Source organism: Blennius ocellaris (genome assembly GCF_963422515.1).
Source record: "Blennius ocellaris genome assembly, chromosome: 17".
In the NCBI taxonomy this organism is placed as follows: Eukaryota; Metazoa; Chordata; class Actinopteri; order Blenniiformes; family Blenniidae; genus Blennius; species Blennius ocellaris.
In genome coordinates, this window is record NC_137666.1 from 8231154 (window position 1) to 8519511 (window position 288358).

The 288358-nt window shown below is 42.6% G+C and overlaps 2 protein-coding genes across 9 annotated transcripts; both read right to left on the reverse strand.

Moving 5' to 3' along the window:
* Positions 1-4317: 4317 nt before the first annotated feature.
* Positions 4318-82887, reverse strand: qkia (QKI, KH domain containing, RNA binding a). Of its 8 annotated transcripts, none has more exons than XM_080512865.1 (8): positions 82465-82887; positions 54337-54479; positions 40884-41000; positions 33623-33766; positions 13722-13809; positions 12011-12310; positions 9809-9883; positions 4318-8481 (listed from the first exon to the last, which is right to left on the reverse strand). In XM_080512865.1, the coding sequence occupies exons 1-8, from the start codon at positions 82607-82609 to the stop codon at positions 8465-8467; spliced, it is 1029 nt and encodes a 342-aa protein (XP_080368991.1). In that variant the 5' UTR covers positions 82610-82887; the 3' UTR covers positions 4318-8464. The 8 variants fall into 8 exon arrangements, with proteins under 8 accessions (XP_080368991.1, XP_080368988.1, XP_080368993.1 ...); XM_080512862.1 differs by having other exon boundaries at positions 11879-12310; XM_080512867.1 differs by lacking the exon at positions 4318-8481 and adding an exon at positions 8796-9653 and having other exon boundaries at positions 9805-9883; positions 11879-12310.
* A 16770-nt stretch (positions 82888-99657) lies between these two features.
* Positions 99658-236596, reverse strand: pacrg (PARK2 co-regulated; the record flags this gene model as incomplete). Its single annotated transcript, XM_080513386.1, has 5 exons — positions 99658-99818; positions 157527-157676; positions 165745-165916; positions 212013-212144; positions 236528-236596. 5 exons carry the CDS (start codon positions 236594-236596, stop codon positions 99658-99660), a joined length of 684 nt encoding a protein of 227 aa, XP_080369512.1.
* Between the last annotated feature and the right edge of the window lie 51762 nt (positions 236597-288358).

Consider the following 288358-nt stretch of genomic DNA (forward strand, 5'->3'; position numbering starts at 1 on the left):
TATTTTAACGCATTCCTAAATAAATGCTTTGATCAATATTTATAAAAGATAAACATCTGAACTGAACTGAAAATGTGCTCGTCACTGTCGAACCTCTTCAACTTTTAAAGGTCCACGATGAGAATCGGGGTGTTGGGTGTTCACGCTTGCGTGACATTTAATGATCGAAACCATTTACGCGCACATCAGTGTGCATTCGAACACAGTTTGCGGCTCATTCGCTCCGACACGTGGCCATTAGCGAGCGCTTGACCTCCGTGATGAGGTCACCAGCCGCCGCGCCGCCGCGTGTCGTCAGTCTTCATTAAACCAGATCCGACTCTAAACAGTATCAGCAGCTGATGCACGTCAGCCGTCACAAGCGGACGTGGAGCTGGGTGGGGTGGGGGTGGGAGGTTGAAAACACCAGGCCTGATGCAAACCGTGATTCCCGAAGGGCAGGAGATACGAGATCTGCTCCGAGAAGGTCGGGCTGTTTTCACCAGCGATCGCTCTGAAACCCAGCCGAGGCCTCGGCCTCTCTTAAGGAGCTCAGAGAGTTCCTTTTCCCGGGGCTGAACTTTCATTTTATTTTCCCCGAGAAAAAAAACGGAAACGGCGCGTCTTACCTTTACACTCCTCGCCAAAGTCACGGCAAATCCAAGAGAAATGTCAGCGATTAAAAAAAAAAAAAAAAAAAAAAAGTGCAGAGGCCAAAGGAAGTCCAGGTAGAGGCAGTCAGAAAGAAGCTTGTAAATATGATTCTTTATTGCACACATGACATTTGTTTTCCTTTTTTTTTTTTTTAAATGTATTTATTTTTATTTTTTTTGGTGTGAGCAACAAAAACTGGCATTACACGTTTTACACCCTATTCAAAAACTTCTCAGTCTAACCCTTCTATAAAAACAAGGTAACACAAAACAAAGACTACTTCACATAAAATCTTACAACTCCACAAAAAAAAATAATCTCTCAGATATTAGTGCACCACTAAATGAATGAGGAGCTTACAGTCAAACTTTGAATCTGAGGAAGTTTTTTTTTAATTTTTTAAATTTTGTAACTTATTATTAAAAGGAAAAACACACAAAAATCCAGTGGGGCTTTAATAAAAAAAAAAAAAAGGTGTATTTTGGTAGCATTTGCCCTTTAACCACCTGAGACCAATACTGATCGGTTAACCTGCCGTTTAACTCATTGGAGGAATGTTTGTTAAACAGAAGAAGAAAAAAAAATAAAGATTGACAGGTGAGGAAGGTAGTTAGTAGGTCAATACACTGAATGCCCTGTGACAGATTTGGACAGGCACTGAGAGGGGCAGCCTCGGCAGTATGCAGACATACTGTGGTCCAGGAGCAGAGAGCAGCTCTCGGTGAATCCAATCCCCAACAGGAACCATTAAGCCGGAGTTTAATGGTGGGAAAAGGCCTCTGTGACCAAAACTCCTCACTTTTGGTCAAAAACTTTTCCCAGTTTAAAAAAAAAAAAAAAAGAGGAAGATATATGTACACTGTGCTGGGACAGAAAAATAAAAGCAATTCTGTGTGCACAAAAAAAAAAAAAAAAGCGTTTGGCGAGATAAAGGGAGACAGAAAATTGGCACTTGAATGATAAAGTACAAAAATATATAATTTCCCAATCTCAGACAAAAAAAAGGCACTTTTAACTTGGTGCTGCAGTATTTTAGGCAGTGTTTGTAGTACATTGTGCTTCGTAGAATAACTCGCCACTTACTGTCCTTTTCATTAGCTCGCTCCTTCCTTCTTTCTTTTTTTAATTATTTTTGAAGCAAGCCACTGAAAAGAAGAAAAAAGAAGAAGAAACTCCCGGATATATAAAAGCTCAAAAGATTTGCAACAGCATAAATATATGGACGGATCTTTTTTTCTTTTAAAAAGCTGCTTGTTACAGCACAGAGGAGCCAATCAAAAACATCAAAAGCCAATCCTAGATTCATAAAAAAAAAAGCTTATGTTGACGACACGTGTACACAAGTATAGTAACAATTTGGCTGCGTGTAATCCAATCTCTGCCTCGACTTGCTGGTGCGTGAGCAGGTGTTAAAGAGGCGAAAACACCCGTTTTCTCAGATCAAAGACACAAAATGTTAATTTGAGACGGCAGAGAGATGTGAAGTTCGATGTTAGACACTTTTTAATCCCGACTGTGCCGAGACATGAAGAGAGCTGCAACAGTTAAGGCCCAGTCGGGGTGTTTGTTTTTATTTTATTTTTTATATTTTTTTTGCTGTTGTAGAGATTTAGAGAGAGAAAAAAAAGAGCGAGAGAAAGATATGTGGAGGAACCACTCGGTGGGTTAAAGTCATAATCAGGATTAATGAAGTTAATCTTCTGCTTGTGTGTCAGTGTCAATACCTCGAATTAGTGGAGGAGGAAGGAAAGCTGAATGAACCCGGGGACGAGTCACAGCAGCAGAAAGAACAACACACACTCTGTCAGTGTTTCAGACATAAAGGACAAAAAAAAAAAAAAAAACGAAACAATAAATAGTGGCTTGCTGGGAGCCGTGTCGGCGTTTTACACTGGAAGAAAACAGGAAGGTTGTTTGATCCCAAAGTACTTCATTTTGGCGTGCTGGGGTGTGTCTAAGCATTATGGATGCTCCCAGACGGCCCCTGGTATTAGCTGTTCTATCAGAAAGCCCACCGAGGGGAGAGACTCTCACCAAGCAGCTGCTGATAACTGTAATGCTGCTATCCAGGCAGAACCAGCCACAATTAAAAAAAAAAGAAAAAAAAAAAAAGAAAAGCTTTAGACATTCATGTAACTGTCATCTTATGAATTTGCCCCGAGTATCTGTTGTAAATAACTCAGCACATCTACGATGTGTGGTGATGAGATGTTCTGCTCTACATATTCACAGTAAAATTAATCCCTTTGAGATGACTAATATGCAGTATTTCTGCACAGATTGTGATTAGTCCTGCGCTAAGTAATAGTCAGAGTGAGGACGGCTGTGGAAAATGGAGTTTTAGCTTTAGGGATTAGGGTGTTAAAAAAAAAAAAAAAAAAAAAAAAAAAATACAGTACTGTGCAAACATTTTATCAGAGGGTGACAAAACATGGCAAAGCGTTCAAAAATAGAGGCGTCAATAATTGATTTCCATCATGTGACAATGCAAAGTGAATGAAGAGACTTCACTATTTATTGCCACTCAAAAAAAAAAAAAAAAGAGAAAAGAAGCTAATCTTTGTCAGTTTTTTTCTTTTCTAAAGCACGTCTGGGATCTAGTTGTTGAGATTGGAACTCTTAAAAAAAAAAAAAAAACCAAAACAAAAATAGGCACTTTGTGAAAGAGTAAAGCACCTCGACTGGTTAAAATCCCTGAACTCTCGGTCACCTGGCAAATAAAGCTTTTGTTCCAATAGCAAAAACCTGGAACCAATCAGATGTTCCCTTTCTCGGTCTCACGGCAAGACGGTCCCCGGAGGGGGGGTTTGACTGTGTGGAGTTCACATGTTCTCCGTGGAATCTTTTTATGTGGCGAGGGTGATGGTTGAAGCCCGGCTCACCCACAGAAGACGTTTGCATGAATGGGGTTTATATTGGCTTCGATTAAAGCGTGAGGGACACGGTGGCCCCTTTAAAACACGACGGAGTCCTTTTAGAAACCTTTGCACAGTACTGCATATTTCGGAATAAACAGTGGATGCAAATTCTGCAAGACCACTTTTTTTTTTTTTAAGTGTAATATGGTGGGTATCGATCACCCAGTAGTTCTCAGACCTACGCGACTTCCTGTTTTTCTCTGGGCAGAACAAATGACTCCGTCCTCGCAGGGTGTGTGTGTGTGTGTGTGTGTGTGTGGATGTTAAGCGTACAGGAGTGCGTTTTGTTCAGGAGGGAACAGCTCACCAAGAAGTTAACCAGTTACCTCAAGCAGCGTGCAGAGTAACCCCCACCCCTCCCACCCCTCTCCCGGTCGCGGTGGGGTCAGTGACACAGAAGGACAGGACAACTAAACGAGAGAGTTGCCTCGGAGAGAGACGGCGAGACGCAGCAGCAGCAGCGGCAGCGCTGGAACTGAGCGGAGGACGGCAGGTACGAAGAGTGTGAGCAGGTTTTCTCCAGCACAGAGGTGAGCGGGGCGTGAGGGGGGGGGGGGACGCTTATCAACTCGTGCACTTTCCAGTTAGGGTGGTGTGTATCGTGACTCTGTGCAGTGTGTGTGTGTGTGTGTGTGCGTGTGTGTGCTTTTACGTAGTCAGTGGAAGTGGTGGCCAGACACTGGTTTTAATCGTGTTAGTCCGTGAACCAGACCAAGGTAATACATTCATGAAACTGGTTAAAAACACAAGACAAAATATCAGCAAGTTAGTAAAATTCTTACTAAGAATGTTTTATTAAAATAAATGCCAAGAGGTTAATAAGAAAAATAACAGCATACACCATGAAAACTAAATGCAAGCATGTAAAAATACTTATGACAAGAAAACTAATAAAGTAGCTAATGAGTTAAACAAGCTGGGGATTGGCAAGAAAAACAAAATATAACAGGAGGTGGAGGGGGGGAAAAAAAAGGCAACACTCCCCACAAGAGACAGCTTTCAAGGTGTAAAAGAGACGTGGGGGGAGGAAGAGAGGGCCGTTTAAAGAGGGGGAGGAGCGGGGGGTGGGTGGGAGAGTCATTTAAAAAAAAAAAAAAAAATAGGAGGGAGGGGGAAAAAAAGCACTCAAACATGATTAATATACATATAAAATGAGATTAGAAAAATACATTATAAACCTGTAACAATGGCTGTTAATTACATTATCATACATGAAGTAGGCAGGCCAGAGAGAATACGGTAGGTAAAGAGTCGACCTTTCACCTGATGGACTTATCCAGCCTTTCCAAATGACACAGCAAGTTGTAACATTGCAGAGGGAATTTTTTTTTTCTTCTTAATACTGTCAAATGCTGAATAGCCATCTCTTGCTCCACTTTAATATTGCATTTCAATTTAAAACAATAACACTGGGAAAAAAAAGGGAAAAGAATAAAGAATAAATTCATTGACCTTTCGGTGTAACAGCATGATGAAAGAGCTATGAGTAGAAAAAAAAAACCAAAAAAAAAAAACTGCCAAGGGTTATGTTGGATCTACGACTTCCTCGATTGAATATTATGAGTTTATTTCACCTTTTGGCAATAAAGTGCCAGTTGTTTCAATAGCTGCGAGACAGGAGACCCGTCATAAACCAGGTGATGGTATGGATAGCTTGGCCGCCACGCCGACTGGACGCGTCGGGTTTGCAGCTGTTGAAACAAACAGGCACCAAAGGGGGACGAAGCCCACTTTGTTTTTTTTCTTTGTTTTTTTCTCTTCATTCCCTTGTAACGTCATGCATTATTCTCAGCTCATGATCTGCAGACCTACCGGGCTGCTATTGGCAGTTCAAATTTTGTTCTAGGAAGTTCATCACAGTCAAAAAAAAAAAAAAAAACCCAAAACAAAACCAAAAAAAAAAAAAAAAGAGACAATATTTCATATGATTTAAAAGAAAAGGAGAACAGAGGCTGCTCAGACAGCAGAGTAAAGGGCCATCATCAAGTCAAGGAAAAGAAGAAAAATAAAATCATCTCAGGAAGACAAAACCATGGCACATATTTTAGCTGGTCAAAAAAACGACTGCTATTCTTTTTGCATAGAATAACTTCGGTAACGCCGCCGTGCGGCGGGCGGCGACCCTGCTCCGCTCTCCGGAGCGAGTTTAACACGAGCCGTTCCTTCTCTGCGCCGTCTTTAAGTGGGTGCTGGATATTATTGAACACAACTGGAATACTAGAAAACAGAAACCACTGTTGATAAGGCACTTTTGATTCGATCCTCTGAAACCGTCGAGGCGTCTTCCGTCTCGGGTCTGATCCGCGCTAACTGTCCCAGGGGGGGTCACCACTGTCTTCGTCTTCCTGTCCAATCATATTCAAGGTAACAGCACTTTTTCTTTCTTTTTTTTTTAATTTTAATCTTCCCCTCTTCACCCATTCCGTTTTCCCCTCCTTTACGGTTTTAAACTTTTTCTTTTTGTTTCTTTTTTTTCAGATTTTGTAACTGCAAGTAAAGTATCAAAAGCTAAAATTGCCAAAAATAGATTTTTCAATGTTTTTCTCATCTCCAGCACCCTGTAAAATTATCTAGTTTTTGTTCTCTTCTGTATTTGTATATGCAATGACAGATATCTACATTTTTATATATTTATATATACACACACATTTATATATATATATATATATAAATATATATAGATTATATATAGATATATATAGATACATATAACGCATGTATAAAGCAATTTGAACAGGCAGGCATGGCTTACACATCCTATTTTTTTTCTTGAGAGAGTTGAACAAAAGATTTGTGGGCTCAGAGGCTCGACTGCGATCACAGGGAGGTTTGACACATTGTGGATGCGCTTTTTTTTTTCCTCTCTTCTTTTTTTTGGAAGAGTGTTAAAAGTTTCCACCTAAAAACTGATTAAAAATATAGACGTTTACAACATGCGAGAAGGCTACAAGTGTGCCAACCACACGTCCCAACTGGTGGTAAAATGTTAATAGGGTTACAAAAATAAAAAATAAAGGAAAAAAATATATATATATACGCACAACATTAAAAGAAAAATGTAAATTTGGCCGAATAATGAGATGAGTTAAAAAAAAAAAAGAAAAATGAGGAAGTGAATTGTTCGGCAATGCGGCTGATAAAGCAACTGAAAACAGAAGCTGGGTATGATGACAAAAAGCGATTATGTACAAAAAAACTTCAAAGTGTCCTTCCCCCTAGCGATGCACTGTAATCGAGTAGCGTGTTGATTTAGTGTTAATTGCCTATGTTCACTTCTGGGAGGAGGAGGGGGGGGGGTTTGAAAACAACAAAAAACAAAAACAACAGACGCTAATGGGTCAAAAATCATCTACGTGAGTGGCTGTCTGTTTCAGCCGAAGGCAGGCACCAAAAACTCACACCCTTCCAAACTCCAGAATCACAAAGAGAGCCCTCTGTGACACAGATGCATAACTGCAGATATATAATTCACTTAAAAACCCTTTGGCTAAATATGCACACTTAATACTTTTTTTTTTTCTTTCTTTCTTTTTTTTTGTCTTTGTGATCACAGCTCAGCTAAACTCATTGAGATATTTTAATTTGTCTAAATACATCAGGCACTGTATAGTGGATGTAGTGTGGATGGGGGGCATAGCAAAAGACAGTCGCTCATCAGCACTGCTCCAATGTCCCCGAAGCCTCAACACACCCTACTTTCATTGTAGTATTAAAAAAACAAAAAAACAAAAACAAAACACACACACGCACACGCTCACACACATACACTCACACAGACCCATCAGCCCAAATAGTGACCTTCCCATCTTGCCCTTCATCACTTTCATCGTTTCTGCAGCCTGCTTCAAAACATTAGTTTGTGTGTTTATTCTTGTGTTATCTAGAGATAATTATCTGTTTTATTTTGGTTAAATCTATTTTAGCTAATTAGTCACATGTGAACAACAGAAAAATCAAGTGAAGAAAAAAAAACAAATGACTCAAAAGAAAAGCAATTAAAAAAAGAAGACAGGAGAAAATAAAAAAACACAAATCATGAAAAAGCTTTTTTTTTTTTTTTTGCAATCATTTCAGCCATGCTTAAAAAAAAAAAAGAAAACCCAACACAGCAGACAGGAAGCTGTTTAGAGGGGCACACCCAGAATGTGTCAGCTCGTAATTACATTTTAGAGCTCAACAACTGAACTACATGTGGAAAATGACAGAAATTAAACAAGTTAATGTGAGTGTGTGTTCTCGTTCCTTCTGTTTCTTTTTCTCTGACAGCAGGTGGGTGTCGGGGCGGGTGGCGAGCAGGTCGCTGCTCACCGGGACAAAAAAAGGACAAGTTTTTTTTTTTTTTTATATAGATTTTTGGAAAAAAGGGTGGGGGGGGGGGGGGGGGGGGGGCTTTTGGGGAGGATATCATGCCATCACTCTGAAACCAAGTGGTTTGCGTCAACTGGGATGACAAAACGAGTGAGGTCACCAAATCAGAGCAATCGGAGGAGGGCGGGGTCGGGGGTCTTTATTGCTTCAAAATTCAGTGCAGATTCATGAGTAATACCACAATCACGTCCACCCAGTGTATGATTCATGACGAAAAAGAAAGAGAAAGAATGGGAATTGAACTCAATGAACAGAGGGAAAAAAATTAAAATAAATGAATAATACACAACTTGGTTGGGTTTTCGTTGTGTTTCTGTGAAGATTCTCCTTGGTTTCTATTCTTTTTGTTCTTTCTTTTTTCTTTTTTCTTTTAATGTCAGAACGTGTTAGGGTAACTGTACGGGCAGGCGCCTCTCTCTTTCTCTCTCTCTCTCTCACTTGCGTCCGAGAGGCTAGCAAAAGGCAATTACCAGTTAACTGATCAGCAGGCAGGCTTGGGGCGGCTCGTCATTGGGTGAAGAGTTCAGAGGTCAGAAGGTCATGTGTTAGTTGCCGGTGGCGGCTAGGTGGTTAGAAACAAAAACAAAACAAACAGAAAAAAAAGATAGAAAGGATATTAGTGTCAGCAAGAAGAGACTGGAATGACATCATTTTAACAATAAAATGAATGCAATCTATAATTTCCCCCACCCCCGCCCTCAACTTTGCCCCCCTTAATCCCCCGGCAGTATGAGATGAACCCAGCTAATCTCATAATCATGACGGGCTCACGTCATGATCCCATCTACTAAGCCCCGCCCCAAATAAAGTGGTTTAATTTAAGCACACATTGCCCCCAAAAACAAACAAAAAACAACAACAAAATAAAAAGAAGCAGAGAGAAGTTGAACAGACAAACATAAATCTAGTGTTTTTAGTGTCTTTCAGGTTGGAGTGCAAGTTACAAACAGTGTGATTAGTGGTAAGGAGACTTAATACCAGTAACTAGTGTTTGGTGAGGAATAACTGGAGCTAGTGTTACATGTGCAATGAATAGATGAATCGATGCTTTCCGATTCCTTCTCTTTATTTAGCAGTATATCTTTTATAGAATATAAATATACACAAAAAACCATAAATACATTTGATATAAAATGCTCAAATATAAAATGACAGTACCTCCAAGTACAACTGAAATATTAAAAAAATGCGTGTTTAGCTTGATTTCAATATACTTGCAAATACACTGCAGAGAATGCGAGCTATCTCAGCTTATGCCTGTGCGTGTCTATCATCCATAGAAAAATAAAAAAAATCCAAAATAAATTCAAATTTCAAGGTGAAATGGTGACTGGCAGCAGCGTGGCTACTTGTCTCCTGCCTGTTGTGGCTCTCAGATACAGTATAGAAATGCTTCTCTTTCTTTTTTTTTTTTTCCTCTGCTCCTTGTGAGCCGAGGAGATAAATCATGTATGGGTACAAGCCTGCCCCATTTTAGGCTCTAATCTCACATCACAGGAATGTCATTAAACACCTTCCACACTGCCTGCAACACACTACCTGCCGTGGCTTCACAGCTGCACAAACCCAAACCTATTAAGATATACTTTTGCCTGAGCTTTGACATATACACAGTCTGCACACACTGTATATGTTAAGTACTACATGTAAACAAAATGTGCATACCACAATCAACCATTTAGCTGGCGTGTGGATGTATGGGGGGGGGGGGGGGGGGGGGGAGGGGTGGGAAAGGTGGTAGAGGCGAGGGAAAGAAAAACCAAAAAATAAAATAGGAAAAAACAAAAAAAATACAGACAATGTACAAACTCCCAACTAAGGCATTGAGGCATAATAATCATTGAAATGCATCAGTCAATAGCAAAGTGTAGCTAAGAGACTAAACTGACCTCTGTCAGCGGTCACAATCCTTTGGTAAGGATGGACCCGCGTGTCATGCCGTCTCACTTTAGTAGCCATTGCACCTAGATTGTAACAGGTCCACAAGGTTAGAAACCGTTCACTTTGGGGAGGGGAGAAACAGTCATCTTTTACAGTAAGAACATTCACATTTTAACCATTATCATATAATGTTTGGATAATACATCAATACACAGAATAACATATTACAGAATATAGTACATATACACATAACACTCATATCTGGTTTTTTTCTTTTCTTTTACATGTAAAAAATGCAGTAGAAAAAAATAATACACCTTATAGGAGATTTGCTTGGTATTTTAAAATAAAAAGCATAACTTAAGTACTAAAATTCCACAGTGCTCAAGAGTAATAAAAAGGGGGGTGGGCTCCTTGAAAAGGGGGGCAGGTAAAGGCTATGGGCTCCTGACTGTCTAGAAAAATAATGTGAGTCTTCCTGTGAGGTCCAGAGAGGAACTGAGAGAAATTTGTCTCTTTATTTTGAAAGGTGGGGAAATCCAATACCACTCTGATGGTAATTGAATCGCGCCAGACACCACCTGCCTCTCCCTCTCTCCTTCATTTTCTCTCCCCCGTCTCTCGCTACCGCTCTCCAGGTCAATCTGCTCATCGGTGGCAGGGCCTGTCATTTTTGCCCACAATATTTGTCACAACTGATTTCATCACGAGGCCGAGGCGTACGCGGCACAAACAAAAGGTTTGTTGTGTGGCACGGTGTGTTCAGGTTTCACGAAAAAAAAACGTGTAGAAGGAATTAAGAAAAAGAATTCAAGCCTTCCCAGAGGAGGCAGGGGGATGGAAGGGCGCATGTGAAATAAGTTACAAAATTCAACGGGGATTTAGCTCTGGCATTGTAGACGGCGAGCTCTTCCTGCCGACTACGCAGCCAACTACATGACTCCGAAAGTAGCAGATGGCCTGACATCTCCTTATTCTCGGAGAAGCCGGCGGAGGCTGGATACAGTATCGCGGGCGTCCCGAGCCAAGTCTGCGAGGGAGTGCGAGTAACGAGAGCGAGCGCGTTCCACGGGGGCCCCCCCCGTGTAGCTGAAGGCACCGATCGATAGAGTGAGTAAATAAAATGCACTAAGCTGGTGTAACCCTGCAAGTTTAAGAGAAAAGCCAGTCCGCTGCCCCGGTCCGTTCTGCACGTGAGCCGCACCGGCACCTCAAACGCACAGGTCGGCTGGAATCACGCCCGTGTCAGCCGGTGCCAAGTGATGCCACAGACTACATTATAGGAGCTGTGTGTCAAATTAAAGCTTGAAAGCAGCAGACATAGGCTTCTCCTGTCCCTACTGGCTCAAATACAAACATAGACTGTACATATTCGATTATTTTTGGCATCTCTTTGGTAGCAGAAGTGTCGAGCTTAAAGCACCATGAAGATATAAGCAATGGAGCCATCGAGGTGCCGAGCTGGCCTCCTGACACAGAAAGTAGGTGGGACGTCGGGTATTAGCACGGGGGCTCAAGTTCAAGTGGGGTGAACCTAAGACAATGGAGAGAGGGGGAAGGAGAAGAAAGGGGGAAATACTGGAGGAATTTAATGAACATCCCCAGTGGGAGCGAGAGAGGGACTATCTGCAGGCATCAAGGCCTGCCTGCAGAGAACAGCGCAGTGAAATGATTTCAAAAGCTGCAGAAATCCGGGGGGATCTGCCGCCAGACTGAATATGCCTCCAGGCCAGTGCATGAAAGGGTTAGAGAGCAGGCTGCGTGTGTGTGAGTGCGTTTCCTTCAGTGCGCCTCATTTCACACAGAGGCAAGTCCTCGAAGAGTGGAGGCAATGTAAACCTGAGAGCGTGACTGTTGGGCCAGAGTGTAACTGAAACGGGGAAATAACCTCAGCCTGCATAATGAAGAGACGTTTCCAATAGCCTCGCCCTCACAAGGTAACTGCTGTCCCCCTTTGCCACCATAACATAGAGTCCATATGAGCAACATATATCTGGTTTATCCCATCACCAAGAGCTCCACCAGCACATCCACCCAGTGACTTTGATTTGATCCTCAAGTGGACACGACATATTTACCTTTCAACAAGTCCTGACTGTGGCTCATGGAAGCCGCGTCCAGCACCCCGACTCCGGGGTAAAACAAGCTGCCCTCCTGTCCGGGCTGGCTAAAGTGGGCCGCGGCACCCATGCTCCCCCAGGCTCTCTTACCTAGAACCCCACTGTGCTCGATGGGGTACTCCAGCAGGGAGGTGGGTGCCAAGGCGTAAGGGTAGTCGTAAGGGGTGGTGTAGATAAGCCCGCCATCCGGTGTGGGAGGCACCAGGGTGGGGGTGCCATTGGGCAGCATGGCAGCCATCTGAGTGGGCCGGATGAGGTTCATGATGGGGGCCCCTGCTGGTGTCGGGGGCCGGAGTGCCTGGGGAGGCAACACCTGACCTGTGGGGGCCGCTATGAGGCGGGGGCCCTGAGCGGCTGCTGCCGCCGCTGCAAGAGAGAACGCAAGGGTGGCTGCCATAAGCAAGAGAGCAAAGGACAGGAGAAGAAAGAAAGAAAGAAAGAAAGAAAGAGGACAAGAGATAAAGTGCCATGTGGTCGATCATTATCACAGATGAACAGTGGAAAGGTGAAAATACAAAAAAGAGGAAAAGAAAAGGAAGTGGCAGGGACAGAGAGAGGAGGGGAGAGAGGAGAGGAGCAAAAGGGAAAATTAGTCCATGCAATGATCATGGTGGTGAACCACAAAAGCGACAATCTGTTGCAAAACAAAAATAAAAAGGTCAACATAGCCAAACAAAATTAAAATAACCCCACACACCAAAACACAAAAAGCACATAATACTGCTGTCATCCCAGTGCATTTGAAGCATACCGATCACCAGAGCAGCTACACATCAAGCCACTGGAAATGGCATGAGACAAACATGTCAACAGAAGCCGAGCCGGGACTCTGTGCGAAGGACACCGTTTTCACGAAAGAAAACTAAAACCAATTGTGAACCTGGCGTGAGTGAGGAGGCGCCCCCAACTTTGAGGCGCTCGCGATTTTACAGGAATTGCAGTCCTCTGCACAGTCACCAGTCGATTTCAGTTGCATGACAAATGAACACACAGATAGTTTTCTTCCAGAGGCTATGCATCAGCACGTGCTAAGAGCCGTGCCACACAAGCTTCCCCATAGGCAGCTCTACGGAATCAAGTGCTCTGGAAACCGTGGTTAGCTGGTAGGCTAGTTTATCACGGCTACCTTCTGGGAAGTTGTTAAATATTGAAAATCCAACACCGATATGAATCACTTAAGCTTTTATACAATACATTTCAGCCCAAGCATACAGGATAGCCCACTTTAAGACTGCATTTCCAACATGGTGCATGCACAGGTTCTGGATTAAGTGACATATACATCAAGGATGAGGGCTGGCTGTGATTTGCTTGTGCTTGCAATTATAACTTGGAGATTACAGATCCAAAGGATGTACATGTGTGATCGAGTGACTGACATGCAAAGTTTAGCAGGTGAAGTACGGCAATGTGCTCAAAGTTTGAAGTCTGCCAGGAGCAAGTAACACAGAGCATATGCAGGGGAAAGGTGGATGGAGGGATGATCCAGGAGGAAAGAAATATGGAGAACGAAACAGAGGTACTCCTACTCATGGATGGAAGACAAACTGAACTGTTCGGAGAGAGAAGTCTGCATGTGGTCAGAGATAATATGATGGTATGTACACAGGAGAACCGATTACACATTAATTTAGTCAACGTAAACAATGTTCGTTAATGTGAAATAATGGGAAGGGGGGAAAAAAAGCTATATTTTCCTAGTATAATTAAATGTAGTCTGTTCAGTTAAAAGATTAGTCGTGTTTGGTGTAGAATGGATGGACTGTGTGTGGCAGAAGTGTTCTCACTGCAGCTCACTCACGTGTTTTGATGTTGTTGTCTCTATACGTCCCATTGAGAATTGCGAGCTCCATCAGCTGCATCTTCTTCAAATTGTCTTCTCCCTCCGCCTGCAAAAGACAAGCATTTCAAACATACATTAATTCGTCATCTCATGCTAAGTTCACGTCCGCTGACACCCGTTTATAAGCCACAAGACAACCACTTCACCTGAGCGTGCGTCGGGGTGTTAAAAAGCAAGAGAGGGGCGGCTAAACCAATCGGACATGACGTGTCCTCTTGTCTCCACCCCACGCGAGTTGGATTTGGTTATGGGGAGAACAGAAATGGAGATAAGCTAAAGTGCTGTTGTCATGGCGGAGTGCCTTGTTGTGACTAAAATGCTGACAGAGACATTAAGTGTGGGAATGCATATTCATAATCCATATCAGAATGATAATTACTGTAATTTTCTTTGCTCCCATGTGCGCAATCAAATGCGCAATAACCGCCCTGGCTAATGTCAGTCCTGTCAATTAATGTTTGGATAAATAAATACAAAAGCAGCAGCCACTGTCATTATCGCCAAATTAGGGGACTGAAATTATTCACGGAAAGCAATTAAGATAGCACCCCTCCTCCCACTCTCACCCATCCATTCCTCCCCCTTTTCTTTCTGCCTACCCCCCCCCCCCCCAACCCACCACCCACCCACCCAACTCCATTTCCCCTGAAGCGACCGAACACTCAATAACCATGACAACACAAAAGCCCCTGTGATTTTCCAGGTTGTACATCATCATTTAAGCAGGGCCTTGAGTCTCCCACTGAAGAGTGCAGAGAGGCTGTGTGATGCCTGTCTGACCTCAAGTCAACCTCATGATTTCAAACCTTTTACATCTGCTGAGGAGGACATTGTGACACTGTTTTTGCTCAATATTGCAACACACACACACACACACACACACACACACACACACACACACACACACACACACACACACACACACACACACACACACACACACACACACACACACACACACACACACACACACACACACACACACACACACACACACACACACACACACACACACACACACACACACACACACACACGCACCTTCTGCATGTAAACACATCATGTGGCTGTTAGCAGAGCGCCGACACTGGACCGCCTCCGTTCCTCTACTCTATCTACACACTGTCTCCTGGACTAATTCACAGTTCAACAACAGTCTGCCGCTTCATTCGGGGAACGATAAGGGAAGAAAAGACGCGGAAGGGGAAGAGAGAAAGAAGAGGAAAAAAGAACGAGGGCTCAGAGTTAAGCCCTCCCCTGAGACTCCTCTTCAGCGCAGCCACAGAGAGGGAGGAAGAGAAAGAGCGAGGTTAAGCAAGAGAAAAAGTGACAGAGGCTGGTCTCCCTTGACTAAATATAAGGCAGTGGCTTCAGAGCAGTCGCAATATTCAGCTGTGTGTGCCTGTGTGTGTGTGCGTGCGCAATATTTAGTGTACCACAGAGCTGCCAATTAACGAAGCAAGAAAATTCTCCCTCTCCTTCGGTACCTCCACTGTGCTCTGCCTCTATTCTTTTAATGGGGGGGGAAGTCTTAAAACACAACAGTGGCACCAGATTTTCCTGAGCTGCAGCACTTCTCCCTGCTCAGACAAATCAGATGCTCCGAATACAGGCGCGAGTGATGTAACATCCATGCTTAGCCTTTACATAAAATACTTTTCAAGAAATTCCGTCAGATATACAGCTGCAATGTTGTTAATAATCATTTTTGTGTGAAGTTGCAAAATGTTGTGCTGTTCACTAAATTAAATCATCAGCTGAACATCACATCAGCACGGTAATTTAAAAAGACACTTTATCTTTTAGAAACAATCACAAACAGTTTTCAGTCTGTGGGGTTGGGTAAGGGTCATTTAAGCAGCGTTGCCTCTAAATGAACATGGTCAGGGTCAATGGCTAACATGCTAACACGGGCCACTGAACCCTCTTCAGCAGCGAGCCAAAATCACTACTAATTAGATGCTGCAATCTCCAAGCAAACAGCTCTACGCATGAATGAACAAGCCGTGAAATAGCTGCCATTCACACCTAGAAAACTCCTGGGTGGATATTATTGAATCACATATTTCTTCTATATCCCGTTTCTTCCATTTCACTGTGATGCTGGTTTGTTACTTACACCACCAAGTCAATCAGATCTACACAATCTTCCACAACAACCCCGCTACAAATGCGTGACGTTCAAGCGGCTGCTTTTCTTCTTTGATTCTCTTTGTGCATGTCTTCACTACAACTGTGTCAGCAATTCTTTGGAAATGGGTCAAATTGACTTTCTAGACAAAACAGAGAAAAGTAAAGAGAAAATGACTACCCAAAGTGAGTCTAAAGCCACCAGATGCAAATTGTGAAGAGTGCTGCATGTGCATTACTATCAGAGACTAATAAGTAGGAACAACAACAACTCATCTTTGCATTTGTTGCCATATGGAGACCCGTAGACTCTATACATTGTGTTACTGAAACTATACGTGCAGTAAGTCAGTTCCCTGATGCCGTTAAATGTAGTGCAGGTACACAGGAACACACTGTGTCCCAGCAGGGCCCTAGTTGTTTGGCTGCACCCAACAGCAGCCTAACATTATAAATCAGATCACAATAATGAGCACATTTTGGGTGTCGTTAGAGGCGAGACTCTATATGAGAGGTAGATTATATGGGGGCTGCTTAGTAACAGGCTGCAGATCGAGACAAGAGCATGCTGAGATATGAATGTTTAAGAGCTGCTTGTGTGTTGGTGTGTGTTGTATGATGATGGATCGGCAGGGTTGTGGGGGTTAAATGGACGCGGGGGAAGAGGATGCCACCATCCATCCAGCTCTGCATACGTGGCATGCTGCCTGTTGAGAGGAGAGAGATGCTGAACAAAGGGCAGCGAGAGGGGAAGAGCACAGATGCTGCTGCTGCTGCTAGGATGAGGTGTGTGCTGTCTGGAATGTGTGTATTCTCAGTGGAGGACAGCTGATATTGCTCCATCTCCTCAGCAACACCGTTTTTTTTTTTTTAGCTAAACCTAAAAACCCAGGCAGATAAGTTTCTGATTTACACCTGAAACAAGATCATTTTTCACGTAGATCGAAATAGAAATATTCTGTCCGACAACAGTTCTTCCTTTCCATTTTTACTTTTCTTTGTAATACACTGAGGAAGTGGAAGAAGTGCGAGGAATTCTGGCGCTAAGGTCTGAGCAAGACAACTTAGACAGCAGATCCAATACGGCTGAGGACTGGAGGTGTGAGATCAGAAGAAACAAAAAAAAAAGAAAAGAAAAGAAAGAAGAGCTGGTGATGCTGCTGGAGTGGAGATGGATGGACTTGAATTGGGTAGCCGCGGGTGTACTATGCCAGCTTCCTGCTGTAGAGGTGCAGCTTCGATAAATGATGAAGAGTGCCAGGGAGGGCAGTTAACACTCTAATGTTGCCTTGCTCAAGGTGTCGTCACAATTAACAGGCTCCTCCGTCAGCAGGCGCAGCCTGCATTAAAAGACTCACTCGGATGCAGCTCCCACCAGGACCGTGTGTGTGTCTGTGTGTATGTGTGTAATCATCTGGCTGCAGGAATTCCCAGGAGAGGAATAGCTGCTGGATTACTGAATGAGGAAGGAGGAAGTTTTCCCTTTATCATCGCCAACATGCATGTGCAAAACACACACATCCTACCGCTCCTGTCCATCAGCGAAAAACCCACTCAATAAAGCTGCTCTATCCACAAGAATCAGATTCAATCAATGAGGCCTATTTGTGAAATCAGCAGAGCGGCAAAAGCTATCAGGGACAAGCAAGAATGGAGGGATGAGGGAAGGAGGAGAAAAGGGGAGGAGGGAAGGAGAAAGGGGTGTGATGAGCTAAAGTAGGTGAGCCGTGTCCCACTGCCTACCTGACAACCCAGCCATGAGGTCACTGGATGCATGCTTAATCACTGTCATGCTTCAACTCTTCTATGCCTCTTCTGATCAAAGCCGGTGCCACTATGGGAGACGCATACAAACTGTAGCTAATATACCCATTATTCCACACAGAAGCGCTCGTGTTCAAGGGTATGTGCTGCATTTGTTTTGGGATGTTAATAAGTAACAGGATGAGTGAGGGACCTTGCACCCCACACGTCTCGCCGTTACCCCCGGCTCCGGACCCTTTGTTATCCATCTCGCCCACAGTTGAACTCAACAGGCGCCTGGATTAGGCCGGGGCAAATTTGCCTGTGTCTGTGGGGGAGTTTTTGCTCATATCTGGCAGGAGTCACTGTCTATGCAGCTCCGCTAAGAGTTCAGATAGATGAAATGACGAACAAAGAGAGACGGAGAGATACAAAAAGAGAGGTGGAACAAAACAGTACCGGGAGGGAAAAAAACAAACAAAAAAAAACATTGCACAGCCAAGTACAAGAGAAACCATGAAAGATGGTCGTTGAGTTGGTGGACGGATGGAGAGACATGCAGGAAGAAGAAAGGGATAGCTTGAGAATATGAGACAAGAAAAGACAGACAGCGGAGTGAAAACCAATTTGTCTGCTCCCCAGTGGGCTGACACTGGCTCAGGCCTGCTTTCCTTCCCTGGCCTCACTGCCAGTCATCACAAACAGACGTATGCACACATACAACTATACGCACACACACACACACACACACATATCTTAGGCCTGAGCGGGGCCGGGGTCAGGCTCTCTCCAAACTACTCCAATTACCTCAGCAGTAAACACAGCCTGCCCCGGCTGCCTCCTGGGATGCAGCGAGAGGCAGTATGTGTAGACCTGCGGATGAGAGAGGGAGGGGGGGGGATCTGCAGAATGGAGTGGAGGACGAGGAGGTGGTAGCGAGAGCCTCCGGGAGGGAGGAGATGACTTGTAAGGGGGTGGAACTGGTAGTGGCGGCAGCTGGTCTCCCCCCCCACCCCCACGATTTCCCTCCCTTTCTCTACTCCCTTTTGGTTCCTTCCCAAACTCTAACATCTGGAGGGAAATGATTACTCTTGCCACGCTGCCAACACGACTTATCAACAATTCCACACTCTCCAGAAGAAGTGGAGGGTTGGAGAAGAGGAAGGAATGAGCACTTGTAGCGAGCTTCAAAACATCTCCACACTAAATAAATAAGTGACGGGAAAGTTTAATCAATTCAAGGCAAATAAAGCAAACTCGCAATCTGGATTGCAGTAGAGACGGGGGGGGGGGGGGGGGGGGGGGGGGGGGAACTAAACAAAACCTGCACAACAAATCCTATCTTCATGTTTTCGTTAAAAATCAAACTCTGAGGTAGCTAAAAAAAAAAAAAAGCCACTCAGAAATCACAAATAGACATTGGTTTGTTTTCCAAATACAGCTATATATATCCAGTACACAATACACACACATAAAGGTGCATCAATAATTATATAAATAGAAAAAAAAACCCTGCTGTTTTTGGATGTACTGTTTCAGGCTTTTTTAAAAATGTTTTTAGCCCTCTAAAATACATCTGCTTTTATAAATCATTCAAACTTTCTGAGGTACTGTACTTCTGATTTTCATCATTTCTAAGCTGATGATAAAAAGACTAATATGTTGAGGATTTGAATTCATGTGGAATAAATCTAAACTATGCTGGAGATGTACACGCATGCAAGCATACACACATATAGAGCTATAGCCATACACATACGGCACACAAAAACACAAACCTTTTTCGCTCTCCAATAACAAGACTGTGAATCAATCAATTACGAGGAAGAAAACATAAAAGATAACTCAAACACATCTAACGGTTTTCCTTTTCTCCTTTATAAGAAACATCTTTAAAGAGTGCTGCAGTAAGTGCTGTATGTCCTCTCTCAAATTCACTGTTGCGCTTTCAAAGGCAATTTTCCTCCCTCCGCCGTGCGTCTCAGCTTTTGTGAACGTATCTGCCAAGGGAATCAAGCCTCAACTGTATTTTCCCCTTTCCCCAAAAGACTAACAACGCAATCTCCTGCAACTCTCCCCTCTTTCACTGTCTTATACCTTCACAACACTCCCGCAAAGCCTCTTTATTTCTCCTTTACACCCGTCCACACTTCCAGACAGCTCTGTTGGGGATGTGCGCCATTAGTCATGCTAAACCACCAACACACTAGCTCATTAGCATAGAAGTGAACCTGACTCCAGTCAGATTATTACAACACATCACGGCTGCTCCGCCCCATTACTGTCAATCACGCAGCTTACCGGGGTACAGTTGAAAGTGGCACATTACAAAGTGGAGAACTCTTTCTCTTAATCATTCCCTTTCTGCATCATAACAAAGCTTATAAGTTCCGGGGCCTCAGACTTAAAGTGCCGACGCTGTTCAGTCTGCTGCCGCACTGGTCTGTGCTTGGTATTAAAGACAAAATGTTGCAAGGAAACATTATTATAACTGGCAGGGCACAGCCTGGCTGAGGTTAAATCTCGGGGGTAACGTTGAAGGTAAACATTAGGGTGGCAGGCCCAGGCTGAGCCCTGGAACAGGCACTGGCTTGTGGATCATTGGGAGTCATAACAGCTTTTTATTGTGCTGGAGTGGGCAGCCCTGGTGCCTTTGTGCTCGTCCTATCAATATCTGCTGACAGACCTGCGCACAGACTTAGTGCCACCAACAGGAGAAAGGAGCAGAGGAGGAGAAAGAGGAAGAAAATGTGTTTTTCTTCCAGCTTACCAAAGAAAGGAGGGGGAGAAAAAAATGGCCCAAAAACACGTTTTCTTTCCCGTCAAAAACATTTCCAAGAGTACAAGGGGAAGGCAGGGTGGAAATTCTGAGTGATCTTGTTTATCCTTAGAAACTGGGCTGGTACTTCATGTAGCATAACAGCATTAGGAACGGATTAAACTTCATATAAATATCCTAGGAAAAATACATACAGATTTAACAACACGATTTAGATACATTATAAAAGCTTGTTGGCCTGCTCTGGCTTTGACAAACAGATGATGTTACAAGTTGAAAGCATGAGGGATCACGCAGTTCCACCATGTTGCAAAGCCTAATAAACAGCTGTCTCCGTCTCCAGCCAGCCTCGTCATCAGCTCACCTTTTCCTTGCAATAAAAGGTTCCGCCTTTCCCTTCCACTCTCCCCAATCAAGAATCCCTCCCTCTTCCACAACCATCCACTTCATATCAATCTCTCCTTCCACTTTGACCTCTCTCTCCCTGCCCCTCCCTCATCTCCTCGTTCCACCGCGCTGCCAGACGGGGTATTGTTCTGTTGCTGCGATCCTTTAATGCCATCCAATCGAGCAGGGAATATCTTGAAGGGATTTGGCCAGGGATGATTTGGGAGCTTTAAATACTGCGAGGGGGATTTGCATCAGATTCAGAGATCCTGACTCGGAGCCGATCACAGAAGCTTTCTCCTGAAACCGGGATCTCAGCACCTCCTGCAGGTTGTGGTTTCAAATCGGGAGGCACGATGGATGTGCGGGCCAGAACTACCTTTCAGGCAGCTTCCTAGGGGGTCCGGAGATAATCTAGCTCCAGGGATTGTCTGCAAATGTGTAAATCTCAATTCGTTCAAAAAGCCTCAAAATTCACGTCTAATGCCCACATTAACAGGGCCGATTAAGGACGTATTAAGAAGTCCTCGCAAAACCAAATATTCTTCTGTTTCAAAAGGTAAGTTCTGATAAGGTTCATTTGATGTCTAACTCCATTGCAAACTAAATATTAGAAGCTTCTCGCAATTTCTACTTTGCAAAGTTGAGAAGTTTCGTTATCATTTTGGTGTTCGTGCTGTCGAGTGCCGACACTTCCCCCGATCAGGGAAAACCCCTGATTTCAGCAAAGCTTTTGAAAACCAACAACAATAATAAAGAAGGCAACCCAACCCAAGTTTCACCACAGTGGGACAACCAGTGAGCAGCAGACTGAGTGAACATCAACCTTAAAAACAAAAGAAGCATGAAGGAGACAGAAAAGAAAGGGATTGAGATAAACAAAGCAAATGAACCCAAGTGGCATTAAAATGGAACAGAGGCAAAGCGAGGAGGCGACGCGAGCCATCAGTACGGGGCTGGCTGGTGGGACTGAGAGAATGAAGTTTGAAATGACTTGAGCGATGGCTGGCAAAGCGAGGCATCACACACTGTAGGACTGTGAATTTGATGGGCAGCCTTTGGGCTCTCTGAACGCTGAGCCCTACACAATCCTATTTTCCTGCCTAAACACTGGGACACACTGTCGCTGGAGAGGCAGAGATGAAAGCAGTGCGTGCGTGTGTATGTGCGTGTGTATGTGTGTGTGCGTGCATGCGTGCGTGTGTGTGCACTCCCACTGAATAGATGTTAAAGCTTGGCCTTGGTGCTAGCCACGGGGAAGTTTGCAAACTACTGTGGGTGGACAATGTATAAAGTGGCGCGTGTGTGAGAGACAAAAAAAAAGAAAGAAGGCGAAATGCCAGTGAGACAATGTGCACGACTCTTGATCAGCGTTGAGCCTCTGGAAACGAGTCGGAACCGCGACTTCGCTACCATCGACCTACAGGCATATGCACACTTCTGCATTTCCTTGCCTCTCTGTAAAAGGATTAAGGAGACCTTCAAAGAGAGGCAGGGAGATTGGCCAGGGGCCTGCGGGGGTCCCTCTTCTCGCCACTGGAGGACCAGGGCAGATTAAAACTGCCCAGGCCTCTCAGCCTGCCTTGTTACCCGCCTCCGCTTCCTGCGTGCTGCATTAGGACAGTTGAAACCCCCCCCCCCCCCCCCCCCCCTCCGGAGGGAGCAAAGCACAACCAGGTGGATTAAGGAGGAGGTTATTTTACAATGATGTGTGGGACCTGGGTGGTTAAGGGACTGCAGCGCATGTGTATGTGTGAGCGCTGAAATTAAAAGGACTCTACAACAGTTGGAAAGGCAATTTTCTAAACGGTCCAAAAGGGCCAGTGTACACAGAACACACCTTCACGGGGGAATGGAGCAGACTTTAAAAATCTAAATGGATGAGACAGCAGGAGAAACAGGACCACATCCCCTCGGACTGAAGAAATGAATAAGATGGATTAGCAACAGGATGATGTTTCAAGGAGAAATGAGAGAATGAAGTACCCAGGAGAGGGCATGAAAGAGAAAGAGCTAATTGTGGTGTGACGGGAGCAAAGGTTGGGCCCAGGGCCATGTACGTAGCGGCTTCACAGACAAGAAGCAACCTCGGATCTCCTCAGAGTTGTTTAAATGGTACGGCTTGGGGATTCATTGTTTGACAACTATTCACTGATATATTATTTAAGCATATTTACTTAACTTTAGTAGACTACTCTTCCTTATATTATATCACTAGTTGGCTGGTGGAAGGCGGAGGGATAAAACATGCCATTCGGCACAAACGTTATTGCCATCTGAATCTTCTCCCCGCCTTGGATTTCCACCATTTCCTGTGGCTCGCTCCGTGAGCAGACTGATGATGAGCGGAACAGCATGGGGAGCAAATTTCCGAGTCACACGGAACTTATTGCTTGTTCTTATGTCACCATGTGCTTATAAGCAGCATTTTTCTGTCGTACAAACTTCTCAGACGCGCAACAAAAATCCCATCCATCAGAGGAGGCTTTCACACCTAACCTGCTTAGTTCGGTTAAAGCAAACTCGGGTCTGTTTGTTTGCTTTCTTTGAGCAGGAGAAAGATCTGAACCCGTGCACAAAACCAAACAACTGGTCTGAGACAGCTTTAAAAAAAAAAAAACCAAAAAAACCTGCTCTCAGTTTGAGTCCAAGCAGGCGCTGCATCTCTATTTACACAAATTCTTTCTTTGTGGTCTGAAAACAAATGGAGCGACCAGAGTATTTTGTTATGGTAGATGTTTGATCTAATGTTGGACTCGAAAGCTTAACTATTGCTGGCGGTCATGAACTGTGAAGGAAGCGACCCTATATTCATTCATGTTGCTCATGATAATCGTTTCAATGTGGAGAAGACGTACACCTCTCAGTAGGTTTCACAACCGATCAATCAAACAAAACCATATTTATGATAGGAGCTCTCATTAGAGGCTGATGAGCAACAAAATTAAATCATTGTTATTGTCTGATGATGGATTTCCAGACAATAAGAATGAGATGCTGAAGCAAACAGAGCTGAACGTCAGAAAACTAGAGACTAAGATCAGCCGTATGGTCACAGTTTAGTGAGACAACAAATATAGTTATATATATATACACACACACTAGAAGCAATTCATCAAAATAGCAGAACACACTATAACAGCTATTAGTTTGCATCAAAAAGAAAAGCAATTAAAAATAATTATCTCAAATATTTCACATTAGACCTTTTTTTTTGTTAAACGTGACGCTGGTGTTCAAAAATATCTTCAATTATACAGGAAAATAACTTCCCATTTAAAAAAAAAAGCTTGTTTTTGTAACACTGACAATATTAGTATTTCCCATTAAAGAAAGACAATTAACTGCTGTCATAAATTCTATATCAGTGCATCTGCAGTTAAAAGTGAGGACTCTATTTACGATTTATTAAAACGAGCACTAATAATCCCCAAAACACTTCTGTGCAAAATCATTTTATTGTCTGACGCCGTCAGTTAATACTAATACACTGCACAAATGTTGCTCATGGCAAGTATTCTTTTTATTGTTTTTATAATAACTTATTGGTGAACGTCTGACTTGTGAAGAACAAACCTCACTGTGTGCACAGAATCTGACAAAAGGACCCGATTTTCTACTGAATCGATTCATTTTCTTCCCATCATGTTCAAATCAATGGTCCATCTTTCTCTGTACAAATCCTAAACATACAGACTCGGTAAACTCTTAGTGCCAGTACAAACTCGAACTTTCTATTTAAAACGTGATTTAGAGGTTCGAGTGAATTCAATTGTAGAGGCTTTACGCAAATCAACTGCGGCTTCATCCAGTATTATTTTATCTGCACCTAAACTGGTTGAAGTAGTCGGCCTACGGACTAGTGGAGAAGCCAGTGAAGGCAACGGGAGGAAGACGGGGGCAGGGAAGGTGGCCAGGATTGAGCAGGTTGTTCTCTACGGGATTGCTGTGTCTTTAGGGTCAGAGCCACCTGTCTGCCCCCGAGAAGAGCCGGAGAGCTGGAGCCGGAGAAGGGATGGCAGATGGAGTACAGGGAGGAGGAAGATAGGGAGGGTGGTGGACACTCCACAGGCATGACCGGACCTGGTCCCTACCGTGATGAAATGAGCTTCCAGGAAAGACTCGGCACATACGATGGAAGCTGCAGATCCAACAGAGCCTGAACTAGAGGAATGTGCACTATGTGACATGAAAGCATCACATTAGCTGCATGTGGAACATCCATTTCGTCCACTGACAAAAACACAATTTGTTTTTGTTGTTTGTGCTCTATAAGGCTATATGTCACTGGAATGACAGACATGGGTACTGCAGCCTTCTTCAGAGGTCTGTAACTACTCCAATGCAAACGGGATGGTGTGACCTTCACTAGTAGAAGCGAAGAGTGACCAGCATGGCCCTTCTCCACATAGAGGAAAAAGAGAATAGCACACAGCAGCAGGGAGGGAAAGAACAAAGCCAAAGAGAAACAAATACTGGGGGGGGGGGGGGGGGGGGGGGGGTGCAGCTGAAAGAATGTGGCTACAAGGGGAGTCATTTTTTGAGAATGTTTTTGAAATTCAATCGGAGAAACACAATGGAAGACAAAAAGGTGAAAGTATTTAACTAGTTTACTGTCTGCTATAACACCCCCAATAACATCTGAAGTATAATAAACACACACCACTAAGAACAGTGTGATTGACCGAGGAGCATTCACATTTCAGAGGTAATGTATACAAAAATATTCTCTTTTTGCTTTTCTCCCTTCGTAAATACAAAGAGGTAGCTCAGGTAAAAAATAGCCTCAATATCCATGTGTGTGCAACTGTGGGTGTGAAGCCATGTTTTTCCTACTCTGTACTGGTGGTGTAGTGGGATACTAGAGAAGGTCCTGTTTGAGCTTCCCCTCACGTGTTTGAAGTTAAAGCCAACATTATCGACGTGTGTGTGTGTGTGTGTGTGTGTGTGTGTGTGTGTGTGTGTGTGTGTGTGTGTGTGTGTGTGTGTGTGTGTGTGTGTGTGTGTGTGTGTGTGTGTGTGTGTGTGTGTGTGTGTGTGTGTGTGTGTGTGTGTGTGTGTGTGTGTGTGTGTGTGTGTGTGTGTGTGTGTGTGTGTGTGTGTGTGTGTGTGTGTGTGTGTGTGTGTGTGGTGTGTGTGTGGAAAGCAGCTGAAGAGGAGCTGTTGGACCTGAACTTGCCAGTTATTTAGCAAAACCTTAAAGTTGAAAAGAAAAGGGAAAGGGGAATGTAAAAATGTGCGTCTATGCTTGAGTAAGTAATGTTTCTACCCGACGGAACTGATGTGGTCACATCCGACAAACGGGTCAATCAAAAGGCAAAGGATAAAAGGGGAAAGTGGTCCTTAGTGGCATAAGTGTCAGAAAAGCCACATTTCCTGTGGTCAGTGGTCAATGCCAATTATCCACTCATCACATCTCGATCATTAATCGGAGGTGATGTATACATCACCGTTTCAGTGTTTGCTCTCCAATGCTCTCCTGAATGCAAGGTTTCAATACAAAACTGAGGTATCTGCCTTGGATGTGCTCGCTCGAGCACAAACGAACCAAAAGGCCGCATAAATGAGTGAACAGTGAGAGGATTGAAGATGGATAATAATAAAAACGGAGGACAAGTGGGGTGCTGGGAGTCAGGGGTTATACTGCTCCAGGCCAGAATGCAACATTCGAAAAAAAACAAAAAACCAACACTTGCATTAACATACACACACAGGCAAAGCAAAAAAAAAAAAAAACGGCAGCCCATGAAAAAGAGAACATAGTGATTCAGTCCTGCCGTCTCAAGTAGAGGTCACCAAGTCAAGGAAGCCAATTAAAAAGATGATTAACATTCATGTGGGAGATGCAGTGTCTTGGTGCAAGTGGGATGGGCTCGCCATTCTCTCATACGTACACATATATAATGGGAGCAGTGAACAGTGCAGTCCAGCCTGTTGTAGCTGTGGTGTCCAGGGAGGTGGAGATCAGGAGGTTAATATGATCCAATGCAGCTCCTTCATTAGCTCGATGAAGGTAATAACAGTGTGGAGGGGGGGGGGGGGGGGGGGGGGGGGGGGGGGGGCTGCCAGGTGGACTATAAGTCATCTACATACAAGCAGCCTGTAAGCTTTAGAAGCCTACCAGAGCTGGCCAAATCATGTTACCACCGTGTTTCTAAACCACATTGTTTCAACAGTTTCTGTCCTTACTGTGTAGATGGAGCTCGTTTTCATAATGTTGCTGCGTGAATGTAAAAATCTTCTGAAACGTTAATGGAAAAACCATGCATTTTTGATTGAAACGTTGTCATGTAAACAGGACCTAAGGGTGCATCCAAACCAATCAGTCAACAAATGAGTGATTCTGCTCGTGGGTAAAGCCGACTATCACACATGAACGAGGGCAAGATGCGGGGAAGTCGATTAAGAGTAAATATGAGAAGAATGGTAGTGATAGGTAGGTCTAACAGAGAATAAACATCATTAATTGGAGAGGCACACATGGATGGATGCAGCCAGATGGTGTTTTGTACTCATTTGTCATACACTGCTGACGGAGGGAGAGAGGGAGAGAGAAGGAGAGAGTGAGAACCAGAAAGAGAAGGAGAAAAACAAAAAGAGGTGTTTGCTGATTGCTAAGTCAGTACACTGCTGCCGAGAACAGACTTCCACTGTTTAAATCGAGCTCTGATTGTTCTGCCTCATCTTCTCTCGGTGCCTGTGCCTTTCCAGACTGAGTGGTTCTGATGGCGCTGCCATTGTACACTCTGCCAAGCCGGATGCATACTGGTGAGTACAGACACAACACCCCGCAGATCGCCAAGCTTGGCATCCATTAAGGTCCATCTGCCTGCCTTTCACAAAAAAAAAAAAAAAAACACCATCTACTGCATGTTTGTTCCCAAAGGTGGTCCTTCGCAAAGAGGAGAAAGGACAGAGAGAGAGAAGGAACAGAAGATTCAAGCTAGCAAAAGACACAATCAAGCTCACACAAAAGAACCTTGGTCTTGGCGTACGAGAACCAGAGTGAGAGACTCAACTTGATAACCGATAGAAAGTTTTAACTTTCCCGGATGCTGCCAGGTCATCTATAAAAATAACAAGTAAAATTATGGATTTGCTCAGAAAATCGCAGGAAGTGTTAGAATGTGTAAAACAGAACAGAACAAAAAGGGGCCGACAGACGGATGGAGGCAAGAGTGATGGAGGCAGGCGTACAAGAGGGAGCAGGAAGCTGGAGTCAGGACACAAGACTGGTTTCCCACTGTCCCACAAATGGAGAGCAGCGCTCGAGGCCACTGTCTGCTCGGTGCTGCTCGCATGCTCACTTTGTTCTCGGCAATGACAGTTTCATTCAGGGAGACATGCGCTCGCCTCTCCGGGGCCAAAGTGCCCCCAAAGCCAACCGGCTCTTTCTTTCTGTGTGCTGCTCTCCTTTCAAACCCAACCATTCTTGTGTTTTGAATGTACTATATGCGAGTCAGAGTGTGTTAAGAGTCTCAAAACCACACAATCCCCCTGTCTTAATGTACTGTTGGTACCTTGCAGAGACTCCCCTGCCATCACTGCACAGATTCAGGCAACACTGATTGACATAATCTCAAAGACCTTGCAAATCAAGTAATTTCACAAGTATAACAGGGAAAAAGTCATTATGAAAGAGCACAATCAACTTTGTAAGGAACCTGCTTATCCCAACAGAGAATATGAGGTACTGCATCAGAGGTTGATTTCTGAGGAGATGTATCTACACTCAAGTTTTAATAATATAGAATGTATTCATGTCAACAATGTTAAAACTGAAAATGTTCAGATCAAATATGTATCTCCATCTGGCAACATGGAAAAAACCATTGATTTTATTCTAATAAATAAAAACAACAACAAAATCTGCAACGTGAACACCAAGAAAAGAAAATCTACGCAAACGCTCCTCGGGCGAGACATAGTGCCATTCTTGCGTCCCTTTCATAAATCCTACTCCAAGACTATCGAGTTGAGCAGAGGCTTTCTATAATGAGCTTGAGTGCTTAAAAGCAAAACGTAAACAGAAAGACATTTCTCTCATCACTTGAGCACTCTTCTGTAGCCATTTGACAAATAGGAAATACAAGCAACGTCGACTGTGGCCACATGATCAATCAATGATTTAAATAAGTTGTCATTGGGATTGATCAGATTACTGCAGATCACACAATAACACATTTAAAAACTGCGCCAATTGGCATAATATCACAGACGTGGCACAGAAGAAGACATCGAATCCAGTAGTCTCTTCTTTTTTTTACGACTCCCCCTTCCTCTCTCCATCACACCCACTCACTGTGTAACAGTCTATGTATTTTAATATAATTTAATACAAATTTAATGTATCCCTTGACTAACATGGTTACTGCCAATTAAAAAGTACATCTGCACTAAATCATTTGGAGAAGGCTGGAGCTACGTGGCGTGTGGCTGCACCCGGATCTGTGACGTCACCGCAGGTGTTTCCCCCCTCCGCTCACGGAGCGAAAAGATTCCTGCTTTAACCTAATTAAACAAGACTGACACAATGTGTATGAAGCTGGAACCTGGTGCAGAGGTCTCGCTTGGCCTTTTAATGAGGATTATACACAAACCTGTCAGGAAGACCAGGTTCAACCGGGTAGAAACTCATAGGGATGTGTCGTGTCCTCTGCGCCGTTTCCAGGCTGTGATTTCCCTTTTCTTTTCTTTTTTCGTTTCTGTGGTTGTCATCCAAGCTTTGTTTGACATGGGGAGTACATCTCAGCAGAAGATCATTGATAACATATGGAGGTGATTCACATGGATTTGGATTTAAGCTGTTGTCTGTTTACACAAGTCAGATGAGAGATGACTCTTATTTGTTATGACGACGCCGTTCTGCGTAATCTTGGCAGAAACACAAGTCGGGCTTTTTGCCGCTCTCCACAGTTGGTCAGAGTCTTCATGTCAGTCGCGTGACAATGAATCCCCGCAGGGCCCGACCATTCCTGCTCGTCGAGCGACAGGAAGGGGAAGTGGAATAGGCCATTCAGGGTTTTCTCCATGCCGCTCTGCCAGTATCTGAACTGGGGGTTACCTGAAGTGCAGTGGGGCTGCGCTGCCGGCTCCGTTCGAGGGCCTTAATGAAGGACTCAGAGGATCAGCCGAGCATTTCGGTTCGTGTGTGCGCGTGTGCATGTGCATGCATGTGGGAGCATTTTTCTGGGCCTGCAAATTTATGTGTGTGCGCCCCAGAGTGTATGTGCGCACTAGGGCAGGATCAGTGGAGTAAATCCACACTTGAAAGAGTAGCTCAATCAAGCTCTCCCACCCAGCTCTCTCTCCCTTCCTCCCTCTGCCCCTCTCATCTCACCCATGCTCCTCCACTCCCAGTTCACATGGAGTTGAAGAGTTCACAGGACTCGGGTGCAAAAGAGCAACATCGGGGGCAGAAAGAAAAGCCAGTGTGAATTTAAAAAAGCTTCTCGTGTGTACTACCTTCCAGCTTCACATCTGCAGTGAGAATGTCAACGGTTATACGCCACAGAGTTTACTATTTGATCGTGATTTCCTTCAAAGTTAAATGTTAATGTTAAATTGTCTAAATGTGAGAAAGTGAGCATTGTGAAATGCCGCTATGTAGTTTGGTGAAGGGGTTGTAGAAGGTGTCAATACTTTTTTTAGTGCTACATGTATAATCGGATAAAATCTGTGTGAACTTTGCAGTCAGATAAAGCACAAAAATATATCATCAAGGAAATTTAAGCATGTTGAATGAGTTGAATACCAAAAGCAGAAATTAACTGAATCAAAACACAGACTAACAGTAGTATTGGATCAAAGTTCAAAATTCTGCTATAGCAAAAGCTCTATTTAAAGATTTGGAATAAAAATACTTAACACAAAGTGCATTTTTTTTTTTAATATCAAAAGGACCTCTTCCCTTCTAAACATCAGTGCAGTTGCAAAACTAATTTCTCAGCACATAATTGGACACTATGAGCCAGACTGTGCAACTATAGCTTAGCTGGTTAACTATGGGTTTTTCCATGCCAGACATCCTGGTCCTCTGTTGCCAAATCAGTCAATTGTGAGATTATTCTAAAACAAAACTATCATTATAAAGCCTTTTAACATCAGCTCAAGGCCAGGCCCGCAGACAAAACAACCTCTTGGTTATCACTCAATCCCCTGCACTCTTGTTTCATTTCCGCAGCTGGGCCCTTTTCAATGACAACTGAAGCCTTTTCCTTGAAAGGGAATAAAAAGCGTGACCTCATCTTGTTTCCTGCGAGATGTAATAAAAGCGATTTTACGCTGCCAAATGTGGAGAAGATGCCCTTCATTAGAACAGTGCGTACTCAGCACGTCCATACTTTAATCCAATTTAGTTTAGCACGATAAAGGGCATTACTGCCAACCAGTCCTACTCCCACTCCTAACACGTGTACATACCGATGCACAATGACATGAACAAAATCTGCAGCCCTAAAGGGTTTTTGGAGATATATATAAAATGCTCCAAGAGCGACTAGACACTTATTCCGTCATCGCGAACTGAAACCTTTGCTGATATCGATTCACGAGATGTTGGTGGGTGAAGCCATTGTGATGCCATCAGAAAAATCCTCATCGTATTTCGTCTACATTTGAGCGGAAACATTCAACCAATGTGTAGCTAATGGCAGGATCTTTTCATGGTGTGTAACTGAGCAGAGAGTTCCTCTTGAAAGGGGGAAAAAAGGGTCCTTTAGTGGACTGCGTTGTGAATAATTAGCTCTGTAAAACTCCTGTTTGAATTATGGTTAGGCTGAAACTTTTTATAAGCAGGGTTTGACGAGTGTCTCAAAAGAGCCAGAAGCTGCTTTCTTGTGCTTGAGAAAGAAAAAAAAAAAAAAAAAAAGAGCCTCTCTTAAAACCACTCCAGGTTTCAGGTGCTGATTCACAAGACCATCTTTAATGGACTTGTCAGGCTGCAAAATGCACAGAGATTTCTAGAAAAGCGAGAAAGCTATTTTTTGCGGCACTCCATTCAGATGAATTTTAGCTGCCAAGAGCTGTCACCGACTTAAAAGGGGTTCTGTTGTGTATGTGCCGACACGTGTGCTAACAGCGAGTCATTCTGTGCGACTGTTCAGAACATTGTCGCGTCGAGATTTAAGCTTCATCCCCGAGTGTATGTGTGCAGACACACATGTTTACGTGCATGTGTATAAGTAGTGTGTCGGCATCCTTTGTGTATATATACAGGCTGTGGGGATCTTTAACACTCAACAACGGAACAAGTGGATTTCGGAATGATGAGGGGGACTGAACGAAGACAAGTCAATCCAGAAAAAATGGGACGAGAATTAAAGTGCTTTTCACACTGTCAAACAAAGCTGAGACCTCTATGAGACTGAAAGGCAAGAAATATCACACTCAGAAGGAGCTACAAGAAGGCATCTCGGTGCAAGATGTTTGTACATAAGGCTGCGCTGCCGAAAAAAAAGTCTTATAGCTGCAGAACCTGCCACAGCAAGATGGACGAGCCGATTGTTGAATGTCTTGTATTGAGAAATTTCATCACAAATTTGAATGACTGCTGTGTTATTCTCACCAAGTCAAGTAGCCGATGACCTACAGTCTGTTTTAATTTGTGAGTGCCGGCTGAGAAGAAACAGTCTAACATGAGTGAGAGCACTGCTTAATGAGGGATGTTCCTTCTCTGAATTACTGAAATGTTCATCCTAGAGTCATGCAAAACCATATTTTTCTCAAGTTTCTCCACAGTAATGTTATCCGAAACGTCACGTGATCAGTTCCATGAAAGTGTGTACAAGTGCTGGTGTTTTCATTCGGGTGTTTGTCAACCTCTCTATCCATCTCTTTATAATCATCAGTAATGTGCTTCTCTTCTTGTAGTGGGATGCAGGAGGAGGTTTTTTATTTTTTTGGGGTGCACATTTTTCATCCAATGGAGACTGTTGATCAATGTTAAAAAATGTGCTGAGCCATGCAAATGCGTCATGTTGCATCTTGCTCTGCAGGGAGAATAGCATATGTGTTTCCCTCGGGTTTTCTGTGGGGGGGGGGGGGGGGGGGGGGGGTATTGCCTTGTTGTTGTAGAAGGCTTCCAAACAATACTACTGAAATATTGGATGCTGATAAAACATGGTGCGGTTACATCTGCGGCAAATGTCCTTGGTATCTTTAGTTCCTCCAAAGTGAAAAAGCGTACAAAGAAAATGCACATCATTTTGCATTAACAGGGAAAAATGTACGAAGGAAAGCAGCGTAACAAGGTTACAATTCAAGTGAAACTGCATATATAATCTAACCTTGCATGGCTGGCCCCATTTGCACAGATCACCAAACCCTGTGCATTGCCACCTGGTGGTAAATATGGGTCTTCAGCTGCCTGCCCACATGGTCACCACCAGTTTAGAACAAAAATACACACAGCCTGCCAAAAAAAAAAACCCCCAGCGGCCCTGACCAGTGACATAGTGTATGAGGATGTGTGGGCAGAGGGGAAGCGGAGATTAAATGTGGCGGTCGCAGGAGGTGTGAGCAGCGAGCTTTTCCTCTCCACTGGAGGTACAGCCAACCTGTTCCCCAGGTCTTATTTATGGGAGTAAACAGGATGCGAACAGTGGGGTAGAGGTGATGTGCCATATGCAACTCTGCCATCCTGTTGTGTCGACTGCGAGCGCTGGGCACGGGAAAGCACTGCGGTGTTACTAAATCAAAAGTGAACCGTGTCACTTATCTTCCAGGAAAATTCAAATGGTGGTGCTCGTGGTAAACATTAAACGCCTAATCAAGCGAGAAGCGGCTCCCGCTGCACGGAAGAGCTTGTGTATGTACTCACAGCGGGCACGAGGAGCTTCTTGACCTCCTCCACTGCTCTCCTCATCTTGATCTCAGCTCTGGCCTGTGTGTCCTCCACTGTGATCAGGACGTGAAGTTCTTCGTTTAGGTGTTCCCAGTTCGGCTTCCCTCTGTTCTGCTCCTCCTGGACACAGAAACGGGACGAGCGAGAGAGAGAGAGAGAGAGAGAGAGAGAGAGAGAGAGAGACGGTGAGTGGATGTGACAGTGTGGGTGTGTTGGAGCACCAGTGCAGTAACGCAGCATATCAGAGGAAGCGGAGGCAAGAGGCAGGCATACACAGAGGACGGCGAGGCCCTGTGAAGGGAAACAGGATGACAGCACTGGCCCTTTAGTCAGCTATTTAGGTTTAACTTTGAAAGGACACCCTTCTTTAATAGATCCCTCGCTTCACAGAGGCAAAGATGACAGCTCGCCCTGCAGCAATTAATATCAGTGAAAGATGGATGGATGCAGGGATCAGAGAGCGATGGATGGGGATTTTCAAGCCACGCCAACTTTACTTGTAGGAATGAAATTATGATGTGGATGGAGTTCAAAGCGCTGCAGGACAGAGTGAAGGTACATAAGGGTCTGCATCAGGCGAACAAGTTTGTGAGGACAATACTGTCGAGGCAACAATAGCTCTCTCAGGGAGTCGTTTTCCTTTCTATAAAAAGGCAGAAGCCGAGATTCTCACAAGGCCCCAAACTGTACAATGAGCATACCTGGAAGGCAAAATGGGCTGTATTCAAAAAACAACCTCTGCTGCTGGATTTTTCTTTCAAAATGGTTAAATGGGGAGCATTTTCATGATTTGAATTGGTGAGGCAAAGGTGTCAAAATGCTTTGTTTCTGAACGCCTGTGTAAAAGTAACACTGGATCGAAACAAATGGCAAATGGTGGCCTCAATACATTCAGAATTGTGATAATAGCACACGCACTTGAGCCATTTTCTTCCACTCTTCTAGTTGCCCCATTGACAGTGACTGCAGTGAGCCCACATCAAAAGCTTTTCAGTCAGAGTCAAACATCACTGAAAGCTGGTGATATGTTAGCGGACCACGTCGGACGAATGTGAGAAGTTGACATCTAGTTCGTTTAAAAAAAACAATCTTGCATGCAGGATGGGTGATACCGTGTTCAAACGACTGAAAGGGTTCCACAACCCTCAATTGTTGAAATTGCATCAAAAATTATAAATTGTGAATTCTTTAGTAAGTCTCAAGCTGTCACTTTCTCCTGTTGGTGCACAATGATGCGGACTGCAGCTGAATGGGGTCCAGTGAGGGTGTCTAATTACAAACAATGCACTGTGGAGCACTGCAGGTGATCGAGTTGACATAATTTCAATACACTCACCAAGCACCAACAAAGTGAGAAGGAACACACACACGCACGCACGCACGCACGCACAGCTTAGAGCCAGAGCCAGAGCCGAGTGCCACCCACCTGCTTTCTACTCTACAGAGAGCTGTTGCCATGGCACTGCTCTTTACAACACACACACACACGCGCACACACACACACACAGAAATAAAGTTCAATATTCCACTCTCGTTTTCCCTTTTCCACATCCGGGTGGGTGGGCAGGAGTGGGGGCTACTTTCAGCAGTCAGGCCATTATTTAACCATGGCTGTTTGCTTATGGCCTATTAGGGGACATGGGGACTGGAAGGTGACTCAGCATTTTCTACAGGGACAAGATCGACAGGCCATAAAGCATGCTTCTGTATGCTGGGAGATAATATGAAGACACATGCTAGGCACACAAATAAGTAGCTAATGGCAAATTACTTAAATGGCTTAACAAACGTCCATCCAACATTCCAAATCGGCCAATTCTGATTCAGAGTGAAGTGCAGTCAAATGGATCTGGGGGGGGGGGGGGGGGGGGGGGCACACACACTCGTACCAGCCTGACTGCCTGTGAACAAGGTCAGCGTGTGCCCTCTGAGAGAAAGTGACAGCACAACAAACAGGAAGAAGACTGGTGGGGGAGGGAGGGGAGGGGAGGGGAGGAGGGCGGGCGAGCCGGAATACTGGGAAGGCCTTCGAACGCAATGTCCGCACTGGCCGAGCTTAAAAAGCCAAGGCAATAACCACATACCGGAGGGCAATCGGTTTTGGTAAAATATGCAGTGTGAAAGAACAGTATGAATACCGGCTCGACAGAAGAGGATCACAGGGAGAGACGGTTAGTTATGTTGTCCCACTTCCATCGTCTGAACAGCACCTGTTTGCCTGCTGGATTTCACACCCCTCAGCTTGAGCCCAATAAAATTGAAGGCCCAAGCTTTCGCAACATGGCTGACACCACATGCTCAAGGTTAGGGGGAAAAAAATAGCACAGGGTTGTTGTTTTTTTTTTTTATCTTATAAGGCACAGTGCAAAACAACAGAGGCACCACTGTTTTTATGTTACTATAGAGACCCTCTTCAGTCTGGATTTGTTGCATAGCTTAAGGACATGTAGGACAGTACACAACTGCACGATACTTCCAATCTCTGGTACTTCAACAGAAAACAGAGTGGCACTTGATGCATGTGGAAGCTGTTGTTTTGTACTTAAGTAGCGAGGTATGAAACATTTTTACACTCTACTTGTGTCCCACCCTGCTCCGAGTAGAGCCTATGCTAATGACACTAGAGAAACTCCCAACTGAGGTCAGACCAAGTGAAGCCTGACGCCAGCAGACCTAACAGGTGCACAGTGGGGGGGCTGCAGGGGCATGGAAGGATAAGAGAGGACGTATGAGGCCGGATAAGAAAAAATATCAGCATTGATCAAGGTACATGAAATTAAATGCGAGTTATAAACCGAAACGGGTAAAAGCAAGAAAACGCAAATGATTGATCTAATTATAACCCCCCCCTTCAAGATTGCATTTTCCTGCATTTCTTTAAAACATATTGAAAAGTAACAATAGCCACCATTTTCTAATTAGCTTGATTGATATTGAAATCACAATTACCATGAAGGAAAACACCCAAAATGAGTTAAGAATTAATTTACCCACAATGGGGACTTTATTAGCAGTCTGGGCATTTAGGGGTGAACAGTACAGGGCACTGAGGTAGAGAAGGGAATCAATGCTCCAATCAAGTCTCCAATGACATCATAAATAGTTGCCGTCACTCAAAACGTTTCTGTAAACGAGTCGCAAGAGAAGTCTGAAAACTGAAAACAGATGTGGTAACATCGTTTCATGGATCCAGCGTAGGGTGGTTTGTGGTGGGGAGGTCGAGCAGGTTCGTTATGCTGTTCTACGGTGCAGACACAAGTCTTTATTGGACATGTGATATGTGCATGTTGAATTTAATCAAAGCAGCCAAGGTCCTGATCAAAATTTTTCTAATTGCCTCATGTGAGATCTGAATCTAAAAAGGCCGGTAAGGTCACACTGTGTGTGACAAACTATAGCACTGGGCAGCTCGCTTAAATGTCACTATTTCCAGCTCTGTGCGCGAAGAAGTTCCAAAGGATATAGTATCAATTATAAGCAGTGAGACACACTGTAGTGGTAACTCCACAGCCATTTATGTGCTGCGAACCACTGCATTTATCCACCTTTTGGCCTTTTAGAGCCATTTGAAGACATCAACCCTTGAGGCACCCGAAAAGTAATACCGGGTCATTGTAACACTTGGACTCTTGAGACTTAATAAAGACAAAACAAGCTTCCAGTGCTCTGGGAGAAGAGATGAGGGACAAAAAAAAAGGTTGGCTTCTGATTTAAACAAAACAAGTTTGCTCGCTGCTGTGCCAGCAGGCTAATCAAATTCAGCATATCGGCTGCCAATGTCACATATTAGTTCATAAGCAATAAAATGTAGGAGCTGTGGTGTGACATCGTCGATTGGCTGCCAGAAGTTGATAGTGCAAACCAGAGGCTTACTCGGCTCCTCGAGTGACTGTGCTGATGCCACAGTTTTGGTTATTATGTGTTGGGGACAATCAGCAAAAAACCCCCAAAAAAAACCAAATCAAAGCAAATTCGTTTGATAGAGAGCGCCTCGAAAAGTCTGAGAGGACATTTAGTTTGGCTCTGAGTAACACAGCTGTCTGTTGTGCTAACCGTAATCTTGGTGTGCAGCAGGCAAAATACAATCAGGGAATTGTGTTCTGCAAAAGGGGAAGGGAAATCCCAATTCCATGAGTGCGCCGGTCGATATAACGTACCTGTAATTTAATTGCAGTTGTTTTGCTGTTGTTTTGCATTAAGCAAGAGCGTAGGAGTGAAAAACAGAGACAGAGACAGAGCTGCCACGGCAGATCAAAGGGTGATGGGAATGCACGCTCCGGCAGGAGTCCTTCATAACGGCCTGGACTATAATTACAGGCGGGAGAGTTCGTCTATCCTACTTCAACAAATGTGTCAGGCAGACTGCATCCAGAAGCCCGAGAAGTAAAACCAATGTTGCAGCACTGGATCGCTCTCCTCGAGCAATCTCATCTGCTCCCCGTCAACCTGAATTTCAACTAAAACTGGTTTAGTTAGTTGTTTTTTTTCACAGTGTTTTCAAGGTGCGGCTGTTGGGATTCATAGGCAATAAACCGGATTACATTTTCGGTGTGGGTTAAAGCTTTTAATTCAAAATATCCCATCTCTTGTGTCTGCAGTTTATGCTTGAGGTCCTGCACCAACGCTGTAACTTTCAAATAATTTCAGTTCTGAATATATGCCAATACGTAAACACCGCATATTTGTAATTCAATCATTTTAAAGGATGCTAATAAACATTGGTCGTCTATAAGGAAGTACCTTTTCCACCTGCAGTCAAAATAATAGGGACTTGACCTAAAGGGAATTCAACAGCATAGCAGTATTCCTTAATGAAATGCAAAAACACTGCTAATGTGGATAAATATGAAGCAAAAGTACACATCAAATATTAAAAGAAAATTGACAGTTGCGTTTGGTTAAGAAGTATGGAATACCATACCAAGATTAAACCCAGGTGAAGAATAGATGGCTCATGAATTAAAGATATCCATGGGAATTCAATGCGAAATTTGATTAACATATCTTTAATTATAAGCATTTGATCGTTTGTTTGATACACGAGTGTATACTTATTCTCTACCTGCTTATTTTCTCTTTGATCTGCTTTCGTCTCTCACCACGGTGCTTTATTTCACTCGGCTTCTCTTTCTCTCTCAGTCCCTGCCTCGCTCGCTCCCAGTGCGCGGCTCCAGTGAGCCGACTCGCCGTCAGGCAGTGCGGCCCAAGAGGGAGTAACCAGCTGAATTATTGAGAGCATAAAAATGCTGCCGCTAATGGATCCTGAATAAACACACTGGCTAAGCTGCTGCCGTGGCATCCTCTGCTGCCACGGGGCATCAAGTTGAAAATACTGAGGCTGAGGAAGGACTTGACTGGAGGCTGCTGCGAGCCACAGCGATGGCACTCTGGAGCCATCTCAGAGCAACCGGGGTTCCGACGAGTAAACCTCGTGATCGGTCTGATTCATGGATGGAAAAACAGATTAATCCAATGAATCACTGTGTTCCCGAGAGAGAGAAAAAAACAAACAAACATCCGTACTACAAGGCTGCATCCAAAAAACAAAAGGCATCTTTGTTCCCATTAACTTTACGGCTTCAACCACGAACCATCAATGACGCACTTTAAATGTTGGGTAATCCTGAACGGCTTTCAATTTAAAACGCAGAGTAAAGAAATCGTCCCGCTTGCGTTTATTGATTTGTAACACTTGTAGCACACCAATTGTGTCGGGGGGGGCCGTTTCAAGTCTCGTCGCGGCGCTACAAAAACAGACGAATCAGTGAGTCATTAAGCTGTAAGATAGTGAGAGATTCTGAAGGTGATCACAGATTCACGTCATGAGCTGAAGCGAGCTTCTGAGCCCAGTGCGTGCGTGCGTGCGGTGGGGTTTCTAAGCATGTTCCCTTCCGTTTAACTACTTCTGGATCTAATTCAAAAGAAAGCGCCATAGCGGAGTGTCTTCATCTTGTTCTACGATAATGAACACACTCCAAGGGAAATGGGGAGATGAGATAGAAATTAAAAGACGCGTGGAGGAACCATAAAAAAGACGGACAAAAACGCTGGCCCTGCAGCATACGGGAGCTTCGAAGATTATGACTCGACTGAAAGTCTGCAGGTCTGTGTGTTTTATCCCCTCTGCTACTGTCTTTTATTATGATATACAGTGAACCCTGTGTGTAGAAAAGGATGGCTGCCATATCAAGTGCCAAAAACTGATTCATGCAAATAGGCTATGATATTTCATTACTGTCTGGCAAGTCGAAATAACTAGGAAGTACAAGCAAATAGTAAAGAGTGATAAAAACAAACAAACTGATTAATCTCTAAAAGGTGTCACTCAGTGATAGAAAAAAACAAACAAACAGGAAAAACAGCCCAAAGCTGCCATTATAGCGCCGTTTGAAGCCTATGGGCAAATATGCAGATGCTTGAAATACTACAATTTTCAAAACTGTCAATTTGTCCTCGCGGTGACTTCAAAGTGGATCACTAAATCTGATCTGACACACTTGAGATCCCTGTGGGCATGCATGTGAGCTAGTGCTGCTTTGGCAATTAAAGTTTAAGTTTGTTCAATTATCTGCGTTGGCTGGATGGTATGGCGAGTCAAAAATGGAACATAACTGAAGTATTCCATTACAGAGCAGGCCGGCCAAACAGAACTGCAACTACCAAACATGGTCCGACTTCATCAGCATGACTTTGGATGGTTGCAGTTCAGATTTTAATCATTCTCTGGGAAAGTGCAGGTAACAAAACAGGGCAAAAAAAAAAAGAAAAGAAGAGGTTTCTACACAATTCCCCCCATGTTGGTTTGAGGACATGTAGACACAGAACATTAGCCTTTTATGTCTACAACCTCAGCTCAGCAGGTCCAGAAATAGAGGCTGCCCTGGCCTCGGTCGCCTGCCTTTACTACTGCCTTCTGTATTTTCCACCGCACAGCATTTTGCAAACAGCGCTATCAAATGTCAGCATGCAGCCACGAGGCATCCACCGAGCGTGTGCCTGCGTCATACTTCTACAGGGATAGTGTGAGGTTTTTTTGTGCGACAACTGTCGCACCGAATGGCACGACACCGAACGTACTGTTCAAAGCCAGCAGTAAATTATTGCACAGAAAAATACATCCGCTTCAGTGCAATTTGCTTTTGTAAAAAAAAAAAAAAACATAAAAACACACCGATCTGTTTCTGTGTGAGTGAAATTTGATGACGTACACGAAATGAACTGGGCTCGATAAGCTTACCTTCTTTTTGTCTCTCATGGAGCTCTTGCCTCGCACCATGATTTTGCATCCCGTCTCTGCCTCCAACTGTTTGGCTGTGAGTCCCCGGGGCCCGAGGATTCTACCCACAAAGTTATACTGCAGAGACACAGAGAAAGGGAGGAAAAAAAGTAAGTCTCACTGTTAAATAAAAACAGGCATTTACATTCCATGTACGTCAAGATTTCAAATCAGCGTCCATGAATCGCGCTGGAAATCCGTCCTCTGCTGCAACGAACACAAACGACACAAAACAAATACATGGAAATGCTTCATTCTGCCTTTTTTAAGACAAAGCGGCACACGCTAAAGCCACATGATGTGAGGTGACCATGCAGCATGTAATAATATTCTTTGGCACTGTAATAAGAATATGATTTGTGGTAAATACAAACACTTATGTAGATGATGATAAAGTATTTTTTCTTGCAAATAACAGCATTCTGTCTCTTGCCTCCAATTTACACCAGCTGGGTTTTTTTTTTTTTTTTTTTGTTGTGGGTCCATTTTTTTCATCCCCACATGCATCTGCAGCTTTCAACACTGGCAGCAGAGCGGTGTTCCGTCTTTGACGACATTTTTTCTTTAATTATTTGAATGATTCCCCCCCCCCCAAATGAACCGATTCATAGTGCCTTTTCCTTACAAACTGCATAGGTTGAGGTAGGTTTCATGAATCGTGAGCACGTTGGAGCATCCGTGGAGCAAAAGACTGAGCTCTTACAGGTGGAAACTCAAGCTTTGCATAGAAGGACCTTGAAACACTTTGAAGGCTTCGGCGCATCCATAACTCACTGGAGCAGTGACCGACTTCACACGCCATCCGATCGACAAGATAAGTTGAGCATGAATGCACAGTTGGTGACAACATCTATCGCGAGTCAATTTTTGCAACGTGTTTTGTTCAAGGCGATGTCACAATAATGACAAATTTGCAATATTGTGCGCAGTCTACGTACAACATTCGCCTCATAAAGAGGACTAAAGCAGCCGCGATAGCTGTTCCCCTACCTCGCCATGGTGGCAGCACCGTCAAAGTCCACAGAGAGATCTGCTTGCCCTTATTTTAAAACCCTTGCTATGGTCTAAATATTTTATATAAAAACAGAATATTAACTACAGTGTATTACTCAAGCAGGAAGTGGCAGGGAGGAAACGAGTGGAAAAATGGGGCGGAGATGGTGTTAAAAGGAAGGCGAGCTTTGGGACGTGGTAGTGTGGTGGTGTGATTGACAACCTTCTGATCAAGCGCGCCCCCCCCCACCCCCACCCGTTTCACTGATGGGCGCCTCTGGAGCTTTACCCCAGAAGGAAATACATTTATTGGTGTAATCCTTCACACATGAAAGTGGTTTGCAACAGAACATGCTGAAATAATCCAACACATTTCTTTTTTTTTTTTTTTGCCAAAACAAAAACAGGAGGAGAGGAGGAGCACGCTGATGCGAAAAGAGGTAAACAAACCAGCCGTGTTTCAACCGAGCGTGCAGCGTCTGGTCGGGAGCATGATGGGTAAGACAGCCCTGACACCATTAAAATGGGATCTTTTTACCCGGGCAAAATTTCCAAAACCTGAAATATTCAAATGCTCAGCGGCGTAGCAGAAAAGCTTTCCTTGACAATCACAAGCGCAACTATTCGTCTCTTGGGCCGGTACAATGAGCCGTGACACGTCTGCATTAAATTCTTAAATGCAGTCACATCTGCTTATGCACTCGGCTGCACCGCTCGCGCAACCCAAAAGGCCAGTCAGTGAAGTCACATTTAATTACGGTGGGATTACGCATTGAACAGGGTGTTGATGTACTCCCCGAAAACAAAGTAAACACTGGTGAGGACAATCAGAAACTCCGGAGTGGTGTTACTCCTCCTCCCTGTCGGTGGGCTTGCCAGCATCACCTCGGCATGTGTTGAACAGAAAAGACACACCCTGTGGCTGCAGAGACGCTGGCGCCCTTACAGATGATCTTAGCACGGGGAAAGCCGGGCTTTGTGAATGTTTCTCCGTCACAAGGCAAATGTCTGTTCGGTTAACTCCAATAAAGGAAACTGGTGCAGGGGCTACATCTCAGGCTGTGTGTGACACCTGAATTTTGAGGTCAGCCACCGACCAAGCACAATATACATTGGCCTGCTCCTGATTTCGAAACACACACACACACGCGTGCGTGTACATCCCCAAGAGCACCGATGAGGGAGCTGTCTGTCTGCATCACAGTACCCGTTGCAGACAAGGGTGAACCCTGAGCTCCGGGCATGATGGTGCTGCTTTGGTCCACACACACACACACACACACACACACACACACACACACACACACACACACACACACACACACACACACACACACACACACACACACACACACACACACACACACACACACACACACACACACACACACACACACACACACACACACACACACACACACACACACACACACACACACACACACACACACACCCAGCTGAGTGACGCCACAGTGACAAAACCCATGTTGTTGTTATCCAGCCTTCTTTGCACAGGCATTCACAATTATTGCCACACACTCATAAACAGCACCTTCAAAATAAGTCAAAGTTTCCAGTCACGAAAAAAGGCTTTCCAGCTTTAAAATCCCGTCAGATTCAAATGCTATAAATGTATTAAATGCTTACAGTATGTGACATACAAAGCAAGCTTCGCATATGAAACAGAGTAGGGTAAAGGAAAAGAGTGTCTAGTCTTGAATCTGGGGAGGCGGCGACTTGGAAAAGTGCTACAGAAAAGGCCTTTGATATCATATTCGAGGCCTTTATTCTGACTGATACTGCGCTCTCTTCGACGGCGGAAGGTGTTCATGGAGAACGTGAATATGTTGATGACAATTGCACTTGACAGAGAGCAGCGGTCTGCTGGAGCACAGCCCAAAGATATAAAGAGAGAAAAGGTTAGTGAGAAGACGACACAAAAGGAGAGAAGACTGGGGGGGAAGTGACAATCATTTTGTTTTTCCCAGCACTTTGGAGGACTATTATGGGCGTGAGGGGGCCACGCATTTGTGCATTTTCCCAATCCGCCTGCTGACGAAGCGACGAGTCAGCTCCCTCAGAGAGGCCACAGGAGTAAAAGTATGTTTCTGACTCACACACAAACACACACAGATGTGCACAAACACCACTTAAAGAAAATGCTCCACATCAAAGATTTTCTTCAGTGGTTTTTAAGAGAGTGGGGCGGGCTGCTCCTGAGAGTGCTAGAAGGCTTCAAGGGTTTGCAACAGTCGAAACAAATCTGTCAGGAGTTGCCACTTCCCTTTTTTTATGTGCAACAAAGAAATTCCCAAATGAAACAAGTAAATTTATTTACATTCTAAAATAAGCTTTAGAGTAAAACTATCAATGAAACAGTTGCCATGGATAAAGAACCAAGTATTTCAAATTAACTCGAGCTGTTCAAAATCCAGGTGTAGTTTACAACATTCCCAGCAAAACGAGTCTCTGCACATTCAGATCTGGTGCCTCGATTCCATATATCGTCTAATTAGAAAGAGATCTACTTTCAAATGTCCCAGCCTGGATTGAAGAGTCCGAGTCTTAAGTGGTCTGCTTTGAAGAGACCTGGTAACGTCTAAAAATACTGACTCTCAAGGGAAGTTCAAAATTTGCTTTAAAGAGTCAAGGAGCACGAGTCTGGTTCAAACAGTCCAGGTGAATATGAAAGCATTTGGCTGTGATTTGAAAAATTATTTCACAAAACAACTGCTTCAAAAGAACATTGACCAATGATGCAGAGAATAAGCAGAGCTGTAGTGTTCATTGCCTGTGGATTCAAACAGCCGTTAACAATAATCACTTATGTGAAAAACATTAGGGAGTCTGAAACTAATGTGGAAAACAGCTTGGTGTGAGAAAAAGCATGTGCTGTTTGACAGTTGGGGGGGACGGGGGGGCTCATTAGGATACCTTGTTTTTCTTTGAGTTTATTTGTTTCCTGAAATCTGGATTTATTACAGTATAGTTGCACTTAATTTGATAATGTATACTGAGGATAGGGCTGCATTGACTTTTCATGACTTCCTGTTCCACTCAGTGGGGGTTGGACATTGTCCTCGTGCATGGTAATATGGGGAGGGAGCCAACCTTGGTTTTAATCCACTGAAATAGAGAGACAATGGACGGTGGTCAAATGATCACAAGGGTACAGGGCCACCCGAGTCTGCCAGTATTTCCACTTAGTACGGCCAAAGGAGTAGGTTTGATTCTCCCCTGGAGCTGCCAAATACACTAGCTGTTCTCTTGGTCCACTACCTACACACACCAACTAAAAGAAAAAAAGAATAGGTTTCATTGTCTGTATTGGTGCTGTTAAATCGACTGCACTGGCTCCCCAGACTAAGGTCTTAAAAAATGTACTGTCTAGGAAGTACAGTGGCTGCTGGCTTGATTTTCAGAGCTTTGTACCCTTTAGGAGCCCTTGAAGCAGCCACTAGTGACGGGGAACGATCATTAAAATTTAACAGGCTTTTAACAATCAAGTAAAATGATGATGATTATCAACGGTTAAAATCCGCTCCCATTTCTCCTCCCTAGTTACACCAAAACATTCCAGGTAGTAGCTTATCTCATCTATATTTAAGTTTCTACATTAACACTAGCATAAGAGATATGGAAAGATAGTGTGCAACAAAAAAAAAAAAACCCAGAAAGAAAAACCTACACAGACTCTTGCATAAGCATAAAGCCCCCTTCAGGACAAGGGCTTACACTGACATTAAAAGGGCCTTTGTTTAGCCTCAGTTATCGCCACTCCACAGGCGTGTTATGTTGTGAGCATCTACACCGCAACGTACAGAGTGAACTCTCCCAGACACTCTCGACACCCAGAGCTGATTATCGCATGCATTTGTGTGGACGGGGTGTCCCGGTTTGTTGGATTTTTTTTTTTTTTCTTCTTCTTGTGTGCGAACAACTAAGAAACAACAGCGGTTCCACCAACAACGCTAACAGAGGCAGAACAATTGTGCCTTTGACGAACGCTTGTTTGTGGTGGTGGAGAGACAGGAAATGAGATCATGCTGAGCGCTCTGGCTATGTGCACGGAGGGCTTATCGAAGAGCCTGGCCGGGCCAGGAGGAGAATACCAATCACTTATTAGTCAGCCTTGCTGGGCTTATGGAAATGAGGGATGGTTCATTCAGTGCAATGTATCAAAGCAAGGTGGAATGTGGTTTTTCCACTACTGCGCATCGCTGCAACTCTCAATCTCCCACCATCGCGTCGCTCACCCGAGTATGAACCTCTCTTAATGTTGGAAAGCATCATTGTGAGACAATAATACTAACCATTTATGACAGCAAAACTCCCACTTCCCCTCATACATTCCACCTCATTTCACTAAAGTTAGTCTTTGAAGGCCTTACCAGGAGCAAAAGGATTAACACCAGTCTCGGACTATAAAATCCCATTTCCTTTAGCAACTTCTACCTTCTTCATCCATTAATATCTTCGAGAAACCGAGCAGGTTCTCCCCTTGATGTTCGTGGTGTCATACATACATCCTGCAAGTTGAAACAGGCCCAGCAGAAGCTTCAGTCAGCCGGTGTGGTGACATTTCAAAGTGTAACGATTTCCAAGCTGGCATGAGCTGCAAGTTTTCCCAAAAGGTGATTGCCATTTCTAATTGTCCACTAAGGGCCACAGTTTTAGTCCGATTAGGAGACAACAACACAACAATCCAACCTAAATTTGAACGGCAAAACAACGTTGCAGAGTATATTAGCTAGAGCACATCAAAGTTTTTAAAAAGTGCAATCTGAGTAGCGACAGCGATATTTTCCAGACAAACAATCAATGGGATTTTTAGGATTTTACTTGTACTTCTTTGGAATGAAATAAAAGGGAAAGCTTGCAGGTATTAATAGAGTAATAATCCTAACTTTTAAGGGTTTGGCTCAATTGAGACCAAAGTTGGTTGCATGTGAACTCAACTAAGTTTTGCCTGCTTGCTTTATGTCTGTATGCAAATGACCTTGCTTTTCTTCTTCTCCTCATCTGTCATCACCCTGTAAGATGTGGGTCGCTTGAAGAAATAATCAGTTACTTTTGGCAATACACGTCCTCCATAGACATTTCCCAGCAGTGTGCATTTAATCGCTTGTGAATGTTCCATCAGAAAAGTCACTTCATTCTTCATATTCCATTCTCTATTATATTATAGAGCCGGACAGTCATGTGCAAACCTCCACAAGGTCCGCATCTAAAGAATAATACATAGAGTTGAGAAAACCCAGACATTATTGTCACGAGTGTGCATACTTTATATATAGGAAGGACAGGGGACACGAAGTGAGGGCGATGGAGGAGTGAAAATTTACACTTAAATTCCTGTGGTGACATTTTCCCCTCAAAGCCCTACAGACCTCAAAGCTCCCCATTCAGCACACCCAGCATTTAGTGCCTAATCCATAGCTCCTTTGATAATTCTGCTTGGGTTTATTTCGGGGTTGCAGGCAGGGTGGAAATCCAGAAGAGTGGGGATGGCGAGATGGAAAGCGTGAAGATTGATGTCAGCTCCAAGTTTGGGAGACGCGGGTGCAGGAAGCACAAAGCAAAGTTTGTGAACTTGGATAAACGAGCAGCAGAGAAATGTGGAAACACTGAGCCAGAACATGCAAAGTACGGTGCAGTTTCTCCTTCGATGTTCGTTTAAATATTAGTTAAGTCAACACCGCAGCTTGACAAAGCAGTAAAAGTTGTGGAACGACGAGAGTCACTCCATTTTACATAAGCCTGTATTCAGAGGGGAGTAAGGGAACAGTATGATTCGTCCCAACACGCCGATATCTGGTTTTTGTAATTGGAAATCAAGTAAAACCAAGCAAAGCAGTGAAGCCACACTCTCACGAACTGATTAGCCATCAGCTTCTTTGCCCACGATTCATCAATGTTTGACTCATTCATCATTCAACTGGCAAGCAGGTAACTAGCCAATCATATTCATGCCGGTACACAGAACAGGCTTTACGACTTGGCAGTTATTCAGCTCTCCTCTGATGCTCATTTCACATGCAGGGCTAAAACTTTTGGCCGGTTTGACGATGCACAGATCCTGCATTAGTCTGGATACCATGCGGGAGATCTGGAGGTCACGTGGAGATATGGGATCTCTGAGCAGGGGAGCCGCTGATGAAAAATTGTTCAATAAAGCTCAGATCATTTTGAGGAATGTGCTTATTTGCAACAAGAATTTAAATCACGGCAATGCCAAAGCCAGCACACTGCATCTAATAGCAATCTATGTGATATTCTACTTCAGTATGACTGTTTTACCTTTTCAAGTCACAAAGAAAAGGATATTGATGCTCTTAACAACAATGGCATTGAGCATGGTTATGGCCTCCAAAATCCAAACATCACTGGGATGTCGTTTGTGCGCGCAGGTGCTATAGAAAAAGGCAGACGCTACATCTATACTGTCGGGTTAGATCCTTGTGTGCTTCGCCTGCTTCATTCCCCTGTGACTCACCACTGAATGATGTACACGCAGACTGGCTGAAACCCAGAGCACTGGCTACCTGATGCGCGCGAGCACCAGTGGTGTCACGCAGGCAGAATTAGCGCCGTTATCAATATACTTTTAACAGATTACACCGCTTTCCTTTGTCATACGAACCGACAAAAACAAATAGAGCTTTCTCTGTTTAAATTATTGCTGTAATTGCATCCTTATCAAACGGCTAACGAGGAAACCGTCCGTTCATTAAATTATTATCAGCATGCATGGATGGTTAACTGCAGTTATCGAAATCCACCACTCGGCCGTTCTATCATTGAGGCGAAGCAAGGTGTGGGGCGCTACAATCCCAGAACTAGTAATGACTTAAGGGGGTCAGGAGGATATCAGGAGCCGGCATGATAAGTGATGACGCCCACGTGGGAACGAGCTTAATGACTTTCCCTGAGCGAGGAACTAGCTGGTTTGGCCGGGCAATTTTACCGCAGTGAAACTGAGAGGGCCGACAGTTTGTCGGCTCTAAAATCAGTCCTCCCGAGTCTCTGTGGCTTGAGGTGAAGCATACACATTGCACACCATCACTAAAATCAACCCCTCGAAAATAATACTTCCACGGCAAGTACATATCCTAAAGGAGTTTGTCTGGATCATAAATTTGATGATTCATTGATTGGACACATTTTAATTGACAGTGATTAGAACATTTATAATTCAAAATAGAGCTATAATTTAAGGCTTGGCATGAGGACAATAATAATAAAAAAAAAAAAAGATTGTCACCACAAGTTATAAACCATAGACAATTATAGTATTGTGATCCCATTTGTTTACAAGTAATACAAGATGGCATGTATGCACCATGTTAATAATACATTTTATTTTTGAGTGCTTATCATAAAGCTGAATGACGATTTGTCGGTGGTATAATGTAACATCTACCCATATATGAATAAAACATTAACATGAGTGATGCATACATCTAAAACAAGTTTTTAAACATGCTTATATTGCTAATTTCTTATTCAAACAGACAAGTCACTTGCAAGTGTACTACTCGACTAATTTACTTTCAAGGCACAGTTTAATAACCAAAAAATCTCAACCTGCAGCAGGGGGAACAAACATCTGTTCCTTTGAAGGCTCCTTTGGAGACGATGGGAGGAGCATTCAGGGGGGAAACGAGTATGGGCACGTTTCAAAAGACCGAGGGAAATTACTTAAAAGACATGACAACCCCTGAACTCTAGACAACCGCTAATGCCACACGAAGCAACAGCACAGCTTTATTTGCACACTTTTTACAGGGCCATCTCTATAATCAATGTTGCCTTCATCCCAGGTGTCTACAAGCTGCTGAGAGGAATTCACACCCCTGTTTACCAGTTGCTCAACAGCCTACGTCCTGAGGGTCCCGTTTCACCGAGTCAGCACAGCTGAGGTGACGTCCGTGTGTGTTTTCAGTCCTAAGCATTTCTTACCACAAAGCGACCTGCCCACAACCCACCTGGGCATTTAGCAGTTGGCCAATACAAACACACGGAGGGTAAATTAGAGACGGAGACGCACTTAAAAGACATGTCACACATCCCATCTGATGCCTGAAGGTCAACGGAAATGACACGCTGAGCTGTCAGTCAGTTGTCTCTGTGTGTCTGTGTGTGTGTGTGTGTGTGTGTGTGTGTGTGTGTGTGTGTGTGTGTGTGTGTGTGTGTGTGTGTGTGTGTGTGTGTGTGTGTGTGTGTGTGTGTGTGTGTGTGTGTGTGTGTGTGTGTGTGTGTGTGTGTGTGTGTGTGTGTGTGTGTGTGTGTGTGTGTGTGTGTGTGTGTGTGTGTGTGTGTGTGTGTGTGTGTGGCACGCGCTCGGGAGAAAAGCGGAGCCACAGATAGCATTTAATTGAAGGTTGAAGTTATCAGATAGCCTGCGACTCCGCTGTCAGTCAAGATGCAGTCGCCACGGCGACGCTTCACAGTGTTCTGCACTGCTGACGACACCAGGAAATGGCTGACTTTGAAGAACGGCGAGGGGATGGGTGGACCGACGCAGACAGAGCGCCGGCGACGCAGGCAGACACACAAACACATTTGCAGACAGATGTGACACAGAACACACACACACACACACACACACACACACGCACACACACCCACCCACCCACCCCCACACACAAAGGCTAGGAGGGGGACACACTTAAGGGAATTAGAGTAGAAGCGTGCTGGCAAAGCAAGTTATTTTAGTAGAACTGACATGCTGCACTGCATCGAGGCACCAGGACAATCTAATTATCTACTGGTGACGCCTAAAGCAGGCGACATGTATGTGACGTGATGGAGAAAACCCAACCGGGTGAGCATGACCTCAACCTTGGAGTGTGATTAAGAAAACTAGTTAGAAACTGAGTACATGGGGATATACTGTCAACAATGACAACTGCTGCACTGGAGGTGTGTCAATCAAAGAACAAAACAGGCACGCTGGCCATCATTCTATTCTTTCTCGGAAGAACCTCAAATTGCATCAGAGAGCCAGACTAATACATGCATTTTCAATAGGGGAATCTGGGAAATCGGACAGAAATGTGAGAGTGGGGATAGGACTCCCCAGTCTAATAATCTTCATTACACTTTCCTTTTTGCAGTGGGCAGATGAGGATAGAAAGTGACATGTTTCTTCCTCCCTTCATTTCTCTCTGCCTTCCCTTTCCTCACTGATCCTGCATCATCCCCGTTCTTTCTCCGAGGCGGAACGCTCTCCCTCTTTATCCTCCTTGGAAACACAAACTGGATCTAAAGATACTGTGGCTCCCTCTGTGTTTAAATTATTCTAAACCGCAGAGCGCGAGGAGCTTCATGAGGAAATCAGCTGAAAGCGGAGGCACTTTATGCCATTGTCTGCTGTTCGAATAATGAATCCCCACATTTTATTCTCCCTCTACCAGTCCCACAAGATTAAAATTACAAATGTCAGTGAAAGCAGCAGTAGAAAAAAGGGAGCAAGATAAAGGATTAGGTGCATGACTTATTAGAGGTCGCTGTGGTCGCATTCAAAAACTATTAACCTTGGAAAAGAAGGGCTGGTGTTTGAGTGCACCTGTTGGAGTTTTTGCACACTAACCCTGTTTCAAACAAGTACATTTTCTTAGGAAAAGGAGAGGTAAGGCGAGGAAAAATTAATTTCATTTAGATTTGCTGCTGATTTCCCTCAGCTCCTATCATCACATCTATATATATCAGCACTATCTGGCATTTCGCCTTTCCCGGCTGACTTAATGACCACACTGGTGGAGAGATTGGAAAAAGTGCAGACCAAAATAAGAGCGAAAAAAATTTCCACTTGATGACATCTCTTCTATTTTTATGCCTTCGCGTTTGCCTGTGCCTCGACACTTGTATTACCGTGTCCATGTGCGCGCGCGCGCTCTAATTTGTACTTCCTAAGGTCATCAGTGAGTCATCTCGGCCACCAGGGGGAAGCCTAATTAATTTACTAGCCTTCCCGACAGCTTCGTAAACACAATACAGATTTACAGCAGGGCTGTGCGCAGAGCAGCGTAACACAGCCAGCGCAGAGAACACAAGGGTCATCCGAGGATGTGCCACACTTTTAATAGTGTGTGTGTGTGTGAAAGAGTCTCTACAGTCACAGGTGGTACAGAATGTTCCACAGACCAGCCTTTGACGGAGACCTTCCTCCCTCTGCTACAAAAATCTTATAAGGCTGTTTGTATGGATTGCACAAAACCTGCAGTCTGATGTCGGCAGCAATGAAAGGCATGCCTTATGTCTTTAAATAGCAGCTTCTGCACACATGATGAATTCAGTCAGAGAAAAGCCGACAAGGACAACCGGAACTGGGCGGAGAGCCGTAACACGCAGCACATACCACAATACAAATAACTTCTTGATGCCTTCTTAAAGTTTACAGCCAGCATTTTTCTTTTAGATTCACAAGGGGCTTTCAACAAAGGTCAATAAAATGTTAGTAAACACATAATAAAGCACTTAACTGAATGAAGTGGGTCACTATAAGCACTGCAACTCAAGAATGTCAAGCATTTCCATATATGAATAAAAGGTATTTCCTCCTCAAATAGTCCTACACTCTGGTCGGTCCATGAACTAATCAAACATGCAATTTCTTTGTTTATTGATTAGTTTATTTCAGCTGCAGACTTTGCCCAGCTTTATTATTGCAACTTTCAACATTAAAAGCCAGAAAATTGTTCTAAAAATGCCAGACTGTCCCAAACTGGTGATGCAGCCTGAAATACCTTGTTAGCCCCAAATAAAATGTGTTTAATTTAATGCCAGGGAAGGACAAAGACAAATGGATAATACTCAAACCGTTTAAACAGCTTTGCAACTGTTAATTAATCAATCAATTGATTGGTTCAGTCATGAAGCCAATACATTACTGTAACACTGAGCAATCTCATTAAACGTTAAGAAGCTATTTATAACGTCACAAAGGCAAAGCTGGAAAAGTTACGCTGAATTTTGCTGAGGCACCACATAAATTCAATTAGACAAGACACTAACTAGAGTAAAAAATATAGCAGCGCTTAGTGCAGACATGTGATTATGACGTCGACAATTGTGGGACAGTCCCTGCAGACTGGAGTGAAAGAGCAGATGTGGTTGGTTGCGTTAGCGCCGAGCTCCGATGCAGGGTCTGGTCTGGGAGGGTCAGTCGGAGCGGAGCTGATCCCAGCCGGCCCCCGGTGTGCTTTATCAATTCTGTCAGGGGGAAAATGCAATCCATGGCTGGCTGGGCCCTGCCCTGCTCTACAGTGTGTCTTATCCTTTTGTCACCTCCCTCTATTCATTTCCTCACTCGGAGCTGCTGGGATTATGAAGAGAAACGGTGCTCCTCAAGACGTGACACAGTCGCTCATGTGTGTGTGAGCAAAGATTAACATGAGGATGGGAAGGTGACGGACTGACACACACATTACAAGGACTTATACAAAGCAGACACGTGCACACAAATGCAAGTCCACTATGCAGACAAGAGAAGACTGTTTCCACCGCGATACACTGACCATGCGCTTTTCTTCTATCCAGCTGTGTGCATGCAATTACATGTGGATGTTTTTCCATCTGGTCCTCCCCACTGCTCCACCCAGAGTGAGCAGTAAGTCAGAAGATTTCCATCTCTGGCAAATGAATATTTATGAAATCACAGCTTACTGCTCATGATGCGTCTCCTCTCAATCCCTTCCATCATATTCTTGCAGCATTTATCAGCCGCTAAGATCGTTCATAAACACCACTGCATGCTGGCCTTTTAGCAAAGTAAAGTTCAGAGCAGCTTAAGTAATAGTTCATTATTAACTGGGGACATCTGACTAACAGCTACTGCTTAAAGTGAGGAGCTGCTTATTTACCAACCATAAATGAAACAAGGAGCTAACAAGAAGATAAATCAAATCAAAGGGGAATGCACGAGTAAAGCAGCTAAGTAAAGCAGCTACTGTATGTACAAGAGAAAGTATGTCCGGATAACGGCATGAAGTGATTTGGTGCTGCCGTTTCAGTGATGACGCATCACAAAAACAAATGGCTTGAGGTTAAGGGGATGCGTGCGTGCCTTAAAACAAATTAGTATAAGAAGCATTAACGGGAACATTTTATATGTAATACTCTATTTGCCATTAGACAGTGATTCTCACCTTTTTGCCCCTTTGAAGCCCCAATTTCTATCTCTGATTAGCCGAAACACTACAGTGAAGCCAAACACTAATTAACCAAACAGACAAATGTCCCTCAGGTCTGCCGTAGACTCTAAAATTCTTATTATAGTCCTCTTCACAAGTCTAATTTTGACATCTTTAGAGCGAGCAAATGCTTGAGGCATCTGAGAATGTCCACCAAAGGGGGTCATTGCACCCAGGTCGTCCTGAGACACTCCATTTGCGTCTTGATTCCAGTCTGTACTTACATCTGGATACTCTTTGACAGGCACAAACAGTTTTTCCTGCAGGTGAACGATGGGTCCGAGTGGTTCAGGCAGCTCCAGCGGGTGTCTGTCCACAAGGCCATTCACTGTGTCACTGTACATGTCTTTGCGCACTCTGTTGATCTCTGAAACAAAGGGAAACATGAAAATTGGGATTAGCACCTCCACAAAAACAAACAGTATCCTTTTAAAATCTCCCGGTTGAAATAAATCACTGTCAAATTGATTTTGACTTGTGGGTAAGAGCCTAATGTCGCATAGAAATCTTTGAGGAAAACAAAGATTCAAACTTTAATTTATCAATTGCCTTGAGTAATGTTGGGTTTTTTTTGCAGGAAAACAACAATGTAACTTTGTTTTGGAACAGACTAACACGCTTCATTATCATGGGCCATGAGCAGAAAACTGTACGAGGACAGATGGCTCTCAATACCTGCAAGAAGCAGCTTTATTTCCACCAAACAGCTCAGAATAAAACGGTGAATCAGTGCTTGTGAGCATGTTATTTTATATGCCGGAGACAAAAGTTAAGCGCTGCATTATTAACGGGTTAAGGCCACCGTCTTTTCTCTCTCCCTCCCCTGTGGCTGTTCTCGCCAACAGAGCAGCCTGTGCGAGCGGCTGAGCATGAGACCAGACGCGGAGAATCGCTGAAGCTTGGGTATATACCGCCTTCAGATCTGATCCCTCTGTCAAATGAAACTAATGGACCTCTCTTTTGCTCACACACGATGACTACGGAGACTTCGCTTCCAATCCTTTCATATGGGCATGTATCTGGGTTTCATTTATTTATATTTATTTATTTCTTTATCGGGACGGCTGCATCAAAGTCGAGATGTCAAGTATAAAACCCAACATTCCGTCTGCACTCCCCTCACCCACCCCCAGCTTCACGTCATGTGAAACTCATAAATCCATATGTCACAGGAAATGCTTGAAGGAATGAAAAAGCATTCATGCATGCAACCCAAACGGTATGTCCATTCGTGTCAGCTTGTCACAGTTAAGATGGCGATGGACGGCTGCTGACGGTAACACCGGCCGGAAAAAAGGACACACTACTTGGATGTCACTTCTGCTTCAATCATCGCCATCACTCGCCCCATCAAAGCAACATTTCCCAAAAAGGTATTGGAGGAATTTGTGTTCATGCACCATCTATCATATATATATTTTTTTTTACATGAAACTTTTAAGCAGCTGGAACAAAAAAAAAAAAAAAAAAGCAGAGCTGGTGAGGTTTTCAAGAAAGATGTGAGTGGGTGTGAAAAGGGGGCGGGTGTTTGACACTATTTCCATCTCTCATGTGGGAGCTCTAAATTAAACTCCAGCTGGGGAACCTGACACTCAGCTCTGGGTGTCCTTTGTGAGGCATGCCTGACCTCCAAATCATACTCTTATGGTAATGCAAAACAGCGAAGGTGGATTTAGCTTACACATTCAAGCTGTAGTATAGTTGTCCAAGTGAGTTGTGTGATTTAAGTTTCAACTATCCAGCAGCCAAAACAGTAACACCAAGACCATGTTGACCAGAAGGTGCAGCTGTGGAATTAGCTGGGTTTTTGTTTTTTCCTCACAGAATCACAGGGAGTTTCTGGATCTCATCAATGACAGACTGAGCCTGGAACACCAATAAGGTAACAGTCAATGACAGCTGAACATCTGGGCTGCAGCTGCTTGGACATAATCTCTTGACATTTCTGACTGTGGAAATACCCCGAACAATGCAAACAAGCCAGAGGACCCAACCCAGAGCAACTTCATCCCAAAACACATGATCTCAACACGACGCACTGTTCGGGATACTCCCAGTCCTCCTCAAAGATGAAGTCATCTACATGATATTCAGCCCAAAGACCGAACTGTTTGCATCAAGCTAGCTTATGACGTGGTCCCGTCAGAATTGTTGAAAAATAAGTATTATAATGAATGTGTTGCCATAACGAAATCTTTTGCAAACACAAAAACACTATTCAACATGCAAGATCAAAATTTTTAATAGTAGTAGCAATGGGTCTGAACCAAGTGCAGCACAGTGAGTTTACATTATTTGTGCGACATTCCTACAGATATACAGAAAAGCTGGTTTACATGAGGTTTCTCATTTTACATGTCATATGCATGTTATTTTATATTCTGAGCTCGAACAACATTTGACAATGAAACTAAGCAAAAAATCTCTCCGGTTTTTTACTTGTGTGTTGTCTGCATTTTTTTTTTTTAATTATCACTTTAGCAAAAAACAGAAGGTGTACCAGCAAAGTATTCATTTGATAAATTGTTAATATTTGATACACCATGCAACTGTAGCACCTTGTGCCACGTAAACTGTGTGGTAAACCCACAAATGACATGTAACAAAGATATAATACTCTCTTGTTTAAAATATCTAAGTTAACAGAAGAAAGAAAAAAAAACGACTGCATACTAGGCTCTATAGATTCAAGACTATCTGTTCTTCTCATGAGAAAGAACAAAAAGTGAGGTATTCACTTGTGACATTGCAATCCAACAACCAGCTGCAGCGCCCACCGCCCCCCCCACCTCCCCCTCTATTTCCTCTTGCTGAAATGCCACATTAACATAAGGGGGCCGTGCTGGGCCATCAATGGAGACGTGCGGCATTTGACAACCTCTAATTTCAGTGCGGCAACTCTTTTCTGAAACGTTGCGCTCACCTAAAAATTACCCCCTGCTTTGCACCGACGACAAAATCATTTGTCTGGCTGTCCACCCCGGCAGAAAAAGGCTGCGTGCACATGTACGCGCGTGCCCGCTTCTGGGAATTACTATCTTCGGAGGAGGCGGGAGAGTGTCACCACCTTTAAAAAGGAACCGTATCAAAACGTCCAAAAAAAACCCAAAAAACAATGAAAAGCCATTAAAAGAGATCCATAATCAAAAGAGAATTTTTTTCTTGAACTGTGGCATTGCAATGTAAAAAATGATTTAATGCCACACTTGCACAGTAAGCCCTGTCGGCCCTGTTCAGCCATCTATCAGCTCAGTGCGTCAAGAGTGTCAGGCACAACGCGACTCAACACCATGCTCTCTGTCAGGGTACACACACCTGCGTTGGACTGTCATGAACACACACACACTTAGCAGAAATATTCAAGGCTTTGGATAACTTTTTTTAAAGCAGACGTGTTAGGAAGAAGCAGAAATCGACCTTGAGAGTAGTTGGAGGGCACAGATGAGACAAAGACGTGAAAAAAAAAGAGAGAATTATAACCACAGTGCTGAGCAAGCAAGAGTGCAACTGTGTTCCTCTTGACTCGTGCTGCTCTCTTCTGCCTTGATGTCAGCCAAGACGTATTCCATTCCATCCTTTTTCTCCATTTGTGCCCTTCATTCTCAAATCTGCATAAAAACAGGCTGCGGCTGCACATCCATCTGCCTTTTGTCACAGAGGAGACGACTTCTCGTCTTGTCTGTGATCCTGGTTGTTGGGAGAGAGGCGAGCGCGCAGAGGGGATGATGTGGGAGAGGGGGGTGGCAGGTAGAGGGGTTAGTGAGGCAGTGGACTGAGGAATATGGGAGAGGAAATGTCTGCAAGATGAGAGCCAGAAATCAAAGCCTGGTGGGCGGATAATAAGTGGAAAAGTTTAGCTTTGACCTTGGGGGGGGGAAATAAAGTGAACAGGAACACTTTTTTTTTGGGGGGGGGGGTCTTTCTATCGCCTCACAATCTGTCCAGTGGGCCGCTGCTGGGTCATTTGTCAGGTGGCTCAACTATTCTGCAAAGAAACTGTAATGATATCTTTTAGGTCTCTGCGATGACAGTTCAGCCTTCGGCAAGCGAGATGATCAAACTCCATCTGTTGAGCAGGACTGCGAGATCCTGCCAGAAGCTCTCAGAAAAACTGGCAGGTTAACCGTAAGTTAATTTACCAGGGTGCCTTGACATTGGCGCCACGATGGCGGGAAAGAAGGCATTTCAAGGAAAACAAATATTTCAACAAAACACACCCATGAACAAGATTTCAAGCAATTAAAAGCCTCAAGTATATTTTGGTGTAATCTAAATGCCAGCAAATTGAGCATGTCTAAATCCTTCACATTGCAATTACCATTTTACAAATAACCAACATGAAATGTGCAGATATTGTGTAATAAAGCCCAAAAACCGTACGACTGACAAATAATCTGTGCAAGCCCGTCACCCGCATGGCTCTGCGGTGGCTTTAGAGTATGCCCCTTGGGAAAGTGGCGTTCAAAAAGCACGGTGTGGAGCAAGAGGTCACTTTTCCGACTGTACCAAAAGCATTACCCCTTCACAGCACAGGGCCTAAGCTTGAGAATCACGTGCATAGTGGAGAAAAACAAATCCGGTAAGCGCGTCAATTCATTTGAGTGTGCAATATTGTTGGCCAATCGCAGCAGGCCACTGTGAACAAACCAACATGGGGTTGGGAAGCCTTTCATGCATTTACACAGTCTGATGCCAAATACATTTAGAAGCAGCACAAAAAAAAAACAACAACAAAAAAACAGGCAAACAGTTCAGGGGAGCTTGAGATGGAGGGAGAAAAGGCACAGAAGAAAAGAATAAATAGCTTTGCGTCATGTGATCTGAATTTAAACAACATAAGGAGAAACTTGGGCAGGGGAGATCACAGTCAAGGTAAAAGAACGAGGGGAAAAATGAAAAGACTGGGTGGGAGGCATTGTAGAACTTAAACCAATGGAGACTCCAGAAGGAGGCACTATAATCAGATTTAAGACAGGTGAACATCTTTCAGTGAGATCTGCTCCATAAGAGAATGGGAGCAAGTCCATTAAGAGCCCAAAAATAGATATGCTCCATAACTGCTTTGTCCTCACTCTGGAGCTCACAGCAAAACGTCTCCCGACCATGCAAGGCACGTCTGTCCACACAAGCAATGTGTGCGCGACTGTGAGCCATAGAGAACGGAGGGGACAAAGAGAGGGGGAGAAAGGGCAGGCAAAAGAAATATAATGGGCGAGTAATCAGTGTGATCAGCTTCGCCAGAGTAAAGCTGCTTTAGATGCCGTGTGATGCCCGGTATTAAGCTGATAATATCTGGCACCTGAAACAGATTGAACCCAACACCAATTAATCTTCAAGCCAAAGTGATCAAATGTTGGGTGCTGCAGAAACTGAACAAGTGCTTCCAGTTTATGGTGATTCAAGATTTAAAAATTTTTTTTTTTTTTTGCAAAACCCTTTCATCTATACCTGCTTTTCATGTGCACGTATGCTCTATTCATGATTTAAAAAGGCAAAGAGCAGACGGCCTGGGAGATGAGATAAATATAGCCATAAAAATGTGGTGTGCCGCAAAAAAAAAAAAACTACAGCAATCACGGATAGACCCAAATGTACCAGTGCTGAGTGAAACAAGGCTCAGGCGACAAACAAGCCTTTTCACTTTAAAGCTCTGCACTTTAGCAATCACAAAGCCTGGGTACCCGTTGCAGGCGGAAGGATTTGGGCGTTTAATGCATTCCTGCCCTTTATTCACAGCACAGACGACTTTATTCAAGACGACACTCCACTTCAACAGTTTAGGGGTTTGGCAGGCCAAGCATATGAAAGACGGGCGGGTTCTTTTAAAGCAGGGAGCACAAGTATAGCGAGCATCGGTGGGGGTGACTGAGCCATGAAAACGTATGCATTTCTGGGCCTTATCATCAACTCACAGCTGTCTCTCTCGCCCGCTCCCTTTTTGTGATGGGCAAAAACTTTCCTTATGCTTCTGTCTTATTTTTACTTCCCGATTGTTGATTTATGGACACAATCCTTTGATGTTTATGCATTAAGTCCGAGCTGCACACAACACCATCAGTCCAGTTAAAATTGGACTGTGTACTACTTCATTTGTGCCAGAAAAAATAAAAAAAGTCAGCTTCAGTATCGATATATCCTCGTCTAAGAGCTTGCATTGGAGAATACGGACATCAATAGGCTTAAACTACAACATTATGTTGCTCTGTGCTCAGTATTTGACTTTAGCTTAAAATCACCAGATTCCAGATGGCAAACAGAGGAGGCTTGCAGCATCTCATGTGTTAATCACAAACTACATGTGCACATGTAGTACTTAAATGAACCAAGATGCAAAGCAGACAGAACATACTGTACCAAAGAAATCCTGTCTCATGCAAGACACTAGTTTCAGAGCAAATAAACCAACACTGAAATATCCGACAGCTGGAGATTAACACTTTAATTCAATAAAAGCAACTGTGTGGCAGCGCATACGGCCACATCAAATGCAATAACTAGTTTTACAAAAGCAAGTGTGTCTATCACGCAGGAGTCTAAAACACACCGGGGTGCAAGTCATTCCCCCAATGCCATCCTTTAATAAAGAGAAGGCAATAACCAACCACACACAAGGGCTCCAGAATGAGATTGTGTAACCGTACACAATACCAAAAAACACTGACTGCAATCTCCCATGATGATGTTCATTCACATTCAAATAGTTTTGTAATTAAGCTGAAGCAGAAAGGAGCATTTTAGTCCCGGGCTCAATCTTTCTAGGATATTCATGTATATCTATAGATTTTGATGTCGAGATTTCCCTGCTGACAGGCAACAGCAACTACATAAATGGGTGATTTAATACAAAAACAATTGTGAATCTAGAAAAATGTGTTTGAGAAGCGCAGATCGTTGAAGAACTGTACGAGCTCGGGCTTAACTTGTGACACGGAATATTTGGGAAACTATTAGCCGGGCCACACCGCTCCAACTCACATGTATTAAATGTGGCTCCGGTTTGTGATCATTTTGAAAGAAACCTGGCTGCCTTTCTCACTACGCACGTCAGTGGTAAAATTCCAGCGAGTCCAGCGAAAACGTACATCTCGGTCGTATTTTGTGGGGACTGATCCTCACAGTTGCTTAACCCTGACACGTTGTGGATAGCAGCGCCGACCCCCACAGGCTGAGGGGTCTAAATGGCTCTCGACAAGAAATGACGATGCGGTTTGCAGCCGGAGGGAGAGATTTATATTGTGTGTCAGGGATTTTCCGGAGGCAGGCTCGGTAAAAAAAAAAAAGCTCCAGCGTCAGGTCTTTAAGTAGATAGGCCAGTAAATAAACGACTAGCATAACAAGGTTTTTGTATTGTGTCCTCCTGGAGCCAGGCGGGGGGGGGGGGGTAAATAAAAAGAGAGAAGCAATGAAATACAGAAAACATTCACAAACACATAAGCCTACCCGTCACACAGGTAAGCAGCAAATCAAGACACATAGGAGCTACTCTTTCACCCAAACTGGGGATGAATGGGCGACACACACTTCCCCGAAATATGCTTACGAGTGCTGGAGCAGCACAATCTCTGTCTGAGGTGTACACTATAGCACAGAAACAGCAGAAAGTGTATAAATCTTTGGCATGAGTGGAAAAATCCAAGTTCCTAGCCAACTACCTAACGCAGTTATGTCCAAACTCCGTCCTCGAGGGACCCTGTCCTGCATGTTTTAGGTCTGTCCCTGCTTCAGCATACCTGAATCTAATGATGATGTCATCACCAAGGTTGTGAAAAAGCCCAATAACAAGCGTTATTGCATCCACATTCACACATTTTGAGCTACAGAACAGCCGATGCTCCGGTGCAAATGTAAGTACATACAACATATACAAAAACAAACATCCAACCAAACATTAAAAGAACACCCACACACACATGCGCTAATGAGCCGGTGTGTTTGTAGGCAAGGCTCCCCTGAGAGAGTGAACCCACAGAAATAACACTCCACACAGAAGGAGGAGGGGAAACCGCCTCAGAGAAAAATCTGCTAAACAAATACAGCAGGAAATAAGGAGGAAATCACGCTGCATCTCTCCTCGAGCTTGCCTCGCTAGCCACTGCTTCATATTCAATCTGGTGGCACAGAGACGGCTTAAAAACCCAAATTACAGAAACACACAGCTGCTCTGCATTACACTACACGTCAGCCTCCATTACTGCTTCAGTTGTTTGGTGGTGATGACCGAGCAGGAGGAAAGCTGCATCTTGTAAAAGGTGAACCTGTTAGAAAAATACTCCTTTCCTAGCTTTAATGATGGAACGAGTTCCCATTAGGCATCACATCTAGTGAATTAAACAGTGTGCACACAGCAGTGTTGATGGGAGGGTATCCCCCCCCTCTGATGAATTAATTTTACAGCAGGGGGGGATACAATTACCTACACTGCATATTGATTATTGCTACTTCATGAGAAAACCAGACAAAAAAACAAAACAAAAGCTAAATAATTAGCAAAAATCTCTAAGGCCCTGTTTGCACAACTTTTACAAGTGAAAACTAAACTGTTTCATTGCGTTTGGATTGGCTATTCCTACAAATGTAGGAAGAACACTGGCGACTATTGGTCTGAAGCCTTGTAACAGTAAAACCAGTTATGGTTTCGCTTGTACTTATTTAAATTATACTGAAGGCAAAAAGGCTTTCTTTAAAAGAATTGGGCATACATGGAAAACATCCAACAACAAAAAAAAAAGCTAAACAATATGCATTGTGAAATCAAAAGTCTATAATTATGAATCTACATTTGGTTTTCAGGTTATTTTCATTGCAAAAGTTTTAAGTTTTGTTTTGCTCAAATCATTGACAAACTGAAGGCAGGAAGTGAATCCCACAGTGGATCAGACGCATCGCTATATTCCAGATTTCGTGAAAAAAAAAAAAATCCACAAGTCTGCCGTCACTATTTACTAACCTCTCATAATTCTGGCTGAAGCCCTTGTGAATATGCAGGCTAAAGTCAGAGTGTGTAGGTGTGGTGATGGCCAAGAACAACAATCAGCAAAGCCATTAATCATAACCAATGGCAAATGCAATGTTTTCTGGGGCCGTCAGTGTGACTGCATGTGGGAAGGGGGAAGAAGTGCCAGGCTGAATGTGGCTTTAGGTGGATGCTGGCAGCAATGATGACGGTGCGCTATAAAAATGTGTCATAGCACGTTAGTTTGGTGATTAAACAAAGCAAACAGACAAACGAGGGACGGGGCGAAGGAGAGGCAGAGCTGACGGGGGTGGAAAAGAAGCCGAAACAGACTGGGGGGGGAACAAACGGGGACCGAGGAGTGAAATGCAGTGCCGAACACACGTTTGGATGCTCATTATCCTTATCTATTATGTAACATCGTCAGGCAGGTCCGTGATTGGTCCAAAAATCTATGCAGCGTGTTCCCCGAGTCAAAAGAGGCTGTTTTCACTAAGAGGAAGAACAGAAAGCCCTGCAACATATGGTATTGCCCAAAGAGAAAACAACCACGATCGCCTGAAGTCAGGGAAGAGCTGCTCTCCAAGAGGCATGGCCTGCCAAATGCTCAGAAAAACACAAGCATGCTCAGGAGGGCGTTTCAAAGAAAACCCTTGATTGTACACATTATGGGTTACATTAGGTTTGCCTTCTGCCTACTAAATGAACTGAAGAGAATTAAATATAATTCTTAAGTTTGGGTACTGTAAACACAGGCTGGGATTGCGTTTGATTCAGCTCCACCAAACAGCAAAAACGTGGAAACAAAAGTTGCAATGTTTATTCAAGCTGTAACTGTCACTTAACAACTCCTACACCACCAGCGATGGATAAACAGGTGCAGTGATTGTCCCACAAAAAAGAAAAGAAAGAGGGGGAAAAAAAGGCTCTAAAGTAAGCCGAAATGACTGAGACTGAAGAGGGAGAGTGAGTGCCAGTTGAGTTCGATAATCAGTGAGGCAGAATCATCAAAAAACTGTCATGCGTCCAAGAAACACGGTGTCATGCGATGGGCTGTGATAGCAGCTCAACCAAGTGTTTAAAAAGAAGAAGAAGAAAAAAGGATTCGAACATAAATAGCAATAACATCCCAAATCCAGCAGCTTCCAAAAGAGTCTGAAAAATCAAGTGATAACATTCATGTTACTGAAGCTGCATTTACACTTCATCTAGTGATCACTTTACATCTGTGAGACTGCAGTGTGTTAAAACACTCGTTTGTATTACTTTGCTATGCTGTCATGCATAATTTTAGATACACAACAATTTACCTGCCAGTCATGCCAATATGGACATTCCCATTGTGAACAGAAAAACACCACCGTGCTGAACACAGTGGAGTAGGATATACCTTACTCTTTGTATTTCCTCAGATGGAATCATAACAAAAAGAGAATACAACGAATTGGAAGGGAGCGTGAGGTAAAATGTGATAAAAAGTTACAACAACATAATAGCCTGTGATACCACAACGCTCGTTGGCATTCATACCGAATCTGATTATTTACACACACAAAAAGTCTCTATTACTTAATAGCCTAACTTGAACATACAGGGACACAAAAATGGGAGTCAAAACTGATGATCACTATCAATCATGAGATCTGGCAGCCCACAACCGCTCAGACTTTAAAACAATACTAATTTATAAATTCTTAGTTCGGTCTGCTTGTGATTTGCTTCCGTCCCAGCGATCATTTAGCACCAGAGAGACCACACTTTGATCAGAATGGGAGGGGTACCAATGAACTCGCTCTACAGAGTACAAGAAACGTGTCGTCTTGTTTTATAAAAACATGTTTTCATAGTATTCTTTCATATTGGGTTAAAAGAAAGTGGGTTAATCATTGCCATGATGCCTAAAAAGAGCTGGGGCATTAATCTGTGCTCCCCCACATACACCATTTTACTCTCCCAACCCCCAGCTTAAAAGTGAAATGAGTGTTGCAGACAGTATCTGCAGAGCTATTAGGACCTCCATCTAAAATTAGAAAAAGGGATCATCACATTTGATGATGTGGAACTGCTTTATGGGGCTGTCTGTCGGTGTGTGTGTGTGTGTGTGTGTGTGTGTGTGTGTGTGTGTGTGTGTGTGTGTGTGTGTGTGTGTGTGTGTGTGTGTGGGGGGGGGGGGGCGGCGGCACGGGGGGCTGCTAGCTCAATGAGCCATAGGAGTGCCAGTTTTGTGCACTCGGTGGGGTCTGCTGTAGAGAGTGAGGTGAAGCCGACGGGGTGGGCCAGCTCAATACTCAACCATAATGGTTTATTCCTAATGGCTGCCGCGAGGGGCCAAAGTTCATTACTCACTGTGTGGGGGGTGTTTTTTTTTTTTTTTTTTTTTTTTTTTAACTTGTACGTGCATGCACAATATCAGATTTACACATGAGGGAAGCACCCTGAGGCGAATGAATAAGGTGGGAAGCTTCAGAAACAGTTTACTCTCCTTCATACACTCACACACACACAGAAACAATTCCCAGAGAGGAAGCACCAGGGACTGCGAGTGTAGTAGTTAACGGCAAGCTAAAAGCTCTTTCGCATATTATTCCTAATTATTCCATGATTGTGAAAAAATGACTTTTTTCTGCTAATACATCCTCTCTCCTCGGTTCACCTTTTTAAAGTAGCCCAATGCGCCAGCTAAGCTGAAAAAGCCAACCTCATGCACACAAATGCAGACTCAGGCTCCCTCTAAAAAAAAAAAAAAAAAACGCCAGCAAAGATAGGCGATTTTACTGCTGCTTTTGCCATCTGAACGGGGCTGCGATATGTAGCGTTAAATTGGAACCCACAGCAATAGTCATTTAACAGGCCGGCTTTAAAAGAGAAGCCTCATGAACTGAAAATGGTTTCACAAATTTGAGAGGATATACTTGGTCAAAGAGAGAGAAACGACTTCAAACTGAGGAACAATACGTGGCGAGATCGTACCCGACCTCCTTCCATTAGACAGTGCCAGTACACACTCCATGTGAGGCATCCTGCATCCAACAAAGTGACTACAACAGGTGTCAATATGGATTCACCGATCCAGGTTTTTTCACTTCCGATCCAATCCCGATATCCGAATTTGGACATCTGCCAATACCGATATCATTCCGATGCCACAGCTCTGTTCGCTTTAATATTATCATTAATAATGATAAGTGCACGACAAAGTGCAAAACAGAAAGATGGAAAAGAAAGAAAAAAAAGATTGTTGGTTTTTCTTTAAGGTAACGGCTTTCTCATTCTGGTGAAATGAGACCAACGTGAGCACTAAACAACCCTCGTCGCACTCTGCTTTAGCCCATTTTACTATATCTGAGTGTTATTTAACATAAACATCCATGGAGTAACAGATCGCTGTAGATCTATGGATGTGAAGGTTGCAATAATTGATTACAGTAATACACACCCACACACATCTAAAGTCCATACAATTAATCCGATCAAATATATCAAATATGATCATAGTGGGGTTTTTCTCTGCGTTTATCAGAGAAACTAATTTCTCAATCAGCAAACTGTGTACTTTGATTTTGTCATAACACCTTTCTATACACCGGCGACAGCGGCACCAGGAAACAGCCATGTTATTCCCTCAGGCCCCACACATACCTTACAAACAAGCCTTCACACTTGCAGACACAAACATCCTACAACAATGCAAAGGATGCCATGCCAAATGAAGCACAGGATGCAAGCTTTGAGGTCAACTTGATGTGAGAAAATGAGATAAGAGGAGGGAAGAATAGCAGGATGAAGAGTCAGGAAGCATGGTTATAGGATGTGTGTGTCTCTGTGTCAGTCCTTGGCACTATTTTAAGGAGACTTTTCCAGTGAAACGACGTCCCCTGGCCTTTGTCTTGAGGGGTATCCTTTTCCTTTGTCCACTACCTGCGAGGACTTAAGAAAAGTGACATATCTTGTCAGGGGCCAGAGTGACTCTTGAAGCAGAGGCGCCGATGTACGGCAGACAGCAAGGCAGAATAACCACAAAACTTAAAATACCAGCCCACCACTCAGAGGATGTACAAATGCTCGCCACTCTGTGGTTCTTAAATACATTTCTCCAGTGTGTGCACGCAGCTGTCCCCTCTGTCATGCAACAATGGCAGGAAAGGTCCAGCTGTCAGAAGAGGAAACGAGAGAGGACGAGGCTGGAAGGAAAGGCTCCGACTGTCAATGTGACTGGAGAAGATAACATGCACTGTGCTTCCTGTTCCCACCCCCTGTAACTAAGGAGACCATAGTGCACACGGCCAATAGTAAAGGATGGTGGGAAAGAGGGAGGATAATTTGTCAGACTCCATACACTCGTGTTTAAAAAGGTACGGCTACACGTCTATGTGATTCGATCTTTATATTCACTCCCTGAAGGGAGCCTGCATTCATACAGTAAATGGTTAAGGAGGAGGGTGTGTTACATTTAGAGGATCATTTACAAACACAAACAAATCATGCGAGAGAGAACGGATAAGACAAAAGCTCCTTTTTAACTGAGCATCCTGGCTAAATCCTTACATCAACTCTGAGCACTGGTTTTTTGGCAAAGAACAGATGGGAGCAGCAGAAGCCTGCCACAAGTGCATAATTGAAAATGTCAACAAATAAAAAAGTCTCATTTATTCTACGTTTGGTAGATGGATGAGTGACGAGGTTTCTCTATGATAGATACTGATGCCACACAACAGTGACAGAAGAAAGTACGGGTTGACTGCCTCTTAAGTTTATTTTACGGTCTATGAATTAGCACCACTTTCTGCAAAATTTTTGTTTCTTTATCCGTCTGCGGGGGGAAATTGAAGCGCAACAATGACCTGTAGCAAGAGAAGCATGAAAGAGTTTTGTTACTTAGAGAAAACTGGTTAAATACAAAGAGGCAATAAATGGAAACACATCTGAGAAGGTATGCAGAGTAACATCTGTCTGCCCAGCAGGAGTAACATGACCACTATTCTGGAATCTTAAATACTGTTACTCAGAATAGCACTTTCACGATGAAAAAAAATAAATAAATCAAACAACTCAAAGCCATGCAGATAGACAATTTGCCTCAAATGGTCGATTAACCAAGTGTTTAAATGTTTGCTTTGCCTAAAAGATGGATTTTTAAATGGTGTCTTGTTTCAACAAGCAGCCCACACCTAATGATATTTGGTTTATTATCACATAGGACCAAACAGAAACAGAACATATTTATCCTTATTAAGCAGGAGATAATATTAGCTTGAAAATGGGGGGAAAAATAGCCTCAAAAATATTCAATTAAAAGTGCAATTAATTAACTTATCATAGCAGCTTGGGATACAATCCAATTAGACAGCCTGCATTAACTCCTGCCGTTATGAATATTGTGTTGTCAGTCTGAATCACACTGCTGGAAATAAAGCTAAGTATCTCATGATTTTAAACTGAAACACCTTTCAGAAAAATGTAAAATAATTTGACAGGATGTCAAAACTAAACTTGAGTCAGGTAAGTTGACACAGTGATTCAGTGGAATCACAAGACTGAGGACTGAGCCAGAAACCGCGAACACACTGGCATGCAAGTCACCAGTTGATACCTGATCTGCAAGACTGATGCTCCGAAACTCTCCAGCTGGTGTTTTGATCAGATTTTTGTTTGGTTTTTCTAGCCAAGGAAAACCTGCTGTTGTTTTACCTGTGTTCAGCAGTCAATACATTGAAGTAACTTTGCAGTTGCGACGCCGAATCTGAGCATGACGTCTACTGACGCGGCGCTCTGAACACGGGGAAGCAGACAGGTTACATCACAAAGTGTGCGTATTAGTCCGTCTGTGTTAGCTTGTTTCTTCCCCCCCGGCGCAGGGCCTGCTGGGACTTGTAGCGACCATCTTAAGTTCCAGTCCAACAGCCACTCAGTCGCTGTCCCCGGGTGTGACAACACACAGACTTGCATCGCAGCTGCTGTTGTGTTCTTTGTGCATACTCTTCATTGTCTGCACAGCCTGACGGGCCTTTTTTTTTTTTTTCCCTCCAGGATCTGAATCTTACCACTTCAAACGCCTACTCTTGTACAATACAAATTAGACAAGTGAAAAGAAAAAAAAAAAAAAGTGCTAAATAACTGGGTAGATATGCATGGTCCTCTGCCAGAACTTTGATTATTCTGTGCCAAGTATTCAGGGACGGACTGCAAGTGATAGGCAGCCAAAAGTCAAACTGGATGGAGAACATGCAAGCGTCATTTAAAGACAAAAGAAAATTATCCTGGGTGCACTTCCACATAAGATTGTTAATCTTGAAGGACATACACAAAGGAAATGAATAGGAACAGACTTCTTGACCTCCTTTATCCGAAGATCATAAGACGGTGCGTCTCTGTTTTGTCTGCTTGTCTGGTGCTGGAGATCATTGGTTTGATCTGTTTTGTCTGCCAGCCCATAATGAACCACGAGCATTTAAAAAAACAAACACGTTGAAGGTGCCATAACAACTAGGTCAGTGTCATAATGGGAGGAAATGGAGAGAAGATGAGGGGGAAAAAGAAGCTGACTCAACTGTCATTAACAAAGCTTCCACTATGCTTAAGCCTTTAAACATCGATCTCCCTCAAAGCGTCCGGGTGTGAGGGCTTAACAAATCTGCAAGCGCATATACATGCGAACAATTACAGCCGGCGGGTGCAGTCATGTTGTTCCCCACCGACTGACGCGCCGGCCTGGCAGTGAGTGAACGCAGAGCCGAGAGCGGACTGGGTTGCCGAGCGCAGACAGCCAGAGCTGGGCTGATGCAAACCGACAGACCACGTTGCAGGCCTTTAATGTCACAACTGGTCCTCACATGAAAGAGGCGATGTAGCCCCAAGGCTGGATTTTCGCCACACATAGTCGCACACGACGAGCGAAGGAGGCTACGAGAGAGAGAGAGAGAGAGAGAGAGAGAAAAACAAATGGAAGCGGAGAGCGGACGGAGACATAAATCTGAAGAAACAGGAGATGAGACGGGGAAACAAGAGAGGCAGAGGGAAAAGAGTGTGATGGGAGCTACAGAGTCATTCTGCTAAAATAAATAGGTATAAAGACAAAGCCAGGAAAAATGAGTCATTCCCTCGGGAGAACAGGCAGCGATTTTTCTCCAGTGGAAAACACTACGACACCATACCTCATCCAGCGTGCACTACATTATCAAAATATAAAATGAACAGATGAGTGGGATGCACGTACGTGTTAAAAACAGAAAGGAGGAGATCAGAGAAAACTGCACGTCGATGAGAGCATATGAGGCGCAGACCGAGCAGGCTTTCACATCGTGGTGAGGGAGGAGGAGAGCAGAGATAGCGCCGAGGTCTGGTTCATCCAAAGTGTCAGACACTCAATAAAAATAAGGTTGCAGGGAGAACTCCCATCACAAACAGCCTAAACTCACGTCAGACAAACACTCCTGGAAAGCAGAGCCGAGGAGAGGGGAAGCCAGGGCAGAGCAGTGGGCTGAAAGACAAGGATTAGAGGGGACAGACAGAAGCAAGTCCATCTCCTGGCAGGCTATTCTTCACCTTAAGGTGTCAACAGCAGCTGGCACCTTGGCACCTCGCTCAGGCCCACACCTGTCTCCCATGCTGTGCGTGCTGCCCCCCCCCCCCCCAGCAGCAATTCATGTGACTTTACCTTAAACACCATTTATGTTAAGAAACTAATGTGGTCTTCTGCCAATAGTCAGCACGAGACTGCCATCAGGCTGATGGCTTTTCGGGCTTTTTAAAACCTCCCCTCACAATTTGGCCGAGTCGGGTAAATAGGAATGGCATACAATTACTCGACGACGGCATTATGTAACCATCTTCAACTGAGACATTTCCATGTTCACTGTGTGGGACAGGAGCTTCTGTTACTGCTGTCATTTATCCAGAGACACCGTGATCCTGTGTGGTCTGAGAAGATAATGCTGTTCAAGATTTGCTTCCAGCATCAAGAAATTCTTGTATTTCAGCAGAATTTAAAACCATACATTAGTGTCAAAGTGCAGGGTTATGGCATCAAAGGGCTTTTAAATGCACACAATACCAGAGGAAAATGCTCAGAATGCATCACTCTTTTTCTGACTCTTTAACAAATCTCGATTAAAATGTTTGTTTCATCAACATAGAAATTAGTCGCAGGGAACATCCCTATCCCAAACACATAACTAATCCAAAAGTTAAAGGATTATAACAAAGTCGGGTCTCTGCGTCAGTGAGCTTGTCCCGACACGTCCTGGAAGAAATTATTTGCACCAGACAGACAGGGGCAGATGTAATCTCAGCCAGAACGACAATAACACAACACCATCTGAGTCTTTTACAGACAGCGATCCTAAATCACCACAAAAGTAAGATGTCAGGGGTTCTGCTCAAAGGCTGGAAGAGAAATGTCTAAAAAGGGGGCGAGTTGGTGACTTCATTTTAAAATCACTACTATAGCATAATTTCAATTAAATGTTGCGTAACCTCTTACAAAGTCCAACAATGATTGAAGTACAATTTGTGAGCTGAAGACGACATACATCAGCATCGCACTGCCCCAAACGTGGGGCATGGTCCGGGTTAGAGTCAAAATAAGTGATGTGGTTCAAGATATTGTGGAAGGAACAGAGCACAGCTTCTGATTCATCTTCAGAAGTTTGTTATCGGCAGTGTTCGGTGCATGTTATAGTAGTGTGATACCGTAACCACATCTGTCTGTAAACTACAGAGGCTGTGAAATCAAGCTATCACATTAGAGTTATAATTAAACGATTATGGAATCATCTGTTTTTCTCAGCCGTTTTTATGAACCTGCAGGAGGAGTGAACGAAGCCTTTTGTACACCCATAGTGCACATTAATGCAACAGCTGTCAATACTCTGGGCACAACTCCTGCAAGGCCGCGTGCGAGACGGAACAAAATGGCAGAGCAAGGGCGTCAAAAATGTGACGGCAGCTGAGCCGCGCGGCAACAATATTTTCTCTTTGGTGCCTTTTCGCTGCTTTTCTCCCCCCCACAAACTTAAACTTCTAAATCAGAATTTAACTTCATTAAAGAGCATTAAAAATGTGTTGTGTTTATCAGGAGAGGGGCTTTTGTTGATATGCCAGCATATGGAAGGTTTAACGGCTAAAAAACAGTGTTGACAGCAATTACGAAACAATGCTCCTCGGGAGATGTTGCGAATAAAAGACAATAAAGTGAGTAGAGTAACAAATTACTTTCCTCTGGGGGTAACTAAGTAAACAAATAAGCATAGCTTATTTTCAACATAAACATTTGCCAACAAACTTTTTTTGAGGCTATAAACTGAAAAGACAACAAAACGGCATATGTATTGCTGGGCACCAGTGCTGGCATTTCTTCAGAACGGCTTTCACATCTCCCATTTTCAGGACGATCCGGAGCATGGTGTAGCAACGCAAATGTAAACTTAACATTCACACCCTTGAGCGAAAAATACTGCCGTTGTAGGATTGTAAATTGACTCCTCTTGGGTACGTGATGTGATTACACTTGGAGAAATAAAGCAGTGAGGAGCAAAACAGGATACTTCTGCCTCCATTGTCGTCGTCTCCCAATTCTTCTTCGGAGCTTCCCGTTTCCAGTCGGGAGCCACGTTAAAACTGGCGTTTCCCCAGATTAAGCTGAATGGTCGTGGTGACATCCACCAGTCGGTGCTGGGAACCACAGCAGCTACTTAAGGTGTTAAAGTGAACTGACCAACTGCAATTTCTTAAACTGACACCTTGACCAGCACCGACAGGTGTGAAAGCAACCTTTGATTTCCTCTGAGAATTGATGTGCAAATGTGCCACATCCCTCATAGTCTCAATGGAATTCTGCTCATGGGTGTATTTTTGATTTACATTGAAGTTGTGTTGGATTTTTCTTGCAAAATTGCAATTCATAGAGAAATGTACAGGAAGTAATCTTTGTAGAAACATTTCAGTGTTTTTTTTTTTAAATCAAAACAATACTTTGAAAATTGCTTCTCCTGTCAAACAAAAACATAAAAACATGCTGAAAGTTATCCAAGTTACAATCATTCAACTTTTAAACGCAACTGTCCTACGAGGTGCCTGGAGTTGCATAAAGCTTTTAAAAACTGTGCCGTGTACGGCTCTGTACAGATCCGATAAATAATCCAGTGACAGATAAACAGTGTAAAAATGCACCACATTGTTGTGGGTTGACAGTCGCCACTTGTGTGCATTTTTGAGCGTGAACTGGTCGGAATGACCCAGTGTGTGCGTCTGGCCCATTAAAAGCACAAAAAGCTATTGTGCATCATTTGCCGAGGGGGAGGAGGCGAGAGGCGAGGGGTGGCGTGTGGAGCCGAGTGGGGAGGGTCGGCGACCTTCCTCATAACCAAGCAGATGACCTCATTCACAGCACATAGGAATCCTCTGTCTCCCCCCGCTGTTCTTCATCACACTCGCCATCCTCTCATCGCTCTCGGCAGCATGGCTCGTCTTTTTTTTTTTTTTCCTCTCTCTCGGTGAACACAATCAATCAACTGAGAGAGACTTGTGCTCGTTTACCCTTTGCTATAGACGACACATTCTTCCCTGGCTCTGTGAGACGGTCTTTCCTGTGTCACATGCAGTGCGACTGAGAGTCTTTGTTTCATCAATTAAAACCTAATCATACAAAACCACCTATTGTTTCTGCTCGGTAATCTCGTCCCAACCATGGCACTGATAAGGACAGATAGACTTAAGCCTCACCGCAAACAGGCGAGCAGTGACAAACACTGAACAAACGTTTCAAGCACCGAACGGCTGTGCAAGTCAGACTTCATCCAACACTGCAACCGACAACCTGACATGGGCTGGATGTGTCACACGTATATGAAGTATGTTATTGCAAGCCATGTTTTACATCACAATCCAACACGGTGGAGTAGACAGCCGCTCTTCATTTAAAAAAAAAATAGACAGCATATGCCACTGAGCCATAGGGGGCTATTTAACAGCAACTAAGACATTAGGCGATTTCAGACCAGACTTTAGAGTTCAGAGTTCACACAACTTTATTGATCCCACATGACCAATGCCTTTTTAGCTTTCCATCTTATACACAAAGTCTGCACATAAATCCATAAAGTGAAAATGTCAAGGCATATATTTAAAGCATGCAAATGACAAACTAAATAGAATATCATGAGGTAATAATTAGGAAGAGGTGGGAGCAATAAGTCAGCCATAAAAATCATCTAAAATGGGTTTCGTTTGAGAGATGGTGTTTTATCGAGGACTTATTACCAACAGAGATTTCCCTGGTAGCTAAAAACAAATTTGTTTTACACCACCAATGGGTGCCCTAAAATGACGCAATATGACATAAGCAAGGTTGACCAATATGATTTTTATGTTTCCCCTTTGTACAGAGGTTATGCTGAATCTATCACAATGCGATAAAAAGTTGAGAGAAAAAAAAATAATGGACGATCCAGTTCTTTGCAGATTCTCTTGTTTTTTTGCAACTGCTGCCATCATTTAATCTCAGGTATCAGGCATCCTTCAATCACTGTCCTCCTCATCATCACAATCCTACTTGTAGAGAAGATTGATGAGGAAGGTACCTTACAAAAGTTCCTCCCAAACTGTAAAATGGTAACTCGAGAGAAAAACTAGAAACTTTCTAGTTGGGGAAAATACCTGTTCAGCATTAAAATTTTTTTAAAACATATGGATTACCGTGATTGTCATTTGTCTGAACCGGGCAAATCCACAACTAGACGCCATGAATTCAACCAATGCAAACAACAAAAGAGTTGAACAGGAAAGCAAATGGTTATGTGGATGACTGAGGCGAGTTGATATGATCAGCTTAATGTGTTATCCTATAATAAGCTCTCTTGCTGACATCCTAAACTCCCACACAAACAAAAGGCTTCACTGTGACTCCTGAAAACCTTGCAGCAAGGCAGCTCTGGGGACGTCCCCATTGTCATTATTTCACTTTCATACCTGATATGAGATCCATCCTGCCTTACGGTCTCAAAATAAACTTTCAAATAAAGTCTTTGGAGAAATGTTCAAATACTTAAGTCGTCAATGTGAAATATTCCATGGTCGGCAGCCCAACGTATACAAAACCAACGTGACGGACATCTTTCGAAAACATGTTCTGCCTTTAATAAGGAAAGCTGGTTTAACCGTGACTGTCCTCAGTAATGATGAGAAAATGAGAGACCAACACCAACCTGAAGCCTGAAATACACAAAACTTTTTGTTTTTCCTGACGGGGAAACCCTGAAATGTTTAATGCAGAAGAACCGAAAGATGTCAGTGTGTAAAAAAAAAAAAAATACATAAATAAATATATAAATGCTTCAAATCTGAGGATAAATAGCTGAGACAGGCAATGTTGGGAGTTGCCAGAGCCTCATATTGGATGTCAGAAAGCTCCTAGAGTCTCTACCTGCTGCCCTCGGGGAAGCTCGTGGCAGCAGATCCTGCTCCCGCCAGGCCTCAAGCAAACAATAAAGGCCTCTAAGGGACGGATAAATTATTCATCTCTGATTCATCGGCGTGCCAGCCATTGCTGAAGAAACTATGCGCAGGATGCAAACCACAGGTAGACCGATATACTCGGGTGTATTGGAGAGGACAGGAGCTAACGAACCCCTTCTAACTACAAGGTCTGGACTAGTTTCACAAGTAAACGCTTTGGTTACAAATACAGGAGGTACATGCGTCGTGAAACTTGGAGATTTTAGAAAACATTCCAGGTATTTGATTGTAGGAGCTTCTTATTAGCAGCCATAAACAAAAAAAATATTGTGAAAATCAAGACATGATAGTCACACTTGTAAGATGTTTTTTTATGTAAACTTGACCTTCCTGTGAGTCACATTGAAGCCGAGCTAATATGTACAATGAGAGTGTATGTGGGGAAAACAAACACCAGGCTGGAGGTTAAGTGCTCCGACTGTGCTCCTAGTGAAATTCCTGAGCTGGATGCCAACACTTGTTTGCCATTCTGCCACTGAAAGGAGAAAAAAAAAAAGTGAATACAGATCGGTGGGCGAGCGAGGGAGAGAGAAGAACAGAGCGAGCATTCAGCCCAATTTTTTTTCCTTCCATCTTTTTTTAATGATAAAAATGGAGAAGAAAACAGGAAATGTTGACAAAATGTAGCTGGTACGATTCCTGAGAAGCCTCATTGTCAGCCGCTGGATGTGCTGTGACAGTTTAGAAACGTAATACAAAGGAGGAAAGAGACAGAGCGAGGCAAGGAGGGGACTACTATGAGAGAGGCGAGTGCGAGAGCTATTTGAAGCACTCAAAGAATGTAGCAGGGTGGGGCCCTTACTTCTCCCAACTAAGAAATATTGTGCGAGCTGCTTCTCCTCACAAATGTGTCATGGAAGAAAAGGATAACAGATGATTCATGATGCAATGTAAATTAATCAAGAAAGGAATGAGTCAGACCAACCACTGTGGGAGAAGGCAAAATAAAAGCCAGCTTCACTTCTCACCACAGCAAAAAAAGAAAAGAAAAAACCTCCCCCACCCTCTCCAAGTCTGTCTAAAGGAAAAACAAACCAGTGACTTGCCTTCTCCATAATACTTTCCTGTCTGACTTCCCAAAGATGTGTTTTTTTTCATAACAGAGAAATTTGAGCAAAACATAGTTAAACGACTGGGGTCAGGGGCGATGGGAGGAGTAAAAGATTCTGAAAGGAGAATATGCAACTCAATTTAATGAAGTAAGTCCATGTCAAGAAGATGTTGTAATGCAATTATTACAAAACATATGAAACGTCTTCCGCTTTAACCCGGCTTGTCATCAGCTCGTAAAACACACTGAACTCTGACTTCTGTTTTAACACGAACCACACTGCCGAAACTCCCCGTGCATCTGGTTACACTATTTTCTGTTCATTTTTGACGCAATTGCTCTGCTTTTCAGGCTTCAAGGGGGGGAAAATGGAGAGAGATAAACTGCCTCCAGCAATATGTTGTCTAACAGCCTGCAGTAATATAAGGGAAGACACTTAGTCTTGGCGACAGCGCACGAGATAGTCAGCCAGGCAGTTGGGGTAGGGCAGGGAGACAGGAGGCCAGGCGGAGGCAGAAGTGATAAGGAGGCCCCAGCACTCACGGGATAGAGGCCCGAGATAAGAGCCCGGAGCTGTCGTTGGATGACTTTATCTTACTGCATCCACGAGGGGAGTGGCATTGCTGGGGCCAGAGCAGGGCCAGGGGGAGCAGGACGGGCGAGAACAGGGACCCAGACACCGCGGTGGGGCTGCCAGATGGAAACGCCGCTCAGCCCCGTCAGAGCAAAGACACGCAATGCAATGCCGGGTCCTGCTACCAACTTTCTAACTCACCCTGTCAAGCCTCGTGCCACCACATAATTTATTACCAGGGACGAGAGAGACGGGGAGTGAGCGAGAGAGAGCGTGAGAGAGGGAGAGAGAGAGACCACAGGAGGGCAAGAGAGACGCAGACAAAGAAAGACGGCACAATGCCCGTGGTGCTGCTTTCTCACTGGTGGCGACGGCTCAGTAAACCAGCTCACAGAATGACTCTTGGTTAATTAAATTCCAGCTTATAAGTGGTGCTTTGGGAGAGAATGTGGGGAGGAGAGAAAGGGTTGCGGTACGGGGGGATAGAACAGGTTTCTTGCCTGCAACAACAGTCATGGCCTCACACCCCCAGTTCTCCCTCCCCGTCAGCTTCGTTCTGTGTTCCCTCAAAGCTGTGAGCCATATCTCACTTTGAGAGCGGCGCGCAATCGTCTTTGCTGCGAAATTGATTGCATATCAGAGGTTACTGCAAGTCTAGCCCAACTCTCAGGACGGCCAAGGGTCAACCTACGGCTGCAACATCACACGGAGTTTTTTTTGCAGGGCTAAAAAAAAACAAAAAAAACAAAAAAGGAGATCTATACGGAAGATTGACGGAAAAACGGGACACCGGGGTAGAAAACCAAACGCAGACTTCGAGCATTTTCCAATTTATCACAATGTGTTCTCGAAACAGCTGTTCCCAAAGGACCAGTTCCCTACAAAGGCACCACAGCGGCCAACAGACAGTCTGTCCTCCAAATGCTGACGGCGCTCTCGGGAATGTCCTGGTAAATCACGACGCAGAGGCGAGAAAAAAAAGCTAACTGTATATAGGTGTGGAGGGGGGTGACGTTTCACCAAAAAAATAAAGAAAAAGCACGGGAAGAAAGAACGATGGGCCATTTAACCTTTTAGACAAACAAAGCACTAAAATAGTCCCGTGTCGATGGCAGGGTGATACGACAAAAAAAGATGAATCACTTTGTGGACAATTGTGCAGTTTCAGGCAATTCCAAACTAAACACGGATCAAAACCATTCGCGTTCAAAATGTTCAAAACTGACAAGAAAAAGCGACGACGAATGTTTACACGGCGTAAACACTGTGCAGAACACAAGCAGCAGCTGCGCAACCCTAACAAAATAGTAGCACTTGCAATGAAGCGCACAACGCTTTTCCCATCACGCAAACGCCTCAGCAATTCCCTCACTGCCGCCGCGCTTTTTCACACGAGATGAAAGCGAGGCAGCTAATGGTTGCCGTTTTCTGGTCGCAGATTGAAAGAAAAGCTTTTTCTTTTTGGGCTTTTTTTTTTTTTTTTAAGTTTGCAGTTGAGCGGTGAACATTGAAAAAAAAAACAACTTAGATTTCCCTTTATCAGTCATTTAATCGATACCATAAAATAATGCGGACAAATAAAAACAGACCATTGCAAACGGAGATAAATGGAGACGTTACCGAGACTAATTTCAGAAGAGGAATTGTACTGCGGTTATACAATTTTTCAACATAAACATGCTCCATGATGACGGCACCAAATGACATTTAATAAAACGGTCATTTGAATTAACAGAAAACACTTCTGCTCGACTACTTTACAACACCGTTGGCACCTCCACGACTGAGCTACATCTCTAGATGTTATACGGTCCGTCTCCTCCTGCCAAGAGAAAATATAGCAATTTGAAGACGCTTGTTGGCAGGCAGATCGTAAAGAGAAATAAAAAAGCTCCAGAGCAGGTGTCACCTCGGGGAGACGAACAACTGCAACGCAAGTGGGTTTCAAAAAAAAAAAAAAAAAAAGGAGGGGGGCTGTCAATCGGCCAGAGTGACCTTGAGCGACAGCGTACGTATTGGGTGGTGGGGTGGGAGTAGTCCGACACACACATGGGTGGTGTCGGCTTTCTTTCCGCCCTGGAAACAGCTGTGTAGACATGCAACAAAATCGTCAGGCTGGGTGATGGAGGCGTGCAGCTGTTGGGAGGGTATCCTCCAGAGGAATGGACAAAAGAATGAGCTTAATGTGTTCACACGCAATGGGTTAAATTTTGGTTTCCGAGAGCTGCACTGAAGCCTGATAAAGAAAGTGTTCCAAGCTGTTCAGTCGCATTCAATGTTGAGAAGCACTGTTCTTTGAAAAGGGATTGTTGATTTCGTCAAGAGTGTGCTGGAATGTTTCAGACTCAAAAAGACACAACGTGTAAAGCCGAGTGATTCGGACAGTTGCTAACTTTCTCTCGTGTGGAAAGAAAACACCAAACAAGTGTTTTCTCCTTCAGTCTGAACATCAATAGACGAGACACCCGCTTTTCGAGGAGACAAAAATGATTGAGAAGTCTCCAGCAGATGCACACCGAAGAGAGAGAGAGAGAAAAAAAACACTACACACACCACACATAATAACTTGTTTGATCACACCATAATAGTACGAGATGAATGTTCCCTTCGGGAGCCTGCCCTGTCTGAAAAGAAGTCACAGTCAGAGGTTTGTCTCCGACAACGCTGACACAGAAAAAAATGCTCAACATAAGAATTTTTTTTATTCACAACTATACTGAGCACAAACTACCATTAAAAACCATCTTTAAATGACAACTCTGCATTTCTTTTTTGAATGGCAGAAACCAAAAGGCGCAAAAAGCACAAAATGCGACGCATTAAATAAAACCAACACTTTACGAGTATCAGACCAATGGGGCGAGCAGTGCTGCGGTTTGCTTTGCCCTGTTCAGACTCATAAAGACTGCAAATGGGACTGTACCAGAGGAGTTTGACCCTCGATTTCATACCAGAGCTTGGGCTCCTTCCAGACGGACAGAAAACCAAACATTCCCCAAAACAGAAACCCTTCAGTCTCAGACGGGGCCTCCTCAGCGCCGGGGCGGTTTTCATCTCACACACATGCAACTTTTGCAGGCGGGACAAAGTTTGGACGGGTGCTGTGGAAACCCTTGTAAACCTCACACATGTGTGACTTCAGGGCTGCGTCCCACCGGAGGAGGAGAGACTTCATCTGCTCTCTGTGTGCGGAGTTCGACGCACCAAGACCGGCCTGACCGGGCAGACTTCTGAACATTCCCCAACGATTTTAAACGACGCAGGAAGCAGCCGCAGCTCGATAAATATCAACTCAACCGGTGCAAAATTTTCTTTTAAAATAACTAAAAAACACTTTTAGTTCGGGCGAGCTCAACCTGGGAAAGTCTGTCAGACTGAAAAATGTGACGCTGAGCATTTTGGTGCTCATCAGACTTCGATCAGCAGTCGTTTTCTGGTGGAGAAGCAGGAATAAATAGGATAACTCAGAATGTAAATATTAAATGGTGCGCATACACTTTAAAATGCGTTTAATTGCAGAAACACTCCGAGATGTGTGAAAGCACGATAATAAAAGCATCCCAGAAAAACCCATGATTTAGTGACTGCTTCAACTCGCACCAGTGTGAACACTGGGGACAAATATGTGCTGAAAAGTAAGCATCACGTTGTTAAAAGAGAAATCACATTATTTGTTTCCCTCAGTGGGCAGATTGGAGTACCTCCACCAAGATCATCTATTTAAATCCTACACTGATTGGATTTAAAGTGCCGTAGAAATTACTTTGCATATTCTTTTAGCTTTCCTTGTGGAGTAAAGAGGAAACTGAGGAGTTGTTGTTTATCGCCAATCAGGAAAGCCTTGACAATCTTTTCAGACCGGTTTAGCAACTGCATACTGAAGTGCCTACTCATCCGGACATGCAACCGAAACTACCAAGTATGTGTGGCTCTTAAAGTGTCCTCTGAGGCCTGAAAGCAGGCTCCACTTTATTTCTACACTGTTATTTTCTTTGTGGGGTTTTTTTTTTTTTTTGTGTCGTAGTTGTTGTTTTCCTCCATGGTGGTGTCCAGTCCTGCCATGCACGCAGCGTGGGGACCGTCTGCCAGGGGGGCTGTGGCGCTCTCTAGTGTCCCCTGCTCGGTTACATAAAGCAGAGGTGCAAACCTTCCGCTTTAGACCAGCTTATGTTATTGATACTATCAACATATAGAGATAAGTGGCGTTTGTCGGAGTTAACGCGGAGCGCAGGGGGGAGGGGGTCAAATCCAAGCTGGAGAAATCCGCAGCGTAAAAAGCTTGGCTGGCTTTAAAAAAAACAAAAAAAATAAATAAAACACGACGTGCTGCAGCAAAAAAAGAGGAAATGTCTCGCATTTAAGATCGCCTCAAGATATTTTTTTAAAACATGGTAAAAGAAAGACATGCAACTGAAACTGGGAGGGGGGGGTGCATGAGAAAGTTGAAATAATCTCCTCCTCCTCCCGACACCAACTAAAACTGGCCATTGTTTGGGCAACAAGCAGCCACATTCCTCCGTGCTGCTCCACTCGGCCGCTGGGCAACAACTAACACTACTAACCCCCGGTTCGACAACCACGTACACGACCACAACACGCCCTTACGGCTCGTCCGAGACACATTTCTTGGCATTTGCTGCTCACGGAGGCGAGTTACCGCCGAGGTTTCCGCTCGGTTGGAGAGTTTCAGGCAGCCAGACTGGCTAGCCGAGAATGTGGCTAACTGGAGCTAAACTGCTGGGGGAACATGTGGGGACGAGGCCCCGTTTACCGACCGCCCCCCCCCCCTCCCCCAGTCTGCGCAGAAAAGTTCGCCACGGAACTCCCCTGTTTGTTATTTCACCTCAAACGTAACAAAACGTGCGTGCGGCTGTGATTGTATTTTCCCTTTTAACTAGCTTGACTTGGAGAAAGTTTTCACCTCGTCGCCGGAGAAAAGAAAGAAAAAAAAAAGTCAGGGGCGCAGCCATAAACTCCGAGGACCCTTAAATCCTCCCTGCAAACTCGGACAGACACACATGCGGCCCGGTGGGCTTTTTTTTTATTTTAGTGGGTGTTGACTGTCGTCTGTCGCAGCCGGGAGAACCGGCGGGTTGTCCGGTTGGTTCTGCAGCAGGGGGACGGTGGGTGAAGCCGACACCGAAGCCGCTGCGCTGCGGTGCTGGTGACGCTTTGCCTGGGGTTCCCTCCACCTCCTTCTCCCAACCCACCTCTCCCCGTTAAAATAAAAAAAAAAAAAAAATCAATTTTAAACCCGTCTTTACCTTCATCCAGAAGCCTCTCGAGGTGTGTGAAGATGCCGCAGAGGTTTGGCAAACTGGTCATGAGCTTCTTCTCGTTTAATAATTGCATCAAATAGTCGGGACTCGGCCTCGGTCGCTCCTTCACTTCGACCTCTCCGACCATCATCTTTGCGGCGAGGAGCGGAGAACAAACCACCGAAACACAGAATCCTCTTTTTCTTTAAAAGAAGAAGAGAAAAAAAAGGAAGAGGGGAAAAAAAACTTGCGGTTCCAATCCGTCGCTTCCCTCCTCCGTGTGAGCAGAAGACAGTGTAAAAAAAAAAACAAAAAAAAAAAAAAAAACACACAGCAACCCCTGAATGCAGGTTCGGTCGGCTCTGGTGGTCTGAGTGGAGAGGGGGCAAAAACAAACCGTTATCTCCTTCCAGAGACTCGCGCGCGATACTCTCCTCTGCGCCGTGTGCGCTCGCGGACGCTCGATTCCTCCACTGTAGGCGCCAAAAGGTCCGGCCTCCTCCGCGCTCACTGGCCACCAGCGAGCCAATCAGCGCTCAGCTCTGCCTCAAGGGGGCGGGGGATCCGGGCTCTCTGCAGTGATTGACACAGACTCGGGCCAATAGTGTGCAGTGCGCAGGAATGCCCATAACACCCATGAATTGTTGTCAACACTGATTTTTCTTCTTTCTTCCTTCCTAAACAGAAACATCAGACCACATAATTTTGTTCATTTTTCATATTTTTATTTCCTAATAGTTTCAGATCACTCTTCTGTAGTACAATAATTCACAATGTAAGGATAATGAACGTCAAGTGACACAAATCAAACATGCAATTCAGGCATTTCTTTACCAAATATTAAAATTCTAATAACTTCGACCTTCTGCTTTCATGATTGGGTAAAACTGTTTTGGATTTTTTGACATATCATGAGAAGGTGCTGCATGGAGCTATAGTTCCAGCTAATAGTAGGTGAAGATGGGATGAACCTGGACACGTCACCAAATCCTCACCATGCAAACACAAAGACACACACAATTTAATGTTTTATTTCCCCCCCCAAAAAAACAACAAAGTAATTTCATACTGAGTAATATAATTTTTGAACATATTTTAGAGAGTAAGAGACATAGAAAAAGGGTAAAGTGTCATGTGATTATCCATCCATCCAAGTTATATAATGCTGTGAAGAGTGGTGGGGTGCTGGAACTCATTCCAGCGAGCTATGGCGAAGACAGGATGCACGCTGGACAGGTTGCCAGTCCATCACAGAGACAAAACAATCACACACACTTACATTCACAACTCGAGGCACATTTAAGGTTTCAACAATTAACCTGCAAACCCCACCTCCAGTCAGAGGTGAGGGTTACCACTGCAATCAGCTATTCAATGATAGTCAATAACTTACTATTGTGGTCTTGAATGAAATGTGAGAAATGTGGAAGTTGCCAAATATGGTCTTAAACCCAAGTTAGAAACTTTCTCCTCAAAACTGCTGTTACATTGTCTACATAGTTCTCAATTAATTGATCAAATGAGTATTCCTATCAATTAGTATTAGTTGGTTTGTGATCATGTTAAATAGTCGGTAACAGGAAGTCAAAGTTAACCATGAGATATCTCAATTCAAACCACATTCAATACAGTAAAGGAAAATACATGAACAAACATTGAATAAACATTCATATCAAAAGGTTCGACGATAAATTCACATTGTGGGGTTTTTTTTTCACAGAAGAAACAAGTACTCCAAAATACAACTTTAAAGAAGCCTGCCACTTTCAGCCTTATCCTCTGTGTGTAATTCAAGGGTGTGAACTATGTACTGCTTAAGACTTCACAGCTGCATGAAACTGCCACATCTATTTAATTTGCATTGTGTTGGCTCAGCGTTCGCCAAATTAGGAAAGCAGAAGTGAACAACAGTGCGGCCGACTTGTCAACTCTCTCACACGCTTAATGAAGAGAACTTGAAAATGTAAGAGTTTGTGATGATTACGAGTCAAGTTCAGTCTGAAAAATGTTCCGTGAGGAGAGGACTTCAATAAAAACACTGGGAAGCCGATTAATACCAGCATATGACGGTAAAGAACCGCAAAATGAAAAAAGCAACTGCTCAATGTGCAGTGTGGTGTACAGATGGTGCCCTGCACGCACATCTTATTAGTCTGATTAGCATGACTTCTATGTGATTTACGGTTCTTCGTTTTTTGTTTTTTTTTTTTGCATACTACATACAAGTTAATAGTTTTTGACGCTGGGCACTTTGCAGAAAAGCAATCAAAATCTTAGCTTTATTAACTCAATTTGGTCCAAATTAAGGCTTAATTAAAGGCAACTAATTTTCCAAAAGGGCCACATGAAAAAGTGTGTTGTTCAAGTCTGTCCAAGTGTTTGTCTGGCAATCATGATTATTTATTTGTTTTTTAAATTCAAGTAAGCCAATAAAAAAAAAAAATTCTTCCATTGCAAAACACCAATTTTGCAAGGTAACAATTGCTTGTTCTCCTGGCCGAGGTGCTAGACACAACCAATGATGTAGTCATGGCCGATAGCATCAGAAATGTGGCCTTTTTAGATGTAATAAAACCAGCGATAGCTGTCATTTTCATTTGATTCAGGAAGAGGTAAAGGGCCATATAATAATTACATGCTGGCTGCTCTATGGCAGCAGCTCCTTCCTCTAACCAGTATGGTTACCTGTTAGTGTTCACCCTTATGTAAGGCTTCGTTCACAATGCAGGGAAATGCGATCCAATTCGGATTTTTTTGCTCACAAGTGACCCATATCTGACCTGTTTGATGGCCATGTGAACGCTCCAATTCCGACTTTTTCACACCGGACCCCGGCCTTGATCTTATGTGGTAGCAATTCAGATATTTCTCTACATGCAATTGCGCCGTCATTGACGTGGGACGGCGTCACGGATAAGCTCCAGAAGAAGCGGCTCAGCCAAAATGTTAAAAGCTGTGCTCTCTTTGGTTTTGACTGAGGTGTTTTACATTATTTACTCTGGAACCCTAACCCTCTTCTCAACGGTCGCCTGGCTGATGTACAACATCAGTGTATCAGCTGCTAAGCCGTCACACAAAAGTCGTGATTTGAAAATGGTGGAGTGTTGTGCAAGTGTGTAATGATGGTCACTCTGCGGAGACCGCGATGGGCGGGTATCACATTTATGTCGTGCAAACGTTGAGTGAGCGTTGTGTGAAAGCGCAGCGTCGATTGATGCCAGTGTTGAGTGTCACGTGTCAGACAAGAAACGTGCAAAGGGAATATCAAGCGAGTATCATGCAATGTGGTGGAGCAAGTGTCACACGGATGTCGACGAGCATCGTGAGAATGTAGAGAAAGTATGTACGGCCGAGCGAAGGTCAGGCGCGCGTCGAGTGAGCCACGTGGGGATGTTGAGTTGAAGTACAGTGGATTTCCAATGAATGCTGTGCAAATGTTGAGTATTGTAAATATTGAGCATGTGCAGTGCAACGTACATTCACGAGTCAGCCTCACAACATTTATCACTTGTGCAAAGCAACAGGGAAAAACATAATCCCAAGTAAAGATTGTCTACTTTCTAACCAGGATTACATAAATCTAAACATTTCTTTCAGTTCAACATCGCCAGGCTTTCTTTCCCGGATCCAAAACTCACAAAGATAATTGTCCTCACAAAGCCTGGGCCTGGTTTTTCCGCGCAGGTTTCCTACTTCAGGCTGTTTGCATGTGGACACGGAGAGGCAGAGTTGGTAATTACACGCAAATCATCATAACCATGAATAACATATTTAATATGAGAAGAGATGTTGGTTCCCATAGATTAAACCAGTCATAAATACTGCTTTATGTGATATTCAGCTAAGTGAGATGTAAACATTATGATCACATCACTTAAAAAAAAATTATGAGACTTTTCTTTCTTTCTTTTTTTTTTTACATTTCTAACTGAGGATTCACAGTCGAGGAGCGTCAGACTATTACTTTAGTGTAACTGACTGTTTATGTTGGAAGAGAGAAGAGTGTAGTTAATGAGGACACCAGTGTGACTGCCACGTTCATTCATAATAAAATATTTAACAATGTGTGTATTGTTTCGCTTTAAAAGGCTGTAGAGGTTTAGTGTTTATTTCCAGTCTTTGCGTGTGGCATGTTTCTCACGCTGCAGTGATATCGTGAAGGATTTCCTTCCCTTGATTCTTCCTGTCTGCTTTCAGTGATTTTCATTTCATCTGTTCACATCGTTATTATATAATTATGCAGGCAGCCATTGAAAATAAAACCTCTTTTGTCGTAAAAATCAACAGCTAAAGTCAAACAGTATTTATTTATTTATTTAATTAATTAATTTGATGACTTCTCTATAATGACTCGTCACAAACAGGTCAAAGGAGAATAATACTATTACAGAAATCAAACTGAAAACAACATAACTATTAGAAAAACAATTTAAAGTTGAAGGGTTATTTTCATACCGGGCAAAAAAGAAGAATTACAAATACTCATGTAATCAAATCTTGTTCTTTTCAAGCCGCTTAATATTCCTCTTGCAATTGTAAAATCTGATACTTCACTACTGAGTGCGCTCATAATTTCATATTTTTTTTACACTCAAAAGTTTAGTTTAGCAGATTACTTTCAGCGTTTCTAAACATTTTTTTTTTCCTGAGAAATGAGTTTCTATCCAGGTAAACTGAATTAAATGCTTCCTGTTGTTAATGCAATAAATTCAATGGTTGAGAAGTTATATTTCGATTTGTTTTTACAGTGATTGATCGTTTATTTATACTGGCAGTCTCCTGTTCAAACAACATAATCTCATAAAATTTCAAAAGGTTATTTTTACAAGTCCATTTTGAAGATAGTACACCAAATTGTGCTCGAATATTCTTCTTGCTTAGACTTTCATTGATATTGTCTACCAAATCAAATATATCCAGAAAAACATCTTTTAATTGAGAGCAAATCATGTGATGGAGTTGTTTTTATGCAAGAGTTTTAAGAGTAGAGTACTTTATTTGAGCACCATGTCTCTCTTGTTCTACATACAGCTGAGGGAATCTCCCATAACAGGTTTTTCCAGGTCATTTTTCGGTCAGGAACTGATTTAGTTCATCATTTTGATCTGTTGAGGCACCCGAGCAGGTCTGATGTGCACAGCAAAGGTCATGATGCGCTCCGATGAAAAGCAAAACAAAACAAAACTGAATTTATCTTGTTGCATTGAAACTTAAACCTGAGCCCTCTTCAGAGTACAGGCTCCTCAACTCTTCTCACGTGAATCATGATACTATGACCTGGAAGTGCTTCAGTCTGGTTTCTCAACTCTGTGAGCTCGGAGCCAAGAAAAACAAGACGAGCCGCAAAACCAGCATTCCTCGGAAGACGTCCATGATGTAGATTAGACGCGTGTTTGAATGTAAAGCTTTACAGACGAGACACACGCCTCATGCTGCTTTTTCCTAAAGAAGACACTGAGTGTAATTGAGCTTTAATACATTAACAAAGGTTATCAGTGTGGCAGCAGGATGACAAATCATTTCGTTACAGCGTTAAAAAAAAAAGTGCAGCGCTCTCTGCCGTGAAGTAGCCTTCCCAGGTTGTGGAGAAACATTTACGAGATTGCATCAATTTCTTTCAAGAGAAATTCTTTAAGTTGCATAAGAACATGAGTGCAGGTCGAACCAGTATCAAGAGAACATTCCAGTCAAGGCAGGCCATCAAGGATCACGGTGAACCGTAAAGCACACTCACGCAAAACGGAAGATTTTAAGTTTACTGCAAAAGTCAGAGACCAGAGGTATCACAAAACACAAAGACCGGACAGCAGGAAAGTGCAGAAGCACACTTTTCTCTCAGATTTCACAAGATCTGATGTGATTGTGAGTTTCCACAATAAAATCAGAGGGCTTTTAAAGCACCTTTCAGACCGTTAAATGCAACTCAAAGGGCTTTACAAGTAATTGACAAAAACATTCAAACGAGATAAAACATTTCCTCACACACGCAGTTATATACGCATGAGTGAACATAACTTCAATAAAATGATACATAACATGGCTAAATGGTCTCAGATAATAACTGTTGTAACCTTAACCTGTCTGAATGATTTCAAGACTTGCATAACTATGAGAAAAGAAGAGTCAAAAGATACTTTCAGTAGTTAATATCGCCACTACAAGTTTTTTTTCTCCAGTAACTGTAATCAGCTGTGAAGTGGTGAGACATCGTCCGGTGACGCCGGTCTCCTGTGTCAGCTTCACTCCAGAGAACTGAAATATGAAAGAAAGCTCAACCTGAACCAGTCACATCCTACAAGACGCCGATTGTTACCCAAGACTTGTACATCTTGTTATCTGTCTTGAGACCGACTGATCAATGTTCCAGGAATCAATGCAGCCTTTTCATTGTCCTGTCCTTGGGAGGACCTTTCTACATATCCTCTGAAGATTAACATCCTTGATCAATGAAACACACGCGAACCTCCGAGCCTCCTCCTCCTCCCGTCGTCGAGAAAAAAAACAAAAAAACTCCAACTGGTCCGGTTTGATTTTAACAGCTGCTGGCCGAGAGGCACCCGGCTAAATCCGAGCTCTGACCTTGGACTCCATTCAATTTGTCCGCTTACCTCTCACCCACTCATGCCTTTGCGAAAGTAGTCCCGGCACAGGGCGCATGCACGCTCAAACAGCTGCACTGTAACCTTCCGGCTTCAGTTTGTCGCCACCGCGTTGGTGTGGCGGAGAGACAATTAAGTCCAAGGTCTGAGAATTAGTGCAGCATGTCCAATAAATTGATCAAACAAAACTAACTGCTTGTGGCAATGCGTCTGGGCGAGTCGAGTTAGACTGACGTTGTGTGGCTGTGCCGTTACACGCCGGAAAACCTGCTCGCATACAAAAGGCAAAATCTGGAGGAAAAAAAAATGTGTAATCAATCCCCCGGCTGGATTTCGGGGTGCAGCAGGTGACGGGAGGCTCCACATCAAAGCAGGAAGTCAGACGCAATCGCCTGAGCAACCAGTGCGGCACATTTATGGATGCTGCTCCTCTACCCTTCAGCCTGCGTCTACATATAGCCACAGAACGCTAATGCTATAATTATTGCTAAGCTTCGGCCGAGTCTCACAGGAGACAACGCGATTGCCTTTTGATCAGCAGACGAAGAGTCCAGGAACACAAGGAAGTGATGCAGTTTGTTGCCGATTGTCAGTTGAATGCAGGAGATCTCAGCTTGGGGTCACTCGTTATTGCATTGTGCATTAAGACACACATCAGTTTAACAAACGCCGTTGCTTTAGGTGTTTGAAATCTAATATTTGCTGGTGAGGTTTTCTATACTGTCTCGTCATTCACAGCGCCACCAATTACAGAGGACATGTAGTATTAGTCGCGGCGACCGAGCGGTCGGCAGTATCAGCTCGCTATCTTTGAGCCGGGATGATAAAACATCCCTTGAAGTCAAACACAGATAAGTGATTTCAGTGGATAAGACTAAAGTAGATAGGCAGTGGGGACGAGAAACCCAGTTTTTTTTTTGTTTTTTTTTATGTGACTTGGAGATAGCTAAATTGTTCACGGTGTTGACTTTATGCTTCTCTTTTTTTTCTCCCTCCCTCCTCCTCCCTTATTCTTTGGATATAAGCAATGGAAAAAGTCACAGCCTCTCTGCATCAAAAAGAATCTGGCATTTATTCCAAGCTTTTTAAATGGGTTTAGTTGTTATCACTGGCGGTGTGGATGGTAATTTGCACCTTGCCAGGCGCTCATTCTTCTGAGATGGGTCACATTTGGCTTGTGTGTGTGTGTGTGTGTGTGTGTGTGTGTGTGTGTGTGTGTGTGTGTGTGTGTGTGTGTGTGTGTGTCTGTGTGTGTGTGTGTGTGCTGAACAGCCACAGTAAGTTGGAGGAAGAGGAAACGCAGAGCATACCTAAACGAGTGTACGCGAGTTTCTGTCTTGTGACAGCCCGCGAGTAAACAGACGACATTAATCCCCCTCCTTTGCTCCCCCTGCCCTTGTGTTTTCGTCATTTTTAATAACACGGTTTCTATTCAACAATTAATCCAATTAACAAGGATCCAGATAATTAATGAACATGCGTTTAGCTCCTTTTGAAGCGAGGCTGTTAGCTCGCGCACAATGAGCGCCGCAGAGCGCCCTGGGTTTTAAACTGCAGCGCTGCCGCCGGAGACAATGGCGGCCCTTGGTAGGGTTGCGGCTCGCCTCGGGGGCCACGGCCCCAGGAAAGTGAGTGGGAGTCGACGACCCCGTCGAGGTAAAGCTGTCTGCGGTAACGGCAGCAGCAGAGACCCACCGGCTCTGATAACACACATACATACAAACAACAACATATTTTTTTCTTTCTTTCTTAAGACTTGCGAGTTTGGAGACTGGGGGGGGGGGGCTGCCGGCAAGAATCTGGGTCATTTACATTTTGAGGAAGGTGTCTGCACAGCACAACAGAAATAAATGCCCTTCTAGCAGCCATAGTACATACAGAGCGTATACAGGGAAATACATAATGCAGCTATTACTCATCTTAACTCGTATCATGAGCGTGACATGACAAATGTGCCGGTCTTTGCTTTTGTTGCATGTGTTCACCCTCTGTTGCGCTTTTACTCTCCGGCGTCTGTGCATTTGTTATGGTCTCTGAACGAACATTACTTATTTGTCCCGAAATCACCTAACATGCGGATTTTAGACAGGGAGGACAACGGGCAGAGCTTGTGTGACAAAAGGCTGGAAATCAACTTCCACGTCTCGTCTTACTTTTGTGGCCTGTGAAGATCGATGACTTTAAGGACCTTTAAACTGCCGTGCAGCCGCTCGTTTTAAATGTCAGTACAGCCGGGCCCCACAGTACAGGCGCTGCCATTTAATTGTGTCTTTGTTTATTTCGTTAGATGACTTTGCAATAATAAAATCCCACAATTGATCGCAGCAGTCGCTATATTACTCTGGGGTCACATTCACCAGGCGTTTCAGCGCTAAAAGTAACTCCTAGTCTCAGAGACTCCGAAAGGTAATTTGCTCTATTTTCACAAACGTTTCAGACAAATTTAGCGATAATGAACTTTTATGAGCCCGTTTTTCTTCATGCGATTCAGTTCATAAAGATTAAAACCGAGTCAAAACCGTACAGTACGGTAGAGTAAAGCTTTCTGCACCACGCTGGGCTAATGAAGTCTGTTTGCACTGCTGATAAACTTCTCAGACATCTGTCAGAATTATTAATCAAACCCAAACACTCTTCAGACTCCAGTCTACCTAACAAAACACTCGCTGTACAGGAACGCTGACTGCATTGAATAGATAAATCGGCTTCCACAGCCATCACTTTGTTTCTAAGTAGCAATGCCCTATTCATTTATTAATTTCACTTTCAGCCGCATTGAATTTTTACTTACCAATAAAAGGCAAGTTACTTGCGAGCACGGACACAATGAGCAAGGTCATCCTCAAAACAATGTCAACCACAGCTATTGAAGATCGACATGACCTCGTCTCCGAGCTTTTGAAGTTCTCTTTGTTCCCTCCTGACTGCAGCTCTCAGGAGTGCTGTGAACTGATATTAAGAGGAAAATCATTGCAGGCAATCTGTGGTGTTAGCCGGCATGACGACACAGAACAGGAGCCAACCTGATTGCAACTTGTCTTTTCCAGTCAATTTCTGCAGTTTTCCTGGTAAATGTGTTGAAAAACCTAGTGAATATGACCCCCGAGGAGAAAGCAACCAGTGTGACAGAGGCCAGAGATAAGGTTCTCCCCGGCTTGTTGCATCATCTATTTTAAAGATAAATGTGTGTTTTATGTAAAGTAAAGTGGATTGATTGGAACTATAGAAAACTCTTGACTTTGTGGTTGTGATTATCCCTGACAAGATGAATCTTTAGATGGAAAAATAATTATGTAACTATGGCCTTAATTCTGTGGTTCATAAAGGCAGAGGCAGCATCTGTAGATGACGTGTTTCGTCATTCTGATGGCTCGGCACTATGACGTCCAGTTGTTTAGTACTTATACACATTGGGGCGGTAAGTTGGGGCTATTTGGGCATTGCAGGTTTCCATCCATTATAGCCGTTTGTGGGGAAAGGCTGGTCTGGTGAGTGGGGGGGGGGGATCTGGGAACGTCGATACATCATGTCTGACACCACGGTGCTGACTGTGTTACAAGGTTAGAAAATTCCAAAAACAATACAAAAAAAAAAGTGGTCAGCCTGACCTGGATTGAGCTGGGTAAGTATTTCTGTGGCCTGCTGTGGAATTCAGGAATAAGCAGTTTAACAAATAAAAAAAAAAAAAAAAAAAAAAACCTAATGAAAGTATTGGTTTAGTCCTTTATTCAACTTCAATTAGGAGGCCACTCATCAGAAACTGTATTCACTCAGTGCAGGTTCTGCTTTCAGGAAAAAGTGCTGGCTGGCTAACTGTTAAAAAAAGAAAAAAAAGAAAAAGAAGTAGGACAGCATGAGAAGAGAAATCCACTCAAACTGACTCTGCAGCATTCCTGCTCTTCTGTGTTTCCAATAACCCCCCCATGGCCACACACCATTCTCTGTTTTGTTAAAGGTCACCTTGGGTGTTGGAGCACGGATGGTCCAGTGGTTTGGCAATCTGGAGATGGAAACGCCTGTTGGTCCGCCGCTTGTCACCCAGACGGAGTGAAGGGAGGGGGTGGGGTTGTAGGGGCAGCTGGGGCCACTTGTGATTGGAGGTTGTGATTGGGGTTGGGAGTGGGTGGGGGGGAGGTGGTCACCTCCAAAACTCCCACTTCGAACCTGCTGATCATCAATCAGCAGAAGGATGTGACACACAACATCACAGTTAACCATTTTTACAGCGAGACACACAAACGGGCTGCGGATAAACAAGTTCCACACGCTCCTCCTCCCTCATTCTGGCCCTTGTGGAGAGCACGCCGGTGTCGATACAGCTTAAAGAAGTCCAGCCGATGCTACATCTGTCCCCGCCAATTGTTAACAGTGTGGATCCATTCCTGCCCCGACGGAAGCAGCCTTTATTTGTTTACTTGCTTGTTCGCCTGTTTGTGTGCGCCTGCCAGCCCATAGCAGGGAAAGAAATGAGTGTTTGTGAGTGATAAGACCTGTAGGAGAGGATTGGGGAGGGGGGGGGGGGTGAGACGAGTGGAGAAAGTGGGAGAAGTAGAGTGACGGGCAGAGAGAGAGAGAGAGACAGAAACAGAGAGAGAATCCTCATTGATCTCATCTGCTTGGAGGAGGATTGATCCTGTGGCGAGGTCCGCGATCGCCACGCGTTCACGCAATCGCTGTGACAATCACCAACACAGCTGAGAGAATCTCTTCCAAACCGGAACTGTAAATCAGGACATAAGATTTCAGCGGACATTATTAAAACTTAAGCCGGTCTGCAGAGGGGGGAAAAAAACAAAAAAAAAAACTCAACCGCTTCTCTTTCAAAGTGTTTACACATTTCATCCAACTCTTGAATTAAGCCCTGTGAATTAGACACCTGCCATATGGAGAGGCAGATAGATAAATCTCCATTGTGCCCGTCCTGCCTCGCACATGCTCAGTAGCTCCCTGGATAAGCATGGAGTCCACCAGGCAGACGTGAACAAGACAAATCATTCCCTGGGGGGCATTTATTTCTGTTGCGCAGCACAGTCCCCCTCATTGCCGGTTCCAACAATCTGCCTTTTGAGACTATAACGGATAATAAGACAGAGACGGGACAAGGGGAAGAAGCGACGAGATGAAACGAGGAAGGATGTGACAAAGAGGAAGACAGACCAGGACGTCTCCGACGCTTAGAAATCCTGCGCTGGGTTAGGTTACAACATGTGACACACAACCCGGCTTTGATCATATCAAGTGTGACCCACATGGAAGAATTATTTGATTTCCAACACGGGGAGACGTCAACACACAAAGTGGGGCATTCACATTCGGCTTGTTTGTTCAGATAAGGGACCGCGGCGACGTCGCCAAGCGTCTCAATTCTCTTCTGTTTTTTACTTGTGAGGTTAAAGAAGAAGAAGAAAAAAAAAAACAACAACTGACAAACAAGTGGTGTCTTCTTTGGTCTCTTTATTCTTCTCTCTGCAGCTGACTGCTCCTAAATCTCAGGTCTGGCTGGAGCTAGACAGCACTCTCTACCAGGTGACACAACATCTCGCTTCCCTCCATCCATCCATCTCGACGGGGCCCACACAGCCTCTCCTTCACTTCATTTCTCTCGGCGCTGGATTCGTCTCAGACGGTCGGTTTGTCTCCGAGCTCAGGTGCAAACCTATCTCCCTGTCTTTCTCTTTATTCCTCTCTCTCTCTCCAATACACACCGAAAACCCCTGTCATCTACTCCTCCATAACTGTCTCTTTCTCCCTTCTCCAATTCTCCCCCTTCCTCTGCTTTTTACAATCTCACCCCCCCCCTCCAGTCGACAGAACGCTACCGGCGTGTTTGTGCTGCCTTTGTTGCGCGGCTCACCGCAATACAAAAGCCTTTGTCGGCCTGCCACCGCTGTGATGTGGTGAGACGGAGAGGCGCAAGGACAAACTGGAGCTCAGAGGAGGCGACATTCGGAAAGTCACCGTTTCGTTCTGAAATAATGTCTCAACCTGAAGGCTGGAGTGGCTGCTGGGGTGCGAGCCAGACGCGCGTGAACCCACTTGTCTGCGTAGTCGACTGCCGACGCGTGCGGCTGGATGAATTCTGTGCATAAATCGCCGGGTGTCGGTGCGACGCAGAGTGTTTCCATCAGCGTAACGGCCTGCATGTGTTCCTGGGTGGGAGTTATTGCTGGCTGCAGGGCAGTGGCAGCTGTTGTGAGAGGCTGAGCTGGCTGGGCTAATAATAACCCGAGAGCTGAGCGAGTGCCCGCGGGCCCCACATCGTCGAAAGGTTGACCCCGGGAGTCCAGTTGCAATGGTCAGGGGGCGATCGGGCCCGGTCCTGGATTAGAGAATACTGGAGCACCCTTGTAAGGTTGACGGCAGGTGTGGAGGAATGCTGCATGTTCAGTGGTTGAGGTTGAATGCCACACCGTGGCAGCCAGGAAAACACGCGCGGTGACCACGTTTTTCCAAAATCCGACGAGCTGCGGGTGTAACCCTGTTAACATGCCCATACAAAGGAACAACTTCCTGAATCTTTTCAGAGCCTGTTATGAACGAACCAAAAAAAAAAAGCAGAAAAATCTTGTAAGTGGCTGTGAAACTTGTTAAATAAATACAATAGACTCAAGAAAATAGACTCAATACAAAAGACAAAAGGACGAGGAATAAGAAAACAGAAAAGCCAAGACAAAAAGAAAAAAATGTCTGAAGTGAAACGATAGCATCTGTGTCGGATACTATCTGCTGTAGGGAAATAGAGCAGGATGTTATAACCTGTTCTCTGTGACTGGAGAAAATGCACTCAATGGGCTGCAATTCATTTCCTTGCGTGTACTCCGGCCGCCTGCAGCAGCAAAATGATCAATTGCTTATTATGACTAAAGGAAAAAAAAAAAAAAAAGGGTCAGAATATTATGATCAGGCTCATTTTGGCTCTGTACAAATTTTTTTATTTTCTTTTATTTTCTTCAACAGGATGCAGTGTGGGAGAAATTCAAGTAATGTTGTGCTGGGTCTTTCTGGCCTGTAGGTCTGAGGCAGTCATGCGGTGATGCTTCTGATAGACCAAATAACCTCAATAGCCGCCTCCATTCCTGTTCACTTCGCAGTTCACTCCATTACTTGCATGAGCAATTACAGCTTGGTGTACTTGTTTGGTATTGTTTTCCACCACCGTGTGTGTATGGGTGTGTGTGGGGTTTGCGTATAAGACTTTTGAGAGGCGCAAAATCCATTCACACAGCCACATCGTAGGAATTTGTCATCGTCGAGCCAGAAAGGACGCCCTCATAATAATAATCATCACATTTTCAAAGTGTAGACATGATTTATGGTCAGGCTCAGGTTAGGATTAGGTGAAGGTCAGACAAGAGGTAATTACAGTTGATGTTACGGTATGTACAGTAGGAGGAGTGTGCGTGGGTGTGTGGCTGTATTACTCCTCTCATTGAGACATTTAAGTGAGGATATTTGTGACAAAGTTATTTATTTATTGCTTCCAGGCAATAAATATTATATCACTAAAAAAAAGCCTGATTCATCCCCGAAATGTGAACAAGTTTGTAACAAGCATATGTGAGATGAGCAGCCGAGTTGATAGGTTGCGCCCAAACTCTTTGCTGCAAACTCTTGTTTCGTGTTAAGGTACGAGACACCTCGGCAGATGAGCTGTTTAGCAAACAGGAGCCACACGCAGTTTGCATGTTCTCCCCGTGCATCGGTCGTCTCCAGGTGTTTCGGTTTCCTCCGAACACGGGCGGAAGCGTGAATCTATCTGCTCTGTTTTACAGCAAGTTATTACAACTGGCACCACAGCCCCGTCGGATCCGCTCCAGGTCCAACACACTCCATGTCAAGACTTAACTCGGTGCATTAGATTCAAGTCCAACACACACTTGACGTGACTTGAAACTCTTTGTGACTGGATTAGGTGCATAACTGCAGTAGTAAACATTCCTACGTCTGCACTGCTGTAAACTCCACACCAGTCGCACTGTTATAGATTTAATATGTTTAGAAGAGGGGGAAAAAAAAATCCAACAAGACGAGGTGTCAAATGATTGCATTTATTTAGACGATAAAAGCCGGGTGATCAGTGAGGACTGCATTGAAGGAGACAACTTTGCAGAAGCTTTTATTTTCTCATCTGACAAATAAGGCCCCTCGATAGCTTTATGAAATAATATGAGCTTGAAGCAAAACATTCCTACTCATGACAGAGTGAAACATTCAAGTGAGAGAATTTGGGATTTACTTGAATATTTGAGCAGATCACTTTCAAAATAAACATTAAAGTTGCACACTATTGGATTTTTCTTTTTCATTTATTGCAGTATCCAATATGCTTATATTTCACTACGCAACAAGACAATCATTAACTTTTCTCTCAAACTAACTTTCACTATGAGGTCTGAGTCAGTCAGTTAAGAGAAGTATAGTGAGTCGTTATAATGCAATATGTGAGTTGTGCGTGTTTAATATAGTTGACCTGCGGATTTCACTAAAGCAGTTTAATGGTCCTAATTCAGAATAAATCTATTTCTTGGAAAAAGATGGATTGAAGTCTGATGATGTATTTTCTCCACGAATAACAAAACATACATGGATGGATTCAAATGCCATTTAGCAGTTTTTCAGGTTCACTTGGGGAGCAACAGAGAAGATTTATGATCCGATGAACAAATAGAAGGAGTCGCTGGATAATTCCAGAGTTTTTGCTCATGCTTGATATGGATGTGACGCAACGTATTGTTTACATGAGCAGATTCTGTTATGTTACTTTCTTATATTCTATTTTCTCCTGCAGAAGTCCAAATCCCTGAGAATTTCACACTTATTAACAACAGTGATGTGGCCTAATTTCTGTACAATATGGAGTGTTCAACACCGTCTGCTGGCATACGGCGAATATGAATGAACAGATGCCACTGACAAGACCCGTTTTTTTTGTTTTTTTTTCTTCATATAGTATTTTGAGGGAAGAAAAGCTGAATAACTCATGTTTTCACTTTGTCCTTTTTACTTGTTCTGTTTATCACTAAGCTCTCTTTTCTTTGCCGGCTGGCTGCTAGCCTGTGGCTCAGTAAAATTGGACAGGTGAAGCGGGACAGCGGGGCGTCACTGATACAGTTCGACAGGACTGCAGGCAATTCGGAGTTCGATCTGCTCATTAAGCGAGAACAGAGGTGGAGGTGGAGGTGTACCCCCCTCCCTCTTCCCCTACCTTTTAAAAGCAGTCCCTGTGCTGCATTTGTTTAGCTATTCAGCTGCAGTTACAGAGGTGAAGTATGTGTTTTTGTCTTGAAAGGGGACCCGATCGGCGCCTCCTTCTCTGCGGCAGGCGCAGAGCAGCTCAGCCGCCGTGGAGCACCTATTCACTAACATTCTTTTCAAGATGTGCCGAGCTTGAAATATGAGCATTATGAACCTGTCTCCCGCTTGAGAATAGATTCCTCCGCAGGCTTGTAAAGTTGCTTTTTGCTGGAGACATGACTTACAATAAGAGATGGTGCAAGTGTCCTTGTGAGTTTCAGAAATCAATTACACTACGTTTCCCCCCCCCCCCCCCGGCGGGTCGCAGGCTGGTGTACGTATATGTATCCGAGTGTGCCCGAGAAATACAGCGGCGAAAACTTCCACTGAGGAAGTTTACACTGCGACTGTAATGCAGTGGAGGAGAAAGAGCCGGCAGTCAAGAAGAGAATGCCAAAGACACCGACCGCAATACCAAACGGGCCTCGATAAGCGAACGAATAGTGACTCCTGTGCGTTGTTCGCAAAACACACGGCGAGTGTCCGCACAGATTCACTGCGGGGCGCTTGAGCTCAGGCGACGTTAACCAAACATATGTGTGTGTGCGCCGGTGTGAATTTGCGTGGCGGAATGCTGTCGGCTGTCATTCCTATGCATGTTTCGTGTCGGGACAGGCTCCGTCTCCAGCTGCGTTTGTGACAGAATGAGTTCAGTAGTATGATACAATAAAAAAAAAATATATAAATAAATAAAACAAACAAAAAAAATTCCCCAACTACTGCATCACTAAAATCTGCTTTTTTTTTTTTTTTCCTAGTTCTTAAACAAAATATTTGCAGGAAAGAGATAATTTAAAAAATGTCCCTTCTCAGAGACGTTTAACTTCATTGGGTCGTTAAGATAGCAGATCTATTTTTCTTTTTTTTTTAAGGCTTTTTTTAATCAAGGCTACTAATGCAATCTTTGGATGTCTCCAGAAGGATTCCAGTCCACTTGTGACAGACGGCCATTGCTCTCTGGTGCAAACCTACATAGATAAATGCCATTTCCTTCCTTATTACTGGATCCTTTAATCTGATTACTGTTTTAGAAATAGTAAGTAGGCTGATGGAGGCAATGACAGACTGACCATATATAGCCCAGAAAACAACATCTAAACTACGTCGGATGTTTGGTGGTGGAATCGCTAGCTTCTGGCTCAACCAAAGAACTTGTACTTTTAGTACTAAAAACGTTTGAATGGTTTATTGTTGCGTCTTTTTCACAGTTTTTGTGGATATTGTGGCGACAGAGGCCAACAGTTGAGACTCAAGAACAAGAAGAACACAATAAGACGTAAAGTAAAAGGTGAAGAGGACCCGTTTGTCAGTTCCTCATGCAGGACTGATAGGTCGGTACCATATATTTGATGTTTAAAAATGCGTTCTCGCCTCCGTAACGCTCAAACATCTGCAGAGTCTCCTCAATCAGCTCGCCGATGCTCTCCCTCTTCCTCTGGCCGTAGTCAACAGCATCGCCCAGGTTTTCTGAGGACAAGGGAAGACACAGAGAAGAGCCATGATGATGAGGGGGGGGGGGGGGGGGGGCAGTGGAAGCAAAAGCAAAGATAATTCATATTTTAGCACAGTCTGGGTCATCACAGACTGCGAGGTTGATGTCAGGGCTCACAAAGCACCACCTGCGACCACACCGTGCTGCTTTGCTGGAGGCCGTGCGGGCAAAATGCCATCCGTCCATCTGACTTCAAACCCAGCGGAAGAACAGAATTTCATTTACCCCTCTCCCTCCGTGGCCTGTCGGGACTGGAGGGGAGGAAAGTTTTTTTTTTTTTTTTTAACTGTTTGGCTGAAAGTTTAATGAGGCAGCCTGCAGAGAGGAGGGGAGCGGCGTGAAGGGCGCACGTTTAGCGGCGGCGGTTTTTCGCTACTGCACCACGCTGCACGAGGAGTGATCTGGAGTCAACGCACACGTCGGCTACGGTGTGTGTTTACCGGAAAGTAAGGCAGGAATTTGTTTTTTTGTTTGTTTTTTTTTACAGTTTTACAGAATAGTCAGACTCTGAACTATAAATAAAGTTAGAGCGAATCACAATGAAATGAGAAAGAACAACCTCCCATTCACAACACACATACATGAAAAGACACAAAATTGCACAACAGAAGGAGTCTGACTTGCTCGGGGAACGTGTTATCGAAAAAAACATTCCTGAGGTGTTCAGCCGCCATTCCTGCCTGCCTCTCTTTCAACACACACACACACACACACACACACACACACACACACACACACACACACACACACACACACACACACACACACACACACACACACACACACACACACACACACACACACACACACACACACACACACACACACACACACACACACACACACACACACACACACACAATCAGCAAACTGCCAATCTCTCCCCACTGCAGAGAGGGCCCAGGAGTGAGGCGTGCACACACACACACACACACACACACACACAAATGTGCATGTGTCATGGCCAGTTAATATTTCCCAGAGTGAAAGTGTAGATTTTATTCCCGGTTGCGGCTCAAAGAACACCGAGTGGCGACGACCACGGAGAGGAGAGGAGAGGAGAGGAGGATCACGTGCCTCAAGTGTTCATGTGAGAAAAATTAGCCGCTGCTTTCGCTTCTAATTGGCGCCAAAGAGAGACGAGGGCATCAAACCCTGTGGTCACTTCTTCCAAACACACAGTCCTTTATTCTTTCTCAATCTTTTCTGATCTGTCATCTTTCATTTCACCAACTCACCCCTCCTCCGTCTTTTTGCCTCGCCTCCTCCACCCATCCTTGGCCTCCTCATTAATACACAAAGGGAGCTAACCCCATAAAGAGGGTCGTTAAGCAGCAACTCTTCTATGATCTCAGACTTTTTACTCCGGACGCAATCGCTTCCACAAGAGTGGGCTTTTGAGAGCCGAGTCTCACTCCACATAAATGTAATACCGGCATTTGTCCACATCTCAAAAACTCATTTCTCAAAATTGCACAAAACGCCTCTTCAGATGTTTCATCTGCCTACTTCACGCGACTGCCGAGTCATGAAGAAAAAAACATGGAGGATATCCCTTCTATTTTCAGCAGAAGTTGCTAAATTTTAAGAGCGCTTGTGGCTTTAGCTTAATTTTGATAACTTTACAAGCGAAAAAGCTACACTTAATCTTCATAGTATCCATTTGGTCTATGTGTACGATCCATACGATTTTCGTTTTGCTGCAAATTCTTTCAGCTTTCTCAACAAAATTAGGTTTTGGTTGTACTTGCTATGGCGTTGCTATGGACTCCATCAACAGGGAAGGAGGTGGATGTCAAGTCACAGCTTTTAAAATGTATTAAACTATATCTGGCACATATTTCGATACTTTCTATTTCTTCAAGCTAGTTACTTGTTTCAAGCCTGACAAAGGCAAAATATAAAGTTATATGAAAAGAATCTAAGAAACTGATGGCAACATTTCCTTTCAAAATTCTAAAAAAGGAATTCAGTGTTTTATGTGACGCACAATCAGAATTTTTACCCCCTTTTTTTATTGACTTTGAAAATTACTTTGTTTCTTTGTTTTGACATTAAACTCAGATCACAATTCAACTTGTTTCATAATCAGTGCAAATGATTAAGCAGTTGATCCACAGTGGAAACAGAGGATTACGTTGTCACTAGTTATTGTGTGTGTGAGTGTGAGAGAGAGAGAGAGAGAGAGAGAGAGAGAGAGAGAGAGAGAGAGCGAGAGAGAGAGAGAGAGAGAGAGAGAGAGAGCCAGAGAGAGAACATCTATTTCCATAAGACAACCCCACCAGAAATACACCATGTATCAATTACGAATAAAACAACAACAACAAACAAACAAATAAACAAACAAACAAATAAATAAATAAATCCTAGAATGGTGAAAAATTATGCAAACAATACTTTGCTTTTACTGAATTTTACAAACATCTTGCAGCTTGTGGTTTGTATTCCACAACAAGGCTTCTTTGATTTCGAGTGTGAACCCCCCCCCCCTTCCACCAAAAAATAAAAATTATGAAAATAAAAAAGGATTTAAATCTGCACTTCTTTTTTTTTAGACAAGTAGCCTATCGTCTCCTTAAGTGAAGAATGTGAGCACTCCTGCCAACTCCGGCAACCGACCACACAAACGTCCGCAGCCTGCTCGTTAGCAACTCTGGAAACAGCCTCTAAGCTGCGGCCATGTGAGCAATTACAATAAAAACAGCAGGGCGAGCAGGGAGGACAGAGAGCAACAGCATGCTGTGATGTGTGTGTGTGTGTGTGTGTGTGTGTGTGTGTGTGTGAGTGGGCCAGGTGAAGAGCAAAATGTTGGGGAGTCATCCGGGTCACTCTTACAGTCCGTTTCAGCTGTGAGTCTATTGGGGGCTGAGTGTGGGTGGGTGGGGTGGGGTGGTGGGGGGGGCGCTGCATGTTGTCGTGGGTTAAAAAGCTAAAGCCGCAGAGAGTCACCCCCTGTTAGTGTGGAAATGAGCAGCCAAAGCCGGCCCAGGGGGAGAGCTCGGCCTTCAGACAGCGAGCACCGGGTGAGGTGCAGCTTGGGAACCGGCAAAGCTTGGACTTGCTTACTGGGGCCTGAGGGTGGTGGGGGGGGGGGGGGGGCAGAGGTCCTGCACGGGGGGGGGGGGGGGGGGGGGGGGGGCAGGGGGGGAGGGATTGTTGCTGTTGCTATCCTGAGCCTCCCGGGCCGACCCAGTGCATTTCTTCTGCTGAGCTGTTTGGAGGCCAGCAGCATCAAAAGGAAGAGGGCAGAGGAATTTGCAGTGATTCTCAATATTTAAAGAGCAGAAAAGGGAGAAGTGTGTTTAAGGAGGGATGGAGGAAAAGGAAGGAGGGGACGGGGGGAGGGGGTTAAAAGCTGCCTCTGCAAATGTCCTTCAGCAAAATAACTTCTCTTTCTCGCCGTTTTTCTTCTTCCTCACTCCCCTCCCTGTCCTTTTTCTTTTTTTCCCCCCCTCCTTTGCTTTCGGCAATATCTGCAACCCTGAGCAGGGAGTGAGACAGTGAAGAGGGAGGAAAAAAAAAATCTTTAAAAACAATCATAATAAAAACTCCCGCTCTGTGAAACGAAGGGAAAGGGCCTTGCAGGGGTTGGTTGTCTGTTCCTCTGAAGAAGAGGGGAGGGTCGATGGAGACGAGGAGACGACTGGTGGTGGAACAACACTGAAGGTGAAAGGAGAGAAGGTGCTTTTATGAAAATCTCTAAATCTCAGATTTCAGGGGGTCACATGAAGCTGAAATCACATGAAGGAGTCTATCTATCTATCTATCTATCTATCTATCTATCTATCTATCTATCTATCTATCTATCTATCTATAGATGTAATGGTGGCAGAGCCCCTCTGCTGTGATTTCTGCATTAACCCAGCAGACGAGCTCTAAACTACACAACAACAGCTGCAGCCGCCCTCCTTCCTCCTTCCCCCTCCTCCTCCTTCTCCTCCACCCTGCTCTTTCTCCATCCCTCATTCCCCACGGTCCTAAACAACCTGTCTTTCCACATCAAGCCGTAGACAAGCTGTCACAGATGCAGCCAGCGCTCATTCTCCAAACTAGCGGCAGGATGTGCAGACAAGGGACTTCAGGGGCCATATTTACTGCTGGCAAACTGGGTCTAATGGAGGATTAGCGCCACGCCTCGTTCCTTTTTCTCGCCCCTCTGAAACTGTAAAAGAGCGGTATTGTTACCCCGTTCTCAGACTCCTTAACCGAGGTTAGCATGCATTATGTGTACGTTGTACGGTTCTAATCTCCTCCGCTGCCAGGGACCGGGTGACACACACACTGCACAGGCTTTGGCATGCTTAAGCTTGAAATTCCAGAGCCGATTCACCATCAACCCAACAGGCTTTTGTTTCTAATCAACTTACTCCTGAATGTGGAAGTTCCTCATGAAAGCGGCTTAGAGACGGGGCCACCAACACAACGACTCTTTGAACACGGGATCAATATGTGTCAGCGGCCTGTTTTGTTTTACTTGCTTAGCTGGGAAATGGAGCAATGGAAGTTATGAGAGACCAAACAACTTGACTTCCCGGAATAGCTTGACGGCGGCGGCGCAGCCGAAGACCTCATGTGATTACACCGTGTCGCCATTCTTTCTCCTCACTAACCTGATAACAGTCCACGCTCATCACCACAAGATCCATCCAGAATCTTTTGCAGGAACATCCCTCAATTTATCAGAATTATTGACAACAAAGATTCTATTTATTCCTTGGAAACATTTAAGGAAATGAGGCTTTGTTAAAGCTCGAGAAACCTTCCGTTTCTATTCCACCTGAAAGACGGCCGAGAGGAAAAATAGAGACATTCTGAGGGTCGCGCTCACGAGAAAGCTTCAGGGTACGTTTGTTTTCAATGGCACCGAGCCATAAGCAGACGGAGCGAGAGGAGCTTCATGGTGCATGTGTGACAGAGGGTGTGTGGGAAGGAGGTGATGGGGAGTGGATGGGGACCACTGGAGGAGGTCTGCGCTTAACAGCAGGACTCTAATTAAAAAGGGCCTCGCAGTTGGGCGCCAGGCAGGCCTCTCATAAAGAGACTTGCACTCTGGCGAGGAGGTGGGAGAGACCAGGTGTGAGTGTGAGTGTGAGTGTGTGTGCGTTTCCTTACTTCCGTTGTGAAGTGCCGAACCTAAGATCCTCCCGGTGTGGATGGAAAAACAATGCAACGTCCCACAATATTCTACGTGACTGAAGCTAACAACAATTCCTCCATCTTCATAAGTCTGTATGTTGTCATCGTGGGGAAGTATAGAGGGAAATGCAACCTTCTATCATCTTTTTTTCATTCATAATTTACTTACACACATTCTTTTATTGTCACTGTGACACATTGTCAAAGTTGTGGAGAACTCCACGAGTCTGTTGAATGACTGACTCGGTCATTCACTCATTGTCTAAATCAGCTTTAATATGTTACTTTAAAGCCCCCGAATGATCGCTGCTGCAAGGATTTATGATCATGGATGGTTAGACCGGGTCAGAGGCCGCCATTACCCTCTATTAACTCAATAAAGCTATTAAGAAATGACACTATTATGACACTAATAAATAATATGTATACATTTATCTCAAGGCACTCAGAGTCACTGTACATAAATATATAATACGTCACAAAAACTTTACAAAAACAGCAAAGATATTTCAGGATTGATCAATGACATCCAGTGTAAGCTTGAGGTTGGAGTGATTACAGAGAGCATAAAACAGCCATACAAAAAAAGCCCCCAAAACAACCAGCAGCTCCAGATGACATCCACTGGGTGAATATGAATGAATTAATAAAACTTTGCTGATTTAGCACAGCTGACGTGGCTGACGTCTTTATGTTGCTGTCAGGGAGACCGATCTGTTGCAGGATTAATGGAACCACTCGACTTTAGTGACCGACGACAACACTGCCGCTCTTCAACGGAGGTTCTTCTAACAAAGAGTGAAAAGCTCAAGACAAGACAAGAAAACAGCCCATAGATAATTTCGCTCAAAAAAAGCCAAGGGATTACTTTGTTGTTTTGCTGTGGTGAAGCTGTGTTTTCTCTTGCAATACCAGTTAAGCAAGTCCCTTCATACATCCGTCTAATATTTCACTTCTACCGGTCACCAGTCAATAACAAGGCAAACCCACCGACAACCAATATAATGCAAGAGTCAACAATTAATTGACTATTAACTGCATGTTAATTGAAGCATTAATTGATGATGTGCCAAATATTAACAACACATGGTGTGAATACTCAAGTAAAACACTACAACTTCAGGGAGCACGTTCAATTCTTTCTTTAAATCTATGTATTCCTTTCAAGGTTGAATTTTCCCTATCCTTTTCTCACAGAGTGGCAAAAAGTTTATAATATTTGAATATATGTCAAACTGACTAGAAACACAATCCAGTATAATTATATGGGAATATAAAGGAACCCAGGAAGAAAAAAATAGGACACATAATTGCATCAGTTATTACAATAAGTTTGTGAACCAACTATCGCCAGCTAATGAAAAGCTGCCATCAAAATTGATGAAAACTTTAAAGTTTTACATTTCGTGAGTTAGAATGTACTGCAGGGAAGCAAAAATCATTAGGCTACCAGCAAGTAGCAATTTCATCCTTCTCTTGTTGTACTTTAATTTAAACAAAAATGATTCACATGACAAACTTGAGCCTTTTTTTTTTTTTTTTTTTTACAAGACTCAGGGTGACTAGATGTGACTTAGGCCCCTTTAAACGATAATGTGTAGTTAAAACACATTGTTTTTGCATTTTCATTTCAGAAAACTTTTCCATTTCATCAGTTGCATTTTCAAAACCATGTGTGTTTGCACGGTGTGGACATTGACGATAGCAAGTACGTGGACATTTGTATGTCTATGTCTATGTGCATGTTTCGAGGTGACTCTTAACTGTAAAACTACAAAGTCCAGAGAGAATATGAACTAGGAGTCATGACACTCTGGAGGCAAACATACGTATGTGTAGAAGAACTATTTACCACTGCTATGAAGCGCAACACATTTGGGTCACCAGTTGAGTATCACTAACCTGAGTAATTGTGTCTTGCTCAGTGTGAGGAGACAGTTTGACTAAGAACTAAACGGATATGTATTTTTGTGATAATAGCACCTCTTACACACACTTAGACAGCCTTGTCACCTAAAGTCTCCAAAAGCCCACCTTTTGTTTTTGTGTGGTTTGGGCCTTCACGAGTTCACCAATTCATTTATTTCGTGGCTTTCTAGTCTGACTGAAACGCTCCTCTTTCCGTCTCACTGGCCATTTTCCTCTGCCGATGTCCCCGGCCCCTCTTTTCCCCTAATGGATTAGTAAGAGGCTGACGGACAGCACAGCTGTGGCTCACATACTCAGTCACTCGCTTACTCACTGTGACACACGCACGCATGCACGCACGCACGCACGCACGCACGCACGCACACACACACACACACACCTGGAGCTGGGCCCGTTCCCACTTTGTTGCTTTTCCATCACAACCTTTGTCCGTAATCAATAACAACATTTCAGCTTAACACAGCTCGCCCCAATGAGGCCTGCAGCCTCAGTCACATTGCAGTCAACTCACACACACACACACACACACACACACACACACACACACACACACACACACACACACACACACACACACACACACACACACACACACACACACACACACACACACACACACACACACACACACACACACACACACACACACACACACACACACACACACACACACACACACACACAAGACTCTGCGGAGCAAAGTAAAACAATAGGCTCATGGCCAGCTGTAGTTTATTAAACCCCCCAACCTCTACACCAGCCATCATCTGACTGCTCATGCTTACTGAAGTCTAACCTTTGCTGTAGGTCAGCGAGCTCATTTTCCACGTGTTCATCCAGCCCAGCAGCACTCAGTCTATAGACTACCTGCAGCACAGAAGCATTTCAACCCGGTGCGAGTTGGACATCAGCAAAGCAATACGCCAAGTGGAGGGAGGGGGAAAAAAAAAGAAAGTGTCAAGGTCAGATTGCAGAGATTGCACAGCACAAAGTAAGACTGGAGGAATGCATGGGCGAGGTTGAGACAAAGACGTAACCTGCTGAGGATGTTACCAAGCTGTACAGGAGCTAAAGCTGTTAGATTCCTATCGATCTGGGTCCCACTGGCTTACTCGTCTACATCTGTACGTAGGTATACAGGAATTGAATTCCAATTCCACACTTCCGCCAAAATCACGCCGTGCCTTTGGCTAATCTTTCCCTGGAAATCCCGGGCTGTGAAAGGGATTCAAAAGCACGGTGGAGACAAGGTGAAAGAATCACTCCTGCACAGAACACAAAACACTCATTTTTGCTCATTTCTTTTGCAATTAGCCAAGTAGACCTCGCCGTGACCGAGAGCAATATCAGTTTGCACCATTTAGTCATGCTTTTAATGCACGAAGAGAGCTCGTCTTAGATGATGGATCAATGCTATTTTCCAAGCTGTTACCATGTCCATTATTGTTTCAATTACCACCGCACAGATAATGGTTATCCCGGCCTCTTCTTATCCAATTGTAGCCTGATCCATGCATCTGTGAATCAGTTTCTGCGTGCTTCTCACAGACCTAAAGGACAACGTCGTCTTGTGTTATGTTCACAGGTACATCACACTGATGGCCTCGAAGGGCAGCTACATTTTAATTATTTTCAAATTAGACTCCACATTGTTCAACGTGCACAGGCGCACAACGTGACAAATGATCTCTGTGGCCTCCTACAGCAGAGGTTTTAATTTGGGACGGAGCACTTTTTTCTTTTTTTCTTCATTGTGGCTTTGTTTCAACAGGGAGCCACACATAACTCAGCGCAGCCCCAAAGACTCACACCACAACAGCTCACCTACACTTTGAATTCCTCTGAGCGGCTCTCCAAGAAGCTTTTCTGAAGTCTCCAATAATACAACCTGGTTCAACCTGAAATTCTCTTGCGGAAACCATGTCAAACGCACCATTTCGTTTCCATTTTCTCCCAAGAGATTATATATTTAGGGATTACAACTTCAGTGGTGGCGAATTCACTGGTGCTGTAACTTGCGGGTTAAAAATAAATAAAAAATTATATAAAATTCAAGTACCGTAACAGTAGATGAAGCCGAGCTATTGCAGAGGACAGAAACGGTACGGCGGAATAAAAAGAAAAGAAATCAAAGCTTCGAAAAAGCACGGAGGGCAGACCCCCTTCCCACTCCGGCTGGCCGTGTCTCTCCCTGGCTGGGTGGAGAGTGTCAGTGCTGTCAGGTGTGAGTCAATGCCGTCAGATGCGATCTCATTACGCCAGCTTACCTCAAGGTTAGCAGCGGGCTGCTGGCTAGGCACAAAATCGATCTGCACCAGGGACGGGCGGTAAAGGCCACCGCAGTGTGCAGTACGCACAAAACCCAGGACAAGAGCCAAACAAGCGCGGCGCTTTGAATCGCAGAGGCTCACTGACACTGACACAGGTGCAGGCGCGCCACATATATGCACGAAGCTCTGGAAGCGGATTAACATATTAATACATCCCGGGGAATCACCTTCACTTTAAACTTTCTGGAAACCCGATCGGGTCTATCTGTAATCATTATGTCAGAAAACAACCCTATTGTCAAATGATCAAATTTTGATTCCTCGTACACAGTAGAAGCACGTCTCTCTCGCTGCCGCCCTCTCTCCGGCGACGTCACACAATAACATCTGACAGCAAATAATGCGGCCTCTTGTTCTATAAAGCATAAAACACGCTTACTCAAAGCCTTCTAATATGAGAAGTGTTTGACAGAAATCCATTAGGCATTGACAAGCTCTTGCATCTTCAAATCTATCAGATCATCAAAGCTTATCCCCGCGTTCAGTGGAAATGTTCACCTCTGCAAATGTTCATCTGGAAATGTCACAGCACCGTTCGTTCCTGTGATTCCGAGCACATGGCGGCATCACATAGATGGACATAATAAATAAACAACAGAGAACGTTGCATTTCCCATTCGGCGTGCTTTGAGGCTCACAGTACCAGAAACTAATGGTGAAGAATTGAATATTAATCAGAAGCAGCTTGGCTCTGGGACCAGGTGTCCATATGTGGAGAATACAGGCTATTTGCTAAGGCTGCCTATCATCCTCTACTAATGTTTACACATCTTTATATTCATAATGAGCAAATGTTTAAGTTGCCTCTTTAAGATTGTTGTTTTCCTTTTTGTTTGAATAAAAGGTTGGAGTCTATTAGCTCCACTTTTTTTTTTCCATTACCACCTCCACATTGCGTATCTGGATACGCAAATGGTTGTTTTCTTAATATAATCCAATTTCTGTGGAGAAAAAGATCATTTTAATAGCTGGTATATGCACTGAGGTAACATAAGACAGACATAAAACAGGAAAAAAAAAGAAAAGTTGGAAGTGTTGGCTAATGCACGAGTACTTTCCTTTGTTGAGTGTAATTCAATGTTCCTGTTATTCTCAGCCAGCCACACTGTTTGTGAATGCAAAGTAAATATAGCGGTTCTTTTTCTCAACGTGGGTTTGTCTGCAACAGGATTTATTTCAGAACGATATCAGGGTGATTGTATTCTGAAGAAAGCGGCAATAAAAAAAAAAAAAAACAACCCAAAAAAGGTTTGATCTTCTCACAATTGCAGGATTGGCAGCAAAACAAGGAACTCGCATCAGGAAATTCACATCCATCATATTTTTAGGGTTATATATTTGAAAGTCGTTTGGACATTGTTTACATGGCCTAGTTCTGCCAAGTAAGCCTGATCGGAAACTATCTTGATTCCGATCCACTTAGCACAAACATTTTTAAATGAAATGTCGTGATTGTCTTAACATGCTCATAAACGCTTTTTTAATTAGCCACTTATGAAATGTATGTGTCCCGTGAGACTTGTTGCCATGGAAATAATGTCAAAATGTTGTAGAAGAGACGCCGGAACAGCCGTTATGCACAGCTACATATGCTTGCTGGCGTCTTCATTATGTGCAGTTACACCAATGTAATCCCTTAACAACAGCTCGGACTTTGACCATTGATGAGTTTTGTGTGGGGGATATTCTTCTGTTCAGTTTGGTTGCCGAAATTTAGAATGGTTTGTCAATCTGTGTGTGCCTTGTGCTTCTTAAATCAGTAGGAAAGCTGTTGCATTACTTTTTGAGCATGATATTTAATATTTCATATATTTAAAGCGAGACATTTTATTATATTAAACATATTTGCACATTTCGACAGAAGCTACATACCTCATAAGAGTCATGAAATTAATTAGGTTGACTAACATGATATATTAGAAATAAGCTTGATATGGGATACATTGATGCAAATATTAACATCACTTATAAACATTTGTTCATATAACAAAAGACTAGAGAAAATTCTTTGAAAATGTTTACTTCCGTTTTTTTTTTTTTTACTCTATTGCATTAATTGTATGATTACTGTATCTAGAGAAATTCAGCTCAAGGAAATACCGACTGGGAACTCCATACATCTTTACCTTCTATAGCGCAGTATACATGTCAGTGATGGGCTAAGTGTGGGTAAAGGTCGGCTACACAATCAACAGGTGGCCAGTTTATCGTCTGGCAAATGCAATCGCACACACTCATTCACACATCTTAATGTCAAGATTTAACCTCATTCGGGTCACAGTCAGGAAACTGTTAACCACAAAGTCATCATGCTGCCCCAACTGTGATGCGCGATAAAGAGGCATAAAACTGAGTTTTCGCTCCAGTCTAGTTGGAATTTTCTGACTTTTAAAAGCATGAAATGACCAGAATGTTCATCCTCATACAGAGCATAATAGTTAAACTGTTTAACTGTTGTCAAGGGAAAAAGAAAAAAAAATGAAGGTTTCCATTTTGGACTATGGAGATGTCTGAGTTTGGATGATGAGAACAGGCCCATTACAAAACAAGTCAAAGTGAAGTGACACCTGGAAAATGCAGAGGAATGGATAAAACAGAGGGAGGTGGGGTGGAATGACCTGGACAACAAAAGGGAGGAATGGAATCAGAGGAATCGCTCTCATAAAAGGTAGCACATGTCCAGACAGAAACTCACGTGGGTTTGCAGGTGGAAAAAGAAAAGAGGAAAAAAAAAAAACTGACAAAGAGAAAGAGACGGGAAGCGAGAAGAAGAGAGATGACGAGTGACAGAACGAGAGTGAGAAGAGGTCGAGCGGCGTCGCAAATTCAAAGAGCGAATCCATTTGTCCCGTTCGCTCGGCACAAGAGGAACATTTGAAGTGACATACTAATTTAAGTCAGTGACAAATCAAAGTCTCTCACTGATATTACCCTAAAGTGTGGTGAGTATCCTCTCGCCACTTCACTTTTTTTTTCTTTTTTTTTTCCCCCCTGAAATCCATGAACGTGATTGTAGTTTCAGTATCAAAAGAATAAAAGGTGTTCGCTCGCTCCTCAAACGTACACTATAATTTCCCTTCACCGCACAATGTGACAACAATGGCACACACATACACCTGCCTTGACACACACACACACACACACACACACACACACACACATTTATGCCCGTACGCAGTGATGGGCTTTGTGCCTGGCTAATAAAATCACTTTAGTCTTCATAACCACTTTAGCCTTGGAAGCTGCCACCGATGGAAGGACAAACTCACGCACACATGCACGGACAGGAGCGAACAGTGAGCGGTCCAGCCCTTCCATTAGCCTAATGAAGTGGCTCTCTAAGATGGATGACATGACATCACCTCCACCACCAATCACAATATCACCCCTAAAAAACCTTCCACTAAAAGCCCCACCCCTCCGCCCTGATCCACACCCCCCCCCCCATTGCACCAAATGGACTACGAGCATTCCAGAGCCTATTCGGCTGGCCCACAACACTTTTATTGGTCCGGTTATTTATCTCTTTAATGCAATTGGCTGGAGTGGATGCCTATGGATGTGGAGGGCTAGTAAATCAGGGTGAGCTGAGGCAGCGGTGTGATTAAAAGAACTTTGGCCGAACAATGATAATGGCGGCGAGCGGACGGCGCGAAGTCTGTCTGCATTCAGAACAGGAAGGGAAGGCAACTGATCGTCTGGGAGCAACAGTTTGCAGAGGACAAGGGAGGGCAATGGAGAGTAAGACGGCACAAATGCAACGAAAATCAAAATGCACTATTAGCATTTGTTTGTTTTGTCGGTTTGGACCAAAAATCGAGATTCCAACCACTGTGAAATGGAGGACGCGCCATTGTCAGTGGTCCCGTCTGCTTTGCAAGGATGCCAACGTGATATACTGACACCTGTCATGTGATATCAAGCGTTTCACTGTCACGCAATAAAGGTCTCAGGACCTTGACCCGGTGGTGTTCTCAGGTTTTCACACTTGTAATGGTGACATACAGCGCTTTGGGAATACCCACAAATGCTGTCAAGCTCGTGATTTAGACTGCTTTCACTGAAAGGAGATTTACGTGGCTTTCTGCTGTTCCCGCTGCTTGAATTTGGAAAGAAAATGATCTGAAACGGATATTATTGACAATGTGGACATGGCTGAAAAACACTGTCTGGTTAAGGAGACATGATCTAGTCTTTCTTTCCGCTCCTCTTCAGTCTCCCCCTTGTAGAAGGACAAAGAAGAGTGTTTATGGGTGGAAGGATGCAGGTACGGGCATACATAAACCGTCTGTTTTATAGGCAGGCAGCAAGGCCCAGGGGTCTGTCAAGGTTTACGAGTGTTCGGGCCCTTTAAAGGAAGAGTGTTTAAGTGTGGTATTTACATAAAACACGGCAAGGTGTCTGTTCTAAAACCTGCGTGGATAATCTGCGGCCGACAATGTCATCGAGATCGAGAAAGCCTAAATGATTCTCTGGATCTAAATTACAGAGCAGTCATAGCTATACAAACATGGTTTGAGTTTGAAGATTACTGCAATGGCAAAATACCAACTCAGCTGTCCTGTCATGAGCAGACCTCAAAAACCCTATAATCCATGTGTAGAAAACACATTGTGATATTATATACCATTGTAGGACAAGCATATTCATTTAAAGACAAAAGGTATCACTCAGTTCCAAATTCAATGTGCCCTTCACCATCATTGGACTTTCCACTGGCCAACACTTTGTGCTTTCTGCCAGCTCAGTCTCTTTTTTTTCCCCCACCAGCTTTTAGTTGTTTGCTTCCACTCCAAAGAGAAAAGGGGAAATTACTTTCTCAAACAAACAACAAACACTTAGAAAAACCAGGCCTGTATGTACAACTGTGAGCAGATGGTTGTAGTATTTGCAGGTATCACCTCCACACTGTGATTATTTGTTATTAAGTTTCTTATTAAGTCCCCTCTAAAGCAGAAAGAGAGAGGGAAGTGGAGAGGACGGAGGGAGACGAAGTCGGTGGAAGGGGTGAGGGAGGCACTGAGATGTGCTGGGACAGCAGTACCACCCCGACGTGAGTCATAGGACACACTGTCAGCAGCCATCCAACGTCGCACACTGACTCATTACGCCGGCGGAGAGCAGACGACAACACCACACATGATCAAGGACAATGGAAAAGGAGTGTCAGCGACGGACAGAATCACGAGATGCAGGTGGTATCAGCCGTTACATTCCATGGCCCGTCTCTCAGGTCTACGTCGGTGGTGGTGGTGGCGGTGGTGGTGGTGCGAAAACTTTCAATTGTCTGCAAGTACGGCTGGAACACAAGCACCCCCATTGTAAACCATGGAAGGTGCTCGACTTATTTCAATTCTCAAGTCATTAGCAATCAATTTTAGCCTGGTACTGTACAGACTTGTTGACCATTCCCAGACAACCAACAGCATTGTCCACTCCGGCCAAATGTATGTAACCAAGGATACATGACCTTGGGGAAGGAAAGCGAAGGGTCACACTGGTGGTCTTGTGAAAATGTACGCTCAATATTCGCTACACTACCCACGAATGACCAAATCATCCTACAAAAGCAATAAAATACATTGCATTGTGCAATTATAGTAAAAAAAATAATTTCAAAATGTTGAATTACACAGATTGTTATCTCTTCTTCGTCCTGTGTTTATTTTGCTGAATAAATGATCTTCTGACACTTTTCCTGTTGATGCAGTACAGACACAGTGATGCCAGCTTATGCAGCATCATCTAACAGACAGTCCAATGACAGGGACTGAAATAAATAAAGACCACCCGGTGTGCCGATTGGTAAAGTCATAATTAAAATATGAATTCATAACACTGAAGAGATGCCAACGTAGGACAGATAAAAACATGAAAGCCATGATGTAGCGCTTTTTCAACAGACATCCATGCTCTAATTTAACTATGCTGTTTTATTAAACCCTGTCCCTGTAGAGAACCATCCACATGATGTTGCAATAAACAAAACAGGTAATAAAATGTCTTTCTGACTCAATTGGAAAGTTTTGCTTGCGATCTCCTGCACCTGAAGACAAAAACTCCAACATCCTGACTTGTGACGCATATTGCCGGAGGTTACAGAGGCTTGTGTGTGTCTGAATGTTTGACTATTTGATTAAGGCTTTGGGATTTGAATAATCGCACGGCTACATACTCCCACAACCGACATCTTCATGTCACATCCATACATCACCATAGCGTTTCAGCACAATAAGCGTCCCCAGATAAACAGGGTATTTATCTGGGGATATTGTGTCATCCGGCAGGTTTTATTAATAAGGTGTGTGTGTCTGCGCCGTGTCCAATTTAGAGTATTTCCCTCATCAAGAAGCAGATGTTTGCGTCCCATGTGGAAGCTTGTGAAAAGCAGAGTCCCCTGGCCAAGTGGGGAGCAGGACCATTAGGTCGGCAGAGATGGGACCATTTATTTGGCTCTTTTCTGGCTGTGGCTGTATTATCTGCCGTGATGCTATTTGTCTGAGAGCAGCCATGCCGACGCTGTGACAGGATCGGGAGGGGTGGAATGAATGATGGGCTCGGAGACGCGGCCAGTTTTGCTTCACTGACAAACTGGGGCAAGAGCTGGAGGGGGTATGGCGGAGGGAGCCGGGCAAAAGAGCAGAGCAGGGGGTGGCGGCGAGGCGAGGCGAGGCGGCGTGCGAACGCACGCGAGACACAGCGTGGTAGCCCTCTTCGCCAGAGGACACAATTTACAGCACCTGTTGGCTGTGATTGATCAAAAGAGGAGGAGAGAGGGTAATGGTGTGTGGTACACTGTGTGACACAGGATGAACTGATGGCGTCGAGGAGAGGGTTAAAAACCAGACAATCAAAGTAAAATTGAGGATGTGAGAGAACGAAAGGGGGATACGGAGGACGGAAATAAAGACAGATTGCAGAGGACAGCAGGATGACGCCATACTAAGAGAGTGAGACGCGAATGAAAAGAAAAAGGTTGCCGGTGCCGGAATGTGTGAGCAAAAGAGACAGGGGGAAAATGTATTTGTCCCCTGATGGGAGCGTGTTAGAAGTCCATCTGAGAAGAAATGAGATCAGTCGCTGACTTAGTTGTAGAGGAAGACTTTGCTGCCCTGCAGCTCACACACCGACTCAATACCTTCCTCTCCATCTCTCTCTTTCTCTCCTTCACTCTCATACAACCTGCAGCGCATTTAATCTCCACGACGCTGCTGCGCGTGGGTTTGAGGCCTGTGTGTATGTGCACGTGCACGTGAACGCCCGCAAAACTCTTATTACACGGGCTCCTGTCCCACTCCAGCTCTCCATCAAATGGCTTGGGCTGCTCCCCCCCCCCACCACCACCACCACCACCACCACCCTCACTCGCCTCTCCTCACTATCTCTTTTGCTCCATCCCAGCTGAGGCCACAGAGGAATCTCCTCATAGAATCACCCACTAAATCATCCATCCACCAAACAGACACCTTGGCAAACACTCTTACTGTGAGCTTTCATTTCCAATCTAAACACACAGTGGGTACAGGCTTGGCGTGTGTGTGTGTGTGTGTGTCTGTGTGTGTGTGTTTTGGAGAGGAAGTCAACTGTAAACGCATTGTGTCTTTTTCTCTGTACATATGAAAATGGATTTGGACTATCTCAACCATTAATTACAGGCAGGTAGATAAATTTACGTAGATTATCTTGCAGCAGCTACATAAGTGTGTAAAATCCTTAGGCACAGTATGACAACTGAAAATTTCTGTAAAGGATTTTCAGAGACTTTTTTTTTTTTTTTAATACAACCTACATGGTGGGACAAATACTTCAATAATGCCAAATGTGATCAAGTATCAAGTTCTGCAGCGAGAACGTGTCACAGCTTGCCATAACTTTATTTTCAGATTATTTTCAGTGAGTTTGAAACAGGTTATTAACCCTTGTTAAGGCCTTAATGAAAGAGCCGAGGATTACCAGCTCCACTTGCCTTTGATCAAAGACATCGGTGTGTAAAATGGTAATGGGGACAGAGATTTCTAGGATTTCTATTTCCTCAACAGCAAGACGTTTAAACCATATTTAGTTTCTTGGCCCAGGTGGATAAACCAACCTGAAATCCCCTGACATTCAAGTTAGGAGTCTGAGAGACAGTTTATCAACATGCCAGTGGTTTTACTGAAATTAATAAGTTGATTTCATCTATTTCTTTTCTTGTACACAGACATAAATCAACACACTCCCTTTCATCACTTGCTGTTTGTAGCTATGGAACTTGACTGCGAAGGTTCTATCAATAGCGAGTTTACCCGTCCACTGCATGTACATGACATCATGCCAGTTAATGTCGCTATGAAATCCAAACAAACATTTTACGCATACTGCGCAGGACACAACGCTGATCTTGCAGAGGAGTGAAACGGGCGTCTGCCTGGTGATGTGGCGACGGCGTGCGTGCCGGAGGGGGACTAGAGGAGGGAGGAGGAAGGTGAGCCACCGGGGAGGCAGATTAGAGCGCCTGGAGGCTGCTGAGGAGGAGCAGGAGGAAGAAAAGTAGGAAGAGAGATGAAACACGCGAAGAGCGCGGCGGAGGAGTTAGCTGGTGGTTAATGGCGTCTGACTGAGATTATCCCGCCGCTGGGCTTACCTGATTACAGCACTGTGATGGAGGACAATAAAAAAAGACGGAGCGTCACACACATACATATACACAAACTATGTACACAAAGCAGGAGGGAGTCTAATGGGAGGCAGCGGCTGCAACATTCTGGATATGTTCCTACATAGGAGTGGACTGTTTTTATCTCAGAGTACTCCTGTATTGCATAAGTTGTATGTGCGTGTGTGTGTGTGTGTGTGAGTGTGTGTGTTACATTTTGAGAGGATGAAATGCATCAGATGTATGAGTGAGCACACCAAAGCTATTCCTCCCCCTCACTCTTCTCTGGTTCCAGAGCAATCAGCCATAGGCTCATATAATACACAGTCTCCTTGCTCAAACTTTCCTCTTGATCTATGTTTCATGCCCGAGCCGGAGCGTACGAGAGCGAGCCGCGGCACACGCAGCACTGCACCACTCCACCACTCCTATAGAGTGACAGAATGATCCCGGTCCTTACGGGATGAAAACGAGAGAAATTAATTAATCACTCTTGTCTCATTTTCTCTTTATGACACTCATTTACTCCGCCGCTCGTTTTAGCGCGTGTCATGCTCCCGCCGCGACTGATCCGAGTGCTTGGTGACGGTGGAAATGATTGTTGGTGGTTCTAAAATACTTCAGATAACTCTTTCTTGTCAAATATAACAAGTGGATGCCAGCTTTACGCATTCCGAAGTGGACTGACCAGCCTAATGTGAAACGCATGAGGCCGAAGGGTTATTTCATATCAGAGAGAGAGAGAGAGAGAGAGAGAGAGAAAGAAAGAAAGAAAGAAAGAGGAGAAATTTTTGTCAGGAAAGTTGAAGCGGTATGTGTTTTTTTTTTGTATCAGAGCAGCTGCTTTTCTTTCAACACCTGCTGCTCTTTCAACAAGAGCCGAAATTACTCGTTCAAGAGAAAATTAATCAACAGCTATTTTGCAACCTGATTAGTCATGTAAGTCATTTCTCAAGTGAAAACACCAGTTTGATTCCTGCCTCGTGAATGCGAGGCTCTTTTCTGTTTCCCCGTGTCACTTTGTTTGAAATATCTCGTTTTCAGAACGTTTCGCTGAACAAAACCAGCCATTCGAGGTCATTGCATACGATTTTGAGGAATGAGGGCAATTATTTCTCTGTAATTTCTTGCAGTTTATAGACTGAATAGTTTATTGATTAATCAAGAAACCAATTGCAAGTTCCAGACCTACATTTTAGCTGTTGCATTTCCTCTAAAAGCCTTCCTTGAATAAATTCGAATCACAGCTAAATCAATCTTTGCTAAGTTATGATCACAAAATTTGTTCCTTCATTAGGATCACATTTCTTAAAGTACACTACGTCTTTGAGCAAAAAGAATTTGACTTCCTTGCCCAAGAGAGAGGGACAGAGTAGAGTCGATTAGTCATTTTTGGTGAAGATCATTTATATTAATAACAAGCGGGAGTGCGCCTGCAGCTGTGCCTCAGCTCATGTCCCTGTGATGAATGCTTTATTGGTTAGTGTCCAATCTTTCTTGAATATTCATTATTAGTATACATATATAGATTTCATGCACTCATGAGTTTCAGTCCCTATAGCAGTTCCTTTTTATCTATACAGGAGTGTTGAAAAATAATTAAAAGTCAAGCAGTTCAACACGTTCATGTGAAGTTACACACACCAGCGCAATATGCAGCTGTAAGAATTTGGCTTTTCGGTGTCAACACACTGTGCTGGAAAGCAGCAACAGCAAAAAAAATTCAGCGTGTGAACTTCCTTAAAAACTACATCCGCATCGATATGAGAAATGACCACGAGGCCCAAAGGCCTCCTTGAGCTGCATCCGGCAGAGCCACAGCTGGATAAGGTGGCGAGTCTAAGGAGAAGGCAGAGGCACGCGGAAAAAGTAGAAGTGCGAGGTGGAGGCAAGCCAGTCGAAAGTTATGAAACATGCCCCTTGAATAATCAACGGCCAAATCAATTTGTTCAACGTCCAAGGGAAGCGGGCGGACTACAGAGGAATGTGTGGAGTGGGCGGTCACTCGCCGCATCCAAGTCCATATCTCAGACAAACACACAAGAGCCAGAGAGGCTGAGTGGAGTGTGGAGAGAGGTGGCCAGGAGACACACACACACACACACACACACACACACACACACACACACACACACACACACACACACACACACACACACACACACACACACACACACACACACACACACACACACACACACACACACACACACACACACACACACACACACACACACACACACACACTTCCATATTCTTTGATCTGTGATTACTTTTGGCTTCATTGAAATTTGATACATTTTTAACAATAACACATTTTCTCATATTCTGTATGACCAAATGTATCCATCCATCCATCCTTCCATCCATCCAAAAAACTCGAACTACCCAAACATCGATTTATTGTTGAAGCTTAATACTTTATACAAATAATTGAATTGAAATAGCATGACTTTTTCCAACACAATGACAAAAAGGTTTAAGCTCGGCTGACATCTATTTCATATCCTGTAAGATAAATGTACTTATCCTCTATTGACCCCCCCCCCCCCCCCCCCCCATGGCAAAAAGGCTGCCAGACAAGACGCTCGGCCCGTTTCCTCGTTTGCCTGATGGCACTTTGGCAATCGCACAGCTGGAGATAAGGATCAAACTGTCAATACAGGGATTAGAGGAGGACTTGCTTAATCACCAGTGCCATAAATCACCACAAAAAGCTGGTCAGGTGTGCAACTGTTGATCTTGACCTGGCTTTAAGATACATATATGACACTCAACCTTTAGTCAAATATGCCTCAATATAATTTCAATACATTTAAAGTATGCCTCCCTTGTTTTGGTAGAAGAACCAGTTACATAAAAACACAATGTTTTGTCTGTAATCAAAGATGAAAATTCAAATAGGCTTCTCTGAGATTACTCGGCGAGCTTTATGATGCTTTACATAATCTCTCTGCAACGATCCATGGCACAGCAAATAACTTAAAAAGAATCCCTGGATTGAAATAAGGAAAGCAGTAATGCTTCTTCTGTGTAGAAAATTAAAATGCAATAGCAAAATAATAGGACTGGACAAAGTAAAAAAAAAAAAAAAAAAAAAAAGTGGCACAGATGTGGGGATTTTTTTCTTCTTTAGTTCTTCTGAAAAGCCGCACTTGTGTTTTGGCAGGAAATTAGGTTAACCAACCAGGATCGTAGCGGCCTAATCCTAAATTAAAACATCAACTCTGACATCCCATCAGATTCCTTAACAAAGAACAATTTGTGTGTTTAAATGATTCTTCTAATGTGCTGCAAAACAAAAAATATACATATATATTCAGTCCATTTTCCTGCTTTAAAGAGTATTTTCTGACATGTTTTGACTTTTAAGTGTTCTGGAAGCAAAGCTGAAGAGGAGAGCGAGACTTCAGAGAAAATGCCGAGCGCGACTATGAAAAAGGCCCGCAGGCAGCGACCGGCCCACTGTGCCCCGCTCAATAAAGGCAGCCATTTTATGACCCCCCCCCACCCCCCCCGCCTCTCGGCGTTTTGATTTTAATACTCTTCCTCTTTCTACCACTTGCCCTACGTCTTTCTCGCTTCCCCTTTCGATGCCCCTTTTTGTCACGAGGAGATCTGTTTTCTCTCGACTTGTCTTGGGAGTTTTCATGCCGCCTTGTCTCCCCGAACGCCGTCTGCGTTTGTCGGCCCCTTTTCAGCGGAGAGAGGCGGCTCAAAGTGGGGGGAGGACAAATGCTGGACTAACCAGATTAGCAACTATCACATTTCTCATACGGACAAATTAATTTCCGTACAAATTAAATGAGGGGACCCACCCACGATAATTCCCTGGGAAATTGGACATGGTTTGTAGGAATGAAATAAAACAACATCTTCTATAAGAGAAGAAAAAAAAAATCTAATTACCAGCACAGAGAAATAAAGGTAGACGAATAAATTAGGAAGGAATGAAACAGAGTTTCTGAAAGTGAGTAATGTGAAAAACAGAGGTTGCTACTGTGGCGGATTTGGGTCCAACAAAAAGAGCATAAAAAAAAAAAAAAAAAAAAAAAGGAGAAAAAAAATAAAAGCCCAAGAAAAACAGAACAAAACCAGCCTTGTCTATTACAGGATGTGCCTTTTTCCTGCAGGCTACAGCGAGGCAAAGGTAAAAGACAATAATAAAAGAGAGGGAGGGTGGCGGGGAGGACAGGGGAAAATAAACATCACCCAGACAGAGGGGGGGAAAAAAAAAATAAAAGGAAAAAGAAAAGTGTGGATGAAGAAACGTGAGTGGCAGGCGACGGCACAAGGCTGTCTGGACTCAGCCCGTTCAGATCCACTGACATTTACAGAGTGGCCGATCGCTCCTCGCCATCCTCGCCTTGAAAAGTTCAAACGCGCACAGATCCACAGAGGAAATGCAACGCCGCGTGGATCAACAGTCTCTCGCATCTCTCCGCAGGCCCTCACCTCCATCGCCGCGTGTTGCAGCCGTCACTCCCAACTGTCTCCTACCTGCCTCGGCATTCCCAGCAACAAAAGGACAGATTCCCGGCCCCTGATTCGGTGCATAGTAACACACACACACACACACACACACACACACACAGTGTTGACCTTCCTCAGCAGGGGCTGACTGACAGACAGGTATAAGGAGAGGAACAGTGGCCCCGGGTGTAGAAAGGCGACTGTGACGGGTCTAATTAAAGCTGAGCAGCCACCGAGCTTTTGGCCCAGGAGTGGAACTAACCCCACTGTCACGTCAATAGCCTGTACACCCCCCCCCCCCCCCCACACACACACACACACACACACACTTGCTTATTGAGGCTCTGGCTGTCTCACTGGTGGCTGGGAGGAGACACAGATCATGCCCTCTGACCCCGGTGATGTCTGCGCCTCTGTGCTCGAGCAGTGGGGAAACTAATGTCTGGTGTGTTTTTTTTTTTTTTTTTTTTTAATCGCCCTTCATTATCTTGCAGCTCTCTTTCCCCACTCTCCTCCGTCTGGGAGGAGAGAATGTTATGGAACAACAGTCTCCACCTAGCATCAGATTGAAGGCATTCCAGTGCAATGATGACACGAGTCTTAACCACAAAGCTCTGCAAAGATAATCATATTACCCTGGTCTTGCACCAGGCCGCAGAGTCAAACGCCCAGTGTGTTTATTTGTAAACGTTTGTGTAACTTTGAGCCTCTTAATACTCGGTGCTTATGTATGTGCATGGCGGTCTCTGTATGCTTTGGAGGAACACCAGTGTGGTCCCTGTGGAGGTTACAGCCACATCGGTGTGCAGTGTTGGCCTCAGCTTCTCCTGCGAGCTCAGCCAGTATTTGGTGAAGCTACAAACTGTGAAAAATACAAAACAGCCGTCATAGACTGACTGTATTCCTCCCACTGCTGGCAGGTGTGTGTTGACTGGACAGCAAAGGGGATTATTTGGAACTATGGAGGATCACTTGGCAGATTCTGACTATTGCATTTGTAGCTGTTTGTTGGAATCTGCAGCAACATTCCGGCCTCATATATACATGAGACTCCAACCAGGAAGGTGAGAACACCGACTCTTCCAACACGGTGCGCTTCCCTGTTTGTACTATTTATTTATTTCAGTTAAAAACAAACAAAAAAAACCCAATAATTAAAATTCGCAGATTTCCTTTTCAATTTTTGTTGGATAAGGTTTTGTTCATTTTAGGCTGACGTGAATAACACTGCATAACTTCTCTACATCCAGGATTTTAAAGGACCTGCTGACATCTTGCATACACCACAGCATACACTCACACGTTTATTGGAGTCCATGCCTCAAAGGGTCGCAGCAAAAGGTGGCAAAAAGAAAAAAGAAAAAAAAAACACATATTCACAATTAGTATTCAGGGAAATACTAATTGTGTTAGCAAACACATTTTTTATGTGGTTTACTAGTTCTAACATTTTAATCGTATTTAATTGCATCGTAAAAGTATTTGAAAAAATGTGCTACAGATTATTTATGAAATGTAGATATCAAGAGGACAATTAACTTTGAAAATAACAACCATATTGGATATAAAAAGTGATTCAAATGTTTGAATTAGTGAATGCGCAATAAAGATGTGTAGGAGTAAATCACAGAGTACAGGAGTATGAGTAAAGTTACTTGAAGTAGCTATAAAAAGTACTGATTCCAGTAATGTGGGTATTCCAATTTTGTCATGCCGGAGCAGATTTTATTGCGACGACATGTTAAAGTTTGCTACAATTTTACAGACGTGACATCAGTCAATCACATGCGGTGAAAAAAAAATACTCTGCTGAGACACTCAAGTAGAATTTCAATGTGTGTTTTTTTTTTCACTGATTATCTCTCTGACCATGGTGCTTGAACCTTCTCTCCCACCACACACACACACACACACACACACACACACACACACACACACACACACACACACACACACACACACACACACACACACACACACACACACACACACACACACACACACACACACACACACACACACACACACACACACACACACACACACACACACACACACACACACACACACACACACACACACACACACACACACACACCCCAGAGTGAATCTGCCTGTGGAGATGATGGTGGGCCTGCCCTCTTCATCACCTCTTAATCAGAACGTTGGCACTGACGGCCCAGAATTGGATCAACCCTTGCGACCCTTGCTGCTGCTTTCCTTCCAGAGGTCAGCCTCACATCACTGCACTGTCTCTGAGGCAGCAGCACGCGCCCTTAAATGAAATCTTATTTCTCCCTCTTCCTGCCTCTTTGTCTTTATCTCCCTCTGGCTTGGTGTATTAACCCAGGCGTGATCTTTCACAGCTTCGACTTGAATCACTGCAGTTTTTTTTGGTTGTTTTTTTTTGTCTTTTCTCATTATCCCAAGCGGGGCTGGAGTTTTACATTACAGCCGATGCAAGTCTCGGCAGAACTTTTTTTGTGTGTGTGTGTGCGTGTGTGTTTCAGTCAATATTACAAGAACCAATATTTATGACAAATGATTAGCATGACAAGCTGTTCCTTTGACCACAGGTACAAAAGGCATGCAGGCATAGCTCGCCTTGATTGGATTCGATTGCAGGACAGCTGTAGTGTAAACAACACTGATTGCACATTGTCTGCAGGAACTCTTACTTAGTGTTCAAGATTAGGGTTTGTTTTCACCCTCTGAGAGCTGGTAAACAATAACAAAGGAACAAGGGAATAAATAGACCCGCCGACTGCCAAGAATAAGTTCTACTCGGTAAAACGATTAGAGATGCCTTCATGTAAATGTTGTTACTCTGCCAATTTTTGATGTATGGCAAGTCGTATTAAGTATTTAAACATTCTGTGTCTGACATGGGAATCAGGATTGAAAGAGTCTGTAACTGAACTGAAATGGGATTAGCAACTCACTGTGGGCACGATGCATTATATTTGATTTGGAAAGAAAGCAAAAATACAGAGTACACATGGGGGCCAAAGAAAAGCTTATCTGATGACAAAAAAATGAAAAAAAATAGGTGAAGCGATCATAGATGATCCCAAAACAATAACTTTATATTACACAACAATGTTTTCAAGTGAAAACGGGAAACTTTCTTCACATTTAGGGTGTCCGTTTACATGACAACGGTGCTTGGAGCAACTGAAATCGCAACTTTAAAAAAATACTCAGATTCCGTCTCCATGGAAACTCAGCTCCCTGTTCACATACTCCTGGGATTTAGAGTTAAGAGCCACCTGTAAATGGCAATCTAACTTCATGGTCTGTCCATACGCATGCCCGTGTACCCACTATTGTTGATGTTTATAGCACGTTGTTCTCTGGGCACATGTGTGTGGTTTCAATACAAAAACAAACAGTGGCATTTTTGTGTAAACGGACATCATTTTCAAAGGGTAGCCATGTCAATGTTGAAACTTTTCTGAAACAAGAATGCAAAACAGATGCGTTTTTACCTGAAACAATGTGCGTGAAAATTAGAATCACTATCATACTCTTCTTTTTATGAAGGTAAAGTAAATAACACGGTTTTGTCAACAGGATTTACATTTGTATTTAGTTTGATTATGGTAGTGGGTGTGTGTTTCTGTTTCACTACTAATTCCAATGGAATTTCACATCGGGAAGCAAAAATAACCAAAACATATGAGCAGTATTTTCTCAAGGACTCTGGAGAGTTTTCCAATTCAGTGATGACGTCCTTTCAAAGCGACATTTGAACACCGATTTCATCTCAAGCTGCATGATGAGGCGCTATTCCAAAGCTTCATTAATTTATCAATATATTATATGCAGGAAAAGATAAACTCTAATCACATCTCCACATGCATGGTGCATTCAATTTTCAAGAAAAAGTTGATTCACCAGGTGCTAATTTGAGCATTATCTTTCATGGCAAATGATACAAATATTTAAAAAAGAAAAAAAGTCTACAAAAATCTACAAAATCTACAAAATCTACAAAAACTGAAAATATCTGGCTTCACCACAGCATACTTTTCAAACAGCTTGTGCACAGCTCAGGTTATCAAGGTTGCCGGCTTGACTGAATCATCGTGTCCTTTGTTGAGCTTCAAAATGTTAGTATCGTCATGGACTGGGACAGAGCTGGAGCTGTAAAGTCCATACGTACTCTGCAGGAAGATATTAGATTAGGATATTATATTTCCCTTTTTAATGTCCTAAACAGAATTAAATTGCAGACTTACTCTGAATATATGGTTTCAATATTTACTCAACATTGAAACATGGCTTTACTTATTAACTGTATAATTTATATTTAGATGAATTCTTTTCCATTCAGATAAGGTGGATACGTTCTCACGGAGTGACTGTCTAAACAGGTCCCCGCAAAATTAGTAACGGATAGACTGTACATCCACTCAGACACGTATAATGTACAGATCTGCTCTCCTGACTTCCATTCCAGAGCCACATCCAATATGTTGCCCGATGCTTTGCTCCTGAATCATTCCCCTCAGGTATGTAAGCTCTTCATTAAAGCTGTGGCAATCAGAGGGGGGGGGGGGGGGGTGGGAGTACTGCTCCTCGTAAAGAGAATAGATTACTTCCCCATCTTTCACAGAAAGCTGTTTGCTAGAGTAGACACTCTCCTCCATTTTCATTAGTGGCCTGACTACTATATATTCTCCATATAATTGAGGTTGAAACCTTGTGCACTGTAATGGTTCCTTCCATAACAGTCTTTTTAAAAGTGAAAGCCTGCCATCCTTGGGCGCCGTGTGATATTGGGGCTTGTGTTGTGATTCGTGTGTGTGTGTGTGTGTGTGTTGCTTTTATCGGCCAGATCACTTCGTCTCATCTTCTTCTCATGCTGCTTTTCAAAGGCAGCTTTGAATAAACAAAGGGATGTTCTTCACTTTTGACAAACCAATGGCTAAAAAATTAAAGAGATTACCAAAAAAAAAAAAAGTGAATCTCAAACTCTCATAATTCAAAGCAGAAGACAACCTCATCTCAAAAGAAAGACCCAGCAGAAATTCTTCAACACCAGTGGTGGTTTGGTCTTTGTCATGTACAGCTGTGCATTTTAATTGGTGCCTTTCTGGCATAATTAGCATATTCTTCTGAAATCCCTTTTCACATGCATGTTTATAAAGAGTTTAAAATTCCCCTAATTATTATTTCATTTGGCTCCTTTTATGTCCCCGTGGTTTAATGATGTTTTATGACGGCTGTTGTTTTATGATAAGATGTTTGTGCGGGAATGAGATTATAATGTTTATGATTATTTCATGAACTACAAACCACTTTATAGGCCTAGCAGGAAGTAATAACTGCAGGGCTTGGGATTTTGAAAAGAAAAAAAAAAAGATGAAAAAAACGCTTGCTTTGATCAATTCATTTATTGTCTGGTTAGTAATCAGTCCTGGCGATCAGCTGACCAGAGCTTCACTTCAGACTGGCTCCAGAAGGAAGTCAGTGACGACAGAGCGTGTGGCAACTCAGTGAACACAAAGAAAACACGGGAGACGCGCTTCTTGTCAACTTTAAATTCTCCCCCATTCCTCAATCAGACTGAACATCAGAGAGACGTCTAAGGGAGATTCAAGCTGATTGAAAGTGGCCATCAGCATTGACACTCAAAGTGAAGTCAAGACGGTCGATGTTAAATGTGAGGGAAATTACTCGGCTGTGGAGGTTTAACCCTCTGACCATGTTTACTAACCGAATCCTTTTTTCTCACATATTAACTGTACACTGATGTTGCTCATCTAATATATTATTCAACTAATTATTCCAAACATTCAGATAGTTTCCGCTGTCGGTATGATTCACCTCTTTGTGTCAAAGCACCTTTTCCCTTTCAGTCAGTACATGTGATTGATGCATTTACCTTGGAAATATAGAAAAATAATCATAGTGCTTGAGCAAAAGCATTGTACACAGGCTTTCAGACATTTTCCAAATGCTTTTAGTACTTTTTCTTTTGCAAATGACACAGTTGGATGGTGGTTGCATGTAGCCAGTGAGATTTTCTATTATAATTTATGGCCTTTGCAGGCTGGAATGGTGAAATGTGTTATTTTGGTAAAGACAGTGCATTTATACAGGTCTTGTCATGTATACATGGGACAAATAGAGTGTATAAATAAAGTATTGGAATATCTATAGCTAAAACTGTGGTTTGTGTGATATTTCAATAAATGCTTAAAAAAAGGGAATTTGAAGTGAGTCAAGTTCGCTTTCACTTTATGATCCCAACTGAGATTTGGCTTTATTTTCACCTCCAGATGGACAAAAAATAATAAAAGAAACAACTAAAGGAGACACTGCAGGGTAACATAACAAAGAATTCCTTCTACTCAACTGAAATCTATCAACAACATGAAAGTCCTATAACTTTCTCCTCCTGCCCGTCTGGCTTTAGATAGCAGAATCCTCATCCAAACCTTTCAAAAGAAGTTCCTCAGTTCTATGTATCAAACAAAAGTACCTGCAACCCGCCTACATCTTTTACTTCCAAGCCTATTAGCTGAGCTCCATCAAACCTTCTTAAAATGTGGACATCTCAGCCTCCCAAAGTAAGAGCGGGTGATTTGTGGCCCCGTGTAAATTGGAAGTTGCGGTTTGAGTCAAAGCGGAGTCATAAATAGGCGGGAGGAGAGGACGACAGCACCTGCCAGATTCAGGGGGGAATTGATGGAGGCCAGAGGCCTCGTGTAGATGAGAAACGCTTTCTTAATAACTATCTCGTCAAAACACATCACTGCTCGCTCCCCAAGCCAAAGTGTAAAGTAACAAAGCGTCCACGGCGACGGCCGAGGTGCAGGCAGGCAGGTACAAAGCACAAAGAAGACACGGCGATCCTACAAAGAATGTTCTTCTTTTGCAAGCAAACACCTACATTTGCAAATGCTGTCTTTTGTAATTCTATTCTCATTTTTCCACCCAAAAGTAGTTGCTGAAGATCTTGATGTGCTTGGATTCAGACGAAAAATGTCCTATTTTGTGAGCTCAGCATTGAGCCTGTTTATTGTAAACACTTACTGCACATACCAAATCAAAGTTTCCAAGCTTTGCCATCAAAGGTCAGAGCTTTAGTGATCCTATTGTCCTATTCACGCTGCATGCAAAGATCATTTTTCCCCTCCCGCTTTTGTTGAGTGTTTGTTTGCAGCAGAAAGCATTTCCAACGTAGATATATTTCTCATTTACAAAAAAAAAAGTAGTCTTTACAATTTAGAGCTTAATACATGCAAGTCTCTCTCTCTCGGTTTTGAAAACTCTTTGTAGGATTTGTCTTGTTTTTTTTGCCTCCTGTGAAGGAGATACAGTGGTAAATAGATGGATTAAAAACAAAGCTGTGTTTCAGCACATTCCCAATAGAATAGAATTCACTAAAACTCCACATTCGCAAAAGCAATCAACAAGTGTCAACAGACTTATTTGTGCACATAAATAAAATAAGGACAGGAATAAACCGAGTTAGCACCGATAACCATTACTGTATGAACAGATATATGTGCAAGATAAAATAAGGGACAGCTGAACCATACTGCACAATCACATCAACATTTCGCCTGCTGTTTACACAACGACCAAACACCCTACAGTGGGAGCAGTGTTAGTGTGAACATGGTAAACTGGCACGAAGGACCTTGGTCAGCCGGTCAGTCTGTCTTCCAGATTTAGCAGTGGGTTGGACTCTATATGGACGCTGATGTTGTCGGCATGGCTCAATCAGGTTGTCAAAACGTCACTATAATGCATACACAGCTGCCGTCATGAAAACAGCCTGAACCTTCAAGCAGAGGAGGAAGCTTTTCCTGATCCTTGGGGAGGAGAACTCTGCCAGTTATGGGACATGATTTTACCTTTTTTTTTCTTTCTTTTTTTTTTAAAATCCCACTGCCTTGATAGCCTCATGGCAGAGGGAGGAGGAAAGCAATGATATGTGTTTCTTGTGTCGGGTGCTGATGTGAAATTGGTCGAGTGTCAATGCGTCACAGACTCCGACCTGCTTTTCAAACGTCAGCTTAATGGGTCAGTGAAGGTGAAAAAGGTGAAAATGGTAGATATGCAATGGGGGGGGGGGCAAAATCCAGAGGGGAAAACATTCACACAGTGGAAACTAATTAAAGAGACTGCTTTGACTGCAAGATTGCACTAAATACATGAGTCAGATGAGCATCTACTCAGGTGCTGGTTGTACAGTAAGAGGATAGAGTTCTAAGAGATGTTAGAAACTACGTTTATCTGGATGCACAAAGTGAAGGAAGGAAGCAAAAAGAAAACAGGATTTAGGAAAAGCAAGAATAAAAGTTCCAGTACCCTCCCTGAATTCAAACTGCTCTCTTAGTTCAGGCTATGACTTAAGATTTATTTGAGTTCAAAATGTCTTTAAAAAAAAATCTACATACTCGTCTCTCTGCCCATCACATGTTGAAAAGTTGTTTTAACCTGTGTCAAGCAGAGAATTTTGGCTCAGCATGAGCTCAACCCGCACAGACACATCTTCACATCAAAGACACGGTTTATTTCTTTAACCTGAATGTGTCTTATTTAAGAGACGCGGCATCGACAGCTTGTTCGCCAGCCTCCTGACTCTCTACGTGGCTGCTGAAGCTCTGCTGTCCCTGCTGATCTGGCTGCAGCTGAAATGTTACAGTTACATGTGAAAACGCTGACTCAGACCACGGTCCTCCAGCTCACACTGCTTTCTGTGTCAGAGAGTGTGTGCTTGCTTCAATTATTGTGCATGTGCCAATGCGTTGTGCTCTCTTCTGTGCATCTATAATGTAGGTGTTGACACATTGTGTGTGTGTGTATGTATGTGGGCCCCGGTTTGCGTGCGCTTTAACCATGATGTGATAATGTATGAACATCTGACACGTATGTCATATATGTGTGGGTGTGCAAGTGCGTGCGTGCACGTGTACGTGCACATGCTGGTAGCTGCACAACCCGACACTCCTGGGGACCATCTGTGTGCGAGTGTTTGAGGGAATAATAAATTCAAGTGGGGCGGGGAGAAGAGAGGCCGCGGCCACCAATCGATCCCTCTGCTGCTTCTCAAATTAAGAAGGAGGGATGAGAGTGAAAGGAGGTAAAGAGAGACAGAGATCGGTGGTGTTAAAGTTAGCGGTTGGAGACATCATTGCAGTCTGGAAAGGGCTGATAGCAGGAGAGCGAGACACATACACACGCAAACAAAAGCACACAAGCACATGATGAGAGGAGTTTCTGTAGCAAAGAGTGAGGGAAGTGAAAGACAGCCAAAACGCTGAGTCCAATTAAGTGTCATCCCAGTGGAGGCGACTGTCCCCATTGTTTTCTGCCAGGGCTAACGCAGCCTCGGCTTCCAAGGCCACGTGGCTCGTCACGTGGCGCCACAAAAAAAAAAAAAAACAACACACACACAAGTAGACGTCAACACACAGTCATTATAGGCACCTACATGGATGCATGATTTCATCAGAGCTTAAAAAAAACCAACCCACACATGCATCATCTGAGCGGACGTTAATGCGCAGATGGACACCGCGGACACCTCCCGAGGGACTCAGCCCTTGAAGGACCTGGAGAGGAAGCGGTGCCAACGGTGTCCAGCGCCAGCAGCTGACGGTCCCAGGGCGCAGATGCGTGCCAGAGGCTAACCCACTCATTTCTGCTTTGCCCACCCACCAGCTGCTGCCCAGGGGCAGCGAACACACTGGCCCTGTTGTGAGCCACACATAGATTACACATTATGTCTTCATGCAAAAATACGATGCCCACACACACACGCAGATTGGCGACGTTACCCGTGTCAGTGGGGCGGCTCACCGTCTCATGGAAAAGCCAAGTTAATGAGTGAGGCCTCTGGCTCTAGTGGCTCTGAACTGTAGCAGCCCGAGCCTCTGAACGACAGGAATGACAGACGACGGCACTACAGTGGGATTAGAGGGATGCTTCATATTGACATAGAGAACAAATCGACATACTCTAATAATTCCCTTTCACACTCGGCAGCAGTGTGAGAGGAAATAGCAAATGGATAGGAATAATAGAGGTCGAGGCAGACGGTCCCCTGTGAGCACTTTTACCCCCCTAGACAACGCATCCCACGCTCAAACACACAAACACACTAATGCACGCATTTGTACACATGCAAATACACACACACAAGCAGATAGACACAACCCACATTTCTAATGGGAAACAAGTGATCCCTTTGACTGGAGGCAGCGTAGCCCGAGTTACAAGAATGAGAGAGAAAAAAGCAAAACAAAGAAGAAGAAAGAAATGAAAATGAGACAGACACTCATGAAAGGCTGGAACTGAAGTACAAGAAAGTGCGGGGTAAAAAGGGAAAGAAAGAAAGTCAGAGGACAAAAAAGGAAGAATGCAAGAGTGGGAGAGTGAAAAGAGAGCCAGACTGTTTTTCAGCATGCAAAGAAGGCAACGAGACCATGTCATAAATTTTCTAGGCTGCTTTAGATTTAATCGGTCTGGATGCAAACAACACCAGCCCAGCCTCAACAGGGTGCTGTGTGTGTGTGTGTGTGTGTGTGTGTGTGTGTGTGTGTGTGTGTGTGTGTGTGTGTGTGTGTGTGTGTGTGTGTGTGTGTGTGTGTGTGTGTGTGTGTGTGTGTGTGTGTGTGTGTGTGTGTGTGTGTGTGTGTGTGTAGTGGATGGGGGCGGCTGAAGGATTGGTTGCCAGGGAGATTCTGACATATCGGGCCCCACTCCCTGCTGCCCTCAGTTTAGCCTCGACAAGTCAGAGAAAACGCTCTGCGGCGGCCCGGCTAATTTACAATCTTCTCCTCGTTGTTCTCTCCCACCTGCCTCTCCCTCTTTCTCTCGTCTTTCTTTGTTTCCGTGAGAGTTTCCTTTGCGACGCCTTCCCTTTTCCAGCCCACCTTTCCCGTCCTCTTCACTTCCTTTTCCAGTCTTTCTCTCTCACTCTATCCCCTCACTTTCCCCTCCCCTTAGGTAGGCTGATGTGTTCGGGACCTGTTGTTTTCATCTGGTGACAGCCAAACAGGGACTGTTGTAATTAGTGTGGAATTCTAATGAGCTTATCAGGTCAAAAGCAGCTTAGTCCTCCAGGACCCTAGCAGGGTGGAAATTAGCCCTGCTCCCTCCCAGACAAAACACACGCGCCCGCATGCACATTACACAATAACACATTGTGCATACCGATGATACAAGCTCGAGTCATTAACAAACACTCGCTGACAAATTCAGCCTCACCCTCTCCTCTCATAAAGGGATTAGCCCACTTTACATCAGTCAGTTAACAAAAAAGCGAATTATTAATGTGAGTGGCAACAACAATGGAATGAAAGGCGCGAGCACTGATATGTAAGGCTGTCATTGTGCTAAATGAACAAGTAGCTGGAGGGGTGAATAAGTTATCTGAAGAGAGGATTGTAGAGAGTGGCAAATAAACAAGCCTATGTACACAGCGATCGGGAACATATACAGAAAAGCAATGCAAATTTGTTCTTTCTTTGTCGTGGAAAGGAAAATAATCAATCTTTTCTCATCTTCTGGGATGGCAGGGCGTTGCTGTACACAGCACACAGCACCTGTCGTCATTAAATATCTTCACAATTAGGTCTGGGAAAAGTTACAGTGATATGCAGAAATCAGAGCGGGAGAAGCAAGGTGTATTGATTAGATATTGCAACAGTTGTACTAATGGGATTATCCAGTACTGATGTAAGCCGTCTTCAGGTTTGATATGATGCAAGCACTTTAGAAAGAAACTGCTACGTGCACAGTGGCAGAGATGAAATGGTTAAGCATGTGTGCGAAGTATATCATTATGCATCAGTGTGTAATGGTGGGAGAACCGGTGACAGTAAAGGATTATGGGAAAACAGAAGAGGGGGGTCGGAGGGATAAAACCATTTCCTGTGTTTGGTACGGTAGCGCAGCCCTCCATCTGTTTTATTCCAGACTGGTTAACATCCAATCACTTACTCTGATACTTCTGGTGTGTGTGTGTGTGTGTGTGTGTGTGTGTGTGTGTGTGTGTGTGTGTGTGTGTGTGTGTGTGTGTGTGTGTGTGTGTGTGTGTGTGTGTGTGTGTGTGTGTGTGTGTGTGTGTGTGTGTGTGTGTGTGTGTGTGTGTGTGTGTGTGTGTGTGTGCGCGCCTCCCTGCCAGGAGAAAAATGAAATGCAAAAACTCCTACACTCAAAATGTTCAGATCTTAAAAGCAGAACTGTGAAGCAATGTGTTTCAGGCAGCGAGTAATACTGCACCTCGTCCGTTGCTCCAGTCTGAAATATGGCGTAACCTGCTGAAAGGAGAAAAGTGTTTCACCAGGCACACGACACGGGAAATGAGCCAAATGGAATCACGCAGACAGGGGAAATACAAGTCTCTGGGGTGAAAACATTAACCCGCCTCTGGTGAAACAATACTAACACCAGGGCGTTGTCACTTACCAGAATAGTCGAACAAATACACTTCATTAACGTGGCTTCATTCAAAATCGCAATAGGCAGAGCTCTTTGGCTCGCCTTCATCCAGAGCTGCAAACACAAATCTAAAACTTTATCCCGTCACTTTATAGCCAGATCACGACATGTGAAGTTGTCAAAGTAAAGTCAGCGGGTTATTTCTTCTCAGCGGTAGATAATTGGCCCGTCTATCTTTATGGAAGTGAAATTTACACATCAATCTGATGAGTCTCTCACGGCGTCTCAGGGTATTAATACAAATCCTGGCCTTAACGGGTGAAGGGAGGGAGAGTAGAAAGGACCAGACACAATGCACAAAGGGAGAAGGGGAAAAAAAAAAAAAGAAGAAGAAGAAGAGCGAAAGCAGCAGTCTTCCAAGGTGAGCGACACAGACACCCACAGACAGACCCTGGCCATGGACCCTGAGAGTTAATGAAGCAGTCCTTCCCTATTATCTCTGCCTGCATCCACTTCAGCACAAGGTAACAGACAAGCAGGCTCCCCTCTCCTCCGCCCTGGAAACTCATCCTGCACACAACTCATCCCTCCCAACGCGTACTGTAAACCACACCTGCCTCTGTCCCAGACAAAGGCATAAATCCACTCTCGGTTTCTAGGTAATAAAGAACTTCTGATACAGCAAGAGAGCAGCAGGAAGAAAGAGAGGGTGTGAGTATGCCAGAAAGGCGGGGAGTTGGAGTGAGGGAGTGCGGCAAAAAGCAAATGAGTTGCAGTGGCAAGAAACAGATTTATTAGGGGGGGTTGGGGAGGGGGGGGTGGGGTGGGGGGGGTGGCAATGAAAAAACATCCTGACTAATGAAGTGGATAAAAGATTCATGCTGCTGTTGCTAAATGATCTAATGATCATGATGTGTGAACTGCACACAGGAAGTCTGATGTAATTGCAAGATAACATGAGACAATTTAAGCCGATTCAAATACCAGAGCTTTTCGACTCCGGTGACAGAGGAGTGTTTTGCTGGCAGCACATTCTGCACATCTTTCAGCATGCTATCTTACCGCTAAAGTGTGAAATTTAATTGCTGCTCTGCTGCCAATTTCACAGACCTGATGGTGGTGGCAAGCAGCACTACCACCACCATCAATGCAATATACCACCATTAGAGCGTTAAAGTACACAAACGGAGAGATAATTATGCATGGTCAGTATCAATGAATAATAATCCATCCATCTTCTATCCATCTTTATCCATTTATATTTATGGAGTCGAGCCCATGCCCAAAGTTTATTAGATTCATGTTGTGCCATTTGACGCGCTGTGAACTCACAAGATTGTTAAAATTGCCCAGTGTGTAGCGGGCAGGACAATTTCCCCTCATCGCAACAGCGCTTCAGGATCAAGTCCAGCTCGGGGGCCTTTTTGTATGGAGTTTGGTAAGTTCTTCCAGTGTGAGACTGATAATTCTAAATTGCCCATAGGTGTGAATGTGTCCGTCTCCTTGTATTTTCCTTGTGATTGATTGGCGAACTCTCCGGGGTGTATTCTATCTTCACCAGTTATCAGCCGGGATTGGCTCCAGTGTCATATTGTGAATCATTTTTCAAAATCCAAAAAGAGAAATTGGCCTTTCAATGTATTTTATCATTTGTAAATGACACAAAGTATTTCCTCATGCAGATACTGATGGAATGAAATATCAGCATATAACATAGATGGAGTATTACAATGAATACCTTTTAAAGAATTACAGGGATTTTTGTTTTCAATAAAGACATGGATTTACAAATGCAGCATGTATTTTTTTCAAATGAATATACACGTTTCCTGAGTGCAGTGTTTTCATTACAGAATTTGTAATACCTTTTTTTTTTAATCAAGTTTCTTCTGGTTTTGTTTTATTTTATACATGTTGGCCACCTTATTACAAAAGGTTAAATAGTACTTATTGTTAGAGGTCTGCTCGGCTGACTTGTGCGGACCTTTGAAAACTGCCTGCAGCGAGACAGAAGCCATTCGGCGGCCCTGATTGAGGCTATTGCTTTACTCTCCTTTCCCCCTGGGAGGCCTGGATTTCAATGTCTCACATCTCCACTAATATCAATATTGTATTACTCAAATGGTTGTCACATCTAATTTTTCCACGTTTCATCAGCAAAACAGCCCTGATGAATTGCATCTCTTCGCAAAGTGGCGAGCACTTCTTCCTTCAACATCTCAGTTCGGGCCTGTTTTGTTTTTATGCACCTTTGCACCGGAGTGGGAGAATGAGTCTGCCGTGTTGCGTTTGATTTATGTCTGTTCAGGCTTATTCATACGTCCATCTGTTTTTGCAGAGGTTTGTTAATGAATAGCTTTGATTTCCACCCTGGTAATTGAACCTGTCTTGTCACCCATTTCCAACAGAAGCCTGTCTAATACTGTACAAATCTGTCTTCATCACAGTCAAGTAGGCATGAAGCAGCAGTCGATACTTTGCATCCTGATTCACATGGAGCCAGAAGTTAATAATAGAAATAAAAAAAAGAGCTACAAATGTTGAGTCTAGCTGTCTCCTTCCTTCCAGGGTACACATTTTAAACTATACACAACAACACAGTGAAATCCATAATTTTGTTTAGATGAGGTATTTAAGGTAATGCGACGAGAGGCAGAACTTGTTGATCTGCTCATTTCCAATGCACAGTCGACTAAATGATTAATCCGTTTCCAGATTTCCTGTTGTTTCCTTACTGCAACCTATTCCACTTGTCAGCCTGCAACACATTTAACGATTAAATAAGCTCCATTCCCATTACACCTTGGAGAAAAAGAAGAAAAAAAAATCACATCTCATGTCTGGACGCCCAGCTGTCATTTCCCAGACATGCATGAAACACACCAGGGATCTCAATCTTTAATACGTCCAATGTCAGAGAGAGAGAGAGAGAGAGTAGAGGGACAGAGACAGAGGGACACCGAGACAGAGATGACAGCGGAAGAGAGACAAAGGCGAGAGAAATCGACAGTGATATTCTTAGACTGGATGTGAGGCGGTAAGTATGAGAGGCTGGAGGGGGGGGGGAGGAGGGAAATGTCATGGCCAATCTCTAATGAAGGGCCTTCCGGGAACTATAGTTAGATAAATTATTTAAAGGCTTTCATTTAAAAATGTCCAAAAAACTGTGCTGCGATGATTTGCGCAGGGGCTGGGGAAAGGTCAGCTGTGTGTTGGGAGTGCTTCATTAACCTCCCACCACCTCCCTACCTCAATTATTTCTGTCAAAGAGCACCTGGAGGGGAGGAGGAGGAGGAGGTGGGGGGGGGATAGGGAGGGAGCGCGGTGGCTGCGGACGAGCTGATACCACTCTGCTGCTGGTGTGGCATGCCGCTCCAGAGGGCTGAGGGGGCCTCAGCTACGTCGGGGCTTATCTCAGAACCTGGTGGCGGTCCATTCCTGCTGGAATGTTTGGGTGGCTTCAGTGTAGTAAAATCCCCGGAGATGTGCAGGGTAAAGGCTGGATGAACTACGGCGCTCGTGTGTGTGTGTGTGTGTGTGTGTGTGTGTGTGTGTGTGTGTGTGTGTGTGTGTGTGTGTGTGTGTGTGTGTGTGTGTGTGTGTGTGTGTGTGTGTGTGTGTGTGTATGTGTGTGTGTGTGTGTGTCGGAGAAACGGTTTGGCTTGTGCCCAGGCCTCAGGAGTGTTAAATGCTTTGATCTTTTAAAAAATGTTTTCTACAACCGTGGAACTAACACAGCTGCAAGGAAGTTTGATAGCTGAAACCCGTGCGTGCACGCACACACGCACACAGTCATTGAAAGTTACTTTTTTTTTTTTTTTCCTTCTCCACTGATGCCTTTAACCATCTACAGGGACAGGTTGAAACTTTTTGCTCTTTTTTACTCCATCATCGCTCATCTCATCTCTTTCTTTACTTTCTTCTCAACTTATCACACGGGAGGGGGGGGGGGAGAAAAGTGCTTAAAAGAACAAAGGATGAGCCTGTTTTGTTACACTACATAAGGTTTCCATTGTTGCAGGTGGCGTGTTGTCGCCTGGCCATCGCTTCAGGACCAGAGTTTGATTCGTGGCTGTGAAGTTTGCATGTTGGTTCTGTGCGTGCTGGTTTTCTCTCGCCATTCCCCCGCAGGACAAAAGACACGGGCCTCGGGCTGATTGGCGGCACTAAAGCTACATGTAGGTCCGAATGTGTGCAGGTGTGGTGGCTATGGCTGGCTCTTTTAAAGAACCGGCAAGTCAGTCCCAACTATTTTTCTTGGTCGACTCGATGGCCTTCTCTTTTCTTCTTATTCCGATGATGTGAAGTGTCACGTAAGAAGATGTCTGAGAAAGAGGACAAAGGGTTTGTCCCAGTGACCGTGGAGGGAGAGAGCAGGAGAACGAACTGCTCTCACTGATATCGTTTTCATATTTCAACTAAAAAGAACGGGGCCTTATCGAGGGCTGAAATAAAAAGAGAAATAGTTGTCAATAAAACCACAGTGGATTCTACGCTATGTGTAATGAAATGTAGGTAAACTAAACAATTATAGAACTAGATGAGATTTAGGACCAATTTTTAAATCAGTAATGTAGTATTTACATCTTAATTACTTGAATATTTTTCCAATTTACCTATCAGGTGTGACTAGAGGAGGGGGAAAAAGCTCCATATTCAATACTTCCATGACTGAAAGGGTTTTCCATTTTTGTTGCATAATATTCACATTTTATGTGCCAAATAAAAGTGAGTTTGTGGAAATGCCTCAATGGTAAAATATGAAAACCAAAGTAAATATGTAGGCTTGCACTCTAAATCACAAATGTTGACTGTATATTGGAAAGAGATTAGCTGAATCCAAACACATCAATCAGCAGGTTTCTGTTTGAAGTTGAAATAAGTTCACATGGAGTTTCTGCGCAGAAGTCAACTCGTGCAATTATTGGAATGTGGATTTGTAACACTGCCCACATGCAAACTATCTGGACTGTGCCAATCTTGGAGGGAATGGAGAGCCAATAGTCCCTAAAGGAGAGAAAAGAAAAATCCTCATATTAGCTGCTTCCAACCATCTGCTTCTTTCTAACCCGGCTTTGTTGGCATATACAGTGCCAATAAACCAGATGTGGCAGGTTCAATCAGTCATGAGACAGGAGTCACGGCGCCTGTGCGCGCCGAAATGGTAATGTTGTTGAAATGTTGTCTGATTAGCATCACAAGTATGTCATCGAGAAAAAAAGAAAACCTTTAAGTTCCTTTGAAAACTCTCTGGGTAGGTAAAGATCTTTAACCTTTATGTTTTTTGGTTTTATTTGTCTTTCAAATCTGACCCTGTCCCAGTGAGGTATTATATTAATTGTCATGCATTTCATCTCAAGCCTGATTCCTGGATTAGGTGGCAGCGTTCAACTGCTCCAAGTCCGGAATAAAAAAAAAAAAAGAAAGATACAAAGATAGAAATAATAAAAAGAATCAGACTCAGAGGAAATGTTATCTTGCACAGATTCCAAGAATGGTGTCTAATTTTACAAGTGCAGAAGAACAAAAGAAAAAAAACAACCTGATAACACAAGAAAGTGAGTTGCTAAGAACAGACACTCGCATATAACACACCCCAAAGGTATAGCAGCAGGGGTAAAAAAACAAAAAAAACAACACATTGTTGTTGATCATACGAGTAAAGATTCTGCATTTGTCTCAATCAGCCCTATTCTGCTGGCAAGTGTCAGGCTTTCTCCCTCTTAAGAGCCTTAATATAGGCCGCTACATCAAAGAGGTGACTAATCAGGCTGACGAAGAGAGGTGTCACACAGTGTCAATCCCTTAGGGCCGCCGCATGTCTCTCAGGATGCCTGCTCCCTCAGCTCTGACCTCAAATAACCCGCCACGTGCACACCGCACGTGCACGTGCGGCGGCCAAGTCGGTTCGGCAGCCGCGCGACGTGCAAGTGCACGTGCGCATGGGGGTAAAATCGGAGGAATTAATGTGCGCACGTCTGAAATTAGACACACAAAAGGACTTTCTACTCGCTAACCCACCACTACACATCTCGCTGGGAATCAACGTGAAAGATAACTTGGTTCATTGATAGGCCTCTGCTGATGAGCAATGATTAAAGAGGTAAAAAATGGAAACTCATCTTGATGTATTTGGGTCAATTTCACGTCCACAGCCGTTGCCTGGTCAGGACTATTTCTAGCAGAAGTGGTGGCGGTAATTAATGGGTGATAACGGACACATTTAATTGGCTGTAATCTATCCGATGAAGCAGGGAGTCTGCATTCTTTTGAGGACAAAGGCCCGCTGGGAGGGCGGGAAAATCTGCCTTCATCTGTAATGCTGCAGACATGCAGTCCAGAGTGGACCATACATCAGCATAACTATACAGCAACTCCGTAATGCCCAACAATTAAACTGCGTCATGCGTTTGAAATAATGTAAATAAGCATCCTTCACGATGAGCATGACTGCGTCCTCCTCTGAACAAAGCACAAATGCAACAAGCCAGAGTAAGAAGCTCCTTAACATAAAACTCAATAAATCAGTTCAAGTAAAGCAATGTACTCTATGTACTCATAGCTACTTGGTTCTGCCCGAGAGCTCAATATACAAGATAGATCTTCCATATGATAGGAAAGAGAAAATGCAGTCTGCCAAGAACTCCTCCCAGAAGACGGGTGAACACTGATTTGCATTGGAATGAAGCGTCTAAGGCATGTGACAGTGTAGATGTGTATGCGTGTGTTGGGGGTTGGTTTTTTTTTTTGCACGTGCGTGTGAGTTTGTGCGTTTTAACAATACGCGCAATGTGTGTCGTGTCGATTTGGTGCTGGTTTGTGTGTGTATGGACCTGCATGGATCACTAGTGATGGAGCGCCTTCTCAATCTCACCGCCCGCCCGCCCTCCAGCCTCACGGGGACTCGTCAATCTATCTGTACTTACACCCAGCGCACGCGTTCTGCCCATTCTGCTGCACCTTCTCTTCCACAACAATCTGAAGCAAGTAAACTGTTTCGATTCATTGTGAGACTAAATCACCATTATTCTAAAACGGATGCATTTAAAAAAAAACAGTTCATGTATTTTCCCTTTATGAAACATTCGATTTAACAGTCATGTAGCTTTGGGGTTAGCAACAACTTAAAACCGTAGTTCACGGAATCCGACAGCAAATTCCCTGAGGATTGTAGTTTAAGTAATAAAAATGGAACCAAAAATGCATCTGATAATGTTGCCAGTGTAACATTGAGCCAAAAACAAGATCGCTCTTTTTGAGCCATGCTCAAGGAACAACATGTGATTCACGGTTTTGCCCTCAGCTGAAACGTAAGCTCATAACTAACACAAATGTGATTGATTTCATTTGGACATTTCCTTATGAAAAGCTTTTTAAGTGTGATGGACTGTTGATCAGCTGGGATCAACATCAGGTTGGATGTAGCAGGTATACAGTTTTAAGAAGAGAGTTTAGACAGTTTGGTTTGTAATGAAGACTAATAACTTTGGGTAAGTACAATGCAAGTATAATTAGAAAAGTTTAAAAATGCTTCATGCAGAGAAATGGCAACTGTTCCTCTCACCTTACCATACATTTTAATAAAAAAAACACCATTATTGATGCATTAATGTGTAAGTAGAATTTATTGGCTACTGGAGAAACAATCAGCTATTTTATGTCGGGCAGTAGGTTTTCTTTCCCCCATCAAACAATTATCATAGTGATTATTGCATTATTGATGTTTATTTTGTTCATAAAATAGTTGGTAACACTAAAAACTACCTCGGCTCTAAGCAGAGATCAAGAGACATTAAAACTGACTAATCAGTAAATTAATTGATGCTTCTTCATAATAGTTTCATCCATAATTCATTATATTTTACAAGTCTAAAAAAGTAAAAAGTTCAAGACTTGCTGCCCCTCTGGAGGAGTTTAAAAGAGTAAATGTGATGATTTTCTACCCAGTGATATAGCTGACTGGAATATTCAAACTGGAATCCTACACATAACAATTATATCAAAGACAAAAACAAATACATTAATCAATAATTACTGCACTGTACTAGACACAACCATTTCCAGTGGGAAATGATCTAAAGGCAACCATTTTCATTCACTAAAGAGCATGTTTTCCTCTCGACAGGCACTTTCTGAAACAATGTAGGAATTCATTGCAGAATCTTCACTCTGTTCAGTGTTACATGAAATAAATGATGTGTATTGTCTGGAAAGCTCTGAACTTTTGCCACAGCTCTTTCAGAAATTCAAAGAGGCGGCCCTCTTTGTAATCATTCCCAGACTGATGCTGTCCTTCTTTGCTTAGTTACATTTCATCCGGAGCGCCAGACTTAAAGCGGTCTCATAAACAGAGCGGTTCAATGTCAGACTGACAAACTAATGAGCTGTTTAGATTCAGGCCGCGCGATACATCACTGGAGCTGTATTCAAATGTAATATAACCTTTTCGTTGACACAAGAATAAATGTATTCATTTGCCGCGTTGTTCTTGGGCCTGTGTGTGTGTGTGTGTGGTGTGATTGTGTGTGTGTGTGGACGTTTGAGGCGTTTGTGTGTCACCCTGTGGTGACTTCAATGCGGGGGTTTTACTGGCGTGGTAGCTGAGCCCAGTCTGATGTTCAGATTGAAAGCCCATTCCGTTACCACTCCATTATTCTCTCTGATTGCCTTCTTGTTAGCTGCTTTCTGTGGGAGGATTTGATTTTGACCTGAACAGACGCCAGCGAGAGGCATGTCTGCCGATGTTGACGTCACTGGCAGCACGGAGTCTGCATGGGCAGGTGTGCAACTCGTGTCCGGGAAGTAAATCTGCAATAGTGTTCGGTGCGCTTTATGGCAGGGGAGTTAAACAGCCATCAAGCCAAAAAGGCTGCTCCACCAGTTGGTCCGATCTTGCCCTTTGAATGACCTCGCATGGTGTAAAAAAAAAAAAGAAGAAAAAAACACAGGGGGGTCGCAATGCCTGTTATGCAGTGAATGCTAGCTATCATATTGCTCGAGACATTAAATTTGCATAAAAGCCTTACTACGAGGGTGAGCTGATGATAATATGCTGAAGGCTGCGGGAATTATGCAGCCCGAGGAAGCAACAAGCGACATTACTTTGTTTAGAAACATTGTGTTGAATCCATAAATCTACTTGTAAATATAATAATAATATACCTATTGAAAAGATTAAAACCGAACAGATTTAATCAGTTTTTGAAATGTCAAACTGCCCACATTTAAATATTTTTATTTAAATTGAACAGGTTTTGTGTTGCATCTTAACAAGTTACACTGATCGACACTATGAGGTCTTATTACCAATAAAAATAAGTCTCATGAGATATAGTAATAGATGTAAAAAAAATTATTAACAGTCCAGAGTCACTGGTTTATTCTTCATAATATATTCAAATTTGGTAGAAAAACATCTTAATTGAGTGCTTACTGACAGTAAGAGGTGGTTTTCCAAAATCAAAGGACCAGAGTAAAGCAGAGTTTATGTTAATACGAGGAGTCTATCAAGAAGGAGATTTTAAAATTGTCACGACTTGTTTAGAATTTCTTGAATTTGTCAATCATGTACTCCTTGATTTTTATATATTAATGTTGTGGCTTTAAAAAAAACCAAAAAACCAAAAAAACATTATAGTCGTGTCGTCTACAAAAGTTCTTTTCCAACCTGGAAAAAAAAAAAAAATCCATTTGTCAAGTTTATTCAAATTTCCCAACTAAATGTGAGACGGTGATTCAGAGCTTTGGACCTCGGTAAGATGAGCCTCCCTGTGCAAAGCATTATCTTTGGATCACGGCACATCCCCACTGAGTGCTCTTTATTGGTAATCAATAGGCAAGCTGGCTTATGATGGCTCTCACTCATTACAACTCTTTAATAAAAGCCCACCCTGCGGTGACTGCTGCTTTGAGTAGTACAAACACGCACGGAGCCATATGGGAAACCAAATCTCTGTTTACACACAGCGAAGAACTTGCAAACAAAGACAGAGAACAGCCTTCATCGCGAGCAGGCAGCTCGGGACGAGTCCTCTCGAGCTGTTGCGTCAACATCACTCATCGACGCCCCTGCGGCCACTTTGAGGTGTCCTGTTGGGTGAGGACTCCTCAACTATCCTCCGACTGGATCAATATAGACATTCGCTCTTTGATGGGGTGCCGGGTCACGGATACTCTCTCGAAAAAGGGTGACACTCCCACATAAATGCCTCTCTCGATGCAATGCAGCTTGCATTCCTCAGCAGCTGAACTCCTATTCTCAAATTGAAAGCATCGCGGCCAGAGTCAAGATCGCAGAACTCCAAATGGTGTGGTCTCGCATAACCTGCAGCGGCATACGCTTTCATATGCTGGAGAAGCAAATTCTTGCTGCTGTTTGCCAATGGCTTCAAAGCAGCTGTTCCATCTCTCCGCACATATGGAGTCAGGTGACTGAAAAACACTTTCCCCCCCCTCCCTTGTAGTTTCCAGTAAGACGGAGGCCTTTTAAAAGAATATGGGGTCACTTTGTCATACGTATAGGTTTGGGTGCTAGGATGTAATGCAGCACGGGTCAATTTTCCATGAGCCGCCAAGCAGCTTGCCGTCATATGTCAGGGGAACATAGGAAGACATAAATAGAGGAGGGAGTAAGTGACCCTGTTTCAACTGTCACATACCTCGGTACCCGTGGAGAAGTTCACAGTCTCCCTTAAATTACACGACAACATCTGTTTCAGCTTGACCTCAGCCAGCCTGAACCACCTCCGAAACACACACACACAATAAAAGCACATACTTTTCGTTGCAGCGCAAGTCTCCACATGCCATTGCCTAAACATTTTAGGAAATATTCCTCACAACTACTCGAACTTGAACAGATTTGCACCACTATATCGACTTCAGACCCACAGAACAGATCGTCAGCGTCGGCCTCGTGTCTCGTGACGCCGCACAGCGTGCGTGGTTATGATCTGAGCATCCTTAAGGTGCCAGCGTCTGAGGAGAAGACGACCTTTCTCTGCCGAGAATAGCAGGGCTGTGGGGGGGGGAACAAAAGCTGTGATGACAAACACACGGGAGCAGACTGTGACCCCCTGTGAGACAGATTGTGCTGGTGGACTCCATTACCCGTCCTCACTGCGTTAAAAGATTAGAATGTGAGACACCGAGTATAAACAGCAACTCATCAAACTATTCCAAGATATATTCACACGGAACAGAAATGAGATCAAGTCATTGCGCAGCCCGACACAATGGTTCTCGTTTGATGAGGCCCTGTTGGGAAAGTTGAGAAATTGCCCACCAATGCCCTTAACAGTGCATCCAGAAACAGATCCACATCAACAGTTATGGAAAAAAGAAAAGAAAAAAAGAAAAGAAAAAAAACAACAAATGTAATTGACGTTGGACTATGGGTAAAAAAAAGTCACAGCATTAAGCAAAAAAGCCTCTCAGAGAACCTGAAAGCTCATTCTTTGAGACGGGAAAGAGCTGGGAAATATGTGTTTGACTATTAGAAGCAGTGAAGGTGAACGGGAGGCCGAAAAACAGCTTGACATCGAAGCATTACGAGCAACACAGTATCTATCTAGGAAAGATTATACACCGAACAGCCCTCATTGCAGCTGCTGCCCAGCACGGAGCTGAGATTTCAGCATGTTTGACAAGGCCACTCAGTGAGGGCAGAGACCTAAATGTTTCAGGCGCTCATTGCTTCGTTCGACGTCCGGAAAGGGAAGGTTGAAACGAAAAGCGGGACATGCGGTGCATGAGGAGGGAGCGAGGTGAGGTGAAACAGTGAGTGAAAGTCAGTGGGGATTCGCCTCTCCATCCACTCTGACTAAATATTTGATGGGGGGGAGGTGAGGGGGCGGTGGGGGGGGGGGGGGGGGGGGGGGGGGTGAAGGAGTCGACTGGCTGAAGTGAATCAGGGGAGGTAACCGTGGGTGCATTTCCTTTGGGAGTGTGCGGAGTGTCCCATGAGTGCAGAAGGGTTGGAGGGTCAGGACGTTACAAGAGCTGTCACAGTCCTCAAGGTGAATTATTCATCTGGCTGAGGTCAACACTGGAACGGCATTATGGGTGGCCTGCAGTCGAGAACAAAGAGGCCAAGGCTTTTAGCACATACGACCCGCCGAGCAAAAAGAGAAAACCAAGCAGGGCATCAATAACAGCAGGGACAGTGGTAGTAGACCGAGGAAACACTGTTTGGTACTGAAAGTGAGATATTGGTAATTATGTGGTTGTAAACATACAGGAAAATACAAAAAATAAACAAGAGCCGAGATATCCCTGCAGACAGCATGCAGCATCCTTGAACACATGTGTTCTTCATGTTATCTGCTTCCCGCTCATGTAAACTCAATTTAATTGAATAGACATGAAAAGAAGGCCTGTTTTATGTTTACCAACTGCCCCTGACTGCCAAATTAATGAAGGAAGCTCAACTCACTACTGTACACACACACACACGCTCTGCTTGTTGTGGCTTTTTGAAACATTTCCACCCATAATCTATAACGTTTGTCACAGAGCGGCTTCAGAGGAGCATTTCTGATATCGAATCGCATGCCACTATATGTACAAACTCTTGAGGTCATGTGAAAGATGAGCGCCATCTATAAAATATGATCTCAGACAGTTCATAGCAGTCGCATTCGAGATTCCACGCAGTGGTGTAAAGCGGACATTGATGTTTATATCACCTCTATTGACTCTGAAGGGCACTGGTGTGTGTGTGTGTGTGTGTGTGTGTGTGTGTGTGTGTGTGTGTGTGTGTGTGTGTGTGTGTGTGTGTGTGTGTGTGACACAACAGATCCTGAAAGTAAATAAGGCCGTACTGTGAGAATTTTCCCAGTGTTTGCACAGCAGACACTGTGAATCCAACACACACACACACACACACACACACACACACACACACACACACACACACACACACACACACACACACACACACACACACACACACACACACACACACACACACACACACACACACACACACTGTTTACAGATGAAGCTGCAATCAATTAATTATTCAAACAGCGTACAATGTACATTCCAAAGTACACTGTACAGTGCCAGAAGCCTATTTGAAATTTTTTTTTTCTTTTATTAAATTAAATTTAACTATTAGCAATGTTGCAGCAGTGAAAAGGCTAAGTGCTTGAAGGACTTTCTATGCAGATTAATTCCTTAACTCACAATTTACAATTTAGTTTGCATGCAGGCACATTTGCATCCAGTTTTGGTTTCCAGCCTCTTGTGAATAAAACAGAGTGATATTTGCATTATTTACCTTTACGCCATATGAGGCAGCTTACAGTTGAACTCGTTATTGCTGCCGAGTTTTTCTTCTTTTTTCAAATATGTCTCTATAACTGAAGGTTGCAGCTTGAGGGCATCGTTTGGTAAGACAGAGTTTTAATGGAGGGCAACACTGAAGGATGTCAGTGAGTCTAAAAAAGAGGGTTACTTTTAGCAGCAGGAATTCAACATGGGGGGGTTAAAAAGCACATTGTGTTGTTATTAAAAATAAGATGAAATCTAAGCTAAAATAAGATTAAAAAGCCATTCAGTCAAAAGTAAAGTAACTGTGATGGTAGAATTAACTGAAACATTTTATTTCAAGGAAACAAAGTGTTTTATTGGAAACAAAAATACAGCATGCTCGATAAATAACCTGTGTATGTAAGAATATGTCAAAGAAGCTCCATTGATTACATGCACAATGTATTCTGCTGGACATCACTCCCATATTTATTTTACAACATTATTTTGCATCATGAAGGCGATAGTTAAACTATTTAAATAACAGCAACTTGTGATGCAACATGATGAGGAAGCAGATCTTAACAATATCAATAAAACCTAGAAATTGCAGTCCCCCCCCCCCCCCCCTCCGAGCTTGGTTGTTCGGTAAAACAAGCCTTTATCCTGTCTGTTCCTGGTCCTTTTCCTATTAGTGGCTGGTCAAGCATAATTAGGTTACATGGGGTTCACAGGACTGACCCTCATTTATGTAGCACACGGTGCTCCTCTCGTACAATCGCAGCACGGCGGATAAAGAGTCGAGTAAAAACAAGGTGAGTGGGATTGTTTTCACTCCTTAATTAGGCTTCAAAAGTTAAGGATATGAATAGCAACAAGCCCCTCCACAACAATCCGCTCTACTGCTAAGGCTGAACATGCCAACACTTGCATATTAACATTCGTCTGGGGGGGTCAACATCAGTTGTTTTTTTTTTCTTTTTTGCTGACCTGTATATTAAATACATGAAAATAAGTTACATATTCCAGGTGTTATATGCGTCATTTATTTATTTGTGATGCATGCTGCCACAAATAAATAAATAAATAAGATTTGCTGGTGTGATCAGGGTTGTCGTATTGTAGGGGAACATGGGAAAGGAATGCCGTAAGACATGGAGAGAAAACTGTGACCACCGCTTTCCATCATGTTTGCATGAGGGCAGATAAGGATACTTCGGACAGGAAGACGTGATAAGAAAGGGCAGCCACGGGTTGTGGTTCTAAAAATATAAAAAGTATGTTCCTGTGGCTTGAAACAAAGTGATAGCTTATATGGAGAGAAAAAAAGTGCCACTTGCATTTGCCTCATAATCAAAACCTTATTTACTGTGTTTTAATCTTTGCTTTTTAAACGACGACGTTGACATTTTTTGTGCTTTGTTTTACATTTATTCTTTTTTTTTTTTTTTTTTTTTTTTTTTATTTCATGTAAGCATGCTCAGTTGCTTTTTGTGTTCGAGGAGAACTTTATATCTAAGATTTTTCACTACCTTTACTGTCGGTAGCAGGCCTGTTTTCTTTTTTGTTTTTTTCCAGGTCAGGAAGTCATTGACCTTTAAAACAAACGTCTAAGATGCGAGTTGCAATAACTTGATGAGGTGAACTCTGTGAAAGCCAAATAGTCTCTCATTATTGTTGTATCACATAGAACTCAAAAACCAGAGCGAATTATCCCTGTCAAGTTAAAGACTTTGGAATACCATGAAAGAATTCCAGACTGTGGCCCAGAAAGGTGAATGCATTGTGAGCATTCTGACATGGACAATTTAATGTAATTCTGTTGTTTTATCGCGGGTGTCCTTGCCTGGTACAATAAGTTTGCAAGACGGTTGGAAGGCCATTTGTTATTCATTTTGTGAAATTGTGTTTCATTTTCCCCTCCGCTTTCACTGGAGCGGCCAACTTGTGGGTGAAGGTGTGGCTGCTTATGAAAGCTGACAGGCAACCTGGCGCAGGGTGCGAACGCTGATCCAAAGCGGGCCGGACAAATGTCTGCACACACACCAGCATTCTGTCGCCGGCTGCCCGCGGAGATGTCAAACACAATGATGTGGTAAGAGGCTGCTGCAGAGCCTTGCCGCTCGCCATAACACACGCGAAGGCAACATGCAAGGACACAGTTTCACACAGACAAATTCAAACAATGCCCACACAACTCCACGCGGCCAAAGGAGCGACAACAAAGTAAAGCATCCGTCTGAGACAAACACGTTTAATGTTGCTGCTATTCGTATCAAAACTATTGTCTAATTCCAACTGCTCAATAATTGTGTTACATATGTCAGGCCCCCGGAGTCAGGACAATCCTGAAAATCGTTTCAGAGTGCCCCAAATTCATTAATTACAGAGAGTGTTAATCTCATTGAGATGGGAGGGGATGGAGAGAGGACAGGGCCCTCATAACTCATCCAATTAAGTAATTGAGTGTTACTAGGATTAGAGGGACTGAAAGAAGGAGCCCCGCTGAGAATGACGACTTCTGGCTCCACACTAAGAATACATACATTGTCATCCACAGATTAGATGTGTGCCAAACCCGCCAAACCCGATCCCATCCATCCAAGAGCTTCACTCAGCTGCTTTCACTTGCTCCTTGATTTGATTTCTATCAATTAATTTGGGGTTTGGAATATTGTGAGCTCCACTGAAGTTAAAGCAGCTGCTGGGATAATGGCATTAATTGAATTTTGGTTGATTTTTTTTGTTTTTTTTTACCTGGTAGAGTTATCTGGAAGCAAGGCACTTTGAGGTTTTAAATGTCAAGTGCGCTATAGATGCATTAATATAGATATTATAAAGGTTAAAATCCCATGTAATTGTTGTGAATAAGAAGAAAAGTCCTTCAGAAAGATGCATGCACACATATTTACAGCCCAGAAATAAAAGTTAGTTTGATTTAAATTAAAAAAAGAAAAAGCTGTCTGCTGCTGTCTGAAAGTCGGTAGTTTCTCAGTTTTGGGTTTTTTTTTTTGTTGCTGCATCTTCTCGCAGACGTTTGTTTAATAATCAGTTACTTTTTCAGGTGTTATGCATAGTTCTACTTGACTGCTGAAAAGTACATCCCCTTCGAGGACTGTGCGGACTTCAATAATGACTGATTAACCCAAGCAGAACAAAATAATTCATTTCAGCCTCCATAATGTGAATCCGTTGCGAGACTGACCCACAATGTGTCCACAGCTCAGCAAAGTAGTAATGCAACCAACGACAAATTTAGTGAGACAACAATATCTTTTCTAACTTATGAATGATTTTCTAATTTCTGGTCAGTTGATGAACAATAATAGTTATTTTAGTGTCTACGAGCTCTCAAGCATGAAAGCATGTGACTTCAAGGAGACTTTCTGTTCAACTGCATTTATAGAGTTTGCAAAAAAAAAAAAAAAGAAAAGCAAAACTATACATGACTGACAATAAGCTCGGTGTGCATTGCGGTATCCCGAGGCCAGCAACTGAGGTCCAACAAATGACACGTTACGGGGAAAAAAATAATCCGAGGTGCACAACAAGTTGCAGTGAGACGGTGGGGAAGGAGCTCTGCAGAGCAGCCTCTGCACACTGCAGCAAACTAAGTGCTGCTTGTTAAAGTAGCAAACTGCCTGGGCAAGGACGCCAAATTTTATTTCATTTTAAGCATACTGCCAGCCTCAGGGCTTTGTGCCATTTAAAGAGTGGATCCCATAATTCCCCTAAGTGCTTCGCATTGCAAGAGGCACTATGTACAAATTAATGAACAAATCAACAAACACAAAGCCAAGTTCTTGCTGAGGCTCTCCTCTCAAGCAATTAGTAAAAGTACATTTTCTGACCTGATGGAACAATACTGAGGCACAAATACCATCTGTTCCTGGAAAAGGACACATGAAAGACGTCAGTCACAAACTGCCGCATAAAAAGTTTGAGAGGGACAATTATTGACCGAGAGTATGAGGTGTGTATCTTTGGAGAGTGGATGTGTGTTTTCATTGAGCAGTCTGCCCGTCTGACTGCAGAGCAGCCCAGATTATGCATGAATCTGGCTGCTTATCAGCTGACCTTTAAATTGGAGCCGCAGAGTGACTGCAGGCCCAAGGGCTGACGCGCACACCTGATTGGCTGCTTCGCCTCAGACCTGCTGACAATAGAAATTAACAGAGCCAGGTGGGCATATCCTCAGGCGGGAAGAAGTATCAGAGTGGAGTGAGATATGGGGAGCTGGGGAGGGGGGGGGGGGGGCACATTAATATAAAAAAAATGTATTCTCACTATTTTCCCTCAACCTGCTGTCTTTTCTTAAGCTTCAGGAGGGAAGGAAAAAAAGTCATTATGTGCTGTGAAGCATGCTAACGGTGGAGCAGGTACGAACAGACGGGCCCGGTATTACCTGGATCTCATCTCTTGCTCACTCATGCTATCTCTTCTTCTATCTCTCTTTTCTCCCTCTGTTTCTCCCATTCCCTCCGTATTTTAATAGCAGAGCGGTCCAGGCAAGCTGTGATTGTTTGATAGATAGATATCTCATGTTGGAGAGGGCTGTACATGGGGAAGGGGAGAGGGGCCGAGGATGAGGTGTGTGTTCTGTCGTACCGCGGGGAAAATGGAGACCGGTGTGTCTGTGGAGGATGATGGATTACATGGAGGGGGGGCCACAGGTTCACGTGTGTGTTGTGTGTGCCTGTGGGTCTGTCTCCCCAGCTCCCCTTGCCATTGTGTCTCTATGTGCACAGGGGAAAGCATGGCAGTGAATTAATTTTGCACAATGGCAGCTGGAAAAGGTCATTAAATAAAGCAAATGTTTGTGAATGGGAATCTAGTGGAATTAACTTCAACGCCATACAAGCAACAGTGTGGTGCTCCGGCAGTAAATGACAGAATTATGTGGTATTGTGGACAGGAGCACAGGTGGTTGAGTGCACGGGCATACGCTTGGCCTTCTGTCAGATTAAAGTGAGTTGGGGAGAAAAAAACCCCGCTTTGATTACCGTGCAATTTCCGTGTGTGTTCATGATGATTATCTCAACATCTGACAACTGCATGCGCGTCATTTTCGTTCCTGGTTGCTTATCTCCTACTGTCAACACCCATTTTTAGAGACGTGGGTCATGGCAAAGGTGAGGCCAGCTCGATCTCCCCTTTCTTTATTTTTAATCTCCATTCTCTTACATTAATCTTAATTGAGCTGCCATATACAGTACAGAAATATGACCAGCGTCAGCTGTGGCTATGTGTGTGTGCATGCATGCATGTGTCATATGATACACAGATAAGGTGGCGTCCCAATGGGACGACGGTGGTGTGGCGAGCCACAGCATCACATCCGTCAACAACACAAAAACCTCACCAGTCGCCCAGTCACACAAGACAGAGAGCCACTATCACCATCCGTGTGTGTGTGTGTGTGTGTGTGTGTGTGTGTGTGTGTGTGTGTGTGTGTGTGTGTGTGTGTGTGTGTGTGTGTGTGTGTGTGTGTGTGTGTGTTTTCCGTAATGCACGTGGGTGAGACCTTATCATAGCTGGCCACATTCCTAGCAGGAAGATAAAAGAGGGCCAAATGAACCGGATCACTACTGCGTGTGCAACGTATGTGCCTGTGTGTACGTGTGTGTGCGTGTCTGTGTGCATGAGAGAAAGTGTTTGTCAGTGATGAATAGGCGTTTAAGGACCTACACCTCACAGATAAGCGAGGAAAATTATCTGGGCAACGACAACAATGCTACAATGTGGGCTCAGGCAAATACCACGAGAGCCCTCCAGACAAACATCGACTGCTTGTAGACGTCATAAAAAAGAAAATCCTTTTACATAGTCCTCAGCTATTCGTGTGTTACTCGGGCACTCTTTCTCATCATGAAACTGAAAGGAAGAAAATTTCTTTATCTGTTTACATGTACAGCTCACAGAGTGGCCTGTGTAAAGCATCTACCTGCAAAAGAAAATGAAATCACTGGTTATTATGAAGTGAACATCAGATGCTGTTTGTATTGTGTCTCAGCACATAATGTGATGTATATTAAAGTTTATTTTAATATATTTAAACTCGAGTAGAGACAAATTAAATAAACCTCCTTTTTATCAGATTAAAATCTGGATACCTGGCTTCATCTGATGAGGATATTTAACTTAAATAATGAAATTCAATTTGGAAACATTGGATTTTATAACGAATCTCACAAAAAAAAAAAATCTGTAAATTCGGGCTCAGATTGTAACACAGGTCATCCTCTGATTGCCAAGTTGGTGTTGACGTTTGTAACTACATGTTTCAAAATGTCAGTGACAACTCTGATCAGTTTGTGGCAATTTATGTGCAAATATGGGACTAAAATGGGGAGAACGTACAGTTGAGTCACTACTTTACCATGGTTTAGTCATATCGACACGACGTGCTCAAAAAGGTTAGCATTACTCACCATTTCACTGTCGTCTACAGTCCAACACCGCTTTTCAAACTTGAAACACTGTCGGTCTCCTCCTGACACGACATACAGTAGACGACTTTTCTCCGTCGGGCTAAGAAGAGGAATTTGCTGGATGACAGAGCACATCTCTCCTTCTTAAGGAACGTTGTTGCATTTCATTAGGGATGAGATTCATCACCGCAAGTAAACAAGAGAGCCGTGCAAATCATATTTGAGGAATTCCTGAACTGCCCTCAACACTGTCACTCGTAGACGTATTGCGGCGCGCACGTCCACAATCACGCGCGTACACAGGTTGATGCACAAAAGGAACAAACCAAACAGAAGCCGAGAGCTGATTCAGAAGACAAAGGGGGACATCAAGGACGGTGATACTATGTGATTGCTCATTATTATGTTCTTCAAAATGACGCATTACTGTGACAGCGGTGAGAATGGCAGCCAGCTGCCTGCAGTAAAAAGTATTTTTTTTTCTCTCCCTTTGAACAATGGAACAAGTACTTTGGGGGGGGGGGGGGGCCTATACCCCAAAAAGGGGGCGCATGAGCTTTGTGATGTCATCCATTTGGTCAGAGGTCCGGTGTTCGGGGTGAAAGGGCCTATGAGGGTCCATTCTGGAGATGGCCAGCCCTGACCTTGGACAAGTGGTTCAGATAAGGCCTGTATACAGACCAATTTAACAGGTCACAACCCTGTCTCAGAGCGGGAGTGACACAACGGGAGCGTGTGAACACAGCCTAGGGGATCTGTCCCATGATGAGATGCTGGCGATATCTAACAGTAGCCCTGACCCTGCAGCGGTGCCTGTCAGCCTATTGATTCACAGCTCCAACAACCGGGGAGACAGGGACAGAGTCAGGTTGCGCAGCCTCAACTGGGACAGTGTGCAGCGGTAGATGCGAGTCTTGTCTGTGTGTGTGAGTGTGTAGCGAATGACTGGAGTATTATGTGCCTGGGGCTGGCAGGCCAACAACAGCAACAGTGAACGGGGAGAGATGGAGACAGAAAGCTCGGGCCTTCATCGGCACTGAAGCCAACAGCTGAATATGGGACACAACAGATCTATTCATGACAGATGTACACAATTGTCGAGACGCGCACGCACACACACACACACACACACACACACACACACACACACACACACACACACACACACACACACACACACACACACACACACACACACACACACACACACACACACACACACACACACACACACACACACACACACACACTTGGCGCATACCGGACAGTAGCCCCGTTGTGGCTGAGGAGATAAGAGGCATGCCATGCGAGCTCTATGAGTTACAGTGTGGGAGAGCCAAAGGGAGATGTTACCACACACTAGTCGACAGTCCTCTGTGTCTTCTACTGTATTAAACACAATGATCACGCCTGTCTGCTCGAGGCAGCGTGCTGGCGCTGTTTGAGACAGCCAACAGAGTGCGGGTCGGCCCATGAGGTGTTTGTATGAGCAATATTAGATATTAGATGGACTTCAATGAAGGCTTTGATATCGATAGAAAACAAGACATAAAACAGAGGCGACAGAGACACAAAGAGCCAGTGCACGAGTGTGAGAGAACAACATGAAAGAAAAAAAAAATCCCACGCAGAGTTTCTTGTTCACAGTGTTGGTTTCCAAAAAGAAGAAGAATCTAATCTTACTGTTTGAAGTGGTAACTTTCTCTGCTGGCAGGGAGTTAGTAATAGGTGAAGCACAGCGTGTATTGACAGCTTATTTAAAGAGGAAGCTTCGCATTGAGATGGAAAATACAAAAAAAAAAAAAAAGAAATCATCAAATTATCCATCTGTATGTATTGAAGAACTAAAACGACAACTTATATTCTCACCCTCAACTCAAGGAAAACTTCACAAAGCGATAAATTCAACTGCAGACCTCCAAAGTGCTGCGCAGGAAACGCGCTCCTTGTTTAGCAGAATGGGTCGTCTGCCTCGGCAGCTGTACGGACCCCTCTCTGGCCCAGACGGGTCTCTCAGGGAGAGGTCAATAGCAGGGATGTCTGCCAGGTGAGAGGTTGGCTCGGGTTTAATCGATGCTCGCCAGAGGACGACAGACAAACCGGCAGGCAGGTAGACAGGCCGGCATGGTAACTAGCAAGTTGAAAGAAGACCATCCCCGGTGGGGTTCACCGGCCAGATCCTCAGCCTGTGCTGTGGAGGAGGAAACTCACGCTTCAAAACATTTTCGGGGATTGATTTGACAGCTAATTTGCAGAGGAGATTTGCATAAGGCCATGCGCTAATAAGGCAAGCTTTTCTTTTCCGTCCTTTGTCTTTCCACGTTATCTCTCTCGGCTCGCTTCCTTCTTTTTTTAGACCTCAGCAAATAGTGACAGATAATGTAAACGAATTAAAAAGACAAGAGATTCAAATTGGATATTGATTAAGAGACTAAAGCCCCGTGTTTTCTCCTGTTAAAGCTTGTGTTTAAATGATTGATTCACAATGTCACTCTCCACATCCTACTGACTGTGTGGCATCCAGGACTAGTTGTGCCTCTAAGCTGTCAATGGGCCCACATCATGTCACACCATGCTAAGTGCTTTGACACAACCACACAAAGAGCCCTGCCTATCTGATGCCAATCTCTCCAGATCCTGGTGTCACCCAGGTGGAGGCTTTCAGAAAGAGCAAGGACAAAGTCTCCTCCTCAACAGCCCGCACAGTGTGGCCTGACTGACAGCAGAGAAGACAAAATTGAGCTTCTTTGTCAAGTGGGTGCTTAAGAGGAAGCAGAGGAAGTAAAAGTAAAAAAAAAAGAAAGATTCAGGGACAGGGGCACAGATGTAATCCGCAGCAAAGAAAAGGTAGGAAAGTGAATATTTCTGCCTATGATGTGCCAGTAAAAAAAAAAAAAAAAAAAAAAAAGACTAAAACATTGCATAGCATTTCCCTGCCTGGAATCACCAAGCGTCACCTAAAAGAAGTTTTCACACTGCTGGTCCCAAACCATCAAGGTCAGAACTTGGACAGGAAGCACAAAGAAATGGAGACACAATCCCACACAACTGCCTCTCTCTTTACAAAACACTACAGAAGGGACTCACTTTTGTCGTTCTTGAAGAGGTTGAAAATGTGGAGGATCTGCCTGAAGTAAGGAACCAAAGCCTCCCCCACCTTGTCACCAGACATGACCAGATGCTGCAGAACTTTAATGGTGGTGCACATCACTTTCTTGTTCCTTGTATTCAGGGCATCTGGGGAGCAAGATAACCAACATGCATCAGGAATACTGACACGAATGAATATCATTTAAAATTGTTTGCAAAGACAAGTGGTCACTCAGTTTGTAACAAAGACTGAAAGTAAACCGGAAGCAAGCTCGGAACGCGACACTGGACACAACATATGACCTTCAGACCTCTCTTGTAAATAAACAAAGTTTAATCTTCAAACTACACCCAGATTAATTCATATAGAGCACAGTACAAAGTAAACATTCAAGCCTTTGAAGTCATTCTTCGTTGTACTGGACTCAGTATCTGGTGTGTGAACGAGATATGATGCAGATGATGGTGTTGTAAAAAAAAATATTTAAAAAATCACAGTTTATTGGAGAAGGACCTTGAAATTAAAAGAGTGGGCAGCACAAAATGTACTCAATTATTGTCAATGTGAACACGTGTGTTCAACTATTTACTACAACTGTGGCTCACATGTGCAGCGCCCACTGTTTTAGAAAAGCTGAGCTTTCCCTGCTTACATAGAAAAGGATTAATGTTAGGATTGTTTCTAATATACACTCTGAAAGTCATATCTGAAAAGTCTCCATTTCACACGGACTGAACACAGACTTTTTAAACAAAACGTATAGAATAATGCGGAAGGACCTGATTCATTGCTAAGAAAGTTTCAGTAAAAACATCCACAAAAGAAATGTGCTGTACCAAATAACTAAACAGCAAGTTGCTGAAACAGCCTCTGGGATGCAGAGTGGATTTCCAGGTTCTTTGTTATTGCCAGTGGAGGTAAAGTGAAAGTAGAACGACTCCAATGTCTGCAATTATATGGTACATAAAAGTGGGCTTAGTGGACATGACCAAAATACACCTACAATTTAACCCCCATATGCTACTTTCTCCTTAAAAGCATTTCCTTTAAAGCTGGGCTTTGATTTAGACTAGCTTGTCCGCAATCAGTGATTTCAAATGCACTGGGGAGGCAGAGTAAGTGAGAGCCAATCACTGGGCTATTTGGCCTACAGCTGCACTTAACTCCATCTCCCATTGATAGAGAGAACAAAAGGGAAGGATGGTGAGAGAGATGGAGGGCTGGGGAGATCAAGAGAGACAAATACAGGGGAGAAAAAGGGAAGTGGGAAAACAACAAAAGACACAACGTCAAACAGAGATAAAGAGATGTGACAGACAGAGCAAAAGGTTGGAAAATAACTAGTGATTAGTGACTGGGACTGACATATTTTCCTACTTCTTGTTTTATTTGAGTTTTTTTTGTTGGTTTTTTTTTTAGTTCGCACACGTGATCCCCGGCACGGCTGCTGGTAATTCCCTTTGTGCAGCTAAAAACAGCATACCTCGTGTCACAAAAACTGCTTTGTCTCTTTAGAAAACCTTTGACTGTCATTTGATGCTTGCTTCAAGAAAAAGAGGGAGATAATGGCATCACAGTGCCTGTTTTGTCACCGAGCTCCTACAAACAAAAATGAAAAGTATTTCAAAAGAAAGAGTCGAAAGCAAACAGTGACAGAGAGTCAAGACACTCAGACACCAGTTGATAGACACAAGCAAAAAAGAATAAACAAAGGTAAAAAAAAAAAAAAAAAAAAATGATGAGTGACTTTTGAGGAGTATTGTACTGATGGAGAAAACCTAACCTTTCATGAAATCAAAAGTGAAAAAAGTAAAAAGGGAAAATAATACTTAAAGTTGCAAATTGGCCTTACAGTACAAGGCAGACATCAATATCGCACAGCCATTCATCGTTTATAACACTTTATTTAACTCAAAGTTGCAGGGTACTGGAGCCGATCCCAGCGGACTGCTTGGTCACATAGAGTCAAATCATGTTTTTAGACTGTGGTATAAAATTAAACAAAGTCAGAGATCTACTTTCACTAAAGCCCCGTTTACACAATGTTTCAATTTAAAGGCATCATTTTTGCATTATTATTTATCAGTATCCTATGGAACTTCGTAGTCACTTGGTGTGAAAATAAATAGTTGGTAACAAGTTAATCTTTTCAAACTGAACAGTGATAAGCACTTGTGATTAGAGCTGTTAAAACACACCAGTAGTGATGATATTTTTGTAGCATTAAATAACAATATTGTGTTAAATATGTGCATATGAGAATATTTGGAAAATTATATAGTGTCATGTGAACGGAATGTGTGCAGAGCCCTTAGTAAAATTTTAGTTGCCTTTAAAGTTAAAGGATGACATCACCAGCCAGTTATATCTATTGATAACTAGCCTTGGTAACTGCAGAGAGATGGCGGGATTCTAAAGTGAGTCTGGTGGACGTTAAAGTGAGGTGGGCAGCAGTGATAGCGACTACCCCTGAAATATTTTTGAAAAACATTCATTTCAGACACATATAAATGCAATCCAGCTTGTGGTGGATTGAGTAATAACCTTGAAGTGATACTTTGATATTGTCACATCACTACCTGTGATTGTGCTACTTATTAACTGCAAGTTAGAAAGAAGAAAAAAAACCCTAATGCACAGGAAAGAGAACAATATGTATATTCACCCCAAAGATATGACTATTGAATACAGATTCACGAGTGTCCTCTTCCTAAGGCTAAGGCCCCGTTAACGTTTCAAGTGAGTGTGTGTCGATTTTGTGTTTGCGTTTTGAAAAAGCTTTGCATTTAAAAATGACGACAAGTCGTGAGCCTGCAGCAGGCCGTTTTTGTAATGACACCACATACAGGTGCACGCAGAGAACAACATGCTAAAAACACAAACAATGGCAAGTGGCGTAAATTCATATTGAACAGACCACATTGGATTGCTATTCTGGGTGACTCAACTATAGAACTACCAAGTTCAGAAACTAATCTACAAACAAAAAACAAGATGTGACTGTCTACCAACACTAGTAGAAAAGATTGATCTAACCCCCACAAAAAAAAAGCTGCTACAAGAATGAACAGTTCTCATTATAGAGTCAACAAAGGGTGAATACCTGTATAAAGAAGGTGGAGGATCCCAACAAGCTTCCTCATCCACAAACATCAAACACAGAGTTCCCACTATAAAAAAATAAACCAAACACAGTTCTCAGAGCTCATCACTGTAGTCAGCAGAGCACAGCAGCCTGACAGGCAGCCCGGCGGCCAAACAGCAAGAAGCAGGTAGTTAAGTTCTTCCTGAGTGTTTGATGGACTGCAGGTGTGAGGTGTTGAGAGCGAATGAACGAGCGAGAGAGAGAGAGAAAGAAAGAAAGAAATGAAAGAGAGAGAAACAGCTCTCATCCAGAACCAAACATCGGTGGACGTAACAAAAAGTATCTGCGGTTATCCACATTCTTTTGATTTTGGAGCTGGTTTAAAAGTGTTTACTCCCTGAACAATCTAAAGTCTTCTTAAACTTTCCACAAAACATCTCTGGCTTTTTCTTGATGAGCATTTAAAAGAAATTCCAAAATAATTGACCACCTTTGGAGAGCACAGTTGGTTACCACTCCCACATCACACTGGGGTTGAGTTACTTTCTCTATATATTTTTAATGTTCTCAATGTGCCCACATGGGTTTTCCTGATGCGTTCTTGTTTCTTCCCACAGCGTAAAGACATGCATATCATGTTACAGTTATGATAAATTAATTGTCCAAGCATCCAACAATACGGAAGATTGATGAATGACAAGTACAGCTATAGAAATATGAAAACTTTATTCAAAAAGTGGATCTTATTCTTCCCATTATCAAACACCCTGTGTAAATAAAGAGCATCCTAACACAATACTCATTTTTAGCACCACAGTCAGACTGACAGAAGACTCACTGAGTGGGAAAAAGAGCAGCAACGGCAACACACAAACATCATTAAGCATCAGAGCACCAAGAGAACAGCACACAGCCTGTGTTGAAACAGCTTAAATGCAAAGCAGTCGCCCCTCTCACACACGCTAGTCACCCATTACACACACGTATGAAAACAGCGAGATGAAATGTCAACGTCGGCCAGGAGCACAGACTGTCCTCAATGTGGCAGCAACAACAATATGAGTGGAGTTACACAACGTGGGAGAGTGTCACAAATAGCGAGCGGGTAAAAGGTTAAAAGGGGGTTTTGGATACCGAATTCATACATTTAACTGAGTGAACCAGGATCACTGCTGTTAGTCCATCTGAAGGCAGGACAAGTTTGGCCAGGCAGGACTTTGTCTCAGTAACAATGCTTGTGTAAGTGTGTACGTGTGTGTGTGCGTGTGTGAGTGTGTGTGTGTGTGTGTGTGTGTGTGTGTGTGTGTGTGGGTGTGTGTGTGTGTGGTGTGTGTGTGTGTGTGTGTGTGTGTGTGTGTGTGTGTGTGTGTGTGTGTGTGTGTGTGTGTGTGTGTGTGAGTGCCAATACAGAGGACCAGCAGTGGCAATGATGCTGAATGAGCAAGTGTATTGTGTTTTACGCCATCTCAACATCTCTGTCTTATCGTCTGCCCAGACAGACAAGCGCGGAGATATCTGCCATCACCCAGATAAGGTGGAATGTGGAATGACAGGAATTTCAAACCTACATAACAAACAATGAAATTCTAATTACGAGCCAGCGCAAACAATTTTCCCTGCTGTGACATTTGGACCGCGGGACTGTTCAATTATTCATCGCCACTCTCGCCTTGTCGAGGGGGGGAAAAAAAAAAAAAAAAAGGGAAACTGGAAAAAAAATTAAAAGAACGAGGGAGAAAGCAGACAGACGAGGACCCCGATATAGTAATGCTGGTTTAAAAACCTGTGCTCGGACAAATCTGAATAAAGTAATCATCTATTCATACTAGGCCCTGTTTCATATTCAGTACGAAAATAAAACAATGGTGACCTTGTATTCCGCTTCCTGAGAAATGTCAGAGGTAGGCTGACACCTCCGAGAGTTTCGCGGCAAATTGTTCTCGCGCGGTGTATAAATACACTTTTCAGATCAGAAGAAGATGTTCCTGTGCAGAGATGTAACCGCGGATCGTTCAGTAATGAAAGTCTCATTTCGCTTCAAAGCTGAACAAATGTTATGCCAATCAAGCGAGGCTCAATGCAGGCATGGCTGTGAATCTACTTCCCTATTTAGGGAAGCAGGCAAACCCAAACAACATGCCGTCTGCTAATATTTTACCTGCTTTTAAGTCACCTTGGAACCGTTTGGCTGAAAAAACACATTACTGGAGCAAACGCAGACGAGCACAGGAAAGCCTCAAGTGTGTGAAAGCCACAAATAAAAAAAAAAAAAAAACTTAAGAATGTGTCGTCCATTAGCATTTTAATCCTGATTTATACCTTGGCTGCACGGGAGTCCTTCTGAAGGGGGCGAAGGGAACATGGTTTATCGTAGTAAAGAGTTCAGGCTTTAAGTCACAGAGGACAGGGCTTGGGCTTCAGCGTCAGACAGTCTTACTCATTGTGTATTCTCATTGGGTGACCTGCAGTCATCATCAAAATTCACCGGGGCCTGACGTGGCTCAGTCGCTCTGCAGATAAGAGCCTGCCAGCCACACTGAAGATGTATTAGCGTCGGGCAGGAAAAATATATATCTTGCCATTTTAAACTTCAGCAGACGGCTTTTTACTTTCTTCCTCTTTTCTGCCATCCCTTCTTTTTCCCCGATTCCATAGAAAAGTAATTAATCTGCAACAGAGACACGGACTGGCGGCTCTGCCTAGTGGATGGCAAAACAGGCCTGATTTTTTAATAAACCAAAAAGTTAATAAGGAGCAGGCCATTTAAAATTCCATTATCAGGGGGAAATGTGTGTTTTTCATGAGAAGCACAAGCATCACCTTTTGGTCCGGCCTCGCAAAGGCAAAACCAGCAAGACTGCTGAAGGGGTCGAACTCGTAAAGTATGCTGTAAATACGCTAAAGTTGTGTGTTCAGAGAGTGGACAGTGCCATTTCAATATTTCAACGACACATCTGAAAGTTCCGGGGAGTGAACAAAATGCATTGTTTGGGCAGTAATGATTTTATGAGCATAAGTTAAAAACTACTCATGCAGGCATGGAATTCGGGCATGCGAAACTGTGTGATGTGTCACGGTGAGTGCTCGATGTGACTCATAGCCAGGGTCAGTCTGTCACCGTGTCTCTGGGTCTCCTGCCTCATGTTGGCCGTTACGCCCCTCTGCCTCCACAGACATCCAACACCCACACACACATACACAGGAGACACACACACACACGTTTCAAATACACGTACACGCCACCAGCCAACTGCCCATGACATGTACACTACCGCAGCCGCACTGGGCGCCACTTAAAGGCTCCCACTTTGAAACTGACACCCCAGTTGGCTGTGGCGCCGAACAAAAGACAGCTTGTGTGAGCGTGTGTGTGTGTGTGTGTGTGTGTGTGTGTGTGTGTGTGTGTGTGTGTGTGTGTGTGTGTGTGTGTGTGTGTGTGTGTGTGTGTGTGTCTGTGAGAGGCTGTGTGTCTATGCATGCGATAAAAATTTTTCCAACAAAAGCCACGCTTTCTATTCCAGGAACTCGTCTTTCCTCGTATTTGTCAAACCTGTCTCATCCGCGTCACGCTAAGTTCTGGCGTCTATTTTTGAAGTCATGGACCACTCCACGACCTTTCCGCCCACCTCTATCTGCCGCCGTGCGTGCATGCACCAACGTGTGTTCATGCAAAAGTGGCAGGATTGGAAGGTAAGGAGGTGCAGCGCGGCGACGCAGTTAAACGCAGCATGTCACCACATTCATGGTGGATTAACAGGCGTGTTTGGAGGGACGGCTTCTTCCGGGAACCGCAAAAACAAGGACACTTCGCCCTGAGGGTTGATGTAATAATAGGTACAGTACAACTGCTAAACCAAATTAGGGCTTCACATCAGGACCACTCGCACGCTAATGTTAGAATCTGCTTCAGAGGAACGGGGTAGGACAGGTGAGGCGTTTTGTGGTAATTCCCGTTCGTCTATTTTAACTGCATTTTACTACCTATGCAAGGTTGTCTGATGAAAGTCATTTATTGTAATTATTCCATGACATATATGCAAGTAACACAATACAATTGTTTGGTAGAACTTTTCTTTGTTGTGTGAATTTTATACCAATGGACAGCCAGGGTATTAAAATACAGATTTCATACATTTGTGGGATTGTATCCCTGGAGCATCGGACAGATCTTAGTCAGTGCCAGTCAGATTATTCTGCCGTTGGAACATTTAAATCTAAAGAAACAAGTCAAAATGGCAAATTATCACTTTATATAATTGGCAACTGAGTAGCATGTGACAAAAACCAAACACGGATCCATAGCAGCCCAGCACCTCGTCCTCATGATGGAAACGAGCCCATTTTGCAACCAGCATTTGTCTAAATTCAGCCAATGTGGTTGGATTTGTAACTCTGTTCGCAACAGCATGAACAAACTGATCCCACAAATATTCAGGAAAAAGCCATTTAAACATGGGCAGAGAAGATTTGGCTCATTTTTCCACGGGTGCAATCCAAGTCTTCAGTTCTGCTGCTCATCCCACAAATGTTAGCAGAGGGAAATACATCCTACTCCGGAGAGTGAATTATATTGCCTTCAAAACTGCGAGGAATGATGTCGTAGCAAGCAGAGACATTTACTAAAGTTGCAATTAATGTCTGGGAGGATTTTTCTAGTTGTCAATCATTCAAAAAGGAACAATATTATAGGGGTGTGTTGTTGGAGAAGCTAAGAAATGGTATATTGACTTTACACTGTGCTTTACACCGATAGACACGGTCACCATATTTATAAGCACACTGACACACTCTTAAAAGCAATTCGAGGTCCGGTGTCTTGCTCAAGGACATTTAGACATAAGGACAGGGTGAGACGGAGGACTGAACCCACAACCTTGGATTTGGAACAGAAGCACAGCCACTAAATAGTTGCAACACTTTCACTGTGAAACTCAGTGATTGCACAGTATATTTCATTTGGAGTTTGTAGGTTTTCGTCAGTCGTGAAATCTTCACACATTTCTCTTTAGGTAGCAAGGGAAACACCGTCAAAGTAAAACACCGTCAATACACGTGGAGAGTCGCTTGGGAGAGCGGCTCTGTTCGGTGTGATTTGCAAACCGTGAGCTTGGACAACCTGCTACACTTACTCCTGATGGGGATGATGAGCTGGGGAATGACAGGCAGGATCTTGGAGCCTCCATGGTCCAGCAGGTCGTGGACCCCCTGGCGGGCGAAGACCTCGTATGGATGAGCAGTCTCACATAAGCCATCGAAGAAGAGCGGCAGGATATGGTAGTAATCCAGCGTGTCAATGTCCACCTGAGGATCAAAACATCACACATTTCAATTAGAGGAATTATTAGTTGCTCATTTATACAAAGAGACTGACAAAGAGAGAAGGTAAGAAAGTTTCTATCTTTTCCCAACAGGCTTTTTTCTTTTTTTTTTATAACACAGTTGTTGATAGAGACATTAACAAGAGGCATGGGTCTCTCGCCCTACCCACTCGATCACCTTCAGGCTAACACCTTTATCTGTGCATACAAATACAAAGAGCAGTCACACACACCAACACACAGAGGGCAAATCATACAGCCGAATCTTGTGTTTTTGAACAAATTAGGTTTTGCCCCCAAAAATACTTCTTAGATCAACACTCTTGCTCTTCCTCGTTGACTTGGCCGCAAAAGCTCATCGTGAAGCCATTTAATAACCCTCATGGTAAACACTCACCCTCACACACACATACACACAAAGGTCGGGGGACACCTGTTTGGGAGATCATGACGCAGTGGCATGTGGCATCTTGTGGGCTTACATGTTCACACCTGTTTACACCATTTACAGGACAGAATCACAATCAGGTGGTGGATGAAGACATTTGTCCAGTTAGAGGCCACAGGCACACTTTGATGTTAGCTTTGCTGCCTGTGTGTGTGTGTGTGTGTGTGTGTGTGTGTGTGTGTGTGTGTGTGTGTGTGTGTGTGTGTGTGTGTGTGTGTGTGTGTGTGTGTGTGTGTGTGTGTGTGTGTGTGTGTGTGTGCACCCCTATGACACATTAAAACAAAGCCTTTCATGTGTGAGACACCATCAGAGTTAAAGCCGCTCTGGCACACTGGGCTGGAATGCACAGCTGACCCAAAGGAAACTGTCCTTGAGCCACCCAGTGTATGTGCATGTGTGTGTGTGTGTGTGTGTGTGTGTGTGTGTGTGTGTGTGTGTGTGTGTGTGTGTGTGTGTGTGTGTGTGTGTGTGTGTGTGTGTGTGTGAGTGTGTGTGTGTGTGTGTGTGTGTGTGTGTGTGTGTGTGTGTGTGTGTGTGTGTGTGTGTGTGTGTGTGTGTCCTGAAAATAATATGAAATGGTACATGACATGCCGCGGCTCATGCAGTGGATCTAGTTACTGAGTGTGTATTTATATCAGGAGTATCAGCTGTGGCGATCCCAGTGGCACTATTGTTGAGCATGAGGTTAGCAGTTGTGTTCCTCGTGTAATGAAAGGCGGTTCCCCCGGTGCACAAACAGCTCCGACTCTGCAGAAGTACTTGAGGGCAAGAGGACAACTTGAAGCTATGAGGAGCCTTTGTCTTGTCTGCACAAATAAAGAAGTATATTTTATACATAAGGGCACCCACACACACATGCACGCACACGCAAATCCAGCCTGCTGGGTCACGCTATCCTGTACTAAAATGTCACCCACCACTGACACAAAGTGCTTTCAAGTTGCCGACCCTCACCCAACTGTCGGCCAGATCTGAAGGCTTCAGAGCGGGATGGACCCCCCCTGTCCACCCCTGCACCACTGCACCGCTGCACCCCACTCCCACAACTCTTTCTGCCATTCCCCCCTGACACACGTCCCTCTACCACCCGGGTAAACACAGAGATGGAAGAGGAGCGACTAAAGATGGAGCGATGCTAAGATGGCGACAGAGACAGAGACCTCACACTGTTAGCACAGAGAGACAAGGCTGATTGCTTTGAGGCAATTTGCTGGCCAACCTTGACCTTTCCCTGCACTCGGTCAAGATCATCATTGTGAGTCAGGCCGACTGGAGACAAGAACAAAAGCAAACATAAGCACAGAGAGAATGCGACGAGAGGTGATGGAGGGATACAAAGGGGCGAGGGGAGAAGAGATGACACAACATCATCATCGGCTTGTTTGCTACCCAGTGGCAGTCAGTGTTACATGGAGACACACTGCTGTTGGCTGTCTTCTTTCATTGGGCCACTGAAATAAAATAATAATAATATATTTGGGAATTTGAACCACTATAAACTGTAATAACGGTTCTATAAACATTCTACGAAGGAATAATGACAAGAACGAAGCACTTTCATTTACACCCAACTGAAAATCTGAAAAATGTCATTTTGTTCATTATGTTAAAACATAGAGCTGGATGTGATGCCAACCAAAGCAGCTCTCACCTTTTATCTGAGATAGTTGGTGTAACAGTGGAGGTGACAGAAGATATTGTTTAGTGCCGGCAAATAATCCACTGTGGTGAAAGGAGCAGCTGAAAGACCAACAATATATACATATATAATTTTGAGGTGAATGTAAAATTTAAATGATAAAGTGAGCGACAATGCCAGGCCATCAGTGGAACAAGTGCAGGTATTGAACGCTGCTGACTGAAAGTAAGATTTCCAAGCGAAAGCCTTGAGTATCATTTGGCATTACTGGTATTTTTTTTTCAAATGTTTTAACATACAAGCTGAAGAATCTACCCTCTGCCAGCCACTGGCAGGCCTGATTTATTACTCCCTGTACGTTGCAGTGATTGGGGGTGGGGCAGAGTGTGAAAGATGCTCCCAGTCAAAAGGCCTCATTTTATTAAAGCGTGACAAGATGGTGATCAGGTCTTTGGAACCCTACACCCTCACTTTGGAAGAACTATGAAGTCTAAACCTCCCCAAAGTCTCAGCGCCTATGTCATCAGATGCCGAGCTGCAAAGCGAAGATGTTGGATGAATAATTGCCTGGATTCATTAAAGTGATGCTGCTGTCAGGATGACTCCGAAGTCTGATGCTCATAATCAAAATCACAGAAACAAGCACCTCAGGACTGACTGAAGATTCCAGTTAGCGGCGACAGAGTGGGAACAATCAGCAAACGCTTTCGCATGCTCACACTTTTCAATGCACGCTGCTCATGTACGTACACACAATCTCACACACTCACACACACACACACTCGCTCGCGCATTCACAAAGAATCTTAATCAGCAACTGTGCTGAGCGGTAACTCTTGCATCCGTTATCGATTGTCCGCCCAGGTTTGTTTGTCTTTGGGTGCCTGTGGGAATCCCCCTGGAGTCCGTGGAGTCAATGAGAGTTGAGCACAGAAAGACTATCAGCCCAGTAGCAGCAATTAGCCCTGGGACTCAGACCTGCATGTCTCCCCTGGTCAGCACTGCAACAGCAGACACCGAGCAACAGAAGCAGACTAGATGAGGAGCGAGTGTGAGGAGAGCCTCTGCTCATTAAACAGCAGTATCAGAGGCCCCTGACAGGCACAGGAGACCAAGAGGAATGAAAACAGCAGGTTGCCACTTTAAATACATAAAACCTGGAGATGATTTTGTGTGTGTGTGTGGGGGATATATGTGCAGGTGGATGGATATGTGTCTCACTCACTGCCATATGTAGCCTGTGAATACACAGATATATTAAGCCACAGGCTATCTTTCCAGGGTGGTGTGATTCATGTACGCTAAAAAAAAAACCCACAAGGTTAAAATCATATGGAGGTTTAAATGCACAGTGACAGTGACAGAATGAAAAAAAACAACAACAAAAAAGAAGCAGCAAAGGGGGAAGTTTGATTGCACGTCTGTCGTTTTCTCCTGTGGACAACATCAAATGTGATTTGGTGCAACAATCTGATCTCGTGTCACCTTGTAAAAAGAAACTGCAAAAATCAAGGAGATAAAAAAAAAAAAATGTGTGCGGTTTCCATTTCTTAAAACTCGCTGCCACTATCAGTTTCCAGTCACTCCTGCCTCTTGAAGAATGTGGCTGGCAAAACAGTTGGTCGGGGTGAACCTACCTGTCCTTCACCACTTTACATTCAATGGGCCACATCTGAGCAACCAATTAGGTCAAACTATTACATCAACTCTACTAAATGTCACGTCTGCAGTCATTGCATTGCAGACCTGGCAATGTAATGTCAAGTATGCAAATTGGCCAGTGTTGGTCAATGTTGAGGGGAAAAATGCCCAAAATTAAATGAAAATGAAAACACATCAACAGCCATCAGCTCACTACTGTCATCCAGAATTAGTGTTGGGATTAATGTGTCAGAAAGTAACAAGCTATTGTAACAGTCTATGGCTTGGCTGTTCATTTAGGTGTTTAGCTGATGTTAGTCTGCCTCCACTGTGCCAAAAACCAAGTGTTATGCCAAGTGCTGCATGCCTCCTGAAATGTCCCCCTTTTGTGAAGTGGAGTATTTGCAGTTCAAAAAAACTGGACAAAAATAATGACGGAATAGTGTAAAATGACTAAAATAACATATCTGAAATTGGATTTGGAACTGATGTAGTAACTACTTTTTTCTCTTTGTTTAAGAATATTCCCATTAGAGTACATCAGTTTTTAAATAAGTAGCATTTATTGAAATATACATTTTTAGTAACTTACCCATCTGTGCTGATAATACAATATGTGGCATTTAAGGAAAAAGTCCAAGTGGATTACCACAGAAAATTTGACTCCAAGCAGTTGGTAGTAAAAAAAAATCTCATCCTACTTCAGCGAGTAAGTGGTTAGCCCCTCTTACAATATAAGCCATAGACAATAAACGTGAAATTTCACGAAAAATGGATGGATAATTGTCAATTTGCCCTGCCTGGATCAACGTTTTTGTGTGACAAATCCAAACAACCTACTATACTTTCAGTTGTAAGTAACTTGAAAGCTATTTTCCACTCACACAAACAAAATAGTGTTTCTCAATGTTCCGTGGTAACACTGTCTTTCTTATCGACTGGCTCCTGCCAATGTGAAAACCACGAAAAAAAAAAAAAGTAATGATAATGAAGACTACTATTCCACACCCACATCCTCAGTCTCCGTCACAAAAATGTCACATTGCTGCTGTGACTGCTGCTTGGTTGGACCTTTAAAGCGGAACAGAGGACAGACTTTGCTATCATACCTCGGTAGCCTGCAGAGAGCCCGTCTCTCAGATCAGGTGGCGATCATCTTTCATCGCCGTAGTTTGACAAAGATGCTATTTTAACTGATGATGACATAATGACTTGACCTGGATTCTGCTCTCTCTTTGACACCAGCGCAGGTTTTCTCTGTTAGGATGAGCTGGCAGATGAGCCACTCTCAATTATTTCAGCTCAGAGAAGAGAATAGGCTTCCACTCACACTATGACACACGATGAGTCATTTGTCGCACAGCCACTGTGGCCAAAAAAAACACCCATTAGTTCAGCAGTAAATGTACAGTAAAGGGCCTTAAAAGATACTGACCAACAGTGTTGGTCACTGTTTCATTCAGGAAAGAAGATGTGCTTAGTTGGGTTTTGAACCAATGGTGTTTGAGGAGGCAAGCATGATCCAACATTCACTAAAAATAACTACATACCACGACAGTCAGTGGGAGTTTGTCTTCATGGTGTAACTATGCAGCCATGTCAATTTCTGAAAACTCTGACTGCAAGTTAGTATGTTGACACTGCACTGTGATTTGACCCGTTTCTCCTGGAAATGTTCTGTACATGACGGTTGGATGTCAGACTGCAAATGTCAACAGTCGGCATGTTGCTCCACTGGAAACATCATGCACCACAGACTGTCCGGCAATTTGAAGCTACATGGAAACATCTCATTTTACAGGAAGCAAAGCAAATATTCTGGCACGATGATGAGAAATTAAAGTACAGTGACAAAACGTTTCTGTCATGTTGGGTTGAGCAGGTTTAAGTCCATGGTTTGGGTTGGTTGGAATATTTTTTTTTTTTCTTCTTATCTCACCCTCATGCGTCTTCATTATGCTCCTTTGTCTTGTCAGCAATCAAAACAATTGAGACACTGTCAGTGTAATCCTGATTAGAATGACTCCTATCCACTGAGTGGACATCAGCTTCTATTTTCTTGAGTCAAAGAATATCGGGTCAAATTATATTTGTGGTGATGTCGACTGCAAGGACAGGAATATCACATCTAATCTCCCAGTTGTTATTGTTGCTGAAGAATCATTTATCAGGACGTCTTACATTGTGAATAAAGCAGCAGTGCGTCACATGATTAACAGTACAAGACAGACAAGAGTGACCAACATGCAAACTGCCAGGAGATATTCGGGGCAAATGCCTCCACTTGAACCACCATGTGAAGGACTGAACTCCACTGATGAATATCAACATAAAGTAAACAAAATAGTGAATAAGAAAACTATTCATTTCCATTTCGGAGGCATGATATTTTCCAGTGTACCTCTAAAAGGACAACACTGCATATTGCAAAGTGCTGCAACAACCAAAGTGAGCATGAAACCTTTCCAACTTTCTGTTAAAGTTGCTGAGTTAGAAAAACCCTATAAAATGGCAGCTGGTGCGCACCTTCACAGCAGGGAGCTGCTAACTTTTCCCAGTGATCCACTTTCACTGCGGTGCACTCAGGACAAACCATTCAGCATTTGGTTCGTTTCGGGGAAATGTGTGCTGACATCTAATAACACGACTGTGAATAATGGCTGGACTTTACTGTGTTATTCTCCGAAACAAGCAGATATATAAATATGATTTTTATTGTCAACTAAACTGGGCTGAAGGGGGGAGAAAAACTCCTCTGTGGCTGATTCAAGATGCAATTTATTCGTTTACAGAGAGGCTTCACCTTCTGCACGCGGGTTTCAATTTTCTTTTGACAGAAGCTTCTGCGGAAGAGCTCCTCAAGAATTCCAGAAACTGTCATGAGCACACTCCACACAAGGCAAGCTAATCATTTATTCATACTAATCCAACCCCGCTTCCGACGGTGCCACAGGTGCACGGCACACCTGTGGCCGCAATATTTCCCCAAATCAGTCACAGTGCTGTGTGCACACACTGTGAATGTGGAAAAGAAAGAAGAAAAATGCAGGAAAAAAAGCGAGAGAACATTTTGACTTTCTCAGAGGTCACAATGAGAGGAGCAAGACTGGAATAGGCAAACGATAAGTGAGGGAAAGAGGAGTGAGTCACTCTCGCTATCTCCCCTGACAGCTGTTTCCATCTAACAAGCATGCAAGTATGCTCAATTCAAAGCACTAGTAGCAGAGTGCATGGTGTCAATTGAAATGATACCTAACACACGCTGGATGAGACAATTTTGTGGCTTCAAAGATAGTTCAAAACCAGGACACAGACAGTTATGAATTTTATGTGAACCTACGTCTCATTTCCACAAACACGCACGCACGCACACACGCAACTGCAAAAAGAAGAAGAAGAAAAAAAAGAATTTTATTTAGGTACACAGTCATGCCAGCAGTCTCAAATGGTGTGCTGAGGATTAAAGCAGGAAGGTGTTATTAGAGCAACAAACATTAGCCAGAATAATTGAAAGAGCGACCCTGTAGACAGTGTGCATATTGAGATAGAGCTGCTGTTAAAGCTGCTATTACAGGTGAAGAAAAATCCTGGTGGGTGTCGCAAACCCCACATGGAAGAGCAATTTATACTTTCCTGAATAAAAGCGTACAGTAGAAGAAAACTCAAATTCATACAAAAACCACCATGTGACTTGTTGCATGTAAGTAGAAAATTCTGAAGAGGTCCCCCTTGCTGGCATCAACTGTCAACTGTCATCAGCAAAGTCATTACTAACTATTTTTTTCTTCTGTTCCCGAGTTTACATAAGGAACAAAGAATGCATTTGGTTTGGTCTTGTACTAGCGCTGAGAAAATCATCACAGTTATTCCTCTACAAACAAGAAAGCGAGTAAAAACCAATTAATTTGCAACACACATCTTAAACTTGTAAAAAGTCGGTAGTGTCTGTCAATGGATTTGTTTGTTTATATGCTTGTGGCCTCTGCTCGCCCAGACTACAGCAGGCTCTTCCTGCTGAAATACAGCAGAGCCTCTCCGGCTGCAGTGATTGTAAAGGAAAGTAAACAAGGAGTGATGGAGGACTGCTGGAGGAGCAGAGGAATAGAGGGATGTGATGTTAGAGCAAGCTGAAGTGGGTGCAGAAGGGACTGTTTGGAACCTGCTCCAGTTTTAAAGGTGAGGCAGCTAAATAAAGCTTCGATTAGGACTCCGCTCACTCCTTGTGTGTGCTTCTGACTGTGTCTGCGTGTGTGTTGTACTATGCCCTCTGCCACTGTGATGGAAGTAGGCCAAAACAGTGGAGGGAAACAGGAGACGAGGGACGTAGCAGCAGCCAAAAGAAGCCAAAAGTTCTCTTGGAAAGAAAATTGATTGCTCGAGTTTTGTTGAGTTTTGTACAGCGTAACGAAGGTACACTTGCTCAAGTGTTGAGTGATGGGCACACTCTGATGGTCTATACCAGTTATTTAAATGGCCTACCAATGGTAATATAAGTCATAGTTTGCCAGGCAGCGGTTGGATCGGGTCTGTTTCCTCCGCGCGCAGGAGCCACGGCGTCTGCGTTTAGCTTCCAGGGATTAGAGCTCGGCAGCCGAGCTTGACAACACACAGGCAGAGTGTAATCAAGTCAGAGAGAGGGAGGTGTAATCAGCATTTCCCCTCCAATCAGCCCCAAAATCACTGTCTCTAATCTGCAGCCAGCCATTGATGGGTTTGATTGATAGGATGGATTTGTTATCTGGCTGTGGGGGTCTGCAGGGAGCAGAACAACAAGCAGGAGCAAGAGACACAGTCAGCTTATCAGCTATCGCTACATTTGTTACCGCTCCCCTTGTTGAGCAAGCAGAGCTTTTCCTCACAGGCTACGACTGCAGCTCTCCTCTCATTTATCATACAGAAGAATTAAATGTGGACACTTCAAAGTACTTCCACACACAAGGGTCCCCGGGGGCATGTGTTTTCTCCCTGTTTAAAATGGAAAGGGCCTATCCATCACTGGTTGTTTGTGACGGAAACAGAAACCACAGAGAGAATTTCTGTACGTGACTGCGTGCGTGATTTCTGTGACTGCAGTGGGTGTTATGCATGCATTAATTACTGGCATATTTTTATATGTGTCTATGATTTATACATGTCAGATGGGGAGAGGAGATAAGGCAGGGGACACAAATAATGCTTTTTCAGCAGGCAAACACCGTGACTGTAGCATCTACTGCCTGCAGTTTTTAGATAAATCTTGCTCCTCTGCTACACACCACACTGAAATATCGCCGCAAATGTTCAAACAAATATGCTCATTTTCAATGAGCATGTGATGAATGAGCGCCATTGATTTTGTGCATGAAGCCAAAACAATAGAGACCAAGACAAATGCTCGGCGTGTTGCAGATAACTAGGCAGCCTCACCGGCACGTGGGACATTCTTTATGTGCATCAGAAGACACTGGGGTGAAAAATAAAAATCAAGATAAATACATATTCTGCATGTATGCATATATACATATACACATGCACACACAATCAACTGCTTTAAACACAGCAGTCCTCACCTCAATAAGTCTTACAATATGTTGGGTTGATGAGTGCAAGTACTGTGTTGGCCAATTCGTTCATCGATTCAATAAAATTCTATACAACTTTATTTATATAGCATCACATACAACACAGTCAGTTCGAGGTGCTTTAAAACTGAGAGAAACCCAAGAAATCAGATCTTAGTTGGCTGTGGCCCAGTGCTCCGATAACAGGCATTGAAAGAAGGCGCATCGTCCTCCTCACAATGGCAGCAGAGCAACTCCATTAGAATTAAAAAGAAAAAGAAAAAACATTTCTGTATTTCTTCTGAATTAATTGATATAATCTGTTTACCAACATGAACCAATAACTTCCTCTTTGTGACAACCTTTGCAAACTTCATCCACAGGTGAATACCCTGAGCTCAAACTAAAATGTTGACTGCAAAGACTTTTCTGAAGGAAACATCTCTTGCATCAGATGGCGCCTGCCTAAATCAAAGGCACCTTGATCAGCCAGGCAGCCAACCAGAATCACAGTGACACAAACACCAGAGGGTGGCAACTCCCTGACAAACTGAAAATAAATAACAAAGAGATGCATTTTTGAGATTTTAGAGTTCAACAAGTGAGCCTCACTCTGAGCTTGCACTTCAAGTGTGCTGAGCCAGTAATGCCCACCCTGAGCTCGGCGGAAGCAGTGAGACTCGGCAGCATCAGTGCCAGCAGGCAGTGTGCTATTAGGGCTAAGCAGCAGCAGCAGCAGCAGCAGGAGGACCAGTGGCAGCAGAGTGTCTGTCAAAGCTCTGTCCAGCTCCTAATGGGATGTTCTTGTTGTTGCCAGTGGATAACTCTCATCCTGTGTTCTGGACTACAGATCAAAGAGGGCCTGGACTACACAGAGCTACCAAGGCTGTAAGGGTGGAGGGGACAGAAAGGGAGTGGGAAGGGTAAGTAAAGGGTAAACCAGACAAGAAAGAAAAAGCAGGAGACGTGGTAAGAAAGAAAGCAGAAATTAATGAATAAATGACTTAAAGGGGGAAAAAAAAAAGAAAAGTAGCCAAACACACATTGTGACCGTCTATTCAATCTCGCAAATTAGAGCCCATTCATCTATTTTCTGCTGGTATCGAGGTGAGACAAAAGGGAGGTGAAAAGGGCCGAGAAAAAAGATAAAAGTCAAACCTAAACGTCGAGTGGGACCGCTGTGTTTTATTTAAACCTAATCCAGGAGAGCCGGGAGATTGATAAGGCACCATGCACGACAGCATCACTGGGAACAAATTTGTCCAGCAGGAGTCATAACCGAAGCCACTCTGTGAAGGGCTGTCGACAAAGCAGACAAAGAGACGTGACTCCAAAAGCTGTGGTAAACTGACTGAGTCAATAAAAGCGGTGAAAAGGAGAATTGAGGCACTTCATGTGGGAAGGGGGGCCTTGCTTGCACCATCCGAGCAGTTTGTTAGGGGTCAGTAGTGGAGTCGGGCCGGAGCTCTTTGTTAAGCGATGTGGAAGCAACCTTTGAAGTTATGAATGACAGCTGATGGTCCTTCGGATATAAACATGGCTGGGTGGGATGCTAAATAGCATGGAAATGGGTGGTCATTTAAGACCATGAAGCCATGTCCTTATACCCACATACACACACAAATACAGACACACACACACGCAAACAAATCTGTGACATAGAAAGCTATTATTGTTTCATATCAATAGCATCTTTCAGCCACATGTTTCAGCACTTTCACTTGAGACCTTTGACAAAAAGACTGAATTTAAAGAAGGGAATAGTTTCAGAGAGTTGACTAATGCGCTCTACACGCTGGGCCTCATGAGTGGGATGAAAGGCAGCTTTTGAAATGTCAGAGAAAATGTAGTGATGCATGATTATGAGCACACGTTGCCTTGCAATTACTGCGACTACTACTGCAAGAGTCATGTTTCAGTACAGTCTGACCATGAGCTTCTGATAATCAGGCGAATAACTGAATGTAAAGCAAAGCACAGCTCAGTGAAATGACTCAATTCCGCTCTACTCCCCCAAACTGCAATGAAGAAATATACAAGATCGAGGGGCTGAAAGACACACAGGAATAGATTGCATCTCAGACATTGTAACTCCTGTCACAGTTTAAGATAAAAGTCCAATCCTGATTGTGACACAGTGTCCAGGTGTTAGCGATAGGAAATGTAAGTTAAGATTTATTTATTCATGAAATCTGATCTAAATCTGTTAAACAGAGACACTCGAGATTGGATAACATGTCCGTGGTGTAACAATGACGTTCATTCAGTCAAGTGCACTCATTCTAAGCTGCCTCACCTATTCTTAACTGGAGAAATAAGAACCTAGAGTCAAGGTCATTAACCTTTTTGAAACCGAGAGCTACGTCAAGACTATCATGTAATACAAAGCGCTACATGTTACAAACTCCCTGATTGATTACAGTTACACGATTCACCCTTAATGCCAATAAATATTTCATTACTTGAAGAGGTTCAGATGGATATCAGAGGTTCAGATGGAATGATTTAACATATAAGACATGCAACATTATTTATTTGTGTCTCTATTAACACTTATGTGACTATTAGACATTTATAGAATACTGTGAAAAATTAAACTCGTTACATTTTTTTGCACAGATTGGTCACAAATTTTCTGGATTTCAGTTACTCTCATACCTCATGTTGTTTGTACTGATGAGACATGTTTTTGGTGACTAATTTGAAGCCTATCCTGTGCAGTCATTGTCGATTTATCATCCAAATGGGAGGAATCACAGCTTCTCCAGATAAACTGTGTAAAAAGGCCCAGAGGGGGCTAACACCATAACACCACTAGCAGCACCCGTCCTTCCATTTAATGTGCTTGCACAATGCGCCGGTGGTGTATGCATAAGCTTTTTATTGTTTTTGTTTTTTTTAACGTAGCCTATATGCTGCTTCCTTTTCATTTTAAAGATCAAAAAAAAGAAAGCAGACCTTCCCTTGTGGGTGGCTGCACAACATGAATAAAACATTGATTAGTTTGACCAACTAATATTTCAAGCGCTTATTAGTGAGCGGGTGGATGTCTACTATATTGGACTGAATATAAGACAAGGTTTTTTTTATTCCCCCCAAGAAATAGGTCTGAACAAGTGAGGTCGTCTTAGATACAAAGTCTAAAGAAAAACACATGGCTGTTGTTGTCGTCTTGTCTTTTAAATGTCCACAAACAAAATCTGATGTAGTTACTTGACAGGTATCGTGCAAAACAGCTTTGGAATGGGCAAAATATGTAATTGCATAAATTCACAGGTACAGGCACGGATAAAAATAGAAAATAGAGAATGTAGGCAGGTAGCAGATGAGAGCGCGCGCACACACGCACACACACACACACACACACACACACACACACACACACACACACACACACACACACACAAATCTAATTGTTGCTAGTTTTTAAACAAATTAACGATACAAATCCTGCATGTTTTTTTCTTTCCTTTTTGAATGGAGACAGTCATTTCGCTGCTCTATTCACATCCACGTTGTGTTGTGTTGTGTTTTGTCCTTGTTATTTCTATATCAGCTATCATTTTGCCAGCCTGTGAGGGGATATTTGTGAAAGTTTGGTGTGTATTGCACATTGTTGTTTTTGTGGTTACACACTGGTTGGAACTGAGCAGCTGTAACACACAATAATTGTTCCGTATAAAATCAATCGGTGTATAATAACATTTGTGGCTGAATGTACAGGTCTGCTCTCCCTGTGAAAACTGATTGCACAAGCAACAAAGGACCTGGAATTCATTGCAGAGACGTTCATTAATGTTGAGTCACAGGTCCAATATCAATAGTGTCGGTGTAAACTCATGCCGAGCTTTAAGGGTTGAGTCTTGTGTTCAAGTCAACCTGTTTCAATCATCACCAAACTATGATATGGAAAAGAAGATAGAAGTATTCTGGTGTCTTTATGATCACCTTCCACAACATCCCATTGCCTTCTGCAATAATGAATCAAGTCACTGTGGTATGCAAAATCCAGGCAATGAAACTCCAGTTGAAGATCTGGTTTACAATTACCTTACCGCCCTTGAGGCTGGGATCCTGCCACAGCGATGCAGAAGCCAACAAAACAGTGTGTTTGGTTACAGGTGCAGCAGATGTGAGACTTTGAACCTGTCACATGATTCTTGTGCTGAGCCAAACAGAAACTCTAATCCAAGACAAAAGTGCATCTGAAGCGCGTTGATATTTCACAGCTTTTCTGCCACAGTCCAAAAACAAGCATTTGAGCTTTTGTCAAGCATTCGTCTCGCTAATTTGGCCATAGGTGGTAGGTGTGACGGTGTGTGATCGTCTGTCTATGTTTGTCCTGATGTTTCCTGGTGACCTCGGCAGGCTGAAGCCTGTCTTCGTCCATAGTCAACTGGGATCGGCTCCAGCGCTCTGCGACCCTGAGTTGAATGTAATGGTAAAGAAGATGGATGGAGTGTTATTAATGTAAGAGTACCGAGAAGGAGAAAAAAAAAGGACTCCAGATGGGATAAAAGTCACTTTGTGTGCAATAATAAGATTACCAAACTTTCCCAAGAGGAACAATTTCCTCCAAATGGAGCCAGAAGCAACTGTTTCTGCACAGTCAGCCATAGTCATCAGGCTTCCTGGCAACACAGTTTAAGTTCGAGATCAGTGACACAGATGAATTTTTATAATGCCAAGCATAACTGTAGTGCTTTATAATAAGATACGTTTATAATAAGAGATGTTTCAAGTGTTGCAACAGTGTTGAGGTAATTGAACAACAGTAAATGACAAAAAAAATACAAAGTTGATCTATTTTATGTTGTTCTGGTAATCAGTCCTACTCTGAGGGGTCTAAGTAGAAACAAACCGATGTCTCTTAAAATCTCTTTTCAGCAGAATGCCGTGTGTGAAGATTGTTTAGTCGGCACAGTGCTTTATTAAAGTGACAAAATGTAAAAAAATAAATTCTACAGCCTGAATAGAAGTGTATGGAGTCACAATGGGGGAACCATTACAGCCAGTGGAAGGTGGCACAGCAATGGATGGAGAGAATATACCGAGGTCTATGTACTCGGGAGGGAAGAAGAAAAAAAAACCTTTCTTACATTTAATGTTGTTTGCTTGGATGTAAGAAAACTAGCTGTAGATGTGTGTACAGGGATTGTGCTGGTTCAGCCATACACACACACACACACACACACACACACACACACACACACACACACACACACACACACACACACACACACACACACACACACACACACACACACACACACACACACACAAACCATCTTCCTCAGTTCATTCGCAGATGCATGCGAGGCACTCACACCCATGATTTTTTTTTTTTGGTTTGGAAGAAGAGAGTGAGGGGACCAGAAACAGTGCAGTGAAGCAGATGTAATTACAAAAGGCAATACACGCTTGTGCATCTCCGAGTTTCCCTGACCCACTCGGAGGAAGTAAGTCACGGCTTATCAGGGTGCCACAGAATGAGGAAATCTTCCAGCAGCAGTGGCAAGGGCTCGCTGCTCTTTTCAAATGTGACACATTGGGAAGACGACGGTGGGTGCTGTTTGGAGGGTAGTGGAGGGGACAGTAAATGAGGAAACAGCCCAAAACCCCTACTACGACCACTACTACTACCCACACTCCTGGTCACAGTCGATCTCTTTTCATTTTCTGGTTTGAGTGATATGAGGCAGATAAACAGAACCTGTCCAGCTGTAACGCTACGCACACAGACAGAAAGCTGACGAAGAGGAATTTAAGTTTTCGTCTTGTCAAAGCTAAATTTGTAACACCCCTCCCCATAAATGACACCAATTTGTATGTGTGGGACACCAGACTACAAAAGAGCCGGCGTTACTTCTGTGTGTGACCCGCAATTGTATAGCTGTTGATGGTGGTAAAAATGTGTGGAAGCTTTAGTTTTTTCGGGGAGCGGGATCCTGTGGAGGGATTTGACAGGAGCTGTCAGATGACAAAGTGAACAGCCAGGGGATGAAGATTCGCATTTTCTGACGGATTTATTGCAAAAAGTGGAGGTAGTCCAAGTGTTGCCTGCCACTTGCAAAGCACGTGTGTGCACATAATGACAACGACGCATGCAGGGAAGATTTCTTCTCATAAATGTGTGAAAGGGAAGGTATATAAAATGGTGTAAAATGGAGAGAAAGTAGCATGTGAGGAATGCATCTCAAGCTTAATATGTGATGTGCACAAAGAGGCAATATCAAAAACAGCCTGAGAGGTCGAAAAATCAACTTTGAAACACTTCCAGGCCCTCACACAACAGATATTAAAAGAAAACAAACATAAAAAAAAGAACAACCACCTCAGTGCACTTTGCCACTGGGATTCAGTTCCCATTACCTCTACTGATTCACCGGAGGTAATCACCAATACGAGTCTGGAGAAACTGGATGGATAAGGAAAGAGGGGGAAAGTCTGTTAAATAGAAAGAATGAGGATACATGGAGGAGCCTTTGAATGAAATATGGCTTATATTATTTCTTTCTGCTCTCTAGACAGGGCCGTCTGTCATGGCCAGGAAGGGGCCAGAGAAAGTGGGCTAAGTGGCCGGGCCATTTCTTGTGCCTTTCCAAGTGGCTGAATAGATATTAGGATTTTACAGGCTATTACACATGATAATTGCACAGCATATTGAATTTTAGGCAATTTTCTCACACCGTCTCCCACTTTTTTTTTGCCCCGTCTTTTGTATGAATAAACATTTAAAAGTATGCAAAGTATTCATCATACATGCACTCTGGTATGAATGTTGTTTATGACACAGTCAGCAGCTGTGGTGTTCATGTGAATTCAATAACACCACTATGCTAATTATATGGCTTAAACCGAGCTTCAGCTCTTTAGATATTTATCTAATCCAATTAAGTGAAGGGCTTGTTGGGCATAATCCTTGTTTGAATGTTCCCAGTGTCAAGAGAATTCCACCCACTGAGCAAAGAGTGGTCCAAAACACCTCTACCATTAGACCATGCGCGTGTCCCAGGTAACATTGATTGTCACAATACATTTGAAAGAATCACAGATATAAGTGGCACCCCTACGAGAGTATTTTAAGATGTAATGTTCCCGAGGATGCACTGGTGATCAAGTGACTCTTATTGTGTTGTAGGGCAGTAGTAATAATAATGAGCAATCAATAATGAAGACTGAATCCCATTTAAAGATTTTTTTTTTTTTTTTTTAACAAGAAATGGTAAAGTAGTGTGATTGGTCAGTTTTCATCACTTTGAAAGAGATTTGATTGTACAACTGGTATGTAATGAATGGAGCATCTTTGTAGCGACTGTCAATAACACATCATGGGGAAAAATATCATTGTCCTATTAATGAGTAATGTGTGTGGACTTAACATATACTCTCAGGAAAACCAGTGCAAAACAAGCACAGTGCTTGTACACCAAACAAAAACCAAACTGCAATTCTGCAAAAAAAAGAGGAACGAGATCAACATATTCACAGTGGGGGGAGGAATTTAAAAAAAAAAGGTTCAGTTGTAGAATTAAGGTGTCCTCTTTGAGTAAAGCTTGCACACAAGAAGAAAGCTGAATTGAAATGAGGGCCAATTAGATGCCATCACTAAAAATTCAACCCCAGTGACTTCAGCATCAAACAAATTAAAGAGGAAATGCTGAGTCTGCGCAAATAAGTGGTGAAACTGTATTTTCATCCAAGCAAATTATTATTGCATGCATGACTTGATATAAACTGTAACTTTTGACCAAGAACCTTCTTTTGGTCCATGCCAGCTCTTGTTGAAGCTGGCCAATTCCAGAAAAATACCCTCAATCCTTAGTTGCACAGTTCCTGTGGTTTTATAGCCATAGCAGAACAGAGTATGTGAATTGTTTCACTTCCAATGCCAATTTTAGCATATATTACAAGATAATTCCTGTTTTTAAAAAAGAAAATATATTAAAAATATGTTGTATTTGGTTCAGTTATTTTTGTTTTCGGAAACCCCAGAAAAAAGCGAGAGGCCAGGGGCTAAATTAGATTTGCCAGAGGGTTTTCCTTAAACAAATTACCCAAATGACCTGCAATCTTTTTTTCACAGTTTTTTTTTGTTTTTTGTTTTTTTGTCTCCAGAGGGAAGCACTGAACAATCTGATGGCAGCATATTGCCACTACTGCAATCGAAACTATGTAAAAATATGACAACAATGTATAAATTGTATTTATTATTCAGCTTTATTTTATTATTTATTTAGTTATTAAGACATTTCCCCATTAACTTTACCAAATCATTATTATTAAAGTATCAAATTATTCAAATTATGTGTATTTTAAATGGTATGGTGTTAAAATGTGACATTATTTGTAATGCTCGCTGCACTATTAACAATCTTGATTTTAAAGTTGACGGTCTCCTCAGGTTGCTATCTTTTTTTTAACCATGAATATAATTTTGCTGTTATAGAACACAGTCATGATGTGTACACGTTTTCTCCACAGCCACACCATGTGCATCAACCTGCTCACTGGCAGAGCTGAGCTATGATAAAGAGGACAGAGAGAAGACAGATTATGAAATGCTGATGGAGTACCCCAAGCACCACCATTTATCAACATAATTAACCATAATCAGCAGAGAGGAGGATGGTGGGAAAAAAAAGACTATGTGAAACTGTATTTAAGGAGGCAGTGCAGCAAAAAAAAAGGCACCATTTACTGTCATTTAAAGAGAAATGTCTATAGTCTCAATAAAACAATGTTGTTTTTATGGTTAAATATAAATGTGATGAGGATAACCGACCACAGTTTTAATGTCATCATGTGAAATTCCTTCGTTTTTGTTATTCACTCGTGCTGAGAATCTGTTTTTGCTGTCAGCAGCAATGTGTTATGTACGTGTCATGATTTTCTGTCGACTCTTTTCTGCAGACAAAAACAGGCCAAAATGCATCCTCACACTGAATCATTTGTAGTCAGCTATATATTTTGTGAGTATGCGTAAGTAGCGCGAGTCAGTGGCTGTGAAATGTGAGTCCAGGTTCCTGCTGTTGCCCACGAGATAATTCTCTGTTACTATAGCTCCGCAAATGCACTGCAGCCTTGTCAAACCTTGGCTCCATCAAGTGTCTATATCTCATCGTGCATAATTTCAATAACTGCTCCTCGGGGTCAGCCGCCGTGCTGACAGATCAGCTGAAATACCCAGTCAGCTCACGCCATGTCTCCAGCCAAGCTCCCATTACACATGCTGATCAGCCCGTCGCCATTCATTATTAACCACCCAATGCAGACAGGGCCATGTAGGCCACTTTGTGGGAGTTTAAAATTTAAATACTTTAAAATTCTTGGGTAATTTGAATGGTGACCTGACAGTGGAAAGGTGTCTCACTGCATACAATCTCACAGTCGAGAAGCTAATATTGTAGGGATGGCATTGAGACTTTTTTTTTTTTTTTTTTTTTTAATGAGTGATTTCCAAGTCTTAAAAAGGAAAACAGGAAGGCTAATTTTATGGTCTTCTAAAACCAGGCGGCATCCCAGCGTCTCTGGGTAAATCATATCAAATTGGCCAGAGTGCGGCTCGTTAGCACCACAAGTAGCTGCAGCCATCACTTCGTGTAAGTTAATACTCAAATATAGTGATTATATGTCACTTTTTCTCTTTTTTTTACTCTGCCTCAATGCTACAATTTTTTCATATTCTGTGATATGTTTTAAGTGGAGGCTCTTTTTGATAACAAACAAAAAATGAAAAAGAAAAAAGAAATCCATTTCAAAATATAGAAGCTTTTAATTGGTATAAAACAATTAAATTTATTCAAACATGAAGTTCATCACTATAAGTATTAGCTTTCCCTTAAATTTGATGACAAAAACAGCTGCTATTTATAATGTGCGCTGTATTTATGAGAGATACTGAAAAGCTGCACCTTGTTAGGATGAGTTTCAGTGCTTATGCTGCTTTGGACAGTATGGCTGTGGCTGGCAGCCACTTATGATCAATAAGCAAGGGTCAAATTAAGAGTAAATATGTCCCGTTGGTGATTTGTCCATGGCTAAGCAGGCAGATAGTTTTTCACAGAAGTGAAAATTGCCCAATCATTCTGTTGTGTAGTGACAGTTAATGAACTATACAGCAACTGTTGCATTATCAATTGATAACAAAATCATGAATTAAAAATGAACTCAAATCTTCCGTATTGCACAGAGATTTATATTACAACTACAATTTACAAATGTAATTACAATCGTCACCTTCTGAGCTTATTGCTGAGCTCTGCTGCTTGACGTTGTCTTCCAAAAAGGTCAAAAAGCAACTCCTACCGAGGCACCTTTTTAATTATCTGTGTGTACGTATGGAGCGGCTTGACTGTAACGTGTTTCACAAGCAAGTCTGCCAGAAGCCATTCCCATATGACCCTGACCTTTTCAGGAACTAATAGAATTACAGCACACTGAATGCCAATTAAATAAACACATAAATGGAAAACAAAACAGGCAGAGAGAGCGCAGGAGTGTAATTGCTATAAAACCCCTTAAGGTAAACACATGTTCCCGCAGTCGGCCGCCTCACCGAGATATAGGGTGAAGGGGAAAGGGAGGAGGAGAGCTTCAGTGTGTTTATGTGCGTGTACCAAGAAACTGGAAGAAAAAAACAAAACAAGCAGGGGGAAGGGGAGGAGGAGGGAGTCAAAGAGGTGAAGAAGGCGAGCCGGTGAATGTGTTGTTAATTTAGTCATGTTTTAATTAGCTCTTGTGCCAGAGAGCAGCAAAACAGAGGGAGCTAATGGGGAGCCCTGAAGATCTGGGTAGACTGGCAGGCTGAACGAGGCCACCAGATTGGTATGCCTAACTACTGCCTGTCCCAGACCTGCAGCTGGGCACACACACAGCCCCACAGCTGTTCAAAAAGCCTAAAGGTAATAAAAAAATAAAATAAAATCTTGCAAAACCCGTGACAATAGCTACACACACATTCGGACTCACGCTTCTTTTATAAACTACCTATTCAAATGCTTCCTAGTTTTATTCCTCCTGTTTCTTCTGTGGGGCATTAATTAAATCACACGACTTTTTTTCTCCCTTCTTAACAATGCAGAGACATGATCTGACAGTTGCTTATGATAATGCTCCTGACTCCCACCCTCAAAGGGACAATCTCTGTTTACAAAGTTCACACTTGAGCTACATTGAAGGCTCTGTGTGTGTGTGTGTGTGTGTGTGTGTGTGTGTGTGTGTGTGTGTGTGTGTGTGTGTGTGTGTGTGTGTGTGTGTGTGTGTGTGTGTGTGTGTGTGTGTGTGTGTGTGTGTGTGTGTGTGTGTGAGAGGGCTGGCTGGTATTTGAAGACTTTGACTATTTCATGAGTTTCAGTCTTCGGAGGGAGGAAAAAAAAAAAGGGGAGAGAATGGAGACAATCCCCTCTGAGCAGCAAACAAAGCATGCCCTGAGGAAATGAGCAAATATGAGCCTAACTGCTTTGGTTTTCTGAAGGGATTTATGACATGCCGTCTTATTATCTGTAGGTCGGATTACTGCCATACGCTGCACTCCAAAATAGAGAGGTTTCACGCCACGAAAAGCCAAATGTGCTCTTAGGCTGTGACACACTTCCTTGCACTTTCAGCACGGATTCAAAGGATGACTACAGTTATTGCACTTTTTTTTTTCGGTTGACGACGAGTTAGTCACCATAAGTGCGACGGACCAATTCGCCACTTCTCTTGTTTGCCTTTGCACTTGATGCATCGGGGCAATCTAAAGGTCAAGAGGACACCGGCATTTGTCCATGGCGACACCACCCTGATGAGCCCTCCACTTGAAATGGATAGTAATTGGTTGGTGAGTGCCCCGGTAATGTGGCAGAACCCTCCAGTGAGACAGATTAAGCTACCTGCAGATGAAGATAGGGCAGAGCCTGGGGACAGGGGGAAAGAGGGTCCCCTACTTGACTTTGAAGACAGAGCAAGAAGATGGAGCGCTTGAGATGAAGGAGGCTGATTAACATATTGTGCAGAGGAGAGAGCCCCTATCTACCAGTCAGTCACTGTCTGGGGAAATATGCAGCAGTCGCCACAGCTAATGGGAGCCAGCATGTTTATTGTCCTGTTAATTAACAACGATGTGGTTCCGGCTGTAAAGATACGCACTCTGTGAATTCGGGGAGGATGCAGGAACAAGTCAACAAAGAGTTGTCACAACACAACAGGACAAGCAACTTCCCTTCAGCAATGAAGACAAATACTGTTGGTCAACCCTTTTAACAATTCTCCAGTGAGCGGTTAGAAATTCAGTCTGCATCACGGCTGAGTAATTGCAAGGCACAATCCATATTTCCTGAAGCCTCGGGATAGGTAACGCACTTTTCTGCCAGTTGAGTTTGTTTGATCTACTAACTTTGATCATACACAGTGTAGAGTCATCTGATATGACTGCATACCACAGTGTGAAAGTCGGCTCACTGTATATCTCTTCTTTAAAACTGGTTTCTTTGCCTTTTCCATGTACGTCGCTTTTACATTCCTTTATTTACTCATTTGAAGTTCATCATAGTACCCTGCTCCTGGGACATTCAGAGAGGGTAGCTACAGCGCTGGTGTTAAAAACACAAAAACCCAACTCTATCTTTGACAATTATAACACAGAAGAGGTCCTTAAACAATATAAAAGTACCGTGCTCGGAGCTCAATTTATGCTTTGTTCTTTGACGCAGCAACGCATTGACGAACGCAGAGTGACAGACACAGGAACAAAAAATGTACTCCTGGAAACCACTTTTTCATATCATATTTGATCACAAGAGGCAGGAAAGGTTCTGAAGCAAAGCCTTCAGGCTAAAAGCCCCCCACAGTCATTTCCATAATACATATTTCAACCAACCTCACATAATGTTGGACAAGAGAATAGAAATAATGGATTTTCGGCTCCTTCTGCTTCTGTGATTACCTCCTATACAGTACCTGCAGACTGTCCACCTACACACAGCGGCAGATCCGCAAACATAGAGATCTGGTCCAAATTAACAATATCAGATGACTATGCAAGCTCCAGGCTTCTAATTGGCCCCATTTCTTCATTTCTTGTCTGTCTCTTTGTGCCCATGAACGCACCAGCCGCTCTGTCTCATACGCGTTTCTGAAAGGGTGGACATACTGTTGCCTGCTCTTACACAAATATAATAAAACTCTCCAAATGAAACCAAAGAAGAAAGACAAGGCCAGAGTCTTGAATAGTATCTGAGCAAGAGAGAGTGACAGAATGGGGATGAGACGGAGAGCAGAGGCAGACAGCGAGTGTGCACTGGCTGCAAACTGCGAGCCATGAAGGACGCCCATTGAAAGATCCGTCGCAGGCGTCTCATGGACACACAGAGAGGGCGACGGGGGCTGCAGAAAGAACAGAGGCTCTTCAAAGATGATAGTGGCATGCATCACTTGGAGCTCGTGCATCCCACCCACTGCCCGTGGTAGCCAATCAATGTGCCTATTGTTGTGATGTATGTGACCACTGGTTTTATGGGTGTCTGTGTGCCGCAGTGTCTGGCCACTAAAGCTCTCAAACTGTTACTGTTGATTATAAAAGACCGCTGCTGCACTGTCTTGCTTGGCCTCTCGCTCTCTAGCTCTCTCTTTCCCTCACTCTCTCTCCATCTCTCCAGTCTTCCATCTACCGCAGAGCCAATTTGCTAATGGATGCAGCAACCTTGTGATTTATTGTTGTCAAAGATAGGCTTCAAGTAAAATGCACTAAATGATTTAAGTTTGCAGGCAAAATTTACATTTGAAAGCCAGCCCACTCTGGAGAGTGCCTCACATCAAATATGCAAAGTTGATTATGTGGAGCATCTATTTAGTGGTTCTAAATCATTGTTCCAGCCCTTTCAGAGATATTAAATGCAGTGTGGGTTGTCTGTGGTTTGTGTCTGTTCTTGGATTTAGCTCCTCTAATGCAAATTAAAAGATTTATCAGTACAGATGCAAAACCTAAAGTCTTCTCCGTCTGGCACCTTCAGGATTAAATCTGTCAAAAGGTTGGGACAATTTCTCAGAATCTCACTGGAAACTTGAGTTCGAGGTCTAAAGGCTCCATGCTGAAAGTAAAATAGACAGAGTTGGATTGAACAGCCTGCACTCAGTGTCATTCTCCGTCTTTTTCTTCCCACTGCAGACGGCAGGTAGACCATCAAATCTTAGTCCCCTCACTTGTATAGGCATGCGCGATGTATAGCACTCCATCTGACCCTCTTTAACCTTTGTCAGCACAGAGTTATTGCAGACTTGGGCCCACAGGAATGTCTGAGTGTTCCCCAGGTGCTGAAACCAGCTGTGACTCTCCAAAAAAAAAACAGACAATTCATGGCTAAAATAATGTCCCTCTTACTGTCTGTCAACTGTTACACTTGTGGCAATCTGTTTTACCACTATCACACCAACTCTGTCTCCTTTCTTCTTATTTCCCATCCCCAGTCTTCTTCTTTTATGTCACTCCTTCACACATATCAACAAAGCAGATAATACATTTTGGGGCGATAATCATCCAAGTTTCATTTGAGCATTTTTAAGGTTTAAAAGTCAAAGAATACCAGGTGATGGTAAATGTCCCGGGCCAAGATCATCCTTTTACATAAAAAAAAAAAAAAATAGTATCTGAAATACAAGTAGCATAAAAACAAGTTTACGCTTCAGTCGAAGTTGTGAAGTCTGTATTCTACTGTAGAACAGACCTTCAATATCCCAGATACAATATTGTGCAATAAACACAAGTCAATGACAAAGCAATCTAAGCCAAGATTAAAATGTAGTTATAAATGACTAAATTAAGCTATGACATATCACTTTAATGTGCAAACCAGCAACCCACCGTTAAAGATGTCGTCAAACTCAGTCAGACTGACTTTTGTGACAACAAAGAGGCAATTAAACAATAAAATTGAAGTGGACTGAATTTACAGAGAAATAAAAAATGCAATTTTTCAAACATTGTAATAAAAAAATGTCACACAGGCACAAGAAATAAAAGTGTTCGTATATTACTTCCAATCAGACTGAACGAGGTAGAAAAGAAGGCTTGCAGCAGCCTTGTACTGTCAGTAAGAATCATATTAATTGCATTCATTAAACCACCAGTTGAAAACACGAGTTAGACTCGTTTACCTGTGTGTGCTTCAGCACATGTGAACAGTGGGTTTAAACCTTTGGCAGTGGGCCAGTTTCCAATACAGTGGGAGACTGTCAGAGACATGTTGAAGTCCCAGCGAGCAGCCCTGGGGCACTGCCTTCGGGTCTCCCTACCAGCAGGCTCAGCGACACAAATGGACTCACGTATATTGAACATGATTCCAGCCTGACGTAGACCTGCTGCTTTCACCACAGGGAGAACAGCGTATTGCACTGTAGAGAGATGATTTGCCCTCTATGCCCCAGCACAGACCCGAGCACTTTTCAAATGTCATTAGTCATTAAAAACGATCCAACAGTGATCATTTCAGCACTTTCAGATAAATCACAGCACATTTGACACTCGGGGCCCGTTTCCTTTCTGCACTGATGGATGTTGAGGATGCTTTTGCAGGCGACCTGAGGGGCGGCTCCACACTTGGTTGGACCCGCTAATCTGCTAACATGCATTTCACCGCTGTATCAAATCTAAACATTGATTGATGAATCCAAATGTGATATGCGAATGGAGAATAAACTGAGGACAGGATCTACCTAAACTGATACACAATCTCTGTGAACAATCTCTATGAAGGGAAAACACAGATAGGTCAGTCCACCACTGAACTTTAAATGCAGCACTTTTGAGAGTTGACAGTTCAGGGCGGAGGGAGTAAAGACTTTCCTGACCTTTTAGTGGGTGACGCAAATAGGTTGTGTGGTTCTTTCAACCTTCTTTTTTTTTTTATGGGAGAAGCTCCCAGCATTAAGTGACTCATCAATATATAACACTGACTTAAAGTTTAGACCACTTTTAACGTGCTCACATGCCACAGAGACACATGGGCCAAGAAGCAAAATGAAAACTGTAAGGAATAAGGCCCAACCACATTACATGTCTGATTCCCATCTAGCGCTTAAATCGGTCCCTCCTTCTCTCTGCTCTGCTTTACTGCGACTAGGCCTGCATATATGATCAAATAGAGAGATAGGAGAACTCTTCCTTCACACCGTGCCATGTTGAAAGGCTTCATTAAAGTACAGGGTTGGAGATACAGTATCAGAGGCAATTTTCCATGCTTTTCCTTGGGAAAAAAGAGGATCCCATTGTTAGAAACAGAGGGAGAGAAGTCTGCCAGGGCCTGGAGATGAGATATAATACAGTGCCCCACCGCCTCTGTGCTGTAATCTTCAGTGATGTGTTTAGACTAATGGGAGTCTGACCTGCAATAGAGCTCATTGGAAGCCATGCAAAGAGGCAGAGTACCGCAAAGGACAAAAAAAAAGAAGTGGGATGGCAGGAGGGCAGGAGAGAAAGACGAGGCGAGAGTGCAGGATGGGGAAGATAAAGAGAGTGAGATGGGGGAAGAATGGTTAGAAATTTTCTGACAATGAAATGTCTCCAGTAATTGTTCCTGCCGTGATAAATGGTGTCCCATTGTACAGTGGGTCTCCGTGTCCTTGGGAGTCAAAGAGATGAGGGGAGTGGGGAGGAGAGGAGGGCAGGGAGGAGGGGGAGGAGGAGGGAAGGCAGAGATGGACTCGCAAAGCAGCATTTAACTTGGCTTCGGCTGCGAGCCGTCAAATTTCTGAAGGTGACGGTGTGTGTGCATCTATACATACAGTATGTCCACCGCTGTTTGTGCATATCTGCGCTCTGTGCTTATTTGTGTTCGTACGCAGTATATGTCGAAGCTTTTCTGGTGAAGTGAACCAGCAGGCAGCAGAGTTGTGAGTGGGGTTCCTGCCCTTAGGGATGAGACTGACAGAATAAAAACACATCATAACACTGCAGTAATATTCCCTTGACAACACGCTCACAGCACTTTGTGCCCCAGAGACATTTTTTGCAGTTATCCATGGGGAAGAACTTTCCCTATGCAGTGACTTTTTCAGTCGACAGCTTTTTAATGGCTAAATCGTCAAAGGATGATTCTAGCACAATGCTAGTCCATGCACGAGAAAGTTAAATATATAAAGTCTATAAAAAAAGAGTCAATGAATCCAAATGTCACCAGTCAACCAGGTAGGATACTCCTTTGACAGGTCGCCAGTCCATCACAGGACTGACACAGAGAGACATGCACCGAGAAGAAGGTTCTTGCATCAACAAATAACCTTAAAATGTGTTTGAACAGTGGGAGGAAACTGGTGTACGCACGCATAAGGACAACATGGAGACTTCTCAGAAACACATCCCACCAACCACAAACAAAACACTCTAACCAGGGATATTGTTGCTATAAGGTGAATGTCCGAGGCACAACAGCGACGTGACACCTCTTTTTGAAACAAAGGTGCGTTCTTTTTAAGCTTCAGGTGAACAGTTTTTACATGTTACAAATGTAGAACTTGTATGTGTTGTGAGAATTCTATTTTAAATAAACCGAGACTCAAAAAGTGTCTGGGGAAACATGAACTAAAGAATTGTATGAACAATTGTCCTCAAACAAGGATCCTCTGCAGGATTTTTCAATAAAAAAAAAAAAAAAAGAAATACTGAATAAATTGTGGGAATTCATGAAAACAATATAATTTGTGACATGGTATTTTTTTTAAAGATGCACTGCAGAGAATGATAAATCCGGAATATTAAGTTCAGGTGGGTGAATGTGTTTCAGCTGCTCCCATCCTGGGTCACCACATTGGATTATGTGATTTGAAAGTTTAATTTTCAGTTTACAAAAGATGCAAGGACAAAGTGGGACTTCAACAGCTTCTCTGAAGGATCCAGTGGTGACCAGTTGGGGGTGGAATTCCTGTTACAAGTCGCAAGCTTGATCTCCAAATCTCTGCTAAAGATATAGGAGAGATAATTTGTGAGCAAGTCCTGTGTAATCTAGTTAAATCCTCCCAACATCTTTCACTGATACAAAAAAAAAGAAGAAGAAAAAAGCTGCTTTCACATGGCATTGGGATAAAGGAAAAGAAGCTGTTCAGGCTTGGAAAGGATTGTGGAGGCAGGAAGAGGAAGAAACATACACTAAATGCGACAGAGACTGTAGAGCCTGGAGTTAACTATGACACACATTCATCACTGACGGCCGCACCACACTGCATACCAATGTGTGGTTCTGGTGATCCTCCCACTGCAACACAGTACTACCTACCGCTGAAACAAACGCAGGTGTCACATGAACCACACTCTCTCCTCTCTTTCTCCTTCTTCCTCTTTCTATCTCTATGTTGTCTGCATTGGATCATGTCCTCTCACCCACAGCCCCTAGAAAACATGCACACAGGCATTCATCTTGTGCTGCGCCCGACCCAAGCCTCTGGTTCCTGCTGGCCTTGGACAGGTCCACGCCAGGCAGAAAGCAGGTGGCTGAAAGAAAAAGGTTACTCTCATTATACAGATTAAACCTGTAAATGCCCTGTCATTGGTGTAATCGATGTGCCACTTCATTGCAGTGACTTATTGATCAATCACGTCTGGGGGTCGTACACAGTGCATCGTTATAGCTTTAGTAGTAGCAGGGACTGCCAGTCTTGAGCAGATGCACTCGCAGCACCTCACGCTCACTGACTGTGTGTTTTATCTGGGTCCAGCATAACTTTTCACACTATTCAGTAGTACTACGCGGCTATGGAAACAAAGTCAGTTGCTATCATTTAATCAGTGGTTTACAGGAAGGTCAAAACTGATATGGAAAGCAAGATCGTCGGAGCTTGTATATATCTCTAAGGCCATTTTCATACAGAACAACGAGTATAAATGAATGTTCAAGATAAAGCTGAAACACAATACTGTATAGCAAATGAGCACTTTTTGAAAGTTTAGTTTGTAAAATTATATGTTAACAAAGCTACTTGACTCTCAAAACATGTAAATAAGATGAATAAACAGCACCAACAAAATTCACAGATTATTCAATTCTGTTGATGGAGGTAATTAAAATTGATAAATATCTAAAATAGCATGTTTTCGTTATCTGTAATTGTTTTTATGGAGGCAGCTAAGCCTGGCAACACAAATCTCGCTCTCAATTAGAATGATTAAAAAAAAAATAAGAAAAAAAAATTTACCATTTCAAAGAAATGCCTCAAGACACACATCATACCAGACGGATCATTCAGAGCCATGTGTTCCACACAGAATAAATGATAAAGGAAAACTAATTACTGAAAAGTTCCTGATTTAGATGGGGAAACTCGCAAAACACATTTTCACAGTTCCAAATACTCGACAAACGGAGTATAAAAGATATTTGTGTGAAAGTCCTCCTTACACCTGTTCAATCTTATCTGGGGCTCCAATGAACTACACTGGCTCCATTTTGCCTCGCTGAAAGAAGATACATTTGGCTCCTTTGAAAGGAAACCCTTTACAGCGGGGAGGGAAGAAAGGCTGAGCAGCTGGCTCGCCTCACATGACGCCCGCCTCTCCCAACCCACAGATCACGCCAACCCATGGCTACAAAGGACATCAATTTGTGATTACAAATAACACAGCTTGTCTTTCCCAACACTCAGACGGGCAGTGCCCGTACCACCCACTGCTCTTCTTCAGAAGTCGCGCGTCCCCGCTGCATCAGTCTGATGGCGGAGGTATCAGGAGGTACCTTTGGATTGGAAAAATAATTGGTTTTGGTAAACGGATAGATGGAAGTGTGTGATCAGCCAAGTTTGGGAGGCAGAGTTTGCATGCTTATCATGCTGCACAGCTGCACACTGCGGGCTTTCTTTGTTTTATGGCTCCTCGCTAAGAAGACCGTTGATTGCGAGTCAGGCAGATTACTTTGTTTTAGCCCTGATTTAAAACTGCTCCAATAAAGCCAATAGAGTATTGTAAAACTACACAACATCAAACCAAGCCTGTTTTGAAGGCGCTTCCTTTAACCTTTGCGCCTCATCGTTAGGGTGGTCACAGGAAGGTCAGGAATTTGAATCTACAAGAGTAGAGAGGGATTAAGGCATGAGGCAAAACTGAATGGAATCGCTCGCCTGTTGCTAAGAGGCAAATCTTTTTAGGCAGATTTTATTTCAACATGACACGCCCTCCCAGAGGCACTGTATCCTCCATCTGGCTGTACACTGCAGGTCTGCTGACAAAAAATCAGCAGAGCACCACAGTACCGAGAAATGCGTCATTTGTAAATACTGAGCATGTGAAGACTGTGAGCACTGTGCCGAGGAATTTGCCACCAGGGTGAAAGTGTATGAGGCTTGCTTGTCGCTATGAGGAGTAAGCTCCTATAGTGTGAGGAGCCATATTAAAGTCGCCATCATTCACCATCTTTTTTTTTTTTTTATCCTCACCTTCAGTTATGGATGGAAACAGATGACCGGGAAATTGCACCCTGTCTGACAAATGGCGGGATGGCATTGCTCCATGGGCTGCCCACCGGCAAACTGCTGCTACTGAAGGAAAGGACACGAACAAATCGCCTCCCACTGCTCCAATTACCGAGCACGCTCATCTCACAGAGGGACTGCAGTCAACTCCATGGGAGGGGGATGGAAAAACACTAGCCTGTGTGAGGCCATATAATGATGGGGTCAAGGGTAAGACGACATTTCATTGCGATCGGCCATCAGCCCTAATTTGTTATTTCATCAAAGTGAGAGTCAATCAGACAAGTGACCAATACAGTGAGGACATCGCTGCATAATTCAAACACTACTTGTAGTACAATATGATCCACTTTACATAAAAAAAGAAGTCGGCCACAGTAATACTAAATGCTTCATTCTTCAGTTGTAGAAAAATGAGAGTCAAGGATTTTCTGCCCGGTCAGGACGTGATATACTGAGCTCAGCTTTGGGGTTTGGCTGTTCACCGTGAGCTTCAAGTGCTCCTTAAGGGAGCAAGGGAGTTGCTAAGTTTTAAAAATAAAATCGGGGGAAAGTAGGGACGAGAGGTGGGGGCGCTTTGTTAGATTTAAATGCTGCACTATGTTCTCTGTGACAGGCTGTTGGTAATTTATTGCCACAGCCATTACGGTTATTAGAAAACTCACTCAGGAAGACAAATGGCAGCCTGGCTGGTCGTTGGTCTTCCGTCAGAGCTGACAAGGGAGACGTGGCACTCTCTGCTATTGACATTTTCGCACCTAAAGCCAAGCTCTGCCAGCTGTATTGCAATTCAAACCCCAACTTAATGAGTTAAATCATCCCTGGACTTGGCATGCAACTTTCCTCTCCCCCACCCCGCCTTATAAAAGGAGCATTGTGGTCAGCAACAAGGTATAGCCTTTAGGCACAATCCTTTCATTGGCATTTTTTTTTTCTCCAGTCCAGACTGACAGATTAAAATTAATCTTGCCATAAATAACTTCTATCACAAAAAGCCATTAGGAGAGACCGTTAGGAAGTGTCTAAATGGAAGCCATTCCTTCAGTATGAGTGAAAGTGTGGCGGAGGAAAAAAAAGGAGGAGATGGAAGAGATTCAAGACAAAGGCACAGTTGCACCAGTGTGCTTTTTCAAATTCAACATTTCTGAGGCCTATGAGTCATATTTCACTCAGTGGCCCAGAAAGAATGACAAATGATTTCAGTTGTTTTGCTGCAATTGAATGTGAAAGGTGACATGGCTATCAGGGAGGGTTCTGGCCCAACAATAGCACCTTGTTCAAAAAGACATACCAAGGGCTTTAAAACAAAGATCGGAGAAAAACTAAACTAAAGTTTCAATTTTCTGGATGTGAAACAAGGACGGTCATGAACAAGGCAGGACAGAGCAGGTCAAAGAATCCCAAAGACTTCAGAAGAAAGAATGTGGTTGGAAAAGTTTTACACTAAAGTAATACATAAAAAGCCAAGGTGGGAATGACTTAATAAAGGCTTCACAATGTAAATATAGATTTTGCTTAATCTTTATAACTGCAGGAGAATGATATCTTGCTTCTAAGGGTACTAAGTAGTTTTAAAAATTATAGATCGATGGTGCTGATTTAGATATTTTTTTTAAATGGCTTTAAATCAAGTTACATGGTGTTTGACGGGCTAAAATTCACACAGGACAACAGTGAGAGATGTGCAGAGTCATGGACATATTTTTTCACCAATGATATGTGCTGACGGAGGGGAAAAAAAACAACCTTTGCAGACAGAAGCCCAAACGAATCTATTGTTCAGATTAATTATGTTTTTTTAATTTTTTTTTGCAAAGGGGCGGAAAAAGTACAGACAATCAGTACTCAATTGAAATAACAAACTTTGGGTTGTTGGGGGTTGCATCCACTGACTATGAACACATGTTACACCATGGTCAGGTCGCCAGTTCTTCACAGTTCAAACACAAGGAGACAGGTAGCCACACACACATTCAAACCTGTGAGCCAATCAGAGAAACCAATTGATCTTTGGACTGCTGATGAAAACGTCCACCGACGTGAGGAATATATGTATTATTCACATACTTTTTTAAAAAGTTTCCTCATTGTCTCACACTCTGGGCCCAATGGCTTGTCCAAGGACATTTTAAAAGTGGAAGACGGGGGGGGCTTGAATTGCCAACTAACCCTATCATTACTGTGACATAGCTCAAAGTACTGTGGGTAAACAATACACAAGCAAAAGTACAAAGCATTCTCTCATTCAAAGTTGCCCAAAGTATTTACTTGTCAATGTGTGAAACTTCATTGAATCTGCCTGTGTGAACTATTTGTGTCCACAGCACTTAAAATCTCTTAAAATGAAAAACACAGTATATATTAACAAAATGGTGATTCATTATGAAAACAAATGTCGCCGTAATGCAGGATTAATATTTTTTTCAGTGAAAAAAATTAACTTATTGGCTACAAAAATACAGAACAAAAGTCTTCATTAATAACTCAAGCTGTGCAATACCAGAAGCCTATAATTTTAAACATGGCTGAGTCGATTGCTTTGTGTGAATTTCACTTGACTAACTAACTACAATTTCCAAACAACTCCCGAAAGTATAGATGTAGAAAAATATGCTTCAGTCTGAGCATTTGTAATATTCTTCTTCCACTTCTGACTATCTGTTTTGAAGTGTTAAACAAATGGCCATAGTTCATAAACTTACCTGGTAATGAATAAATGTTAGGTGCTGCATACATGAGGGTAACAGCGATGATAAATGCAGGTTTGTTTTCGCATTTAATGAAGGAAATATACAGCACGGGAGCTGGTTCCATTCCCTTGTGCCAAGAAGCACCAAGACAACTCCAGAAACAGTCTGACAGCTCAGACAGCTGTATGCTGTTAGTGACTTAAAGATCACAGCAACAGTAAAGCTTCATGTAATCCTGTCTTAACAAGGCAGGGCGAGCAGAGATGCAGCTCTACATAGTGTGACGTGTGCATTCTCCATGCAAGGCCTTTATTGAAGATATGTATTGGTTTAGTGAAGGCCAAGGTTCAGGGCAGACTGAGGTTAACTGCCATTCTCTGACAGCCCAGATGAAAAAGTGATGTGCACAGTGGGGGGTCCGTGTAACAGTCCGCCAGCTAACATTGGCTCATTGGGAACCTGGCACGCTCCGTTTAACTTCACAGGGCATCCAGAGCCTGCATGTTTCAAACACACATCCAGGCCCTTGCTTCGTCCAGCCTCTCCTGTACGGCCTGTGCCTCCCATAGCCTTCCTGGGAAGCCGGAGTCACTCTGCCTCATTAGGGTAATTGAGACAGGTCCTCTAGGGACTAAAGAGCTGCTGAATTGCTATCCACTCACGCATTTAAAAGACCACTTAATCAAGTCCTTCCGTGTCTATGTTTTATTCTCTTTCTTTCTCATCATCCCCTCCTCTTTCTTGTCATACTTATTCTTCATTCTTTTATTTTTTGTCTTCAGTTGGTCTGTCGGGTCACCAGGAGGGCTACAGTGAAGGGTCTGTGTGCCACTAATTGCCAGTGAGGAAATGATCTGAAGGATCTGCATCCCTCGACCATGGTCTTCCAATGCTTGAAGAGGTTGGGTCTGTGGAAGTGTGAATGGGTGACAGGAAAGGGGGAAAAAAATGCTGATATGTGGTTGTTTGAGAAGAAGAGAGGAGGGGGCAGACAACGAGTGAGGGAGGAGAGGGAAATCCACCACCTCAGCGATTCTGAGGGCCAGGCTGCTCTGAGCTGACAAAGACACCCAGATTGTGGCCAGAGGTTGTCTAAGCAAGGCGAGGTGTGCCAGAGCACCCATCATGTAACAAGTCAGATTTAGCAATACTGCTGGGTCAGGTCAGATCCAGATTGAAGTCAGAGTCAACAGCTGACACCACGCCGCTCGCCTCTTCTATTGCTCATCCATCTGAACACAAATTACTGAGCCTTCCTACTTCTGCTTAGAAATATAGCACTGTGTGTGACACACACACACACACACACACACACACACACACACACACACACACACACACACACACACACACACACACACACACACACACACACACACACACACACACACACACACACACACACACACACACGCGCGCGCGCACACAAATCAAAACAAGTGACTTCCAGAAGGATGTTTGAGGATGAATGGGTGCTCTGAGTATTGTATTTTCTCGCAAGTCTTGCACACAAACCTGCAGCCTATGTATTTATTTGAGAAATATGAAATGCATATGAAATCAGGCAATGACAATGCAGCAGGTTCAGCAATCTACCATGAACAAAAACAGAAAAAGGAGAGTGTCACCACTGAGACCCCTCTCTTTAATCATTTCTTTCACCATGTCTCTCTCTTCCTTACATTTCGAATGCATAAAAAAGGTAAATAAAAACCTCACTGAGCACTTAAGCCAAGCAATTATTATGACTGTTTTAACAGCAAGGGCTACATGGTGGTAGCATGATGAGCTGGGGTCCCTTTCTGTGAAGAGTTGACATGTTCACGCCTTGGATGGGTATGAATCAAGTTACTCAAAGACAGTCCAAGAACATGAACTTGAAATTAACTGGTCACTATAAATTATGTGGATCTATAAGTTGACATTGTGATAGATGGATGACGTGTCTAGGTTGTACCAGTTTATCCCCATGGTCAGCTGGAATCGCCTCCAGCATCAATTCATATGGACACGGGATGTATGAACATGTGTGTTAAATGTGCATGTTAAAAGTTAAACTGTGGTCTGGGCTGAATGTTATTTTTGGTTAACCATCAATCAACTCAACTCCAGAGTTCTAAATCTTCTATTTAGAAGCAAATTAAACCTTCATTGTATCAGGATTAATTCTGAACAAATCAGAGGCTATTTGAAATCTCCTTTGCTTGCACATAAATTTCACCAAAGTGTACTTTGTTTTCTTAATGATTATTTTCCATCACTTATCAAACTTGTAAGTATTCAAGACAATTTTTCTAAGAATTAAAAAGCTATGTTAGTATTTAATCTATAATGAGTCATTTACACCTGCAATCAAACCTCTGTTATGAATGCATTATGAATGTAATGTATCAATTTTTCAAACGTTGATGTTGTATTTTAAAGTCTGATATTTTTTGACAAGGCAAATATTGTTTTATTTCTTTGTTTTTTTCTTTGGACAGTGTAACTATTACTAATAGGCAGTCAGTCAGTGTCGAGCAAATGTTTGATGGCTCTATTATCTCAAGAAGGAATAAACAATTTTCTTGAGGTGCACTTACTTTTGCACATCACTGTCGATATAGAGATAGCTTTTTTTTTAAACTACAAGTCTCTCTTTCTTCTCATTTTTCTTACATCTCCTGCTCCACTTATACGCTTTCCTTCCTTCCTTTCCTCTTATCAGTGACAAGCTGGAAACAGAAGTGAGATAAGGAGACACCAAAGCCAATACAAGGTGTGGTGGTCGAACATTCTGGCAGATTAGTCATTGACATGTTTTCCAGTGAACAATGGTGAGTGTGTGGCTCAAACTGGTAGATGGGAAGAGAAACAAAGAGATACATTTCTCCTCCTAATGCATTACAGGTCCTGCAGCATTACCAGTTGGATTCAGGCACATGCAGTTTGTCCCCTGAGATGTGGCAGGACAGATTGCTATAATGAATCTGCCAACACACACCTTAATCAGTTTCTGTCACTCAGTCACACACACACACACACACACACGCACGCACACACACACACAAACACAAAAATATTTACATAAATACATATATAAACAGTAGACTCTGATATGTGCTGTGATGCCATATTGGCCCAGTAAACTGTGTTTTATGTCCATCTAAAATTGAACGATGATTATTAATCATTACTCATCTATAATAACACACAGCTGTGTAATGGTTTGTTCTCTTACCTCACAGTGAGAAGATACAAGCTTTGGGTTTTGCTGGGCAGAAGTTACATGTTGAAGATATTTTGTGGCTCTGAAATTCCCCATCGGTGAGAATGTGATTGTCTGTGACTGTCTGCCTCTTTGTATTTGACCTATGTCGGACTGGTGACCTGTCCAGACTGCACAAAGCACTTAGCTGAGCGGAGATCGGATCCAAGGTCCAGCTACAATTATTTATATATATATACAAATTAATAGCATGAAATGGTGGCGAATAATCATGAGTCATCACAAACGATCATCAATCGTCACAAATGTTACGAAGGTTTGTGCTCACATGCATAGTTGGGCCCCAGAGTTGTGCGGAGAGGAGGAGGACACTGCTCAGAGGGCCAGACTGATGAGTGAAGCACGTGATGTCACGCCACTACGAATGCCGTCACGCACTATTTCTCATCACCACGCATCACAACTAATTTAGATGCTGAGGTGCAAACTTCATAAATCCAGGCGATTCTTGATAATCGCGGAACATTCTTTGGCAGTCAAAGACATGCTCCACGATTATCAAGAATGTCACGCGCCGACACAGCCAATAGGAACCCTATTCAGATGCATTAGGTCACATAAAGAATGCTGGGAATATGCCAGGGATGACAGGAAAATAGTATTAGTCCCACATCGTGCCTATGTGTAAACTCTACATTAGGCAAATGTTTGCAGATTTCAACCGCCATCAAAACAACCACAGGAACGTTTAAAAACGTTTAACCAACATACGCAACCTCCTGTACAGGGACTTTGTTTCTGTGAATAACCTGAAAGTGTTCACATTTGTCAGCCATTGGCACTCTTTTTTTTTCTTCCTTAAAAAACTATTCCAACATTTTAAAATACTCACACGTGAGTAGTTTGAAACTCACCTGTGAGTTACAAAAAAAAATTCAATATTAAATGATTTGAACAAAAGCAAAAAGTGAGATAGACCATAGATCTAAGAAACCCTTGATAATTGCAAAGATACGTGAAGTGAATGGCAAGCAATGATTGATTATTTAAAAGATAATCCAGTATCTTTGACAAGCAAGACAATTCTAATATTGCACAGCATTTACTTGGCTGACTGCTATCTCTGCCTGGAGGGAGCACAACTTAATTTTCAAATGTAAGCAGCTATGCAAATCCCACTCAACAGATTGAAAATGCGTTCACAAATAAGACAGTTCATTCGCACGCACATGCAGGATTTATTATTGTTTACTGCTTCTACATACATGCTTCATTAAAACTGCTATAGTGTAAATACAGGCAGCTTAGAATCCTTGATTACACTGTGTGTACAGTTTGTTAAATGAAGTCCCTGGAGTGTAGGCTTTCAAAAAATATACTCTTACAACAGCAAGAGTATATTGTCGTCAGGCACCTGCCAGTTTAAATGGCACTTACATCAAGAGAATGGCCACTGATACTCGACTCCCATAAAATGCGGCCATTTAGAATTATTTCTGCTGTAGGAGGGTGACTTGACTAGAGCAAGCAGCGTGAAGACATTCAAAGTATCTTCCCTCTTTGTCTCTACACCAGTTTGCCCAAAAGGCCAATAACATTATACTTAAGTCAACCAGGGAAAACAAGACTCCTTTAGATTGCACAGAGGATTTTTGTCCGTCAGTTCCGCAAAGTTTTCGTTTTTCTCTCAGAGAGCTCCCGCTGGCTCAATTAACTATTGATCAGATTTGTGGAACCGAATGTAAATAATTAACAAAAGTGGAGATAGCATCTGCAGCCCTGCAAACAACTTCAATACAAGAAGCCTCTGTGTGTCTGATCAATAGGGCGTGGACAGCATGCGCAGCACAACCACCGTGAGGACCTCAGCAAGGTGGCCATGAAAACAGAGAAAATCGCATTTTTATCTGACATGGCAGCTGTGTCAGCAAAAAAAAACATCAAGACCAAAGTAGTAATCACACAGTGGCTGTTTTATTGTAGATACCAGTGCGGGGTAAACTATCTCTGTTTGGCATTTAGAGGCAATCTAATTAATTCTCTGATGTGACATACCGTTAAGTAAATGAAAACTGAAATACTTGCCGAATCACTGAGGTGAGATTTTGACTTTTTTTTTTTTATTTTTTTTTTTTTATTGTGCCAGAGTAAAATAACTATCATCCTACAAGCAGCTTCAGGAGCAGTGATATCCTGCTTGGGCCCCAACGAAGCTTGTGTAAGTAAAGATATAACATACTGTAGAGAGGAAACCATGTGGGGAAGCGAAAACTGTTGGAGGGGATTGAGAGAGGGCCTCGAGGTAACCCTATTTGAATATGAATACCTCCCATGATCCACATCAAGGGCAGTAACGGGGGCACCTCTATCTACAACTACCTCCACCTGATGTGACCGTGCATCTGTGTATTTGTGTGTGCGTGTGTGCACAACTGATCACTCCGTGCAGTCATCAGCCACCGCATTATTCCAAGGTACTTTGTACAGTGCATTAATCAAAGGGACCCTTGAGCGCTTCCATGGATCCAAATATTCCGACCTTGAGGTTACAAGAAAGACATTAGTCCTGATCCATTCAAAGTATTGGAGACAGGGAGGGGAGCAGAGGGAGGAGGCTGAAAAGCTTTCAAGGTAATGAAATTCTGCCATAATTTAAAGGAAAAGACTTGTGGGGACAAGCCTGAGCCAGAGTAAGAAAAAGAAATTAAATTGGATTTTTTTCTTCTTTTTTTTTTTTTTACCCCCCTTTTATTTTAAATTAAGCTTAAGTGCATGTGGGGGTAGTTTTTCTTTCTCGTTTTTTCTTTTTTTTTTCTAACAAAAGCATGATAACAGCATTAACGTTGAGAATGAATCGAATCATTTCCAAACCAATTAACCTTTGACAGAATGGATGAGTGGACAGGAATGAGAATGGTGCAGACCACAGTAGGGCAAGAGAAAGAGAGATAGAGAAAGAGAGAGAGAGAGATGAGAGAAGACCAATATTTTGGGGGTTATCTTCTCGGAAGCTTCCCTTTTAGAACTTGTGCAGTTCACATGGAAAAATGCATGGTGCCCACCAAAAATGTTAACGCCTGTATATATCGAGACTGAAAGTTTACTTTTTTTTGGTAGCATCAAGACTTTTAGAATGAAAGAAAGCCTGAGATTATTTTCAGATATGACAGAAAGTTAAGAAAGACCATCTCATATGTTTTGGGATATTAAACCTTGTCCACATTTCCAATCTAATCATTTCCCTCTTACATCTTATTCACGCACAGCACTATATGCACAAAAGCCCTCTCTTATGTTAGCCTTTTTATATTGCTCAGATGATTTAGATGGACGACAAAAAGGAACTTTGTTATTCTTGCATATTGACATATTTCATCCTCACTTCAGATTCAGCGGTACTTAAAGTTGATGTCCTACTCAACTTTAAAAGATCCATGACATGCAGTGTAGCATTTAATCAAATTAAATCATTGCAAAAATTGTACAGACTTTAGTCTTTGGCATGTCTCTTGATCAAAGTGGAATCTAAAGATAAGTTGGACGCTGTGCATGTTAGGAACTCCAGAGGACCAGACACCCACTCAATATCACCGCTCTCTCAGGCTTCATGTGTGTCCTACCCAGTCTGACTGATAGTAGAAGGGGTCTGCAGTTAACCCCACTTATTCTTTATGCTGGCTCTCAGTCGCTCTCTCCCCTATCTATCTATTCCTATTCCTCCCTTACTGGCTCACACACAGCTGCAGCCGGTCCATTAAGTTAATTAAAGGCTCCATTTTGAGCTGGAGCCCGCTAGCAAATACGAGTGCCAATCAATAGATCTCTGGCTTATTTTGTGGGAGGGAGGGGTGACAGCGCTGGTGCTGCATTCGGGGACATGATTTGTAGCTTTGGCAGACGTGCCATGTCCCTCTCTGTCTTGTCCTCTGTCTCTGTCTAATTTGGTAGCCACCCTGCCCGTTCCACGATCGTCTTCCCTCCCTACACAGTGATGTCATCTATCACTTCACTCTCCCTTCCTTACCCCCAGCTATTCGCGGCTTTTCCCATCTGTCTACAAGGAGTCACAGTCCTGTGTTTCCCCGTGACAGTGTGTGTGTGCATTTGTTTTAGACACCATCTGCACAGGAAAGCCAGCTGTGTGGGGTTGCAGCTGGGGTTTGGAGGCATCAGTGGATTGGGGGGGGGGGGGGGGCAGTAGTGGAGCTGAGATCAACAGGGTGTCTACGGAGAATGATGGGGGCTTGGGGGAGAAGGATAGATATTAACATGTGGCACGAGCAAGAAAGAAATAAAGATCACAACATCAAGAGAGTGTGAATTTAACTTGAGGCATGATCTAAAGTGTCCCAACCATGCCAGACAATATGGTTCAGAAAAAAAAACATTTCACATCCCTCTGAGGCATATATAGGACTTGAGTCACTGCATCACAGCCATATGTAGGAATACAAATCAAATGGGTTTCAATTGATTCACGGTGTAAGTCAGCTTCTCTGATGATCCTCTATTTTCTCCAGAAATCCATTTTTTTGCCATTGTCTCATACCACAGCAAGACAGAGAAGCCCACAGGCTAAACAACCATCATCAGCTTCATGTGGCGTTCCTCTGCTATGAATAATGGCTCGGGGGCGGCGGGCGGTGTAGTAGTTCAAGATCCACAGACAAGCCTTCTCTACTGGATGCCTCCATTCCAACAGTCCCTCCATTCCTGCAGTCACACCAGCAGCATGGAAGTGGTGCAGCGCATCGGGCTTCTTCCCAGCAGTCATTCAGCAATTCTCTCCCTCCAGGGAAGCAGCCCATACACGTCTTGATGGTATGCCAGTGTTGTTTGTTGGAGGCATTTTCCTTCCACCTCCTTCATCTACTCCTCCTTTCTCCTCTCATCTTTCATTTTTCAGCGAGAATGCCTGGTGCTTTTTCCACTTCTCTAATCTAAACTCTTTCTTTCTCTCTCTTCCTCTCAGAGAAAGCCCAGGGGGGCTTGTTCATATTCTCTCCTCTTATTGTGTTTCATCTTTTTCCTTATGACACAGAACTATCCCCCTAGAGTATCCTGCTTTCAGCCAGGGAGCCGTAGAAAACGCATGGTTAACCCCATTTTATTCTGTCTATTCAAAGGTTCCCCGACAAAGCTCTAGTGCTCACAGCAGATAAGAAATCACTGCCACAGAGTAGGAGAGAAGGTATTGCACACGTTCAACAGAATTAAAGAGAAGGTCATTTTCTGCACGAGTGTGGCATTCAAAAGATGCAGTATTTCTAAACAAGGATGTGGCATCCTATCGTGAAACTTGAATAAACAATGAAAGACCTCCCCAGTCCAGGCATGTATGTAAAACAGCAGGTGCAAAAGTGCCCTGTTGCTGTGGTTTTGGCCGACAAAACGTTTCACAACCCAAGTAAGCTGGCTTTTTCCCTTTCTGTAAGAACTTCAGAAAACATTTTCTTTCCATGGTTTACAATCAGGTAGGGGTTAGCAAACCAATTTACATGTTGGACGCCTTGAAGTATATTGCAGTGCCATACTGTTTGTCCTAAAGCATACTGTCTTTCAATATGCATTTAAGAAAATGACACATTAGTCGAGCAACGGAAACTGAAGTGACTCCAAAGCAAAGTGATGTATTGACGCCGCGTAATATACTGTCAGAAGAAGGGGTTATCAAGCATAAGGTATGACACATAAAAAATGTAAATGGTTTTATAGGCAAAGGGGGGGTGTGAAATCAAGTTCCTTTCTATTGCTGTTTCTGCAATGACCTCATCTCTCTTTCACCCCACTCTTTTGCTATTGCCCTATTTCATTCTCTGTCCTTCTATCTTTCACTTGTATCAAGCATACACACCCACTGCATTTCTCAAGCACATGCACCCTCATCCTCGGTCACCCTAACCACCTCATTTCTCCAGTCCTCCCTCCTCTCTAACTCTCACTCTGTGCGTAATTCAATCATCCCAAGGAGATGGATATCCGTCCCCTAGGAGCGCTTACACTCTCTATTTCCTAAAGCGCTTGATCAGATTAATTGATTGTCCCCCCCCCTCCCCCATCTCTGCGCCCCTTCTGCCGACCGAAGCCAGTGCGGTGGCGGAGGGTGTGCAAAAATCAGGTTTGCATTGATATTTTTATAAAATGGCTTTTTCCCCCCAGACAGGCCCCGTAAAAGGACAAAAGGGAATAGATAAAGTACATGAGCCCATCAGATGGGGGGCATTATTGGCGACATGAAAGGGTAGAAGCCCGCAGAAACAGACAGGCAGGATTTATAAGGAGGACAAAACAACATCCCGGAGCATACAGGAGACACAGAGCTGAACAGGAGATCAAGAAACAAGATAAAACAGATAGACGATCAATGAAATGAAATGAACAAGACTGTTTTGGAGGTTTATAGTACATGTGGGGTGAATCTGTGTGCATGCATTCTGTGTACCATGATGTTTGGCTGCAAGCCTACGGAGCACAGCAGAGGGTTGAGATGGGAGAGTCGAACCAAGCCCCACGGGGAACACAGGAAGACCTCAACTCATCCATTATAACTGAGAGCCAAGCGGCTGCCATGTCTCCTGATTGCTGAGTCCCTGTGGAGATCTCTCTTCCCCTCTCTCTCTCTCTCTCTCTCTCTCTCTCTTTTTTCTCTTCTTTCTCCCTTTCCCTTTCTATCGCTCTCTCTCTTTTTGGCACTGGGGATCGCAGTAGATTACAGTGCTGTTCCAGGCCTTTGGCTTCAATGTTATGGTAGGGGCCAAATACGCGCACAAACTACGTACGTACACACACACACACACACAAACACACACACACACACACTCACACACACGCACGTGCATGCGTACGCAACAGAGCACACAAACACACAGACACACAAATAGACATAGACAGGGATAGGAACTTGCTTGACTCTCTCTTATCTACCTGCCGCACATGTTCCCCATACGTGTAAAGCTTTTACCTGAGCGCCCCATTACAGCTGAGGCTTTTACCTCTGGAGAGCCAAATTACCTTTCAGACACAACCTTCCCTTTTTCAACTTGCCCTTGACATTTAGTTCACTTGCATCCCCCCCCCCCCCCCCCCCATACGTACAGACTCAAGCACACACAGAGCATGCACACCAACACACATGTTCGCACCGTTGCACATCCCCAAGCTCTTGATGCCTAACTACACTTGCCACACATTTTTCTTCCTGAAAATATCTCAGTGTTACCAATGTTCACGTGATAGAACACGAGAAAGCCCACTCTTGCACAGTGAGAACGTGCAAACTCAACAGAGCAAGTCCTGCAACTGGACTGGAAACCAGGATCTTCTCACACTGACCACAACACCACATTGCCATCCATTATTTGCAATGTCATCAAGTGTGCTAAAATGTTCCCAAAACCTGCGTTTAAACAATTTCCGGTTAAAACAGATTGCTTGGCCTCAACTGATTCCACAGAGACAGCTACAGTCTGCAGTTATATGCAAGTGACATGCAAGACTACTCACAAATTTTATGTATTAGTAAGCCAATATTACACTATTTGCTCTCCTGAAACCAATGGAAGATGTATTTATTGAGTGGCTCTTGGGGAAAGGGTTTAGCAAGTGAAAATAAAAGAGACACATTTTTAGGAGATGTTGAAAAAACTATATAAACATACAAGGCCTTCAATGTTTCACAGTCAGTATAAAGAGGTTTCCAAACCTCACTATGCTTAATGGTGCTCATTGCGTCAATCAGTAGGCAAAGTGGTTGTTAAAGATCTTTCAAAGGGTGATCTTCAAACATTTGTATACAAAACCAAGTAATCAGCTCACCAAAATAAAAATACAAGTGTTATAATGTAATTAAGATTGCTAATGAGAATTTGAAAAGTAAGGATGTGCACCATTAGTCAACGGAATGATTAAACATCCGCCCTCTTGTTCGTCAACACCTGAAATAATAGCCAGTTAAACAAATTAGTCTTTCACAAATGCACAAGGCCACTTGTTGCCCACAACCAGTTGGCTACAGAGCCATTGGAGAGCAGTGATGAAGATACATATCCTCGCGCAGAACCAAAGCGGTTTCTAATATAAAAATTAGTCATAAGGCCCCAGGAGTTATAGGAGCATGAATACATTTAGAAAAAATTTGACTCATTTTAGTTGGTTGCTGGGTGTTTTTCTTTTTCAGATTAGTCAACAAGGTTTTTTATTTTATCTTGTTCTTTGAGAATTAACAACAATATTACACTAGTATGTTGCATAAGTATTCATAGTAACATACCATGCTTTCAGGAATTAAATTGGGAGGGATGATTGTTTATCTTAAGGCATAGGCTACAGGTAACACAACCTCCTGCCAACGATACATGCCACTGCACCTAATGGTAATTAAAAAAACAAAAAGGTTTCCCCACTAAGCAATGTCAAAACTGATTTTCCTACAGAATATTCAGTATCAAGAACTGCAAATAAAGTGCAAGAGAAGAAAGGTTAACACTAAGGAAAGGAATTGATGATTCATTGAGAGGTTTAAATTAAGTCCCTGATGCCACTCCTGGTGATTTTGTATGTGGAAAATGAAGAAAAATAAACTACCTCTGCTCGTGTGCAGAGGAGATTCCAATATTGATTGGACGGATGTGTTTATCTAAATATGAGGCCCGTTTGTGAACTCCATGGTCAGTGTGAGATGTAAGTTGCACTGGTTGTTTGCTGCCTCGCAGAGGTAAACATGTACAGAAAGCATCTCTGTAGGAAGTAACCTGAACTCCTGACCCAAACACACACGCAGCAGATAGTGAAACCGATATACACAGACACCGCAAACACACAAAAACACAAATCAGTCATGCTCTGTATATTGAGGACTCAATCCACAAACTGAATCAACATGCCATTTATTTTTCTTTCCAAAAGATTCTTTCTTTTTTTTTTTTACTTTGAGCAGACTTTTTATTTGCTCGGAGGCTGAGCTCTCAGACTGGGATTGATCCTGAGCTGCCGTCTTGAACCTGTGCCCCGAGGGCAGCTCAGCGCAAACACGCAGCAGCCCCTCTCCACTTACTCCGATCACAGCTGCACTCCCTGTTACACTATACCCACATATACGAACCGCACCGCAGACGTACACAGCAAATGCAGACCATTTCCACCATGACACTTTTCAACAAACAGAGGGCTGCAAACAGCAGTCATATAGGAGAAAATAGAAGAAAAACATCTCAAATGCTGCTTTATAGAGAAAAAGGAAGAGAAAAAAAACACTTCACAGACACTTGTTCACAGTCAAAGTAAAAACCCCAAGAGGCACAATTTGAGTAATAAACTCTTCTAGTTGCTGAGAATTTTAAAGATGACAAGTCTGTATATAAGTATTGGGAGAAAATCAATAGGCAGAACAGCAGCGCTGGATATGACAGCAACAATTTCATACACCACATCGCATTTGCTGAGTGCTTTTTCATGGGCAGAGCACAAAAGAAATCTGACTTTTTTTTTTTGCAAACCCAAAGATTCATTTGAACATTTTACATAAATAATTCATACAAAAGGAGATGCTTTTACAGTGTTTTCACCTGAAGACAGACAGCTAACTAGCGAGAAAACTGACTCTCCCACCCACCTTTCCTTCTCTCTTTGATGTGGGGAAAAGGAAGGGAAGGGGCATAATTTTGCTTGATTCATTTATCGCTGCTTACTATGAATAAATGCCATTAAGACTCGCTGCTCCATGGCGGTGGCAAAGTTTTGGAATAGCTGGTAGCATAGCAGGAGTAGAAATAAAGCAACATGATGATGAGAAAAATGCATTCATCCCACACACCGTCGCAGTCATAAGCCTAATGGCTCTGTATATAATATAACACACGCACACATGCATACATATACAATTACTCCATGTGTTTTGCTTTAACTGCCTGGAATTCCTTCAGAGGCTGTGATTGATGGGTCCTGTGACTGGTGCTGTGAGACAGGTGGGGCCTCAAGTCAGCTAATCTACACTGCCTCCTACAGGATAACAGCCCACACTGGACCTGTGACTATGTGGGGAAACTGTCATCGTCACCTCAGTCAAGTCGATAATGATGACGATAAATGGTGTTTGCATGGCACTTATCAAGTCTTCAGATTCAACCGCCACATCTACCTGACAGCTGTGGTGAAGTGTGTACAAAAACTACAGTGTCTCAGTTGAGTCAAAACAGTAAATAGAGAAAAAAATATATATAAAAACCTGTGTGCTGCTTGACTTTCGTCAGGGGCTGATTGATGTTTTTTCTTTGCCAAAGATTTAGGGCAACATTTTAATTAGGTCCCATCAGCTTTGAATTAACTCCCAAAGGTCATTCAGTATTATTGGGAGTACCTGACACAGCTCAATTCTGACATGCGGCAGTCCCTGGTGGCACTTTCAGCAACCAATCCTTTTGGTCGATGGATTGCGAAAACCATAAGTGTTTCTCAGCTTTTACCAGACGACAGCATCCCTTACCTTCCATACTATTTTGTTGCCTTTGGTGTGGTCCAGTGCAATTGGCAACTCCCCACGCTCATAGCTTTTGCGAAAGGTAGTCGAGTTGGAGGGACGCTCCGAAAAAGCCCCCCCAGCAGGGGGTCCCACCACCTGATCAGACACAAAGAAGAATATTATCATTATGAACAAGTCGGAAAAAAGAGAAATGAACAGAAAGAGACATGTACAGTGAGTGAGAGTGGTGTTTTATGAAATCGGAATTGACCGTGTTTTCTCCTACAAGAATAGAATCACTCCCACTGCCTTTTCTTTAAAGTAATTCAGTGAGACACATGTGGCTGCTCCTCGGCTCCTTGCAGGAAGACAGAAGTGTGTGTGTGTGTGTGTGTGTGTGTGTGTGTGTGTGTGTGTGTGTGTGTGTGTGTGTGTGTGTGTGTGTGTGTGTGTGTGTGTGTGTGTGTGTGTGTGTGTGCGTGCATACTGGCCCTGTAGCCAGAGGCACTGCCAGAGGCATTGTTAGGATCATCTTTTTTTTCTGCTTCCATATTGGATATGCGCTATTACTGTGCCACTGAAAGCCAATGGGACTGCTATCACATCAGCTACAATGTCTGTTGCTATTGTTGTTGGGGCTCTTGACAACATTATGCAACACATTAGACAAAAAGAATTGAATGTGCCACTTTTACTTAAGTTGCGAGCACCCACTTAAATAAAATATTTGAAATCACATATACTTTAGAAGATTCAAAGAGATAATTCACCCCGAACTAGGTGCAAAGAAGCACACCATCAACAATGACTTCTCGCTGAATAATTGAGCATGAGATCGAGACAATTTTGGGTACGTTTGAGTGACTACATTTGTGCTTTGCAACACCATTTTGTAGTGGACAATTGACAGAGCGCCAGTGCCAGTCTTTCCCTGTCCGCATCCCTTGTGTGCATTCCCTGCCATCTGTGTTACACTACCACATGACTGGCAGATGTGTTGCTGTCATTAATCCTCAGATTACCACCCATTGAGGGACTGAATTTCACCACAGCAGCTCACAGGCAGAGCAGAGTGGGACTGACGACGGGTTATCTTAGGAAGTGCTACCTGGTAGTGTTGCACAACTTAAAATATTGCATTGCTATTTTTTTTTTTTTTTTTTAAACAATGATGCGACTCGACTAAATTATTTCTATTTTTTTCTGAAGTTACATCATTCACAACTATTGCAAGTCTGTTATAAAATTCCCAAACAATCTCGATATCAAAGAGTCTACAACCAGAAATGCATCTCCTCAAAACTGCCAAAAAGGAATGATGTAACATGGATTAATGTTTAGGCTACATGTGCAATGTTGTGTAGCTCATGTCAGCGAAGCTACACCCGAGAGAAGCGCAGAGACGGGAGAAAGTATTACGAGGGACCCTGAGTGAGTGTCTCCGAGCACTGACTGCATTCACACGGCCTTAATGCACCGTGGGATTGCGGCAAAGCCATTTGAAATGAATCCGTTTGGAGCATTTGTTTACAATCCCAGGGAATACAGAATAATATTATGCTGAATTAATAGGCAGAGGTTTGTATACCTGTAGGAAAAAGTCTACCCAAACAAAATGTCTGTGACTAACGACGCATGTAAAGCACAAGGAAAAGGACCTTGCAGTATCGCCTGCTGTACAAATCTGAAGGAACTCCATCAAAGCAAACATGCATGCCTGTTATCATCTTTTCATTCTTTCCCTTTTATTTTGAGTTGACATTCATTTGCATTGTTGTGTTTAATCATCAGTTGTCGCAAAAGAAATGCAGCATCTATTGTTTCGTACAAGCATGAAACCAATGTCTTTCTCAAAAGAGATCTTTGATTAATCTTTCCATAATTGCAAGACTTCAAGCCTGGGATTATTGTGATCAGCAACACTGCCTCATTTCAATTCTGTTTATGTCACATCTACTATAAATTATTACAACTTGGCAGTTATTTAATTTGGGCTCTTCAACACATGCCACCAGTGTCGGTGTCTCTTTCTGTCTGTGTCTGATCATTCCCCTCACTGCAGGAGTTGTTTTGCAGCCCGAACTGTGGAAATAGGAAGCTGTAAAGCTTGCGAGATCAGTGATGCTCCAGCCTGCAGGAGTGACAAAGCCCTCATATCCAGGTAGCTCCAACGACGGTTGAGCCACGCGGCACAGAGGCTAAAAATAGCTCAGACTGGGCAGTGAGCAGAGAATGAACCCAGACTGCATTGACTGGCTGAGCAGCTTTTATGGTCAGGAATGATGACGCTGCAGTCAATTCAGTGGCCTGTGTTCATAGCTGAAGTGTTGCAAGCTTCACAGCCGTCTCCCTATTTTCTCTCCCAATTATCATCACCGCATCGCCAACACACACCAACGTTCCAATACAAGCACGCGCAACGGCAGAATCCCTTGTGCCTCTGTGCTAACTACAAAAAAAAAAAGGCAAACAAAGAAGCCCTTTCCTTCGTTACAGTTATAGGCAGCAGCTCCTAGCAGCTTAAGGAGAACTGTAATAGGGAGAGCGCAGTGGGGAGATTATCACCTGCTGGCTTCCTGATGCCATTCAAATGATCTGCCTGCTCCTGTTCTACCGTTCATGACGTTTGGGTCTAAAGCTTCCCGACTGCCAAGAGAAAACCTGCCGAATCCTAAAAGAATAGTGAGACACACTAACATCGTCTTTGCACAACATAAGAGGGTCACCAGTTTGTTTCGTCTGTTTTAGGAGATTCTGAGAATCCGCACAAATATGGCGAGCATTGTTAGATACCAAGCTCACAGTGGCTCACAGTTGCAAGAACAACTTTAGTAAGTTCTGTGTTTGCTGAGTGAGTATGGATTTGTGACATATGCTGAAGGGATGGCAACCACGGTTGCTGATTCTAGTCTTCATTTTGAAGACTGCACATCTCCCATACACAATAGAAATGTATTATGCATTAATTAGTTTTTGTGATTATCCAAAAGGGTGATTTTTACACAAAAAGGAATTACAAAAAAAAAAGAGTCTGCTCTAAAGCATTGCCAAAACAGAAAAAAAAAAAACAAGGGGAAAAAAGAGGCTTGTAAGATAGCTAATACAAGCAGATAACATCCTGCCCCTCAGTGCAGACCATAAAGTGAGTCTGAGAGACAGCAGACTACAGAACAGAGAGAGAGAGGTGGTGTGAGGCAATAAGTGTCTGTTTTGTGTGCCCCTGGTGCACATATCAGGGAGTCATAACAAGGCAGTGCTGGTCAGATGAGCTCCAGGCTGTCATTTCTCTCCTTCGTCTTCAGTCTGCCTCCAGATCTGTTTCCTCCCTAATGCTGTTGTCCGCTCCAACTATATCCACCGTAAACCTGGCTGCTGCTGCTGCTGCTGCTGCTGCAGGACCCACAGAGGCAGTGATGCACAAACGTGCACTCTTGTACACACACACACACACACACACATACAAGCAAGCCCGCCACACATGCTGAGTTTCCCGTGGGCAAGCCCCTGCAGAGGTGATTGAACACCAGCAGGGCCTTGTGCTCCTGTCATTTATAAAGGTGTCACCATGAGAAACAGAGATGCTCCCTCTAACCTTATTAGTATGGCACTTCCGTGGCTCTCCTGCTTGATGTTGACACACAGGGTGGAGTGGAGCAGTCAAAAGGCACGGGGGAGAACGCAGAGAAAGCAATGAAAAGAGAGACCGAGCCAGGATAAAGGTGGAGGAGGAGGTAGGCCGGAGAGACATAAGGAACCTGGAAAGAATTGGAATGAGCGAGCAGAGACGGAGTAACTGAAGATATGGAAATAACGGGGAGTGGGGAAGGGAATAGTGAATATGCGAGGAAGAGGGAGACAAGAGACAATAGGTGTGGCTCATCAATTCTGAGGGTGAGTTCAGCATGGCAGGGCTGCCGCAGCATGTAGGTGATCCATCACTTTGCCTGGGACCTCAGCTCCAGCGCGCTCTCTCTCATCTCTCCATCTCTTTGGGTTCATAGCACCACGCTAAAACACTTTTGAATACTGCTGATAGATGTCTGCTCGAGGTCTGTCAATTCGTGGCCATCCGTGCATTGCCATCATGACTGGAGTTTTTTTTTTTTTTTTTTTTTTTTTTTTTTAAATGAGGCTCTCATTAATCTCCCTTTTCATTTCCATCCATCCTGGATTTCGCCTCCTGTCTTGTCAGGGCAAAAATGCATTTTGTTGCCTTGCATTTGTAAGGGGACAAGGGTGCCACTGCACATGGGTGCATTGCATCACCTGTTTACTGAGGCGGCAAAGGAGGTAGCTTGCTCGCACGCACTCTCTCTCTGCATTTCACCGCCGTTCTCGGTTGAGAAGTTATTGAAATCAAGCTGCGTACAGAAGGCCGCCTTTCCTCAGGGAGGGGAGCAGGGCGGGTGAATTGCAGAGGATGGAATAGAAAGGCCGAGGCTCTCCTGATAAGGTCAGCTTGCACATTGCCGCCACCGGCAACAAAATTAGCTCTCTTTATTTACAGGGTATTTTCTGCTACCACAACCCAGCCTGTTTGCCGGCCACTTGGGATGCAAGACTGATGCATGCTCTCTTCTGAAAATGCTTTTAAATAGCCAGGAAACAGTCAAAATAATGCTGGTACTTAGACTGTAAGGGAATCAATGCTATATGGTCATGCTCAAACAATCTTCCAACAGGGTATTTTTCACTTACTCATTCCCTCTGTAGGACAAATCACACACTGGTGGGAGGCTGATTCCTTTCAGAAGAATAAATCTGCAATGTTTGTGCAGCACTCCATTAATTTCTCATGACCAAACAGCAAGAACTGTCTGCAAAGGAGTTTTATTATGGTCAGAAATTAGCCATATTGCGGGAGACAAGGTCGACTGAGAACAAATGAGTAAGGCACTCTCACTCGACGGGAATACCACAAACTGATGAAAGGTAACAGAGTCTTTTGTTCGGAGCTCAGAGAACCGTAGAGGTGTGCTATACAGTTGTCACCATGTCACAGGCTTTCACATCAACTGTATCCTACACACAGGCATAAGGGCAGGGACGCCTGTAATGAAAAATGACGACACTGCTAGGTAAAGACGACACTGCGCACCTTGTGTCACTACAAAGACTCAGGGATGAAATGGATGACAGCCACCTACTACTGAACTGTGTGCAAGAGGGATAACTTTAAAGGAGAACTTCAAAAAGCCGCTTCAAGCGCTGAAGAGCGCCCCACTGTTTTCTGTCTCCTCTAGTTTAACCCCATCACTTAAAAGAACAGCATAGACACAGAGCGACGGTAACGGGATGTGAAAGAAAGAGTTTGAGGTAGGAGTGTGAGGGGAGGAGTATAAATGAAAGAGGAGCTGCGTGAGCAGGAAAAAGGAGAGTGAGCGAGACAGAAGGAGGGAGAGAGAGGGAGTGAGAATGCCCTGAGTATTTTCCATCTTCTCTGTGTGGCCCACTTATCAGCCAGGCAGCAGGGCAGCCTTGTGCTTACAGAGCCCTATTGGCTGATTCATATCACCAAACCACAGTTGAGATGATGGCAAGCAGTGAATCGGCCTGCAATGCAAAGGCAGAAAATATTAGCTCTTAGCTTTTGCTACTTGTTAAGTGCACTGGAAACCACATGTACACAACTCAGAAGGGATTTTTTTTCTTTTTTTTGAGAAATCACATCACTTTACCCGAGTCACAACTAAAAACAAGACGTGTTTCCCAGGTGACTACACTGAGACAGACTGAAGACCTTTAGAAGGACCTGCATACAAGCTGTTTTCAACTTATATGAGTGTAATCTGTGAAGAAACCAGATGTGAGAGGTAACAATTTATTATGTTTCTTTTTTCAGGATGCTATTTTCATGCTTTTTTTGAATGATAAATCATTATAAATAAAGATATAAGTGGAGTTTAACACCAATGCAAATTTTACAAAAAGATACAATCTCTGAATACATTTAATTGAGACAAATTAAGATTGTGTGGTATGATCAGGTATGGCATTTGTATCGTTTGGTCCTGCTGGATCACAACAGGATTTGTCAACAACACCTTTATTTTTAAAATGGTTAAGAATTCAAACACCTAAATTGACTTGTTAGCATGGGACACACGTTTTCGACCAGAGGAGCGTGTATTGAGTTGCTCGTGGTTGTGAGCTTGTGTGACTGTCATCTTCCTGGGGCTGTCCTACGGTGGACTGAGTGTATGATGCTTTCGCCCATTGTTAGCTGGGCTCGGCTCCAGTGCACTGCAACTTTGAATTGGATATAGCAGTGTAAACGATGAATGGATTAAACGCTTTGTTTTTTCAGCCGGCCATGAGGGATGATTTTTGTTTTTTAATAATGCCAGAGCACATTTAAGAGATGTGTCAGAGATTACTAAAAAGAAAATGGAGTGAATGGTTTCCCTACCTAATAAGTATAAGTGCTGCTGGTTTACTTTGCCATTTTGTTCATGAATACAAAATGAAGTAGTGCATTATGATGACATAATATCAGTTGTGCAGAGTAATTGTGTTAAAAAAAGATTTCATTCTGTTACATCTCCAATGGATGCATCTGATTAATTATTTGACTGTGGGAGACTCATAAGGACAGTCTTTACTGCTGGCCTGTCAAAGAGCTGAGTAGAGGTGTGCACTCATCGGACGCTATGAGTTTACAGCTCCAATCAGTAATGACACCGGAAGGTATTAAAACACTGCACAGGGCCATGAAATTAATGACACACACAAGGGGAACTACAGCCCGGACCTGCTGCCAATGGCCACCTCTTATGCTGAGACTGAAGGAATTTAACTCTCCTCCCAATTTCATTCACCAAATAACTAGCTCCTCATCAATAAACACCCTCATAAATGCATTTAATTGATGTTGGACTGAAAACACCCTTGTAGAATATTAATGTTCCTGAAGTCAGTAACAACACTCTGCTAGTGGTTATGGAGTGCTGGTTACAGCTCAGAATAGTTGCATGACACATTCAGCGGGTGAAGTTTGTTTTGCAGGCAGGCGGGGAACAGCCGGCTCAGCTGATAAGGGGGCAGCGAGAGAAATACACAGCCAGATAGTGAGATGCTGATTTGGGCAAGAAGGCAAGAACCAGCAGTGCAAAGGCAGGTGAGCTTGACTGGTGTAGTGAAGTAGTGGAAGGCCACAGGGAGGTTTGATTTGCCCTTAGAAGGAGAAGGACACACCCAGAACAATACAAGGACATTGATTCCACTATAGTTCCGGACTGGCAGCCACAAATAAGAAATGAGAGAGAGCAGGTCAGTCTGCAGCCTCATCACACCGTACAACGCCACAGTCACATACACACCCGATGACAAGTGTCACTGGTCGCCCAGCACTGACACATCCCTGGGGAGTGGAGGGAGGCAAGGGGAGATAAGGAGGCAGCACATGGTAAGAGATACAGGTTCTACCTCAGATATGGGAATATTGTTTAACAGTGAAGAACATTATCTAGGTGATTAGTATGTATTGCAAAATGAACCCCAGGCTCTTGGTCTTATCACATGCCCAGTGCGAATTTCTATTCCTGGAAATCAGCTATGCTGCCTGTAAGGCCGTCTGTTAAAAAATTATGTTGGAGGTTTGCTTACAGACATGCCATGCAGAGACAAAGGCCTGTCATGGAATGAAATTTGACCTTTACATACATTAAACAGGAAGAAAGACAAGTGAAAGCTGTATCCCTGAAGATAAAACATAGAATGCCGAAATCAGCCGCACACATCTCGTCAGACAAACACACATCTCCTCCTGCTTTCTTTTACTTGCCTGAATATAGGGAAAATGCTTCTTAATCCAAAAATTGTTTACTTGACAAGCTAACAGGAGAGAGGGGCTCCCAGCAGAGGTTGTTATAGGAAACAGTGAGTGATATGGAACAGAGGTCTGTTATTGTGACCTTCAGCAAGAATAATTCTCCAAATGATAGTCCACCCTACGGATTTGTTTGAAAGACAAAGGGAAAAAAATGTGTTGCTCCCCAAACGCCTTATAAACAGGCAACTTGTGTAACACCTCAATTCTCACACTGTGCTTACCGCAGCAGCCCTCTCAAACAGAGGCAACACTTTTACCTGTGCAAGAAGGAGGTAAAAGCAGGTGCACACGGACATAGAAACAAATAAGAGTATAAAGATGTTGACACACAAAAGAATGTTGTACCAGCAACTACTGACTTGTGAGCAAGGGCATGTCTGTGTCACGTCTCTCACCGCGTCTCTCACAACGTTTCTTCATCGATCCATCCATCTATTCAATCACTCCTCCCACCTTTCCACCTCTTGCCCTGCATTGCAGTTACCTGATGTGCTGACAGAGAAACAGGTGTCTGAGCTATTAGTGCAAGTCATTCTGTGCCACCTACTGTATCCTGTGTTTTTGACTAAAGCATAAGTCAAGACTGCATAAATGGAAAGAAGTATTTTTACAACCTTGTGTACATGAAAGAAAATGAGCACAAATGTTCGTCATGCAGTTTTTTTTTTTTCATTAGAGACCCTTCAGTAGGGATGCAGGTCAAAATACATCCTGGTCAATTAATGTTTTATCCATGTACAAGTCAATGCCTGCTTGTCAGGGCTGTAGCAGAATCACAGTAGTCCATTTGTTTGTTTCTCACTTTCCAAAGGCATGCTTGGTGGGCTAAGTGGTTATCAACAATTAGGAATGAGTGGGTGAGACAATCACTCGATAGTATTTTGTGTTCACACTCCTAGTTCTAGTCCGAGTCCTAGTAATGGATTGATGGATGGATGGATGGATGGATGGATGGATGGATGGATGGATGGATGGATGGATGGATATCCATTGCTCGAAGAAATGTTAACATTGTTTACTAAAGCGTATTCTTTTGGAGAAATTTTCAGACATACTGTAGCACAGCTCATGGTTAGTGTAAAAAAATTGTTTCTTTTTTTCTTTTCTTTTTTTTTTTCAAAAACGACTACGGCAAAGCAAAAATTAAAAAGGTAGCATTACAGTTTATTATTTAGGAAAGAGTTTGACATGACCTCCCGGGCTTAGTCTGAGCAGCTTTCATCTTTAATCATAAAATTAATACTTATCTATTAGAAGGTGTGCTTCGTCATGCTCTCCCTCCTGAATCATATTCTGTCTTCAATATCTGTACCCTCTCCTCACTCTAATTTCCTCCCATAAAAAGGCTGCCTTCTATGACTCTCCTTGGCTTGAATTTTATGTCTTTCTCTGGTCCATCTCAGAGGAATATTGCCAAGGTAATGTGATGATGACCCTTAAGAATCCTCATTAAATCACTCAATATCAGCGCATCAACTAAACGTCCAAAATGTTAATAGAAAAATGCAGCCAAGATACTACTGACGACCCAACAAAAGTGGTGGGGAGTTCTTTTATCTGTTTCAATGAAAGGCCTTATACCACAGTCTCTCACATTAGCACTCACATCAGCATCCGTGTCCCACCCTTATTCAGACAGCCCGACAGACAGTACAAACAGAGTCAGTTAGATTCAACAACACTAAAGAGATGGGTGTCAGAGTGGCAGATGGAAAGTTGAGCATCTGTCACTGTGCTGAACCATTTGGCTGAAATCAAAGGGAGATGAGCTCCTTCAAAGGACAGGCAAAGCCATGTCTGAGACCAGACATGCTCTGGTGTGTTCCGCAGATAAGGGCCAAGAGGTTATATTGCTTTTCTTCTGTCTCTCCCTTTGTTCTCATCTGACTTAAGGGAGCAATGAGAGAGAGAGAGAGAGAGAAGAGAGAAAGAGAAAACACAGACAAAAGTAGAAGAGAGAGAAAGGTAGAGAGAGAAAAAAATGAGCTATGAACAGGTTGCCTGTCTTCTTCTGCTACTGCGCTCTGTGTTGATCAAACGCTCGTTAGTAGAATTTGCTTGGTGTTTCCGGACGACGGGGGTAGTGAGCAGAGGTGGCTGGTGCAGAGGGGTGCTGGGCCATGATGCAGATCGTTTCTGACAGTATCAGAGTACTTTTGCCTTGCAGCCTTTCTCTTTTCCCGCCTACTCCAGGTAACTGCTGCAGAGATCTTGCCTCCAGCGTACCTCTAACTGGGAGCAGTTCGACTCAGCTGGATGCGGGGCATGAGCTAAATAGCACAGTAATCCTCAGTGGAATTCTAAAAGGGAAATACATACTACTTCGAATCTCAAAGGGTTTGCAGGTTTACTTTCTTGGCACAGGGTGAAGAACACCACAGCCCTCAAGCCTCATGTATGAAGATCACTGCAGAGAGTTTTGAACGGAATTCAGTCTACTAGAGTGTAGCACTATTGCCCTTCCATCCTTTTTCTCTTCAAAGAACGAAAGAAAGCATACTTTATTGATCCCCTTGGGGAAATTACTCCTCTGCATTTAACCCTTCCTGTTAATACTAGGAGCAGATGGTTGCCATGATGCAGCCCCTGGAGAGCTGTTGGTGGTCAAGGGCTTTGCTCAGTGACCCATTGTGGTGACCTGTTGTCAGTAGGAGTCGAACCTGTGAACCTGCAACCTTCTATAATCTTTAGTGACCTCTAGGCCACCACTGCACAAACAATGTCAGTTATAAATATGCAACACATTTGTTCTGTAACATCATTGCAGGATTACAACAGCAAACGTAGAACCTTGTACCTTGTGCTTTGAGTGATTACACATCCCTCCATTTCTAAGCCCAATCAGACCCAATCGAAGCTAACTATGGTTAAAGTCAGGACATAAGCCTGGTCAAGCCCGTCAGTCTGTGACAGTGCAAATACAGATAAATAGATAAGAAATCACACCACATTCAGACCTATGGACAATTTAGTGTGTACATGTGACCTCAAAGGCATGTTTTTTGGACTGTGGATAGGAATTGAAGTAACCTGAAAAATCGCACAAATGTACATAGGGCTCGTCCACACTGCACTAAAAAGCTCCAAACCCAAGCTTGAACTGGAAATATTTTCACTGTGAGGGAGAAGTGCTAACCACTATACCACTGTGAAGCAGGATTTCACATGTATTGCCCATTTTGTTTTCTAAGTTGATCAGCAAAATGTAAAAGGTCAGACGAATGTGGCATTGTTGGTGATTTTCAAAGATTTTCAAAGTGTGTTAGGAAGGGGGTATCCAAACAAAGGCCACCATTGGACACTATTGGATTGGAACAACTGTGTTTGTCAGATACATTGATTTTTCTGCTGCATGGTTCCCATTATGTTGATGTCGGCAGTATGTGAGCTGCCACATATGACCCTGCAGTTGAAGCACGTACTGTAACACATACACAACACCAGCAGATTAGAGCACCTAAAAGCATTCATTCTCCTCCAAGGACAAGTCAGAGTAATAGGTGATAATGATGGAGGGTGAGAGCACACATAGCTAATGTGCTGTCAAATTAATGTGCTTAATGTCTGTCTCATCCAAGTTCAAGTTTATGTGACAAAGTCCACATTAGGTCATACAAATATGTCTTGGTATGTAGATGGTCCACAGATCTTTACTTTGCTTGAGTTTTTTATATTTTATACATCTTTTTATACTAGCACTGTGAAAACAAAATTTTCTGAAGTTTAAAATTCAGATTGCATTTGAGGGAATAAACTTGGATGCATCATTTTATGACTTCATCGGTTAATGACGGAACTGCAAAATTAATACAAAAAGACTATAAATAATACAAGACAGCACAGAGAAGAGAGGCAGAATTGACCAGAGACAAAAAAAGACAGCTAATGAGAGCGAGGGTTGTGACAGAAAGAGCTAGTTATAAGATGTCTGAAAGCAACAGTGATGATGGAGCAGAATGAAAGAAGCAAGACACTCCATCCACAACCTTGTTTAAGAGAAAGAGCTGCCAGCTCAGAACAAAAATGCACACCAACTATCTATTCTTCTACTAAGTGTTTACTTTACTACATCTGAAAGACACAGGAGGACTACACAATGTGGTACACAGCATATTACAAACACTTGATTCAAATTTACTTCACGGGGATGAACATTGTCTAGTGACCATTTGTCGACCAAAAAAACATTAGGCTATCAGGTATCTAATTTGAGCTCTGAATTATTTAAGAATTGCGGTTTTGAAAGTCATAAATACAGATTTATTCACTCATAACAGACTAACTAGCAGTACTAAAATGTAAATATACAGGTGTTTGGTAGCATTTGCACGACACACCATCGGGTAACAAATCGCAGTACTCTATCAGTGAAATTTATATATTTCCTTACATCCCAAATGTAAGATTTAAGATGAGGCACTCCTCAAATGAGTAACAATACAACTAATTTCTAATGAGGCAAATGGACAGTGGTTACCCAGCCATATTTCAGGGGTCCACTGCCCTACAACAAATTATGCAAAGACCCTATTCATTTAAATCAAGTGCAGCGGAGTTGGTAGACACCTAAATCTTACAGAGCCAAAGGCCCACAGAACCTGAAAACAATAGCCTTAAGAAAAAGCTTAAAGGTACATGTGTTGATGGCAGAAGAGTTCATGCTGTCTGCAGTAGCAGTACCAGGCTTTGCTTCATGTTTCAGTTAGAGATTTACATTAGTATGCAGTGAATGAAGAGACAGAGCAATGATGGGTACAAAACCAAGATTAAAAAGTTTTGTGTGTTTCAGTTAAAGTATGTCAAGCGTGCAGCAGTGGGGTCGAGTTAGACTACATGAGCCACATAATTACATGGCTTAACTATTTTAAGACTGATGATTCAAGTGTTGAGAAACCAACTATAAGTTTCTGTCAAGCGGGGGCGTGGACAGCGGACCCAAAAAGCAAAGGGCAGAACACAGACTTGATCTCGGCAGTAAATTTGGAGAGTTGTACACATGGAATCGGTCATATAAGCAAAGGACCAAACCAAAAACATAATTCGAAATCCAAAATGAGATCAAAACCTTGAGAAGACTGCAAAACCTGACAGGAGAGAGAATAAATGGACAGAATGTTAAAAGCACATAACCAAAATTGGAATAACACCCAAACCACTACACAATGAAATGGCCACAGGCGAGACTGATGGCCCTAACAAGGTGCAGATCACAACATTCATGAGTAATCAGGGTGAGACATGTGGAGGTCAGAGCAATGCCACACCAACGACATAGAAGCTGAAGGCAGACATTGACACACAACACCAACTAGACCAACTACAAAACCAAACATAAATGGCTTAAACCTGATTAGAACACAGATTATGAAACAAAAATTACCATAAGAACCATGACAACAGGGGACAGAAAGTACAAAGAACCAAGTGAGGATAAAACACGAGGGAAGCAGACTTGGAAAAACCAGACCTGAAGACCGAAGACACAAAAAAATTATAGTAAAGCCATCATAGCTTCAGACTGCAGATTTGAAATAATTGGAAATAAATATAATATCTTCATAGTTCACTGTCATAAGATATGAAAGGCAAAAAGAAAATACAGTTTCATCTTTAAATTTAGGTTTTGAAAAAAAGTTTAATTATTTTATACGTGGACACAAGAAAAGAGAGAGAGAGAAAAACACGATGACCTCTTGAGGAGATTGAAATGTGAAACTGAGGTGTCTAAAAAAAAAAAGTGTGCAGATAATGTCACACTTCTTTTTAAAAGTAGTATGTTCATAGTCTCCTATATGCCAAAAATGAAAAAGCTCCTGTGACATGTCCTGTCACAGCGGAGGAATTACATGTGTGACAAGTAAAGACAGCTGAGGTATTTTGGCTGTTTTATATGATACATGTAAAAGAAACAGTCTGAAAACAGAAATGCAGGTTGTTAAGAAAAAGAGATGAAACCCTTGTTACTGTAATCCATTTGGCTCGTGGCTACATCCACTGAACAAAGTGAGCCGCCTACATACATCCAGAAACTGAAACTTTGGTTTTCAGCCAGACCATATTACACTGTCAGATGGCTGTAGTGGGTGACAAAATCACAGTCCAAACCTCCGCTCGGATTGTTTTTGTACTGATTATTGAATTGTACAGATGAAAATGTGAAAATTCAAACTCCAAACTGTGGCTAAGTCCTCCGGAACGCCGTTAGGCTGTGCGGTAAACAGCAGGATGAGCTCATTTCAAACCAGTTATATAGTAAATTCATATTCTAATTAACAAAATGACCAATGCTAAAAAAAAAAAAAAAAAGGCATCTGTATTCATGTTCATTACGGTTACTTATGACATCCAAAGCTATCTTCATGTTCCTTGAAACTTTTAACACAACTTGGAGAACGGAGATATGAGCAAGTGATTCAAGCAATGCATCCCATATCTGCCTTTGAGAGAAGGACACTGCTCGTAGACAAAGCATAGGGTGGATGTCCTCTGCGTCGGTTATCACATGACATAGGACTAATTAACTCCAAAGCAGAAAATAGAGGCCCTGCAAGGAGCAATAAACATTCTCTATTAAACGCTATCTAATTAGAATGCAAGCTACAAGAGCTTGAAGGAGAACATAACAAACACAGAGGCCAGTGTAATTGTCAACCAAGCTCTGTGGAAAGCAAACATAATAGACATAATCAGCTGAGCACTTCGCATAAGGTCATGATGGAATGTTGTGGAAATACTTCTTCGTAGTTACCAGATGGTGTTTTTCTTCAACTGTGGAAAAGGTCACAGACACTTCAGCAGTCCTGCACTGCAGATGGCATGCCATCAATTACAATCTAATCTACATGTAGATACCTGGAACATGAGAGGGCCATGGAGCGAAGAAAGTACATCCGACCAAAGTAACCCAAGTTAGCCAAAAATGTTTCTACTTCAATAGTAAGATTGCTTTAAATTGACAGAATTTCATTGATATAAATGCTTATCTACAGACGTAAAATGTGCTTCTAAATAGGTCTTATTTATGGCACCGTTTACAAAGTAAGGAGCCAAGCAGCTAAATTCCACAAAGTAAAAAGTTATGGGGAAAACTGCAAGGTTTTCATGTCAGCCAACGCTCTCGTCCACTCAAGGCCTTTAGGCCCCGTGGTTGATCGATGGTAATAGAAATGCCAGCAGGCCTTCAGAGCCCATTGCCAATTTAACCTGTTTCACCATGACTCAATTCTTCCTCAAATAACCCAGCTGCTTACTGGGATGGACTGCAGGCTTGTGGTGCTGATAAGATGAACGTGCAGCAGCGGAGTGCGGGAGGGACGGATACAGACAAATTGTCAGCGCGAGTCTGTGTGTGTGTGTGTGTGTTTTCAAACAGCACTTTTTCAAAAATATTTCCACGAGGCAGTTCACGCAAGCGGATACGCGAGCAAATCCCCAACATGGCATCCAACAGTTTGCTTCGACTTGCATAGGTAGGGAACCACGCACACGCCAGCCGTCTTCATAACCCATTTATGCATCAAGCTGGGCACATTACTGTTCCCCAAGTCAGGTAAATGTGTTTGGAATGATGAGAAAGAAAGATTTTGGCCATGAATACCAATAATAAATTGACAGATCCATCATCATAAAAAGTATTCAAGGATTAAATCTTGATCAACAACAGGCTATCTACTGAAGTGAAAATGGGATTATAATTTATCTCATTTCTCACGGTGTTGTTGGGGTTTTTTCTTGTGATTCAGCCACCATGTGGTGTTTTTCAGTGGAAAGAAGAAAGGATTTTGTCACTTGAAGTGAGGTTTCCACTAATACACATAGGACTTTTAGACAAACTTTTAAATCCTGAATATTTCGAGACCAAATCAAATTAAGGAGAGCATTTTAACTAAGTCTTTGTATTTATCAAGCAATTTGAAGTAAGATCACATTTAATCAAGTAGCAATGAATTTACACACTCATTTAAGCCCTTATCAAGGATCAATTCTGAACTGTCACTTGTTTAATTTGTTAGATGGATCTATTTATTAAGATGACACTCAGGGGTTGGAGCATCAAAGGCAAATAGCTGAGACGTGAATAAACACATCTTTAACACAATGTTAACAAAGCATGCTTCCAAACTACCCCCCGAAAGCAAAAAACTACTGTGAGACAACACAATTAAATCAAAATATACCCACGCTCTGTTACCTCTTATTATGCTGCCTTTATTATTTAATTGATTTAGTGTAGGATTTATAGTGTATATTAAGTAATTGTCTAGCAGCCTATTGATTCTCTGTGTAAATGTTTTTATTTCCAGAGTGGTGGCTGGTTGAGAGAAGGTCCTGCAGAGAAAGAAATAGAGGCAACAGCAGAGAGATAGCACAAGGGGCTGAGACATCTGCTCAGGTTTATAATGATGATGCTGCAGGGGAGAAAAAGAATAAGATATGGAGGTCACGTTCGCAAGCATGGTGTCTCCATCTGTCCCCTGAGGTTAGTGGGGTGAGCCAGAGATGACGGTGGGGCCCGGGGGAAAGGGGTTGGCGGATTGTATGCAGGGATGTACCAGACTTGGGGACACTGTTTGCTCGCTCTATTTTTATCCCAGAGGCCAGGCAAACAGTAAATGAGCTGTGATCGTTATATAGGCAGTTCATCGTCTCAACAGTTTGCAAGGCTATGCTTTGTGGAAGTTCAAGTTGGGGTAAGGCTCTTTGTGTTTGTTTTTCTTTGTACCTTTCCTGTAAGGCAAACTGTGCAACAGAGCACAGAGCAGCCTCAAAAAGGTGTTGAAAAGGTATTTTCATTTTCATTAATCATCGTCCATCGCTGAGTTTTGTGACTAGCTCAAAAATACTGACCCCAAAGAGTTAAACAGTCAAACTATTGTGACGAGAAATACAAAGAGCCCCGCAATAAATGTTGCAGCTCACTGAAGTCAACATCAAGGCGATAGGCAAAGGGCGAGCTGAGTGAACCTCCACAACAACAGAACAACAGAAACTCAGTTGCTGCGGTTATAAGGATCAAAAGTAATCTGATTAAACACTAATCTGAGTAAAACTGTGTCATGTGCACAATCTTGTCTGATTGGATAGGCCCTATAATCTTATCGGAGTCCAAGTAAACTACCCATCAGATTGCTCACCAATGTTGAAGACTTGTGTGCATGACATTATAATATAAAAGCACTGAAAAAATGCAGGATTCTTTTCCCCACCCAGGATTTAGTTATGAAGAATATCCTAATCAAGAGAATACACTTTCAGGTGGTTGGAAGGTGGTTCTTCGATTAGTTAAAAACACCTGTACAATGTTATTTTACACTCTCTATGTATTAAGGTTCTGTTGCCAAGGTTGCACAACTTTGCAACACAACTGTGAGGCCAGCATTGTCCCGAAGACTAATTTCATACACTTTAGCCTGCAAATTACCCAGCTTATGAAGGGCCTGACCTCAAAGTTTGAAAAAACCTGTGTCCTTCAAAGAAGGCAGATCTTAAATTGAGACTAACACCCAAACCTAATTAGGTGAATCAGAGATAGAACATGTGAAACATGTGATTTTAATTATCTCAATGAATTATAAAGAAATTGCCAAAGCAGGAAGAGAAACAACCTTAAAAACATAGCATCTCCATTATTTTTCAAAATGCGCAGTGAAGCACATGGGGGAGTGTAGAAACATGTGTTTCCATCTTATTCTATAAATCCAAACTCTATTACTGAACTCTCGTACTATGGTCAATACTTTCTCTTAAAATGCTTTTGGGTGAGAGTTATAGAACAGGCATGGAATAAGTTTCCCTGAATAAACACCTCTCAATGGCTACCCACATTCCTGATTTGTTCATATACTCAAATAAGGAAATAATGGGAATTCAGACTGAACAATTCTCTTTCTACACAGACAGATACGTTCTAATAATTATTTATTAAAACCACAAATTGACAGGCAAGGATGACATTTCCCAATATATACTGTACATGCACTGTAGGTCAATAGTAATATCAGTTCTGTCAACTTTGTTTTATCAGAGTAATTACCCTCTCACAGCAGTTTCTACAACCAGGAGTGTGTCGAATGAAAGCTACATCTGCAAGACGAATACGTTGGGTAGTCATTGGTTAGGGCAAACACTACCCCCTTCTACAAGGACTCAGATAATGTCAGGCTGCATAAACCTGAGTAAAATGGGAATACTGTGATTGTAAGGATGTAGAATGGGAATTACTCTGCATACTGTAATTGAGTTTGGCATCGACACAGCAATGCAATGTATTCTGTGAGGCCGTACGGATTTGACAAGTCAGAGATTCTGCCATATTGGTAATAGGATCTATCATAATTCTTTCATTATCTTTCATTGGACCGGCTTTATCAAATTGTACTTTTCATCACTGCATTTAATTTAGATGCTCCATTAGCGATCTGGTGCCCTGGATGGATATAAATAGAAAGGAATCATCATCGATCATTACTAGTTCAGCCTTACTTAATCTCTGCATGAAAGTCATCCATTTGACCAATGTAGATAATGTTGCATACAAGACGCAGGACCACTCACAGGCAATATTGGATTTCAAAGATCCAAGCATGAAGATTAGTTTATGAGGTGTCGTAATATCCATCCATCTCCATCCGTCTTCTATGCGGCTTTATCCAAATCAGGGTCACAGCAGGGGTCTGGAGCCGGCAGACAGTATCACTCACACTTACAGGCAGTTTAGGGTCGCCAATCAGTCTCAAATGTATGTTTTTCAACTATGGGCATAAACCGGAGTATGTGAAGAAAACCCAACACCTGCACGGGAATAATATGCAAACGAACAGAAAGGCCTAGCGTAGGTTCAAACCAGAGAGTCTCACTGAGAGTAGAGTGTTAACCACTACACCACTGTGCAGTCTCTGTTATAATAGTCAGGTAGGAGCAAAGGTGAATTTGTTTTCTTTCTTCACTTGGGCCTCATTTACACGGCACTCTTTCATGTGAACATTTTTTTTTTTGCATTGCAAACATTTTGAAAACAATTACAGGAAGGCAGCTAAAAACAATGTAGTTTTCATGTTGGGCCACTACTAGGTGTTGTCTGTTGTTTTTGGTAATGAAACCACAAACATGCATGCAGAAAACACTATACACGTTAAACGTTTGTGACCAAGTCCCAGGTGAATATGAACTGGGAGTCAAAACACTCCAGAGGCAGTCATTGTTAGTATTGTCCATCGACACAAAAGAACGATTCACAATGGCTGTGGTGCGTATGCACAGTAACAGTATTGCAGAGGTTGCATCCCCGTTTGCATGGAGAATGGAGCATTTTTTTTTTTTTTTAAGTTCCACATTGGGAGCCATTTTAGCAAAAGTATCTCTATTTATAAGGAGGATATAAAAAAAAAAACTTTCTTTCATGCGCTTTATTGAACGGATTCCTCAAAGCGAACAGAAAAGCGAAAATCTGTGGCTCAGCTGCCATCTTATTTCTGTCCTTAAGCTGAACAAATGTAGTGTCCATATTTTCATTCTCAACAGTTTACAGACGACTCTTCAATAGCTTTTCTATCATCTGTTAGAAGTGCTAGCTCGAGTGATTGTTGAGCAAATGTGGAAGGAAAAAAAATAAATAAATGTGAGCTTCATCTGCCAAAAGTGCCGCTAATGGAAGACCTTGAGGAACACGCAGACAAAAATGATTGCTTGAAATTCACAACAGAATTGTGTTTCACTTCTTCTGTTGCCAACAAAAGCAACACACTTCACTGTGATGCCTTACACTCAACAGTGGTAAGTGACAAAAAGCATTTTCATGTAATTATAGCCCGAAAATAATTTAAGCCGAATCACTCACTTGTGCAACTCGGATCAAAAAAGATCCATATTTTCTTTTCCTTTGCCTACTATAACGTTCTCAGCATGTGCGTTCACGTCCACGTAAGACTCGACACTGCGCTGATGTTTTTGATCTCTTCCCCAAACCTGTGTTTTCCTTCAGTTTTTATTGTCACCTCGCTGGAGTAAGCCTCTGACACAGAAAATAACAGCTTTGTTCCCTTCTCCGTATGAAACACAAGGTGACGACCTCCCACCAGAATGTAAAGTGCATCTTTTTTTCTCTCTCTCTTTAAAGGCTTGAGGATGAATCACTACAAAAAAAAGGGGTGGGGGGGGGGGGGGGGGGGGGGGGGTGATGGTGGTGGAGGGGTAGTGTTTCAGAGGTCTGTGCTATTGATTCAATTTCTATGACCACAAATACTTTAAAGCATAATAAGCCTATGCTTCAAGTCCCCACACCCTTTCAAGGCTTGAAATGGCCTTGTCGTTACCTACAAATCACAGCTCTCCGCACAGCTGCCCTCTCTGGAGTGATATGTCAGTGACCACGGGGGAGGGAAAAAAAACCCGAAAAAAAACAGAAGGCAACAGACACAAGCTGGCCTCTGAAAAATGTAATGGTTTTTGTTGGGGATTTAGCCAGTGGTCTGGCAGTGTGCAAGCATCATTCATGTTCCAGACACAGCAGATCCTCTGGGGAGATGGTGAATATTAAAGGGCTTTACAGGAGCCTTCCTCGTGAAAGCTCTTGACAGGAGACGTGTTTATGACCTTCAAAAAAGGAGGAGGAAGTCAATGGTCGCTCCGACTGCGTCTTTTGCATCTCAAGTCAGTCCGTGCCACAGCGAAGAAAAAAAAAACAAAAAAAAAAGAGAAAGAAAGAAAAAGAAGGAATCTGCAGTTTTGATTGTTGATTTTTAGATATATTCATCACATGGGCAACATCTCGTTTAAAAAAAAATAAAACGAATCTATTTGGTCAGAGGAATACTTGCTTAAATTGCATCAAATTCAAACTAATCAATACCCCCCCAAAAAAATTTAAAGTAGAAGATATGGAAAGTAGACGTGTTGATGTCAATTAATTAAATTACTCAAAAATATATGTCACTGTTTAACATGAATGCTTTTGATGTGGTGCTCTGTGTTCATCACAAAACAATTCAAATCCGTCAAAAGAATCTGCATCAAAACAAAACAGACACATCAATACACAGTGTAATTTGTCACAAAAGTCCCAGAATAAATCAAAATTGTTGTTTTGTTCACACAGTGACATGATTGTCTGTAAGGCGACCATCATAATATTAATAAAGAGCTTGTTTTAATTGTACACCAACACACATTTTGGTGTTCACATTGTGTCTGAAATGGAGTGCAAGACTGTGCAATGGGCAACTGACTATAATGTCTAACTCCTAAATTGAATCTCCCTTAATGACAATCACAGAACACAGGAGGCGATACAGTAGTTGTGACTGGCAAAATAGTGCCATAATAACATTTAAATTCAAATATTAAAGGTTTTTTCTTATTTTTGTTGTGGCACAGAGCATACATAATTAAAATGTCTATGATAATCAAAAGAAAAAAAAAAAAAAAAACAATTGCCAAGGAAAATTGTTGCAATATCAACATAAAGCCAATTTGAATGATACTGCTGGTGCAAAATACAGTGAAATGTCAAGTGAACTTCTCCGATAGCTGTTGCATTATGCATGTTGTTACAAACTCACCCTGACAACATGGCTTTGAGGCTCGTTTGTTTTCAATCTATTTCAATCAGTGACCTATAAAGAGATAAACTGTCAGTTCAAGTATTATTTCAGCATTCTGTCACATGTGACAAGTGAGTTTTAACGCATAAAATAACATGCGAGATATCACAAACAATGCTCCTTCTAAGAACTGTGATTGTGTGTTCCTCGAAATGCCCCAACATAAATTTACTTCTCACTCAGACAGGAAATAGGCTTTTTTTTCCCCCTTTTACAACAGGTGAACAAGGTCAACTGAATTTGCTTGCGGATCACCGATCACTCACAAGTAAGAATGACAGTCATGTGATGATGGGCAACAGATAGTGAAAGACGACCTAACCTCACAGGTTGAACTGTCCATCTGGCAAACCACCACATTTCCATCACAGACACGGGGGATCGATCACAGCCTCCGCTCATCATTAGAGTCCTGCAGTGGACACTCATCCAGAAGTAAATACTTAAGAATGCTCTTTGTCTGGCAGCTAAGCTGAGGGCCTGACTCTTAAAAAAGCTGGTTAGAGAACCGCCTGAACACTAAATCATTACAATTTAGGGATGTGGCACTTTTAATTCACTGCTGCTCTCGCCTATGGTGACTTTTTTTAGGATCAAGAAATACAACTGTCATTAATCTTGTCAGGCCACAGAAAACTATAACTAAACCCACAATGTGTCCATTTATGTTTATGTTTAAGACCCATGTGCATCTTCATGAGGGGCAGTTAAGGGCCATACACTGTACAGGGGGCCAAATTAGTTGGATCATAAAAGATTTGGTAAAAAAAAAAGAACAATACTCTTATATTTATTGCCTTTAGTCTTGTGTCTAAGGCTATGTCTCGGGCAGTAGAGCAGGTTGTCTTCCAATTGCAAGGTCAGCAGTTCAGTCCATCGCTCTCTGACATGTGCATTAGATTGTCCTTGGGCAAGATACTGAACCCCAGATTACTCCCAAAGAAGGGTAAGCACCTTGCATTCAAGCTGTGTCAGTGTAACTAAGTTACAAAAAAAAAAAAAAAAGAATAAAAATCCAAATCACATTCACTTTAAGAACGTTCAGAGAAAAATGTGCTACATAGCAAAGTGTATAGATGTGAAAAACTGCTAAGACAATTAAACAAGTTATGAAAAACCAAACATGTCATATAAGAAAATGGAATTGGATCTTGGTGGCACAATTATACACACAAATACTGAGTGCAACAGTGGATTAACCAGTATTACTCCAATGACAATGACAATTTATGTTTTGAAAATGTAGATTGTTCCCATGCAACTGAACCTGGTGGCTATTTACTGTAAAACGAATCACAACATGTACACGTGGTTACCATTAGTAGAAAATGACATCAGTGATCGATGTTACAGCTTCTGCTGATCAATAGTGACAAAAGAGTCAAAAGCAATGTGTGAGGCCATCTCTGGCCCTCCTTTTTGACATTTCTGTCGTGACACTATACTATCAAAAAAGACAGTTGAAAAAGAAATATTCTTCTAATCACAGTAAGTGCACTTTTCTACATTAACTCGGCCAAACAAGAGCGAGTTTTACTGGCCGATCAATGAAGTCCATGAAGCCAATAACGGCTAATGTCCATGGCTCTATAACCCATTACACCTTTCTGATTCATCATTATTTGCACTAAATGAGAGGATGTAACGACTGCCATTGGAAATCCACAATGGGTGTTTGTTTGGGGTTTTTTAGGGGCACGGAAAACTAGATCCAAAATATATCTTGGCTCTTTGGAATATAATATATTCCACTTGCAGTTATTTGAAAAATAAATGTTAAAAACATTTTCTTTCTAGATTATTTTATGTGCAGAATACAAACAACTCCCACAAGTATTCTATCACTTCATACAGCTTTTACTTTTTTTCTTAGCTTCTGAGTTTCATCTTATTTATTGATCACATTACAGCTTCTGAACAGACTTTAAAAGACTCAATTTAGGCCATAAAAGTTATTGGACAATTTTGGAGTCGTGGGAGTTACATGCAAACATACACACACACACACACACACACACGCACGCACACACACACACACACACACACACACACACACACGCACGCACGCACGCACGCACGCACACACACACACACACACACACACACACACACACACACACACACACACACACACACACACACACACACACACACACACTCACGCATGCTTGAAGCTGTAGTGTCACCCTACATAAGCCACGAACCAATGCCCTGAAACAAACACTTCTCGATAGACCTCCAAGTGCACGAGAACAGCCTACCATCATAAATAACTCTTGAAAGAAGTTATCAAAGGAAGATTGAAGAAAGCAGTTTTGAATAAAGGAAATTATGTATCTATTTTCATTTTCTTCAAAGAGACAGGGTATTTTTGTTTGTTGTTTTTTGTTATTTGTTTTGTCAGTTTTTGTTTTTTGTTTTTGCTGTGTTTTGGTTGTCAATGTCACTGTGTTTGTAAATATTTATCTATGTTGGGTAATGTTTCTGGATCATATGAGTGATCTAAGAGTGGGATGCAATTGCTGTATGACTTTTCTGGATATCTGGCAGAATATCTGTCACTCCTGTAGCAACTAATTGGGGATCCTGAAACTATAAACACACACACTCACACACTAAAGAACATTAAAAATCATAGCAGGTGTGTTCTGTTTTTTTCCCCTTTTGCCCCATCTCTGTGGGCTATTGATGCTTTGCATATGCAGCAGAAAGTAATACAGCCCCATGAATGCCAAAAGGAAAATCAGGAGGGAAAAGACAGGGTGGGATATTGTTTGAAGCAGCAAGCTCTGCCCTTTGCCTTCGTGTCCTTCCATTAATTGTAACTTAACCTGGACAGTGGTGCTCCATGAATGACAGATTGAAGGAGTGCTGGCTGTCAATGTGCAGATATACAGTAAGTGAACTAAGCTAAGTCAGCTCATGGAACCTCTGTCATCCTGCAGTTGTTTTTAGTGGCAACGTGGACATTTAACGAACACAGCAACTTTTACCCCAATGCCTCATATGATGGACGAGATGATCGGCGGTTTTAAATCCCCCTGTGCAGCTGTGCAGCTTGTGAAACGGGCAAATGCTGCACAAGCTAACGTCAAGTTAGCTTCACTCACTTTGGTGTTCTTCATCATGGCCCTCGTCGTGAAACCCTCCGCGTTCAGCTCCGTCTTCTTCTTGGACATGTCAGCAGGGAATTCCTCAAAGCCTGAAGCAACCAATCTTCGATGTAGAGAAAAACAGGCACGAATCGACGCTCAAAACTTGAGGACCTTTGTTTAGGCTGGGGTTGCTAGGAAACGCAGGTATGGCCGGTCGCCTGTGGCCGCTCGTAGTGGGTTACCATAGAAACGCCAAGACGCTGCTGAAAGTTGAATAGAATAGAATAGAGTAGAATAATTTCATTTAATTTAACGTTATTTGTATTACACATTTCACAGACAAGAGTCACAATGTGCTTTATAGCACGAACAACTGAAAAAAATAAAACTGAGATAAGATCATTAAAATTATAGAAACAAGAAAAACATGCAAAAAAGTAAAATTGGACAGCGACATGGCCAAAGGCCTGCCTGAATAAAAGTGTTTTTAAGGGCTTCATAAAAGTGGAAGAGCATTCCACAGCTTCTCACCACGGGTTTTGGTCTTGGTGTTTGGGACCGCAAGCAGCATTTGTTGGCCAGATCTCAGTGCTCTATTTGGGCCATACGGGTGAAGGAGGCGAGCAATATAGAAAGGTGTTTGGCCATTTCATGCTGTAGCGCTGCGTTATGTAATAATGGTGCAATATGTAATAATGTAATACATTTTCAACTCATTGTGTAATTATGCCACATTATGTAATAATCTGCCGCATTTTGTAGTAAACTTTGTCGCGTTTTGCCATAACTCGTTGCATGTTACAACCGTTACTACAAAATGCGGGTGTTCCACTTTTTTTTAAGAAAATGTAAAAATTTGGTGCATTATGTAATCAAATGTATCCATATACATGTGTGTATGTTTAATGATGAGATTTGGTTTTCTTCCTGTTACACTTTTTTTATCTTGTTGTTCTACTGTGTTGCACCAATGTCATAAAAAAGAATTACTCATATTGTGTAAAGTATACTTGCATGATATTTTAACTAACTTTAATCAACAAAATACCTCACAACTAAACCTTGGATGCCATCTGATGTATGTGGACATTTTCATAATAGTAATAGCAATAATAATAATAATAATAATTCCTTGCATTCCAATAAGGTCTTGCTCAGCTCTGCTCATGCTTGAACCGTAATTATTAATGCAAACTCAGAGCTATTAGGCTCAGAGACACAGTGGATCCCAAATGCCATGCAGCATTTGTTTGTGAGTCTGGACATGCAAAAAAAAACACTCCAAGGTTATGCACAAATCTCACTTGTAAAGGAGATTAAAATGAGTGGGCCGTTTAAGGTGGAGGTAAAGAGTGAGATATTTACAGGTCATTGTAGGTGTGAATCAAAAATACAAGCATGCACTCTGAAATCTCTGTATATGCACATAAAATTCAACACACACATATCTGATGATATATACGAATTAAGAAAGACAGATACATGTATGTATAGATAAGTCTGCTATTTTATTGGTGCAATGATGAATTAAAAAAAAATTGTACTGCTTTTTGCAGTTTTCAGAGAAACAGCAATGGGTTGAAAGCAATGCTCTTTTTTTGACATGCACTTAACTTAATGGGGCACAATGGCGAAGCAATGGCCGAAGCTCACACAGGATGACTTGTCCTGTTCTGTGTTTCTGCGACAGCGCCAAGGCCACTTCTACTTGGACTTGTGGAATCAATCACACTCTCTGCTCATCATTACACTTAGCAGTGGACTCTCATTCAGAAGTAAATGCTTAATGATGCTCTTTGTCTGGCAGGTTGACCAAAGCCTTGACTCTCAATGAGCTGGTTTGAGCACTGAATCACTCCAATTTAGGAATGTGGCACTTTTAATCTTCCAATATCGTTCTTGCCTCTGGAGACTTTCTTGGGTGAACTTGTGCAAGTGTTATTAATCTTCAGTGCACAGGCAATTTCTCTAAAAGCCCCTATTTGTTTTTTATGGCTCCATTGAGAAAGGAGGGTATAGCAGCAGAGGGGGAGACTGTAAACAAGGTATGCAGGCAAGGCAAGTTATGTCCCTGTCAGCATTCAATGCTAGTCTCTCCTTCTTTTTCTCACCCTCACTCTGCTTCCCTTCAAAGGATTAAAAAGAGGAAGAGGGGAGTTTTCAGAAAGCAAACTGAGCAAACTAGAGCGTCAGCATGAATTCACCCGGACTGAGAAATGATTGTTCAAACAGGGCAGCCCTATCTCACTCCTGTTAGCGTATGGAGAGGGCTGGAGCTGGTCTTTGTGTATTGGAGAAGCAGGCCTTGCAAGGATGATGCATGAAACATGAAAAACATCATTAGTTCATGTTGAAATGTGCGTTGATGTGTATACCGTTACCTCAATCTGCCAAGTTAACATCTCTGTCTCTTAAACTCTGTTCAAGGACAAACACATTGTGTCCACCTGATTGACACAGAAAGGATTCATTTGCATTTATTGCTGCTAATGATGCATAGTGGAAAACTAGGTGGTCCGGGAGGTCGGCAAAGACTGGAGGAGAAATAAATGCATCGAAAAAAAATTGTAGTGCACTGTGCTTTGAACGATTTTACTTTTATTTTTCCCCCATGCATCTACATGGTCTTCATCATCATGCTATCCCTGGTTTGAACTGCAGCTCATTTGGTGGGCCACCTTCAGGCTCAGCAGCCATTGTCCACTGTGTGGGAAAACCGCAATTATGATATCATTAGAGCAGAAACTGGTACCTACAAAGCAGGAGACCTAGAGGGAGCCGGTAGAAGAATCTCAGTAGGATAAGGATAGCAGGGACTTTGCTGCAGAGTAAGTTGCCCACCAATTACCATGAAACAAGACAAACAGCCATTAGAGGAGACCATTAGGCAAGAGAGAGAGCAACCGGGGGCTTGTTGGGCTTAACAGTTCATCAGGTTGTGAAAGTCACACACACACGAGCACACGGTATACGACTGTGATAAATGCTCTCCTCTGCAAAAGTGAATCAGTGTTGTATTTGCCATATCCCATAATGTTACATTTTTAATGATCATTAAAATGCACACAAGATATATTCATGTCCGATAGGAACACTATACTAGAGATTTATCAAACATTAAAGCCAAAGAAATTCATGAAGTTCAATAAAGCTTCACAGTAACTGCGACACTCTTCAGTCCTTTACTTAATGTGGTGCTCCCAAAAGAAACATAGTAAGAATAGTGGAATGGATCATTGGTGAAAGTCACAACCATCACATCCAATCGGTTACTTGAGATAATTATTGATATACACAAAGTACTGTTACATCATCCCAAAAACATTTGGTATACCATTATAGTGAAGAACCTTCACAGGCTGTTTTAACTTTTGCAAGACAATGACTTTTCCTGTAATGTTTTGTAACTTGTACTGTAGCCTTGTTTAGTTTTCCTGCTGAATGACCTCCTGCTGCACCAGTGTCTTGTTCCTCTGCCACGCTTGAGGTATAGATACAACCTGAAGCGCCACCAGGGAGAACAAAACAATTACATAATCTTCCTATCTCAATAATATGGCACTATAAATACATTTGACATCATAATCTATTATGATTTAGTATTTTTTAATCAAAATATGGCTTTTGGTAAAACAAATATATTTTACTGCTCCACTGTAATCCATTATTTCCAAATCCCATTAATTGGGGACCCATAATTTCTTTTTCTTTTTTTTTTCAAAAAGCCTTTTCAAACACACCATTTTGAATGAATACACTTCTTCTCTTGATGATTACTCTTTCACACATTCACTTCAAATTAATGAATAAAAGCTATTGTTGGTCTGTCATGAGATTAGTTCATTTTATCTTACCAATGATGTGTTGAAATTATGATCCTTTATCATCTTAAGCAGGGAGCGCAGAGAAGCCGAACAACCAAGATTACAAAAAGAAATTAATCAAATAAGCCAACATATAAAGAACACCTAATGAATGGGGAAACTATATTTTAAATATTTTCACTTGTTTGTGGCTGTCAATCTCATTCCTTCTTTTTTAACACTTGAATTAATTTCCACTAGATCTAATTATTGTTTTGATCCTAACTCCTAAGTACCGTATATTCAAGCTGCAAACTATGATTAGAACAGCAGGCAAAATCTTTAATATTTTCCTCACCACTATTACTTTTCCCATCTATAAGGAGGCATCAGTGCATCTTCACCAAGGGTTTGAAGACTCTCTTGGTTCTATTTGTTATTACTTGGAATGTATTTCCAATAAGTTCAACCTTAAAGCTTTTGATTTAAAGTTGCCTGTTTGCATTACTTTAGTCGGAAGCTCAAAAGGCCACAGGAGTTAGAAGGGAGTTTCAACAGCAAAGGTTTGAGTGGAGCAATAGAAATTGTCTTTTTGAGTTCAGTGTGTGTGTGTGTGTGTGTGTGTGTGTGTGTGTGTGTGTGTGTGTGTGTGTGTGTGTGTGTGTGTGTGTGACCTTCACACACTGCTTTAGCCTCTTTGGCAGGACAGTAGCACACTGACAACAAAATGGCCTCAGTTTGATGCCAGGTGATTCTGTTTGAAGTTTACATGTTGCTAAATGCGCAAAAGCGCAAAACGCAAAACAATTTTTTTTTCCTAAGGGTGCAAGTCCAGGCAGTTGTGTGTGCTCTCCTTGTGCCAAGTGTGTGTTGGAAAAGGTTCCAACCCACAACCTTGATCTGGACTAAAGTGGGCAGCATGTAATTAGGCCGTATAAATATATGACTTTTAAAATGTTGTCGTCACTTCGAAATACCCCCACATAGTTTTGGACAACTTCATGCAATGCACTTAAGTAGTTGGGGAAACGTAATCACTTTTCACAACTCTTTGAAACAGGAAATAGGAATCACACTAAAGCCGAGTTGTCATCATCAATAATATTCATGTAATACAAAGATACATGAAGATTCAACAGTGGTGATGTTTTTGTTCAAATTCTTCATGGAAATGAACTCTGAATGTGATGATAACTATTTGCACACAAACACTCTTTCATTTTATCCAGTTGTTACAACAGCTGGGTTTACATGTACTGTATAAGACCAATCAGCGTCATGTCACGCTTGTCAGGTCAGCCATATATAATTTACCTGAAATTAATGATAACCTTATAGCGCCTGCCTATGCCACCAGGCAGGAGGGCTGCCTACCATAGGTGCTAAAAGCTTTTCCCCCGGTGAGAAGTACATCTCACTGGATATTGGCATGGGAACGTATGTTTCTTGGTCTTATCTTGCATTCCTACTGATAATTCTTCTTTAACTTTATATTTACAGTATTAGAGGCAAGAGTAATGGGAGTGCAAACATCCAAGTTTGTTGATTCTGCACATAAGACCAAGCCTCATGGGACCACAGCACACACGTAAAACTATATTGTAATACCATAAACACATCAGCAGTATTCTTTAATGGGGAATCCATTGGACATGAAGTTTGGAGAAGCTTGGAGTGAGAGGGATTACTGGTATAATGCCTCTTTAGTACTGATCGCTTGAAAATTGTTCTCTGAGAGCGATCATCAAATACTGTCATAAAATGGCAAATGTCAGAAATACCCAAAACATAGCACTGCCAGCTTTGTTTTTGTTCCAAACAATCGCAGTTGGAGTATCCAGACTGTAGTCGGCTTTCCCCTGAGTCCTGATATATCCAAAGGCATATATCTCTTCAAACGGCAGGGCAGTTGGCAAGAATACTTGATATGGGCACACAATTGCAAGGCCTCCCTCACAAAGCCACAGTGTATTGATCTTCATGCATTATAGAAGCAGCTTTGAGGCCAGCTGATATTGGAAGACACAGTTTGCACCCCCCACGGAGCACAGAGCCTAACATGCCCACTGGACCATGGCAGCAACAATCGGACACAGGCCTAGATGATAAACATATGGATAGTACAGGGTTCCTCTGCACTCGAGTTGACAATTGTCTGCATGATTATACTCATTGTAGATCACTGATTACCAATTGCGCATGTGTCTTTGAAGCTGTCAAATGACCTTGATTTTAATTTTACATAGAATTAATTCAACTCTGGGCTATTTGCTGTGTAGAAGAGCAGCAGATAATTACACATTCATAGAGAATCCTTCAAACTATACAATCATTAAAACAGACAACACACATCTATCAGGGCAGCCATTTCTCAGCAGAGTAATCAGCTTCTAAAACCCTGATTTCCAAAAAGGAAATGGCAGTACAACTTGCAATTGTTAAGACATCTTGAATGCAGCATACATTATGGGCCAGTGTGTCCGTTTGTGTTTTCAGGCTTTTTCTTTCTCCTGCTGTATGAATGCTTCATGCCTCCCAGCATGACCCCACCGATGGTGCTTTCAGAAGCCATGGTGACACCGAACCCTCTGAAGAATTGAGCTTCACTGTCACCCACAGGTCAATGTCACATGAACCTGAATGTGTGAACAGTGACACCAGTGATCCCACTGGGGCACACAAAAGGTGGTCTTTATTATTTGTGTGGACATGGTGTTGAGGATAACTGGGAAGGGAAATTTTAGTGTTTGCAATTCTATTTTCGATAATCCTATACAGCTAATTGTGTACATTAAGCCCCCCCCTCCAAGCTAATAGAAAGAATGAAAGGAGAGGCATGAATTTGAGTATATCTGTTTTTAATCACTTTTAGCAGAGTGAGTATATCTGTGTTTGTGGAAGTCCTTAACCCTTCACTAAATACACTAACGATGATTCCCAGGTGATGAAACTTTCAGGAGTTTGGCTGATGTGCTCTCGGTGACAATAAGAAGTTCATTTTCGGTCACGGCTTAACTCCCTTTTGGGATATTTTATAATACTCTTCAGCAACCTACAGCCAACCGTGTCTCCTGAAAATTGCGTAAACATACAAGTAATTTGCATCAACTAATACATTTTATGCAATGTAACACGGTCTGCCATTAAGTTTCTTCAAACCCATGTTTGCCAAGTCCATTTTTACATATTTGGAGAATGAAAATTGGATTGTGTTATACTTTTTTTCGGGTTTAGTTTTTTTCAAGCACTGTAGAGAAATGTAAGTTTGCTGTTTCTATCCACTGACTTCCTTGTGCGTATAAGGCCCATGTAACAGAAACCACAATTTATTGTTAGAGAGCATTGAAAGAAGAACACTGGATGTTTTTAAGATATTATTCAGGGTGGAAGATCTACTAATGGCAAAAAAAAGTAATTTATTTGATATTACCTGATTCCTTATTCCTTATAATTCCCAAAAATAATAACAGGGAAACTGAGTGACAGAACCAAATTCATCTCAGCAGATCCAGACTTGAAAGCGTCATTTTTTTTTGTATATCTGAGATCATTTAATGAAATAAAAAAAAGATGAAATGTCAATGTTGACAGCAAACACGCAGATAATGATCGAAACACAGAGCTGTGCGTGACAAAACATACTTGCAATGAATTACATTTCCAAGCTCATTCAAATAAGTGTTAGTCTGAGTGTGATGTGGAGAGTTTTAATGTCTGCCACTGTCTTGTGTACATGTTTTTTAATCAAACTATTCAAATGCATTCTCCCACTTATTCATGCACACAATGACACACTCAAACACAAACAGAACATCCCTGCGGCGACAAACTGTGGCAGAGCAAATGTAATTTGCTTTAATTTTCTGAAAAAGAAAAAACAACATCATGCCTCTCATTCACCTGACTGATGTGGGTTTGTTCTGTATATAAAACATTCAAATAGAAGGAGACAAGCATCTATAAAGCCTATATATTTCAGAGTAAATTCCCCTAAGTGAAGATGATTCTGGGGGATCCAATGAAATACGGGCAGATGGAGGCAGTGAAGGTGGGGGCAGGATGAGTTGGGGTTTTTTTTTTCTTTCTCCCTCTCTCTCTCTCTCTCTCTGTCTGAGAATGATAAAAGTCATATTTGTTCACATCACATCTGCCTCTCCTTTCCTGGAGCGGGAAGCTTAAAGCCTTCCTCTCCGGTGTTCCTGACATCTTGGCTCCATTAATTGCAACATTTGCAGCCGTATTGGTATTCAGGTTAGACCCTGGGAACAGATGGCATTTAACTTTAAATATTATTAAGACTTCCCTGCATTTGCGATCCTGGGTGGGGGTTATGAGGACAAGCAGACATGCAAGTAAAATTACCAGAATTTCCATAACAGCATGAAAGAAAGTAATACAAATTGGTATTTTCTAACTATCACCACTTATGTGTTTTTGTTCCATAACAATCACCATCCATCAATCCAGCTTCAATGTTGCTTCATCCAACTCATGGTTGTGCAGGCTGGAGATGTTTCTCATTGCGTATGGGAGAAACACAGAGACACACACAAATTCACACCTGCAGGCAATGTACAGGCAGCAATTAATCTTAAATTGAACTGTTGTTTTGAGACTGTATGAAAAATACCCAAATAAAACTCATGTAACCGTACATCCCATACCCATACATAGGGAGAAAATGCAAACTCCCAAGACATTCATATTAGGAGTATTTACCACAGCTCAACTCTGCCATGCAATATTCATACCAGGATGATAAACCATTTATGTAAAACTTACTTTGGATACATAATGTATGTTGTTATTTTAGATGCCCATATTTATCAAAAATTATAACTGAGGACAAAAATATATAACATTTTTTGAGGGGTTATTCTTGTCTCAGGATAGTATTGCTCATGAGTTTTGAAGTTTTATTCATATTGACATCATAAAAGATCTGGTATGCAAAGATGTTCTGTGAAGACTCTCTGAAGGTTTCCTTTTATTTGTGTGTACGTGTTTGTTTGTTTGTTTGTGTGCTTGCTTGCATGCGTGTGTCTTGCAATAGCAACACAGAATATGTAATCATCATGTATTTTACTGGTTTTAGTGTAACACATTAAAAATCATAAGTACGCTTTCATGCCAGACTCACAATGACAGCACGACATTTAGAAAAAAAGACATGTTCAAGAATGGAAAATAACTCTGAAGAGCCACCGCATAAAATTACACCCTGCGTCACCCCATGGTGAATGTGCATTCCTCAGAGTCTGCTTTGAAAAGCTTTTGAAATATATATATATATATATATATATATGACAGACAATCTGAGAGGCTCTGCGGATGCACTTAGCTGTTGGGTGGTAGGAGAGGTGTCGTAGAGGTGGGATGACATGGAATGACTGGAAGGCGCCACAGTGGGAAGGAGGAGCAAACACTGGGGAAAGAGAGGATAGAGAAGAGGGGAGAATAAAAGCAAGCTGTTACTTTAACATTGTGTAGGGGCTGCTTTTGATGACAGCCACAGGGGGGGTAAAGTGACATAGGTGTCTTAAGTGTGTGTGTGTGTGTGTGTGTGTGTGTGTGTGTGTGTGTGTGTGTGTGTGTGTGTGTGTGTGTGTGTGTGTGTGTGTGTGTGTGTGTGTGTGTGTGTGTGTGTGTGTGTGTGTGTGTGTGTGTGTGTGTGTGTGTGTGTGTGTATTTTCGTGCGAGAGTGAGTAACTGCATTTTTGTTTAAATGTATTTGTGTTCCCCTATCGACTTTAGAGAAAAAGAAAGAGAGGAAGCCACTCTTTTTTTTCTATATAGGTATCTGTTTCTGTGTGTGACGGGTGTTTGTGTGCCAGCGAGAGGAACAGAAGGAGAAACTAGTGTGTTATGAGTGAAGGAGGGCAATGTTCTTGAGCATGCACTGACATGCCACATCGTATTTGTCACATCTGAAGGGAGAGCGTCCATGTTCCCTGGTGCTCTGACCCTGCAGTCGGACGGCGCTGCCTTAGTCCAGCTTACAACAGTCATCCATCGTCGAGATTTTGAGGCTGCAGATTACTAAGCCCCCAGCAACCCGACTGGCAACATCCGGGGGTGCCCAGTGACGGTCCTCTACTCATCATGCATACTCTAATTTGAACTCCAGCCAAGCAGGCGAGGCATACAATGTGTAGGCAACTCTGTGTGTGTGCAGGTGCGCATGAAAATGGCTAAATATCACATCCCTCATCAAACTTTGTAATCATTTTTCAGCTGATTGCATGGCAGCTCCAACGTGTTCGCATTCACCATCAGCGCTGAAGAGCAACCCTCCCACATAAAAGCGGCAAGGTTGGAACCATAGGAGGTTATTAATCCATGAATAGAGGTGATTGCTGTCTGGCTTCAGGTGAATCGTCTGCTCTCCGTCTTTTCAGTTCTTAACAGGTGCAAGAATAACTGCCTTAGTTACCCAGGAGACAGTGATTTGAAAAGGGGAGATGAATCCGCTCCTGGATCGTTCGTGTTAATGGGAGAAGGCCAAGCTTTACTGTAAAGTGCAGGCTGCCACAATAACGGTTGGTGACATTTTGTGATGGATGTAACTCTGGCTCCATGTTTGTTTGAAATAATAGTTTGAAATAACATACCCAGGCTGAAGGCATTTATTGTATCGTTTAGCTGCAGTATGTTTCAGTGGTTAGAAATGTTTGACGCAAAAGTGCACTGCATCTCAAAATAATACAACAAAGAGATGGCTTCACAGATGCTATACCATTAATCTTTTCCTTTCACCTTTACCCACATGTGAAGGACTATCGACAGTAGTGGAGGACAAGCAGGCTGGTGTGTGTCGTTACCCCACTCAGATTGAGATTTAATTCACAATGTAGGCATTTGTCTAATATGCTCATTTACAGCAATCATGACGTGTGAAGTGTTCAGGGATTGAACATCTTCACAAAGAATGGATAAACAGGAAGGATGGCTATTATTGAACTGCTGTGGGAATCAATCCTGGGTTTTTATTAGGTTTCTAAACAACAGCAGCACATCCTGCTACACTTCTATTCTCCAACCTGATGAACAAGAAAGTTAGAGAGGTGAGAGGTGAAAGTCTGTTGTTGTGGTGAGATTTATGTTCAAGTTAAAATCCCATGACAATCATAATATTGGGGCATATCAAAAGTTAATGTGAGGAATAAATAACCTGGAAGGAATAAAAATGAAGGCTACCTGTGATGTTTCTCCATGTTATCTCCATATATTTTGGATTGGTCACTGTGTTTATTTTTTCATAATTATCCATTTGTATTATTTTCTTTTTGGTGCAACTTGCATTTTCCATTCATCTGACAGTCTATCCATCCATCCATCCATCTTCTATACTGTTTTATCCAACTGAATTCTTAAAGGGGAGTTTGAAATATGTATAAATTGTGGGTTGTTGTTCATTTCAATTTTTATTTAAAATTTTGCTAATTTTCAAGACATATTTTTTTTATTCCAATTTAAAGACCGGAATAGGTTAATAAAACCTGTAAAAATGGCACAGTATTTCACAATTTACTTTAAATGGGACAAAATAATTATAAAACCTTTCACAATCATGTGGTCTCCTGCTCAACACTACATGGCATGAGCATTGTGTAAATATGTGTTACTTTGAGCTCATAATGAGCTCACATGAGCTCATAAATAGTTTGTTTTAAGTTACTGAGCGTGGCTGCTTGTCTGATGTGAAGACTGAAGAGGACTAGAACTGATCTGAGGTGACTGCAGGTGGAGGTACAGAACAACCTCAATAGGTCGGCAGTCCACCACAGGGCAAACACAGAGAGACAGAACCACTCAGACATAAAGCCACACTCAGTATTGAATGCATCTCCTTTTTAGAATACAGAGAAGCCTCACAGTAGAGAATGTCCCCATTCTCATCTTTCCATGTAGTTTGGTTTACATGTTCTCCCTGTGAGTGTGTTTTGTCTAGGTTTTTTTTTCTTAAACAACAGTGTGAAGTTGATTGGTGATATATCTCTGTGTTTATCTCGTGATGAATCGATGACCTGTCCAGGGGGTGCTGGAATCGGTTCCAGCACACGACCATAAGGTGGAAAAAGTGCCATCGAAGGGTTATGGTTAGAATACAATGACTGGTGACAACTTCACTCAATAACTGGCATCACTTAGTGCGTGATCGTTGGTTGAGCACACGTGGTGGCCAATCAGATTGAAGGGGGTGCTGCGATGGAAGCTGTGAAAAAAAACCTCTCCATTATCTGTTCTATGCATCTGTTCTGAGTGCGGTTGAATAAGCAGACTGGCCATTCGGGTGTTTTGCTGCGCTCACCTTTATCCTTCAAAGCAATTAGACTAATCAGCCTCTGCAGTTTATTCTTGTGTGAGATGAACAGACGCGCCAGCCAGATAGATTTGCAGCTCTAATTGAGAGAAAGAAACATATTGTAGATACTCACCTCTTAACAATGCCTCCTACTCAAGGCCCCCTGGCAGAAAGTGGCGGCTGTTTGTTCGTAGCGTTGTTTTGTCCTTCATGTCAAGTGTTTACATGAGTTATTAAATTAATTACGGATTTGCATAAAAGCTCATCAAAAGCAGGGGGTTGAAAGCTGTTTGGGGTTTTCAGCTGTAATGCGATCGAAAGCTCACATTGTGTTATTAGACAGAGTTTTGAATTCAGTGACATTAACTAAACTTGTCTGTGCATCAAACATGGAGGAAGTGTGCACTGCACGTGAGACACTTTCCAGAGTCCTCTGAGTCTTAGCTATTTTTTGCCAGATGATAATTGCGCATTCAACCGTAATTATGCCATAAATTTACCATCTCAAATGTAAAGGGATTCTGCGTGCACGATGCCAACACTATGAGCTTGATTTTGTATTATTCAGCAAGAGCCTCGAACTTAAAGCTGCTATAATCAATATTTCTCTGTCACCATCTGTGGGAAAAAAAAGATTATGATGAAAGATGTTGCTTGTTGTGATGAGCCTGGAGATAATCGTTGGGTTCAACACTATTCTTCACAGTACCTGCAGCAGTAGACTTCAAACGGACCAAGTTAGCAACTAAATACCAAGGTTTTAGTCACTAAACCCTAAACATTTCAAGCATTTCCAGGGGAGTACAACCATAGCTTAATACAATTTATTAATTCAATTCAATTTGATTGAACTGGAAGCTTCTTGAATTAAAATGCCATCGTGTGGCCAACAAACAAAATATGGACTATTTTATTCCTTGTGTTGGCAACACAAGGAGCATGACCTGTGAGTTATACCTCCGTATTTATGATATCTTTTGTAATTTTTTTAACTTTTTCCTCCTTTGACCTTTTGTTTGTATAATGACGATAAAGCCTATCTTATTGTATCAAATATCACCTAAGAACATGGCATCCCGTATCTTTATGATTTTATTTGATTATGCGGTCGCTTTGTTATCACGGACAAGTTTGTGGGACTTTACAGCATTTACAGATTGAAATAAATAAAATCAAAATGAAACGATACAATTAAATATATTATCCCAACTCTTTGTGTTAAAGCATGTCTCTTCTGATATGTTACGAGATATAAGGACATGCATCATGGTGATATATCTGCAGTTTGTCCTGCCAATGGATGCATCACTGCAGCAAGAACTCCCTGTAGGATGATTGACTTGTAATTGTAGCCGCGAACCTTAATGTGTCCCTCATTTCAGGACTTGACTGAATAATTTATGCAAGAGTAAAATGATCGCTTGTTGAGCTTTTAGAAATCTAGTGCAGTTGCTTCCTTTTTTTTTTTTTCTTCCTCGACAGCCTCCTTGAGGGGTCACGGCCCACGCGTTGTTGTTGTGTGATTGCAGCTTTTTTTGAAAGACCAAACTGTCGATGAATACACGATAGCTGGGAGATTTGGATGACAAATGACAGAGGAGAGACAGTCGGGGAGAGACAGATTCGGAGGGGAAAAATGGGGGAACACAAGACAAAGGAGCGAGTGACAGAACAGTGGGAGGTGTATGCTGTTTGTCAGCGCAAGGAGAGCAAAATGTCAGTTTTTGTGTTCCATCAGTGAGTGATGGCTGCCATTATCCCACCCAATGGGTATAAGCAGGCAATATTAGCACAGTGTTTCCACACCCAAATGAAACCAGCAGAGTTCTCCACAGTGGGGATACCCGGAGCCAGCATGGAAAATGGAGTGTGAAAGCATGCGAGGCATAAAGTTTGGAGGGGGTAGATATAAAAAGACCTGGGTGGGGAGGGGGAAGAAATAAAGAGAGCAGGTGTCAGTGTGCAGAGGAGACAAAACCGCAAAGACTCGTGTCAAAAGAGAAGAAATTAGAAGAAAGCAACAGAGTGTCCCTGTTGTTTCAGAAGTTCCCGTGGTGTTTTAAATATAATGGTCTCTCTCTCTTCGTAGACCACACAGTGAGATCTGACATTCGCTGAACAAAGTGGCTGAGGCAGATATGGTGGTTCGGGGCACTGCAGTGGGATGCGCACAATGAGAGTCATAATTATAGAACAAGCACACCTCGGCAGCTCTCTTAACACAGAGGGAAAGTACCTGTAATTGTTTTAGTGGTATGAATGGCTATGCACAGATGTGTGAGTGTGTGTGTGCGTGTGCGTGTGCGTGTGCGTGTGTGTGTGAGAAGAGAAGGAGAGGACAGGGGGGGATGAGAGAACAATCAAGATCAAATATACATCTTACTGGACACCAATCATTTGAGTTCAGCAGGATTATATAGTTTTCAAGACATTTTGTAATTTTTGGAAACATACATCCAATGTATCAGACAAAGAAATAATCTGAATTCATTCTTAATTAATGAAATGTGACAATGTGGCAAGGCTATGTGGCTTTTGATAAGATACCGGTACCTGTTTTAACTTTTATTCTTCTTCAGTGGCTTCTTACAGATTTACTCATTGCCCACATATTACAACTGTGAAAGGCCATAGACCTCCTTTGCAATATCTGATTTAGTCAAAACATTCCAGTTAAGCCAAACATGGACAAATTAACCAACACCCCACAGCAAAAGAAAGTACAAGCCTTCAGAAATACTACAAAGTGTCTTACTTTAGCTTCCTTTGATTAGTGCAAATCCAATTTGGACTACCTCAGAGCCGGAAAATCCTCAGGTCTCCTCAATCCAAAAGTGTCCTGAACCCCAGATTGTATAGGAACGCTCCAGATTAAGTTCTTGGCAAAGTTCAGACAGAACACAACCAGCAACTGAGTAGAAGGTGACGAGAAGGTGTTGTTTTTTGGGGGGGATTTCAAATACTTTTGTAAATTTTGAAAGATGAGATGAAATGATAAAATAAGGATTAAGTCTGTTGTCATCATCACAAATGCATTATTATATTCTTCAATGATGATGAGATTTTCTAATTTTGAAATAATCCAGGGGTTAAACATCTCTGAATTGATCATTTTTAACAATAAAACAATCTTCAGTTCCTCCGAACACAGTGTTATTGGATAGGACTAGGAAAGCAAACACATGAACTAATCTTCTATAAAAAGGTTTTCCAACTTTGGCATTTAAACGTTTCATAGTTTGCTTTGGAAATACATACATTTAACTCATCTGGCCAAGTAAAGAATCGTTGCTGTGTCATGGTATCCTGTCATTTTATTCTACATCATTTGTTGGTTTGTTCCTGCTGACAAAAAAATATAGAATAACTCATGGCAAAGGGGTGGGCCATAAAATTGCAAAAGAAAATCTGACTTAGCGCTCAGACTGGCCCTGAGGTCAGACCATGGACTCTCTGCTATGACATAATGTTGAAGGTCATAACTGCACTTTACTTCAAGAGTTCTTACTACCAAACGATTGTTATCGCAACAGTAATAAAAGTCCAACGTCTTTCTGACTGGAAAAATTGTTTCTGAATCATATTGCCTATTCCACGCCTGCCACTCTGTTCGGTGACAAAAACAGAAACTTGTCAGACAAAGTGAAAGTCAAACTGACAAAAAGACTTTGATATCTTTGTGTTATTTCTCCAAGAGTTCCAATACTCTGTACACAAGTTTACTCTGGAAACAAGTTCCTACATTGTCAGAAATATTTGCATGTTTATTTTTCAAATAAATGAATAAATCAAGTCTATATAATTGGAAATATTAGAAACGTCCGACATTATTACAGAACAGCAAGAAGTATGTTTTCTTTTAACCACATGAAGCCAGTTCTCTCAAAAATGTCATGGTGATATTCGGAATTAGTTTCTTTGAGACACTCAGTAGTAAGATTTGTTTCATCTTACTGTTGAAGAGCATCGTGGCTCTTCCATGACAGTAGAAGAGCACAGTAGCCTCGCCTTCTTCTGTTACATTCGTGTCGCTCTTTTTTGGCCTTCACCCAAGGAGCCCCACTTAGTTTTGTTTGCAGTGTGCGGTAGAAGCTGAGAGCACTCGATCGCCTGAAGCTCTTTAATTGTCCCAAGAGGTGATCTTTCAACAATTGATATGTGTCATCTAAAGCTTTTTTGAATTTCTTCTTAGTTCCACATGATGCATAGTAAATGTTGGTTTATTATAGAGCATCTTATATTGTTTGACCCATCTTGCTTTACATGGTTCATCACAGCCACCCATACAAACACACACCATGTCGCTACAATAGTATTTGCTCGCACACGATCAGGAGCAAATTGGAGTTCGGAGTCATATAGCCAAGGACACTCTGACATTGGGCATGGGCAACATTTGGGATTGTACCAGCAACCTTGGGATTGGAATGGAAAAAGTTGAAACTGCAAAATTGTTTTATTTCCACACATTTCTGAGGATATCTCAAGATTTCTCCAAGAAAATGCAGATCGCCATCAATTTGAAAAATACTGAAAACCTCAATTGTATTCAAGATACAAGCGATATGTAGACTGTGGGACTCTGTGAAATAGGTTTTATTCTGTCCATACAGTCCTTTATGCATTCCAGTAGTGTTCATTTCATTCCACTTATGTTGTGCTAATGAGACAAATCTGTGCCATCCATCATTACCAGAAGCTGCATTTTGTCTGACAATGTATAGAAATGACAGAGCAAGCAGCTTTACAGGGACATTAACACTTTACTTGTCAAGTGTAGCCTACATCTTATGTATTGATCTATTCCCCTACGAGTATAATAGAAGGCAGAGCCCCAGGAATGGTACTGTGAATAAAACTCACAGAGAAACAAAAATGATGTAAAATGTAAAGAACTGTCGTAAATACATTTCTATTTGCTGTGTTAATGGACGACACTCACATAGTTTCTTTGAATTTTGACGCAAGAGGAAGAGGAAGATTCTACTTTTATTATAAATAGGGATGCAATGTGGGAAGTCAGTATAATCTGGCTTACTAACAAATAACTTGATTAATAATCCTGTCAAATCCCAACAACAATAGAAAGCGTGTAAAGAAAAGAGGGTGGGGAAAAATGTCTTGTTTGTTCGGTAAACTTTACAGCTAAAATGTCATAACTACTTTTTTTCCAACTGGAGATATCTTCTGCAATTTTCCTCTGCAGTGCAAAACAGCTTGACATTAAAGTGAAATAAAATATGTTTCCCCATATACCTCGAGATGCCTTTTTTTTTTTTTTCTTGGCACAAACAGGGCATCATGCTGGCACCGGCACCGGATGAAGTTGCTGGGGTGGAATTTGCCTCAGTAAGTGATTCAAACCCTTCAATCAATGCTATTTTTTTTCCTTTGAGAGTTCTAATAATTTGTAGCTACTATAGCGTGTTTACCTGCCATTTGCCTGTGGTAAAAGAATGTTTCAAAAAAATCAAAGCGTTATTTGAAAATGTCACAGTGAGTCAGAAAGAAAAGACATGGTTTGTCGACTCTCAACAGGTAGCATATGGGTGCATGAATCTCTCTCTAATGTTGCACTTCCTTTGACAGTCGTGTCCACACTTCACTTAAAGTTGACATCGGACGGATGAGCCACTTCACAGAACCAACATAGAGTTTGCTGGAAGGTGCCCCTTCTCAGAGCACCGAGCATCTGCGGCTAACCTGCTCTGCGTCTCTCCCTCAGTGCCTGTATCTGTAAGAGGCGAGTCAACAAAAAAGGCCGCAAAGCAATCAAAACAAAGACTTCGCTGTGTAAATCTGACTGAGCAGTGAGGGAAGGTGAAAAGAGGTGAGAGTGAGAAAACTCCGATTCGAGACTACAAAGACTTCCTCTTGCAAAGAAAGTGAAAATGAACCGAAAATGGCAAGATGTCAGCCACCAAGAGAAAATTATTTGTTTTCAGCTCTGGAAGAGGGTAGAAGCACGAGACACACACACTAAGAAGTGGAAAGAAGATCTGGTGGCCCCAGTAAAAAAAAAACAAAAAACAACAACTTTCATTTTAGCCTGTTTGTCTTCAGTGCACGCACAATCATGGCTGGGATTACTGAACGGGCCAGCTGAGAGGCTGCGGGGTCAGCGAGCCCCCAGGCCACAGCCTCAGTTTGAAGTGAAAAGTGAGCTGAACAACTACAAAGGCTTAAAATGACTGCAGTGCTACAAAGACACAAAACATACACAAATGGACACGTGGCAACCATAAAGAAGCACCAGACGGTTTCGGAAAGAGACAAATGGCAAAGAAAAACAGGACAAATAACAGAGGGTAAATGCCCAGAATGTGAACGAAAATCATCACAGATGCACAAATTAACCAGAAAACAAATGCACGACTACAAAACATCACAACAAAATCACAAAGATACAAAAAACAAGACACATGCAAAGGCAACAGACTCAAAATTACAACAAATGGAATAGATCTTAATAAACACAAAATGACAAGAGGCCACCTTCAGCATACATAGTGATTAAAAAGAGACACAAACCGACAACTGACAGATGCAGCACAACTCTAAAAAACATACAGCAGCAAGAAAGAAACAAACACAAAAAAATGAATCCTGTTAAAAGGTCACAAATAATTATAAAATAAACCCAAGGAGAATCAATATTAGGGTTAAAAAAAACAATAATGACAAAGATACCCAAATCAACTCGTAAAATTACAATAAACACAAAAACACACAAAACAGAATGGACATCAAATGTTTACTGAAATATGCAAAATAACCAGAAAACAATATACACACATAAAGAGACACAATCGGTCCAAAGTGAAACTAAATTTATAGAAAGGACCCAAAGATGCATCATAATCAAAGGGAAAATAAAAATCTGTTTTGATTTAAAACTTAAAACTTAAAACTTGTGTTTCAATCAAATAAATAAAAGTAGAGTCATTCCCTGAAGTAAAAAAAAAAAAAGTTCTGATGTGCACAAGTACAAAAATACAATGTTGAACTTTTTATTTAACTTTGCTCTTCTATTTTTTTGTTAAGCTTCCAGAGGGAAAGTGTGAAGGTGCGAGATAAATGCCATTTCAGTTCTCTATATGTGCACATGTGTAGCAGAGCCAACACTTTGAAAGTTTGAAAGGTTGTGGTGGTTTCAGACACATGATAACGTCATTTTTTTATCCAAAAGAAAAGATAGAAATAATAAATAATGAACTGATTTATCTTGATCTATATTTTGCATTTCAACCTTCCATTAATCTGGATTTATTTGAAGCAAAAACAGGACGTCTGGGCATTCAGCCATTATTGATGCAACTTAATCGGTCTTAAATAACTCAACTTCCGCAGCTTTTGCATTGATTGTGCCACTGTAGATTGTCATCATAGAAGCTAAGGAAACATGCCATTTTCAAAAATGAAAGGAGTGGAAATTATGGATATTTACATAATGTACAGATACTTCACAAATCAATCACTTTGTTACCTGTTACTTTGAATATGACACTTAAAGTTACACTCAACAACCACAAAACAACCGCAAAGAGCTGAACGTCAGCTGTAAAGAGACTAAAAAGTAACAACAAAAACACAAAAAAGTACCACAGAGACATAACAAAGGTAAACAAACTTCCACAAAGAAACCCACAGCAGCAGAAATGTTTTCTAAAAAGATAGAAACATAAAGCAAATGCAATATGCAGTTATTGTAAAGATAAACAAAACAACTTCAAAGACACAAAAGCCACCAAGAGACAGAAACTGACAATAAAGCTATGCTCTGATGTCGATGGATTCAGGCGTGTGGATGAATGGCGCTTCTTCATGTCGGTGCCCCAGTGTGCATTAGTTGCATTAGTGCAACGAAACGTGCTCGGTGCGTCTTTGTTTGTAATAGTATGTTTTCCACCGCAACAAGTCGGCTCCATTTAATGCAGGTGTGATGTCTCAGTGGTAGCAATTCATGTTCCACCTGAAGTCAACACCAAACCTATATACTTTTGTGTCTTTGCCTTGTCTTGTATTGAGTTGCTGACAGCTCGGCACGGCAAAGAGAATCAGATCGCAGGCGATGATTGTGCTTTTCCATCAACACACCCGGTGAATGCACTCATTGTGCCCGCAATTGTGCAAGCGCTGACAATTGATTCAAAAAGATCTTTTTCCTATTATGTCTGCAAAGCCTGGAGTATGATGCTATCTCCCACCTATTCTCAGCCATCTTTTAAATACCTCCTACAGACATTTCTGGCATTTTTGTCCAGATTGAACTAAATGAGAATAGATGTCACAGAGTTTAATTTTGGGGGAAACTGGGACGGCGCATACGACTCTTCCTCTAAATCAGCTCCATCAGTTCAGTGAACTCTTGTTCCTCGCTGTGACAGTTGAATATGTGTGGGTGACAGTACAAACAAAGGTGAATCGATGCATTTCCCCCAGGAAGCGAAAAAGAGAGGTTGAGAGGAAGACAGAGGAGCGAGCAGGAGACGGGGAGAAAAGACTGAGAGATGAAGGTGGCAGCGTGACATAGGGAGTGTGACAGTGTCATGCAGACTGGTTTCATCGTTTCTCCTCAGCGCCCTGGGGAGATCATTAGCTCACAATATGGAGTCTATCAATCCTCACAGAGTACCACTCTCCCCTCCAGATACATGTCCCGTCTGTCTGCCTCTCTCGCTGCCTATCTGTCTGTTTGTCTGAACGTTGCTCATACGTATGTACATTCAGGATCATGAAAAGCTAGTTAGTGGGACACGTGTTGTATGTTTTCTAGCCTTTGGGGATATTTCAAGGAAAAGATGGCAGCCCAAAAGAGTACCTATCACCCGACTCCCACTCTCTGTGTGTCTGTCTCTCTGCTGCCTTTGATATTCTACTTCGCTGAGGTTTAAGAGGTTCATTTGTTCAAAGACAGCCACCACGATTTAACACAATGCATCGATTCCAGGTTTTGAATGTGGAGTTTGCATGTTCTCCAAAAGCATGTGTTTTGGGTCTCAGTACTCTGTCTTCACTTGGTGTTAAGTGAGATTGTCTCCAGTGGATAAAGAAGGTGGATGGATTGATGGAGGCTAAAGAATAGAAACCTCAATTTAAAACCTTCAAATCTTCTTTGCACTCCACTCCTACAGTGCAGCACAACAAATGACCATTGGAATTGACCCAAACCTGAGCAATTGTGTGGGATTCAAACCAGCAAACCTCCAGTCACAAGCTCACTTCAATAATCGTAATCACTGAATCCATTGTGACAGTCATGCAGAGAACCTAGGAGACACTAAGAAGAATGATTATTAACAGCATGGAGGTCCGAGCACCAGGCCTAATTTCTGTTGAGTTTTCATGTTCTTCCTTTTTTCCTCCATTGTTTTTATTTCCCTCACAGAATCAAAAGACAGGGTAGAAGGGTAAATATTGTGTGCCAACACAATATATATAATATATAATAAACCTGCAATCAGTCGAGGGCGTATACCCTGTCTCGAGTACAATATGTCGAGCATGGACTGAAAAAAAAAAACAGACTGTCTTCAAATATACATCTCAGTTGCGGGAAGCCAACAAGTCCAATAACAGTTCAGGCAAGTTTTATAGAGTGATGCAAATGAGTGAAGCAGCTGTCTATATAAACGTGTGGCAGTTATTCAATTTTTACAGATGAAGCAGGCCTTCATAAAGAAAAACGAAAGAAAATCACAAACAACAGGTATTGATTTAATGTCCGCTACATTTAACCGCTGATTACCTCCCGTTGTTACTGAACTGCATGAGCAAACTGACCCAGTATGTGATGCAAACAGCAATCTGTATAGAATGAAACACATTCGAATTTGTGTCACCATAGACTTTTAATTGGACGAGGCTGTGTTTACTTGTAGTCAGCTGAACTTTGGGGCACTGCCCAATGCATTTATGCAAAGAAATAAATAAAATATCAACAGTGGGTCTGACATTGGTAAGATCAGCGTCACAACCATCTGGTGCCGTCTCAGCACAATATCATGAGATACTGCAATAGCATTGACATCAGTGTGTTTGATGCAAACTCCTTTTCCACGTGTCACTAAAGTCATCAAATACAGGTTTGTTTGCTTTCAGAAATTCCTACCTAATTTGACTGAGAACAATGTGGGAAATCTGATGGTTTTCATTTGTTCTTGTTAAACCAACCCATCTAAAACCAAAATCTTGACCAGCACATGAATATGCCTAAGCCACACCATGAAAATTAAAATACATAATGGGTGGAGCATTCTTTCTCTATTCAGAATATTTGAAGAGTGGCCCAAATTAGTAGCACTGTCGCAAACTCGTCCCATTGGGCTTTATTCTCTTTACTACAGTGCATTTTCTGATAACTTTAACAGCAGTAATGACATAAGGATGCAGTCGTCGAAATAGTGATTCGTTATTGTATTTGTATTTGTATTTATGTCCGTACAGTTGAATTATGTTCATACAATTGATATATCTAACTTCATCTAGAACACTGGTGGACACGCTAACATTCACCAACATGCAAAAGCAGGGGTCTTCAAGTTTCCCTGGTTTGCTCTTTTTATAGTTTTACTTTAAAACTTCATTAAACTCACAGAAAGTAAATTATTGTGGAATCAAAGCATCTTTGAAATTCTAAAGACTCAATTAATTTTGAGTTTTATGTGTTTAGGGTTACACAAGTCAAGACAGAAACTGATTAGGACGTCTCTCAGGTAGGCTGGCCATTATTCTTATTATTTAAAAAATTTTTTTTAATGTTTTTAATCATGTGCCCAAAGTTCCCACAGGCTCAAGAAAACTGACCCATAGACGATTGGAAAAACCTTGGAAGGTCTAATGAGTTATCATTTCTGCTTTGGTGTTCAGAGCATGTCCATGTTTTCATGACCAAAGTGTTCCATCCTCTGATGGAAGTCTCCAACAGGATAACAAACCACATCAATAGATCAAATCAAAACTTATTTTAACATGATGAGTTCACTGGACTGACTCACAGGCTGAATTTTTCTCCATGGATGTGCGTCCGAGTGCGTGAACATGTTCCTTCCTGTGCTTGTATCTCTGGACATGTTAGTCATTTTGGCATTAAAGTAGCTACGATTTACAATTGCTCAATGATTAAAATGTAAAAAAAACATGGTGAAACACGAGTCAAAAAAGAACAATATAAAGTCAGACTGAGAAAATTGGAAATGGTGTTATGTTGATGGCAGGCCACTGTGATGCAGCCAGACTTTTGGTTTTATTGTTGTAGTTATGCCCCAATGTGACCATTTCAACCTAAAATTTCAGCAATTTATAAAATCATGTGTGCAAAGTCGGGCTGTTTTTACAACTGTAATATAAAACTGCTGCATAAAATGTTACAATCATGAGAAAAAGGCAGACGTGGGTGAAAAAGGAATGCCACATGTGAGAAGAACATGTTTATTGAGATTCTAGACACGCAGCAGTCAAAAGGCATTTGGAGGTCAAATAAAATGAAATGAGCACGGCAATATGAAACCCAACTTCACAACACATCAATACACGTTTAACAGATATCAACGACCCCATAAATGTAAATTAAAATGATGTGTGGGGAGTAATAAATACAATGTATAATGGCTTTGCCGCTCCAGAAGGACCAATAGTTTTTTGTTGTTTGTTTTTTTTTTTCCACATTTCCTCATTTCTCACCCACACATTCAGGCTCACACATTACGTTTCATCATTAACACCGGATGCAAACAAAAACTCATTTTACCCCCCCACCCCCATATCATTTACTTTGTAATCTAAAACCGGCATCCAGCATCCTCGTACTTTACTTTCTTCAGTTTTCCAATTTGTTTCACCCAAGAGGTTTTTAACAATTCATTAACATTTTGTGCAAAAACACTTCTGGGAGTCTCCTATTGATTTCTTATTAATAGGTTGTTTGTTGTAATAAATTATTTTGTTCTTAGGGCAAGGAATATGTAAAATTGAAGTGCAGTTGGTGGGAAATGTGCCCAAGGTGCCACAGCCAGTGAAGACGAAAGATATGAACGTCTTTATTCATCTGCTAATGTACAATACTCGGGAAAATTGCTGCATGTCATTTTTCTGCAACTTGTAAATGAACATTGTCACTTTCATTCAGCTTTGCATCCTGAGTGGTTACATTGTAATCCATGTGTGTGTCTGGGAGTCTAACTTCAATAAACAAACATGTCAGAGATCGGAGGTGGTGTGTGGATGGACCCAAACGTAGACTAAAAAAAAACTGGTTTATTGCAGTCCAGGGAACACGAGGAGACACAGGGGCGATGAGAGGAGCGACAAGGAGACACGTTGACGAGATGAACCAACAAAGACAACTGAGGGAGAGAGGTTTAAATACACAAGTATGGGAAGCGCACAGGTCCAACAAAGTGATTGGAGCACACAGAAGGAGAAGGCCATTGGTTAATTGGAAACATGAGGTGAGACACACAGGGGCAGACAGAGACTTGACACAAATGGCATATGATTGCTTCTCTCAGTCGTAAATAATCATATTTATTTCAGAGAAATGTAAACACTATGATGTTTCAAAATTAATTCAATCAACCCATCTCATTATCATATTGTTTATTTTCTAGTGTTAAGTTTCAGTGTTTACTCTGAGCCCAAGTTTAAGAGGAAGTGAGAAAAAGTGAAGTTTCTACATCAAACAACAAAAGTTCTGGATTTTATTTTTTTTTTCTTCATCCAGTGAGTGTTACATTGTCAGTCCCACAGAAGGCATTTTAAAATGCATCAAACGGACACAGCAGAGGCAGAAACGTCATTTTTATTCCAGGCGTTCCTCTCCCTTCATTTGGTCAAAGATTCAGGTGCGTTACGACGGAAACAGCCGAGATAGCCTCGAGCACTGAGCCTGAAAAAGAAAGAGAAGTGTGGGCTACAGAGATCTAGGACCCCCCCCACCCATTCAATTCACTCTTGTAGGTCTTCATCCCCAATGGAGGCAGTTTCATGTGACATCACTTGAAGCAGTTTTATCACATTTCTCGAGGCTCTGTCCGGGGTCGGAGATGAGTTGATTCAACATTTCTCGTGGGGGGGGGGGGGGGTTATGCAGCTCTCCTCAAATCCTGTGAACAAACAGGTACACGGGTTCACGAGATGCAAAATTCTGAGGGAAATTTGTCAAGCCAAAACAGGACAACAGCACAGGCAGGCATGCACCGACGCACACACTCAATTGTACTTTATTATCCAATTATCTTTCTTGCAGCATTTTCTCTCCTCATCCAATCAGTTCCTTTTGTACAATCTTTAAAACTCATTATGATTCAGCCAGTTTCTGACAGACAACATTCTTTCACGCTGGAGGTTTGTCATGGAGTCTCATCATCGTCCTTCATCAGTTGGCTACTCTGCTCCGCCACTTATCTCCCTTCATCGGAGCCGCTGCTGAATGCTGGGGCTTTTCATTGCTGGAGTTTATTCATCGGCATTCATCGTATCACTTTAGATGTCGCTATTCACTGATGGACTTGAGCGTGCCAGGTTTAAATCATGTGCCAGTTTTTAAGCATATTTCAAGAGATGTTAGAATATTCATATCTTCTTGATATGATAAATGCTTATTTTTTGGTTTCTCACTATTGTTTTCACCTGAACACAAAGCAGCAATTTTATAACAGAGATTCTAATTTGGTTGGAATGGGTTTAGCGTGTAGATTTAAGTGTAGATTCCATCACCTCATTTCCAGCATTGAGACACAAAGGCATCGGCAAGTCGACGCCACGCCTTCAGATTAGACCAGGGACGGCTGCCATGCACGGGAGCAGTGGATAAAAGGAGGAGAACATTTTCATACGGGGAGAGGATCCTTCACTGCCTGTACTGCGCAGCTGAGCCATTCATCAGACCAGAGGAAACATGGATAGCAATTAGAGCGGGTATGATGCTGTACAAACTGGGCAGCTGTGGGGAGTATCGCTCAGCTGAAGCCACGACAGGAACTGGGATGAGAAAAGTGTCTCTGCTTACCAATCCCAAAATAACTCCAAACCCGAGGACGACTTCTTCCAAGTGACTGCAATCGAGATATGATGTTTATATGCAGACAAGCATGGGATTTCTCATTTCTTTTTTTTGTAATACAAAACCTTTTAGAATGCAGTGTTATAACCCTTGACTCCGTTTTGTTGCAGATTTAGCTTGTGTTGATGAAGAAAACACGGAACATGCAACAATCTGTAGCCTCTGCAGCACGACATGGAGCGTGTAGTCCGCCATTGTTGTTGTTGTTAAGTGACGATGTGGAGAGCTTTGCGGGGTTATCGGGTCGAGATTACATCATAAATCAAAGGCGAGGTGGCGTTTTACATTTTCTCCACTCTGAAACCTTTAAAAAACATGTTCAGGCTCCCAAAATGCTACGCCCTGTGGATGATCTTCCTGTCTTATTCTTCCACACTTTCACAAGCCTTTATAGGACACTTGTTAAATTGTAACAATCACAACATGACTTTTTTTTTTTCAGATAGAATTTCAAGGAAGTTTCTGAATGTGATCCATTTCTCAGTTCTGTGAGGTGTTCTCGCATCATTTTTGCATCCTATACACTCCGCCAGTGTTACTGTCCTACCACATGTTTTATTAGTTACAAAAAGTATGACAGACGCCTTCAGCTTGTGTTTAGCATCCTGATTAGTACATTAGCATGTAAGCGTGCTTACAATGGCTCGAGAAACCAGTTGCACATATTTGATATTGAGTATCGGTCACCCAATTAGGCACTAGGCAGGTACACACGTGGTGCAGCACGCCTGCAGTGGACAGCGACTCTTGTTAATGTGTTATTGGAGCTGCCGTCCTGATTCAGTCTATTTATCGCCTTTTTCAAGTTTGTTTACTGCAGCCTGTAACTCGTGTCGGCCAGAGACCGACCATTTCTCTCTCCCGCACGTATAAAACTTTTACTGGGCTAACAAACTGCAAACGTGGACAGGGACAGTGGTAGGCCAGGGAGGGAAGGGGAGGGGGTGGATTTATGACAGCTTGTAAATTTGTCCATCAGGGTATTTTTTCGTATCTGCTTCATAGCCACCCACCCCCACCCCCACCCCACCCCACCTCTCGGCTTCACAATGAGCTGTCTAGACTCAGTCTTAACTCCTCAGAGACGACGCATTCAACTTAAAATGAAAACATGTATTATTTCTGGAGGAGGGAGAAAACAGCAAAAACACAATTGAGTTTTTCAAGCTGCTAAACATTTCATTAGTGGAAGGATCCTGTTTCACACATTGGTGGGAATGAGACAGGTAAATGAGAGGTAACAGAGAAAAAGGCTTTCGAGATGAAAATGTATGCAAAGCTACCAAAAAAAAAAAAAATAACTCAAAAAAACTCACCTTCCTTTTCACAGCATGACAATCCCCCCCATTAGCTTTATGAATGTCACATCGGAGTGGAGAAAGCCAGTGCATTCAGTTGATCCGCTGTGTTTGTTGGGAGAACGAGTGATTATTGTTTATTACCTCAATAAAAGCCATACAATCCTCTGCCTTCCTGTGCCCATCTGGTATAATGACAGCTTAAATATTCAGAGCCGTGCAGCCGTAAAATAAAAACAGAATGAGTGAAAAATAAAGTGAGTAGTAGCTAGCCCAGTTCCCCCCAGGGTATGCATTTTTTTTTAACACACCTCCAGTTTCAGATTGAGAAATAGACTGGCATTAAAAATCTAATGCATGACAGATATTGCTTTAACCTTACCTGCGTGCATGGGCAAGGCACGTTAGCTAACACACACATTTACTCCCACATTTATGCAAGTATGCACTAATCACATGCCCAGAGGATATGATATAATGAGATAAACCACAATAATTTTGCATGCACAATAATTACACCAAAGTATCATACGTGCACTGCACCAATTAAGCCAACACAATTAACTTTGGGGCCGTGGAGGATCTCAGAGGCTTGGTGAACCTTGCAGGTCCCAGTCAATCCTCATTTTGTATCATTCATGGCAAGTATCATGTAACTGTCTGCGTCGTGCACCTGTGGAGTATTAGGAGGGCCATTTGGCTCTGATTACATCCTCAGTCTCTGGTGGGAACTGGGATTTGTTGTCGCACTTCCTCTGCCAAACTGTTTTTGCTTTCGTACGAATGCTCGGTTCAGCCTCTTTGCATCACTTCCCCCTTCCTCTGCTTCCTCTCCACATCCACGCTTCGCTCTCTCAGCATGGCCGCGAGGAAGGCCACTGTAGGCGATCAATACCTGACAATATGGCAAAATCATATATTTTTTTCCCCCTCTTCTTTAGCAAATTCAATTTGGTCCTTAACATTCCAGTGGCTTTAATTAGATGCCCACGGTAGCAAATTGCAATTTACATTTTTATAGTTTTTCGAGTTAATTAGCTTGCTCACTCAGCCAGACCCGACTTGTTTATGCTTTCCCCACTTTCTTTTCTTATTCTATCCCTTTGCCTACTGTTTTGAGGACTCTGCTTATGTTGTTTACACGTTTAAAAAAAAAACCTTAATGCCACACAATTTCCCCTCAATAAACTAAATAAAACATTAAGTCGACAAATACTTCTTTTATTAGCCATTTAGAAGATCCCACTTCTGTGCATTGGTTTGACTTCATCAAAAAGTTTCCAGAATTCAGCAATGTCACGTCTCATTGGACACAAAGATTTGAATCATTTATTCGTGGAGGAATATATATATATATATATATATATATATATGTGCCTCTCACACACACACATGGCAGCAATCACACACACAATGATGGCTGCCATGTTGCTCACATACCATTGAGAGATACAATCTTAAAATTAAATCTTGTGGTCAGAGTTTGTCTTTCACCAACATCATTTCTTTTTTCCTTTTTGATTGTGGTTTATACATCATGACAAAAGCAAAATCACAAATGCAACTGTTGCAGCAGTTACAGAAGACATTTAAAAAAAACCTGATATTTTGGATTAAAACCACTTAACTTGCACAATAAGGAATAATGCATTTTAATCCCTATGGATCAAAACAACCAATAACATACAACGATCAGGAGGCTTTTCCTTCCACATTGTACTACATTATTGGCAGGACATATTTGTAGGAAGACAAAAGAGCTTTATTTTCTGTTCATTACTATACCTAACTATATGTTAATGTTGTGTCATTGATAATAATCAGCTTTTTATAAGTTTAAAAATGTAAACTATTTGTAATCACAATACCAGATTTTGAGTTACATGGCATTCTGAGTATTTGTTTTAAGTTGTTGATTTCACTCAGACATTAATACAATTTACTGCATGTATTTGACTTAAACCTACACATTTTTAGGATTAAATTTTACACTTTTGAATGTATTTATTTTTTATGTTATGAAAACAACCTTATTATTGCTTCTAGAGTTGAGTAGAATGTAACATCTTTACTTGAACGCAAAAATTAATAGTATAGAATCACTAGAATCACACAATCTGGAGCATCTTCAGCTTAACAGGCATGTTAAGTGAAACATTCACCTGAATAACATCTGTGGTGACTTATATAGCAGCTGTTTATCTTTAAAACCATAACAGGGAGAGACAATGATTAAGATCAGAGGTGGCTTAACTACAAAAGCAAAAGAGAAGTAAATAATCATTGCTCCAGCTTTATTCCGTATGAGCAGCTTTAATCATTTCAATGTTGCTCTGAATAATTATCTGTTGATGCTAAAACAATTAATGAGACAGTATTAACACTATATAGATTTTTGGATCAAAATGTAGAAATTAAATGTTAGAATCAGAAAAAAATTATTATTCCAGTGAAGTCGTGGTACCCGAAAGATCTACTTGAATAGATTAATGAAGTACAATTAGTTACGTTCAGCCTTTAACAAAAATGCACATATTTAATCATCACAACAGTGGTGATGTGAAATGTGTCACTGCGAGAAAACACCTTGACAAATAAAACACTGTTGACTGCATCAGAAAAACACTCCTCTGTCGAGCGAACCTCCGCCAAAACAGAGCTGACCCGGGCGAGTCGCAGCGTCCGTGTAAAGAAATGAAAGTGTACAGCGAATGCTCTGACCTAGCACTGTCAAAGAAGAGACAAGAGGCAGTTTCTCCTTGGATAACCCATTATTGTGTTTATTCCAAAACTAAACCTTACTTTCTGCTGACCGATATTGAAATGAGACGGAGTGAAAGATGGAGCAGGAGACACGAAAGAGTCTCCGAGTGCAAGACAGCGAAGGGAGAGTGGTGCAGCGGGAGAGTCAGGCGGCGCCGCAATCGAGCGAGCAGACAGGCGAGTCACCTCTACTGTCAGTCACACCTCCCCCTTGTGACCACAGGACTAAATGAAACAAGGCCTTGGAGGTCCACCATGTTGTCTTCTCTTTCATCCTCTTCCGCCGTCACTCCTCACCTCTTTAACGGACATCAGATGTTTCGCCACGCAGCCCCGGAGACTGCTGGACTGGACGAGGGGCCGAGGGTTGCTGACTGCCAAGAGATCATGTAGGCACTGACCTCCATCACAGCCCAATTAAACGACTCGTGTCCTCCTCCAAGGTAAGAAAGCTCGTCCTCCTGTTCCTCCCATGGATTCCCGTCTCACCCACATCCTTTATCCAACCCTGTTCTTCTGTTCCTCATTAGTATATCACGTCTATTTAACGAAGCCCACGCTGACATATTGAACAGCATGTTGTCTTGTCTGACTGAGGCTATTACTTCCAGGGCCTCCTGAAGGCAAAAAAGGACAAGAAGAGGGGCTAATTTACACAATCACCCATAACATTATGACCACTGACAGCTGAAGTAATTAACACTGATCCCCCCCAATCATATAATGTAATGGACAGATGACCTGTTTGCTCATAACTGAGATCGACCCCAGTGTCCCACAGCCCCTACATTCAATACATTGATATATTAGATGGATGAATCTCTTTATTATATTATTATAAGTTGTTCAAAGCAATAAAACGAGTAACTTTTCTTTTTATATATATAACTGTGTCATGGCATCTCTCCAACTGTATTTTCTGTTGGCTCTGCGGTGGTCAGTAGTCACAGTAAGTGATCCATTCATAGAATAAGTGTTGGTCATTGATGTATCTGTAGAATGGAGGCTGGTCCACATCATCATAACCAACAAAGGAGTTGCTGAAGCTCAAATTGCTGTAGAAGAGAATGCTGGTTATTCTCAGTTCTTAGGCAAGTGATCGGTATAGAGGTTAAACCCCAACATCAATAGGCTTCATCATCTAATGCTGAAAGCTACAATGAGTGTTGTAATGAAGTAAACAGAAGCTTTTCATCCCATGACGAAAAGACAGTAAGACCACAGGCATTTAAACATCAGCTGTCAGGTCATTTCATGGACCTGAGAACACATTTGTTCTTCCTGAAAGCCTGTAAATACCACAGAACAAATGAATCAATCAATCTCCCCCTTTCACACCCAAACAGTTTCTGCCAATTTAGAAAAGACAAATAACCTTGGCTGCAATCTTTGAGAGAGAAAAAAAAAAGAAAAAGAAATGTTGCAGGCCAACTATCCACGGGGTGAATTAACACAAGTATCTCACTGGTGGGAGGAGGTTCTTTTTAGTTCTGCAGCACTGTGAGAGCAGAGAAAAGGCCTTAATTCTAAAGTCTGTGGGGATGCCGCTATATCCCGCAGGCTGCATCATTATAGGCGATATTTTGGTGGAAACTATGCCCAGGGAGCAGCTCCCGGCTCTCTCAGTACAGTGTTTAAAATCACACTCAATCTTTGAAAGCGATCTTTTGTGTTTCTGTGGAGCTTTTGAAGCCACTCTTCTCTACATAACCTCTAACAGGTTATGTGTGCACCTCAATAGGAGTTCACCCTTCTCCTCTAGTTAGAGACTGCATGTTTTTCCATGAGTCCAGCTGTGCCATTGAATTCTGAGTGTTATTCATCTCATTGTCCTGACATCTTGGTCCTGGCGGTCCCAGTTTCATTTCACGCACTTCTATTGGGGTAACCTAATTTTTCTGCGCACAAATCACAATTCCTGCAACCATTACGTGTCAAATGAGTGACTAGCGAAACAATTGGGCCAGAAAAGGAGTGCAATCTCTCCTGGAGGGTGTCGACATTGGGTGGTGGTGGGAGGACAGCCTCTGACCTGATGTTCAAGCCTCTGTCTGCTAATTAGGCCTGTTCGCTAACCAGATGCTTATAATTAAATTTACATGCCTTGGTGAATAGCTGGATAAAAAAGAACAGATCCATCAGGAGGCCATGAAGGAGGCGTTGAGCGGCCATCACATGGTGTATAAAATACACAAGAACATAAAAAGCTCATTAAGAGAGACAATAAAGGGAAGAGACCCCCTAGAGCACTTCAAACACCATCTTGAGCGGTGCCCTGGAAGCATCCGCCCACCCTCACCCTCCTTGCCTCCCCTTCTCTCCCTCTCTGTCAGTATCACGCGTTCTCTCCACCTTTCCTTCTGTTCTTCATTGCTCGCCTCAGTCGTGTTTGTGTCGGAGTCTCAACTCGCACCCCCATTCTTTCACTCTGCACCTGTTCCACGGCGGGTTGCTGTCACACAGGCGGCGGGCGGCTACCAGAGGCGGCCCCTCGCCTCTCCCGTGATGTTCAGGGGAGAAGATGAGGGGAAGAGTGGAGCGACTCCTCTTTAAGGCAGTTCTGGCAGTGTGCCCTGGCACATGCAACTCACTGCAGAAGGAACACAACACACCACAACAACAACAACAACAACAACAACAACAACAAAAGCCTTACTCACTCACATACTCCCACTTTGATGCGCTGGCTAGTTAATTATTACACAGAGCTCTTTAAATACACCTAATTAAAACAAATGTAAAGTAGATCATTAGTTGAAAGATGTTTGCTCCCTGCTGGGGGAACTGATGGTGTGGGCATTCAAACAAAAGTAGACCCTACATTCCTTTTGTGGTCAGCGACCGACAAGATATTCATCAGTAGCACGGCCGATGGAGGATGAACTGACACCATAATGCCTTTGCTGTTTTGCCTGTCGATTTTAACAAGCCAAACAATGGCTTAATTTCCAGTGAAACACAGCAGCCAGCGGGCTGATCAAACAAAGTACATATAGAGGGCAGAGCATCAAAAGTAAATATAAAAGGATCTGACGGCCAGAAGTCTAATTGCTGTTATTTCCCATGAGGCCCGCTTGTGTTCTGTAGATAAATACAGTAAACTTCAGCACAGCGAAGAAAAACAGGAGATAAAAACAAATCAAACACTGCACTTACCGGTATGGAGGAAAGTACATTTTATAGGCCGTTTTCAGTGCGCACTGTTTGATCCATCATGGCAGAGAGAGAATGAGAATAATTAATAACATTAAGCTCAAATTTATTTGGGAATTCCAGCTTCTCAGTGTTCAGTCAACGGTTTACTGCAACTCATAAAAACGCAGCCATTGGTAATGATATTAGCTACACTTGTAGACTTTTCCTTTTGGTGAAAATCAAAATACTGCAGAAGATTACTTCAAGAACTTTGTTCACATTTTAAGTAAAGTAAGTAAAAGTAAGTAAAACTTTATTTATAGAGCGCCTTTCTCAGACCGAGGTCACAAAGCGCTTCACATTTTTAGTAAAAAATAAAAGATAAAATAGAACAGGAATAAAATGCAAATACAGATTTAAAAGGCCAAGACAACACATTGATATACATAACATCCCTAAAAGAACTAAGCGAAAGCCCGAAGAAATAAATAGGTCTTTAGTTGACCCTTAAAGGAATCAACAGACTCCAGAGAACGCAGAGAGAGTGGGAGATCGTTCCAAAGTTTAGGAGCAACAGCCTGGAAGGACCTGTCTCCTCTGGTCTTGAACAGAGTGCGTGGAACCATCAAGACGTTTTGATCCACAGACCTCAGAGCCCTGGCTGGGGCGTAAGGCTGGATCAGGTCTCTAATATAAGAAGGAGCCTGACCATGCAATGCTCTAAAGGTAAAAATCTGAATTTTGTAATTGGTCCTGTAGGACACCGGCAGCCAATGAAGAGCTTTAAGGACAGGAGTGATGTGCGTCCTCCTGTTTGTGCGGGTCAGGATTCTCGCTGCAGAGTTCTGCACTAACTGCAGGCGAGACAACTCCTTCTTGTTAAGACATGAGAATAGACTGTTACAGTAGTCTAAACGCGAAGACACAAAAGCATGGATAATCACCTCCAAATCATTTTGTGAGACCATTTTCCTGACTTTGGAGATTCTCCTCAGTTGGAAAAAGCAGTTCCTAGTCAGCTGTTTACAGTGTTGCACCAGTGACATGTCTTTGTCAAGAAAAACACCAAGGTTCCTTAGGCTCAGTTTAACAGACTGGCCTAAGTCACCTAAGTGCTGGGTTATCCCTGGAATTAAATCGTCAGGGGCTATAACCAATGTTTCTGTTTTGTCTATATTTAATTGCAGAGTGTTTTCACTCAGCCATTGCTTGATTCCAGCTAAGCAATGAACCAAGGAATCAAGCCTGTGGAGCTCAGTTGGCTTAAAAGTGCAGTAGAGCTGGATATCATCGGCAAAGATGTGGTAGGAAACATGACAAAAACTCTGGATGATTTTCCCTAACGGAAGCAAATACAACAAAAATAATACCGGACCTAAAACAGAACCTTGAGGGACTCCACATAACACGTCTGCTGATTCAGACCTGATCTGGTTAGCTGTCACACTGAAGCTGCGACCAGAAAGGTAAGAAGTGAACCACTGAAGAACTGATCCTGACAGTTTAACAACTATTATGAATCACAACATATAATTGTAATACAGCTACTTTTGGCTTTGTGAAGTAGTAGCTAATAAATAATGTGAAACAACCAACACATTTACAATTCCAAATGTATGAATGAGCTTCTAAAGCATTACTGTACACAGCAGATATAAAGCTGCAGAACTTGTGTCAAATCTGAGCATTATCATCATCCAAAGTATTTTCCAATGAACAGCATCTCGTCACTACTTCTAGACTAACTAAATCCTCCAACAGCAGTATGAAAGTATTATTGGTATTATTAGTATGTTATATAAAATAAAAACATTCAGTAACACAAAATGCTCTTAATATGTTACATAATTCGTTCATACTTCCATATCTCAATTACTGTGTTCAAATATGGAGTAATAATTGTCAATCAAACATCAATTCCAATTTCTTACTCCAAAAGAAAGCTATTAGAATAGTTAATTTTGCAGACTATTATGCTCATACCAATGTTCTTTTTATTGAATCAAAAATGTTAAAATTACACGACCTTGTTGACCCCAACACTGCAGTTGTGATGTATAAAGCACATAATCACATGCTGCCTTGACACATCCAGGAGAGGTTCAAACCCATGAAGAGTCCATATGACCTCAGAGGTGCATCTGGCTTTCAGAACACAAATGTGAGAACGAGTCTAAAAAGTAGATGTGTTTCTGTCTGGGGGAGTTCAGCTTTGGAATGGTCTGGATGATGCTTTTAAATATTCTGTTCAATTCACACTTTTAAAAACACCTTTAAGACCAAAGTCATAGAAAAATAGATTGCTCTAGATAAACACCAGGAATATTAATAATATGATCAATGATAGTAATAATAAGAAAAACTAAATATAGTGTATGAATACTAATGGGGAATATATGTGTAAGTGTTGGTGTATTGCATAAACTGTGTATATACTTGTACAGCTACAATACGATATGATGTGTATACATGTGTATTTGTAATATATTGTGTATACTTGTATAAATTAAATGTATTATTATGTTTTCAGTTTATCTATGAAGCTTGAGTTCAGAGTCTGATGTCTTGTGGTCTTGCTACATCTTGTATTTGATTTCTTAATAGGGTTTGGCGGAATCAGTCTTTAACTTCAGCCGAAACCCTTTCGGTGTGTAAACATATATAGAAGCTTTGTTTGTCTTAAAATGTCACTTTGATTCAGGATGAGGTTTTCTGTTGTTGCTTTTACTACAGCGACATGTCATCATGGTTTCCCACATCACCATACTAAGATTAGCAGAGAGATGAGAGCGAAAGTTATCAATTATATAAAGTGACTCAAGTTTGTGCTTCAGGATAAAACTGACATTCATCTGTAATCCAAGTCGCTTGATTACAAACCTGAATGTCAACTGAAAGTACAAACAACAACATCAATACTGTAGATGAACACGTTGTTCCAAAAACCGATGGACATTTCCAGTAGATATTTCAGGCATGAGAGTATTATCTTCTCCCTGCAACATAAATACAATGGTTTTATTCTTTCTTCTTTGGTTTGCAGATGTATGACATTAACTGTAGTTTTCAGTGTGGGACACAGACACCACCACTACCACACTCTCCACCTCACTAGATAAAGTAGACAAAGATACTTTGTGCACCATCACTGAACATTTGCAACTGACTCAAAACACAAGTCGTCCAATATGTGGTTTAATTAGCGGCTGACTTGCTGACTAAAATATTATTATTCCCTCTGTAAATCGTGGCAGAAAGGAGTTGGAATAAACTGTAAACGGAAAAAAAAAATATCATAAAGTTTGAAAGTAGCACAACAAAAAAGTGGAGAGAAGAGGGAAAAAGAGTTTTGTTCAGTGAAGTAAATCAGAAAAGACCCGTTCCACTCTCCAGGAGTATGAAGGCTCCTCTCCTGTGTCAGACTTTAATTAACTATTGACCGTGCCACCAAGAGAAACCAAGAGGCTGCAGACAAAAAAAAAAGAAAAAACAAAAGCCTTGCAGGCTAATGGCCTGAGAACGTGATACATCCCTGAAAGGGCCTTTGCTCTGCTCAGCACTGCTCATCGTTTCTCCCCAGTTTCGGCAGTTTTTCAAATCTACACTCAGATGAGCCTGCCGATGCCAGCACACGCCATCAACAAGTTCAAGTCGTCCCAGAATCTATGGATCTGTTTTATCCAAGTCTGATGGCAATTACACACCAGCACAGATGCTGCCAACACACTCAGTGAGGCATCTGCCGGCAGCATGTACACATCAGTGTTTCCTGTTCGTTTTTTGCTTGTTTATGTGTCAACACAAACATTTTTTGTGTGCGTTTATACCTGTGTGATCGAGTTGGCTACCGAAACAAAGACTCAAACAAAAGCAAAAGCTGAAAATGTCTGTGCATAAGGGGGGATTTGCAAAAGCATTACCACAGGCAGAATTAGCATCATGGTGGAGGTACACACACACACACACACACACACACACACACACACACACACACACACACACACACACACACACACACACACACACACACACACACACACACACACACACTCACACACTCACATATATATACTAACGCACACACACACCAAAAGCCACAGGGACCCGCTTTCTACTGCCCACAGTCTGACTGGGGCCCATATGCAAAACACATACACCCACACACAAATTATATATGCACTCAGGAAAAGAAACAAACAGCCTTTCACTGATACACTTAAGCATGCCAAGGTCCAGGCCCAGTAGACTGAGAGCCTAAACCACCAATCCACAAACCCTGGAAAGTTTCAGGTTCAGTTAACATCACAAATATGATTGATTTAATCACTTTCATAATTTAGGAACTTCTTAGGTGACTCATTATATATAATGTATGCCAAATTAAGAATATATGGATTAAAAAAAAGATGTGTTGCAAAAGACGCGGGATAATCAACAGCACCAGACGTCCATCATCACACTCCCCCATCAGATAGCTCTACCTGATTGAAATCAACAGTAATTAAGGGGCAGCTACTGTATAATTCAACATGTCCATCTTTGTCAATCATTTTCTTATGTATGTGGAGAATAATTACTACCTGCAGCGGTGATCAGGTGCAGACCATTTCCATACATGACCATGAAAGTGATGGTAAACAGAAAGTTTTGATTGCCTGTAGAGTAGAGTGCCGATGCAAACTGCTCACTGCAGGCCAAGCCAGCGGGCACAGCCAGATAGATAATTTAAAGGTACTCAGAGAGGACGTATACTTGCTCCTCTGTTTCTCCTTGATAATGTAATGAGTCTCCATGGTCTCCAAACATGGCCATAAATTTTCATAACTAGTGGGTGGACCGCAGTTGGCAGAGAAAGTGAACAAATGGCTCGGTCTCAGGCATCATGAATATCAATGAAAGATGGGAAATATAACTGTCCTGATGAAGCGGGCGCTGGGCAAGCAGACGTCGAGCACATCCAAACCGTAAACTGGATCACAAAATTTCCCCAAGACTCAGGATGCCTGCGCTGTTTAATACTTCACCGTGCCCTGATTATGTACTTTTACAATGTTTACAATAGAGGGTTAATAAAATGTGAGTTTCTGGAGAGACTAAGTATTGCGACATAATCAACACCCGGGTGATTTTCGATATTAATTACTCACTGTGAAGTGTGTGTTTAATATATTAATATAAAGACAAACACTTTAAAAGTGTTTCACTAAGCTGCACTGTGGCGTATGATAAAAATCACTTGATTACTTTTAGTTACCCTTTAAAGATAAACAAATCATTGAACATTAATTGTGGTAATGATTTCACTAATATGATTATTGTTCACAATCTCAACCATTGCGAAGAAGCTTAGTCGAGTTTGGCACTGGTTTGGGTATGTGTTCATGTTTTTAAGCTTTGTTCAGTGGAAAGAGGCAAAATCTGCTGTTTATTAAATAAACAGAGCTTTCCTGACAGCAGGAGGTAAAATACAAGACGGAGGAATGTTTCATTGCTTAGGGATACAGTGGTTGAAGGTGTGTCTGCTCGCCCTCGTGGACAAAGTTCAGGCCGTCTTTTCTCAACAAATCCCCACACAGCGCCGAGAGAATTAAGGAGGGGTCTTGGCAGGAGCTAAATGAAAGCTCATCTACTGGATACAGAGCGTCATTGTCCTCAGTTTAGAATTATCATCAAGATCAATGCAGCTTTTATCTATTACTCTGTCGAAAGCTGCTGTGCTGTGTATATTTTCATCTATTAAACTCATATTTCTCAGTGTGTTTTCTTTTTTTGCCCCATTATCTAACAATATAAATAACGAAGTAAAAGCCTCTGTTTACCTCAGTGGTCCCAGGTGCCGGACTCCGAGTGAATGAGCATTGTGATGTTTATTGCAGATTGTAGCCAAGACAATCAGGATCGATGGCACAGGAAAGAAAGAAGAAAGAACCCAGACGGCAGTCTCAAATGAACCAAGAGTCAAAAACACGAGACAGAACTAGACTCACACAACGGATGATTGAATCTATAACCGACTAGACAAACCGGCAACAGACCACCCACAGCCCAGGGCTGATGGCTTTGATAAGTTCATTACTTGACATAGTGTGCAAGATGGTTTTCATAAACTTGCGTACAACGTGGTTTACACTATTGGAGGTGGCTTCCATAGAAGTATGGTGACACTGGCTGGGTTTTCCTTCAATATGCAACGACACCGATTTCATGATGTACATCATCATTGTTTGGCTGCTGGTTTAGTCAAGCCAAGCAAATGACTTCATTTTGTGGAGTAGATGTGCATGAAGCAATAAAAGAAGATGGAATGGGTGTGGAGATTGTGAACACAGTGGTGGTTTGGGAAAAGAGTTCAATTAGAGATCCAAATTTTATCCTACAAAAAGCTGCTGTGTTGCATCATTTTCCATTGGTAGTGGCTGAGCCGTCGTAGAACTTCTTACACTGTCAGTGTGTTATTGCCGGCTGCTGGTCCTGCCGATCACATGACCATAACATCGGCTGTTTACAAACCAGTGTCATTGGACTATACGAGTTCATAGATTTTAAGTCATTAATTCAGATTTTGTTTCTCATCTTCAGGTCTGAGAAACGGCCAAAATCACAGCTATACCGGTATAACAATCAAGGAAGAGAATTCTGCAGGCAGCCCATAATAGTACACACTGCATGAGGGAAAAGACCTGAGATAAAAAAGGAAAGGTGTGAGTGAACACAATAAGCAAAAAATATAAACTAATTTGATGAAACATAATGGCTAATCCTAATTAGATCCCTGGGCCCTGACATATTGGACTTTGTTTGGCATAATCAACACCTTACGAATCTATGTAATTTGAATAAATGTAATTTTATCGAAGCTCCAAACCTCGCGAACCTTCTCATTAGACCTATTGGAGCTGATTGGAAGAAGTGGAAGAACATTTTTTTTAAGCATGCACTGGGCAGAAACTGTCCTGAAAAGAGGCAAAACCACCCGTGTAATATTTTAAGAGTCAAGGACAAACAGTACGTTTTGGATAGTTAAGCAACTTTTATTGTATTAAAAAGAGCAATGCTAAAAGCTCATCGAGCAAATCTAATGTCTTAAAGCCGTAGGCCAGTTCCTGGTGTATCAGAAGTTCGTCTCTCGGGCCCGAATAAAAGCAAAGTGGCTGTAACCCTCCCGGCTCTGCGAGGCAGGCGAGCCGCTGGCATTCCAGGAGTCAATGGACAGTCGGCCTCACCACTACAATAGAATTATGAGCAGGATGGATGGTTGAGCCGTGACATCAATATCTACTTATCCATGTGTCCATCTCGACATCGGCTCAGAGGAATGTGATTAAAAGGTTGTGTGATTCGTGCTTTCAATTCTATTGATCTTTGTACATAAACTGTTATTGGACACTGGACTGCACACGCTCACGTGCATCGCGTTTATATACGCAGCCTAATAGACACGAAAAGATGCATATGTAACATTGCCAGGCTGAGGTTGACTGACTGACGACCTTATCAAACACACACACACACACACACACGCGCGCGCGCGCGCGCACTCTTTCATATTACCCGGGCACACTCGACAGCTAGTTTGCTGTGAATTTAAAGCGATAAGCTGCGCAGGGGTGAGCGGTAGCTATTCCTGGACATTAGGTGCACAAAACCGGGCAGTGCCAGAAGATTTATCTCTTCCTCTGAAATTTCATTTGGGGAAGGAATAATAAGGCATAGGAAATGAAAGTTAATCATGAATCCTCTCCCACTTTCTCTCTCCCTCCATCTGACACTGGCTTTGAGAGCGTGGCCGCGGCCTGCTTTATTTAGTCGGGAACCTTTTGTCTTTTTTTCCCCTCTCCTGCAACCTTTAAATGCTTCATAAATCAGCGACAAGGCGCACACTTCTGACGGTTTGTTGTCCCACAGAAATTAATTACAATGAGAGAGCCTTTCTACGAGTGAAACAGACTAGAATGAAATGGTTCGCCATCTAACTGCTATTAGGAGGGTGGGCAGGTAAGAGAGCAAAGGGAAAAGAAATTGGGAAATGATTTGAGATGTAGCTGTAAAGTGTATTTTATTTTATCACTATTCCCTTATTTAGGTACTTTTTATTTCTCATGAATCTTTTTATTTTTCATTGCAGGACAGTGTACAGAGATTAGTGGATGAATAAACATGATAGAAGACAATTACATGTGTATTCTCGTGCTTCATTAGATCAGTGGCAATGTTACCTTGAGAAGTGTAGAGCTGAAGACAATTGTACTGTCCAATTAAGATCTTATTCAACCTAAATAAATAGATCGCTTCAAAATGGAGAAAAAAAAATAAGACTCTTCTTATTTGCCTCACGTCAGCTTGAATTGCAGCTTCTCGCTCCAACAAGCACACAGCGCATTAATCCAACTAAGCCTTTTACTGCTTTTAACAAGGTGTTTAATTTCACCAAAAATCTTTTTTTTTTCCAAGTCATGCTACTACAATAAAAATAAATGATTCTAATCTTTCACTTAGAACTGCTATATTATTCTCATTATGTGTATTTTCCACAAAGAGAGTAGGAGTTGTCTGGTTCAGTCAAATTTTACAACATTGTCAAAAAGTGTGCGGATATATACTAAATATTCATTTACAGCTCATTTGTTTACATTTTAAGATGCAGCTGCTTGATCCCAGTCAGTAGCGTGGGAAGCTGGAGCTCATCTCTCAGACAATGAGTAAAAGGCACTGGATTACAACCATGTAAACCGTTAGCTCCATGTGCATATCAGCGAATGCTACATTAGTCACACATCAATTGAATGCCTCGGATAATGGTTAGTTAGAACTGAAGTTCCCAGAGCTCCACTCAAAGGCTCAAACTTATCAACCACCTATGCAGACACATGATTGTCCCTTATGCCGGCGACACACTGTGCGATTTGAACAATCTTGACGACATGAATCTAATATCCATCCATCCATGAAAAAGAAACGAGCAAAATGGAGCCCTTGCCCCTGTGGTATTAATGTTTGGAAGAAAAATCCTCACATAGTTTTTTTGACGTGTTTGGTCATTGTAGCTGCAAAGCATCAATGTAGGTGTGGCATCAGCGCCGCTTTGATCAGTATGTCATTTCATACATTTCTGGTGGTCCGACGAAGAACCATCGATTTAGAGCCGAGACCAGAGAAATCCCCCCAATTCTCTCACGATTGTGCGTCTGGCAAAAAACTGTCACATACCAATTATGGTTTCAACACATTTGATGGTGTTTGGAGAAAAGACTGAATGTGCAGACAGGGATAAGAACAAAAGATCATCTTGAAAATGAAGCAAATATTCAAAAGCGGGCTTGGATCACAGAAGGTAAAGATCACAGACGAGGAACATGAGAATAAAAATCACCAGACAAACAGGATTGTGGACAACACACACACACACACACACACACACACACACACACTCAGAGCAATCAGAGGTAATCAGGGCAGGGGGAGGGAGCACAGACAAGGATTCATGCTGGAGCAAAAAGACACGAGGGATGAGAGGGAAAGAGGGTGAACATGAGCACAGGGAGGTAACAAGAAGCCAGACATGAACTTTGATTATAAACTAAAACCAAATGCACATGCACAACAGGGTTCACAAGGGAATATAAGAAAAAGAGACAAATATTTTCCCAAAAAACGGGGACATAACACAGTGATGTGATCGTTTCTGAAATCAGTAAATACCAACGTTCTTGCGTTGGAGCACTATTGTTTCTAAAAATTGTTGTCAATGCTAGAAATGAATAGACAATTTACTGAGCCCTCTCTCACAGAGCGATGAGAAAATAATGACTGGGGAGAATTTCTATCTCACATATCACTATTGTGGTCAGAAATGTGTCGCAGGAAGTGTTAATGTGGAAAAACTAACATGCCACTTACAGTCATTCTTTCTTTTCCAACATCGTCCCAGGAGTTCTGCATTAAAAAAAATGTCATACCACCTCAAAAAAACTGATTAACCATTGAACAATTTGTTAGCCGATCGCTGAGAAAGTGACTAGCTTAGGTAAATCAGAGTAGTCAATTCATCTACTACACGTCTTTAGATTGTAGGAGGAAGCCAGAATACCTGGGAACAACCAACAAATGCAGAGAAAAAACATTTCCACACAGAAAAAGTCATAAAACAGACATATTTAGGCTTTGTGGTGTAATAATTCGATATTTTCATTGAAACGAATGTAGTCAACCCTCAGCTGTCGCCTCCATTTTAACCAATTTAGGCTTAGTTTTGCAGATTCCATTAATATTACCCAAATAGACATGTTGGTACTACCAAGGAATTGCTCCAGCATGATTTAGAAAATGCTTTTTATGTGTCTAATGTCTTGCATCTATTGCAATGATTAACTCAAATGAATGGATAGATGAATGGTTGGACCTAAAGAAGGGCGTCAAAGTGCACCAAAGAACATCCAGCAATGCTTTGTTCTGCTACTCTTCTCTATCTTTCTCTCTCCCAGCATTTAGCATGTCTGGACCACAGGTCCTTGTAACATAATAATTTCACACACAACAGCACAAGAGAAAAGCTAGATGGATTTCTTTCACGTGAAGGAAGCATTGAAAGATTACATAAATATAAGAAAAATCATCTTCCTCTTATTCAGTTGAAATAACCTCTTAAAATGACCTTGGGGTATGCTGCTGCTCTTACAGTCTTCAGTAAAACACATTAAAATACACTTTATGCAAATGAGTGAAAACATGCAAAAGTCTGCATATTAGCATAGCAGATACGGGGCTGTTTATAGCTGTAGTTTACGGTGGAGAAAGTCGAGGGGGATTTTTTTATTTATTTTTTTTTATTTAATAAAGTGCATGCATGCTAAAGCTGCAGGCTTGATGGCTGTTGCACGCTGATAGCAAAAACCAACAACATATTGTACTGTCCTTTTTGGGATCATGAGGCATGGACATTTATTGTGGCATACATGTGAGCAAACACACAGATAACTACGCTACAGACACCGACTAATGTGTCAGATGGAGTGCAGTCAAAAGCTCGAATGCAACCATTAAGCAGTGGTTGATGAATCTAATTTCCCTCCAACAAAGGAAGGCTGCTGTCTGTCATTCTTCTCAGCAAGTCACTTAACCTGAATCGCTTGTGTAAACACTCCATGGGATAAATGGGTATTATCTTAAAGGGGGCCAAGAGCTGGAAAAGCAGAGAGGTGATGGAAATAACGAGGAAAAAGCCATGTGTGTGTGTGTGTGTGTGTGTGTGTGTGTGTGTGTGTGTGTGTGTGTGTGTGTGTGTGTGTGTGTGTGTGTGTGTGTGTGTGTGTGTGTGTGGCTGTTTGCTTGTGGGGGAGCAGGAGAAGGATGGAAATGTGGTGATGGGCAGAGGGAGGCAAGGAAGTGAAGAGAATCCAGCAGAGAGAGAGAAAGAGGGTGAGATCACTGAAATGAGGTGTCTGGGATGCTGATGTGTTTTCAGAGATATACATTGCAAAGCTAACACTTCTCTGAGCAGGGTGCTTTAACACTCCCCCAACACACACACACACACACACACACACACACACACACACACACACACACACACACACACACACACACACACGCACGCACACACACACACACACACACACACACACACACACAGGTGGTGGTTGGCTGTGCTGCAGCTCCCTGGATAGCCATGGCACGCCCAAGAAATATATATTTCTGAGTGGTTTATTTAGATGTTTTTTTTACGTGTAAATATTAGAATTTGTTGCTTGGTTAAATAATAAATACACCAATAAAACCTGTATTCATGTAATTCTTTCTCTTTTTTTTTTAAAGCAGTGTAATTTGATTCAGCCAATCGGTGCAGCGTATGCATTAACCTTTGAACTGACCACTTCCTCTTATTAAGAGTGCATTTTTTCTTACAATGATAAAACACTTTTTTTCCAAAAAATGTGACAAAATCATTGATGCCTTTGCTCTGAACCACAACAATTGACATATTGTTTTATTTGGACAACTAATGGTGAGTGTATCATTATTGCCTATTTATGTTATTGCCCAATGGCTAATATTTAAGGTAAATGTCGTGCTTTCGGCCCTCAACTTGTGTTTATTACCCTATATCATCACTAATGTCTGTTTTCTCTATATACTTTTATCATAACAATACAATAATAGCACTACTTGTGTGCCATTGAAGACAGTTGTTGATACCATTTGGTGGTTTGTATATGAAACAAGGCATTTATTTTAATATCCTTGTAACTGAATCAGTTTTTTTCCACACAAATTAATAAAAAAAAAAAAAAAACACACACAACCCTCAGATATTTTTCAGTCTGATTATTCAGGCGTTGCTCTAAAGTCAATGGTTCAACCATTTTCCTTTCCACTCTTATCAGTTCCATCCTGCCCAGGGCGAGATCTACTGGACAGGTCTTGTCAGCGGCGGGTGAAAACACAGCACACCGCCACACAGCACGACACAAAAGCTGTGCATGTGTGCCTGTGTCCTTTATGTACGTCTGGTTGGGTAAACAAGTATAGTGTACATGTGCCAGTATGGATCTGTGTGTCTTCAAGTGTGTATTTGAAGGGGGGGGAGGGGGGCTTTGTGGCGTGCATTATTTTCCAGGAAGACTAATTCAAAAAAATAAAAAGCATGACGGCTCTCGCACGACAGCCCCGTCATCATCCATCCATCCATCAATCATGTTTTCGACACACATGCGCACAGGGAGCATGTGCACTCACAACTGCACACCAAGTAAATGTTGGAATATGTTGATAGAATGTCATATCATTTATTATCCAATATATACAGCTGGGAGAGAGAGAGAGAGAGAGAGAGAGAGAGAGAGAGAGAGAGAGAGAGAGAGAGAGAGAGAGAGAGAGGGCGAGAGAGAGAACCCAACACAACACCTAAAACCAACCCTGTCATCAAATCAGATGGCGTCAAGGCTCAGCTCAGAGTACTGAACCATTTTGTCCCTCATTTCTGTCCATTTGCTTGTCACTGATTGTTTGTAGGATGTCAGGTCGAATTTTGCTGCATATTTGTGGATTGAAGAGGACAGGAGCCGCTCTCTGGGGGGAAGGCAGGCAGGTGGATGAGGACAATGCAGAAACAGAACTAGACACATAAAGAAATGGTACCTTCACCATTTATAGGCCATTCATTGAAATATATGGAATTTCCATCTCGGGCGTTGTTTAAGGATATTTCAAGGCATTCATTTAAGTTCCATTATTCCAGAAATATATTTTCACCTGTTTTTACTGCCATTGGAAGAAACAGTAATAAACGTGAGAATGATCAATTATGGCTAGTTATTCAATACAGGGTTAAACGCTGGTCTGCTTAACTTCAGTTATCTTGGATTTTATAAAAATGTTGTTATAGCTTGGAAATCTGAACTTTCAATTATCAGACATGAATCAATTAAAAAAATCTTACTATGTATGGACTTTATAGTTATTACTATAATTACAAATATGTTAATCATATCTCAGTATATGATATAAGATGCAACATTTTCAAGCTGATTTTAATAGATGACTGAATCAATTAATGTTCTGACACCAAAATAAAGTTTATTGATTTGCAAGGGGGGGGGGGGGGGTTCTTTGTCATTTATTGTTGACAATTGTGTGTGTTTTTTAAATATAACATAAAAAATTACGTTAACACGAACCGGGTGTCCACGGATGCAACTACGTTTTTAGCATTGAAGTGAACTCAAACAGTTAAATTTCTTTGGGAACGTGTGCTCTCATCCATGTTTCCATCGAATAGTTTTCCAAGCAGAAACTCTTGTTTGTTTCATACGTCACATCTGTTAGTGTGCTGCTGCTCTTAGCTGCTCTCCATATGGAAGTGTGTCCGGCGCATCTGGATGATCAACGTGTGCCAGAACTGAAAGGAGTGTAAAATTGATTAAATGTGTTAATTGTTTAATGCATTTTTCTTTCCTGTAATTACAATAACATCTTTTTTTTTTTTTTTATTATCTTTCACCATAGGCAACCGTTTGGTCAGGAATTCCTGCTCTATGTATCCTGAGTCTAAATCAGAGCCTTAAGCAGGCAATATCCTGAGCTAGTCTTTCTACTCTCTTATCTTTAAGCCATATATTGCCTTTTTCCATGCAGCAATTTCCCCAAACTTAGCCTGTCTTTCCCCTCAAGACTTATGAATATGAGGGTTTATTGGTGAGGGTCTCCGACAAGTGGATTCAGAAAGGTATGAGAGGGGCAGCAAGGACGACATATAGATTTATTTGCAATGGAGGGAGAGGAATGGGCTGCCTATTCAACCGGTATCTTTTTCAATTGTACACAGTAGATATCAAACTGGAGCTCCGCTGTACTGTGGAAGTGTTTGGGAAAAGGTCACAGAGCTGCCTCGCTCACTGCATACAGTCAATTTGTACAGCTGAAGCCAGACCAGAATTAGAGGACAAGTATAGCATTTGAATCGTGCCATCATGCTTCACTTACCACTTTAAAATGCAGTCATTAGTGTGATTAAATGCCATATCCAAAACACTGAACATGGTGCATATTGATTATATCATTACGACACATCCAATTGATCCTTCACCTAGTTTGATGTTTTTGCACAAAGCCCGCAATAATACCGTTTGATTGACAGCCGGATTCTGCAGTGCTGAGATTGGAAAGGTTGTTATATGCCAAAGGCGTGGTCATATAGATAAAATATGGCCCTAGTCATTTTAAATATTAAATGTATTATGCATGGATGGAGCTCATTCATTTTGTGCGTGCTGGAGTTTGATAAGTCCATGTAAATGAACTGTATTTTCACCCACAGTAGGAGCCCATTGTAAATGGAACGTCAAAGGAACACAACCATCTTTCTGGGAATAATGACAAAAACAGTGGGAGAAATCATTCTGAGATGCAGTTTTAGGGCTGTTTTTCATCCTAAATTACAGCTTAATTTTTTTGCTTATTATAATTGCTATTGGTGAAAAATGAAGCGTTGGTTCGTCAAAGTTAGCGTGGCTCGTTTTCAGTTCTTTAACTTCGAGAGAATTTGCATTGAAGGTATTAAATAGATCTGCCAGATAATTGACATCTGAGTAATCTTCTGTTCTGTGCTTTTCTTTTCTGTTTCCCTATACTGAGTCAACAGTAGCAGAACAGATCGGCACAGCCCTGTGAGAGCAGATCCACCATAATCTGCTGTGTGATGTCAGCGTGCTATTGTTCTTTGGGTTTGAACTGTGATTAGACAGCAGATTGAAGACATTTGTTGTGTTCAGTGTCTGAGATTACTGAGCAACGCGAGGACAGAAAAACACCAAGCGGTGCCAAATGTACTCTCAACAATGGCTTCTTTGGCATTTGGCTGCCGGGCAACGATACAAACAAGATGACATAATGTCCTACATACACTTCATAAATGGTAAATAGAAACTACACATCATGCATGTTATTATGCACACTAATGCATCTTTGCGGATTATGAAAAATAATCACAGAATCATTGTGTTTTGACAACTATATTATGTCTGTAAATTAACAGCAAATAAAAGTGTTTCACAGTTGACGTGTCAAATTATAAACTACATCACAATCTGCTGGTAAAAATGAATTATTGGTTGTTTCCGTGGCAGATTATGCAAATCTTTACCTTAACTAATGACAAGAAAATTACATGCTGAAAGTGCATTAACATACACTCAAATTCACACACGGACACCCGGGCATTAACGAGACTTGATCACATCACAGGTTTGTGTGTGTCAGCTAATGCTTGTACGCATAGAAGCACGCAGGCGTGTGTCTCTGCATGCTTGAGTGCATGTGCGTGCGTGCGTATGTGTGCACGTACGTTACACTCCAATAGTGTATCTTCCAGATTAAGTGATATAAATGAGTGACTCTTCCTCCTGATGCACTGACCACCTGCAGAAGAAAAAAAAAAAAAAAAAAGGCCCCCAAGGGAGAATTTGTTGCACAGTATCAAGCATCCTTTATTGCCCCGCCTCCGCGCCTCCGGAGTAAGACTTTCCAGGGGGCACTGCTGCAGTCGCCAAGGATCATCGATGAGCAAGAGGAGATAAATGGCAACGCAGAGGCAATCAGGCTCCTCAGATCAAAGGATATGAGTCATATTGTGTTTCTGAGTGAAACAACAATGAATGAGCAAATGAAAATCACTCATTCTGACCGTGTTTGAATGAGAGTGTTGGCTTTGATTTACAGACAAAATGCAATATAACAGGGACATTTTTTTTTTCCTTTTACAATCAGTACCTTTGAACATCTACTTGGCAACACACATTTAAATGTTATACACATGATGAGTTACTGAAAATCTTTTCTGGGGGAGTGTCAAAAGTACTTCTCCCTCAACTTGGGTATGTTTGTTTTTTATTTGTTTAACTTACATATAGGGAATCCAGAAAACATTTAAGTTGAACCTCTAGCTCCACTAGTTACCTGTAGAAACAATTGCAGTTGTCTTAAATACTAATTTATTGGCAAACCGGGAAGACACAGCAAAAGCAAAACAGTAAAGCTCCTGCTTGGAGGAAGATTGGACCAAGGCTTTCACAAGTGCCCTCCGGCATAAGTTAGTCACCTTGACCCCCTCTGCACCACCCTGATAACGAGTTAATCTGGAGACACTTCAGGTCAAAATGTTTCATTTAAGGTACGAACAGAAATTACAATGAACTGAAGCAAAGGACTGACACGTCTTGCTTGTATAGAAGCCTTGAGCAAAGTCTCTCCTTATTGATGTGAGCTTCCAGAAAAACATGGATTACGAGAGTGAAATTGGTGATCTGTTTGTGATCTGTGATGTTTGTGAGCCTGTGTTGACCAGTCCACAAAAAAGGAAAGAGGAAAATCCCGCGATAAAGATTTTAGAACAATGCATTATGTGACAAGTTATATTGTCCGTGATAGGGCTACCATAAAATGTGCAAGTGGACATATGAAGTACAATTTTTAGGATAAGTAGTTCAATGTGTTTAAAGACTGCTTGGGACCAAACCTTTCTTTCTCCTATTTGTTCACAACAGAAAAGAAACCCACTGCATTCACAATGTAGCTTGTCTATGAACGCACTCCAATTTGAATATAAGATGATTGTCTTATTTTCACATGCAGTAAAACAATGTTTTGTCATTTTCCATTATTGTCGCCATTCATGTTTTACGTGTCTTCTGCCACTCCGTAGGCCCCTGTTTGGTTGGTGCTTCTCAAAATCTATGAAAGGAAACGTGTGGAAATCGCCCAGTGAAAGAATCTCAGACGCTCAGGGAAATTTGACTCAGCTTAAAACCAGCTGTCAGCAGGCCGGACCCAAATTATTCATGATATGTCTTTCACATATGTTTCTGTATAAAGTTACATCTGTGTATCTGAAAACTGAACTTGATTTATTTTGCCATTTTGGCAGGTTTCTACCTTTCTGAAAAAACCCATTTATCAATGTGTGAGATTAACTCGTCTTTACTTTGTCTGAAGTCTTCAACGCACGTCGTTTTCACGGGAATACGAAAGTCGTGCAGAAGTCTATTTTTAGGACTTTAACCTACATTCGCAGCATGCAAAAGTTCCTAATTTGCATCACAACATCTTCACGGTGTTTGCCTCAACCTCCCCACACCTCCACACCTCCCCACACCTCCACACCTCCCGGCTCCTCTCTGTCTTCCTCCTGTCTCCCTCCATCACCTCCACACCTTCGCTCAACTCGCTACCACACATCAGTAACAATCTCATTTGCCGCCCCATTAATTGCTGGAATCCCAGACACTGGTGAGCAGGGTGTGTGTGTGTGTGTGTGTGTGTGTGTGTGTGTGTGTGTGTGTGTGTGTGTGTGTGTGTGTGTGTGTGTGTGTGTGTGTGTGTGTGTGTGTGTGTGTGTGTGTGTGTGTGTGTGTGTGTGTGTGTGTGTGTGTGTGTGTGTGTGTGTGTACTGCCACTTCTCATGTTGTGGGGACATAAAATTACTTCAGTCTGTCACATTGTGGTGACCAACCTCCCACGTGGGCACAGAAAGCAGTACATTTTTAGATTGAGCAGCAAAGATCCCATCTGAAGTTGAATTCAGGTGAGGGGTATTTATAGAGGGAATAAGGAAGTAAAAGTGATGGCAAGGACTCGGATGCATTTGAGTGTAATGTCCTCTCAAGTGAAGAAAACACAAATGGGATATTTTGAAGTGCAGAGGCTAACCTGGATGTGTCAGGATCAGCAAACCACCTCAAGGTGCCGTTGAAGAAATAAAGCTCCTCTGCAACAATGAAGCACTGAGTGCAAAGAATTAGTGCTTCAGATTATAATGAGTCAAGTCAAAAAAAGATGTTGCTTTTCTTCAGAGATGTCAAAGATGTCAAAAGTTTTGCACAAGTGGTTAATAGGTGTTTCAGCCGTTCTGTAAAGGGAGATGTCAGTTATTTTCACCCATCCTGCCTGCATTCAAACACCTGTACGACAGCATGCACCTATTCATACGCA

Excerpts from the sequence above, each read along its gene's own strand:
- qkia (XM_080512868.1), bottom strand. The coding sequence starts at position 82,609 with ATGATGGTCGGAGAGGTCGAAGTGAAGGAGCGACCGAGGCCGAGTCCC. Across the intron at positions 33,767-40,883 it reads CCATGAGAGACAAAAAGAAG|GAGGAGCAGAACAGAGGGAA; the intron begins GTAAGCTTATCG and ends TTCTGTGTCCAG. Across the intron at positions 13,810-33,622 it reads AGAAGCTCCTCGTGCCCGCT|GCGGAGGGAGAAGACAATTT; the intron begins GTGAGTACATAC and ends TGTCTTTTGCAG.